Source organism: Diprion similis, chromosome 2 (assembly GCF_021155765.1).
Source record: "Diprion similis isolate iyDipSimi1 chromosome 2, iyDipSimi1.1, whole genome shotgun sequence".
Taxonomy (NCBI): Eukaryota; Metazoa; Arthropoda; class Insecta; order Hymenoptera; family Diprionidae; genus Diprion; species Diprion similis.
In genome coordinates, this window is record NC_060106.1 from 10,832,047 (window position 1) to 11,119,325 (window position 287,279).

Genomic DNA, 287,279 nt, shown 5'->3' on the forward strand with positions numbered 1-287,279 from the left:
CTGTAAAAAATCTCAACGGTGACGTCACAACTTGGCCATGGTACTTGCGTGACATCATTGGCAGCTAGAAAACATCAAAAAGACATTTTGCCTCACGTTTCAACGGCATTTCAGACTATAAGACTCGATTTCATCACTCAAATTATTACGGTACGTATAACCTCAGCAATCTCTACTGCAACGGGATGCAGGGAAGGACATTTGCAGCTATGATATGCGAGTTACATGGACGGCCAACATAAGATCACGTCATGTATATATGCATACCACTACTACACCCAAAGTTCGAATTTGTACAATTTTGTGTTCCATCAACCCAAAATGACCTTGATGGCTAATTAGACGGCCTCGTGCAATAATAGGTAATAGTGATTCGAATGAATCATTCATGAAATGTAGGCGGTCTAACGCGTCATACGTAGCTGTATGGTGGGTCAGCCGAACCGCAAGCACCATAGCGATGCGACCTGCCCGTTTGCATTATGTGAGCATCCATTCGACGGCGATTAAGTAATATTAAGTATGTCTACTACAGGGGCGTTTGCAGGTGTATGTGAAAATGGCATGAGGAAATGGTCACGCAGGTGCACACAGGCGCTTCCCTTATGATGTACGTAATTTCACGCTCGTCAAAACGACGAAAACAGTTGCCAAGCTTTAGTGGTCGTCTTCCTTGTGTCGTTTGATCCGAGGTGAATGATTATTGCCACACAATGGTGGGTTTTATAGCTAATTTGCGGATGGTGTGACCGTTGTATCTGTGACGCAGAGCCGATAAATTTTCTGCTATTGAAATATTATAAATTATTCAGCCGATGTAACATGACGTATATTTTTATCGGCGCTACATTGAAAGTTGTACGTACAGGGTCCTTCCGAAGGATGTTTACCCGTAATACAATAAATTGTATTCGCAGGACGTAAGCGCATTATGTATTCGAACAATTTTAAATTTCAAGTTGCATGAAAAAAAAAAAAAAAAAAAAAATACCTCACACGATGAAGAATGCAGCGTTTCAATTTTGACTGTACATATTTTACTTTACATGCACGAGACATCTGACGTTTGTAAAATCCCGAAATGAGGTTACCGGGTAATTTATTTGAGCTGCTAAATTCACGTTCAATTCTTAAGATTAAGCCTGAGAGATCAGATTACTGACGGGACTCTGAGTTCTGAACAAAAAAGAAGTAACAATAACAGGGTGGCCACAAATTTTTTGGGGAAAAAATTTCATCACATTTCCAGGTTTTTCCAGGACCTAAGACCTAGTTTTCGCTAACATTTTACCAGTTTACTAAGTTACTAAATGCTAAATCATTCAGCTTACTAACTCTGTATTGGGTTAAAATGCCAATTTCAAAAAAAAAAAGTAAACTTATTACCTCAAAAAATCATTTTTAATTCCCATGATAGAAAAGTGACATTTTCAGTTTTTTCCGTAACCAAATTAATAATTCCCTGACATTTCCAAGATTTCGGGTTTCTCCAGGTGTGTGGCCACCCTGAATAAGTGCAATCCAAAAACGACCACCACTCCAGACTCGAGTGCAGCGTTATCTCGGAGCTGCTGTCTGACTTATACGGGTAGAACTCACTGCCTGACGGCGCACGCATCGTTTCACTGTCTGACCGACACGGGTAGCAGCCACTGCCTTACCATTACGTTTTATCCTACGTTTTATCCACGGCCGGCATGTCTGGCTGTTACACGCAGCTTTCACTGCCTGAGTAGTACCTGCACATCTACTGCCCGACGCACGTTCAACGGTGGCTAACCAAGGCAGAAGCGACTACTGATATCTTGTCGACGCCCAGTGATCAGACACTGATGGATAATCAAGCTTGCTGTAGGTATTTACAGACGTCGGATTAGCGCTCGATGCATTTGCTGGTAAGACAATTAATGTTTAAGAGGGATTGTTGATAATTACTTGAATACAAGTCATCGGTTGATTGAGAGATATTTATCTAGAGACTGTTGACTTGCTCACTGTTTTGTTTTATTTTTTTTTATTTTTGATTGAATACCTATCACCTTTTTTTACCCTGTGATGATTTACTGATCTTCGGAAAAGTGCTTGTCCGATTTCGTATACATATCGTAATTAATTGGCAACTGGCCATGAGACACATTCTGATATGGACTGAATTGCCAAAAACAAATAAAACATTTCACCGGTAATCGCTAACTGATGGTTGTCTATAATTTGTAGATAAATTGTGGAAAATTATACAAATACGTTTTACAGTATAATCAAGATCAAACGTGTGCACGATAACCGCGACTAAGTTGGTTACAGAGGAATCTGCGATAGTTTCAACGTTCTAACATCGTTGGTCGCTCTGACCTATCATGTAAATATCTTCTGATTTAATACTCAATTACCTTAACAATTTTGTGTGTAGCAAATACTTGATCAGTTTCAGGTGAATAAATATCATATTTTACTACCCACTCTTAAGCTGACTAAAAATATATTTCTTATGTTTGAAACGTGCGTAACTGATGATGCACAGATGGTGCAAACTATTTGGTATGCGCAGCGCCTGCAGATAGAATAAAAATGGAGAGTCTCTTTCAATAAATATTAATCGCTCACCATTTTCTTCTATGAATGTACCTATTTTCTCTTATCTACATAATGAATTAATTGCGTAGCAACGAAAGACACCCCAGATTTTATTCGAAATCATGGATCTTTTGCATGCACAATACGCTATACTCCCAAGTCGTAACGAGTAATTGTGAGTGTATCATTTTTGTTTCTGAATTGATTGTGGCAAAGAAATCGCCTCAAGGATGTTCTTTATTGACGTTTCGAATTTACGAAGCGCCAAGTTATGCGCAAAATATGTCGTCAATGGCGAGTAAATTTGAAATAAAAAGGTATTATATTCAACCATATGCACGTGTTCACACTTGCAATTTTTCCCTACAGTCGGCTTGCGCTTTGATGTATGGCACAGCATGTAAATTAGCAATGATTTGCTATCGGTCGACGCGCTGCAGTGAAACATATTCAACGGTATGAAGATGTGCATATAAGTAACTATACTGCTCACAGCTTCACCTGCAATTTGCCTCGACAACATGTACTTAAATAAAGAAGTGATAATATGTAGCGAAGGTTCGCGATGCACACGGCGTTATATCATGTTTGTAAAGTTTTTCTATTTTGCCTTTCCTAATACCTATAGTTTTAAGGTCTTGCTGGACAAAGGAAACTGTATTTGTAACAGATCCAGTAACAAGGCTGCGTAGTGAGCAGCTTCATTAATTTCACGACGGCGAGTAATAGACGAGTGAAGAAAAGTACACAATCATGTAAACCAGTTTATTTATCCATATTACTACAGTCGACGACTGCACAGCCTGAGCAGCATCTGGCTTTGAGAGAACTTGAGTTATCCTACATTGAGCTTCACATGACTCTTAAACTCTTGTATTAATAAACGTTGCCTTTCTCGTTTGGATGAGAAAAGCTACAAGCCTGCGCGTTCGTTGAAGTTGCCTTTCATCAAAAAACAATCTGCTTTCAGACACTTGTCTCTTCGTCTTTTGCAGCACCTGACGCACACGAGTTGCGGTCTCTTAAACAGCGCTGGTATTCGATGCGAAGGCATACATATCCTCGAAAACACGCAAAGGTGAAAGGTTTCGAAAGACTACCGTACAAAGATGCATTGCGTCATTGGTAGAATTTGTAAAGCAATCGGATCTGGTTATATCCAGATTTTAAACAGCTTTATAACAAACTAACCGCTTATGTCTTGTGTTTCACTTTGTACATACATCGCCAGTCACGTTTCATTATTTTTATTTGTTTTCATCTGTCTTTTTAATAAAGAGCTAACGTTACGTATATGATTAATTAATCCGCACCGACGCGTACGTTGAGTCATTCATTAGCGCTACTTACTGTCCAGATTCGTTCACCTAGTCGGCAAGGTGATGAATGCCGATTGAATATATTTATGCGCTATAGAAATAAATGTAAGGTATCATCAGTGCGACGTATTGGGCGTAGGTTTTGAATAAATAAGCTTCCCAAAATGGCACCGTTTCCTGCTGTCTACATCCACAGTACCTTGCGAATTTTATTCTCGCCGCTAACGTTCATGTAAATGTGAAAATCAAAATTCCAACTAAAAACCTTCAAGATATATGTAGTTACTGTATTTCGGGCTCGACGTTATCCTTGATTTCAAACTCTACAGAGGCTTGCCATTTGATCCAGAAATACCGAGAAGGAGAAGGATCGACAATTCGCCACGAAGGCATTAAACAACCGTAAGCCGCTCATTACACCAGAAGGTATCGGGCAGTTTATATTTGATCTAAAAGTTTTCTTTTTTTTCTTTTTGTTTTTACCTCTGTTAATTATAAAACAACAGCAGATTTTCCAGAAATACGTTTTAAGGTGAAAGACGCGTTGATCTTTGATCAAGGAAGTTGGAAAGAAAAAAAAATACACAATTTTTCGAATCCAGTGTAGAATTCTAATGGCCTGACACGACGGCGTTAGTTAGCCTACAGTTTTCTTCTCGCAATTGCGAAAGGTTCTTACAGTAGTTGAATGTAAAAGTTAATCGTACCGCCAACGAAATACGATAACTGTCAGCTGGCTACTGCGAATCGGAACAGACAGAGTCACTCGTTCGTCTTCTTCCCTCTACCAGCATATTCACTTCGTTATTTATTTTTGCACCACGCGCGGTCTGCTTTCGCACAGCCTTGATTCCCTCCAGGCGGCCCTGAGGCCTCAGGCCTTGCAGAGTTGCGGACTAGCAACCGGTTCACTACACTCGTGACTCGGTTAGTGCCTTGCCGTCTACATTTTTATTTGCCTACGGTTTGAATAGCTTTGCAGAACTTCGTTCAACGTATGCGTGTCGTTTATACGAGTCACACCTGTGCAAATCACTCAGCAGCAGCCACTGCGCACATCCACATGTTCCAGGCTGTAAACTCGACAAACGTTGATAATTCACACATACGACGACATGTGCGTTACAGAACTTGAAACGGTTCTTGGTTATTGTCCATGTATTGTTAATCATAGATACTGATGCCGATAATGTGCGTGCAGTTTTATGTTTATTGCACAAGGACAAATGAACATATGACAAATAAGAATCCTCTCTTGTTACAGCGAAATTTTCACTTGATGACAATTCATTACGATCCTCAATAGCGGCTTTTTCCGTCTGTCAAGAAGGTGTGAAACAATTAAGCAATATGAATATTAGATCTTAAAATGAACGGATAATCGTTTCACACCATTATGTGTAGTTTTATTTTTCTTGTCTAATTCAAATTGTCTTCGAATAGAGTTAATTAAGAATTCAGAAAATTTTCTCGTATGAAAAATGTCCGCAACGGTTGAAATGAGGACAGGCGGGAAACTTTTAGGACGGAAACAAAGCAACAGGTGGATTCCCAATTGAAATGTGACAATACCACGCGGACGTAAGCAAAAACTCCTGAATTTTGATAAATGTGACTTTATTAGTTTTTCACTATCACAGTTGGCGTCAAGCCCAACTACACAGTCTTCTATACGTTAAAGACTAATATTAACAGGACTGATTATCATCTTTTTTCCAAGTCGCATTTTACTGCGGGTACAGCTAGACCAATAAATATAGTTGCCAGTATTTTTTGAAGTTGTTTTATTAGCTTTCTTAATGGCTGCGTTTATGGAATGAAAGTAGCAACGGAGGCAAATGATCGCTTATGAATGGCGTTGTTTCAATCGTACGGTACTTGTGATCCATTAAAACTGATTCGAAAATTTTTAGTAGACGTATAAATAGTGTTACAATAATTTTTCAATTTTTTCATTGTATTATTTTTCAATTTTCACCAGCGTACTACAAGCTGATTATGACACAAATTTCATTCCACAGCACAGTCTGTGATTATAGTAAATTTATTAATTGCAATATGCAAAAATGATAAACATTCGTGAACTGTTCGCGTCAGAAATTTTCAAACTAAAAAAATTTGACAATTCGTGACACAAATAAATAAAAGTGCATGATTATGAAGTGAAACAACAACACTATACACCTATAAGCAAAGATTACAATATTATATGTGTGTAAGCTATAGATATATGGATATATATGTAAATGTATAGGTATGGTTATAATATGTAATATATTTAGATCAGACACGCTCACTATATAATATATGTATATGTGCGGCGTGCATGCATGATAATAAATTGAATAATATGATATACATATAAAAATGTTATAATTTCGTAAAATCTACATACTCGTCTTGATTTAAAACAAAGCTTCGTAGGTATGTTTTATGTATGTGTCGCAGTGTGCGGGTTAACAATGAAAGATGTTTTAAATACAACGCAAAGAAGGTGCAGAGGTGGTACAGGAGATGACTGTGAGAAACGTCACAATTCACGAAAATATAATATAATTATTCACAGAAGATCCCCCCTAAGAGTCCACTTGACTTTTTTCAACATCGAATTCCGATTTCTCTCGTCCACATTTAAAAACTTTATAACCGCAATACCGAGTAAGCATTCTTAGGCAGAATCTACTGTACAATTTTCGAATCGTCAGTGTCTGCAAAATCAATAGAACTGTTGGATGTCCACGACTTTATATAAGCAAGCCACGTGCATCACTTGACAGTTGCAGATTACTTTATGCCATTGTTATGATCGCGTGCCGTTGAAATTGAAGCGATGCAAAGGAATGAAAATTGATTACCTTTTCAAAGACACTATAATGTATCAGCGATATTGCGTACATGTATGTATATGTATTATATATATATACATGCATATATATATATATATATATATATATATATATATATATATATTTATGCATACGCATATGTATTGTGTGTAATAGATATTATATAAATAAACGAAGTCAGAAACCCTTAGGATAACGTAACAGGATATAATATAATGGTATGTAAGGTACAACATATAATAGTGTGGTATGATATTCCTATATGCGTGTATGTATTTATGTATAATTATATATAATTCGTGTAAATATCATAGCTTGGTCAATTCTCTAATTGTTTTCAAAATTTTCGGACAAGGCCGTAAATTGTATACATTAACTATTAAAATTCTACAAAATCTGTATGAACATCTTATAGACACTAAAAAGTTAAAACAGCTTATGTGTGTATTTACTATTGCTGAAATGACGACGAAGACAGAAATCGGCCAATATGTGGCTCGCAAAATTTAATCGAAATATTAAAAGGATGCAAGTAATCAATTTCAATCATGTCATTCCTGTATTATAGTACCAACACTCGATAGAGTTTTTATTTTTTATCCTTAGTAACTTGAAACCATTTATTGTTTTACCGCTTATCTCAATTGTATTGTATAATATGTATAGGTATCATGTATTAAAATGTATAATATTATTTTTAAGTAGGCACAGACATCAGCCTATCAGATCTGACAATGATCAACATCGAGGACGACAGTATTTATATATCCTACCAATAAAACGGTTGCAAAAATTCTTTCAAAAGAAAAACCATACTCATAATCCAAAATCGTTAGATTTTCGTTTGGTTTTGTTCACATATGTATATAAGTTACTTCAATTCTCACTCTCAAGAAAAAAAAACAGAAAAAAGATAAATCTATATATAACCAGATATCGAATATTTATTATCAAACCTGCTTCTTCCGCATCACGTATGCGTGTTTTATGCACATACGTGACGGTCAATAAAGCTACAACGTTTCGGGTCCTCTCCAGCTTGTGTACGTGAAGTAACATCGAAACGCAGTTTCAATTTTATAAACCTTGTGTAATCCATACTCGCATGTTGGTTAGACAGATGAATAAACATACGTACACTGTAATGTGCATATATATTTATGTATCTAACTATATTTAAGCTGTTTTCAACCAATGAAACTGTGAAGTTTATATTTTTTTCCAAAACGTTTCGCACTGTCTGCTGAAGATCTTGAAAAATACGACCAAGATAGCGCCTTCAACAATGTATATCTTGTACGTATTAAACATACTCGACATTTAGTACGCATTTTTAACGGACTAGCGTTGATTCATATAATCCAGCGCCTAGCCACATGACAAATATAACATAATCTATTATAAGAATAATCATAATAATGTACGCTGCGTTCTCCCCATAATACATATTAACCCACCGTTCGTCTTTAGGTCGCGCTCAAATCTCTCGTCACAAGTATATTAATAAAATTTTTAACGGATAACAAATTCATATGTTTTCACCTACATGTTCTTGTTTCATTTTATTTCTTCAATTTTTATTTACTTCTTTTGCGTTACGCGTATATCGTATACTTCTCAGTGTTTTGCATGATTTTGGCGAGAGATTTGGACACGACCTAAAAACTAACACCCCCCTCCCCCCCACCCCCCGACGCCCCCTCCTCCCCTCGATGGCCGGCAAAGACACATCCCAAATACTCCTCTGCGTTAGACCTGCAAATTTCCGTTCTTCCATAAACAGCGAGGCCCAAGCGCAGGATGACGTCCCTTTTTAGAAGCTTCCGCACTCGCGAAGAACGCGATTGCCGAGCGGCAGTGGCGGACGGAAGTTGTTGATCACCTATGGAAGTAGAGAAAAAAAAAGAAAAGAGATTATAATAAGAATCACGAGAAGGTTTGCGACAAAATTATTTCGATATAAGCTATGGGAAAAGTAGAATGTCAACATAATTTCAACATTTGGTGATAACAATTTGTTGAGGATTATTATACTATATACAGTTCAAGTATAAGGTACAGTAACGACGTGATTGATGAATTACTTGTCATTCAGTTTGAGATTAGAGAAGATCGCTCAGTGAATTTATAGATGCAATTACATCGTTCGTGTAATAACGACAGAGAAAAAATCAGTTATTCTTCGACTCATTTTACGTTCTGATTTGACTCGAAATTTGCACCTAATGCAGTTTGTATTCAAGACGCCGTTCATATTTCCTTCATTTTATAGTATTGCGCTGATTGTGAGCCTTATTCACCTCTTGATCGTTTCACTTTTACTCCCAATGCAAAATGCCCGTTTTTCGACATTGCAGTTTTAATAATTCTTCTTCGGGTTCTTTTTTCTTCGAGAAAATCATGTTGCTATCATCTTTCCATATGCGTTTAATCGTACTTAGAAACAAATAAACGTTCATCATTTTTACCCACGCATCAAGCCGGTTCATGATCCCATTTCAACGGTCGTTTTTAAATCTACGTGACCGTGTAAATGACTCGTTTCTTTCTTTCTCCTTCAATCGGATTCTCTTGGGTTTTTTTTTTTTTTTTTATTTAAACAAGTACTCTGAGTCTACTCAGACTCTAAGCTTACATAATCTATCCAGCAGCGATACGAGGTTACGTATTTATATATTTGGATATACCTAGGTAAATCTGGAAATTTAATGCGATATCCGAGAATTTGGCAGATTCCCGAGTTTTGACTGCTGCTGTTATTCCAAGCGATTCGACGAATTTTATCCCTTGCGCCAAAGAGAAACTCGAGTTTAGGAGAATAATAAAATTAGGAAAAAAAAATAACAAAGAAAAAAGAAATCAAGGTAGATAACTTAAAGAAGTAACTTACAGCTCCGTGATTCTCGTGACAGGGACATTCTTCGTCGCGCGTGAACTTCCTCAGGTTACGGAAGATGTTCAACTGATGGTGAGAGACCTCGATGTACTTCTTGAACAATATCCAAGTAACACTCTCGTTGCAGGGTGGTGTTGTCAGTGAGCCCAAGTACGTCCAATACCCATTGTCGTCGGCTAAAGTCAGAATTGAAAACACGTCTAAAATACTGTAGACAACATATATTTTATTTATTTACTTATTTTTTCATACAACATTCGTTGAGAATAGACTGTCGCAGGTTATCTGCAAGTAATTATTAATTTATGTCATACCGCCTATTATACATACTTCGGGGCAAATTACCGAAACATTCATAGTCGACACTGTACAAAGTCTATGTTAAAAGCTCACGACTCCTAATTTGTTAAAATGCGTATGAAGCAGGTTTGATGTTATTACTGATAGCGACGAAGCGTAATAAAACAGCTATAAGTTTCTAAATACTCATTTACAGCGCTGGTCAGCGAAAATTTTACGCATAAGTTTTCGTCGTTTTATTTTACGATAGGTATATCAAATTTACAGAAGCATTCGACGATAATTCGTCTCATATATTAGAAGAAAAAAAAAAATTAATGCTTTTCTAGAAACAGGTTAATGATTTTTATCACCTTGTGTGAAGTTACGAACAAAAATTCACCGAAAATTATATAAGTACCCATCAACGATATCATCTTCGTTCTAAAAAAAAAAAAAAAGGACTTTAAATTATTTACACATTGACGCTTCAATTCCACGACAATTATAAAAAAAACACGCTGGATAATATTAATCACATTTAATATTGCCGACCCGATCGTGACCAGCGCCTTGCCTCAACGTCGTACAATAGAGACATTATTAACTCACCTTGCAAATTGCACTTGCTCTCGTGCCGAATGATTCGATCTGCCCAACGCATGCAAGGGTTTAAGCATCTCTGGCTACCGGCTCGGCCACTGCGAGCTACTCGAGCACAATACGTCACAGATGCAGGGCACAAAGGTTAGTAAGTAAGTAAGTAAGTAAGTAAGTATGTAAGTAAGTAAGAAAGTAAGTAAGTAAGTGAATACAGGGAGTGATGGCGATACTGTTAAATATTGAGAAGTAAAAATTGCAGGATGATTTAACAACGCGTTACGAGTTACGAATTATTATACATCGTTGTTATACGTAAAGGACTGGGACAGTGCTGGACCTTGACCTGGCTATCCGATCTAGTCACCCGAATGTTGTATAATTATTAATTTAAAGGACAGTAACGAGTCTCGAGGCATTCGCGTCATGCTTTTGGACGACATACCACAAGTCTTCGCGGTGTATGTTTTGAATATAATTAATCGTTGCAAGGACGGTTAGTGCCTATTGACCGTACCAATTGGCGCGAGAAAAATCAATGATAAAGAATACCGAAGGATAAGCAAGAGCAATTCCGAAATGAAATTAGGGCAGTATTAAATATAATATTAAATTCACTTTTAAAAAGTGAATATTTTCGATCACATATCTCGGCTATAAAAGATGAATTCAATGTTTGATGATTCAAACACGACACATCACCGTGGTATGAAACCTCGATTTCAATTTGTTTCAAAAGTTTTTGCTTTAGTTCCGTAATTATCGGTATGTACCGCTTGTAGACGTAAGAAAGGCGAATTTTATTTAAAGAATGGAGGGAAAAACAAGAAAACTACTACAACGGGGAACAATCCGAGTAAAAACTGTATCCGCGTACAATTGCTGTCCATTACGTAATCCACAGAAACTATTTTTCACCTAGATTTTTATAGGCACAAAGTTTGCAAGTATGTAGAGAACCAATTCTATAGATGTATTGTGTTGTTACGTAATATCATCCATTAAAAATTTGAAAAATAACCAATTCACTCTGACCCAAGTTACACACAACTACATTAACAAGGTTTGAAAATTTTCATGCGATAAATTACTGGCACTATAATTGGTCAATATTACAGGAGTGAATCATGCCTAAGACGATGGGAACTGAATAAGAACGAATGGGAAGTTTTTTTAGTTTGGTCATCAAACAGCACGAGCGTTACCGAAAAAAAATTAGTGTAAATATTTTAAATCAATCGCAAGCAGGATACGATGGTTGAAAATAGATGAGATCAGGAAGAAAAAGTCCGGTGAAGAATAAGTTTGACGAAATGTACGAGGTACCTAACATTTATGAAAGGTGGACTTACCGGGTAACAGCTTGCTAGGATCGATGTTTTCCGTGATTTTAACGACTTCGTCGCGATGAGAGACGTACGGCAGAAGACGGGCGATCTTGTCCATCTCCTCGTGGGTCTTTCCCACCTGAAACGCAGAAAGAAAGCCGTAATGAATCGATCTTTGTATAAAAAATTGCATACTAATTATGAATAAAGGCATCAAATATTTCCGAGAGCAAATGTCCTGCGGTCAGGTTTTAGTCAGGTAAAAACCGCACGTGTTATTTTATATTCAACACCTTATAAGGACGTTTATACCACTAACAGCGATACGTAGAATTCGAGTCTTATCGGGTCAGCAGATGCGGTAATTGAGTTGAATATAGAGAAGAAGAGATGGAATGCGGTATTTGCAAGTTTATCGCTTAACAATTACGCGTTATTCAATTAGCGCTGGCGGATTGCATACATGTGCAGAACAATGGCGCAGGGTGGACGTTGGGAAGTTGTTCGCGTGAAGAGACGACCTCGGCGCATAGGCGAAGGATCGCAAAGTTCCGTTTAATTTAATGCTTGTATCGACGAGAATGAATTTGGAAAGAAGGATGTCAATAAAATTATCTGCAATTCCATGTTTACGGAAATGTGCAGGACAGTAAGTAAATTTAACAAGGAGTCGGTGTTCGGGAACACGGCATTAACATCAACGAGGTCGATACGACAAACATGAGAAACAGTGCCACAGTTTGTTGTCGAATCCTTTGTTGTCAATTCGACGAAGCGGCAAAAGCGGCAGAAAATAAAGCCAAGAATCGCATGCATAAAGGATATATCGCGAGTAGAAGTCAGAGACCTATAAAATAGTCACGATACCTACGTATAAGAAACAGCATAGCTAAATGACATCGATTGAAATGATTGTCAACTAACGCGTTGCTGGCGTGATTCTTTCCTTATTTTTATCCTGCTCTCTTGTTCTTCTTCTTTTCATTCATTGTTCTTCTCATCGTCATTGCTTGTGGACATACGTATACGCAGTTTTTATTTGCCTTGTACTTTGTGAGATGAAGTGTATATGCATGAGTATATAAAGCAACGTGTAGACGGAACTCGTCGTTAACGATGACGTCACCGTCGGTATGTTTATCCGAGTAAACGCGGTGTACGACCGTGAATGAAAAACTCGTTTCTCTGATATAACGATCGTGATAAAACACAACCTAACCCAACCTTACCTTCTACCATGTGCTGCCAGGTTAAATCCACGCCGGTCTTAATTCCTGCGGCAAAATATTGTGAAAGCAATTGTTTGAAAAGAGTCTTATTTACTTTGAACTCGATTTCGCACCATATTACAATCGACGCGTCATCAACTTAAATATCAATTACTGACAAAATGAATACAGTACCCTTTACGAAAACAGAGGAGTATAATAATTTGTGCGCACCGATTCCATTAATTCGTGAAAACCTTGAATTGGAGTCTGTAGACATGCGCTGTAACCTGTTGTAAAGATCTTGATTTCACATCTAGTCTTAGAAATTAGTCATAGATGAAGAAGTCTAAAGTCAATGTTAAGATTCCGTCCCATGATTCTCATTCCCGCGGAGTCAAAATAGATAAACAATAAGAGATCGGTATAATTTTCAGTTCCACTATACCTGCATTTCATCCTGACTATCAAGTGAACTGAACTCTCGTTCTTGTGCTATTATCTCATATCTTTGTACCATTTAGCCAGGGATAATCCGTACGAAAATTGTACGTTAGAATTTTTCCGCAATTTAAAATGTTGAAAATTCAAGTTTGAGCGGCAAAAGAGCATGTTTGTCGATAAGGCTGTCAGACCCAGACTTTGCATTAGAAAATGAAAAACGTTAAAAAGCCAATGTCTTCAGCAACATTGTTACCCCGATGTCCAAGAGTTGAGAGGCAGAATTTTTCGTAATCAAAATTTTCCACTTAAATGTGAGAATAATTCATGAAGCGAATAAATAGATTAGAAAAACAAAATAGGACGATCGTGAAAACGGTATGATAAACAGATGACATAAGTAGTAGACAGCCACTACTTACAGCCGATTTACGTCAAGTCTTTCATAAGAAGACGAGACCCGTTTGAAATCGCAAAATATGTCATCGGACGGGATATCGCGCTCGCTCACAAGCAACTTTATCGTTTGACCGAACAAAACTGCATAACGTATGCAGACATCGAAGGAAAACGACATCGTCACAGAGAATGGAAAGAAATTAGAATTTCATTGTCCACAGAAAAAAGCTCCGCTTGACATGAAGCGTCGTCCAACGTAGTGATTGATTTGGATCATCGGCAAAGTGCATCGATGATATTATGCGAGGGAAAATGTGCGCATTATGCATCGCGGATATAGATACATGCGATTATGTAGGTATGTCGTAAGAAAATGGCGACTGGATCAGAGGCTGCTGACGATGACGAAGAAGCACTGGCACGGGTTCTGCTTGCAGCAGCTTACATTACGCTCGGTTTATACAACTTTGAAATGTTTTTATACCCGATGCAGAAACTTACGTAAGAGTTTAGCGAATCCCAACGCTGCGTGCAAACTCGGAAGACCTAAAAGAGCGCGAAGAAGAAAGGCGAGCGAATTGCAGGTGGGACCTTAAGCTCTACCGACCTAACAGCGTAAGCCTTTTTCCCCTTATTGGTGAAGGATGTCAACGAAACAACCTTCGGATCAACTCACCTTCAGAAATACGCCCAGAACGGCCAAACCATCAGGTGCCTTAGCAGCTTCGGCGAAGGTGTTGTACTTCGTGGTGTTCCAGTGCACGAGGTGAAGCTGAAAAATGACAATGACGATATTTGTATTCATAGAGTGAGGTATAAAAATCGTGTGCTCTGAGGCATGCTGAGAATTGACTCAGAATCAGGTAGTAATTAATGATTCTATGTATAATGTAGCGATATACGATTCAGTGCTGGTGCACCATGACGCGGTAATTGAATGGAACATTGCAGAAAAAGAAATGACTAAGATCAACGGAGTCAACAATTCTCATCGTTGCGTGCAGGCGATTGCATATTTTTACTGCAGCTCGTGACAACGAGCGATATGTGGCAGAAAATTGAAAACGATTAAATCTTTAATTGAACATTGAAGTCGATATTAACGTTTCCTAAACATCGTAAGCTGACAGTCTGTAGCAATCGTCGAGATACATAGTGTGGACGTTGTTACAGAACTGGGTATTACTAGCCGTAATTTTTGTTAAATAAAGCGCGCACGATTCTCGCAAAACACGCGCAATAACAAAAGAAGAATTAAAAAAAAAAAAATAATAACAGAGAACCCTACTTGGCAATCATCAATTGCTGCAGTAATAGCCCTGCATAGATCTTAATTGTTTAAACTGTTCTTAAGTGTTGTACGGTTTAACATTAAGTTTCTCGGACTCCAAGCTTGACCGTTCGAATTATTTGAAATGAAGTCGAAGCAAAGTAAAATAACGAAGTAAATTTCGGTTGAAAATCGAAATTGAAATTTTTTCCTCATTTACGGTTATCGTCACTGTACGCGTTACAATGATATCTGAAAATTTGGAACATGGTCTCGACTCTACTCCCAGTTTAAAGTGTCATTACTATTTCTTGCTCGTCAGAGCGATGCCTACTTCGAGGTGCTAACGACGAAGTTAGGAAACCGATAATTTAAATATAGTTAAGGCCCGATCCAAATTTTTGTAGTACATAAAGATAACTTTCGAAACAACAACACAACGTACAAGAGTGATTTCATTTTACACAAATTATAGAATATAATTCCGTCCTATTTACTGCACCGTCGGGTATGAGAATAATAATAAATGTAACTGCAAACACGTTACACGATGTGCTTGTATCTATACTTATCCACCTGACGTAAGTGTAGTTTATATTATATAGCAAACAATTATTGACATTCGCATGTCTGTCAGCATCACAGTTCGACGTTTTATTATTTTCTACACTCAAAAATATTGATCACACTGGGTTTATTATATAACTGCGAACCTTTTCGCGAACAAATGAAAAACTTTTGACCTCCACATTTTACAGAGTTCTTTTTTGCAATAACCTCAATCCTTGGCAATTATACTTTATGGGTAGTGAAATGGCAGTTCTCCGAAGTTTATATATATCTCTCTTTTTTTTTTATGGATATGTTTTCCACCGATTCATCCTTGTAATGATGTAAGAAAACAGGGCAAATTCTTTCTTGTGCTTGTGCCAGATTTACTGAATTTTTTTTCTCTTTTCATTTTGGCAATCGATCAACAACGCACGTGGCTTTATAAAAATAGTAATATGTCCGTTGAAAGCACAGGAAAACACAGAAAAAGCAAATATTAGTAGAAATGGACAAAAATTCTTTGTTACAGAAAAGAAATTAATTGATCCAGATAGTTCTCAGGCTCGTTTAACCTTTTCAAGACTCGTTTTTGGCCGTCTACAAACCAATTTACGATTATACAAGCACTTATCACGTCAACGGGGGGGGGGGCTTCAATCATCGTCACTATAAACAATGTGCCGCATGATTCACGCCTGTCACATGACGAAATCACTCTATACGTGTGTACATACACGTATAATGTAATAAACTCCAGACTGTGTTCGTTGCAGCCTCCAGGCATGGTTAAACTGGAATGAGCCTCGAGTGATTGTCCTACTCTGTGTACAACACTTGGCAAGAGCGACTTATATAAATTTCCACGAATATCGTTAAGCCGTTCGTGATGAAATGTCGATTAAATTCAATTATCGAAGTTCGTGACCTTTCTCACTCGTCTATGTTGCGGAGAAAGCTCGACTTTTTTATTTTCCTCTGGTGAAAATTCAACGATCGTACAATTTCCAAATGTCAAATCTTATTCCTCGCGATAAGAAGAAGAAGATAAAGAAAACGAATCAATTACCTCGCCAGCAAAAGCTTGCCCGTCGACGGTGTGCTCGGATCCTCTCGAGTCGGAGCATCCCCAGTGGCAATGGTACTGCTCGAGCTTGTAGATGTCATCCATAAGCGGTCCTCCGGTCAAGACTGTAATCGAGAATGGAGAAATTTGTTTTGGCAAATAATGAGCCTGCAATTAAAAGCATGAAAATATGAATGACATTACTGATAAATCGGACCTTTTGGTGCTACTTGATGCACCGAACGTCAACATTGGGATATGATTTTATCCAAGATTTTAAGTATTGAACTTGACAACGTAGGGAAAAAACTTTGGACTTTTATAATGCACTCGAAATTGGTTGGATTCAACACCGAGCGGTACACCAAAATTACCCCACAGGATATACTCTATTGAATGTCATACGAGCCGAGCATGTTACAACGTACGCGATACATCATTACATCATCGCCTGCACGAGTCCCTGTCTGCACACATATGTATATTCAAGATGACATACAGCGAGGGCGGAAACCCTGGAAATAAGGCTGTAAAATTCAAAAGTGAAATCGGACTTACGGTGCTTTTATTGCGAGGAATTAACATGAAATCGTTAAAGTCCTTGGTAAATACATGCTCGTTGTATTCTTCATACACGATCAAAGTATCTCACAGTTTAAAGTAACACACATAGACATAAATGCGCGACTGTGGATTTATTAGTAGGAATTTCCGAGGTCAAAAGAGGCGGCTTTGCACAGTTCATTGCTAAAAATTATTTACGTAGGATTACTGCACACACAATCCGAGTGACTAGTGTCAAAAACTTGAGAGTTGGTGCATATTAAAAAATAATTATTAGTGTAGCGCAGTCACAGCGATATCGTTAACGATTGTGTACTTAAAAGGCACGGTGCCTGGCACGCCGCAAAGCTAATTATTACTAACATTATGCGGTCACTTTTCATTACACGTAGTTTATTGGTACTCGACAAAACAATGATTCGAAAATCCATTGAAATTCATAACACGTTTCAATGTCATACTATAGTAGACTGCATGTGGGCAGTAAACGTATATACAATACATATCACAGCACGCGTATGCGCATTTAGCGTAGATTGTGAGTCAGGACTGGCGCAAGGTCTTCCACGGTTCAAATCCGAGGCAGAACTCTAATACGATTCAAAATGGTCAAGGTACGCCGGAGATTCGCCGCGGCGAATAAATTACCAAGTATTTTCGTCAACTGACTTGCACATCATTTGAGATTGTAACAAAAAAGTTAATAAAAAGCTTCGAAATTATGCAAAGTCAAGTGAAGATATAAATTTAAGATCATAATCAGTCGTTCAAAACGTCAGTTCAAAACTGATTACGACTCAGAGCACGGTGACTCGAAACGAGATAAAATTCGCGACTGGATAATCTTTTTGCTCGCTTCTTATGCCTTAAATCACCAGGTTGAATGCACGAGACTCGTGAGCGACGTGTTCTCTGGAACCACACCAACACTCCCCGATATTAAAAATCGTTTCAGACTTGCCCCAGGAACTGACTAGTCGTTAGAAACGCGACAAGTATAAACGAGATGACTGGACAGATCACACTGGGCAAAACTTGACGGTGATAAAGAACTGCATCTCGATCTGGACAAAGATTATTTGGAATCGATGAGGCAGCAGGTGAAAAAGTCGGTGGAAACTACGTTTGGTGGTGATGGAAGATCGTTACTTTATTCCAAATCTTGTTGTCAGAGAGCTTTGATCAAATACTAAGATAAGTACACAGCAAAAGTACACAGTACTTAAGAAACGTTATACCAACCAGTGAATGAACAACCGTGTTTCAAAATCACTACGTACAGCCGTACATTTCTGTAGTTAATTTTCACTCGCTGTTTTAACAACCGTTTACCATTTCTAAGCTACATCGCGTCGACCTTCGGTCTTCAATAGGAATGAAAAAAGATCCATAAAGCAAGGTCAAAGAACTCCGTACTCATGTTACAAATGAATAAATTTTCACCAACAATTCCCACGTTTTTCCTTCACCGCTGATCGCGTTCCATGTGTGGCGTAAAGGGGGGCAAACGGTGTCGACCTTTCAATCGGTCGGCCAAGTTGGGTCAAGTTAGCAGCCTTTCGTAAAGGCGAGAAGACTTACGGGTGCCGTCGCCGTCGGTGTCGATGCGCCAGCAGTATCCTGGGTTAACCAGCTTCTTGGATGCCGTCGCCGGGTAGCGCCAACTCAACGGTTTGCTACTTAGAGCCTCGTGGTCGGATTTTGCACGGAAGGTTTCGATGTTCACCGGGCTCTGCCTGGAACCCGCCGCCATTGGGTATCTCTCCACCCACGTACTGGGCCCTGAAATAATGAAGAAACGACGAATTTAGATCTAGAATATTGACGTCGTGTTGTTGCGAAGGATGAAAAATAAGTGACGTATGTCTGGTTTGACTCTTTAAGCCTTTCGCCACATTGTAGGTATTTACATCCGCTATATAACACCCTAGTTTATCTCACTGTCTACCTCAAAGTGGTCACATGATGTACCTGCTGCTTCCTCTACTATCTTATCATAATTTACTGCTCTCCGATTCTAATTACGCTCTTCTGTAAATCCCTCAGCCATACGCCAGGTTCGCGAACCACACCCAAAAATTCAAACTTACAATCTAACTTTGCTTTGACAATACTGTGATAATAAATGTCTATTATTAGCGCATGTGTACGTATTTGGGTACAGAGTTTCTATGCCAGGTCCTTGCAAACAGTTAGATTGAAACACCTGCATCACATTTGTCTCCGGTTATTTCATTCACGCAATTCTAAAACCGTTATCAACTTGTCAGTTTTTATTACCGCGAGATTTAACGAACGTAAACCTCCCGTAAACATGACGTTTTTCACGTGACCACTAGAACACACACCTGTAATATTTACTTCCTTAGATATATGCATATATTCGATTTATTACTACACGTCGATTATCGTTTCCTTTTTTACAAGCGTTGGCACCTTGAATTCGTTTTTCGTTATAACAGAGACATGATGGAATTTGTTATACAGATTCGCGCTAACTTGGTTGTGCCGTAAACGTCTCTAACGGTTTGTGTAAAGGACCTTCCATTTCGAGGTTGAAAAAACCTCGACTTATACCCACCTTCGGTTTATTTTCGCCTTAAAATTTCGGCTCGTTAAACAATGGCCGAGCAGTTCTCGCTTGAATATACAAACAGCAATCCATGCTTCCTGGGTGTGTTTCTAAGCGAATGAAACGTCCTTAGATCTGACGTAGATTAGCTGCGATGTATATGTATAAATTGACTAAATAGACTCGGCAAGATGGAAAGCGGAAATAATTCGCATCGGCAAAAATCGGTCAGGGTTATCCGTCAAGTATAATAATCAAATGTCTGCTGTAAAATAAATCAGTTAAACAAGAGAGTTTAACGAACGAGACTTCCTCTGAGTTAGCAACTATAGTCATCATTTTTAAACAAGCAGGGACGAGAATATGCAATAATAAATGCACCCTATTTACGTTAACTATTTTTTTCAATACATCGAAAGCTACACCCACTATACGAAGTTGATAATTCAACAATTTACAACACATTAGTGTATCACCGTGTATCATTATCCGCAGATATTAAAGTCACTGAGAAAATTAAACAGTCGCACGTGTTGCTAGAATTCTCAAAATACCTGCAATGATATGAGACCATTTGTGTTGCTCACATAATTAGGTAATTTGCAGCTAGAGAACAAGTAATGTTTTCTTAACTTTTTGTGTCTCTCTATCAAACTCAACCTTGACAGGAGAAAGCTCATTTTACACGGTCTACCGAGAGTATCTGTATAAACTGTATATTGTGTATAATACACCTGTAACAAAAGTGTTTTACACCTGCGTAAAAATAAGGTAATCGAATATCTGGCGGTGCGGCATGTTTCAGTTTCAGTCAGTGCTTGGTGTCTATTTTTATTTTTTATATTCTATGTTTCTTTTTTCTTTGCGAACTGACGCTGATGGCTAAAACCGGATCTCAGGGCTGACAAACGCAGTCCTTGCGCTCAGTCAATGAGGACACCCGCATTGTGACTGATAGCACGAAAAAGTAAGGATAATGTTTTAATTTCGCGTATTGCATATTCTCTGCGCGCTCGTCTCTAAGGAGAGTAAATCTGCACAAGCATGCAATGGTAGGTATTGAAAAAAGAACGTGATAAAGCTGGTGCTCGCAGCCTTCGGGAGGCTGTAAACGAGAGTAAACGGGCTGCTAGTTTGAACCCTCTCTGAAACTCAACTTCCGGCGTCTGATTAAAGGATTTGCTACCGCGAATTAATCTGCGAAGCTCGTCGATATGTGACCTCGTATACGTAGATGCGGGGAACGAAACATGTAGGTATATGTTTCATTCGTACATCGCGGTATATAGATATATGATCTACGTCGATCAGTTGTGAATGTAGATCGAAAAAGATATGGTGTACCTCCAATCTACAACTTATTATCAGACCACGATGCAAATACTTTGATCGGCATTAGCTATATACTAATGATACTGAGACGTGTAATTTGCTTATCTATATTTCTAGTGACAATTACTAGATAAATTATAATATATGTATTATATACATGTATATATATCATATATATGTATTGTATACCGATCAATTTATATCGGCTCGATCCGACTGACTCTTGTTTTATGGTATGGCGTTGATCCTCGAACGATGTAGATTGTATCTTCGTCATCTTTATCATCCGAGACAGCGACAACAACGATTGTAGATTAGCCGATGACAACCGACGTTCCCCGTGATATACGAGAGCTGGAAGAGCTGTCGTTTACTCTCGATTAACGTTAGATCACGTGCCAAGTCAAGTCAACTTAATACACGCGTATAACATCAGGGTGTTGCAGAAAAAAATTATTTCAGATTTTTCACCGTGACACCCACTAAAAAGTTTTTTTAGGCCAAAAGAAAGATTCTGTCAAAAGATGAGGGTTCGGCGTGGAAGATCGAGCTCGGTTGATTTCTCACTTTTATTTTCACATATTTCAAATTTGCGTCGAAAGCAGAATTTTTCTTAAAAAGCTCTCACAAGCAGTATCTCTGCTTTATTTAAAATAAAAATTGACTAATTTCTTGATAAAATTTATATAATTTAGAAACATCATTTTCTCATTCACCTTCGTAGGTATCGCATGAACTTGTAGACGATTGCTTATAACTTTCGCGAAATAAAAAGCTAGATATAACATTTCTGGCACAGGCTTACTATATATTAAGTAGTCTTGTCCGAAGGACGCTGTTGCAATTTCTGCGTACGGAGAAAGGATTCCTTGAATTAACCATATGCGTTTAAAAATAAAGTATGATTTTTCGATTGAATTGAATTATAAAACGTTCCTTTCTGTTTATCAATAGTTTTTGTTTTAATTTTTTGTATCGACTATAGAAATGACACTCATATTACAGTAAATGGCATCGATAATATCACGCAGTCAATTGAGATGCCAATTTAAAAACCCCAATTTTTATAATAGCACAAACAAGATCGTTTGCAGTCGGTATAAAGCATCGAATTATTGTTTGTAAATCGAATACGAATAAGTATTTTGTAAGACTACGTCCTTAAACTATTATAAGTATAATATTTACACAGATGTATGCACATATGATCAATTCTTTTATTGAGACGCGTCAATTCAACGTTACGTATGCATGTCTCAATTGCCTTTGAGACACGATGATATGTATAACATCGCTGCAGGTACTTGTGGCGCTTAAATAAAAGATAGAACAGAATCTTCAGTATTATATTAATTCAAGAGACAAGAACTTTGCCTTCTACTATGAAAAACAATAACAAAAACATCACCAGACCTACATCCTGCAAAAGAAGCACCTTGATCTGTTTCCTATTGAAGGTTCGTCTGGAAAGACAATGAAATGACTTCTGCTTCATAGAAAAATACCTTGAAATTGTTTCAAACACTTTAATTACCATATTTCTTTAGTGTAGGTATTCACAGCGCAGCGGCTGTTACATTTTTTATTTTTATTTTTTTTCTTTTTTCTTTTCGAACCAGGAGAATTTGGAGACAAATTGATAGCAGCCGAGGGATTCTTTTTAAACTTTCATGGCTTTCAGCATTTGGTGGCATTCAACTTGCACGCGTGTCGCGAAATTGGAGATGAATACCGAGATTTACGATCGTCGAAGAGAGTAAATCCTGCCATGCAACACGGCAGTTATTGTTGAATCTATTCAAAGATAACAACGACACGACGACATGTGATAGATACGAATTATTGTATCACGAGGTAGGCATTTTTATTTATTATATATTACACAGCGCGTCTGTCAAGTTGATGGCTAATAGTTTTTGCCATATTTACGATTCATCGTACGAAGGCGAACACGGAATAGGGACAGATTTTTATTATCTTCTGCTTTCACAAAGTGGCGTGATTAAAATGCGAAATAAAATCGTCACGTGACAGAGGAAACGCCAAGCGCGCAAAGTTAAACAGCACTACACTTGCGTGAAATATTGTAATAACATTATAACCAAATATCGATAAATGGTAATTTATCCACATATCTTTACAACGAAAAAAAAAAAAAAAAGAAGAAAACGTAGTATAAAATCTCGTGACGGAGAAGGTAATACGATACGATACGGTACATGATATATTGCAATACGTGTTAGTAATTGTACGTGGATAAAATGGCGATCAATTTCAATAAACGTGCTAGCGCGTCAAACGATCAAAATCAAAAAGCTCCGTAGATCGGTATTCGGTGGCTATCGATCGTCAAGATATGGTTCATTGATACTAAACGTGCGTATAAAATTCCGGATATGATACATGGTATCGCGATTTTTTATCGATTAATACGTTTAGTCCGTCAATTTACAATTAGTTAATCTGCAAGGGGCTCACGTGTAATTATATTAATCATCAGCTCGTAAGTCTATTTGCAAACAATAAATGCGTATCGCCGATCGTCGATTAGGCATCTGTAATGCATAACATTGCCTTCGAAATAGATATAAGAATGGTTAGTCTTTCCGGCAATATCGACAAACCCAGAAACATCAATATTATATCTATATATATATATACACAGTATACGTGGCGTAGTTTGAAATAAATCAAATTGATTGAAATCCTTGATAGTGAAAATGCGTGACACAAGAGTAGCTGAGTAAGCTGCTCTGAATGATACAAATTTATTGTTCACTCTAGGAGCGCGATAGATCAGTGATCAATAAACGTTTCGTGCGAAATACTTCGTCAAAGTTCGATAAATCAATCTTCTGGAAAGGCGAAAAATAATTCCCGCGAGTAAGTACATACAAATTATAACATCGGAATAGTGACAACCCAATTATTGCGAGACGTTGGACAAGGTAAGCGATTATTGGTGGGCTTGGTCGCTTTGAATTATCGCGTGACGCAAAGAAACTTGAGGGACACTTTCGGTGACACCAGTGTGTAATTGGACGAGGCTTGGCACCAAGAGGAAGTCGATGAATCGATCATGCCGAATTATGAGTAGATATTTGAGTAGATATTTATCGAATCACGGTTTTTCAGATTAGACATAAACGAGGACTCGATGGGCTTAGGAACTTTAGTTAATCACCACATGCAGTGAAACTGCAGCCAGGGGGGGGGGGGGGGGGGGATGAATATCCGAGACGACACTCCAAAGCCGAGATCGAATTGTTTTGTAACACGAGGTGCAGCATATTATGCGTGTCAGATATTGCGAGGCTTCGCAGTCTTTCCCCCTTTCTACCAAAAAATGTCCCCTCTATCTAATCCCTAAGCTTTTAATCTGTTTAGTAAAAGGAGGGGCAATGCTCAAGGTTCCGATGGATTTGTTTCACGTCAAAAATGATGTAAGATTTATGTTCTTTGTTCTACGGCACAAGTTTTGTTTTTGTATTTTAAAAGACAACGGGAAAATTCGTTTTTCTGTTTTTTTTTTTAAACTTTCGAGTTACAAATATGTGATTTTGCGTTTATTTTAAAAATTATAATTCACCTTATTTTTCTCGTTTACTTCTCTTTTCACTCTATAGATATGCTCGACTAATATCTTCAGAAGTCAACGTCTCATGTTGCAACAATTTTCCTTCAACAATATTATTTCAATTCTACAAATATTAAATTTCTTCAACTTGCGTATAAAAATTACTGAACAAATAAATGAGCAAGAGATAAAGTATTGCTTGGATATAACGAACGGTGAAAAAAATTTACATTATAATTGATTTTTCAAACGTATTACGTAGTGTTGATACAATATAGGTATCCCCGGTTCGTTTATACCAATCCCAAACCCCGACGTCTACACAAAAATTATAACCAATTAAGAATAAAAAGAAAAAACGAAAAATAAAAACGAAACAAATGAGGAAAAAAATATTTTCGCTTCCGTCATTCATGCGATAATTGCACCTAGCATAGGATACTAACTTGGAACATCGCATTTGCAAACTAGTCGCGTGATCCGTACATGTATAAAAGTACATAGAATTCAAGATAAACCTTTTATGTATATATATATATATATGTATGCATTATACACATGCCGGTTTGTAGTATATAATTATAGATAAGAATAGAGCCGTGAATACACTGCAGCGTTGAATTGTTTCCTTCAAGTGGGAAAATTGGTAAATTTTTGCCAACCGTGAATGGGCGAATAACTAGTAACCGCTAGTTTGAACCGTGGATTCAGAAATAAAATACTTGAAAACTCGTCATCTTGAGTTCTTTTTTTTCTAAGTATTATTCCACTTTATTTCGTTAACTCGTCTCGACCTCCGTACAACGATTGTCATCAAACGCCAGCGTGTTCTTCAAATTTTACGTGAGAATTGCTGATATTACGAGTGTAAAAACTCCAAGAAACCGCGAGGTTGAAATTGGTATAACGTTACTATTCACTTAATTTTAAAATGATTTTTAAGGAACTAACATTTCAAAATATCAGCGTTTTTTTTTTCAGTACAGTTTTCGGAATTTCAGACAATTCCAAAGTCGTGAAATAAAGGTTTTTCCTCAGTACGAATCGTTACGATAACGTCACTAATTTCAATGTGATTCGAAACTAGCTAATTCTACATACGGTAGTTTCAGATGATTAGCCCCCTATCGCCGGATGTGTTATACGTGTCCCCAACTGATTTTTCTGCATTCTATTGGCGTAGATACAGAGTCGTTATTACACGATCAACCGCAGCGGCATGCAATTGCAAATTTCAACACCAAGGGAGGAATTTCGTTTCAATAACAAGCAGACGATTTATTGGTGGGTTTATTTCCTGACGGGAATGCGGCGTCGTTATATATTGAATGTTAAACGGCGTTAAGTACATTTATCAACTTTGCAATCGAACGATTCGATCCTTGTATTCTTATCTTGTACTGTAAATTACGCCAGTCAATTCAGTGGATTTTAGACATTCTAATTGCCAGCAAGATCCTAATGATTGCAGTACACTGCACTGAACCTCGTCAACGTATAGAAAGTATTCACCTCGCTGCACGAATTCCTTATACCACAACACAGTTCGTCAAACTCTGAGTTGCGAGTTCAACTTCGAGGTTTTACACGAATTGACAAATTTATTTTAAAGAATCTGTAAGAATTTTGACTCAAATGATAATCATTTTCCAATCATTTTAATATGGTATCGATTAATCGTTCAATAATTATTGATTTTCAAACTTTTAGACAAGATCTGTTGCCTCGCAAGGTGAATGATCAAAAAAAAAAAATTTACGTCATAACTGATCTTGACGTTATACGTGCATAAATATAGATTATAAGCTAGTATAATAATATTCGTTGACTTTTTCAGAACAACATAATTTATAGGGCAGGAAAATATTTACAAGAAAAAGGAATCTATTCGTTGCATATTTTTGGATCATTTAAGCTAATAGATACAGTTTTACATTTTTATTTTTTTTGTCTAACCAGTCATTAGAATATCAACTAGCTTCCTGTGCAGGGATATAAAGCATTTAACGCTGTATTGATACGGATAACGATCGATGGATCTTTTCGCCCATGTATATGTTGTTATACAGCACTCGAGGAATTCAACTTCCTGCATGACTGTTACAAGGTGGTTTTTTTTTCTATCCAGGTACACGATACGCGTGCGTTGAGACCTTGAATCCGTAACTTAATAATGCTTGCCTTCATTATACGGCCATTGAATTTTCAAAGGACCAAGAACGAAGAAGCGTGACAGCGTGTGAAATTCCCAAAAAAAATAAAAATGGCAAACGGTCGTGACGTAAGGTTGCAATAATATCCGTAATCGATTGCATTGGGTAAAATAAAAATAGCTTTGTGCATGAATTTTCATGTGTTTTCCCCCTCTGTATCTCATATAACACCTATAAAACGATCGAGGCATCGTTCGTCAGCACATCGACTTCGTAACGAAACGCTCTTTCCGCGAGACCGAAAGTGTACGCGCAACTTTCTACACACGTAGATATAATAATAAATTTCTCCACGATCGTGAGTGTTTCTTTTTTATAAGATTTTTGCTCTCACACAGAGCCGGGATTGAATATTTGTCGTGACGGTATCGAATCGATAATAATTAACCGAAACGAGAGTGAATTCATGCCAAATGGCTAAAGACGTTTTTGACTGTATTTTCACGGAAGAATTGAGCGAAAAAATGTTACCAAAGTCACCGCTTAAACGATATCCAAATGAATCAAAGCAATCGCATGTGTCTTGACGCATGCCACGTGATTCGGTGTAAATAATTCATAAAAACCATCCAGACGTCGCGTATGTATAATTTAATTTCTGTTAATTTATTTGCTACATACCTTCTACCTACATATTCAATATTCATGCGGAGACTTTAAAAAAAAAGTATATAACGCGCGTGCGTAAATCGTCAGGTCTTCCAAGCTTGGTATCTGATCCGGTCCTGCGTCACGTGACTTCCGACGATTAGTACGCGCCACACCCTGCGTCGACGCTTGATTCAAAGGGAAACGAAAAAATAAAATGCAATTGCAAAGTAAATATATCAAAACTCCCGGATGGTTTGTTTGGGGGCTAATTCGTCGCAGGGCTATACATACATATATATATATATATATATGTATATACACATATATACTTGTGTCACCGCTTGTAATTCATGAAAATTTCCACTCAAGTTGCAGAATCACTTAGCTCGTGCAACATTGCTAACCTTTGAACGTATGATGTGGACGTGAATTATTGTTCTAACTATTAAAACGGGTATCGCGAAAAGAATTTATGTCCATGATGTCACATCGATCCAGGAAAAAAATTGTTATATGTAACGAAAATTTAGCACACTGTCTTTGTTCGATTTGACGTTATAATAAGCACACGAAATACGACTTGATAACGCCAGTACACGTCCGCTAAAACGGCGCGGTCTTATTCACGGACACACTGTCCTCGGTAATATTAAAAACAGCATTTCGATGAATAACAATTTTCCTAAAGAAGCGACGTCTGTGTTTTATATCCATACCTGAAACGCAACGTATGTCCAATGACAAAAAATAAATTGTTACTTCAATGGAACGCGATAAAAGTGAAGTACAAAATAAAGAAAAGAAAAAAGAAGATGGAGTGAAGTGGAATTTCGCACGGAATTAGAGGAACTACCTGCTTTCTGTATCACTGAAGTTGGTCTTCACTGGTACGGCGAACTGGGATATACGAAGATTCAGTTTGTTTGAAAAATAAATATGTCCTTACATCTTGCGAAAGGTATAGGAGCGCCAGAAATAGAGCTAACGTATAGGGAGTTCATCCGACCCGATAGTTTTATCGACCTTTTTCATCGTGAAAAATTCAGTGGTGAATACTAGCGTAATATGCAGGTATATATCATGGATCATAGCTGTGCATAGGAACGCATCATTTCCTTATTTCCGTGAGAAATTTTTCCACGTCGCAAAGTTGCGGAGCTGCTAATAACTCGCCTAATTACGTGATTAAGAAAGAAGAAGAAGAAGAAAAAAAAATCCATCAGCGTTAATCACTAAAATTCTTCGCGATAACATCGAAACATCCCATAGTCGTAAAAACTCGAGCAGGTAGACGTCATCGCTGGCATCACTGAGTGCTGCGCAGTTTTCGAATCAGTATTCCACACAGGATGGACTCGACAGTTTTCAATCAGGAATCAAGATTTGTGTCTTCGCAATACCAAGATCTGTTTGCCTGGACTTATCCGCTATCGCTTCGGAGAAGTCCGACATGAAATTCGACGATGATCGAGGTTGTGGTTGGCCACCTTCTCGTTAAATTTTCCCGTCCGCACGGGATATACATAATGCATTATACCTGGATAAAAGACTTGGGTTAGGATGCCTACGGTGTAGAGGATGAATGAAAAGCGACTTATGGGACCAGCCTATTGCCTCAGGTAACATCGGGGCAACTGATCACCTCGACAAAACCAGTCGATGGAGACTTGAATGCGCCCAGATAGCCAATGGAGGATGGAATATGACGAAAAAGAATTCTGCAGAACCAGTCCGGTCATTCACGATATGTCCTTAATATATCGCAATGAAACTAGGCTTGGCAATAGTCGTTAAATATCGGGTTAAAAAGTTTCATCCAAGAGTAAATGCAGTTGCTAAAGATAGATCGCAAAAATTTTACGAAGTGTACAAATAGCGATACGTCATGTCGGCAGATTGATCGTATTTTACGGGACAGGCTTAGCTCCATTCGTGGGCTTCTGGTTGGAGAGAAGAGGAAAGAGAGAGAGAGAGAATGAGCCTATATTCTCTTCAGTGATGCTCAAATTGTCGCTATTTTGTCCGAGTGAGTATTTGCACTGCAGAAACGATCGACGACGTCGTCGATAGCTGATTGGTCTCCGCAGCTCTCTTGATCAATCAAATGCTGCTTATATGCGTCGACGGAAATTTGAGAGGAAACTTATTAGCTGACCTCTGACAATGAGCAGAAGAAGGAGGCAGAGTGCACGGTGTGCATATTAACGAACCGTTGCATTGCGCTGAATAAGTAACGTTACCGTTGTAGTTGCATATGAACAGTCCCCAACTACTAGTACCGATGAACATGTTAAGGGATATATTGGGAATCGGTTTGAGCACCACTGAAAGAAACCGGCACCAACAGGCACCTCCTAGATACGGTTATGACTGTGCCTGTTGTGCCTTATAGACGAATAGAAGCCGTGGATGCGGTGAAAGCAAAAAGTTTGTTACTCTGTGCGAAGAACGTGGTCTCGTCGTTGACTGATATTCCGATTTAAGACCATCGCCCGTTGGACATGCAGGTGTAGCTAAGTATCTCGCGAGAATGAAATGGGCGAGGCGTCAGACGTTATCGGCCAACGCGTGACGAAGCACGTGACGAGCAGAGAATATATTATTCCACTTTTGAACACGCTCACTTCTACGTCCTTATACTGCGAAGTCGAAGACACCTGCAGGGGGTTAAGTACTCGATCTAGAAAATCGAATTTCCAGCTTAGCCTGATGACGGATTTGTTGAAATCTAGGCATAGTTTCGAGATTTTTCTGCGTTTGATTGAAAATTCAAAGTGTAGCAGACGTTGGAAACGGGTAAAACGGAAGTAGAGACGGATCGTGCAATATAATATTTAAACAGATCAATGTCTCCGATCAACTCGTTCCTGCAAAGCATGATTTTCGACGTTGAACGTAGAGCAGTATACAAATGATTGAGCGAAATGAAATTCCATGGCGTGATATCCTAGTTTTCGACATACATCGAATGCGTATGAGGTGTACGTTGAAATTGCGATATAACTTGCAGTTAATCAACGGGACAACCAGCTTTCTAAAACTCGAGTCTCTGTAGGTCTTACAATTGAGTAGACCGAAGGTGAGGTGTCGTTGCAAAGACCAAGTAAACGAAAAGCAAACTTTTCGACATAACGTTAGTATCTTATAGTATTAGAATAGCATGACGGAATTAGCATTCAATTCAAGATGCATGGATCGGACAAGAAAGTGCAGCATCGATCGCACCGTCATCCATTACTTAAACCACGCGAGGTGAAAGTTGAGTATAAGACTGGGTGTATCAGGTCGCGAGTACCTACTACCTACTACCTACTACCTACTACCTACGTACCGCAGGAATCTCTTACGTATATTCGGCTATCACCTTTGCCACGTTACTTGTTTAGAGCAACAGTAAAGTACACGGACTGGGTTGCTTAGACGATCGCAATTTGCCCGATCTGTCCGTGTGCACACAATACGCTTGTGCAGGTTAATTAAACGCCCGAGGAAATGCCCCGTTGACTTCTTATTAGGATTGATAATAGCACAAGCTCTTCGCCTGTGGGTTGAATTTCGTTCTCGATCAAAGTATATTGATCATCGATCCGCAGTGTAGATCTATCGAGGAACTGATGGTTTAGCTCGGTACCACGAACTCGGTCTACTCGGCGCACATGTACAACGTGTACGTCATTCAGGAAAGTCTTATGCCAAGTGACCATGCTGACGATCGCTTGTCAAGCATCGTACCACAAATAAACGGTAAAAATTAAGCTGCTGCTACTAGGATATGCGATACCCGCGGGCTACATCAGCCGCGTCAAAGGTCAAGCTGATCCATATGTACGAAAGCCATTTGAAATGATAAGTTACCTTCGGCCCGTACACTCGGTTTATACAACTGTGAATTTTACTCTACGATATACCTGTGAGATCAGTAAACACGATGGGTAAAAAATAAATGAATTGCTTTTGAGTGACAAAACAAAAATAGTTTGGAACCATTAGAAAACTCGCCACGCACCCTGGAACGCAGGGTGATAAATTCATGATATCGTGCGATGTCTATAACCTGCTGTTGGGATATTTACCGCGCGCATCACATTTTTTTAAAATAGCATTACGTAAGAAGGCAGTTTTCGCGAGCGGTCGTGCATTAGAGTAATTTTCGGTGCGAATTATTGCTTCGTAATAAGAACGTCATGCCTACTGCACGCAGGCCGCTTACATACCTACTTATAATGCAGTGTGTATAATGTTCGAGCAAAGCTTCAGACGGCATCGTTTCAATTTGTTTACTCTTTGTGACGACTCCGCGCGACAACAACTGCAGATGCAGCGAAACATGGCTAGCTTTGTGCTGTAGGCAATTCCGCATTGATCTACACGTAATATGCGCACGTTAGACCATATACTCAATGACGAACAAAACGATCATCGGAGTGACGACACGCGAGCGTGCTACAACAATTGTTTTACGCTTATTGTCGTGTCGAATAAAAGAATTAAAAAGAATGCCGCAGCAGATGGCGCATGTAGACCTGTTGATTAACCGCAGGTCTGTGTCTGTATAGCTATCCGCGAAGAGAAATGAGGACATGTTTTCAGCCTTTTCATCGCTGAACATACATTTGCAAAGAATGCAAGCAATGGTTGAAAATTTGCTGCAATTCAGTATGCATCACATCCTGCTACGTATTCGGTTCGAAAATAATTAATTTATTACAACGGTAGTCTGTATGTTATGCATGTGTATGGGGCATTCCATGACACCTCGATCAAGATTCTAAGTCGATGTATCAAATTGGTTTTATAATTTTTATCGATGTACATGACGAAAAACATAATCGCAATTTTTTCACAATTTGCGACCCAGCGTATCTGAAGTATGACATAAAACCTTGAAAAAAATACCCCAGATTCTAAATTCTGAAAGAATTCCGAAATATCTTATCTAACTTATCTTTGATGTTACGAAATCTCCATCTTCTAATAGGTGTCAAAAAATTCGTTGTATTTCATAAGTTTTTCTGAATTTTTTCAGAATTTAGAAAGTGAGTTTTTTTTATAAAGTTTTTAAATCATATTTCACAAACGCTGGGTCGAAAAATTGTGCAAAAAATTGCGATCGCACTTTTCGTCATGTACACTTATGCAAAAAATGATAAAACCAATCTGAGACATCGACTTAGAATCTTGATCGAGACGTCGTGGAATGCCCCATACATATATATATATATATATATTGGAATGAATAAAATTGGACTGCAACGTCGTTCGTTTCTAACAACAACGTATAACCGCCTAAGGAAGTTAGGCTACAGGTGCATCGGCCAACCCCCAAAGAAGAGTATTGATTTTAGGGGTTGCACCCTCTTTAGATATCATGCCGATGAAGAATTAGGTGGCACACAGAGAGTTGTAGATCACCAACAAGTCGTGCAGTACATTTTTCAAGTAACGAGATAAAGAAATCGGTTCTCTTTCCTCGGTTTCCACCGATACGTATGATGGTTTTTATACCGCAGTGCCTATACGAGATAGTATGGTTTCCTCTTTGTAATCGCAAGTAAGAAAAAGAAAAAAGAACCGCCTGTCTGTTGGGAACTATAAAAATGAATTACGAAATGAATATCATAATTGCTCTGAGGAATCTTACAGTGACGTGCTGATTTGGAAAAAAAAAAAAAAAAAATCCGAACTTAATCTCCTCGCCTTGCTGTTTATGCCACGGAAAGTTTTCGGCAATTATTATACAACCCGCTTGCAAAGTACCGCGTCTTATATCTACCTGTGCGTACCGTCCATGAATTTTCAATTAACCTAACTACCCGCAGTTTCCGTCGGCTAAAAATATCGCCAATCTAGCCGCGCCTGTAAATTGCATATCAGATTCCACGTAAATGCTCACTATTCTCTACAGTATACGCATGTATGTATGTATGTATGTATGTATGTATGTTCAGAGAACCGTAACTTCAACTTTGCATATGATATAATAGTGAAAAAGTATCTCCGCAGATTTCGTTCAACTATCGATTGGAATTTTTTTTTTTTAATTTTCTTCTTTTTCTTCGGTGTTTGGTTTACTCTATTCGTGTACGTTAGGGTGAAAATTGTAATAGCACATTTCCTTTATCGGGTCGTAAAGTGATGTGAGTAGAGTCTGAGTCAACTATTGATAAAAATTAGTATAGTTTTACGAAAAAATCTTACGATATATGCGTAACATACAGTATCTTGTTACGAAATTTGCGTCACTAGACACGTATGTGTGTACAACAAATATCGCGTGATGCATTTTTTATAATCCAACGATTCCGCTTCGAGATACGTAAAGAATCTCAATAACTGGACCTTGAAGGACTTTTATTGCACGTGTAATAATATGACTCGTACAATGGTAGATTAGTAGAATTTCTCGTGAAACGAGTACAATCATCAATTTCTTACAATTAAAACGCTGAACACTTATCAATCAGGCTGTATCATACAATAATTTCGCGAACATTATGTAACGAATTCGTATCTAAAATTGAATGAAAAGAGGCGAAAAAGAAAAGTTCGAAATTTAATCAGACAAATATGTTTCGCAGAGGTGAGGAGAAATTTCAGGCAATAAGAAACCGGTCTATTAAACTAACAATAAAATTGTTTCTTTCATACAGGGTGCAACTATACGTTAAGTAACCGATTTCGGAAATACGCCATTTTATGAAAGTTCCGTTTTCGCGTCGCTCTCTCAACATGGCGTGCGACTCGCTTATTTTCGTACGAATAAGTAGGTACGTAATATACCTATTCAATGTCATCGTGAAGCCTCGAGGAAGAGATAACGGCCATAATGAACCGTTGCAAACGATAATCGAAAGTCGTTCGCTAAGTGTGCCAATACTTATATTTTTTTTCTCTAATTTAAATTGCATTGCACAGAGACGAAGACAACGGTAACGTCCACGAGATTTTTAACAATAACAGATCATACAGAAACCCGTCACCACATTACTCGTAAGTAAGCTTATTATTCGCGGAATGCGATGAATTTTCGAACAAATCTAAAAATGACAAATATCTTTGGTGCGCGTTACGTCAAGTATTTCAGTCGTCGTGAAACGCGATGTAAACATTGCCTCGTGCGCAGGAATAGGAAAGGGGCGATGAAAGGAGGCGGAGAGGAGAGGAGAGGAAAGACGTGGCAACGCTGACTCGCCGCTCTTTTATCGTCACGCATATTGTGTTGGTGGCAGTGGATGGTGGATGGTGGATGGTGGATGGTGGATGGTGGATGGTGGATGGTGGGTAATAAAGCCCCACGAGTCGCGAGTTCCGAACGCGGGACGAAGAGGTGCAATAATAGGATGAGGACACGTCGTTCGTACCTACGTTGGAAATGAGTTGTAATAAAATAGGAAGTAACGAAGGGAGAGGTAAAGAAAAAAAGAAAGAATAATGATAATTGGGGTAATGACTGACCGTTGACAGTTGAGTATCCCCATTCGTTCATGCCGGCCATCGTGGGGAGGTTTAAGGGAAATTGAGGTCTGCGAAGTTGAGGTCCGAGTATAGCCTGCTCCCGGACGTCTTGTCCACTTGAACTCCCCTGTTTCTAGATCGAACTCGCGTCCAGCGTCTTCTTCTCTGTCTCGAACTAGCGCCAAGGAAGCAGCAGCCGCCGTTCACGTTATGTCTCGTTCAGGGCTCGAGTCGATCGAATAGTGCAAGAACAAGAATCGCGCTAATAGCGAGCGGGTGCCGCAACAAGTGAATGAAAATCGACGAGGATATTCAAACGCGTTATTTAAAGACTGATTGGAAACCTCCTACTTTATTTATTTATTTATTGATTTATACTTTCATACACCGGACGCGGACGCGCGTGTCTTTATTATGGTTCTGTGGTTGATTACGAGGTCTCGGAGAGCGAGAAACTTTACTACCGCACGCTTCGAGCAGATGTGTAAAACTGTAAAGCCGGCCGGCCTGGAGGGCAGCTTATAACCCACGTGGTCACGTGACCCCGAGTAACGACTCACCGCGCATGCGTCGGTAAATATTTACACGTGCACCTGACCCCTCAACCCGCCGCGAGGATTCCCCGCGCCACCAAGTCTCAAGTCTCGCAGCGTCGGCGTCTTACCTGTCTTACCTGCCTTACCTGTCTCTCATCGCTGGACGCCAGACGAGCCCGACGACTAGAGGAATACTCATCTGTACGGAAAACTCGCCCGCGATGCCGTTTCCTTTTCTAGTTATTCAGAAAGTCAAAGTTCTTTCCGCACAAGTTTTTCCGAGCATTTTTTTTTTTTTTGGAGATCGTCCAGTGATTTGATAGTTTTATAAAATTGATTAGTTCGCGTTTTACCTGTATTTATAGGGGAATGTGGGGGCGCGATGGATCTCTTGAGCGGCTAATTAATTTTTGTGGCTTATTTTGCCATAATTTGAAGAAAGAAAAATTCCACTGCAAGGCGGACCTTGTCCATAAATTTTACAATTTTTTTTCTTCTTTTTTGTTCTTAATCACTGCTCCTTCAATTTCACCTGTATTCAATATATATTTGATTATCTATCAATATGTATGAAAAAGACAATTTACATTCCGGAGCAAATGGCCTTTATCTAAAATATAATTTTTTTTCAATCGGAAAGACAAACTTTTTTTGCCCTAAAAGAATGTTACATACGTCAATTCAACACATATTCAACAAACCTCGAATAATATCTCAATATTATAGTAAAAAGAATACTTTAAATTCAAATTATTTTTGGGGGTCCGTCGTTTTCCACGTTACCCTACTATTCCAGCCATACTTGATTTACGCTGCTTTTTTACACAAATCAATAATCTTCAAAGACATATCGAAACTCGAAATTGAAATATTCGTACTGTTTATTATCGTTGGTCTAAATACCTTTGTTGTGACAATTCTAAGATATTTATCGTCTAAGAATTTGAAAAAATCTTCAACAACTTATGATATAAATAAATTACGCACTGACGTTTCGTCCACGGTCATTTTCTCCGAATTCTATAATTTTCAATGATCATTTATTTTTATCCAGGAAATAAAATTTCCGACCTCGGAAGTTCAAGTTCCCTCATATTGTTTATGTGGTAAAAAATTTCACGACACATTTACGCACGTAGTTTTCCCGCATGTTTCCATAGGTTTCCTGGCTATCGGGTATCAAGAGAGCAACGCTATTAACGCTCGAGATATCGTATGAACCGGACCAATTAGAGCGACTGAAAGAATGTCAAAACGTTACATTACGTATATATCGAAACAGATAGGGCAACAAACGGGATTTTCCACCTTGAGTTGACAGGATAGTTTCATTTCGACTTCTGAGGGTTGAAGGAGGAAAAACGAATAATGATCGCGTCGCAAGTATATTATTAAAACATTACCCCGGAACATAATCTTTCGCAAGGTTGAAGATCGTTTGTAAATATTTTATTCACGTTCCGTAAACTGAATCGAACAAACGATCGGTGCGTCAGCCTTATTGCACATGTGTGCTATAGTTCAACGACAACCTGCAATCGACTGTAAAATTGATCAAACTAATAAAACTCATCATTTCATCATAAGGAAATGCAGGCACCTATATACGTTACTAAACAGTGGTATTTTTAATTACTCATCATTAGTTTGCAAATTAGAAAGGTGACTGCACATCAGATTGGATGAACAATAACGAACTGCAGACGCATCAGATAAATTCGTACTTAAAATTATAATGAGTTCTGGAATTAATTTTGGTCATAAAATTCCCTGAGAATTTTTTCATGGTTAGAAACTTCATGAAACCTCTTACAGCAGGGCAAATTTTCCGAAACATACAACTTACATTGAGTCATTATAACTGTCTTGCTTGGTCAAGACAGGCCGAGCAATTATTGAAACTGTTTGAAAAAAGAACAGGCCAAATTGTCTGTGGCTTGAAAATAACTGCAACTGAAATTGCATTACCGCGTGGCTAATTCAGTGTGAATGTCTTGTCTGGCAATAAGTTCTATCGATTATACCATATTATACTATGCATGACACACTTCCATACTATTTGAACGTTTCTTGCATGCATTACCATTTTACAGCGCGAGCCAAGATATTCCTTCTGATTCCACCGTACCCACATATTTTATTTTCTCTACTGATCAGTTACAGAAGTTTTGCGTACGGTTCACGAAAAATCGCTTATATTGCTCACCTATTGCTCGAATATTTTCACTGCGGTAACTTTCTATCGTATGAAAAAATTGAACATTATACCTGTCGCAAAACTCGGCACGGATAGTTCCGTTTTCTACTCTGCAGAGTGAAATTCCACGATACAGTCGAACTCGGGATTCAACATATCGCAGCAATTCTCTGCGCAGAAGTAGAATTGTAATTTGTATCTAAGGTATGGTTTTGAACGATTTTAGCACATAAAAGACAGCAAACACAAAATAAGTGTAGGTGCTGGTTACTCATCGACGCGGCTGATGTTGGTCGATATAGTTATTGCAAAGTGGGCGTAATTAGCAGTCGTTTGGGCGAACCTCGTTTTAAAACAAAACTCAATACGTACCCACCAACCGACGCGGAATTTATTAATTCCTGTGGGACGACGATTGATGCGACGAACCGCATAGAGCTGATCGTCGATCTGGATCGGTTTTATACGATGAAGTGAGACCAAACAATTTGTACGAGATCTAAATTCTAGTATAAAAAATCATTGTCTCCAAGTGAATTGCATAATTCAAATCCCCCAGGGTATTCCCAATTGACCTCGCAACGTTACCACCAGGACTGGTTTTAGAAGGGCCAGCAGCGCACCTTCAGCATGTTTAACAAAGGTCATTTAACCCAGGACATGAAGTTACTTTACTTGTTATTAACTTTTTTTTCAGGGCGAAATATGGTAACATCGAAAATTCGATATAGAGTTCAGAGAAAGAAAACGTCCGCACGCTCTTCACAATCCTGTCCTCTGAAATATTTGTTTTAATGTTTCGCTATGTCCTGGTAACGAGCCGGTGACGAAACTGTAATGACTATTCCACGAACGCGATGGCCGGAAGTTTTGAATTGATTTTTCCAATCAACGTTCTTCTAATATCGGACCAAGATCGCATAGGAAGGTCGCTAACCAGTCTAATAAATCTTTTTAGTGTTCAACGATGATACGAAATCTTTAAAGCAAATAATTGTTATTTATTGCTCCTATTATCAACTTTAGGCAACACGGATTGCTACCTAGATTTGTGTAACTATTTTTACCCATCAGTTCTCGCTCTCGTTGTCAGTCAATCATTACGCACTGATTTTTTCTTCTTTTTTTTTTGGTTTTTTATCAATTTCTTGGTAGTTAAATATTTAGTTAAATTTAGATGCATGATTACATATCTTCTTACAAGTATTTGGCAGTGCGATTTATACTGCAGAAACGTTCCCCTCGTACGTGGAATGAAAAATTTGCTAACCTAATACACGTCTTAATGAATCCAAACGCGATAAGAATTGAAACGTCGACGAGAAACTGTGCGATAACCCTAAACTTGACTGTGCACAATTGGTCACGCTTCAGAGTCTTTAACGCAAAGTTATTGCGCGTGGCTTCGGCATGATTTCTTGATTTAACGATATACTTGCTCGCACGAAAAAACAAATGATGACTCCAAGAATGTCAGGCTGTTCAGCAAGTAACGATAAAGCAAAAATTCAATTCAGATCAGATTAACTTATAGCCAATTATAAAACAGCAACTCTCCAATGTCAAAGTGAATATACTATGGTATTCACGCCATAATCACGATCTAGATTATATGACATTCAGAATCTGCATAACACGTCCATTGAATCTATCATCGTAGACGAGTAGAGTTTCAATGTGGGAAACCCGTTGGATAAATTAGCAAAATTTTAGCTATTGCAAAAAATGTTTTTGCTCTGATTAGATTAACAGTAAGACTTGCTGGTCCAGCGAATTATGCATTTTTTTCCGTGTATGCTCGACAATCGATAAAATTTCACTACCGACTAACTATCCAATTTTAATTGTATGAAAAATCTAACATGTGTTAAATGGTTGCAACTATTTTTTACAAGTGATTCTGTACCTGTAATTCGTTGCGTGAATAACATACAATGACGGGCACGTTTTTCACGCTAATTTACTAACAAGCTACCACAAATTCGATATAAATTTATAGTATATTATACGTATGGAACGTTGTAACAGAGACTTACTGGAAATGTTTTTTAATACAGAAAAAATGGTTTATTCCTAATTTTATCTAAAAATTTTGATCATACGTCAAGCAAAAATTTAATCAGTTTCGGGTAGATGGCTTGACATTTTCGCGAAGTCGTGCACAGGCATAAATTAACTACACTATATACGCATCGCGGAATTTCTAAAATACAGTAGGCACACCGTCTTTCGCAAATTATTTTTATTAGCCTGCTCAAGTAGATAAGTGAATTCTGAATGTTATGGAAGATTGAATGAAATTTTCAATTACGCATTTACCCGAGTGTTAAGTTACACACGTGTATATATACTTTGGAGAATTGTGAGTAATTAATCTATTATGGTATATAATCCTTTGATTGCCTTAACCGGATATTAATATCATATTTTGGTTTTATTTCTGTGAAGTCGTCTTTCGTTTAAGAAGAAATGATTAGTGAAATTGCCTACCGAATTAAAACGACTGTGTAATAATATTAGTATGTTTTTTAGGCTTAGTGGCTGAAATTTCTGTGTCAGCTTGAAAGCAAATAACGAAAAAATGGCACATATATCTGTAAATATATAGATACTTTACAACTTTACAACTACTTTGTATAGAACTTATAAAATTGACATACGAATCTAAAGTAAGTAGAGGTATATTTCAGTTTCAATAAATCACACTAAAAACGTCTAATTCATTTACAGAAATGCCTCTGGAAATTCCAAAAGACAGACTGGTGAATAAAAATATCTGTTTACAAAAAGACTCGTGCGTTGAACGATAAGATTACTTATTCCACCTAAACGGGTAGTTTATATACATGTACGTAACTTATAAATGTACCAAAGATTGATCAGAAGAATATATGCTGAGATTACGATAATTAAACAATCAAACAGCCTTAATACACATAATCCGAATTAAACTACTGAGAAAGATAGCGTAAATATTTAATACCCGCCAATTGCTCATCAGTGATGACATTCTTGATATCACGCGGAATCCGATACCGATATCTGTAATTTCAGGGTAAATCGATGGCTATTGACAAGTTACGACAAAGGCTAAACATTGCAAATACAAATAACTATGCTTTCGCTGTACGGTTTCCTATGAGTAGTTTATTGCGAAGTAGCCCCCCTCAAAATCGATTCATTTAATCTTATGTTTCAGATCTGCTTCGGTAAACTTTTATCGTATTTATTTATTGTAGTTCCGATTTTGATAAGCACAATGTTTCATTTATCCGCGCGATTGCTTTGTGATAAATGCAATTTGTATTTATCAACCGGAACACATAGTTGCCACAATTTTTACGATCTCATACGCAAAGATGACAATTGCACGCTTCTATCGTTATTAATCTACTTTCATTTTTCGGTGGCTATGTTTTGACATTTCGTAAACATAAATGACCTCCGGTGATACTGTGATTTTGTAAGGCATCAGCTTCCTATTTACTGCCAAGCTGGCAACGGAAACCTTAATCCCCTTTACATGCATGCGAGCTTGGAATGAGTAGTGAATTTTATATTTCAAATTCGTTTCGCGCCAAGATGAAACAATCGGGACACTAGCGCCATCTTCACAATGTCGATTAAACCGCCTAAAGCGAACGTTGTTCGGACACGTGACGTGTCAAGATTAGCGTTCAGCTGTGTAAAGTGACAGCTGGCGGAATATCGCAGCTTTCAACGTGATTTTACAGAAAAAACAAATCCGAAAGATGGATACCGTAGAAAAATTGAAATCTAGAATCGCGGAATTAGAGATTGAATTAGCAAACGAGAAGAGTAAAAATGCCGCACCTGTCAGGCAAAAAATTGCTCAAATGTCAAGCGAAGTTGTTGACTCAAATCCTTACAGGTAAAGCTTGATAAGTTCCGTAATAAACAAGAGAATTATCAGAAACGTGAGAAGATATCTGGTACTCGTTCTACAATGTCGAATAAAAATATCCACGTGCGATCAAAAGCACATTATATTAGCCACAGGTTATATTTTGTCAAACTTCATTATGAATATTATTTATTCGCAGTCGACTTATGGCGTTAAAGCGTATGGGCATTGTTGACAACTATGAAAAAATCAGAGAGCTGACTGTCGCCGTTGTGGGAGTCGGAGGCGTCGGAAGTGTAACTGCGGAAATGCTCACAAGATGCGGTATCGGCAAGGTATCTTTAAATGAAGTTGATCGTTATTTGATTTTGAAGATATAACGAATTTTCCAACTACTTTTCCATTGCATTCAAAGTTTGGCATCTATATAGAGATATAAATTAAAAAGAATTGAAGCTGATGCCTCACGTTAATTGTAACATATTATGAAGTTTACCCTCAATATGATTATTTATGAACATATTCTACATTTGTTTTCCAGTTGGTTCTTTTCGACTACGACAAAGTCGAACTGGCTAATATGAACAGGCTCTTCTTTCAACCGCATCAGGCTGGCTTGAGCAAAGTTGATGCAGCTGCAAAAACGTTACAAGCCATTAACCCAGATGTGGAAATAGAAACTCACAACTATAATATTACAACTGTTGATAACTTTCAACACTTTATGGATACCATCAGGTATCGCGCAAAAAGAAGTTAAATAGGATTACAGCGGAACATGTTTGGAATTAACGTTACAGGAAAAAATGCTAACTTTTGTCGATATTCACGCATTGATATTTTTACAGTAAATCAAGCTTGAAAAATGGAGCAGTAGATTTGGTATTGAGCTGCGTTGATAATTTTGAAGCCCGTATGGCTATAAACACAGCTTGCAATGAACTCGATCAAAAGTGGTTTGAGAGTGGAGTATCAGAAAACGCCGTTTCTGGACATATACAGTTTATTGTACCTGGAGAGTCCGCTTGTTTCGGTGTAGGTAAAAATTCAGCTTAGAACTTGCACATACATACGCAAGATATTCCAGTAATTCAGCATTGATCTTTTGTGCATCATGTCATTTGCTTGTTCATTGATTTTTTACAACAATTTTACAGTGTGCGCCTCCTCTAGTTGTAGCTGCAAACATAGATGAGAAGACATTGAAACGCGACGGAGTTTGCGCAGCATCTCTGCCTACGACAATGGGAATAGTAGCTGGATTTTTAGTCCAAAACACTTTGAAATATCTTCTGAATTTTGGTGATACGTCTTTTTATTTGGGCTACAACGCAATGCTGGATTTCTTTCCAACGATGACGCTCAGACCGAATCCAAACTGTGATGACAGATACTGCCGACAAAGGCAGCAAGAATATCAGGCTAGACCGAAGGATATTACAGTCTTAAAAGAGGAAGTCGACGATACGCCTTTACACGAAGATAACGAATGGGGTAATTTTCATGCGATTCGATCAGTAAAATTCTCAGCTAGATACAGCCACAACTCTGTATAATTGAAACGTAACTTCGAAAACAAGCTGCTGCTGAGCCAACCCAACAAACTTTAAATCTAACAATTAATTTTACATCTTTAATTTCAAGGTATTTCTCTCATCGATGAGACAGTATCAGATATCGAAGACACATCAGCGACTGTTAATATCGGAGTCAGACAAGCCTATACATTGCCAGAACGACCTACCGATCCTGAACCTGAGATTGTATCAACTGAAACGAGTGGTCCTAGTCTCGAAGAGCTAATGGCTCAGATGAAATCAATCTAAATCTGTACAAAACAATGTAAAACCTGTGCTGAGTTGTACTGATCACAAAGTCGTAAATATGAATCATTCCACGTCACAAAATAACTATGACAGTTGTTCCCTCACACTTAGTATAGACTCGCAACTATACCACAGTATAATGATTTGACTATAAAATCGAAAAGTATTTCGGAATTGGTGTGATTGGAGTAATCACATTGGATGCTTTATTTCAAGCAAACAATGAACAATGAAGCTGTAACATTTTCTTTTTGACACATGTGTTCGGTCTCATTTCTCCAAAACCTATTTTTTGAAATTAAAAGCTTTTACAAATAACAAATCGTTCTAGAATGTCAATATGTTATAATGGTTTTTAGTAAATAATGTAACTAAAACTTGTACTTGGTTACAAGCAGCTTCTGTGGTACTCCGATAATAGTTTTAAAAAATACATGCTTTGTTGTAAAAATCTTCAGTTTTTATTTCTTAGAAAGTGATCATTGAATAAGAATAAATTAAACATCAAATCGTTCATAACAAAGTGCTTGGCCTTCTTCTTCATATTCTTCACGCGTTACTACCATATTACAAAATACTGGGTCTTTAGAAATCGCTTTTCCACCTTCCCAAGCATAAGTAATGGGGCTGAAATAAGATAGAGAAATTTACCTTTGAAAGCTGAAATGATTCAAGAACTGGAAAATACTCTGTGGTAAGACTTGAGCTCACTTACTCATCAGGTAACGTAATGTTTACTGTGAACTCCGACGAGCAAAGGCTTCTGACCTCCTTTAAAATTCGATCTTTGAAGCCAGGAAACTTGGCATTACCTCCAGTCAAAACTATATTCATATAGAGATGGGGCCATGTTTCTTCATTGCAAGCTTTTACACTGTTAACTATTGCTTCAGGAATACCCATTTGCTGTATTCCGACATCCGATGGGTGAAAGAGAATTTCAGGAATAGCAAAACGTTCGTTATTCAAGCGTAAGGTCTGCTGTTCTCCAGAAATTTCTGGTTTTCTAAGAAATCCTCTCCTGAGTGTTGTGTAATCAGGTAGAACATAATCCCGAGCTATTGTATTGTTTTCCAAGTTTAGCTTAGCTTCTTCCATATCTTTGTAAAAGTCTTGCGACACAAAGCAGGAGTCTTCCTTAGCTTGGTTTACAACGTAGGTTTCATCCATAACGTGTAACTGGCGATAGGAAATTATTTCCTTCAAGTGATTTGTCAACAATTTTCCACCTACATCAATTCGCCTTATTGCTTCCTTGACCTTTACGCCGTTAACATAAGGCACGACATGTGTATAGCTGTATCCACTATCAACTATAAGGCAGCATTTAGTATTTGGATTCTTATGCCTATAGTTGTAACAAGATAATCCAGTGGCATTTATCCTAAGTAGACTTTGGCACTCGTATTCTTCGAAAAATATTTCTGTCATTGCTTCTTGGATAGACGGAAAGTTGAATAGAGGTTCCGTTACTATCGTAGGCATCTGGCTAAGATTGGCCGGACAGCATTCTTTTGATAGAATATAATCCCAAACGGTTTTTTGAATGTCCCAATTAATCAAATACCCTTTTTGGAACGGTAATATGTAAAATAAGCCGGACGCGTCGCGACATTCGTCGATTTGTTTACCGACAAAGGGTCTTCGTCGCTCACTCTTCGCTTTCATAATGCAATTCGGAACCAGTCTACAAATTGAAATTTGTCCATGTACTAATCCTATTCACGATTCGGGATGAACGTATTCTTTGATAATAACTCTTCGCCGTCCCGTTTCTCGTCTGATTTACGGATTTCGAGCGAGTATGCGAAAAACAAGTCGGTTTCTAACCAAAAAGAATATAGTAACTAAATAAATGTAAACTTACTTCGGAGTATCGCTAGAAAGGCCTACTTTTGCCATGTATCCTCCATTGTCCAAAATGTATGTTACGCTGCTCATGTTCGTTATTGCATCAGCTATTACAGAATGTTGAATATTGTTGAATACCCGTATTTCTTGCTCATCCTTCAGTTTTGAAGTTTTCGGTAGTTTACCGATTGCAAGCTGCGCAACTGTGCTGCGCAACGCGTGCGTCTCGTTATTGAGCCGCTACACTGGCGCAGCTATTTCAAGGTTCGATACACGCTAATCGATTTGCGATTCTTCCCCGCCAACTTCGAAGTTCAAATTTTTTAATTGCAACAATAAAAGTACTTGAAACTTCAACGTAATATTATGAGGTTTCCGTTACAAAGCAAGGGAAATTCTTTGGACAATTGATTATTCTAGGGAGATAAAACATGAGTCGCGAAAATATCGAATAAGTAAAGACAGCTCGTATTATACGTAAATTTGCGGCCAAATTGAAAGAATGATGAAAGTAACAATGATTATAGTAACTAAGTATTTTTTGAGCGCTATCAAATGAAATAAACGAGTGTAAAATAATCACATGCTATACAATAATCACAAATAAATTCTCAGAACTCTGTCAATACAAATGTTTACAATAGTTTATTTCACCTTTTTTTCATATCATTTTATATGTATAACAACACCATGCTTTTTATCTCAAACAATCTTTTTTATCTTCATCGACTGGACACCGTTTTAATTAATTTTCCATTATTCTCTATCTTACTATACTTTTTTCACCGTTTATTAATAATATATGTAGTTATTTTATCATTATTCCCTCAGCATTGGAAATTTTCTGTTCATTTTACCCTAGCTGACGCTGGGATCGATTCAATTCACCAAACAGTGTACTCCATTGTATATTGCAATAGAAATATTATGACGTATTTATTCATGGCAGACTCCATTCATTTCCCAAGGTGCAAACATATTTTCATAATTCCAGGAAACATTGTTACCATGAGTAAATCTTCTTTCAATATTTATCATATTTATTGTCTACACTAAGACAGCATTTCACAACTGTGGGATTGTAGGACTTTCATCACTAGTGAAATTATAAGAAGCTAAAAATTATACATAGGGTTAAAGATCTTGAACAAGAACGATATTGTTGCACGAACAGTAAATGCATTCAACTCAACAAAATTGAGATTCTCTGTTACGGAAAACAGCAACCAAATTCAACTTGTATAGTTGAATACAATATATGGTAAAATTATTTGAGCAATCATAAACTGTGAGAAAGTCACAAAGTCATCCCAGTCATAATTTATCCAATTATCAAACCTAATGAATTCAACATGAAATACAATGTCTTATTTCATAAGTTGAGAAATGCTGCTCTAGGGTAATTTTTTTTTTGTTTTTTGATATTGGAATAAGTGAGATGATTGAATAGATGATCAGCATAAGCAACATTAATCAAGTATCTCTATGCATTGTTAAATTATATACTTGCTTCTGTCAAGTAGCCTATTGCTTATCAAGATGTTTAAAAACTTATGAAAACCTACTTAATTTCGTATTAGACTGTTGAATAATCGATAATTTTTACCCTGAGAATGATAATTTTGTGAGAATTAGAATAAAAAGTGGAAAATCTGAACATTACGCATGGGTAAATAAATTTAGAAAATATAATGCAAAAGTTTGTGAATGTAATCGGTTGCTAAACTTCACATGTAGGAACGTTTTTCCATAATAAATGTTATTTTCCGTCTCCATGAATGGTCAACATTCAGCAGATCAAAGTATGACACATGTTCTTTCTTCCACGTGTATTACTAGCCGAACACATGATATTGCAAATCCAATATGCATCTTAACTATCAAAATAACATTATATTTATTTTTTCTTCAGAAAACGAAAACGGTAAACATCTTTACATAGTAGTCATTCAATAACTGTGACACAAGAAAGGGAATTCAACACATGACGATATATTAAAGACTGTGTGCCAACTTAGAGATATTTTGTGTGTGTGTGTGTGTGTATATATATATATATATATATATTATATATTAGAGTGTCCCTTATTTAAGGTGTTGACGAATTTTTTCTAGATCACGCCCCAAATCAACTTCAAATAATTCAAAAACAATTACCTAATTTTTTAGATTTTTACCTCCCTATCTAAAATACACATATTTCGGACACATTCTCAGTATATATTTTATTCTAAGATTAATAATGGTCAGAAAATCTGCAATTGTGAGGTTTTAGTGGGCATTAGTCCTACTATCAAAGAAAAAATTCAAATCATCATCAAAATCTAATTTTTTTTTGTTCGGAGGAAGTGTCATTCTTCTAGATTACCTGGTATGATGATGTGTATTTTTTCAAATATTAGCACTAATGCCCACTAAAACCTTGCAGTTACTCTTATAATAAAATATATACTGAGAAAAAAGTTTTCCCATGTTATTTCCATGAGATACTTCGATCACACAGCGTACTATCAGATAGTTGTATAGAGAGCTCAAATTTTGAGGGAATTATTTTTTTAACAATTTGAAAGCGTTGAAGCACCTAGGAGCATAAGAATTAAAAAACAACCCTATTAAAGACCACCCTAATTATATATATATCATTATTTAAAAAAATAATATGATGAATAACTTGGTTCGTTACTTGGTTTCTCAACACATGTTATCTACAATACAGATGGTATTTGGAATGACCGAATCCAGTTAGACTACAAACCAGGTTTAAATAACCACAATGATAGCTGACAAACACGCTGTTTTCTTGAATCATCCACAGTTATAGGGTATAGCAATGAATATAAAAAAAATCGGTAAGTAGACAAATGGTCGTGTTCTTTGTTCGTTTTTTTTTTTTTTTTTTTTTGTTTTGTATATATAGAAACAAAATTGTATTTTGCCTTTGTATTCCTATACATTATCATTAGTTTAGCATTATTACAATTTTGGACACAAAAATGCTGTATTATTGTATGCATGTATATTTTCCTGCCTAAGTTGGAAAACATTTGTTATATTACGTATTTACTTAACAAGGATTTAATTTTCGACAAAGACAAGATTAGTTACGGGATAGATTACAAAGGTTGAATAATGCAGCATAGGTACAAAATACTACCCATAACATGACTTTTCCGAAACTGCACGGGCCTTGGGAACATTGTTACAGTTATTGTCTTAAAGCTAAGTTCAAAAAAATGACGTGAATTATGTTGCATGTTCAAGAAATTAAATACACTTAGTATTTACAATATTTTATGAAACATTTTTTGATCACCTAGTACAATGCGATGGTGTGAAAAATGTTTTGCTATCACTAGTTCATGTGTGTAATTTATGATCTATATTTGATCTATACAAGGCCTGTATGTCGCATTTGTAATGTATCAAAAGTAACGTAACTAAAATCTTAAAGCTGTGGTAGTGAAAATCATGTATTTTAGTCAGTATTTCTTTTTTTTATTATTATCATTTTCAACTCTTCATCGAAGCAATGATTTATCAACTGTGAGAATTTGAAAAAATTCATATTGAAATCAATCTTCAAGATACTCTCTTCATTGTCGTGAAATACAGAATATGAGACACGAGAGAGTTTCTCTTGGATTTCTTTTTCTTTTACTTTTATTCCTATTTGTTATCAAATCGAATTACGTTGAATAGTTCAACTACTTATTTTTAAATAATATTTACTATATCTTTCGATAAATATGCGACAAACACAAATAATCATACCGACTCTTCCGATTAATATTAATCCATTTATTCAGTTTTTCATTAATTACTTTTCTTTAATAGAGTAATCATAGTTTTTTTTTGTTTTTCTTTTCTATAAAACTAAACTAGATTATTGTAAACTTAACATATGAACAGAGGTTTTGGGGAGAACGAATATTTACACACTGTTTTTGCCATAGCAATTGTTGTGTTGGGATGCTATTGCACACATTGTTTTGCAAAAGACACACAAGGGCCAATGATATATTTGACATAGGTTTTGACTTATTTCACCTAACTGTTCAGTTTATAACAATTCTGAGTACTAATTCTTGCTCGGTTCACAAATCGCAAGCACACAATAACCATAAATTAACGTGTGAACATTGATACTATAATTTAGCTACCATACCTACGAAATTCATACACTGTGCCAGCAAGTAATATGAGGTTTTATTCGAATTCGCGTTTACAGATTACTTCATTTTTAAAAATGTAGTTAAATTAAGTAAATACGCTATAATTGTTCAATGTTCGGAATCGTTTGCAGGACGTGTGCATGTGTGTCGGTGTATATGTGCATATGGCCAGCATCGTGCATTGGCAAAAACAGTGTGCCAGTTTAGGAAAGATTATGACTTGGGCTGTACTTTAATGTAAAAATGTATTACAAGTTTTAATTTGTTAGAATATTTCTATACTGTAATCTATTCCTCTGGGGCTCCAAAATTACAAGTACCATTGATTTACCAATGGTACAAGCAAGAGTTACAACATTAGCCACAAGCCATGAGCTTACATTGACACTGCAAGTATCATTTTAATATCAAGTTTAAATAAGAAATTTAAGTAAAGAAATATTGCAAACTATTTATTTGGTTTTTCATATGCTCTTGGCTCATCATGTATTTAATGTGCCCCAAATACTTTAGTTACGACAATATCAAATTGGATAGGTATATTATAAATTAATGCAAAGAAAACCATATACGTTTATATAATTCTATCTTTTTTAGTTACGCAGTTGATTTAGAAACTAAATCACATCACCTGTCTGAACCCAAATGTGCTTATACAAATCTATAGTTATCTCAACTAACGGGTTTCGAAGTATGTTCTTAGATATGTTATCTAGGAAACGCAACTTTTTTTTTAACAATACTCAAATAACATAACGCAGAAATATATTTTAAAGAATGTACATTGATCCACGTAATTTTACTCAAAACAAGTTAGTGATACATACTATGTAGATATTGAAAGCAAATACATGCACTCGATAATATTCTCATTCAATGTATCGTACGTTAGCGATGGGCAATAAACTAAAAATAATTAGTACATCAAATAATCGAGTCCAAAAAAATAGTCGAACACGACTCGATTGAATAGTTAAAAATTAATCGATTAATGACGTACATATATTATACGTTGTAATACATCATAAACCATCGGATTCAAACAGGCGAAAAATTATAGATAAAATTACATATAGGTATAAACATCTTTACAGACCCCTTAAGACGTAATTATGCAGTGAAAATATATGTGTAATTGGCTCATCATAGAAAATCAAAAGTGTGCTGACTGAAGTTGTTTAATAAAAATCATGGATCAGGGTCATGCACGCTTTTCTTATTTTTAATATAATGTGTCTATGTAATGATGTGAAAGTATTGAATTAGTGTGATAACCAGCCTTGCATTGTACATACTTATGAAATGGTTATTTGAAAATTTATTATTTTTTTCTAAGTACCAGCTCAGGGCAGGTCAACACACTTCTGAGACAAATATGTATATCTTCAACGTTTCGATCTTGCAACTACTAGCCAGGTCCATAAACCGAATTGAAAATACTGGTTAAATAGCTGCTGAAGTGGCTAGTAGTTGTAAGTTTAATTTCCTAGCTTGGAACTTTAGTTTTATCAAGTTATTCACTATCGTCCTCCAATTTGCATACTACTATTCCTTTTATTACGGAGTAAAATAATGTTTGAATGATGGATAAACAGAAAACATATAAGTTGCCAATTTTGATATTGTATTTATGTGATTTGTTGAAAGATATGCTAGACTCCCAGTATGTGAATTTATCTTTCTGGCCTGCTTTTGGCAAGCAAGACGCCTCATCTTTCAACATTGATATAGAATATATATATGACGTTCATCCAGGTTAGTATTCATTTTTGTTAATCTGTGGCAGTACTTAGGTGTGATCTCTGTATGTCAAGTCTTAAACACAATAGTTCCACATGTGTGGAAATTTGATACAAATATCAAGGTATTGTCCGCGTGTAATAAAGCAGAGGCTCTAAGAGTTGTTGATGTAAAGCGTGTGATATGAGAGCTGCATTACATCCCGCTACTTGTGGTTTGATTTTATTTTGGTAAAATTGTATCTTCAAAATTACTTTCTTTCAATAACGTTAGTTTCATCTACTAAACTACCTATAAAACACATTACTAAAGCCAAATAATTTTGAATATCATTCTAAAATCTAAAGCAATTAATTTTATTCGTATTGTTCCAACTTTTTCACAGTTTCATTTTAAAAATACGTGTTTATTGTTTTTCAAAACAATCAATGCAGTCCATGTGCTGCAATTATAAACTGATATTATTCAATGTTCATTGTTCAATCAATAAAGAGTGTAATCTTTTTTTCATAACATAATATTATAAATATACCGACACTACGTGCTGACGTACGTTAGTTACATTAGGTTTTAAAAGGTGAATCTTGCTTTAGTTCGTTAAGTTTACAAACGAAGATGGAGTGTACAAAGAATAATTGTTTCAATAATATTATTTCATATTGACGACCAAGTGCAACGGAACTAATAATTAATTCAAGTTTACCATTGATCACTCCAATTGTCACAATGAAACAAGCAATTAAGTTAATCCATGAATACTCAGCAACAGCATATTACCCTACGTATTAAATTTTCCATAAATATTACTGCAAGAAGTTCGTAATGCTCAAAAATTATATTCGTTAAAAGTTAATATGTTGGATATAGGTATACAGATGTTGAAAAAAAAATATTGGCTATAACAAACATTTTATTCAGCTATTATAGTGATATCAGATATAAATGAACATTTTTATCATCGTTAAATATAGTAAATTGAATGACCTATTATAGCTATCGGTGTATTCGTAAATGTGAACAATCTGTGAAAAAATCAGGACTTCATTGGGTGATCTGGCGACGTCATTTTTTTATGAGCGGTTGTATCACAAGCCACAGAGACAGTCCGCACACCGTTATCATAATTAAATAGACACCCAGTAGGATTAACAATTGGTTAGAATGGTTACGGCTAGTTTTTGATGACAAGACGCTGCAAATCCATCGCACAATCATCTTCAACATTTTAGAAATTTGAACAACGTCAACACCGAACAAGCTGCGAAGGATCTGAAGAGTGAGTTCCGCACTGTCGAAGTTAAAATAACGAATAGTCTTTGTATTTGAAGGTTCAACTGACTCGTTGGCCTCAAACTGGATTCTAGTGGTGCGCAATGGTGTTACGTTGACGATACTGTATGTCTGATGTTCTATTGTGTTCAGAAGTAGCTTTGGGGTTATTCGATAATTTAGGGGTGTTGAATTTATATAAGCTGGGAAATCGGTTGGGGGGGTGGGGGCTCTTCGATAGGGCCCCCTCCCCCTCCTTCGACCCCGTCCCCGACCCCTAGCCCGGCCGACCCGGAAACCGCAACTGGTACCGGCATTCTGCCCACTGCCACGCTGTGGTCATCTGCAACAAACCCCTCGCTGTGTAACGATGTGGAATAAAGAAATTCACTAGGCATTATTATACAATTCACTGGCATAACCAAGTCGTCAAATTGGAAATAATTTTAAGCTTAATCCACACTTAGTCGTTTAATTTTTGCAGTCACAAAAATTGGCAAACAATTACGTATTCACCGAACAAATAGCAGATTGATTATTGTACAGATCTAGGAAACTAAATATTAGATTCTGCAGTCTTGAATATTGCTTATGTCTGCTCATTGTTTACAGATTATCTAGGCCTTCCAATCGTAATTGCTATGATTTAATCAAGTGGCTTATTTATTTGTATGCGCCTTCCCAAGTATAGAGAATGATCACACCCTGCATTGGGGTGCCCATATATATTTAAATTAATAATATGCAAATTTTCCCCAAACTTCCAGAATTTGAAATTTTATAAACATTGTTCAGTGATATTTTACTTGACGTAGCGTTTGTTTGCTTATAGTATACTGAACATACAGGCATAAATTTTAGGTTTACAAAATCGCCAAATAATTTTCTATAACACATTGAACAGTGAACCGTTCGTTATTGAATGACAGATAATAATTCCCTGCAAATGACGATTACTCGAATCCCTCAGAAATATTACTTATCAAGATTGAATATGTAATAACTATATAGACATTTCCTGATCTATACAACGCAAGATTGAATGACGGTGTTCCATATACAAGTTGCTCTAAGCAGTTTTATTAGATAACCAACGGTCTACTGTACAAGTTTTTTCTTCAGAAATGAAGCTATTTGACATTCCTAACTGGTAGTTTAATTTGAAAGAATTAGCATCCTCAAATCTTGAAAAGATAATTAGATATTCTCAACAACAATTTGCTCTTAGATGCTGAAACGCGTTAGGTAGATAGATGTTTGTCATCTATTTTGTGCTGAGAATCTTTTTAATGAAAAAATAGAATCCAATTTAAAATATTAAAATTAGTGATATCGCAGGTGATTGCTTCAGAGCTCAAGTATACAATATAATTTGGAAATTCCACCTCATGTTATGCAGGCTCATTGCTTTATCAAACAGACTGCATTACATTTTATTATGCATCATTAATTATTGGAAAACGAGTGTATTATTATAGAATCATAATGATGTTATTTCGTAAGGATAACTTCACAAATTGAATGTTTAATCCTTGGCTATAGGTCGCAAATTAAAGCAATATCATACATTATCCATCGACTATCTATTTTGAGCTATATGCTAGCAGCAATTACAATAAATCAAAATTGGTTTGGAAATTGTGCTAGATATTGAGATAATCGTGCAAACACAATTGAGACTATACATTATGAAGTAAAGAAGTTTTACAGATTACATCGAAAGTAAAAATTTATTACAACAGTATATACAATTCTGGAGGAATATTAGAATGGGACGAGAATTGTGTTCATTTGTTTTATATTATATCCAGCACATGTGTTGTCTATTCGCTAACTATAAAGTATCATGGCATATAAATATGATAAGTTAATGTATTAGTGACCAAGTAATAGATAAATAGACTCTGTTTCAATATGCATAGTACTAATCAGTGAAAATAGAATTAAATTAAGATGGTGGGGACATTACCTGGGCCGCTACTCAACTACAGGCAGTGAGCCCGTCATGGGAGTAGGTGACGACGACACCATGGTAAGCCGACCTTGTTCCTTTACTATAGGATCTGAAATAAGAAGAGTGCAAAGGGATATTTTAGATGCTGTTAAATTTCCTTGAAAGGCTCAGTCAAATTGTAAAAGATTAGAGGAATAGCTTACAAAAATATGGGTGGTCCATTGCTTCACGCGCAGTGAGTCTTTCATAATGATCATAGCGTAGAAGTTTATCAAGGAAGTCAAGGCTCTCGGGCGAAACAAGATGCTGGTTTTCAGAATGGACAAAGCGTTCCCAACGCTTGCGCGAGTGTCGACCCAAAATGTCATTGAAACGAGCATCTAGTTCAATGTGATACTTGTCGAGGTACTCAAAGAGCTCCTCTGTCCCTAGGACCTTGGCAATTCTCACTAGCTGGTCATAGTTATCGTGTCCATGGAAAAATGGCTCTTTCCTAAATATCATACTTGCCAGCATACATCCCAGCGACCACATGTCCAAGGAGTAATCATACATCTAGAATAACAAAAAAATAAAATAATAATGTTATAATAATAATAATAATAGTCATATATTACACAGAAAACAATTCAATAGATAATTGAGACATTATACAAATAACATTTCAAGATTATGTGGTACCAGAGATACAGAAACTGTAATTACAATCGTGGTCTTTCAACAATATCGACGTAATATCGACACAAAATTAAATTTTCATTATTTTAAAGTTTTTTGTTCATTTAGACTGACCTGGTAGTCGACTAGCAGCTCTGGGCCTTTAAAATAGCGAGACGCTACACGTACGTTGTACTCCTGTCCCGGATGATAAAATTCTGCTAATCCCCAGTCAATTAGCCGCAGCTTTCGATTTTCGTGGTCAATCATCACGTTGTGCGGCTTAACATCTCTATGCATTATTCCCATACTATGGCAATAGTCCAAAGCCTATATGCAATAACAAGCTGATTCAACAAACACACACACACACATGTATATATACATACATATATATACATATATATATATATATATATATACACACACATTTGATGAAGTTACGATGTTTTACACACAAAATATATCGGAATATCGATTACCCTAAAGTAATCATAACTTGGGAATTAAATATTAGTGGTGTTTGCAACATTTGTATCAAATTTTCTATAACCTATTTTGAAGCGCTGTTTCTAAGTACAGTGAAATTCAGAATATAGGTACTTAATTTTGCTTGCTTATTCTTCTGTTTTGATAAATGCGATGTGTTGATTAGTGAAAATGAGAAAAATTATACACTGATAATGAACATCAATCATCAGTACCTAGTTTAGGATTATACTAGGCTGAAAGAGAGAAAGCACACCTTTAACAATTCATAGAGGTAGTATCGTATGTCATAATCCGTAAGGGTCTGGTAGAGCTGTTTGAAGTCAGTGTTATTGACATGTTCGAATATCAATGCTGGTGTCCTTGAAACCGGATCTTTAACAACTGCCTGTAGTGTGATAATATTGGTCCCACCCCTCAAGTTTTCCAGAATTTTGATCTCTCTCTTAATCTTCTTCTTCTTTACTGGCTAAAAATAAAAATCTAATTGAGCTTTTCGTTTGCTGCTGAAATAGTAATATATAAATGTTAGCGCCAAAGCAGTCAAATTAATAAGGAAAATGTGTACTTTATTCAATTTATATGAATATTACTCAACGATGTAGGACTGATGTGTTGAAAAAAATACAAAATCAAGCACTCCATTGAAAACATGCGAAACAGCAGTGCCAAATTATATACTCAAAATTCGTACTTGGAAATACAAACATAAAGGTATACTAAAAGTGAGTTTAATGTTAAGCAGCATACTTAAAAACAAAAGAAATTTTATAATATCGGGCAATTTTCTCCACACAAATATCAAATTGTCAATATAAATTATAATTCTTTTAATAATTAAAAGCATATATCTTTCTCTGATTTTCAATAAAATACTTTACAATTTTGGTGCAATTTTGCAATTTTGGTGCGGTTTAGTTATCTTTAGTTTTTAGTGTATCATATTCCGTACCTTTAATATTTTGACGACGCACTTTTCATTATTTGTGACATTAATGGCTTCAAATACTTCGCTGTATTTGCCCCGGCCCAGTTTTCTGACTAATTGGTAATCATCTTGTTGACTGTAAGTGAAAAATAAATCCATGTAACAATAGATCATTTTACAAAGCACATTGCAATGTCAAACAGTATCAAAGTAATTTCAAAAGTTGACCAGTGAAGACGCCACTCTATCAAATTTGCAACTTCTGAGGTGAGCAAGACTTAATTTGGATCCACTGCACTACATCATTGTACTGACAAATTCAATGATAAAAAAAGTTATGTATCGATTCAAAAATTTATAAGAATATTACTCAATGATCTGTACCTTCGAAGTAGTATGGTAATTTTTTTTCATCCGGTATGCTGTACTTATATTACATTGAGAATTTTATGTAATCTATTTTAGCCAAAGACATTTTTTCACATCGTGTATAGGATTATTATCATCGGCGACAATCGCACATAATTTACTGTTGTAACAAAGTAATGCACGCACCCCCAGTCAACAACGTAGGACTCGTAGTCCCAGTATTCGCGAGGCTTGTGTGAATTGATGTCCGAATAAACTCGTGCTCTGCTTGGCAGCGCCATTTTCACAAGATCGTTGACGTCTTCGTTACTGTTCTTAACTAAACTAATTGCACTGCCACCGTCGCTGAGCCAAAAGGATCGGCTACTAACTGCGCTGCATCCACCGCTCACCCTGCTACTGCTACCAACATATGAATGCAGAAGTAGACCTGAAAAAGTAAATAGCGACGTTAGATGAAATGTGTATACATATTTTAAACCTATTAAATTAATTAAATCACCGCTGGAAAGCTGGAACGATTTCCTCTGTGATAATGCACTTATTAAATTACATTGGATTTTAAAATGAAAATGTCAACACTTCAAACAGAATTCTGTGGACATTCGGGAAATTACATCTTTCTATATTTTATTCACAGAAAAGAATAAACTGCAAATGAAATATTGAAAGGTTTTTATAATAAACCAGTTAATTTAGTAAAGAGGAAAATAGAGAGTACATTTATTATCATTCCTTTGGCCGTCACAGTTGATTACGACTTCCACAAATCATGACTGGTCATCATTTCGAGGAATTACCACCATGCAACATTATCTTACAGCAATCTGAAACGTTTGGTTCTTCTGTGATACATTATTGTCGGAGTATTTGATAAGTGAAGAATTTGTAAACATTTTACATCGTCAAATGTTCAAAATTATACTATATAGAAGGCATGCACCTATCAATTCCTATTCAAAGAGGCAAATGACACAACAATATCAATACCTATTTGTCATACGCATAAATTATGGGAATGCGCCATGCACTTTATTTGTTAATAGTTAATAATCACTTATCAATCCTGACATTAATCCTATGAATAACTTGAGTAGATGTTTCATGCAACAGTATCATGCCATTAATGAATTAGCTTAATATTATATCTTTTTGATGCTCCATGTTTAAATTAACATGTATTTATGATTGATCAAGATCACGATGCCGACACTGACAAAAATTTAGTAACAAATCAGGTATCTTGAAAACAATTTTGCACAAAATGGTAGCAAGATGTAATTTAAGTCATTTGGATAGATGAGAAATGCCAGTTTCAAAAAATTTTAGTATTGTTATCAATAGTGAAAAACCACGTGCACACACCGCCAGTACCTATAACTGCTGAAAGCATAAGCAACGAACTGCGCCGCCGGCCCATCGCTCGACAGACGGGCAATTTAACCATGTGGTTAAGCGTCACTAGCCCATAACTACGAATATAAATACAATACTGTGCATAAGTTTATTCAAATATTTCAATACAATAACGAAAAAGGTACAAAATTGCTTACCTATCACTATATTATAAGTGATATATGAATACATTAAAATTCAACCATGCGATATTATTGGCATTCCTCTTTGAAAAACGTAAAATTAGTTTTGTCAGTAAAGTTACGCAGAGCTTGATCGGCATATTTATCGTATCAAAAAAGTTTTGAATCTATGCAAAGCATTGAGACATTCAAGCTATCGAACGTTCCTACAGCCGAATCTTGGACAATTCATCTTTTAGTTTGGAACATTGATAGAAAATGTTAGGATATCTTATTGCCAATATCCCAAAAACGAAATATATTACACATTTATGACGTTACATTGAACTATTTAACTCGCTATTCTCTATACATAACTTTGCTATTAATGACAAATAATTGACGGTAGGCCTGTATTGATGATTTGAAAAGAATTATTAGTCATAATTGAGTGAAAATGAGCTTTTTAGCACTTTTTTATAACGCTACTTCAAATTATACAATAACATGGTAGTAAAACATGCATTTTAGGAAATCTGGTGAGTGACTCTTCGTTAGTCTATTTATTTTCTCCAATGATGTACTGATAAAAAATAGGTTTTGAAATATGGAAGGTGAATTTTCTCCAAGCTTATGTTGTCATTAAGAGCATGAAATTTTTCATTTCAAGGGCTAATCAATGTGGATTGACGTCCTTGGGATAGGTATGCCTTCTGAATCATCACTGGAGCATACATTACAAGGTGGTCACTAATGGTTAGTAAGGTTAAGATTGGGTGTGCTACTGCTGTGTTAACTGATCAAAGAAAATCTTAGTGGATACGATCAAATACGATAATGTGCCAAGAGTGGGTGGAGAGGGAAAAAAATGAATCATTAATTTCTTTCTTTGAGAATGAAGCGAAAGTGAGTTGGCGTTTGCTATTAGGCATAAATAAAGGCGCTGCAAACCGAAATAGGAGAAACGTTAACAAGTACATGACAAGAAGAGTATATTACTTGTGTATATTGATTGAAGCAGAAGAATTCGGTTTACCCTCGATCAGAGGTAAACGTGTGCATCTTGGGAAATTCAATGGGCTGACGACATTTGGTCGCAGTGCGTCCCGATCCAACGATACGAAAAGTTTATCTCTTTTTTTACTCGGAGTCTAGGAGCTGCTCACGACGTGAACGAGGTTCAAGATGCTACACACTGCACAGCGCGCACACACTCACCCGAATCGTGCACACAATTACGCGAGAAGAAATCACACGCCAGCATTCGGGCGGTTAATGTTGCCTCATTTTCAACTCACCTAACGCATTCCGGGCCCGAATCCTGATTAGTTTGTCCACGTTGGCTCTCCAAATTTCGCCACGGGCCCGCGTAACTTTTATACGGGACACCTGGAGCCACGCGAACTTGGAAAACTTGGGATTTTTGCGGGCGGCCGGCTTCTCAAACGAGCGAGGTCCAAGATGGCGGCCGGCGACCCGCCATTAACTATGCAAGCCTAGATAGGCAACCGTCATCTTTCGACGCGCTCGAATCTGACTCTACTCGCGTCCTCCAAGCGCGCGGAAGGTGTCGCTACTGTTCGAGGCCAACTTCAGGACACGGAAAGGCGATTCACTTCACAGTACACTATTTCGTTCAAACGCATTGGTGGAATTGAACTAAATGTGCACTTTTTAGTTCACATTTAGTACAGATTTCTACTTACTACAGTCAGATACTGCAACATCAGAAATGATCATTTTCAAATGCAATCCCAATGATATGTTTCGTTCCTGTAACAACGTTATACTGCACAAACAGCTTTGATCCTGATCCAATTCTCCATAATCTTATCTTCAAATTTTTAATTTCTATAAAATCTATGACTAATTATTCATCTAAAATTACATAATTTCTATTATTTATATTGAGTACGATCAACAAAATAAACTGAGTTCCGCTCATATTCTAGTATACATCAAGGCAAAGTAATGCAGATTAGACTTCATTGGGACTTAATCTTTACCTTAATATATAATATTCCAACGTTATTAATTTCTAGACAAGTATGGTTGATGAAGATGTGCAGTCTTTATGTTATATTTTCATAATATTTTCAGTCAACGTAAGCGTCATTATCTAAGTATCAACTTGGATATGCTCACCCGTACCCTGTACCCAAGTTAAAAACTTATCGAATACACCCCTGACGCCTGTCGGGGAAGATGGCGGCAGCAGAGTTGAAACCGGTCGGTGCTTTGTGTAATCAAATACCAAAAACCGAGGAGACGACAGTAGATCCGCAAAGTAAACTTGACAACTACAATTTTCAAGTATTGGACGTGATCTTGTGGGTCTTCCCGGTCGTCACTTTCCTCGCAAACGTCATAACAGGTGACATACAAAACACTGATCAGTTTACTACCCCCACTACCCTAACCTAGCTCACTCCACCAACTCAACCACAATAACACCATATGAATGCACAGCGATCCGTTCCGCAAATTATTGTAGACAGCATACGAGCTGTCTGACTATAATCTAATCGTTTGAATTTGTATAAAATTTTACTTGACAATATCATTAGTTATTGTTGAATGATTGAGATACATTTTTTTTTAGAATGCTGTGATCCTTACAGATTCGTACACTATTCATTATCGTTTATTAAAGTCACTTAGTAAAGATTGTTAATTTCACCTTTTTGTTTCAACAATATTTGAATATTTGCACGCATTTTATTTTACAAAAAAAAATTTATTTAAGCGAATTTAAAAATTCTGTGCTTCTTTCGAGATTAGTATATAGGTATGCATAATTCATGCAAATGATGTTTTCAATTATTTGATACTTATGACATGTTATGATAAAACACTGTGGAATGGTACAATTTTACAAATTGAAACTATATTGTTGATACATTCACGAACAATCAGGTCTATCATTTCTTGATCCGCTCTGTTTATACACCTTCATTTTCATAAATCATTTTGTTTTTCTACATTGAATTTAGATTGCCTGGTTGTCAACAATTACCTTTCTAATGGTTACTCAGGATGGGCGTACTTTACTGTCATATTCATGCTGCTACCTGCAATAATTGTACAACTATTCAGCTTACGATGGCACCATACTGACGGTTCATTGAATTATACTCATTGGATGTCACACATTATTTTTATGGGTATAGTTCACAGGTAATGTACCTATATATATTTTTGAAGTTTATTTAATTTTGAGTGACTTGAGTTTAAGGTGTTCTGTTGTACATAAATTTTGATGTAACAGTGTTATTATTTTATCAATGGATTCTTTACTGTCTTATATGCACATTACATTTTGTTAGCATGCTGTAAAACATTGACTTTCATTGTTTATCTAGATACCTAGTTTTATTGCACGCAGCAATAGAATCTTTGAAAAATGGGCAATCAAAATCCCGGAAAGACTGGGTGCTTAGGCAGCAGAGCGACATATGCATGCTTCACTTGTTTGAATCATTTATGGAATCCGCTCCACAGATTTTGTTACAACTGTATGTCATGGTTGTACTTCAAGAGGCTTTATTTTGGACCAGTAAGTATATGGAAGCTTTTAGGATATTGCTGCCACAGGTTGAATATCAACATCTATTTTCAAAATACAAGTGAAAAATCTAACTGATACAGTTCAAGTAAAAGATGTGACAGATGAGTAATGAAATAGAATATTCATTTATTATAAATAATTTACATACCTACAATCTTCTCACACGTTATCACACATTTTCTCAATTACACTCACGTTGTTGTCATATGGTAATAGCCATCAGGTGAATAGTTGAACAGCTTAAAGTCCTTTTCATATACTCTGTACACTTCTTCCAAAAGCATCTTTGGTATGTTTTGAAAATATTTCTTAGAGATCATTGTTGTTGTTGCCCCTTGTGGATTAACGTTTTTTACATTATTTTTAGTGTATAAGTATTGATTCAGTCCTAATTCTCGGATTAAAAAGTCTTCATCTCTCTCAAATGTCTCAAATTTCAAAATGTAATCATAGTTCAGCACGCATGGTCTACAGAATTGATTGTAAGGAGCCCAATGTTCATCAAAGTATTTCTCCTTTGCTATAAATCTCAGAAATTCTGTGAAAGTTGGTTCTCGCTTGGTATCAGAAGTTGCCGTTTTCTGTCGATATCTCTGTGTGATGTGGCGTCCATATTTGTTGTAATAATATTTTCTGCTTTCCATACTCTCTAATTTGTCTCTGTAGGCTGACAAAAGTCGTTCGAATGGATGTCGCACAACAATGAATTTCTTTGTGTGCTTCAGTTTCTGGAACCACGTTTTTTGCCAATACACAAAAATGTTTGCTTGTGATACATAAACATGTATTCCATTCGAATTACATGAATAACAGTAAGAATATGGACAGGGTAAGAATTTTAGAAATTTTGGCAGCATTTAATTATTACACATTCGCACAATGCCAGAAGTTTATTTTCTGTATAGGATCTGTTGGTGATAAATTCAAGTAATATTGGTAATTTACTACATTTGACTATGTTTTTGCATACCTCTAGTGTTGATTTTAAGTCCGCATTTGGGAATGCCTGTCTAGCAAGAGTATTTACTTGCAACACGTTACGTTCAATCAGCTCTACTGTGAGATCAGACAAAGTTCTACCCAAAACAGCGAAATGCACCATCCATGTTGAACTGCCAGCTTTATAAATCGGGCACCAAGATAATCCATGCTTTCTAAAAGAACATATCGATTGTAAAATGTTAGCACTGCAATGAAATACACAATAAGCAATATACAAACTACATGTTGTTACAGTATTTAGGTCAAAAAACTTTTAATCTTTGACATATAACAATAACACCGGTCGACATGTATTTCGGGTCTGGGTTCTAGACGTCAAATTTTGATTTCTTATACATAAACAATAAATGAAATGATAGTTTTAGTAGATAAAGTTAGTTTTTGCAGAAACCAGAACAATATTTCGGGTTTTAAGAAAAATTACCCATTCTCTCAAACATTTATTGTAAATAACAATTAAACCGATTCAGTTTTGCATTTAAATTACTTTCATTCAAAAATAATAATTAATAACAAAATATAAATGTAGAAGAAATGATAAACAAGATTTAAAATTGAATATTTATTGTACTTCTTCTAATTTTGTATGGAATTTCTCGTATCAAACCCCAAACGTAATCTCTCATCATGCTTTTATTGTACTGGGCCCTGATAACATTAACAACGATAAATTCTGTCACAGCTTCGTGAAAACGTTTTCCTCTTTTTTTTTGAATAGGCATCCATACGAGCTATCATGCAAAAACTGCTAGACTTAATTATCAACGTAAAAAGGACAAAAACAAATTTTATAAGTGATAAACAAAGGTTTTACTTATTATTCGATGTACAGAATCGAAATTTATTTATCTTTATAGAAACTTGGAGAAAAAATTTTGTCTGCAGGCCTGTGTAATTAGACTAATACAAAAAAAGATAAACGAATTAACATACGTGTCAACAATCATGTTAGAAACCACTGCATGGATTGGAGATGTCTCGTTTCCAAGGATCTCACAAGCACTTTTCACTTTTGTTCTTCTAATTTCCAACTCTGTTCTTATCTCTGCCATTTGTGCTGCTGTTATGATCCCATCCAAATAATCTGTTGAACTAATTCTGTCGATATATACTGTATCTGAATTTTGCGTCGGCTCAATGTACTCTGGTAATAATATTGGTTCCAATGGCTCATCAGTTAGCAGCGTTCTCCCAATAATAGTGACGGTTGTCAGACCCATTGCATAAATCACCATCCATCGTAAAAACTTGGCCATTCTCTGTTTGAGCAAGTATATTACCAAGAATTACTCATTCAGTCTACTCTAACTATATCCAACCAATGCATGATAAAAGTGGCCGCTTACAGGAAGTATATGGATCTTATTTTTCTGCCTGGTCATTCCTATATTTTTATTGAAATTTATCTTTTTTTTCGTTTTAATCCATATTTCATCCTTATAAGCATGAAATGAAGTATTATTTTTCAAGTTTTGACAAAATTCTTACCAGACCAGTTGTTATATTAAAAAATAACATTTGACAAGTGGTCAAATGGCCACTAATGAATGATAATGAAACGAATTCTAGTTATCAGTTCCAAGGGGAATTGTCCAATGTGTCAGATGCATTTTATTGACACTACGTTAGTAGGTAAATGCTCTTCTAAGAGAAAAAATCCCAATTTGTCTAGTCTATACTTCTGGATTATGTTGTAGAGTTAGGAATCGAAAACGTGAACTAACTCGAAGTCAACTTTGTATCTAAAGAAATTGAGTCAAATAGATTCAACCAGTTGTATCGTTCCTAAAATCTGAATAATGAGAGTTCATTTGCAGAAACTACTACTCATCACCTGAACAATCAATAATCTTAGCACTTAAACAAAAGTCCAGGTCGCATGGTACAATGAAATATTTTGTATATTGACTGAATTTCAAATCTTTATCAAACATTATCTTGAAATAATGCATCACAAACTGTGGTATTTCATTTCTTATTACTTGCATGTACCCAGTGTAAATGATGTAATTCTATGCTGTAATCCTGAAGATATTGATACAGCCTCCAATTTAATATGAGTTGAATGTATTGATCAATAACAAATGTAGTAGATCGAACATTTTATTTCAACGTGTTTCCTAATAATGTCATGGTGCATAGATTCTAATCTCAATGTACATATAAACACCTGGCTTTTATCAGTTAGTACACTATTCTTTGCAGCACATAATATTTTATCTTATCAATAATTCCTCAATCAAAGGGTAATTAAAGTCAATAACGATATTCACTGCAGGAGATCACCCATCAGCTTTTATGTATCCTATGCTTGAAAATTTTGATTAAAATCTAATGAAATCGATAACAGTGATATTGCTGTATTTTGTAGCCACTTATTCTTATGTGCTTAAGCCTACAGTGCCTGCTGAAGCAAATATACCAAGTTGGGGAAACGAAATTTTTTTCGAATATACTTATCAATAACAATAAAAAATTACTGAAAATGGTTTTGAGACCAAAAAGTTAATGAAGAGTTTATTGATGTAGCTACAAAAATTGAAGAGCCAAATTTTCCGAAACACACATTATTCAAAAATATGGATTCAGTACAAAGTTGGGTGATTGCAAAACCTGACTTCTTTCAACGGAATCTAGACACTATAGGGTTGAATCTTGTTCTCAAACAGTCTGGTATGTTTTTAACAGTCACCTGCAAACTGGGGAATACATCTATCATTACTATCGCACTGGAGATTGGTTAGCAAATAAAAAGATTTTTTCCCCGCCTGTTTTGAATAAAATTTATTTTTACTCATTAATAATTTTTTGTATACTACTATTATCACTTTTTACCCCACTAAATAGTTGATACATTTTCAATACATACTATCAGAGCATGACAAAATTTAGCATTTAATAGAACTATTTAAGGAAGAGATGTTGCTAACTCCACGCTTCACAGGGCACTGAATCTGCCTGGAGCACATTTGAGATGTGAGGTAGTTTCATCTCTGCTCCTAACATATGCCGCGTGGGAGGATATATGTGACTGTTTTGTATCTTATCTACAACGGCACCATCACAGTTGAATTTTGTACAATAGATAAGAAAAGGTTTAGAAGAACAAAGGAAGTGTCATGGGTGGTTTGCCATAATGGCCATAGGAAGTATCTGAAGTATATGATACAGTGTAGCAGCACTTTGAATTCATACTTGGTGTTGATCAAATTTGTTGAAACGGCTCAAATAAGTGGTGAGAGCCTACCATTTTATGCAATTGATCTTAAAATTTTCAATGTAAAGAAGTAGAAATGTGTTACATCAATGACCTGCAATTAATTCAGTTATTAATTTTTGATAGAAAGAAATATAGTTTGAATAAAGTTAACTTGTACAGATATACGAAAAACGATATTCATCTTTTTGAATGACTTCTCTTGCAATTATTTTGATGTTTGAGAGTTATAGAACGATTTGTAAATATGATCTTGGTGAGAGTTGAAAAAAAATGTTTAGTATCAGAGCATCTTATTCACCTCAAGAGTAAAAATATATCAGAGATGGTGAGGGTGTAAGAATGACCTAAAAATAGGTGCAAATTCCACTGCAATGCTAAATAAAAAAGTGACATAGCAGGAATGTTATTCCAAATGTTATGGTCAATCAATCAACAGAGCTTTGTTTAGACTAAGATGAGATTTATAAAAAATATAGTCAACAGTCATTTCACAATCCAAATGACAACCTATGCTTTCTCACAGTAAATGATATTCACTGGTATGTTTCATTTGACATTACATCTTGTGATTCTAAATATTCTACTCGTTTATGATGGTTTTAACGACTTTTCCTGGAGATATTACTGAAGTCAAAATTGCCATTCTGGCTCGAGGCCAATGCGTCAGTGACAGATGTCAGATATGATTTAAGTTTACACCTTACTTCAAAATTATGCAAATGAACATTACTGAATACTTTTGTAGAATGTGTGTCAATTACGCGTTTGTTTATATTACAGCTATTTCAGCTGCCGCCTCCCTGTGTTCGTTAGCATGGGCAATAGCTGCTTACACCAGGGCTATGCGCAGAGCACGGCCAGATAAATGTGAAACAGCATGGCCAAGTCTAACTCTGCAAGCTTTTTGGAGAGGTGGAATGCTCACATCGCGAATTGCTGCATTGGTCTTGGCAGCTGTTTGCATCAAAGAATGGATGTTCTTACTGTTAGGTAATTATTGTTGCACGTATTTTCGATTTTGTAATATCCTAATATTCGAAAAATTTCAATTTTGTTGAAGGAATTCACTGGCTGGGTATGACAACATGGGTAATCCTACAGAACACAGATTTTTGTCCAACGAAATGGGAAGAACGAATATATAACTGTGTAATTGGTGTTATATACTGTTTTGATTTTTTTAATTTATGTGAAGGGCAGTCTCGGTATCGTGTACTTGGTTTTTATTCAGTGACAATTGTTCAGAATATTGTTTTTTTGAGTATCTACATTATATATGTCAAGAGCTCGGTGAAGTTTGCTGTTCTTACCATATCAATGATCATGATCATTGGTGGAACTGTGATAGGATTAACCAGCATGCTTCTTTATTATGGTAAATTTCACCCAGCAGGGCCAATAAAATTTTGTGATAGTTCAAATAACGATGCCGAAACTGCTTCAGAAAAGACAGTGGATAAATCAGGAACACTTAGATCTCTTAAGCATCGATGGCATGCATCTGTTTTATCAATACCACATTCGGTTGATTTATCCCAAGTTACAACTGTATCTGATGATATAACGGCGGATAAAAAATCATTACTTACTAATATAGTCCAAAGTTCTGAATTTGTGGAAGAAGGGATCGTTAATCAGAGTTGCGAAATCAGTGATGTTACTGAAACAGTTGTGAAAGTTGTTGTGGAAAATTCAAATATTAACGAAGTCACTTGTTCTAGCTCACAAAATTATGTTTCTACCCTACACAACTTATCCAATTCGTCAAATAGTCAAAACATGACTAATGAAATACTGCATTCACAAATTTCTGGAAATTATCAAAATTTTAGTCGTCCAAATTTGCCACATTCAATGAATATAGATAGTGATGCAGAAGATGATTATGTCGAGTGTAATAACATAGAGACACTACGGCGTCAAAAACGTAGAGGGATATGTTCTCCGGTTGAACTGGGCTTGGAAACAGATGATTCCAAGTCAGACGATTTAAACTCGAGCCTACAGTCGCAGAAGCGAAGAGGGATTTGTTCCTCAGCGCAATTAGGCCTAGAACTAGTTACAGACGAAGACAATTATGTGGAAAAAAATTTCAAATTTGAAAAACGGAGACCAATGATTGCCACCGCATCTGAAATTGGATTCGATCTGAATAGTTTTGAAGAAAATTCTTCTCCACTCAGTCCAACTTCTACAGAACTACTAGCCCTTCAAGACAGTATTAAAGATCGAGAGAGATTAGACACACCTGTAATATCGGAAACTGATAAAATATCTGAAAGCGATAAAATTTCCGAAGAAATATCGCAAAAGGAAGAAACTATGAGTCATGTCACTTCCGTACATGATTATGAAAATGTTTGTCCCTTGGGAATAGCTAGACCTCCTTGGTGCATACGTAGCTGGAAAGGGTACACTGATATTGAGACATATATTCACGACGATAGCGTTGTTAGAGATCGACGCCGAGATACATTGACAAGTTCAGCTACTGGCACTACTTTTAGTTCTGAATTTTCCGATCCCACTTGCACAAGTCCAGCACCAAGAAAGGGTCTTAAACGTTCGAGACAAGATGATTACTTGGACACCTTAGTATATGATCTAGAAGACTGGGAATCTAATGTAACTTCTAACGAGGAAGTATCGACTTCAACTTTATCTGACATTGACGAAGAAGAGGCTAATTTGTTTGTTGCAAAACCAATTGTCATAGACGACAAGGGTGGTATGTTTGCATTGGATACAATTTTAGAAGAACGAGAAGACTCTGTTTCAAGTTCAGACACCGGCATCGATTTAAGACGTGCCAATAATTGTTCAGTTAGTACTTTAGTCGCAACAATCGACGAGATAAGAAAATGTACTGCTGAAAATTCACCTAGACACGTTTATCATCGAACCGAAACTCAGTGGGAAGATTTAGATCCAAAGATGTTAATAAAGAAAGTACAGCTGGCAAAAGTTTTATTTGCAAATGATTTTAACAAGTTTTCTCCCTGCAAAGATGTGCCACAATCGTCACTGTTGGATTCCTCGTTAATATTCAACAGTGCCAAAGAAATTGAGGCGATGAAAGAAATGACAAAGTGTTACTCTACTGGATCCATCAGACGAACACCCCTAATAAATGCTATTTTATCGGATTCACCAATCCTTGGACCAAAAGCAAAGATCCAGAAATATAACAGTATTGCCGATGATTTAAATATTTCGAACTTAGAAGAACACAACGTTTATGTCGAGATGCGACCACTAATACCAGAAAAATCTGATGAAGTTCGTAAAATGATTCCCACCATGTCACCACCTAATATTAATCCAAGCAACCTCCGACCTAAAATTGAAAATGTCGAAAACATGATATTAGAAAGTGAGGGCGTCCATGAGAACTTCGCTGCTGAAGAATCAGCAGTCATACAATCTTCTGAGAATTATCAAATACCCTTGGTAACATTTTCACGAGTGCCTATTTCTCCCAGTGCAACATGTTCGAATGGTGAATTACCAAAAGTGCCACCGACCAAGCCAAAAGCAGTACCACCAGTTTCGAATGTGAATTTTTCTTATTCAGTGGGCGTACATGCGTCATATGAAAAACGCAGACGAAACGTCAACCGACCAAGGCGAAAATTTTCTCTTTTGAGAGAAAGATTCGAGCCAAAATCTGAAAGACTGATATATACGGTAACACCACAAAGTAGAAATTCAAACTTACTCACTGAACCTAGGACAATGCTTTACCTTGATCAATCAAAATTCAGTGCATGTGATAAACAAATGTCAATTATTTTGAACGATAAATTCAATGCCGAAGACTTTACTGCTTCTTACGACAAAGAAAATTTGACACCAGCAGTAACAAGTCGAATTAGTCACTGGAATAGTTTTATAAATGAACATAATTCCTCAATATCCGATAAACTTGAAATGAAAGATAATAATTTTGGTAGTCTTTCAAATTTAAAGGAGAAGAGAAGTATCTTTTTGAAACAAGTTCTTTCTCCGCCAAAATTTCAGAACTGGGGTAAAAAAAGGACTTTTAGTCCAAATGCCAAAATGTTACCGAAAGCACTTTGAGATTAAATTAGTAATATTTACCTCTGATAGAATTGTAATACATGTATATGTATCTGATCTCATGGCCAGTAAGTAGACATAGGATACACGTGTCAGCATGAAATGAAAAATGAATATCTAATGTTGCCACACGTTGAACGTGTAAATGTCAAATGTTCCAAATTCATCCATCCATAGCGGAGACTGAATATATTCCAGAAACTCGGCGTGTCAATTTGTGATTGTGAACAGAAAAGATTTCATCCAAGTTGACTGAATCATGTTTCAATTTTGAGCAGACAATTTATTTTCATAAAACTCATACAGATCCAAAAGAAGCAAAACCGTTTGGCTTTAATAACAATGAGTCTAGTGCGAAATTGTATAAAATCCAGTGTAGACTTAGCATTCACTCCATGTAAATATTTTTCTGCCTAGACGTTTATTCTTATTAGATTAGTACTTTTTTGACTGTAAATATTACTCTACCAATAGTGATGAAGGGACAAGAGGGCGAATGTACATCTGCGTACAGATACTTGAGGGTGAAGTTTTTTTCACATAGATCGATGTGCAGCAAAGTATTATATTTACTATGAGTATAGTTTTTGAATTCTTTTTATACAAAATATAATTATAGTACATATATGTATATATACATATATTAGGATAGTAAATATAAAAAATATAATCTAGCATAAATGACTTGTAAATGATGAGACTACATTAGCAGATACTGATTTTTGAAGGTCTTAAAACTGAGTTCGTTCATTGAGTGCACAATCAGTTTTGTATTTGAATAGCGAATATCTTGTTACTACTTTCTTCAACTGAATAATTGTGAGGAATAGCAATCTCTTCTCATTAGCAATCCGTAAAACATTCTTGATATGAAATTTCTTGCCAATTCTCCCCAACTGTCCTTGAGGCAATTTGGATCTGAATTTTGTTTTTTTCAATTTACTGCAATGAGAGTTATGTATGACAAGGTATTGTTGCATAATAATCAAATGGTCAAACATGTGATCTGCTGACCTAAAAATTGTAAGTATTCCATTGATTCTGTGATGAATAAATATTTTTTTTAAATATTGTATCGTTCTTTAATTCTAGTTTTGTACATGGAAAATATAATCAATAATCTTGACTGAGATGAATAAATTGTTGCTCAGATAGTTGAGAATCAAACGCAAAATATCAATATAGTAAAAATTTAAACCCCAAATATTCCTGTGATTCTCAATCTCCATGGGTAGCCTAGTCGCTGGGCCAATTTCACCTGTTTTTGTTGGAAGTTACGCATCCAAAATCTATGGCAGGAAACGACAGGTTGTATGCAATTTTTAATGATTTAAAGAAAATATAAGTACTAAATTTATAGAATTGTCATTGGTAAATGAAAACACACACGGCATTGTTATATAGATACTAAAAGAAGATATTATTTGTCACATAAAGTGATATTACATCGATACACAGTAAAGTATGACAGCTAATAATAGTATGGTTGTTGAAATCTCTTTGTATATACAATTATATAGTATATCGTATATGGTAGTAGATGAAAAATAGTCTAGCATAAATGACTCATAAAATAAAAATACCTATTAGTAGCAAATGGTGACAGTCGAAGGTTCGGCTAGTGATTCATTCTTTTATTTTGAGTATAATCAGTTCCATAAATCGATAGGGAAAGTCATCTTACTATTATCGAAATCAAACATTCGCAAATAATAACAAAAGCTATAATATTCTGACACGCTTAACTCACTTGCTACTTACATAGTACGGATTTGTTTGTTTTTCTATTTAGATATGAAGCAATGCCACCTAATACTGCCTAAAATTGTCAGACTTATAAATTGCCTACCTAAGAAAGTATTGCATTGATTCTCTGATGAATAAATATTTCTCTACATATCCTATTGTGCTCTAATAATAATTTGACACAAACTCATTTAATTCAGTTTAGATAATCATGATTCATTTACGTTGTTTGTATAGGAAAAATATTATCAAACAATTTTAGTCTAATAATAAGAGGGAAAAGAATAGTAATAATAACCGATCTTATTCTGTATTGCAAGAATGACTAACTGAAATTGTGAGGACTTATAAGATATGCATTTGTAAAAAGTGCGAAAAACTGAGTCCAGTCGGTTAACAAATACATTCGTGATGGGTTTATTTTGAAGGAATAAACTTTATCACTGCAACTAGTCAATTTTATGTATAATATCTTAACGTTAATCACAGTCCCACAATATTTCACCTACTGTATTACTCACTATACAAATATTACGTTAATTCGCTGGGATCTATACTTATTTCATTACACATAAAGTGAAGTAACGTTGATAATACAAATATCTACAAAATACTTTCGATGGAAGTAATGTGTGCACGACTTTCGAGTAGAAAGAAATAAAAACTGTATAATTCTTATGAGTACTTCGTTGTTAAACGGTATAGCTGATTATGACGAAAAAACAAAAATAAATAATTAGCTTTGTGAACATAAATCAATGAATAAATATTTGTTTCGATTGCGGACCTCTAGCTAGCGTCTGATATTTTATCCTTGACTTCGATTATTTTTATTTATTTGCACATCTCATCATATCTTAGTTTGAATTTAAATTTTCAGAGGGGAAAAAATATGAATCTCTACACGTAATCGTTCTGCAGCAAATTATCAGCAATTCGTTGTCATTAAATGCATACGCCACATTAGACCGCTATGATAATGATTGAATGAAATAATATTTTTATGAAATACACTTCAACAGAAGAAACCAGAGTATATTGCACTGGTAAATCTTTGTGATAAGAATATTTTATCAACTAGTATTTGAAAAATGTATTCGACTTTCATTTGTTTAATGTTGAAAGATTATGCGTGTATCAATTGAAACTGATGTCATCATTAATTACATTCAATGCGTCCATTTCATTAGTAATATCTGTTGCAACAGCTTCAACTCTACGTCATGATGAACCAGCCTTAGTTACTCTCAAATAAGTGTACTTTGTCCATTAACAGTTTTCTCACTGTACTTTTTTATCCAATCGATATGACAGACAATAGGTAGACTACGTAGATTATTGCAAACACGAGTTGAGAGAGACATTTTACGTAACTCTTGCGCAATCTGATGCAATGACTTTCCTTTTGTCTCCGGTATTAACAAGAAAACGTAGAATATGGTGACGAGACACATAAAACTGTACAATAAATAAGAACCTGCCAAAGTCATCGATTCTGGAACAAATTTAAAACAATAATTCAGTATTTAGAACACTTTGCGACGAATGAAGTATAAACAGAGTGCATAGATATACAAAATTGCATGAAACTTACTTATCATTTTTGTAACCAATTCTGTAGCAACAATATTCGCAATCCATAGAATGACTATTGAAAAGCTAACACACTTCCCTCGTACCGTTGCTGGGAAGACTTCACTAAGTGTCAAGAATGGTACTGGACCAAGCCCCAGCGCATAAGCTGCCTCATAAACCAAGAGAGTTATGACTGCCAATATACGTAATCCACCATTCAGCCCTTCAGATGTAACTATATTTTGAGTCTGAAACGATTTTCGGAGGTAAAAAGAATAAACAGGGACGAGAAACAATAATTTTTCAAACTAGATTTAGAATCTCTTACAAAGCTGTGCAAAGAATGGAAACAAATGATACGAGCAATATCGAGTGCACCAGATTTTGAGACTGTCTTACTTCGAATGTGGATATGATGCTTCAATAATTGAATTATACCTCACAAGACGCTTTCACTTGGGTCCAAGTTTCTGGACTGGGGGCAATCATAGCTAATGGTGTTGGCAAAAGAGGGAATGGTGGTGGCGATCCCATAGGAATACCATTTCCAGTCCTCAAATTGTCGTTACCCATGTTAACATTGATTGTGTTGATACAGTTGGAGTTCATACTGTCTAAAGTATCGTCGCCTCTATCAAATGTTGCAAGCAATGACAACAGCGATACAGCCGTCATGCAGATAGTCGCAGATGTTATTAGAGCAGTCCGACGACCGCATCTTTCCACAACGACCAATGAAAGTATGGTACTAAATACTTTCACGATCCCAAGAGCTACCAGTGCAGTTGTCTGTGCTACATCTATAAGAAACATTGTTAGTTCCTAGTCATTAAGGTTTTACTATTCATTTTTATATTCTATCCATAATTCTATTGGAATCCATTGACGTCAGTTATTTTTAAAACTGTACTGCTAAAAAATATATTTCCTATGTTCAAATGTCTGAGTTTTCCCATTATGCTGTATAATTTCTACTCAAATGTTGGATACTTACTGGAGCAAATTCCCAGCAATGCAAATAGTCTAGGCGCATAAAACAAGACCTGGCGTCTACCAGTTCCTTGTTGGAGAATCAACATAACTGCCATAATGAAAAACATCTCCAAAACATTGTTCCACGGATTTTTTACCGTTTTTCTCGCTACATGTTGATTACGTTGTAGCAATAAAAACGGTGGAGATCTATGCAAGAAGATGATGATGATAGCACACGTCACCAATGCAGGTACAGCTGTTACGCCCATCGCGATTCTCCATTGATAATTGGTGCTCTTATTTGCACCTGCTATTACGGAAAGTAACAAACCAGCCGCAGTGCCAAATTGATGTAACGTAATGTTGTAACCACGTTTATTAGATTCTGATACTTCTGACATGTAAATACATTGTGCAATGGCTGAAGCAGTCCCTGTATACCCACATATTATGCGAGCACATAATAGAAGAGTGTAATGATTGGACAATGCGGATAGCAGGGAACCAAACGTTAAAAGTGCTAGAGTGAGAATCATTGTCCAACGCCGGCCAAAACTGTCTATCAAGATACCTGTTGATAGAAATGGATGCAATTTGTTACACTCCCACTTATATTGATTAATTTTCATTCATTCTTTTATAAGAGGGATCGTGAATAAAAAGTAGCTAATTGACATTGATGTTCAAAATTTTGTTTGATGTCTTTCTTTTTTAGGCAAAATTTGGTATAACAAAGGTTGACATAATTCAACTCTTGAACAACCATATTTGGTTAATCAAACCAATAATATAACTAACAAAACTTACCCCCGGACAGAGCACCAAGAAGTGCCCCAACGAACCAGACGTTAACTACAGTCTCCTGCTCAAAACAACTTAAGTTGAATTCATCTTTGATCGCAGATGCTGTGGGCTTGGCTATACCCATGTCATAGCCAAAGGATGTACCGGCCCAAAAGGCAACGATTGATACAAGAAGGTCTTGATTCCTTGACGTCAAAGGTGTTAGATTGTCCTTTTGTTTTGGAATTGGTTTTCTTAGATTTTTCACTGGAATACACTGATAATCGTCAACCACTGGCTTATTTTCTGGTACATCGGCCGCTTGGTTCCCACCATTCAGCAATATTGCTGTGTCCTCGTCGTCACTCATTTTTTCGCTTCTCAAATTAAGTCTACACTTATCGATGTGCAATTAGCGAGTTTTTACTGAGAGCAGCTGTAACGAAATAATGACCCATTGAAAATAAAATATGACAAAAATTAACAATACAGATTATCTACATTACTGCTGGAGCACGTTCAAGCCTTGTCTTTATTTCAATTAAACTTAAAAAAACGCGAACGTCTGGGCATGCAACTCTCACCTTCAGCTGCACAATCACATACCTATATTATTAGCTCAGGTGTGGCATGAGAAATCGCGCGTATTTTCAGAGTGATATTTGTTTTCGAAAACTTTTGTATAATTAAGTTGTTTGTGAGATGTAGGAGCAATAAAATGTAGAGTACAATGTGAATCGGCGTATACTGTTTTCTACAATAGATACTGGCACTACAATTATCGTCGTACAGTAGATGAATGTTTATCGGAAGTGTTTTTTCGTAAAAATCTGTTAACAAAGTATACGTGACAGCTGGCCTAGTGTCATATTGTAGAAAAGTAGGTAAAATCTTACTTACATTATACAAAGCTTCGAGCAATCGGTTTTGTTTACAACATTTTTTGACATTTGAGTCGAAGCTTGGCTAATCGTTGGCGGCCATTTGCAAGACCTCGAGCGAAAAAAATGAGTCTTTGACAGCTGTCAAAGGTGGGTGAAAATGTAAAAAAAAATATCACTTAAAATAATGGAAATTATTTTATTTTTATTTTCATGTATCGCGGCTGCGAATGCGGCCCAAAACTAGAACATCGCATTATTTTAATACTCTGGAATTTGACCAAGCAAAACGACTTCGGCTGCGCGATGGTGGCGATTCGGCAGTGCGTCGAATGCGTCGAATAGCAGACGTGGGACAGCGGGATACGAACGATACGATTACAGACCGTATGAAGCAGGGACGGCAAGATGGCAGACGTAGCTAACGAAATTGTGGGACAGGCTGTTGAGAATTTAACAGAAAATGCAAATACAACTGAGACGCGAATACCAGCCACTCCCGAGGGAATGGCAATCGCCTACGGAAGCCTCGTCGTCATGGCAATTTTACCTATTTTCTTCGGAAGTTATAGATCCGTGAAGCACCATAAGGAGCAGCAGGTATGTACACATGCAATTCCTTAACAGCTTTTTACTTATAACTGTCAACGTATGCAGTTTCGTATCTTGGAAATAAGATTTTTTCGTCTACTTTGCATGACGTGATGAAAATCATCTCGAGTACATGAATACTTGGGAGTCATTTAGCCTGGTAGCGGTTAGTACCTCAAACCTGTTTGATCGGTGATTTAATAACATATTTTTGGATCACAGGGCATATTGTGTGAAATTTAAATTCGCAGTTCAATAGGAAGCACATGCTGAATATTACTAGAGTTTTGTAAATAATATTACAACTTTTTGACGACAGTTCATTATGCTCGAAGCGATGCTTTTCATGTTTGGCATATTTTTAATATAATTAATATACAGGACATGCAAGTAGTCCAATAGTAAGCTAAATAGTTTCTTTTATCACAACTTTTTATCTGTGTCTTCACCTTGCCTTTTATATTTTCACAGAAACAATTTGCAGAGAGCGGTGAAAAACCAGAGACCATGACCCAGAAGGATGCAGCAATCTTTCCTTTCATTGCAAGCGGAGCTTTAGTTGGTCTCTATGTATTTTTCCAGGTAATTTAAAGATTTTCAAATGACTTGATAACCATAACAGATAAACGTTTTGGTCAAGAAATTCTTTCCAAATAACAGATAAAGCTATTGTTTTGTCAATTTACTAACTTTATACACCGTGATCTTCTACTGACACCTGTAATCTTATTCTGAACAAACTTAAAAAAAAAAAAAAAAATCGTTCAAAGTCAGACCATTTTACAAACAAGTTATCAAATAGATCGATAAATTTGGAAAGAAACTATCCTCTTGAGTTGAAATGCTATCTGAAGGATCAAGATTATTTAAGAATAATCTTTAGAACAGATGTCTTTTCTTCCTAATGTATTTGATTTTTACTCATTAATAATTTGTTCACAGATATTTTCTAAAGAGTACATCAACCTGCTATTGACTGGTTACTTCTTTTTTCTTGGAGTCTTGGCGCTGTGTCATCTTATGAGGTGAATATACTGTTTTTGATTATTTATTTATAATGATTAATCGGTGAGAAATATCCACCCCATTAAAAAGTGAAGGAGATTCAACAATTTTTTACTCTTACTTTCTAGCCCATTAATTTCGTCTCTAGTACCAGCTGCAATTCCGAAGACTCAGTATCACATTCACTTCACTGAAGGCGAGGATGATGATGTCGAAGATATAATAGACTACAAATTCAATCTCCATGACATTGTTTGTCTAATATGCTGTTCGCTAGTGGGTGCTTGGTACTTGTTAAAAAAGGTATGATAATCACGCATAATGCATACACATGTGTACAATTTATTGTATTACTAATATTGACGGCCAATTGAGTTTCACAACTAGTTCATTGCATTTCAAAAATGTGCAATAGACTATTATAACTAGATATCAATCTTTATTTGATATTCTCAAAATAACTTGTTCTCTGTACAGTTGTGCAATTTCATGTAAAAAATTCCAATTTAAACCATTGATTCTGTTCTATCATATTTCACATATTCATAATCCCTACGACGACAAAGCTTACTGCAATTTTAATATTTGTTTCTGTCTTATTTTCAGCACTGGATTGCAAATAACCTTTTTGGTATCGCATTTGCTATAAACGGAGTAGAGCTTTTACATCTAAATAATGTTGTAACTGGTTGTATTTTGCTCTGCGGCCTGTTTGTTTATGACATTTTTTGGGTGTTTGGTACAAATGTGATGGTTACAGTTGCCAAGTCCTTTGAGGCACCAATTAAACTTGTTTTTCCGCAAGACTTACTAGAACGAGGTCTTGGTGGAAGCAATTATGCCATGTTAGGTCTAGGCGACATTGTCGTACCAGGCATATTTATTGCCCTGTTACTTCGGTTCGACCATAGTTTAAGTAGAAAATCAAATACATATTTCTACGCAACATTCTTTGCTTACTTCATGGGGTTATTAGCCACAATGTTGGTCATGCATTTGTTCAAACACGCGCAACCTGCACTACTGTACTTAGTTCCTGCATGTCTGGGAACGCCGTTGCTGCTCGCACTGGTTAAAGGAGACCTTAAGGCACTATTTTCGTAAGTATTTGAAACTTACTACATTCGATAATCGCGCAAAGTATCTAAAAAATTCGGATAATGTAATAGCCATCAATAATTAGGGTTCCATGTGTAATAGCTGTTAATGAAACGGTTGAAAAATTGACGAAAAAAAAATTGTCCAATCAGAAATAAACGTAATTGAGAAAGGAATTGCAGCAAAATTTATCCATCATATATGTTGCAGGTATGAAGATCATCCATCGGAAGCCCCAAGTAAGACATCAGAAACTCAAACTGAAGTCAAGAAAGATAAATAAAGGATTGGATTCTCATATAGCGAGAAATTCATAACACGAAGAACATCAAACAGTTGTCAGTAATAATATATGCCAAATCATTATTACCGTGCGTATAGTAACTGGAGTCAGAACATGACAATGATACTACGATACCCTTTTGACAAACACTGATTCAAAGGGCTGACAACTTCTTGCGTAGATACGTAGAGTACCCAAAAATTCTGCGTTACATAAAGGATCGGTAATTTTTTAAATTGATATCTATAAAATTTGTGGACTGCCTTGCATATTGTTAATACAGTGCACTACACATACAAGTTTTTACTTGATAAAATGTGTTTCGAATTCTTGCAACAGTGGTAACCCACAGCTGTATTTTATCTGTATATATTAAATTTCGTATCAGAGAGAACAAATTACGAATAACTTAAGTATTGGGTACAATAGAACGTATAGCGAGTTATCCTATTTTGAGTTGATTCAGAATAGATGAACCTTAAGCGAATTCCATAATAATATCCCGCTGTTGACAATTAGGTAAATAATTTGCGGAATCTAAGCTATACATCTCTATTGCATCGAATCGCATAAAAATATAAGTTTTGCTAAAAGATATACTAGAAAAACATAATTCTACAACCGTTCACAGAAAATGCTCCATCACAAATGACAATGCTGAATGATTTTTTTTTCGTGTCTGAAGTGAAACAAGGGTGATGGTTATAACAGAGTTTGAAGATTGAGTGTTTTACAATAATTTTGCCAAAATTAAATATAGGCTATTCACACCAAAACAGTTCATTTGTTTTTATAATTAATCTTTATTTTGTGTAAGACTATACATTTCATCTTCCAAGTCCTAAATTCATGGACAAGTAGTCGTGTATCAAAAGTATGTATGTATGTACAAAGACATAAATTGTAATTTGTTCTGAAACCTTAAAAGATATAATTACATTGAAAGTGTTGTCAATTGTCCAGAATGGTGATGTGGTAGGAAGCTAGAGCACCTCACCACCTTTTGCTACGTCAATTAAATTTTTGAAATCCTCGAATACATTATTGAATTGGGACTCTATTGTATATACGTGAGAATTTAAATTTATTTCTCACATTATTCTGTGATATCAGCCACGGTTTGAAAAATGTTAATCTCGACATTATGTTTATACAAATCATTCCAATTTTAAATTGAGATATTTAATACAAAAAAAGATGGCACAAAAAGAAAATTGATAGTCTTACCTTCATTTTTGACTGTCGAAAATATTGGAGACATTTTGTATGAACAGAGTTAGACTTGTTGAGACACCGAAAAAGACAATCTCATCAGGATTCCTAGTAAGCTTAATATGTGCACAAATTCCTCATCAACTACTATTCAATGGTATCTGATATTTATGAAATATCTTACCATGTGATAGTAGAACGGCTCTTTTGTACATGTATTGATTAAATATAACTTGAAAACACAGTAAAGAGATGGAAAAATAGAAAGATACCGTCCGAAAAGGTACCCCCAATATCGGTAGAAAAACTTGTAGTTATCACCCCTTCGTGTAATCTATCACCCCATTTCCATAGCTGACAAAGTAACATGTGAATCGGGTGAGCGACTGGTAGGGCTGTTGGCATGAGTTAACGATGATGATTTCCTGCTTGACTTATTGGGTAAGCTAAATGATAAGTTTCAAAAAAATAAAATTTGCGCACAAGTTTTACAAAAATCAATTCTTCCGTGACATTGTCTGCAGGTCTCGTTCTACCATTTAAAAGTATAGTTTTTAATTTCATTTTCTCCGATTTATGTATGATAAAAAACAAAAAAATAACACCTTGTAGCACAGCACAGGAAATTTCGATTCAAATAGCAAAATAAGTGTGAACTAAATTTAAGCTGACACAGAAAGTAATAAAAATTACGCTGTACATTATGTTTACTTTTTCATTCAATAAACATATGCAATATATTGACGTATCTTGTATTAATACCTGATTTTACACCTAATTAATTTATGCAAACGACTGAATTCATAAATTGAGTTTTCTATAGAGTAAGAGATGTACGACCATATTAGGGACTCACATAATTAGGTGATTATAATACCCATGCGAATGCATCTTACAGACAAAACTAATGCTCATCGGGTTTCGAATATTTTTATTCTTAATTAGCTTAAAGATTTGTTAATTAGGTATACAAAAATGGTACAGCAGTTTAATCAGGCTCTAGCTGCATCTTCGATGGCCAAATTTTTGGCGGTAATTGGCTCCAAATCCGTAATTCCTGCACGCGATATTTTTTGTACCTTGAAATTAGGTAAATTAACGATCAAACGTTTTTGAATTTCCCGAACACATTTTTTCAATAATTCATAAGCTTCTGGCTCAGACAGATCTATAAAAAAAAAAGTAAACTTATTAAAAACCTGTAAATGCACAACCTGTAAAAATTTCCTCAAAAGGTTAAACGAGTACAAGATTGCAGAGGAGTTCTGGCAAAATAAGTACATGAATACTTCTTACCACGATTGTGATATCTGTCCATAATTGCCAAAGAAAAGAAGCCACCATAACCGTGAGCGGCGTAAGGCACTTTAACACAAGATGCTAAATAATCAATGAAATACAATTCTGGTCCAGTCGCATCATCATATCCTGCCATTAGTAAATTGACAAAATATGGAGTCCTAGTACGCAGGTAGTCAGCTAAATTTCTTCTAGTGAAACTTGCAGCAGCTTTCGGCGATAATTCATATCCATTTCTCATCTTGTACAGTTGAATATTTTTTCCGATGTATTCCGAAAATTGGGTGGTATCCCCGGATTCTCCAGACACAGCCATCACAAGTTTGTCAGAGATTTTATGAATCTTTTGCTCATCTGAAAAACGAAATTATGGTGTTATCTCAAGAACAAAATACAACGTTTTATGAATAATATCTGCATTAGGTGAGCTGTTAAAAAAAAGTTGAGTTTCGGTGTAGACACTTTCTTATGCTTCTCTAAGTGTCTGGGGTCCTATGATTTTGATTAGTCTTTATCATGAGAATAACTCACATTCGCGTAAATACTTTGTCCACACGAAAGAAAAAAACCTGAATTGAAGACGAAATACAGAATACCGTCATAAAAATTAAAACAAATGTGAAATAATTTTCAAAAAGAAGAATTCAAACAAAGTTAGGTTAAGTCGAATTTTTGATGGTCTTACCATTTTTCATGACCATAATAGAATTAGCATTTGTCATGTCTGCAGCGACTAGTACAAAATCTTTAAACTGTATTCCGATTAAACACTCCATATTGTTGGCGATTTGTGATTAACGAGCTGTAACAACAACGAACTGTGAAAGTGCTTGTTGAAAAACGCCTGTCACCATCAACTTATGTCGGTGACTCGGTGACTCGAGAAGTCGGCGGCTTTGCAGCTTAGCCAACCGTGTTCGGTGGTAGTTGAAAAGTTACCAGACTCGAGTAAAAACCCTGCAAATGGGCTGCGTTGGCTGATCAACTTTCCGCCATTTGACAGTTGACAAAAAAATTCCGGTATCGCATACCGCGCGCGTTTTCCTAGGTTTTGAGTAAAAATAAACAATATAAAAGAATATCAGCGACTCAGAGGTGAAATTTACGTCTTTTTATATAAATTCAAGAACCCCTAACGTTAGTTTGTTCTCAAAATTAGTGATATACTTGACGATTGCCGCAAAAGAAACCGTTAGAAATTTCCGTTTTATACCCTACGCGTATTTGAACATCCGAGTGCACATTTGTCATCTCCGTGTGAACCACTCCCGTTGCGGGTTTACGAAGAATTTTCTCAGGTACTGTTTGCCCGCCTTTACTCCACTAATTCTATATTATTAATCAGCCATGTGGACAGCCAGTTCTGTTCGTTATATATCTGCCTGCCTGAAAAGATTTCTCCGGAAGATCAGATCAGTCAATAAAATGTCCTGAGCAGGTTCGCCGACAACCGCATGCCGAATGTGGCAATAACTAAAATACAATTCCACGCGTTTCCATGCCCTCAATATACACCCGAGAGTGCCGCTTATATGTCGCTATCAATCAATAAATAAATCCTGATGTTATTAATCGACAAAATTGAATACTTCATAGCGTGTGTCCAACCTTCGACAATTTCGGCTGGAGGTCTTTGACTTTCATCAATAGTGGATACTTTTTGTGTCGCTTATGTTATGGATCAATCTTTCATTTCGTTGTATAACTTGCAAACTGACTGTTGAAAAAATATTATTGCAACAAATAACCGTTTTCACTCGTGTCACAATATCCATCACATTCCTGAATTACTAATTTTACAGAATGGAGTCGCAGTCCCTCCCCAAAACTTTAATAAAATTTCATTAACTTTACGTATCTTTCTGTTTACACGCAGATCAATAGTTGCTAGTATGGCGGTGAACGTTTATGCCACAAACGTTACAAGCGATAACCTCAGTCGTCATGACATGCTGGCGTGGGTTAACGACTGCCTTTCGTCGTCGTTCAGCAAGATAGAAGAATTGTGCACGGGAGCAGCGTACTGCCAATTTATGGACATGTTATTTCCCGGCAGTGTACCCTTGAAACGTGTCAAGTTTAGGACTGTGTTGGAGCATGAATATATACAGAACTTCAAAATACTTCAAGGTGGATTCAAGAAAATGAACGTCGATAAGGTAAGCCGATATTTTCAGTCCTTACTAATTAATGATAGTCTTTTATACAAAAATATTGAGCAGCTTTATCATCGTCGACATTGTCATTTCTACACAATTGTAAAAAGATGGGTAAAAATGGCTCAGGTTATACCCGTGGACAAGCTGATAAAGGGCCGTTTTCAAGACAACTTTGAATTCCTTCAATGGTTCAAGAAATTCTTTGATGCTAACTATGACGGTCGAGAATATGACGGCTACGAAGCTCGTGGGTGTATTCCACTTGGTTCAGGCGTCGATGGTACTCATAATTTGTCCAATCCTCAATTGGTACCACTACCGTCTCATCCAAAACAGCCACAGATGCAACAAAAGCATATTCAACAGCGTAACACTTTTCCAAAACAACAATCGGGTACTGGAATATATTTTTCAAACTATCGCTACGAGTTGTTTGTATACTTGACGTGTTATATGGCATGGATTCATTTTCATTTGCCAAATTTTATTTCACATCTTCATTTATACCATTTTATTGATTGATCCATCACCAGTTCATGTATTATATATAGTATTATTAATGTTGAACAAACGTATTTGCTTTTATTTGTGGCTGGTATCATACTCTAGCTTATCCATTTTTCTTTCTTAGAAATATTATGTACAAGTCGCATGGCATGCAATCAGTAATGTCATGTGATATTTTTTACCATGTATCCACTTCGTGCAACTATAATTTTGCATTTACGTATTTTCTTTGTTACTTATACTTGGATGATGTTATATTTTATTTCAATTACATGGTAACAAAGCTTACCTAGGCCTGTTAGGTATTTTTACCCAACTAAAAATATATCTAAGTAGGGGGTGTGCATAGAAAAACTACAGAAATACCGACAATCATAGTTCAGATACCTTTTACTGTAACAAATATACGGTTTATGATTGAATCGCGCAAACGCTTATTTCAGTCCATATAATTATTAATTAATTTTCAGCCTAGTTTTAATTTTCATTCAAATGCATAATTCGTTTCCAAACAGAATAGACCATCCCCCCCAGCATGAGCATTGATTGGCATATACGTTGGATGAAAACAACCCCTTCTGCCAACAAACTATATTGATTTTCCTTTAATATGACATAACACACTGCTATTATCCATTTATTGATCGAATGTGTTTATTGTTCGGAAATTTATTGATCTGAAAATTCATTTCGATTTTATAATTTATGTTTACTTATCCAAAAATTTTATACTATCCAGCAAATGATTTCCCAAATATGTTGTTTTAAATTATTTACAACAAATCCGTGTTGTAAGCTACTCAAACTCAGCTCACACTATACTCATTCATTCGTGTAACTTCTATTTAGTCACATTTGTTTTTAATTTTATTTCATTTCTCCGGATACTGCATCTGTCGTTACAGATCGTCCCGATTGATAGGCTTGTGAAAGGCAGATTCCAGGACAACTTTGAATTTCTGCAGTGGTTCAAGAAATTCTTTGACGCGAACTACTCGGGCTCTGAACCTTACGATGCCCTAGCTATGAGAGGAAATGAACAAATGGGTGGAGGTGGACATAGTGCACCTCGAGGGTCTGGTTTGTTAAAACGCAATACGCCCCGTGAAGCTCCATCTAAGCCTGTTGGCAGAGCCGGTACTTTTATTTAATTTTAATTTTCATATCAATACGTAACGTTGCAATGAACAATATTTATGATGTCACTCTTAGTTTCACCAAAGGTTTTCTTTTTTTCCTTACAATAACAAATTACTACCACCATCTACTGGAATACTTGGAGTTTTTTCAAAATCTTTATACAATTAATGACGTTTGACTTGTTCGAAACTATCTATAACAAAGTTCACAGGTACCATTATTTTTTATACTGTGTAAAGTCTGTATACGACAACCTTGATGATGGCGAAAGCTATTTTTACCCTGGTCTTTTGATTAGAAAATAATTATATGATATTATAATCCTGACTTATTAATTCAGGGTCTTTGATAAATTCATCGAGTATGGCAATAGTGACAAACAGTACAATATGTTTTGGCTTCACTAGACGATTTGGATCTCAAAAGAATTGAAATGGACAATCCATGAAATATTGGCCAGCTAATCTATAGTTTCAGTATGCTTCAATTCGTAATGTGATATCAAAACATTTCTCATATCTCGATATAAATTAATTTTTCACATTGGCATGTATTTACAATACAATAATTTCAATATTCTTCCTGCCACATTCCAATTATAGTGTTTCATTTAGTTGCTGTGTGTTCGTAATGTTACATTTTGCAATCCTTTGTTGAATGAAATTGGCATTGTTACAGTATATAGATATTGGAATGTGTCAGGAAAAGTAGTGTAGCACATAGACAAAGATTCCTTAACATTGATTATTTTTTAATAGAAATACATGTGAAAAACCATAATTATAGAAGTATTTCTATGGAGAGATGGGAAATTGTTTGATAATGTTAGGTTGCAAACATGTATTTATATACAGGGTGACCAAGAACTATCGTCCTATACCAATACCTATGTGTTTCTCACAAAAATCTGTAACTGTGACGTTGTTTCACTTTCAATACAAAATTTGTCATTTGTGATTTACAACCGTTTAAAACTGACCAATCCGGTAGCCCTGTTCTTTTCTGTGCTGAACCAGCAAATGCTACTGCATAGGCCAATTTCAAAAGGCTACAATTCGCAAACTACAAATTTTGTGTACGAAATAAAAAACATTTCAATAGCAGTCTTTCAAGAGGAACACATTGATACCCCATAGCGAGATAGTCCTGGGTCACCCTGTACATTTCTATGCAAGTTTAAATATGTGGTAAATATATCAGCAAATCAATCATTTGTGAAAAAAATTACGAAGCCATTGCTTTTGCGGTTGAATTTATATCTGTGTAGAAAGTTGTATCAACTACGTGCTATCTGACATTTGAGAGTGTCTGAAACTCTATGACTTCAGCTCGTGTAGAATAAATCTTTTCGTTTTAAGGAGTTTGGATGGTTTGGCCGTTTATAAGACAAAACCTTTAAAAATTTTGAAAAAATTGAAAAAAGGCACATCTGCCTATTGATGTGAATTTCGTTGGATTTTACCATGTTGTTTTCAAGAAATTCATTCGTTAAGTTAAGCTTTAATACATGGGCTATTATAGGAGATCCTGGAAACCCTACGGAAAATCGTTTTCACAACATTAAAATCAATAGTTGATGAGAAAGTTTAATGAAAAACTACCCCATATAGAAAAATACACTAGAGAATCTATCAACAAAATCTGGAATAGTTTGACTACATGCTTCGTGAACATTAAACAAAAGTATCAAAGAAAGTGTTGTTTGTGGGTTCTGCGGGGCCTATTTTGGATTGCGGTGAAAAGTTTAAGAGCTCAATAATTGCTCTCCTCAATCACTTTACCTGGGAAACAGTCCAACCTCCTTAACGAATTAAAGGGAAATAAACTTGCGCTGCTCGTTGACATTCAAGATTATCTTCCATTGTGACCATACATTAAACTAACACAACATGACATTCGTCCTAGGTGAGGGGCCTCCATCTCCCCTTCAAGCGCCTACTTCGAAGCCAGTAGGCAAAGCTAGTAATTATCATTTTCTTATTTATTACCATTTCATTTTTGTTCAAGATATATTTTATAGAAATCATATCACGTCATATAGGTTGCTTATGCTATAAATGGATGTGCAATGTTACAAAAGAAAATTCTTGTCTTGGCATCTCTTTTCATCAAAAAGTAGGAAAATGCTTGCTTAATTTAAATGACGACTGTCATTGTCATTTCATGTCCATCGGTATAGTTATATTATTTTGTGATGTTACACGAAAATTGCTGCATAGTTGCTTGCACGTATTTTGCTTGTTACTAATGTCTTTTCGTTTACCAATTAGAACAGGTTTCAAAGCAATATCCAAAAATTGTGATTGTTATTTATAGCAATTTCAACTAACAGTGAAAACATGCTCATCTCACTGATTGTGAGTGAGATTTACATAGTTTTTTTTATCTTTCGAATGTTTGAAAACTGGGGGATCTACTCAATGCGCATGTTTTTTTTGTAAAGCCTGGTCTGTAATGGATTGTGTGCGTTCATTGGTGCAATCATATGTGTTGTGTCTATATTGTCAATCTGCACACAGACGCACGGCCCATTCTAGACTAGGCCTAACGATAAGTTTCATTTCCCCCACAACTTAGAAATACATGAAGCACTTACTGACTCAAGCGTCCGTAAGAAAACAAGTCTGACTCAAATCAGTATGCATTCTTAGATGTATTTTGCTAGAAAGTTGACAAAAGTACTGCCTTGTTATACTGAATCTTGGCCACTCTGTATAGCACCTGTATTGGAATTTATCTGTAACAATTGTGTAGATGAGTCAGTGTGGCTTTAAATTTCTGAAAACACGTCTCTGTATATGTCCATGCATACGTAGTCAATTTTCAATAACAAGTTCTCATGTAATGAAATCGAATAGAAGATAAATTTCCTAGTTTTTGACAGCAAAAGTAGTGAAATTGGTTGATTTTAACTTCAAGGGATACTTGTCAATTTTTCAGGTCTGAAAGTACAAGGTTGAAAGAATTTAGTTTTTAAGTGCCCAATCAACCTAGTTATTTTATCTCGCTGAAATTAGTTTTCTCATTTTTCTTCTTGTTTCTTTATATTAGCTTTTTTAGATCAAAACATGATCAAGAAACAAATTAACAACTTATGTCTGTACATCCTGGAACTTATTCAAAATATTTTGTCGACCTGTTAATCAAGCTGTATTTTAGATGCCCATTACATTTCCCAAGTCCTGAATTTGTTTACTAATTGGTTTTGAATCTGGTTTACTTGGCCCCTGTGAAATCGTGTACTTGAATTTTCAATTAACTCCCTCTTCCTGTTTATATGTAATTAATATGGTTACCGTTTGATTCCACTTAAGTCCAAATGAATGTAATTTAATTGATTATTCTTGATTCAGTGCCTAAAGTCCAACGTCCAGTAGCAAAACCTGCTGCTGTTGGTAATCGTGGTGATTCTGGAAAGATTGAAGAGCTTAGTGCACAGGTAAATTATGTTCCATCTTTATAGTCTTTACATTCACTTTTATACCCAAAAACCCATTGATATCAATGGAAATTGTTATTGATTATCGATTAATTTAAATTGCAGTTGATGGAGCTGAAACTGACCGTTGATGGTTTAGAGAAGGAAAGGGATTTCTACTTTGGTAAACTTCGAGATATTGAAGTTATGTGTCAAGATTGTGACAATGGTGAACCACCGCAAATCGTTCAGAAGATCTTAGATGTTCTTTATGCAACTGAGGTATGTAATACACATTACCTTATTATTGAAAAGTTGGTTAATGGTTAGTGCAAAGGCAAATTCTATTTTTTACTACGGAGCAGACAAGTGCTTTAAGTTAAAGTAACAAAAAGAGTCATTAATTCTTGAGTTTCTGCGAAGGTAGGAACACAAGTATGAAGATCACATTAGAAATTTTCTCAAATTAATATGGTTTGAGGGGGGAATTTGACACAGTCAATTGCTTACTGTTGCTGTCCAAAGTCCATTTTATGTATCTTTTGTCTAACTATGCTTAAAATTGTTTATTAAAATTTATTCCCAAACAATTGATCAAGAGAAATTATTCCAATGTACTACAGTTATTATAAAAGTGAAAAAAAATGTGACTGTCTTTGCTCTATATGTGCTCTTCGATTTCTAGCAATCGTGCTTACATGATTTCATGATCATATCAATCTATTTCTGGAAATGGCTTTTTTCTACAATCAATGAAAATATTTGATTGTTAAATGGGATTGGTTGAATGTATCATGCAATCCGAATTCCTACAGATACCAGTGCTGAAGATTTCCTTGCAAATTGAAATACCTCAGTAGTCTGTTTGTAATAGAATAATATAGTATAGGACAATGTCTATGATAAATAAACCCCCCCCTCCAAGTAAATGAAAATTCAGTAACTCGATTTGGTTAGACAAAAAATTCAGTCCTTAGACTTCAGATTTTGAAATATCTACAGTAATCTGGAAATCACTTGTGGACTGATTGTCATTCCGCTGTATAGTATATTGAGACTTAATGCCTGTTATTACTCATTCCTATAAGAGTTAATTCATGTTGGAATCCAAATTTTCACTTCTGTTAGGTAGATCGATCCCGCTTTCAGTTTTCTTAAAAAAAATACTAACTCCGGTGTGCCATACTCATTAATCGTTTGAAATTGGTTGCATCACAGTTTTTGTCTACTAGTCAAGCAAGTACTAATTGTTTCTATTCCCGAGATTAAACATTTAGCTGTAGAATGGCGTGTAAGAATTTGAGCCAATGGTCACTTCTTCTAAGTGAGATCAGCGTCAAAACATTCTGAACTTGGACCACACTTACTGAGGCATTCAGCGAGGTAGTCTCAGAGAAGAGACGCTGACACTCTAATGATTTCAGGATAATGGGAATGGCCAGGAGGACGAAGAGACCTATTAGCATCTCTTCTTGGTTATGTTTCATTTCCATAGCAGGTCACTTACTTAAGGTAAAATTTTCTAAGGTAGACGCCCGCTGTCTGTCGGTAGCTCTCCGTTCGTTGGGCGCCTTGGATTAACTAATTTGAGTTGTTGGTCATCTATTCCAGCAAAAGCATGAGCAAGCTAAGATTACATACCACAAACAAACTTTACACGTGATGAACATTGTCCGATAAGTAGCCAAGCAGCCAATGCAACTGATACAGGCACAAAGTTCATCTCATGTTTGAAAGTTCTGTTGCGACGGTATACAGTCTTCGCAAGATTAGCGAGGAGTGTGCTGGATGCTTATTGCTGTATCGGAAGCATAACTGAGTAATTTTCTCGAGCTAGCTTCACACTTATTATGATTCTTTATGTCCAATGAAAATTAATATCAACTTCAATGGCAGTCGTGTATTAGTCGTTTGATATCTGATCGTTCAAAAGACGGCTCATTAGAGATGCTGTGTCATATAGAAAATGTTAGTTGTAATTGACCAAATGTTATGAGCTATAGTAAACTCTTATTTGTCATCAGAGAGAAATTTTTTCAGAATAATCTGAGATTATACCACCACAATGAGAACTTTCAGAAAATGATCCTTTTTCTTTCAACAATATTTCCAAAGTTTTTCGGGAATTTTTTAGATACCATAATAACTATTCTTTTTCAATTTTGAAAAATATTGATAAAAACACTTGTCTTTTTAATTGCATATAATTGTAACTATGAAAAGTTATACTATACATATTGTAAATTTTCAACACTTATGTTTGACAGAGGCAGTAAACAGCTGTTATAATACAAAGAATAATCTGGATTTGAGAGAGCCTACAGCTTCGCTTAAGAATTTTGCTCTATTATATGGTTTCCCAATTTTCACTGCTTTAGCTCTATAACCCTTGAAAATAGTTGAATAATTTTCAGAATATGTTTAATTATTTATAATATCCAGCACTCTCCCGTAAAATATAAGTGCAATGACCTGTTTCAGCTGTAAAAAAAAACAATCAGGTTGTCATTGAAAAAAAATCTTTAATTTTTTCCAAATTTCGCGATAAGCAAGTAGCTGATCCAATAAGGCAAAAGATTTCAGAATATTTTGGCTGGTCAGCATTACAGATGAAACAGAATAGTTGCTTTTTGGTATACAATGTTTTTTATCTTTAGGGGAATTAGAGGTTGAGGCGTATTTGTCACACAAACAATAATACACTGTAACTTGAATTGTTGATTAATTTAGGGGATAGTTGATTAAACTTTCCTGTTAAACTCCTAAGTTTTGACATTGTGAGCTCTTTTCAGCACTTATTTTGATTACAGACATTTGTTCATAGTTTACATCATTTGTTAATCCTTGTTCATTATTAATATACTTCTGTTAAATGGCTCCGGCACCTGTGTGCACCAAAGAAACTTCCTTACATATTTATGTCTGCTTCAACACACGCTGTTTCGTCAGTTTTTATCGTTTTAATTAATTCATCAAAGTTTTAGCTGTATTTTATTTATTTACCTTCCAGATCTTTGTACATTGCTCGTTTGATTCTTTGTATAATTTTTTCATGAACAGGCTGGTAGTTTTTGATGTTACAATTTGCTTTATCAATAGGAAGTAAGGTAGACTCTATCTATGCTTCATATTCTGAATTCTAAGACAATATGTTGAAACCATAAACAATTTCCATTAGTATTATGGAATCATATAATTCAATTTCGAACTCAGTATACAAATAGAGAAAAAAAATAACTACCGGCTTAAGTTCTCCTTCATTTAATTTCCTTTTATTTACTATCCCATTCATGTTAAAAATTCTTTTTTACGTTAATAGTGTAGCACCTTTTTCTTACAAAATAAATTATTTAACTCATTTGTAATTAAATGAAAATTCTATTGAATGTGTATATCGTTTATGTCCCTTGGTATTCATTACTAGAATTTGTATACATTGTCTAATCCCGTCTAAAAATGTTGAACGAATTACAGAACTCGAATCATGTTTTCTGAAACGTGTTCAATGATTTTTCAAAATTGTTCCTATAATTATGTTAATTATATACTTATTTACTATTGATAATATGGTCTAATTATTTTTACTAAATATATGTTTGTATCAACAGCATTTATTAGCATTTCAGCCAATCGTATCAATATCTTTTTCATAATTGACATGTTTGGTCTTGAGTTTCAATTTCGTTAATTGCACATAAATCAATTTAAGGATTATATTCTTGTTGAGTTTCGTTAGGATATCATGTTTCAGTGTTCCCAAAGTGTCACATGTTTATCCAGCATTGAATGTTTGACCATGTCGGGGCTTGAGACTTTGTTTTATTTCACATGCTCAAGTAATTAGAATTAATTGATTGCACTTATGTGATGTTCAAGTCCATAAGTTTAATTTTTCAAATCTGATATTTTACGTTCCTACTTGATGCAACATTATATTCATCTTATGATATTAAAATGACACAACTGAAGAACCTTGCTTTTCAGTGACAAATAGTTAATCTATATTACATTAATGATAAACATCCAACTATAATCATTTATCAGCAAAATGTTTATTCTTCAAGACTGAATTCTAGGAACCCATATTTAAAATGGTGTTATGGTGATATTTTTATTTTACATATTGTATATTTAAAATTTTCTGGAATTAGTCGATACAATCCACAACCCTGAGAGTGTTATTATGATTACAGGATGGTTTTGCCCCGCCTGAAGAACAAGATGGAGATGTACTGGTACCCGGAGATGAGGAGGAATACTAGCCTTGTTTTTAAGAACAGAATATTGTTAAGTGAAATGCGTTTTTGTTTATCTAGTTTACGAGCCAGTACCGCTATCCGTCGCGTCAGTACATCACCCTGTATAGCTGTTTAAGCGCTAAGCTGTGTCGAAATGGCTTGTTATTAAATGTTTGTATGTATACTGAATTTGAATCGACATCGTATGCATTTTCTCATCTAGGTCTTAACGTTTATGTTGATATACTGATGTTCAATACAAATTTCACTTATTCGCCCGAATATTGTTAAAAATAGTTAAAGTAATGTTTCAATTCTAGTTAATTTTTTTTTAACCAGAAATATATGCTAATCACATCGATCATCTTTGCCTTGAGTTATTTCATTATAAATCAGACTGAGAATGATTCAGTTTCGAACAAAAATGGTCACTTTTCTGAGTTCTGTATATAGGTACATGTAATACGCATCTAGGATTATATTTTAGAAATTGTTGATATGCGCAATTCAAAGTAAGCATCGGCTAAATTAGCCTCTGCCTTTCAGAAAAGGTATTTATCTAAATTTTAATCAGCGTCAGTAACGACGTCCAGCAATTCTGTATTAGATGAAAATTTGGACGCTTGAAGAACTAAGTCCAGGAGAACCTTTGGATTTTTGCAAAACAGAAAACTGAGTGCGATTCTTTTCACTAATAAACAAATCAATCGTTCACTTTTTGTGGATATTATGATGAAATAGATCTTTACTCAAACTTTTCATTTTTTTTTCCTCCGACTTTGACGTTAATAAGGAAAAATTTTTTTATCTGCCATGCCCACATGTAAGTAACAAGTCAAATTTACAGTAGTGGTGCATGTAGACATCAAGCTTACTCTTGCTTGATAAAAATTATAGTTTGCAAAGAAGATTAATGTCATTTTTTTATTCACGTCATGGTTCTTTAACTCTATTTCTCTGATTCCTGGAAAAGATGGATCTAAACAGAACCTTACTTACCTAAAAAAATTTAAAAGATTTTCAACCACATTTTCCTTTTCCGTCACCAATTTCAAGCATGCGATTCTTGCATCTGGGATCATGGGACATAATTTATTGCGATAATGTTTGTAATTCTTTTTTTCCTTTTGTGTCACTTATTGTTACTTCGATAGAAATACTCTAGCCGTTAATATGTTGACCACAGAATAACGTCTCCACGTTTTTCTAGGTGCTTTTATTCGAAATACGAAAATAAAGTTTTGTAAAGAGTTATCTGTCCCATTTTCAGTACACAGTGATACGATCAGTGAAACTAAACGTATAGAAAACAATTCAAGTCGGTATTTTTCTTACAAGTGAAATGGCAGTGAGTAATTTGAAGAATTATTTTTACATTGATCACAGTATATCCTAGTATTCGACTGGTTTGCTATTTTTACAAGGGATATTGCATCCCAACATTAACATTTCACAATTTGCTTTATTCAAGATTTGCAAACATGAAAGATATTGTGTACATTTATGTTGAAGCTGAGCAAATTCATGAGACTTGATCTTATGCTGTATGCATGAGGAGGTGAAAAAATTAAAATAATAACTGTGTGTAAAATCAGTCTTTACACCAAGTTCATTGGTTCTTTGATTGTGGGATTTCGAAATAGTTTAATTATATTAATATTGTCTGATTAGGGTTAACTTTCTTTCATACTATGTATTCATAATTAACCTGAACATGGTGAGGAAAACATTCGTTTTTGCTACATTCGTCTTATAAATAATTGCAGATTATCAAATTAAATTCGAAATTACTATTCGAAAGTATTCAATGATGTCATGTTAGGTTGTGAACACTTGTGTCGATTATAATTAAATATCCAGGATAAATGTTCATATTTTTAATACAGTCAAAATAATTACACGTGTGATGTTTCAATATTTTTACCCTTGTGCTAATCTGATAATAAAATTCGTGCTGTGATTTTAAGGGGAAAAAAGATCGAACAAAATTAAGTAGTGTACTTTAGCGAGTTGTAGCTTATTCTCACCGATGGATATCATATTACTAAAAATCAGTGAAACCAGCAGAAATGTTGCTATACAAGTAATTATGAATTTGTTATTACACTTTAATTTTACAGGCACTTGTTCCTTATTAAATAATGTATTACGGTACAAACTTTTGTACGCGTCTATAAATTGACCTTTATTATAATTCGAAATAATGATAGATATATCTTATGGTAAACTTAAGGAGGTGTTTGAAAATTAAAATAATGAAAGTTAATATCGCTAATACATGAATATGAATGCTCTTAAATAAAATATGTTGATGCTAAACCTTCAGGATGTATATTGATATAATAACGTGGAGAACCGTAACACTTTTCGAAATATTTAAATTTGAATGCCAAACAATTGAAATAATGTACTTATTGGCAGACGTTGGTATTATCGGTATTATCAATAATAATCCCAACTTATTATTGACAATTGGAAATTATGCATTTCTTACATAGAGTGAAATCGCATGCCTGTATCTTATATGTACAGTTGTACGATATTAAACAGTCGTATATAAGTTTTTTATTTACATATTCATAGTGAGCAAACTTTTCAAATTTAGTTGTAAAAAATTTATCATTCATGTGCCTACACAGTGTATCATTCTATACCAGCCGTATATTTGGACCTGAAAACTGCAAGTCACATGGTTCGTTTACGTTCAAAAGGACAACGACCATTTACTTCCAGTTCAACCTAATCTATCCTTAAATATGTTACTGTTCATCTGTAATTTCTTCAAACCTAGTGAAGAATTATAAAACGAAAAATTCATTGATGAATAATCTAATAATAGTTTTGCTGGAAAACATAAAATTGCAGAATTTGAGCGAAGCGGTAAAGCGTACCGTAGATTTCATTGTAACAATACGAAAGTGACTCAGGTATTTTGTACTCAATTACTTGATAGAAGTAGAGTAAAATGAGAAATCGTGATTCGTTAGCGGTCCGGTAATAAAGCTAAACAAAAATGAAAAAGTCGGCACCCCTTCACTTTTGCGTGCATCGAGCGCATTCGAACGTACAGATCAAAGAGCATCCTCTCTGGTACAAACCACAGTCTTGCATGCAAACGAGACATTCATGAGAAATGAATTGCAAGATTACAGTATACATGGTTGCAACGATTGAGTACAATCAGTAAAGTCTAGCCGTATTTAAGAAGGTTTGAACTTTGAATGACTGTGGGCTGCGTGGCAAAGTTCTGATGCGCTTGCGCAGGGCGACTCCACGTCGCGTTTGGGCGTCGCGACACCCTCCACCTCGTTCGCGCCTAGCTGCCACGGCGGACGCTATTTGTCCAATTTGTCATTTGACGTGTTTGACGTTAGTGCCTTTGGTTTGTTAGAGTTATTTTTTGGTTATCTTTAACCCGTAAATCATGTCTTACGGCGGTTGGGAAGTTGTTGGCAAAAACAAGAAGGACAAATCTAATGGAAAACCAGCGAAATTGACAAAAGCTGAGAAGAAAAAGTTTATGGAAAACGCGCCGAAACTTGAGGATTTTTGTAAGTTTGTGTCAGGTTTTACCTAACCTACTTTTGTAAACAGATGTTTAATGTTTTGTGTTAAGAAGTATTCGGTAAAAAACTGATCACACATTTCTTAATACTACTCAGAAGTTGAACGGCACATTCTCATCCTAGATATCTCGTTTGTGTAATTTTACGAGAACCCTTGAATCTGCTTGGAATTTCAAAATTTCCCAATCAGTAGTTCTGGACCTAAAGCAGCTTGGATTACCGGAAATAATCTGTATCGAGCTTCTAGCAATGTGCATATAATGTTAGTTTACCTATTTTCTTTTTAACTTTGCCTTTTAAATTTTACTATTTTTCAGTGCCGTTAGATGAAGTAAAGACACTATATAATACCTTGGATAACAACAAGGAGAATAAGAAACCAGTAAAGGAAAAAGAGAGTAAGACTAAAGAAAATGAAGAGAAGAAGAAACAACAAAAGCAAAAACAGCAACAACAACAACAAGCAGAAAAAAAGAAAGCAGAATCAAAGGAAAAACCTCCGAAATCTATTGAAGGAGCCTTAAATGCAGTATGTTAATCTGATTATATTTCAACATTCCACTATATTTTTGCCAACTCAATTTCTTCTACATTTGTTCTTATTTTTTAGAACATTATTAGATTTCGACTTTTATTACAGATCTCAATTGAAGAACTCAAAAGTATTTTGGCGACTAATCAGGTTCGATTTCCTGAAGCACCTCTGGTGTGGCTGAAGGATATTTTGGCATATTTATGTGTGAAAATTCCAATAGACACAAATGACCCAGTATTTGGAAATAAACCAGCCGCCTACCCTCTCAGTGTAGTTCCTAACACAATTCGGTCCATATTGGAGAGTGCCACTAAAGAAGCAGGGAGCAAGGCTGTCCAAATTTTTTATGAAATTACACTCACAGCGATGACGAATAATATGGTTAAAGGAACACCTGTTGTTGGTCATAAAATATTTTTACAATTCTTGGCATATCAACATCCTGAAACTGTGATTTCTAATATCCCAAAATTAGTTATGCTGAAAAACTCTTATCAGAACAGAAAGCCGATTGGTTTGTCTTTACTTTGGGCATTGGCACAAGGGGGACAAAAAAATTTAACAATTGGTCTGAAAATTTGGCATGAAGTAATGGCATCTATGCTGGAAATGAAAAATTATGCTAGCTATGTGGTACAAATTTTGGAGAGATTCATTTCTCTACACAGCACATCAACAAACTTGAGTTCTGATTTATATCTCAATATCATGGATGATGTATACAGTGGCAGATATAATATACCAGCCAGTGTCGAGAAGGAACTTGGTGGCTCTGTGACCAAATTGAGGGTAAGCTGAATACCTAAAAACTGAGAAATGTCAGAAACTTTAGATTGTTGAAAATAGTATAAACATTATCATTTTTTCGTTTGGATGTATCAAAACTTGCTGAAGGCATTGTAAATTGCTATGAAATTTCTGATTTACTGAAGATGAGTAAATTTGAATATTAGTAAACTGTAACCAGGGAAAAAAATTACTTGATTTTGGTAAACTTGAAGAAGTTGTAAGATTTAAAACTTGAATTGATTAAAATTAATCTGACAAAGCCTCTATGTCAGCGCAATTTAAATTACAAAACTTTTGGAACGACTTTCAATTTAAATTATTATGAATAAATGAATTTGTAAATTTCAATTTTACAGACGATGATATTTAAAAATAAAGACACAAGGCACCAACCGTTGTTTCAAGCTTTGATGAAGAGATTAACATATGCTGCACCAGAAAATTACAAAGCTGAAATTATAAATGCACTTGTGGCGAGCTTAAGCACTGATATACAGTGTTACAGTGCGTGGAGATCGAACTACACAAAGTACTTGTATCAATCAAGTCTGCTGCTCAAGCATCTTAGTAAGTCTTAGTTATTTTTGCTATATTTTGCTACATCCTAAAAAGTTAGAATTAGGCAATTATGAACAATATAATTCGATTGCACATCATGCTTCACATGGTTTCTCTTAAACATTCTAGATGACAACTGGACACATATACAACCATCTCTAAGAGTAAATCTTCTTCGTGAAACAGTTTTGACCTTTATTGCAACAAACGAAGAGTTAGGAAAGGCTAAGAAGAAAGAGGAACATCTTAATGCATGTGTAAAGGAATGCAAGGTGAGTTGTAAAATTGCAAGATCTAATGTTATTATGTCTTTTCCATGCAAAATTATGCATTACCTACAAAATTCAACACAAATTTCTAAACTGCGTCGAGTCTGGTGAACGCTGAGATATCCGTATTTCATATCAACCCATTTTACTGTATTGCAAGAAAAAAATAGTAGTATTGTATTTGAATTGCTATTTATAGAGCTTTCCTCTCGATCCGCAAATTTGAAATATGAATTTCAAACGCTGTACCTAATTTATACGAGTGGCATTGATAAGTGATGAGTATGCAGCTGGTATTGGACTATACCCAATAACGGTGCGCCTATTTTCCCGCTTGAAACGCTTCTGATTGGAATCACAATAAAGATTATCGGAGATGCAGTTATTGCTGTCGAATATTGATTTGTCGAGATTAGAGATGAAAGCCTTTGATAAACCATACACAACCTCTGTGCACGAGATGATATTCATAGTTCGATTGCTATCGATTTTTCTCTTCGCGAGGATACACATATGCCTATATAGGTGATTGCAGATGAATACGTATGTAACGCGCGCATTGTCACGATCTAAGAAGATGAAGTGTGTTCCGTCCGCAGACGCATTTTCGTCCCGTTTTGCGCTATCCATATGGAAGCCATCTTCCACATTTTGAAATGTGCGCTACATGATCTCGAATGCGATTGGTTAGAAATACAAGATGGCCTTCATATGGTCGGGGCATGCGATTGTTTGCTTGGCGATCGCTGTGCAGGAACCATTGGCAGGAACAACAATAACACCCTACTACATGCGCGTATCTACGTCCTGCTTCCGAAGAAGTATTGATCGTGCGCTAACTCTGTGCGCAGTATCCCTACGATTCGTTCCCCACCTAACAACGCGAGTTTTTGGGTCGTATATTTTATCGGTAAAACTAGCACGCCGAAAGTTTAGCTGCTATATATTCGGTATCGAAAGGTGGATGATCGATCAACCATCTCCACCGTTTTTCATGTACACATAACCGTGACAAATAAGTCCGAATTACATTTTGTGAAATAAACCTACGTATATCGTTAGCGGGTTGAGCCGGAAATTTGACAGTTACACCAGTCGTAAACACGCAGCTTATATCGTGTTGTGTCAACGACGCTATAGAACAGCTCTTTCGAGTACTTATTTCGAACCAATTTGAATCAGTGAAAATATTTTTATCGACAAATTTCTTGAAGGTGAGTGTTGATTCGTCTTCCCTCGAACCGTTAGCATGAAGCATGGTCAAGGCAACGTTAGAAAACGTCTGATGATATGAAAGTTCATAGAAATCGATTGAATTATTATTTTATTTGCTTATCACATACAAGGCATTCTGGTGATCGCAGTCGAATATTTGGTAATGACATTAATGAAACAAAAAATTCATTTCATTTTGTATCTACAATACCATCATTTCATGCTTGAATAATTGAATATTCACAAGGTTGAAAGGGTGACTGAATGTGAGACACTTACGCACCACTTAAATTGATTGATTATTCAATTAGAGTGTGTTTTGAAATGCATTACTTGGACAAAACATGAACACTGTTTCTTCCATCCCAGGCTTTCGCCAAATTCCGTTCAACTAGGCCATAACATTATTTTTATTAATGACCTGGACACTGTAAAAGTTAGCTCTAAAAAACTAAACCTGTTTTGGTCTAGAGTTTAATACCAAATAGTGAATGGTTCCATGGTCAATAGCTGTTCGGATCCCAGCTCATTCAGATCTCAGAAACGTTTAATTTTTTTAATCCTAGATTATTTCATTGTATGCGTTAAAAGGTAATGTGAATCATACAGCACACGGCATCATTTTTCAGTTGTTCATGAAATTTTTGTCATTTTATTTATCGTGTTATAAATTTGTTTTTTTTTTTTTCAATTCAGTTGTGTTTAACTAAATCAACTTTTTACATGCATTTAAAAATGGATTAATTAAGTACTATCTCCGAGTATAAATGAAACCCAAAAGCCAACTGTACGCTATTCTTTTCATTAATGCTTGCATAACTTATCAACAGATTTTGCTGGAGAAGATGACCGTTTCAAAGAGCTGGTTTCCATGGAAAAAGGGAAGCGTACTACTGCTGGTCGTAATTGGTGCCATCCTGGCGTATGATACTCAGAAGCATGGCTCATTCAAAGGTATTCTTGTAATATAAAGTAGCAAATTCTTGTTCTTTTTTATTTGGAGTGTCGATAATTGGGCGTGTTAATTCAACTTTTCGCGCATTAAAGTATAAATATCGACTCATGATTCATAATTGAACAATTTTTCAGCTTCAAATACGAACAGGTTTTTGACAGAGAGTGGTGTCTCAGCTTATGGAGAACATGCATGGAGCAGAGTCAGACTTTATTCTTCTAAAAGTCTTGAATTTGTCGAAGCCAGTGCTCCAGAGTATTACAAAGCTATTACCGAATTTTCAACGCCTTATGTTAAATTAGCTGGAGATTTGTGCCTTATAACAAAGAATGCTTCTCTCAAAGTATATAATAATATTGTATTATATGCGCATCAGAAAGGACCTCTCATTGCAGCAAGCGTAAGTATAATGGAACCGATTTATCACTCAATATTCTTGACTGATCAAAAATTAAATAATACTTATAACTAAAGTCATTCATTTTATGAGAAAATGTTGATGCTAACACTAGTTTTTAAAGTTGAACGAAAAATTTAATAAATTATTGCATTAGATTTCAATGTATATATTTAACCTGTCAGATAAGATTTTTTATTACATCGCATTTGACTTTTAGTTTTTCAATGTATTACTCTCAGTTTTTTTCTTTTTAAACAGATCAACCATTACGCACCAGGGCTTTTGGAGAGTATGCAGAAACAAAGTATTCAAGCCATAGAAGTCATCAAAACTTATTCTGCGCTAGCCAGTGATCAAGCTAATATCCTTGTGTAAGTATTGTGAATATGATTTTGTTTCATTCTACAAATTAATGCTGAAATGACATTTCTTTTAAAGTTCTTTTGTTACCTCTATACGAATCGTTTTCGTGTCTTATAATTATATGCAGAAAATAAATTTAGTACTTATAAAGAAGTTGATGATTGGAATCATTGTATTATTGGTTCCATATCAATTAAGACTATTGAATTGCGAATGCGACCATTTTGTACATTGAATCATAGCTTTTGCTAATTTCGATTCTTGCTTAAATTCCAGCGGCCACCTGAACTCTGAAAACTTGCGAAAATACACATCACAGGCAATCAACACAACCCAAACGTTTGCCAGTCAAACTTACAACTGGGTGTATGAAAAGGTCCAAACATTGTCCAAGGTTCATTGAATTTTGAACCTAGAATATATTGCCTGTTAAAAATTCCATTTGTAATACCATTTCGCGAGTCGAAATGTGGTATTCCGCAGCATTTATGTTTGGATGGGCAACACAAAAATACACATGATTTAAAAAGCTGACGGCATAAGCAATTTTAATCTAAGATCTCTGTAATCTAAGAGAAGTTTTGTGTTACCTTTTCATGGTTGTAATTGAACTAATATAAGGTGTGCCAAAAGAATTTGCTATTGGGAGTATTCAATAATTCCAACTGGCATGTGAATTCAAGTAGAATCGAAGAAAATGTGCTGAATAATGGATAGTCGTGGTACACCTTATTCATGGTGTTTGAAGATCAGCTTGAAGATATGTAACCCAAGTGATTTTATAATTGTAAAACACCTGATGAATCTACACGCTATGGTTCGAATAAAGATGAAAAGATGCTGCATGAGAAGGCAAGAAATAGACAAGTACATGGTTATAGTTGAAACGGAATTTAAAGAAACACTCGTATCCGTTTTGAATTGGTACATTTTGTTCCGTTTTCCAATCTCAGTCTTGGTAGAAACATAACTGGGATTATTTTTTTTACCATCGTGTTACAACTTTAATGATGCATAAAATTCGTCTATAGGTAGATAATCCTTGTCGAAGAAATGAAAAGGAATCAATTATCATCAATGAAAAAGCGCATTTAATAGACTTACAAGTATTTTTGATTGTATGGATTAATTTTTCTACCCGTTTCAGGTTATTCTAAATATTATGATGTATTTCCTTTTTTAAATTAATTTGTCTCGTTTTTCCTATTTTACAATTTTTTTTACGAACTAAGCTGTACGAGTTGATTGATGTTTATATAATTGCATATTATTGTAGAATGGTGTAAAAAGTTGTACAATAATGAATAAGTAACATCGTACGAGAGTGGTGCGTAAAAAATATAATTATTTAAATTAATAATACGATTGATTATCTCGACATTTAGAACCTTGACCTTGATACAGTTTACAAAAGTCACGGCATGAATAGCTAATTATAATTTAGTTCTTCACATAAAAAATATGCGTGTAAATTTGTTAAGCAAATAATAATCGTCTAGTAATTTATTTTATGCAGAATTCGTTTTATCCAAAATTGAAATTGTTTCACCCACTAAATCTATCGCAGATAAAATTCCAGTCAATGCTGATTCGTCCTTTGTCATAACAGTTAGTTTCATAAATGCATTTTAGAATGCAAAGCCATAGTCGAACTAGGAAACAGCATGGAGAACAATGGGTAAAATTACACAACAGATTTACAGAATGGTCATGTACTAACTTTAGACGTAAATAAAATATGTTGTGTTTATTATTATATAAATGGTTCTTTTGTATCTGTTATTTTTCGTCTCTAAAAAGCAGTCTCTTTTCAATCATACATTCCTGATGCAACTAATATTATTGATTGATACAAAACACATTCACATGTAGCCTTTACAGTGATGTATTATTCAATAATGTGTGAGGTCTAACTTTACTGCATCTTATCTCATCAAACTGAGTTTTGGACATTACTAATTGTTGATTTCAATTCACCTGCAGGTCTATGATTAAAGATTCGTGATATCCATGTTAGTTGAATTTATATCTTAAATGAGTAGTTAATGGAACTTGTCATCAGCCACTTGGTTGTATTGAAGAGAAATGGTGTGATGAATTTTTCTCAAATAATGAGTACCTTACCAGTGAGATCTAAACAGTGGTCGTCAGTGTCTTATGGTTATGTCAAAGAAATTAATACTCACCTACAGTAAGTGACCCATCAATGAAGATTATGGAAAAATAAAAATTTGATGAGGTCCCAACAAGTGCATCACAGAGCATGTGGTATCAGTCAAGAAGTTTCATCAATCATACATCGACTGTTTCTAGTAAGTATATGTAACTTCCGTAAAAACGAAAATTTTCACTACAATATGGAACATTTTTCATCTATCTGTGCAAGGAGGCTCTTTCAAACATTAAGCATATTAATTTAGTTTTTGATACTATCAACTTGATTTCTAGATTAGACAAGTTATAAAACTTTTCAATTTTGGTAGAATACTCTGCAAGTTTTCATCGTTCTCATATTTCTATTTCCTAGTTGGCGTCCAGAAATTTTTGGGAACCCTGCAGTATAAAATTGTGACAAAGATTTTATCCTCACAGCGTAATCTAGAAAGAAAATGTTGCATTTCTTTACCATAGCACAGTTGTTTGACCTTAGTTTATTTACACCACTGCTGAACGAATTTTTTCTCTTGCAGTGAATATTCGCGAACGTACTTTAAGTAAATTGAGAGAATTATTGAAGCGTACCATCGATCAAGCGCTAGGCATAAATGATAGGAACTTTCAAGTGGTGAACGGTTTCAGTAAAGATGACAAATATTGTCTCGTTGGTATTACTTGAGTTTATTGTTTCTTTAATTTAAAGTGGATTATAAGTTACAGCAGTATGAATGCGAGGCGTAGAAATTCTATAAGGATACCTAACTGAAATTTGGCTTCAAATGTATTGTATGATCATTTCTACCGCTTAGCAGATTACACGTGCTTGCTTTCACACTTACAACTCTGCCATGAATTGTTTCGAAAGCTCAAGTAATGTTCAATGCAAAAAGACGTAGTTTATGTGTCTAATATTAAAGTATGGTGTGTGATACATTGATGCTTATAAAATAAATAATAGTTGATAAGAAAGTTATAACTCGTGAGGAAAGAACAGTTTCATTGTATTTTTATATATCTGGTTGCACAGATACTCTTCTTCCTCGTCCCTAACACGGGCTAATATTTCCAGAATTTGTCTGTAAATAAAAATGATGAGTTTATTTGGATGTTATTTAAGAATATCTCTAAATCGAATGACTTACACAATGTTGCAAGGTTCGTTACGACCCTTCACCAAGTGGTCCGGTTGCCATTTTTCTTTCTTCACTGAGGGAAAACTAGTAATAATGTGTTGAGCTGCTGCATGTGTGGGTCTCACTTCACACCATGGACAATCAGTTTCAATCATCAGTCTATCCGAGGGGATTGTAGTCACCGCAAAAAGATTATCTTCTGTTTTCAAGGAACTGAAATGCAATTGCAGGTGAGGAAACACACTTAAAAACATAATTGTTTAGAGAGCTAGAATTTGTGGGGTCTGCGCTGAATTACAAAATTTTATTTGATTCAGACTAGTGAATTTTCAATTATTTATGAGGTTGAAGTTACCACTGGTTATTCAAATTAAATACATATATGACGGTCACCAAAGGGAATGATATTCGAAATTGTTTACCATCCATTGATTCCAATAGAAAGCCCCAATTGTAATATCGAATTGGCATCTTCCGGATTTCCATCGAAAGAATGTACAACACCATTGGTGAGTTTACTTTTGTGCTTTCTTAAAATTTGTACAAAATCTTCAGAAGCATTTCTACAGTGTAAAAACATTGGCAAATTCAATGTTGAACACATACTCAGTTGCATTTCAAAGTACTTTTTCTGAGTGTCTTTGGGACAAAATTGTAATCGGTCGTAATCTAATCCCATTTCGCCGATTGCAACTATTTTATCTTTATTTTCTGATGCAAGATCAGTCAATGATTTTAAATATGATTCTGGGTCTCCAGATTCTTCGAATTCACTGCATCTTGTTGGGTGGCAACCAACAGTTGAAAAAAGCCTATCTGTAATTTGATTAATGAAATAGAATCAGGTTAACATTGACGTCAGATTAATTGTAATATGATCAATTTGTTGTTCACAAAAAAAAAAACGAATACTGTAGTGCAAATGATAAGCGAAAGTATACATTACTTATGTTGGGAACGTGAAGTATTCCTTGTAATGATTATCAGGAATATCACCTACTTTGAAATATGTTTTATGTGAAATTGGACAGTAGCGGTTGTTCAGATAATAGCCTAATACATACCATCAGTTTTAGCTAATTCTAAAGCTTTTTTGCTTTGTTCAATATTGCCAGCTGTTATTATGATTTTGGAAATGTTATTGGACCAACTTCTATCCAAAACTCTATGTAAATCAGGCTCGTGTTTTTGAGATCCATTGTATATACCCTGGTACATAGGATCTGTTAAATTGGCCCCAATATCTGAAACATATTACAAAGTTACATTACGAACGAAATGACTTGGCCATTCTAAGGTATTCATCTAAGCTTAATGATACCAAAAGTGCAACTTTACAGAAATTAACAGCAAATCTTCGTTTGGATATACCCTTTCTATCAGATGTAAACAAAGCGTAAACGAATTTTCTGTATTAAACAATAAATTCACTAAATGCAGGAACTTGGTTAGAATAACCAATTAAAAAATTTCTCAATATCGATTGATAACATTTAAAATAAAATTTATATATTACAATACATGTAAGTTCCCTGAAATATGATTTGTCAGTATCAAAATTATTTTACTGGCTGAAGCCGAGTGAGACAATTAAGGATTGTCATCTGCTATCATAGCTGTCATAACCTATTTGAAAATACATGTTTCTCGGTGAATTTTCTACAAATCATTACGTAGGTAGCGTAAATTGAGGTATTATTTACCTATGAATTTCCGCAAATTCGCCATGGTTGTCCTGAGCATGAATTTACTTTGAGCAAATCTTATAAAGAATTTTATTTGAGGTTAGCGACCACCTTCGATATATTTCGCAGGTGGCTGCACTCGCCGAGGCCTACGCGTTCATGATGCAGCTCTGCCAACAGCATCGACGTGAACGCATCGACACGCGCAACACTCCTATTGGTGATTATTCAAAATCTAATAAGTATTATCATTATTCAGAATTTTGCCGGCGATTCGTTTTTTTCTTTCTTTTTTTCTTTTGATAGCGGACATTCGGTTAAGAAAATTGAAAAAATATTTCTATTCGTCATTACTAGATTCGCGGAGATATCTCGTACTAGTAAATTGAATTCTTTATTCACATATCTATGCTTAATTTTTACAAATTTTTCAACAAATTGAACAAGATTGCAATATATTTGCGACTTTTGAACAAATTGTAGTATCAAAAGTTAATTGTAACGGTCGAATGACCCTAGCCCTTACAGTTTTATGTATAAGGTGATGAGAGAAATAATGAGACACAAGTGTAAATTATGAGTTTATTACTACATATTCAAAAGGATTCGAAATACAAAGTGTTGGTATGGTTTCTTTAATTTCCTTGTTACGGGAATTACAGCCGAAAAGGAACGTATATGTTCAAAAAAACTTACATTCTGCTTCTCACAAATTCATTTGTATTTACCATTTGTGATGTGTGAACTGTTTGATACATAATAATTAACATTGCAGATGTACAAATCGTCAGATGTAAGTATCTTCGTAGCCATCTTGATACTGATGAAGAAGAGCTGATCAATGATTTACCACAAAACGAAAAAGTGAGTACATAGAAAACATGCTTACAATACTAGCAATTACGAATTTGAAGTACCCTCAAAATCTCAACATTAGGCACTCTCTAAAAGACAGGACTGTTTACCAGAGACACCATCCTGATTTTCATTGGTAGTAGAAATTAGATAGAGCCTGAATAATAAATACCAATGAATATCAAACTGGTACGGTCTGGGCAATAAAACGCTGTTTGATTCCCCTTGATATCTTTTTTATAAAATAGTTCGAAGACCAGCTGGATTGATGTCTACTCATTGTAGTCATTTTTCCAGACGTAAGATTTGGGAATGGTATAGAAAAAGGAAAAAAAAATGATTACTTTTGTTTCATTTTTTCCCAAAATCTATTGCAAAGACTTTACTATTGAGTTTATTTTTTCCACAGTCTCTTCCTTTTTCTTAATGATTACAGATTCCGCATCTACAAACGGCTGTCTACCAATTTTACCCGGGATCAGTTTGTCGAAATACAACGCTTGCTGCTGATTATAAAGCTCCTTCAGAGCTTTATCCAGTTTTTGTAATTCTTGAATACGTTCATAAACATCTCCAGACTCTCCTTTCAGTTTCAAGCTCAATTCAGAAATGGTATTGGTCGCGGTTTTGTATTCTTGATTAATACTCTTAACAGCTGCTTGGAAAGTGTTGGTATTTTTATTTGCCTTAAGCTCGGACAATTGGTCATCTAAATCATTATAAGAGTTAACTCTTCGATCCTGAGCTGCTAATATCTTTTCACATCGACCAGCAATTCTTAATTTACTCTCTGAAACCTCGTCTTTGTTGATTGAAAAATCCAAGCGGACGTACACAATGACCAGTAAGAATAGCAGGTATAGGGCAATAACAACCAATAAAGGTTCCTGCAGCATCAAAAGCCGCGGGAATGTGTACCTCAGTTGAAAGTCTTGGATGTGATTTTCAACCAAATTATTTTTTGTGATCGTTATTACTGGGCGACCTTTCGTGTCCAAATAAGTGTAGTGCAGGGTGTCCGGCAGGCGAGTAACGCTGTACGGAGCGTTTAGTTTCACACTGTGAGAACCTTCTGGCAAAATAATTTTGGTCACAAGTTCCTCGACGACCATATCATCAAATACATGGTCCAAAAGTCTCATTCTGAGCAAATACTCATCTCCAGAGTTGAAGAGATACTCGTAGCTGGGCACATTGTATCCGATAACGTAATGAGTCTTCCATCCGCCGAAGAGTGGAAATCGTGGTCTGAGGTTCAGTTCAACTGCATCTTTTCTTATCCTCATATGGGATGTAGAAATGTTCCCGATTTCATCACGGTAATAAACATCAGACGCCGCAGCTGGTAAAACGGTATTGAAATTCTGGACGCTGGACTGGCCAGATTTAGATTCCCTGGCATATTCATATCTTGAAAATGATCCCTTGAGTAACGCTCCGGTGTGGTACAAATCTATCGTTTCTTCAATCGCAATATTTCCCCAATGCGAAATTTCAATCACTCGTTCAAGTTTTTTTATCGTTAAAAACTTGTTATTGTTTTCAAAGTGAACTATTAAGTCTTCAACCGAAAAAGGAGTTATTTTCTCATATGGGCCGTACGTTATTGTCGTATCGCTCTGAACGACAGGCTTGAATTTAGTATAGTTTTCAACGTTGCGAGATGGCAGGGTGACGACAGAAGTCTGCTTTGTGACAGTATACGGGGAATAGAAGTACACATTGCCAAAGTAACGTACAAGCTGTTTTTCTTTCTGGTTGATTTCTTTTGGATGGGGAACAAGCTCGTTGCTGGATACAGTCTCTACTTCGATCGCTAACGAGCGTCCGGGGCTCAGGGCATCCTTGAGGTCAATCTTGTAGAAAAGTTTGTCAGGATGGTTTTGTACCTTGGTTTCCGAAATTTTAAGTGTGCTTCTGCTTGTGTCACGTGTTTGGGCGGCGATGTAGCTTAAGCTATCTTTACGTTTTTGTTCAATTGCAAATAGCAGGCTTTTTACCGGACTTTTCCCAGTGTTTTCTATAGTCAATTTGTTGACGATCTTCGTAAGTTGAGACTGCAGATCGATACTTCGCTCGACATTTTTTACAACCAAATCTTCGTTTATGGTTTCAAAGCTTGCCGAAACTATACAGCATACCGATAATAGTATAATAAACCCACGAATCATTCTTCGAGCCATATTTTCATCGATATTTATCACAGTACACGAGCAACTCAACTTGTCGACAACTGTCGACGTGACGACGAGACGTGGCCCACGCGTTTTCGCCGGCTAGCCGCTAGCGCTCTTTCACTTCGCGATAAAGCCTGACGTGAACGCAGCCATGGATTATCATCGCCTAACGCCTTCCTACGGCTGCCATATCACGACGTGCGCGTTTTCTCTTGATTGGTTAAACGTAGATTCCCACCAAGGCACCAAGCCGTAGCATCATAAATGGGGTTGATTGAATGGATTGAAACATATCCTATAAAAACAAGCCAGCCGTGGGTAATATTTCCTGCAGCTGTAAGGAGACGAGTGGCTTAAGTGTTTGTCGGTAATTCATGGGTAATTCATATAATCGTTGGTAAACGAAAACGATGCTGTGGCATTAGTTTGATGACATTACATCGACCGTCTTTTTCTAAACCATGAATTGAAGTAGGCAGAATTTTAACAGCGGTATGGCAGTCAGCTGTGTCGGCACTACAAATCTCATACTAATAGTCTGATTTGGTGAATTTTTCTAGCAGCCGATATTCCATAAGGCTGATCTCTACAATATGACAAATCCTGAATATAATATACGTGTAGAAGATCGTGTAATATACCTATATCTCCAGTTCACGCCAGTATGGAATTGCGTATGAGTGACTTTTACCGTACGATGGTAAATACGGATCCGTCTTTGTCAACCTCGCAGTTAGTACCGAAGAAAACTTAACTTGCGTTGGCGCGGAAATACTTGATGCGTTTGAGTACGGCCTCTCTGTTCTAGATCGTTCTCGGTAGTTTTCTGTTACTTCTTCCGCATTGGGCTTCATTCAACTACTACTACTACACCGTAGGCCATGCACATTGGGTATTGGTGGTAACTGTACTGCTTAGGATTTACGAAACGCCGGCGAGGATGTTGTCTACCGCAAAGGATTCGCTGAAAAAGTCTCACAATTTATATTTATACAATAAGTCATTGACGCGCATAACGTCTCTGCGTGCAACGTTTACGCATCATGTTGAAAAGAATCAATGTCGCGAATCGTACGCGGGAAATGGTATGTTCCTAATGCCGAGCAGTTGAAATAACCTATAAGCATGATGCAATTATAAAAGTGTGAATTGTTGCCGAACAAAAAAGCTTTCATCGGATAAAGTGCTCGTTGACGTGTTCAAAATTTTATATTTATAATGTTTCAGTTGACTGTCTGTCAGATCACAACACGAAACAAGAGGTAACAATGCAAAGTTCTTCTCATCACCAGGCAATATACAATCAGCAGGGTTGGTTTACTTCTGCACAAAGGTAATATTCATGACTAGCACACAATTTATACTCATTTATTCTACACTACAATGTTTTTTTGCAAACAAAACTAGCTCATTCTCAGCTGTTTCATGTTTGCAATAATACTGATCATCGGCACCCAATGTTGGAAATGACTTGTCATTAACTTCACTCGTGCCTATTCGTGATGAATGTACTTCGACAAATGATTAAGCAGCCTGCAGAGCGATTTTGTAACTCATTTAACGCTAGCGTTAACTTTTAACGCTAATGCATAGCCCCGCACTCACCCGCGCAGCCCGCCAGTACCTTGTTTTCTGTTAAAAATTGTCAATCCATGGCCATCCCGAAGCGTCAACTAGCGGAAAACAAAAGTTAACACTAGCGTTAGTTGCGTTAACGAGTTACAGAATCGCTTTGCTGGTTTAAACTTTTGTTTTGGTATTCTTTGTTTCAGGTCTAACAGTGGAGAAATTGGACAAAACATATTTGATGTATTGTTAACCAATCTTCTTAAAGCTAATAGTATAGATAAGCAGGGTATTTTCTTACACAAGACGATGGGCCATCTCCCGGCTGTAAAACTGCAAGCGGTACATGCCACTTTGGAGGATAACTCAAAATTACCTCCTTCTACGCTACATATGAACAGAAAAGTTGACCGATACAAAAAGCATGAGATAGCTAATATCAAGGTATCAAAGACAGAGCGATTTTTCAGAGAAAATCATTCAAGGACAATGTTTTTGTCCAAGGAATTTACAAAAAGTCCTGTTTTTAACTGCATCAATGCGTTACATACCAGTGCATCAAACAGAGTTTCATTTGATGATGAAACGAGCAAAAAAATGCAAAATCGAAGGTCATTTGCGAAAGACGGAGATGAAGATTTTAATCAACAGCATGAGAATTATAATGATGATTTCCATTTTGAATCAATGAATCCGACGACCGATCCAAATCATAAAATCAGTAAAAATAATATTTGTGATGACCCCATCGATTTTTCGAAGAAAGTTCCAAGAAAAAGGAAACCAAAAAGACATTCACAAACCTTACATTCAGATTGCAATAAAGAAGATCAAGATAAGCACGCGTCACATCATAGCAATAAAGTTACCGTCAGCCTGCAAAGTATGACTTTCAGTAGCTTCTATTACTAAAGAGTTGTTAGCTAGTGAATTTCTCACTTTTATTTGATTTATGTCTATTTTGTAAAGTTGCCATTCTAGTCACCTTCAGGATAACTGAGTGAACTCTATGTGATTCAACCAGTTTATTATTTACAGAACTCGAAAAGTTGTACCCAAATCCAAAAAATTCGATGGATAAAATTTATTCAACTATCAGCACAGAATTCAAAGATAAAGTGTACATGGTGAAACCAAATTATCAAACTATATTCTCAGACAAAGGTAAAGTAACACTCTGGCAAGCTACCTACAATGTATTATGGCCAAGTGAAATGAGTTTCACGGCTAAAGCTAAATCAAAAGCAGCTGCTTCTAGCGCAGCAAGTCTTAAGTGCTTACAATATTTGTTATCTAATGGAAAGGTGAAAAATGATTCACCAATTCTCTACAGCCTTAATGAACTTAAGGATATTTTGGATCCACCTATCAGAATACAAATTCAGCCAAAGTTAATTGAGAGTGTAAATCAAGTTCTAGATCAATACAATGAGGTATGAATACTTAATATGTCTAAGGTTGCAATTCAAATCTTAAAAGTTATTTACAATGATAATTTATAAGATTATACATTTATTTATTAGTGGATAGATTGTAATTAATATTTTCTTCTGTTCTAGGATATAGTACAACTTTTGACCAGTTCAGAAACTGAAGCGAATAAAATTCACCCATCAAAAATTGAATTGACTGACAGTGACGAAGACATAAATGAAGGCGAAGCGATTTCACCTACAGCAAGCCATACGATTGAAGCATCTGATTGCTTATTGGATCCGCTTAGAGGAACACCATTAATTCCACACAGCAAAGATATTCTGGATAGACGAAATATGCAAATGTATCTGAGACTCAAAGCAAGGGGACCTGACAGTCACCTCAATTTCCCCATCAGGGAGTACAGGTAAACTGATTAAGACTGGCTAAGACCTTTGGAGAGTAAAGAAAATTTTTTTGAACCACCATAACTTTAAAGTCCCTCTTTGAAAACTTTGAATCTGGAACTTTTTTTATTGGAGCTATTTTTATATTTTAAAATGGTATATATGTCAGTTGTTCTATTGATAACAAAGTGGTGAGCACGAATTGAGTCAATGCTAACAAAAGTTTGTTGGGGGTCGATTGTTCGCTAAATAAAGTCGGGGAGATTAAACATGGTCAGAGTTTCATTTTTGTTAATATCACTTTTTTTTAAATCAATTTCTGGGGGGGAATATGTGAGAGCAGAAAAAGTTACAAAACTTAATTTTTTTTCCACCAGAGGTTACTTTTTTGTAGAGTTTGGATCATTTCAGCAAAATCTGTTTTTTTTTTTTAATGAATCGTGGATGTGTATTTTTTTTATTCCATCAGGGAAAGTATGATGAGCCGAAGATAAAAAATCCATATTTTGAACCGTAATTTCACGTGAAAAAACATAAATAAAAAACTAACCAAATAATTGCAAAAACCCTACGCTCCATTGTAGATAATCTATTTAAGAATATTTTGTCCAAATTTCAAGTCAATCGGATTAACATTTTTCGAGATGTATTTACAGTCAGATTGGAAAATGTAGTTTTGAGATAATCGCAAAAGAAAGTAAATGTGTGCGGTTATTCGAGTAACAATCCACTTTTCATGTTTGACACTTAATCAGCGATTCCTGGCCCATACATGACTCATTTGACAGCTGATTGAGCATTCTGGGTTTCTTTTTTGATAGCTCTGTGCGTTTGGCGAGTCTCTTTCATGCTTTTTTGAGCTCGGACGTTTACGGTAGCGCAACACTCAGTCGACTTCTATGTGCAAACTGTAGCAGCGTTACATTAAAAATGCTTGTAGCTTTAACAATTTTGTGAATTCCAATACGAGTTATGGCTCAAATTATTCGTAAGACTTGAAGGTTAATTATAATTTTAAAAAAATATTAAAAATCACGAAAGTCGAAAATTTCTGATTGGCCAGACCCCTTAAATAGCTATGTCTCCGAGATAAGACCTTCGTCGCTCTTAACACTTTAGCATTGAACTGCTGCAGACAGGGTGAATTCAAGAAACAAGTTTCACGAATTATCGAATTTCACCCGACTGATCTATTTATTACTTAACTTTTATAACACAGCATTTTTCTTGCAAGAGCGATGTCGAGAATATTAGTAGAGTTCTGTATGATTAAAAATTCTAGAGGAAATTTGAATACAAGAGATGTACTAGTTGATAAATTCCATAATCCCCACAATATTTCTATGAAACTATACAATTGTGAGAAGTATGTTCTACAGCTGTTCAATTATGAGAAGGATTTTGCAACTCTTGTCGAGATCTGGGGAGGATTTAATGCCCAGGAATCGGAAGAAAATTGTGGAGACATGCCTATATATTAAAAATATTCATGAATTTTACATGTCTGCCGCTGATCTGTGCCATATTTTTCAAAGCGTCGATTTAAAATAAAAACGCTGCGCGCGCACGTGGCGCGTACACGACGTATCCGATGTCCGAACCACGTGGGCCGATCGTCCTTCGCCTTGCCTCACAAACGAAGGCGCATGTGGCAATGGGGCGACCTTGCGCGGGCTTACAACCTCCCTGCAAATTGGCTTATCGCCATTTCATATCGCGAGTAGATTCGCGATGTGAGGGAGCGACACTCGCTGCAAAATTGGGAACATCGTCACTATGACCTTGACCCACAAAATGTACGGCCAACCGGAGTTTTCTACCAGGTTGCCCGCATTTTTAGACTGCGGTGACCCTGGCCGGTTTTACCGCTTGCAAACTAGGAAGCTCGAGCCTTCTCACCGGCCTTGGCCGGTGCTGGTGGCCGTCAAGTGACGATAAAATACAGCCAGCGACCTCCAAGTCACGAGCTGACCGTGATTTTCGCGATACGCGGCCTCCAATCCTCATTTTTCAAACATTTGCGCCGATTGCTATGAACGCGCTCGAGAATTAGCCTTGACATGAAAATTAACTGCGAATTACGCAAGCATCTTGCGTTTTCACGCCATCCCTTCAAATAATATTATATTCACTTGTTCATCTAGATTTTAGATTTTTTGGTCGTGCATAATTTGTTAGTAAGCATAGTAAAAATCATTTGAAAATTTTCACCGTTTGGCGATCGATTCTCCGTTCAAATTTACGATGCGTTATACAACATGTATTCTTTTTATGTTATAATTTTCAAAGAATAATTTTTCCTCTTTATTCTAACGAAATGTATACGCATTTACGATCATCTATAGGTGTTGGCGATACTTGCGCGAATGCTATTTTTGTCGTATGGCACTCAAGTGGGGGAAGCATGACGTAATTTGACGCGTATCTTCACCGCTCGACGGTTATATGACGTATTCCAACGTATTCATGACGCGCCAAATGCTCGCGTGTGTGCTTTGCGCTTCAGATTCTGAACATGCCGACACTAGGTTCAATTTTAGCTAATGCTGTCGCAGCAACATGTGGTAACATGTGACAATTCCATGAATTTCGCACGTTTAAGTTACTGTGCGATTTGATTATCGATTATATATTTATGACATATTATTGATGTGCATTGACAAAAATCGAATCTTTACGAATTCTTCAGTTTGAATATTTATTTTATATGTGAAGGCAGCTTTATCGACGTCCCGCAGGTATTGGAATTTCGAGAAATTTAGATATTCAAATATTTTTGGGAAATTATGAGTAACTCAGGCAATTTTATTAAAAATCAAATCAAATTATTCGCTGACATACTATGTCAAAGATAATTAGTGCTTGATGCTCAGTTTAATTAACGCGTCTCGTAGTTGCATAAGATACTTTACTGAACTAAAAAAAGTAGGATTTGGCTAAATTCCTAAGTATTCAGCTTGTATGCAGAATAAAAAATACATATGTAACAACAATTTCTTAATTGGAAACTTTGAAGAAAAGTTATATATGCTCATTCTAATCTCGCAGAAACATGTTAAACGAGAAGATAGCCAATTGAAAATTTTATTCTGGTGCTAAAGCAAATATTTAAAGATACCAACTGCTCGAAAAATATTTAATGCTGAACATTTTTGCTTGCTCTGTAGAGAGGACATCATAAATCAAGTTGAAGCACAACGCATTCTGGTTGTCAAGGGTGAACCAGGCTGTGGAAAAAGTACGCAGGTGCCACAGTTCCTTTTGGACCATTTTACGGAGCATGGAAAAGGAACGGCCTGCAATATCATCATCACACAACCACGTAAAATATCAGCAATTTCATTAGCCAAGCGTGTGGCTGCTGAGAGGAAAGAAAATTTGGGAGAATGTGTCGGTTACCAAGTAAGATTGCAAAAGGTTGTCCCAAGTGGGCCGAGTGGCGGAATCCTATTCTGTTCAAGTGGAGTACTTTTGCGAAGATTACAGCAAAATCCTGACTTGCTTGGATGTTCACATGTAATTTTAGATGAAGCGCATGAACGGGACTTGAATACAGACGTATTGATTGTATTCCTGAATCGAGCTTTGAAAAGAAATTCGGAATTGAGACTGATTATCATGTCTGCCACAATAAACGCTGGCTTATTTGAGAGGTATTTTGGCTGCAATACGATCAGCGTTCCCGGCTTTATGTACCCTGTGAAAATGCATTTCTTGGAGGATATAATGCGTCTTCCCATTAGGGGTATCACCCATCAAAATATGAATCTAGCAAACCCATCTGTAAACACTGAAGACCTAGCAAAATTAATTGAGTGGATCTCAAAAAACAAACCCAACGGTGCTATCTTATGCTTTCTCCCAGGATGGTCCGAAATACGAAAATTAAAACAACGTTTAGAAGAGACCTTGAAATCTGAAACTCACCTGATTCTGCCTATTCACTCACGGCTTCCTTATTCTGATCAGCTGATGATTTTTAATAAACCACCTGATGGAGTCAGAAAAATAGTTCTCGCAACGAATATAGCTGAAACTAGTATAACTATCGATGATGTAGTATATGTTGTGGATTCTTGTGCGCACAAGGAAGTCCGGGCTCATGACACAGGTGGTTGTATGATTGACAATCAATGGATATCAAAAGGAAATGTAAATCAGAGGTAATTAATTAAATGCATCAAGTTTATCAAAAACTCATTTCTCACACACCTGACTCAATAATAATGTTCGATCAGATTAAGATTTCATTTGGTTTTTCTTCTAAATTCGAACATTCTTATGTTATTTGTGTATCTAGGAAAGGAAGAGCTGGTCGTGTACAGCCTGGTGAGAGCTACCATTTCATAACTAAGGATAAATATGAATCGCTCAGCGCGTTCCCGATACCCGAAATTATGCGTGCTGCACTGCAAAGAATTGTTTTGGAGTGCAAAACGTACACATTAGAAAAAGCAGCAGAATTTTTCTCTCAGTTGCCCGAACCACCGAGAACATCATCTGTGCAAAATGCAATTAATGAATTAATAGAAATTGGTGCGTTAAATAAGAACGAGGATTTGACGGCATTAGGAAAAAGAATTGCACTATTCCCTGCTGAGCCTAGACTGAGCAAAGCTATGGTTTACGCTGCTATCTTCGAGTATGTATTAACTTTTAATGTTTATATAGCTAGAGATCCGGGAGTTCACTTTGTGTTCCCATACACTCAAATTTGTCGCGTGTTGTACTAGTAGATGAAATTGAAAGTCAAATCCTTACCAACTCGGTGTAGAGAGAGAGAGATGGTATACTCTCATTCTAACCTGATGTACCAATTTTCAGGTGCCTGAACCCAATTCTCACATTGACGGCATTACTGTCTGTAGACATTGAAATATTCACAGATAGTTTATATGACAAATCACCTGTGCGGAAAGTCAAGATTGATTTTGATCCTGTGAGCGACCATCTTGCCATAGCTTGGCTTTTCGAGCAATGGAATATGCATGCCGATCAAGATGAAGATGCGGCTTATCAATTTTGTCAACAATCACAGCTTGTATCTGCCAGGATGTTTTTCTTGAAAGGTTGGTATTCAGAATTACGTAATTTATTTTGTATTTTATCATTGTACATTAATTGAAACGAATTACATCTCGAAAAATTTTATTCGCTTTCCTTGAAATGCCGTACTTTTATAATCAACACTTATTAACCGTTTTTAGATTTCTCTTAGCAAATATGTATTATTCAACCCATTAATTTTATCTGATTTCTGCTTGCATTGCAGATTTGAAAATTTTGTTCAGTCAGTATCTTACTCGTTGCCGTATAATGGACCCATACGTCAATTGGAGAAGCTTAGGTTCAAATGTAAACACAAATTCAACAAATGATGAGTTTGTACGTGGTGTCCTCTTTGCTGGATTAGGAAGGGTACTTCAGAATAGAGGTAGAGGATTAAAAAACGGCAGAATCAAGAAGATTAAAAATGTTATGCTCATGCAGTAAGTACTTGTCATTGATTCTAATCAATCATACTCGCGTACCTCAATGAATCTATTTAGGTGCTTTAGCTCTGCGTTAGCATGATCTATTCCACTTCATAGAGGATTTAGTTATAATTTCTATTCTATTTTCACGAGTATGCAAATTATAGTTTGTCGGACATAAATTGCGTGTTTGGGCTCTTTAATACCACAATCCTTATGCTTACAGAAATGGGCGGAGAGCAACTTTGAGATCCGATAGCGTCAATTACAACAGAGAAGAATGGCCAAGTCCTTATCTCACCTACCAACAGTGTGTTCACAGCAGTGAAAGAAGAACTGCTATAATTGGGGAAAGTACTATTATTTCACCACTCGCAGTCTTATTGTTCAGTGAAGGAAACATTGAAGCACGTAATGTAAGTTTTATTTTTAGCTTAAATTTCGCTTTGTAGTTACAGATGAGAAACACGCATAGATAAATTGAAGATTTAATTTATACAGTGTCTTCGAGATTTTAGTACTTCATGTCCACTCTGTTTATAGTATTATCTGTGACCATATACCATACTTTCAGATATATTAGAGTGTGCCAAAAAAAAAATCTCTGATTTTTATTTTAGGTATTATTTAAATGGAAAATGTAAAAAATAAAATAGGCACCTCTAAATATCAATATTAAGAGCTTATATTTGGTTGAGATATTCTATTCAAGATGCACTACCAAAATTTTGATGCACGTTTAAAAAATAATTTTTTTTTTTGGCATGCCCTAAGGTACATGGTATATTCAAGGTTTCAAGTTCTACTCTTGAAGCAAAGTAATTTTTATTCAGTAATTTATTCCAACATCGAAATTTTACAGTATCGAGAAACTAAAATTGAAACCACCGATGTCTTACTGACATTCCAAGATAAGAAGAACGTCCGGCTCATTTGCGATAAAGAGTAAGAATGCATTTTTAATTATTCCTCCACCTCGATTATTTATAGTCCGTTTTTCACTTCATCTACATTGTAACCATTATCTTTACAGAACTGCAGACTTGTTACTGAAGCTGAGGAGTGCGTTGCAGAATGTAGTCCGTCACTTAATCGAATACAGAGGCTTGGATGGTGCTGACAATAAGAACAATGCAACAATTGAATTGTTCAAAATCGTACTGATAAATTTACTCAAAGAAATTTTAAACGAAGCAAATGGACTGGATGATCAATCTGAAGGGTCTATTCATCAAGCTTAGAAGAGTGGTAGTACCAAGTTAGTATGGTTTTTCTCCAGGAAACATACTTTGTTTTGGTGGGATACTTATTTAAACCTGACCGCCCAAGGCAAAATTAGGCTCTTTGAGTATACATACATTGTAGTTAATTGGTGAAGTTTTTTTTCAAAGTGTTTCGATAGGGTTCTATGCCCTATGCTAAGTGTTACAGCGCGACCCTATTATTATTATTATGAAACCTCTACTTCACCGCGACCGCACAGTGCAATATCGTATTAGTTCGAGTAAAAGTCGAGGTTTTTTGAGGCCAATATTGCTGTAAAAATTCGTACTCAATTTATAAAATGGGATCGAGGTACATTGGGGAGATGTTTGGACATTTTCTTTATCGATTGAAAGAAGTTCATTTTTAATTTAAGTATTCATAAATATGCGTAAAAAAGGCAATATTAAAAATAAATGTATCTACTTCTGTGATTGCAACTTCTCATAAAATTCGACTTATATTTGGTTCCTAAGAAAAAATGGGGGTCGACTTATATTCAGGATTGATTTATACTCTGGCTAATACGGCACTTATTAATGTGAATAACCTCGTGAAAAGCTTTATTGAAGACTATCAAATTTAAGATAGTCCGTCAGCCGGAAGCTAAACGAACGTACAGCTGATGTATTTTATAATTTATTCAAGTATTATAATTATTCCCTAGGACATAGTGTATAAATGTAAATTTGTATGGAATGAAACAATTCTTAGATTACTTATTTCAATGATTATCAAACTATCCAAGCATTAAGGGTCTGCTGCACTCTACGGGTATTGCATCAAATTTTTCTCCGAAACCGCATAAATTTTGAATATTTGTTTTTGTGAATTGGACTGTTCGTGTGGTCAGCGCTTGGACCAATCTACCAGTGGGTTAAAATGTTGTGAGTTGAGGTATAAAAAAAACGGAAACTTCATACGGTTCAGCGTTGATAAATTTGGGTTGGACATCTTGCGTATAAATACTTTCGTATAAATTTTGGAAATTTGGTTACTCGATCCACTTACCTTTTTACCTAAGAGTTTTGAATTTCCTTTCTCAGATTCCGAAGGTCTATCCACATTATTGACCATAGGACCTTTTTGTTGCTCATGGTAAACTAATCAATGTTCAGACATTATTCGGTAAGTTTACGGACTATTGCATGCAGAGGTGGCATTTCAGTGGGCGTGTTGTAACTGCAGTGAGTACATAGGCCGTTGAAATTTGTATAAAATGTCAAAGTCATCCTGCTGTTCTTTTTTATATTATCTCGTGTGATATATTTTCATTTATTGTATATTATATTATTTATTACAAGATTAAATTATACTAAGAACAGCCTTAAATAACTTAACGTTTTACACATCTACAATATTTTGATACTAGAGCAATATAAAGTGACATTGCTTTCCTGTATAATTTTGATTTCGTTCACAACTTGGTCCCGAGCCCGGATCTTGTATAATTTATAAAAAATATAATAAAATATAACTTCACGTCCAAGTCGTCTCAGTTACAGCACGGTGCACATTCTCGACTGGAACAAAAATAACCAATTACGGAAGGTAGAAAGTATAGAGAACGCTTCGAAAATTCATCGTATAAACAAAAGTACGGAAGTTGTATGTACACGATTCTTACTTTCACTTTTGAATTAGATGCACTGCCTCCATTAACACCATTTTGCAGCTCCTGTGGTTTTTTCCCTTTGAATAGTTTCGCAATTTTTCCTATAACAGGATACGTTTCTGTTTTTATCGGTATTGTATCGGGGAAAAAATTGTTTTACCTAATAGACATTCAGGTACCTGTTTTTTGCGGTGGAGGTTCTATTACGTCAGCATCGTCCTGCGCCATTTCCGTCTCTCCTTTTTCCTGTCCCTTTTCAAGTTCTTCTTCGTGTATTTTGTTTTCTTTTTCTTCCATTTGTTGCTCCCTGTCTGGAACCGGTTGTTCTTCTCCATTTATTGATCGAGCTGTTTTAGAACTTCGTCTCGTATCCGATTTCTTAATCGCTTCCTCAACTTCATGAATTTGATTGCTTTCTTCAAAAGGATTTTTAGAATCCCCAGATCCGTTCCTCGACGCGTTACCGGCACTTTTTGCAGATTCACTCGGAAGTGACGCTATCTTCCCTTCATTCATCGCTTCATCCGACAGACCAGATTTTTGTCTCGGGGGCTTAGGAGGAGGGATTTGATGTTCGTCCACAGGAGATGCTGGCTTTTCCATTGCCGAGGCAGAGCTAACGGGTGATTTAATTTGCCTATCAATCGATCGATTACTTCGCGCTGAAATGGTAGACCTTAAACTAGCGGTCGCTGATTGCATCCTTTCCACCGATTGCTCGGCGTTATCTACTTTCCCAGAATCATCTTTGTTCGTCTGATTGTTGTTCGTTGTTTCGTCAGTTTCGTTGGCTAGTTCGTTCAGCAATTCTTCAGTCTTATTCTCTTCCTCTATGTAGTCGGCGAGCTTTTTAGGGAATTCCGGTTTCTTGATATTGTTCATCGCGTCTGTAACACTGCCCATCATACCCTCAGCGGTTTTTTTCACCACCTCGACGTCTTCCTTGACGGTATCGGTGACATTTTTCACCACGCTTTCGACTTTGCTCTGCAGTTCCGCCTTCGCATTCGTCAAACTATTCTTCACCTTATCCGTCGTCTCCGTAACGCTATTTTCAACAGACTTTATCGCGTTGTCGAGATCGTTCTTGTCTGGCAATATGTCACCCGCAATTCGACCAAGGGCCGCGATCTTCAACGGTGGTAGAGAATTCTTCCTCGCGACGTGTTCCTGAAATACGAGACTTGGACTTTATACTCCGCGACAATGGATAACCATACAAAATTTTCTTTCAGGTATCGAAACTTACCGGTTCCACATCAGCAGGCTCTTCCTCGACTTCTTCACGCCGTTTGCCGATGAGAATCGTGTGACAACCGCCGCACGAGACCTATGAAACAATTTAAAAATTTGTCAACGGCGGTTCAAAATTTACAACGAATATTACAGTAACGTATGTAATTGTTCGTACATCGGTTATCATGAGCTCTTCATATTTAGCTCCATACGTTATTTCGTGGACGTTGTTTTCATTCTCTTCAAGCCCGAGTTTGCCGTGTCTTCCATCGCCGCACATAAACAGCTTGCCAGATTCTGTAAAAATTGTATATTTTGTAAAAAAAAAAAAAGGTAGAGTTGGGTTTAATTGAATGCGACTAAGCTTGGGATCTAACGCCGACTTTTATGATACCCAAAATTGAGTTATATTGTTATAAGTTCGATATATATATATAATATTCCTATAAGTAATATTATAAAAAATAGACTAGATACAACTTAGATAATGATGGTTAGGTGTCATTGTTTTAATTTCCGAATATTGAAACCGGAGTAAAAATAAGTCAAACGTGTCGTAAAATTTTTTTTCTCCCGTCGTTCATCAAATTTAATTTGGGTTTTACAAGTTCCAGTTTTTCAGCGCGTAACGCTAGCTGTTCAACTTTTAATCTTCCGACCAACAAAAATCCCGTTGTGGAAAATTTTTTCGTCATTATCGGTACACTCGAAATTTATTACCTACCTGTAACTAAAGCCGTGTGACTTTCTCCGGCAGCGATTTCGGTGATAACTTCTCCCTCTGAAACGCCACGCGGAAGAAGCTTCGGCGTTTGTACTTCTGTAACGTCAACACCCATCCCTAATTGCCCGCTGACGTTGCTTCCGAAGCAGTAGAGTTCGCCGGTTTCTGAACGTGAAAAAATGAACGTTTCGTCGTTGTTTTCTGTATCTTCGATTTCAGAGAAGCTGCTTGAAGCATGCCAACTCCGATTCGTTCAAATTCTTTGCAGGCAACTTCGATGCAGTTTAGCTCTGAACTATAAATATTTATAGAAATTTCTGGTGTACCTGTTAGAACGAGACTGTGGTGTCCTCCACAAACGATCTTCGCAACTGGACCCGGAAGCTGCAACTGTTTCGGAGCGGCTTGGGTAGAGAAGTTGACAACGATTCCCAGTTTGCCACTTTCAGCCTCACCACAGACGTATATGAGGCCGCTTTCTTAAAAAAATAATAAAACGTGGTTGGTAAAAGGAAAGTGAGAAAAAGATTAAACAATCCGAAAAAGTATTCGCTGGTCAATGACCATGAAAGGAACTTTCTTGAAGATGAACGAATACATTCGAGTGACGAAACCTGTTTTTTCGGAGGTCAAAAGCATATTTCTTATTACCCGGCACAGTGCCAATTCCTGACGTTATAATTCATTGATTCTTCTGAAATATCTACCAGTCAAAAACGCCGTGTGATAGTATCCAGTGCTGATCGCTTTTATGGTTTCTGGAATCGGAACCTTCGTGGGCTTGTTGACCAAACCGGAAGTGCCGGCCAGCCCTAACTGTCCCTCAAGATTACTGCCCCAGGCGATGACTCCTCCGTCACTGAGGAGTGCCATAGAATGATGAGACCCAGCAGCGACCTGCGATATGCTTGGCCCAGTCGACCCGCAGTCGTAAATCAGAACCGGAGTAGTGGAACTGTCTCCAGCAGCCAATCCTCCGCGACCTAATTGACCTTCCTGGTCGCTTCCGCATGCAAAGATCTTTTGACCACCTGGGTAATAGCAATATGCAATGTACTTCGCTTCCTTTGTATCAATGAGATACTTATTATTATACTTTGCGATTTGGTGCGTTTTTGATATTCGAGAAACTCTCTAGACGAACCTTGCGACCTTTTACCTGTTTGAGACCAGACGTCCAATCAGTCTCGGGTAGACGGGTTATACGTATTCAAAGGACTCTTTCATTTCTAATGAGCTTTCGGGTACCAGAGGATCGATAGGCGTATATATCTGTCTCTGGATAATCGGGTGAAGTATATCGTTCAATATAACCTGCATGCTTGTTGGATTCTAAAGAGGTTGGTGACCCTACGATCTAATCAAATGGTGCGAGTGCTTGGATCAAGATTGATAAAGAAATCGAACGCTTACCAGTACATATCAGAGTGTGAGCTCTTCCGCACGCAACGTTAGTCACCTTTTCTGGTTTCAGGACTGAAAGAGGTCAATGATTTAAAAAAAGTAAAATAAACGAATGATTATCACTTTCAAATCTACAAAACGGTTCTGACGTTACTCACTCTTTACGCAAGACGGTTTGCTAACGTGGTTCTTGTGCCCGAGGCCCAACTGCCCCCAGTCATTGCTCCCAAACACGAAAAGCCTGCCGCTTTCTGAAAAATGGAGGATAGAAAATTATTTTCACTATTTTATATTGAATTTTTTTTTTGACCATTATTTCTTTCGTCGAGAAATGCTGCAAAAAAAAAAAAGAACATTGAGGTATTACCTACGAGGAGTGAAAATTTTTACTTCAAAGTCAACGTTTTTCACAGCGGCCTCGTATCCAATGGCGTGTATCTGCCTTTACTTAAACTTGCATACCGGGAAACGAGCGAGGGTAATAAACGCGTTCTTTTTTCTCTCTGAATTTACGAGTGGGCAGCCAACGTTGCTTGGGCAGATTTAGAACAGCAAGCGGTGCTTTTCTAATCGACTTATGTTAATTCGACCCAAGGTAGCTTTCGCTATAGCTACGAGTGATATGTGTATGGTGGGACGTTGAATACTTTTATACTATAGCGTTCTAAGTCACGATGAGTAATCACTTGAACCTAGTAATTGGCGAGTTTCTTTCACCGCGAGCGTCAGCGTGATTCCAAGAAAAAAAAAAAAAAAAAATTACCTCGAACGAACAGAGTTGAAAAACATTGTTGACAATTCTCGGCTAAAATCAAGAGCTATATAAAAGCAGAGTTATCATCTTTTTTTTTTTTATTTAAAGTGAAACTTCTATTTATCTACCAGCAAAACGTAGTTTTTCGGCAACCCCAGCGATATGGAGCTCCTCCTTCCGAAACCGTTATACGTCTGCATCTTCTTCATCTAAAATGCTACCGCCTACATGAAAGCTTCGTTGCACGTCACACGAGCGTTTGCAACTTTAACAGGCATACAATATTTGCATTATTGATTCCCGAGCATAACTGGACAGTGGATATTCCGTGTGCGTGTGTATATTGTGCGCAGAATACAGTGTAGATAGAACAATGTGCAGGAATAACGGTTTGCGCTGCTACGCGTTGGATCTAGCATCAAGAATTGCAAATCGAGCTAGTTTCGATCCTGAACTTTACACTCGCACCTCGGGTCCTGTGACTTTTGATCTTTGTCCTGGCAAGAACCGTACATCCTAATGAACGCGAAGGAAGGTCGGGCGAGGACAGGGTCAGCACAGGACCTTTCGCAGCGTGAGATTGCGTGAATGGATAAGAATCCACGCCGCGGTTTTACCTATAAGACTTCGCCGAAGCAGTATATATGCTAATATATCCTTACCAATTGTATCGCGTTCTCAGAACCCTTGTGGTTATATTTCGCGCATATATAGTATGCCACCCCTAAAGCTATTTGTACTTTTTCGTCACTACGTCGTGTGGCCGCGAATTTTCCCTCAAACTTCAACTTTTTAATCCTGATGAAGTTTTATACTGTTTTTCAATGGTCTTTGAACTCAGAGTGTAATTACTGTACATACGTATGCCTACAACAACACCAATGCTATGTCGGTCTTCAACTTCTGGTTCGCATCGTCCAGTCATTCGCGACACGAGGACGCGGTTGTTCCGTTTATAGGTATAGATTGCTCGGTATTGCGGCTGTGATGTCGTCGTTACGTGACCGTTCCCCAGCTATAATGTCCCTCGGTTCATCGGAGGTTTTTTTTTTATCGGCTTGTTGATCTAACAATAAGTTTTAGCCGACGCATGCGAAACTCATAGATCAATCCCGGTGAATAGAACAAGTTATATGCTAATTCCCTTATCGCTGGGTTCTGTAATATACGTGTGAAAGGTTTAATACACGTATATCGTTCGTTTCGGCTTGCAAATTAATCCTATCTGCAACGCGATGGTATGTTGTAAAGGTCTTGCCTCAGAATTTTGGGTAATCGGTATTTTCCGTTTGCAAATCTTAGAAAACTGTTCGATAAAGACATTCGATTTCATGAGTTAATATGTACGAGTATTTGTTTTTTTTTTTTCAAAAAAATCAGGTGTCTCAGGAATACTGACGATCAGGAAAAGTTCAGCGATATACGCAATATACACGTGTAAAATTAAAATGTGAACACGTGGCTGTTTGATTGAACAGCTGCTTGATATTCGTTCATGTATATCGATTTTTACGTAAATCATTTAGCTTGCCAGAACCTTAATCGATACTACGCATCACCTGTCGCATATGGCGGTTCTTGGTTCACTTGCATACGTATAGGTATACATATGTACGTGTGTCACCATTACTTCTGAATCTAATCGCACAGTTCTTTTAGCCGGGCAGCAGGTGCCACCATCACGTGAAAAGTACGTGTACATGTACGTGTAAGTTACAGTGTACGCGGAAATTTACACATTCTGCAATCTGCTACTTGACCATAATGCGAGGCTTTATTGCAAGGAAGGTCATTGCCACACTTGTGAACATTTTTTACAAGTCTATTTATGTGCAAATATGTTGAGAATTGTTTTAACAATGTAGTGTTTCTGCTGTGAACTAGGTACTTTCTGCAAATCTGGAATTCGCTGCACTTCGGAGGAATTGACACATCCGAGTATTGCCATGGTAAAGGTTTTGCAGCAGTTAATAGTATTAGCGGTACCACAGTGGCCTAAAAAGAATACGAATTATCTGGAAAAAATTCAGAGAGTTAATAGTTTCCACTCAATTGGAGTTTCAACGTGACGACGAGGGTCCAGGAAACGTTAGTGAACGAGACGTGGTTCACAAATATTCCGGTACCGATAGGTCAAGCAAGATAAATTTTCAAGTGTATATTAAATAGTCATTCGCCTTTTTCGAATATGCTATCTTTACGAATTATCGCACCATGACGCTGGTCAGCAAATTCCGATTATACAATATGGAAGGCTAGAAGGATTTAATGCCTTTTTCGATAACGTAGGTAGTAGATGTACCGGGACAAGTTATATGTGTGAAAAAATTGCAAGTGGAATTATTACAGCAGCGATGGCACTCACGGCAAATCACGGCTGAGTGCTCGTCCCCACAAACGATGGACACCACCGGGTCCTGACGGATGAAGAAATGCGATGCGAAATTATCGGCAAATCTGCTGCGCCCGATAGTGAATACCGCACCGGTATCTGAAACAAAAAATCTTGCCTTAGCTATTCTTGATTTGAGCTTGCAATTAGCAATAACGTTGGCTTTTAGGTGGATTGTTCAAGAGAACTATTATTACACCATCATCGTCGGCTTGATGGCCAATCTTAAGAGCTCGTAATTTACTCTTGGTGAATTTCAAGCGTGAGTAACGTCATTCGGGTCTTTGCTAGCACGTTAAAACGTAATATGTGTAATATCAGTTTCAAACGTTACAGAATTCGTATAATTGTCTACCCTGGTGCTGTTAGAAAAGAAATCGTGTGTGCGTCTCGCTACACGAAGCACGTGCAAGCGGTAAATAATAGTATTGGGCTGATATGTAGTATTGATTTCTGATGTAGTCGATTTCAGGGAATACAATTCAGTATGAATGCTCTTCTCGAGACTTGCTTGTGATGGTCAGTTCTGTTCCAATAATGTACCACGTCAATCGACTAATCTAAGCAAGTTGAAATCAAATGAAATGGTGCCGTTTGAGTAGTTGTCAATAGTAGATTAGTATAGTTTGAAATTCGTCATGCTTTGCATTCCAGGCTCGCGACAGACTGGGAACACCGGGAAACCGGGAATAGTTAGGGAATTTCGTTCATTGGGAAGAGTCAGAGAATTATGATCGTCTACATCGAAAAACGTTTTATAAATTGTGTCCAAACTCAAACCGTGCTTCGTAAATTTAGCTAATCTTGCTTTTGGAAATTCTATTGTGCAATTTCTACGCCCTCCTCCCCTGTGCCTCCAACTTTTGGAGTTTCTCGTCGTAAAATCTGCTCAATGTTACCTGAGTTTCGTGGAAAAAGGTCAGGGAATTGTGAATTTTTTGACGGGAAAAGTCAGGGAATAATCGGGGAATTTTATCTTATTGTTAGAAAAATTGTTGCCACCCTCCATTCGCTTGATCGGCGTAATGAATTGCGATATCGCAGAGAGAATAGGAAAAAGCAATTCGGGAAGGGAACAGAGGTGAACAGGTCGCCTCAACGATCATCTCCGCACATCAGAAGCTAGCGATCTGCAAATTAATTTTTTTACATTCAAGCTTTTGGATTTCGAGAGAGCAAAAGACCGAGTATTCTGCAGCCAATGTACCGATCCTGAAAAAATTGAGGATATAAATAATCGATAATAATGTAACACAAGCAATAAAAACGGAATAATACATTATACATATATCATGATTTTTGTCAACATTTCATCGCCGCGTTAATGGCTGTCGAAATGTCAACAGATTAGAAACTACGATTACATTGATTTACTACTTCAACAAAGTATCACCAACTTTTCGCCGTATCGAGAAGAATTAACCAACCGCTATAGCTACTATTACAATAACAAAAAAAACTTGTATTCGTAATATCTAAACATGTCTTAGGCATTATATTTTTTAATTAAGTTTCAGAGGGCAAGGGGAGCTTGGTAGTTTTACAGGTTTTAGGAGCGGAGTTACGTCTCTCCAATAAATGTACCTGTAAACGTAGGTATGAGTTCGTGAAACTTTTTCGTTTCAAATATTCGCAGTTTCGCAGATTTCTACGATAAGATATATTACTGAAATATTTTATGGAAAAATAACGGCAAAGTGAATTTTTTTAACATTGTACTGTTCCAACTTCTGTACAAGGTAGCATCGTTGCATTTGATCCTTTCGACTGTTTAATTCCATTGATGGAAATGAGGTTTGGAAATAAGTTTATCAGTAATCTTCTATCTTCATGTGAATCGCAAACAATTTAGTTCGTCTTGGTATTTGCTTATACCGTTAATTATCAGAATATTGTGATTTAAAAATTTTTCCAACTGCAAGTATAAGAATGTGTTTTTTTTTATTTTTTAACCAAAAGAAGGAAAAAAACGTCGAAAAAATCACGATGTGCATAATAACTTTTGATCTTTGTATGAACTGTACAAGTTTGCTGCAAGTTTGAATCTGATTATCTATAGCGAATTCACATTTCCGTTATTCGAATGTGAAACAGATTTATAAAACAAATTGATTGCGTCGAACTTAGGTTTCCCAGTAATGAGGGTAGAAACGAGTCGTTTTATACCTATAGCATTGGTGTTACGTTTAACACTACGACTTTGATCCACTTGCTTGTTTATAACTTATTCACGATGAAATTACTCCGCTAGCCGGTAATTATAACTGCGAGACACGTTTGATAAAAGACAGAAGACTTTTTCTTTGCGAAAACATGAAAAAGCTCCAGCGTAAAGATTCTAGTATTGTTTGAAATGTAATGGGCACCATAAAACAAGGTAAATATCGTGTAAAATATGAAAAAGTACGATCGCTTACCCGGTATGTTGTCTATATCTGGCAGACCCATGTTTGTGCCTTGTGTCGCGCAACCCGACTGACATTCGTGGCACTACCAACACCGCGTTGCCTAGCAACAGGAAATCAATTAACAAATTCCAAAACAGTACCAATCGCGGTAACCAGAGGTCGCCACAATCGCCGTCGTTTACGCTGTTGAATGTTGGCCGACTAACGTCGAGAGTCTTTTTCGAATTGTTCTATTTTTCATCATTGTAACTGATTTATCAATTCAAAACCTGACTGTCAATCATCTAGTAATCGATTCGCACCCCGGCAAGCTTCCGTCAATGTGGTATGTGGAGATTACCGGTATTAACTTAACCTCATCTATCCTAACCTAACCTCTGTTGCGGGTTTATTTACAAACAAATTCAGTAAATTCGCTATAATTACTTGGACTTTTGATACTTTGATGATTTTAGCAGTTTTACTAACACTTAGCGTGATAATTTTGCTCTAAGAGTACGTTCTGATCATTTGAAATTATACGAATTTAACAAATTGATAACATAACCTTAAAGCCGTTTCAATTTATCGAAATTTGAGGCCTGGTACTGGTCTCTCAGGTCGTTGTTAACTAAGAAACCTTTTTCCTCGTTTGACTTACTTATACTATAGCTGGTTTTATGCCTTTGGAAATGGTAAAATATAAAAATTTGTTGTTAAGGAAGGAATCTAGAAATATCGTAGATTTTCTTGTAGATACGCTAATGGAATTTACATCGATGATATTTATCTCAAAAGTTTTACAGGTCCTCAAATAACAAGTGGCCACCAATCGACAATGAGTGAAACAGCTCGGTTTCCTGCTGAGGATGAGCAGATCGAAGAATTTGACACAGATGACGAAGATTCCGAGACCGAAACAGCTGCAACAAACACTGCAGTGCCAAAATCTACAGTGATTCAAAACATTGAGCCGCGTCGACCCTTGCCTGTCAGAACTCCAAAACCCTTGGCTAATCAGTATAGGCCCAGAAGAGTTGAACAGAAGATAACAATAAATATAAAAACACCTCTCATAGTTGAACCGCAAAAAGTTGCGCCAAAATCACCGGAAAAAGAAGTCAGTGAAGACAACAGTGTCATCGAAGATCCAGAAACAGAACCGAAAAGCAATGAAAGTGCTGTTGCAAAACAAAGTGCAGATACAACAGCGTCAGATTATGAAAAGCACTTGTCGTATGAAGGTTCTCTTTGTATTTACACGGAACCTGGAACTGGGCGGCAGTTAATTTGGAACACAGAGCAAAATGCTTGGGTAGCTAGAGCGGATGAAAATAATTCACACAATGAGTCGAAGTCAGATAATTCAAATGAGCCTGTGAAAACTGGAGGAGAAATTCACGAGTAAGTAGTGGTTTTTGGATCTTAATGCTATGAAGGTAATTATTTCAATGCTAAATAACTTAAAACCAAGCTGTTATCGCCTAAAGCGTTTTGCAGACGAATCGAAGTGAACAAGTTTTAACAAAAGATATTTCGATGAATTGTTAAACATTCGAACTTTGTACAATGAATTATTCTAAAAAAATCTTTCTCAATTGATAAGGCATGGTTGTAAAATACTCAAAATTAATTTAAATTACGTTCATTTGCACAAAATTGCAGAGCATCCAGGTCTGAGAATGATCTGGACTCTGAAACGGTTGGCGCTGAATCGGTCAAAGATGCGACGGAAAGAACAGGGCCTGAAGCTGCTGTGCCTGGTGGTATTTACGGATTCGAAGGAGACACTCATACCTACACCGACCCCAATGACGGAAGTGTGTACATATGGGATAGAGAGAAAAATGCATGGTTCCCTAAGGTGATTGCTCCACAAAATCACTTTTTTCCATTGTCACTCTTAATATTCCAGTTTTTATTATCAATGATATTCCTTTTCAGGTCGACGATGAATTTTTGGCCAGGTATCAAATGAGCTACGGTTTCACAGATTCCTCTACCGCTGAACCGAACATTCCAGTACCACAAGTGAAAATAAATCCAAAAATCGAGAAGGAGAATCGAAAAACTGAGGCAAAGAGAAAGGCTCAAGAACCTTCGACGTGGTTCGAAGTCGACGAAGCTCATAACACTGCGATTTACATCACTGGTCTTCCATTGGACATTACAATGGAGGAGCTTACGGGGATTGTTACCAAGTACGGGCTCCTGGCTCGCGATGACAAAGCTAAGGATAAAATCAAGCTGTACAGGGACGAGGATGGTCAACCAAAAGGAGATGCTCTCGTCACGTACATAAAGGTAGGAATTTTATTCCGTTTTACACTTAAATTATTACACAACGTTTCTATAGAATTCAATGATATCGCGTATGTCTGCATTGGAAATCGCGGCTAGAAGCGGTGACATACGTACTACAGATTCTGGGATGGAGTAAAGTTTTAGCAAGATTAAAGTACGTGCTAATTTGTACAAACAGTCAATCATTGCGCGACTTGATTCGCTTTGTGGCGCACAGATCTGTTAAGTATGCATTTACTTGTTCTATGTACAATAGAAAAGCGTAACAAAGTAGTGCGAGTACATACATACATCGAGCATACATAATTATTAAGTAACTATAACATTAGCGACTTTTTCAAAGCCTGGATAGATAGAACCGTTTAGCGAATATTCCCATTTTCTGAATGTAGTTTTCTGAATTATCACCGTATGATACGATCCCTTTTACTACCGTAAAATACGAAAAATGGTATCTACTTTGTAAATCATTTTTTTCGTGAGAACCATTGTGATGCGTTTAGATCTCAGCATGGCGAATATTTGCTATTCTAATTCTTTCTATGCATAAAAGCGTAATTTCTGACTTAATATATAATTAATATATGTAGGTATTTTCATTAATTATGTTGACTGTTACAGCATATTTCCAAAATTAATAGTACCTAATTGTAAGTCCATTACTGTTTTTTTTTAATTCTTTTTCTTTTGTTTGTTTTACGGGAAGCGGTCTGTTTTTCTCAGTTTTCAAATCTCTTTCTTTACCAAAATTATATTAATGATCGGTGCAAAATTATCAGCCCAGCTCTGAAATTTGGCACAGATTTTTACACAGCGATCTCACCACTGTTATCTTTTATGCAATTATTGTATTTTTATTTGTATTTGGGTATTCATTTAAGTAGCGTGTAGGATTCATTTGCAATAAATTATACTATACATATATGTATATAATATATATCGTTAGGGTCAATCGGATCCAGCCGCGGCGTTATTCGAGGACGAATTTACTCGCCTTGCGTTTTCACCGTTCAATAATTAGGTATTTGTAAATGCCGCGCATGTTTAGACCGAGAATTTGTTAATTTCCCCTTTATCTCGGTCTAATCTTTTAGCAATACTTCTGTTTCGAATATGTTGCTTATCGGAAATTGAAACTCCGTCTTCTCCGGTTCTGCAGCAAGTGCCTTCGGTTTAGACTCGGGTCTCACAGGACTCTCTCTCGAAGTTTCTTTGCTCGGCGAATCTATAACGTTTTTCGCCGACATTGCAGCCTTAACCGGAGCACTGACCCATTGTTCTGGCTCCTTGTTTCCTTTCGGTTGAACCCGCTGCAACCTGTCGCTCAATTCCGCGCCTGGCGCCCATCTCGTCCTGTGAAAAAAAATAAAAAATCATATAATTAGTCTTCGCCTAGTCAGACTTAAGTTTGGAACTTGAATTGAAACAGTTTTCTTCGACGGAAATAATATTTTTCAAATTTTTAAAAAGTATCGGTACAGATGTGCGAAAGGATATCGTTTCGCACCTTGAACGTGCTTCCGCTCCCGATTTCACCCCATTTCCCCACATCGGGTGCGATCTTCTCGGCATCCTCCACGGTCGTCGTCGACTTTTCGACGTCATCACTTCGTTCCTGTCGATTGAGTTTTCGGGCAAAGTTTCATTTCCTCTTGACTCAGCTCTCATTCGTTGCTTTCGTCTTGCCCCGACCCCGTGTTTCCGTTTACCGCCTCTGCCTAAAAATGGAGCGAGATGCGTTAAAATATTGATGAAAATTTTGTCAAGTCAACTATTTATTCTTGTACCTATATGTCTCGCTCTTGTTTGACAAATGTACGGCATTTCCTTGATGCAATCCCTCGGTGACCAATGGTAGTTTCGTCTCGGATTTATGGCCGCACACTGCCATTGCTCGGTTTTTTGGTTCACGGATTTTAACTTGCCAAATCCGTTGTAGGATATTATTTCGCCTGATACACCCCATGTCCACTTCATTTTTGACCTGTCGTATTTGGCGCCGATCCACTGTTCGAACGGCCCTGAGAAAAACGAGTTAATCCTTTCACATGACAGTTGACCAATGATAGAAATTATGATGAGAAATTTTCTCGCTGGAAATAAAAGGGGGGAAAAAACTTTTTGCTTTTACAGCACCCTTTTCAAAAATAGATATATTGAGAATCGTGCTATCGATTTCCGATTGCAATGAACAGGTCTCGTGTATAGACACTCGCATGAATATACATCGGAATTCAGAGGTCGATCATTGTGATCTTGCAGATAATGCATCGGCTCTCTTGTATGCACGGAATGTCGCAGCAAATACCGTGTAAATTGTCGAAACAGTCCGACAGTCACGTGCATTGTAAAATCGACTCGATACAATTATTTCTCGCGTTTGTTTAACCCGTTGCGCAATATTCCTCGGTGGCCCAATTTGATCCAAGCCCTTATCCACTCGATCAGCAATGAACAGAAGGACGGAGCCACTCCTCGGCTCAGCGTGTTCTGCTTGGACGATGACTCGAGGATTTATTGCGGCAAATGATTTCGGTCGATGACTATCGGCTCTCTTTCGCTGCGGGGTGATCGGATCACGAATATATTTTATAGGCACCTTATTTAACGTTGTACTCACTGAGACGTAGTTGAATCAGGTACTTCCTCAATTTTCTGTTCATGCCCCTTTTAGTAAGCGTTGCTAAAGTCGATTTCCTGTCCTTGCAATGAAAGTGGGCTTCTTGCCAATTGGCTATACCTTTGCTCAAGTAAAAGCAGTCACGTTTCATTCGCACAAATCCGTCCGGGCATGAGAATCGTCTCATCCCAAAGTTCGATCTCGAATTTGACATTTGGTTTCTGAACGTCGATGTTTCGGGTAGTCCAACAGTCTGGGGACTGTACTGCGCCAAAACCGTGCCTGGAAATAGAGAGTGAAAATTTTCTCACCACCCGCATTTCTCTGAAGCCTATTGTAGTCAATCATCACTCAGACAATTCTAAATTAACACCGCACGTGAATTATATTTACGAGATGAGTTCTCATTGCAGTTTAGATATTCATCTATTTTAGACTAGAAACGTCAGACAATTCGGGAAGTTGAAATGCTTTTGGATATTTTGAACCAGACCTTTGCCCTTTTCACGGTCGTCGAGTGTTTCGACACTGAAATTTCAAGTGAAAAAACTCATATTCGTAAAAATTGATAAGAAAAAATCATTCGGTAAAGATATTCAAGTTTCCATTGGAAATTTTGTTAGAAAAAAATGAGCTAGTTTGCGCATGCATCGCAGCCCTGTGAATCTAATTTGAAGGAATAAAAAATGATTCTCCCAATTTTTGCTGTACCGAAAACAGTGTATTTCATAACGCATTCGGCGGGTTCGACGCCCTCTTAACGGTGCAAGGTATATATATGTATAATACGCACAGTGAACGCATGAACCTTGATATCACATGTACCCATTGTACTGGAACATTACTTTTAACACGTACCTATTCGCCTATTCCATAATTTTATCTATACGAGCCAGTGACATCATCTACGCACGAGGCGCCACGTGCTGTTCGAATGTGCGTGTGTGTGTATTATGTTCGCGTATAATCGTACAGGTCGCGCTCTTTACACACATGATACGGTGTTGCGGTTCAGGCTTCTTCGATATTTTGCTACGCGCCAGTTAGAATTTTTCGCACGCGTGTTAGCGTATAGAATATATGTTACGTGTCGGATAGTTGCGTGCGGATTACGTGGTAGACGCAGGCAATCTTTATGCAGTTCGCATTTCATCACGTTGAATAAACCTGTATTCAGCACCTGGGCCAAACATGGAATAAGGAAGTTCAATACCACCGTTGCGGAGAAATTGCACAAACCGTTTCTTCCTTATTCTTACCGTTCAATGCCACGTCCCGTATGGAATTGCGAACTCATATATATTTTTACAGTAGATTAGAAATTTTCGATTTCATCGACTGTGTTGCAGATAAGTCGATTGTGTCATCTCACAGCCTCGCCTAATAGTCTTTGCATAGAGCCTAGTGTGCAAAATTCTTACGGTAGAAAAGAATTTTCTCTCCAAAATTAACTCGCGTTATAATACGCCCGTAACGGATCACTACCACTATGACCTTTACGGCTAGTTTTGCGATAAAACTTTAATGCGACGAGTTTTAGCTGTCTATAAGACCGATGACGTCGAGTGTGGACTTGGTTTGATTGCCTTCTATCTTTCGACCCGTTACACTCGCAGAAAGCTCATTCAATGTCAGACCACGGATGGAAATTCTGAAATTCTGAAATTCAGGTTCAACGTACTGCCAACTAAATTTCTTTACGGAAAATCCGGGAAAAATGTTTGGAACTTTCTCACAATCAGTGACGTCTTGTCTAGTCTCATATGTAGGAGTGCTGGTTTATAGGTCTTGTCTTGTAAGCCTAGGCTTACAATCGCGGCGACTTTCATTCACGCAGATTGTGGTACAAGGTTGTAGGATAATCCGTCTCCGTTATTAATCACGGGCTTGCCGCAGTGTTTTAACGTGCGGTCACTACGTCGCGACGTCGGAACGCGTCGCTTCGCACACGTGACAAAACCGGCTTACTTGCGCTAGTTAAATGTCATAATTACACGCGTTATGCTGCACTTCGAATTGGATCTGACGCGCAGGTTATTTTTGCAATTCTCCGATCGATCGTTTGGGTTCTGGTTATTAGCGAGGCGGGTTAATTCAACGCTTGTCGATTTCGCGAGAAGCGTATAATGGAAGGAGAAACCCGATCCGACTTGAAACGGAGAACTGCCGCAGGTGTGTATAACTTAATACGAAGACGACTATTCTCGAAACGCCATAAATTTTTACCGAACAATAAGAATTCCTTTAGTTTCTATTTTAGAATTTTAACTAACCGCGTTCGACAATTTAACGACGTCCCTCCTTTAATAGTCGGTGAAATTTAGCGGGTGTCGAATGATTTCAGGCCAGTGAATGGGTTTGGACGAGAATAGATTCTGGACGCGCGAATATGTGTTGCTCGTATGTTCTATCAGGTCAATCAGGCGCTAGAAGATCTCTAGGATTCACTTATTGGAATCGATGGGTTGAGGTCACCGTATCGACGAAATATCGGTTAGAATTTAAAAAATTTGTTACCTGCAAAGGTAAAATTATAATATATGGATTCGCCCGAATATTTTCTGACTTGACTATAAGAAATTTGAATAAAAATTTTACTGGATTCACTAGTTTCTGGACTGATAAGGTTCGCGAGTTTGCTTTTATCAAGCTGAGCTTTTTGAAGAAAAAAAAAAAAAATGATCCCCGTTATCACTGCATAATTTTAGAGAAAGAAATATTATTTTCATCCAACTAGTTCAGAGGTCGATCGACGAAGTTGATTCAAAATTTCGAAAATGCACAGCTATACCCGAGTAAAAAGCGTGAGGAATCAGATTCATTCACGCGGAACCGATCAGGACGTAAAGAAGTGTCCAGTAAAAACAAAAATCGAACGGACCAGTGAAAGTATAATAATAATAACAATTATTATCATCATTTTAATTTACCGATGGCACACAAAATTGTGATCACAGTCTTCCACATGGTGTGTTTTCTGTCTTCTTTTTTTTAAGTGATAAAAAAAGAAGTAGAAACCGTATTACGTATACGCAGTCACTAAAATCTTATGTCATAAACTCCTGGAGAGAAAAAAAAACAAAAAAAAAAACTTTCACGATCATCTCATCGTCGGCTCATCACTGCATAGGCATAATTTTTTCCTCGCCAGCCGTCCCCCACCTCCTAGGACATATATTTCACAAAGTACACTATCGGTCCTGGCGAAGATTCTCCGTCATGCAGGAAATAAACCGTCGGGTTTGACAACGCGAGGAAGGCTGCACTCGACGGGCGCGGAGGTTCGCGACGGACTGATTCCTCCGGTACCAAACTGGTGCTCTACGTGTTCTCCCGACGACGTTCACTATACCAACTAGCATCCAGCAAGCAAAGCTTTCGGCACAAGCCCCGCCGTCACTTCGCAGCCTGACCTCATCGCCGCAGATCACAGCCCTAATACCTTACGCATATTATATATATGTATACCAAATTCGTTCTTCTGCAGCAGCTGATATGTGTGCCTTGTTCTTAATAATACCTGTGTGCACAGGTGCGTAAGTGTGTTACACATCGTTGTATATTCGCGCCGACTGACGAGAAGAGTCACCGGCAACTTCATTCGATGCATCATTTTTTTATTCAGCGCAAAGACTGTTTTGGAATCGTAAATTATTGGATTACGATCGGCACGTCTGAAGTGCATGGGCTCAGGTGTAAGTCCTTCCCTTATCACGCCTCCCGTCACGAATAATTGAAGGGACAAAATCTGTTTAGAAAATATTTTTTAATTCAATACTGTGTCAGCCGGTTCTAACGCTAAAGGTGATAATTTTTAAGGCCGGTTCACTTCCCCATATAAACCTATGACGATATCAGTGTAGCCTTGTTTCGCACCTATGAGTTGTATACACATAGGTATTCTAACCTTGCCGATGAGGAAGGTGATTTGTAAACATGAGTTGCTGCTCCGTTTGTTAGCGTATAATATACTTTTATGTTAATTTATAGAGACTTTGCGCCGTAGAATCTGCCAGTAGTCATTGGAAAAATTTCAATTAATTACCTCATCAGTGGAATGTAATTATGTTTCTTGATTGAAACAGATACGTCCATCGTACGTGGTGAATAAGTATCCATAATAATTGTTTGCGACACACTGACGTCGGACATTACAGCGTGGCGTGAAATGAGCATTCTTTAAATACATCTTACAAATAATAGTCATGCGAGATTCTAGATCCTGCCGTGAATCAGGAAACAACAAATTAGCATGTCGCTATGTTTTCCATGTAGCAAAGTGCCTGTACAATGTAGGTAGTAACAGTTATCCAGATGCTTTCGTCGCGTATCCACAAAAATTTTTCACGTCAAACAACCGTGTTGTGAATTTTTAATAGACTAAACCTCAAGGTTCAAATAACGGGCGAAAAAATCCTCGTGACTTTTAACAACGCAAATCGATCCCTCGGCGAGCTGCTTTTAAAGAATAACCGAAAATGATGTGACGGGGAAATATTAGCGAGAAGGAGACTGCGAATTATCGTAAATACAGAATTGGCCAATTAGATTCAAGGCAAAATTACGAAGCTCCGAGCGTTTCTTTACCGGCAATGAGATCTCAATAACACAGATCAGCTGACTGGCAAAGTCAAAAGGCAAAACTCGTATCAGTCGGCTCTTCGGTCTTCGTAACAACTTAACTTCGGTACGTAGGTACACCCCTTCATTAGCCTGGGTATAAATCATTGAACGGTTCCAAACGCAGTTTGGACTTTCCAGGAACGATGCAGCGTGTGTCGGATTCGGTAAAGTAGTCAGGTACCTAGAACCTCAGAGCGATTGAAGTTGGTACAGGAATTCATTCCCTCTTCCCTCCGTACCGTCTTCGAACATGATGCCCTTATACACTAAAGTATATAATGTATCCCCATGTAAAAGTGTGTGAAGGTATATAATTCATTTGTAAGACACCTTTCGCCGAGACCCATGAGTCATGGATGCAGCCGAGATTTCTCCTCGGCAGACTGTTCGCGACGATGGTGTTTCGAATCTCTGGGATATCGTGTCTGCATCTGGAAGTGCTCGTTAAGTTCGGCGCATTTGGTGCATTAAATTGACGTCACGAGAGAATTCATCATAATTCCGGTCGATTGGAAAAGTGGAAATTCATACGCGTCGTTTTAGTTTTTTCTCGCGTATGAAGGGGGGGGGGGGGGGGTATTTGGGGGTAGGAAAATTGACGGGGAAAAAACTGTCGTTTTATGAAACCGTGAGACGAGCAGTTCCTGGAAGCTAGTTTAACAAAAGATGCTGGTGGATGAAAAGATAACTCAGTTTTATTTTTCATGGGATCCGTACTGCAGATTCACACTCGTATTTGTACACTGAGGGCACAATGCTCAGGTTCACATATAAGGAGGTACCCCATCGATCCTCAGGGACTCGTACAGGCGTCTTCTTCGTCGAGGTTTTTCTTTCCCGCTACCTCGTCTTATTCTTCATTTTCCGAGTAAGGGAATGCCGGCGAAGCTAATCAACGGCTTCGAGCAACAGTTTAATACAAAGGAGAACTGGAACTGGATTCACGTCACGGTTTACGATTCAGTGACCCTCGATAGACCATCGATTCCTGGATTTAGTGTGCGGTGTATGATACATATACATAGATCGAACTGAACAGACAGCCTGAAGCCGCAGCAACAAATGAATAACCTGTAAAGAATTTTCTCGCGAACTTGAAGTACCTGCGTGATGTTGGATTAAAATAGAAGTGGTCATAAATATCGGGGATATAATAAACTGAAAGATTTAGTCAATTTTTATAAACAGACCGGCGAGAGAATAAATCTTAGCTAATCACAATAAACACTCTTGTCTCGATTCGTATTCAATTGCCAATTTCACTATTTATTTATTGTTATAATCTTTACACGGATATTTAGAATTTACCACGCCGATCAACAAACCCAGCAGCGTATACGGGTCTACATCCCAGAAGCTGGTCTCTGTTGGTACAACCAAATACGGTGATGCTGCGGGGAAAATTTCACTTGCAAAATGCAACCGTCGGTTTGAAGAATGAATGAATTCTTAAACTTGATTTAATCTCTGCAGTCTGTATTGTGTCATATTGCTCAACTAGTTTTGCATTTTATCGCGAGTTGTTCCACATTTGGTAACGAATTCTGCCTCGGTGAAGTTGTAAACATATTTATACATATTTTGATCCTTTCTTCAATTCGATTTTGTAACTCAATCCATCGATAAAATTCTCGGGATGTTGATTTTCTGGGGTTTAAATATTCTTTCATTGAATCACAAAAATTTCATCTCAATCCACACAAATCTTGCATATAGAAAATATAAGTCATTAATCAATATGACGAAGAAGAACTTGTCTAGCATGAAAAGTTCTTTCACTTCGTATAGCATTGAGTGAAAATGACAGGTTTTTATTGCTTTATACATATATTGCATATCGGCTCTTAGCTAAGAAAAAGTTGAACTCTCACATCAATATACAATCTAAAACGTCGATTGGATATACTCCAGACGTTTTTTTCCTTCAGCGTTTATAAAAAGGTAAGAACTGTGTGTGGGCGAGAGCGATCCATAACCCCGAGTTTATAAACGGTAGTTATTGGTTTAATCTGTACACGTCATGGTAAAAAAATAAAAGAAAAAAAGGAAAGAAATTAAACAAGAAATTTAATCGTTTCGGTTTTTCGATTCGCGGATATAACAACGAGCGTTAATTTTACTTTTCACCGTACAACCGACAGTCCGTACCGTTCCTGGATCAAATTTTTACTTTATCGGTTTAACGTCTGTGCAGTTCGTGCTGATAAAAGCTCAATCTAAATGAAACCACGCGCCGCTTCTATACGCCCAGAAAATTATGCAGTCACTTGATTCAGAATCTGTGAGTACCTACCCACCTTATCGCGGTTCACGAGATATTGCATACAATTTAACCGTTAATCAGTCGATTAACTCATCGTCTTATCTACACGGTTTTAATTAAATCACACCGATGGCCGTGTTGTTGTTCCCGGAACCTTTCGGTCGTAATACATTACCTGTCCATCGATCCGTTTGCAATTAACTTGTTGTAACACACGCGAAGGATGCAGCGTCGAGTAAACTAGACGTCGTTACCTCTCAAGCGTCTCTCAAGTCTGAAATGCTGACGATAAAATGCTTCTATAAATATGCGTATATAATAACCCCGAGATTTATGCAGTAGCGCATTATAACGACATAATACATGCGTTATTAATGCACATGAAATTTTTTATGTACAGTTAGACTGTCGATGTTATCTCTTTTATTGCGCTATGCCTAAAATGCGTGTTCGTGTACGCACAACTTATTCATTCTTTATACCTGGTCTGTATCAGCTGCTTGCATTTTGCTGCTTGGTAGGTATACCAGAAAAATGGAAGCAATAGTCGGTCATTTTACTGCTATTTACCTACATACTCGAATACGGTTACACTTCGTGTACCTTGTAAATGGAGTTATAATTGTCCAGCAGCATAAGTATAAATCGTGTTTACTCGGTGTGAAAATCAGAAGAGACAAGGTGCTAATGAATGTATTATACTTTACCATGATCGCGAAGATTACAGGCTCACGATGGTGAATGTGGCGGTTTTTAGCACTTTTATCAATTTGTCTCTAGGCTCATCGTACAGTGATTTAATTCAAACAGACGGGTGATTGATAGAAACAAAAATATAAGTGCTTATTTCGCGTACATCCGCTTTGAAAATTACATAATAGTCGAAGATGTGGATAGTCTGGATAGAAATAGCAATTACTTCCTACACAAACATAGGTACACCCGATAAATGTAAACTGAATAGATATTTTATTCTACGTTTTCACTGGAGTGAGCACGTGCGGTAGGAACTTGGCTTCAAGTGATATCAATCCTTCGTTTGATGTCAGATATGGAAAATAATTTAACCAGCTATGTAAACTAAGCGCGATTTTACATTTATTTCAATGACTAGACCGCTGTGAAATGCTGTTAGAAAGTATGCCGCAGGTGCATAAATGTCGATCGATGATAGACGTAATATATTGAGAATTCTCTACACGAATCGAATTGCATCCAGCTGCATGTCGCGATATGCAATTTATGTGTTCGGAAAGGGAGGAAAATTGTGGTGGTTTTAGATATGGATATAAAAATTGCATGTAAAATATGGAATTTGTATGGAATTTGCAATTTTTAAACTGCTTCGCGAAACTTGCAAAATTGGCAATTTAAATGGCTATTGGCTTCTGTTTTCATCGACAATCTAGCTGCTCAAAAGTTGCAAATAGCTTGTCTGTTAGATAATATTTACGAAAAAAACATTTTTTCGAAATTCCTGATGGCGGAGCGTGAAAAGTTTGGACGAGATTGGGTGGAAGCCACGCGCGAAATGTTGAGCGATAAAAAAAACCGAGGATTATGAGTGGCGAGAAAAAACACGTGTGACATCATGGAACCAACATATACGAGGAATTATCGCGTGAAATGTACAGATGCTGTAATTTATATTAGACATGTCGTAACCCGAAAACGATGAGCGAGAATTTTCACGGCCAGGCCTGATCCGATCGATCAGTTCTTTTATTCCTCGTCAATTCTGATGACCGTGCGACGATCATCGATTTTTAATTGCCTAATGCTCTCCGCAAACATCTTTACAAGGGGATCATCGCAGCGCGAATCAACTCATGAGTCACGGGCAATTGGATCTCCACATGTGTGCGTATGTGTCGTAAATCTTGTTAGCACGATTGAGTTCTGCGTACGACGAAATTGCGACGTTCGCAAATATTGTTGGAAGTTCCTGCCTTGCAAGACGTTTCTAGCCTGTGAAGCTGTGACAAAAACTGAAGCATCGATGTCTATTTTGATGATAATTGGTGCAAATTATTGAAATTACATATTTTCGACGTGATTCATTTGTAGATAAAGATACTTTATACGTGATGTAGAAAATTTTGGCGGATGAATTGAAAATTTAATTTTATATCTATTTTAATGAAGTGAAATCTTGTGAATTTTTCGAGTTCTTACATTAGTATTTTCTCTTCCGCATGGATTGTGCCGTTTTGATTGATTGTCCTACACCGCAGCGCATTCCCTGGGATATTTTTTGTGTATTTGCATATGTCGGTCGCATCTCTGCGCACGATCAAGCTCAAATTAAAAATAAGTAGAATACGCCCGATCGTTCTCTAAATAAATAAGTAGGCAAAATGTGAAATATAACACCGCTGTAGGTCTCGCCAGGTATTTGCGAAGCTTGAACCATCGGATCGTTTTGCGTTGTATACGAATAGGATTGGTATAAAGGGCGAGAAAAAAGTTGAATGAAAAATAGAAAATGAAATCTCTGTCGTTTCGTTAACTTAAATAATTTTCCGAAACACGAGTTCTTCTTTTTTCAATCTCTTTGAAAATTATCTGTGATATTCCGCAGCAACGTTTAAAGTAGCGACAAAATATTGTCTTCCTATTCTGAAGTAGTAAAGTGTACTCGTAGAAAAAAATAGTCTTAAATATATGCGCATTCGCAAAAATATTTTGCTTTCTTTCATCGTTTGCAATGATCTTTCTTAAAAAGCTTCGTCAATGTCGCGTAAATTATACTCTTAACATATTATTGAAGTATAAATAACTCTGAGATATTTTATCGGGCCGCGAAGTTAATAAAAATAACTCTTCAGTTTCGCTTGGAGCCCAGAATTTTGTTTTAGAACTGCAGAATTCGCTGCTTCAGGTATAAGACAAACAACTCTTTCGTCACGGTAGTCATCGGCTGGTTGTCTTGTTATTTCTTTCTCTCTTGCCTTTCGTTTTTTCAATACCAACGGTTGCATTGCATACCAACGCGTAAATCGCGTTTTGACAGAAGAGAAAAGCCGCAAGCTTCGAGGAGAGAGTAGTTTTTATCCTACGTGATTCATACGTTTCGTGATCTACATAATATCGGAATTGCAACATTGTGCTATTCGTATCGAATTCGGAGTAACCCGGTGAAAATCTATTTTGTCTTTTCTTTTTTTTCGACACTTTTTTCAACGTAACTTTCCAATATCTGCAACAGCTGATGAGAGGCAGAAAATTCAACTAATCATATATCCAGCAGAATTTTCGCGTCCATTTTCCACGGCAAAAGAGATATCGAGGTTGTAGCCAGAATCTGGCGCCTGATCATAGGTACGTGACGTCATCGTTGCGCAATAAGTCATTCGTCTTGTAAGCTTGGCATCACCTGTGTCAAGTTATTGGAGAAATCGCGTCATCGTCGACGTGTCCAGAGTTTTGCATTTTTATTTTAATATAAGTATTGGTTCGAGGTGTAATTATCATCGACACACATGCAGGGTTCCTGTCATTTGCCTTAGGGTGCGATACTGTTTCTTTATTTTTTTATTTCCTCTCTCTCTCTCCCTCTCTCTCTCTTTTGTATTCAATAACGACTCGTCGAAGCGATTATTTTCGGCGATGACAATGTCGTAAATTCTTGTGCAACTGTACTGATGCATGGCACGACTTCTCGGCGTTGTGTCATTTCTCATTCATTTTTAATTTGTAATTCGCATGCGTGCACGCGTGTGAAACATCGTAGGTATCGTACGAGTTAAGGTTCTGTCGAAGGAAACTCCTGTCCCCTCTTCTCACACTGATCACCACGGCTTGGTGAAATTCGTTCGAGCGTTAAGTTATTTCAATTATGAATATCCCCACTCGTAATACACGTATAATCTCCTTCAATTACGCTCGTATTTTTTCCCCAATCAACCGGTCGCCGAGTGCTAGTGCCTAATCAATTTATGAGTCTCCCTTATCAACGCCAATGCTGCAGCTAACAACCACTAACTATAACTAACTGGTTTTTCGTCTGCACTCGTATTACGTATCTGTGAGCATTTAATTATGTTTCACCCCCTTCCACCTCCCTATTTTTTTCCCCTGAACCGACAAATTGATTTAATATCAATTACCTTCCTACATTTATTCACGAATCACGAATTGTTAATGTAATAATTAATTATCATGTCGGCATATTATGCGGAAACCTTAAGTGTAACGTGATCCGTTTTGCAATAGCTACGGATGTACGTATGCTTCGCGGTGATTATCTTTCAGGGTTTTTTTTCCACAGCGACAGGTCAACGCTATAAATAAAATTTAAAATTACTTGCGATATTGTATTTCTTATACTTTTCCCTGTTTTGGGAGTGTAATCTAACCATGTCATCCGGGACGTGATACCGCAGATGTAATGTTGATTGTAACATTCAGTATATTCTCGGAAATTAGACGATAGTTGAGAGTTCTTCGATCATTTTTATTTCAGTCATATTCCGCGACTGGTTTTTCGCAGTTCCTGTAATAACGCTGTCGCAATACTTAATTGTTGGTGAGTGTTATCACAAAACTCTGAACTACTGCAGCAATAATTTCGACTAGTGCTGAAGGATTTAGCCGGCTTAGCCAGCCAAGACAGTTAACTTAGCTAATTAGCTGAAAGTTAGTTAGCCAAAATAGTCGACCGGTTAACCAGCTAAGCCGGCCAAAAATAGTTAATCAGCTAATTTTAACCGGTCAAACCTAAAAATGCGGAAAATCAACAAGCAAACGAATTTTTTACGTCCTGGAGTCGAACTTCGCACCAAATTACCAGATAAATAGACGTTTGTCACTGACAATTAGAGAAATTTTTAAGCGAATCCAATTTTAATATGACTGAATAATGTACTAAGTACAGTTGGGAAATAATACATACTAAATCATTCGAAAGTATGCGGAGCCTAGTAAGTTACTTTGCAAAGTTAATCCAAACAAGTATCACGATTTGATGAACGCTAATTTTTATTCTCAGCTTAGCTGATTAGTACTGATTGATGAACTTTTTTATCACCCTGGACATTAGATGACAATAATTCTGTAAAGTGAATATAATAAAACTTATTTCGTTCCAAATTCGAATCTGAGAGGTGAAAAATTCATTTGCTTGTTGATTTTGTACGTTTTTAGATCTGGCCGGTTAAAATTAGTTGAGTAGCTAATTTTGGCCGGCTAATTGTTTTCGCCACATAATTTTCACCCAATTAGCCCAGTTAACTGTCTTCACCGGCTAAGTCGGCTAAATCGTAGAGCACTACTTTCGACCATTTTGGTCTCACCCAGAGCCTGAGGCTGATATGTGCCATCAAGAATAAGGAGCTGATCAAGAAGTAACGAACAGCATCAACCTTGGCCGAACGTTTAAACGGGATAGACCTGCAGTGTAACAACACACATCGTTTCATAATACCTACCATGTAAACGTAATATGCGAGCGTGACATCAGAGATCGGAGGGAAAATGCAAAAGAGTAGGTACCTACTTGGGTATCTACATCTTCTCTCCGTAAGTATGCATGGCATAGTAAGCGGCGTAATGTAATGGCTCGAAGACAGTATCGAGTTCTTACGAGACTGAAGCTAGCAGCCAAACCTTTTAATGTTCTTTCGAACAAGGTAGTGATGTCCGGAAATCAAAATTTTTTGAAACACCTTGAACTAACGATGCTTTTATAGAGTAACGAGGATGATATCGAACTGCATTTTTATATTTCTAAAAAGTTTGACACACGTTTGACTGCTAACTCTGGCTGCTAGCCTCACCTTCATCGACATCTTGGGTGGTCCGAGTTGCTCCCAGCAAAGGGAAGGATTATTTTTCATAACTCGGTGTAAGCAAGGTCTCATCCTGTTGTCCTTGACGGCACTTGAGAGTAGGCGGAATTCAGAAATGTCTTGTCAAATGTTTACTGCACGTACAAGGTAGATGGAAAACCTTTTCCAACCTCATAGGAAAAAGCTTTAAGATCAGTCTCAGCAATTAACTTTGAAACGAGTGAATTCTTACTATCGCAATTTAATATCCAACAGCACTCGCTGGTTATTAAAAGAACATTTCAACCGGTCACTGACCCTTTGCTGTTGAGAGGCTTATACTAGGTGTATATGCACAGGGTGATCGTAAATCTGTAAAAATCTGTAAACAGTCCGCATTATGGTTACTTCAGGAATCCACTGTAGGTACGAGACGATCTTGTGTATATATATACCTAATACCGCTAGCATATCTCCACGGCATCGTCAGAATTTTTATTGTTCATCGTCAGTTTATTTCTCTGTCGTCATTCATCTTTTCTTGTCGTCTTTCGTGCTGCTGCTGCTGCTGCTATTGACGCAACATTTCCAGAGAAAATGTCGTCGTCGTCGTTTGCGCGCAGAAATAAGGTTTATGCGATGTGGCCACAGCCTTCCGTCTGCTTATACATACCCCGATGATGTCATTGGTTCGGTTTTAGAAGTCATGGAACTTCAATTTCAAGTCCCCCAATATATTTCTCAGAAATATCTCGTTTGATCTCTTATCTTGGCGATAGAGCGGATTCTTACGGGCTAAAAATACTCGAGATGCCGTAATACTCTTCGATGATTTCAAACGTTTGACGATTGAAATGACGAGCCATGTGGACCGTCAAATGCTTCGAATTGCCTAAATGAAATGCCTGTATCTTTATAAGCAGGGAGGTTATTCGTCCACTGTTGCAAGTGATTTGCCATTAATTACACTTACCATGGGCTGTGATTACGCCAATTAAAACAAACGATCATGCACATGAAGAGAGAAGGTCTGATCGATGGTCGTCAAATGACCATTGACACATCCTAGGCTATTCAAACATTCATGAGTCTGCGGTTTGTTTGATGCATCTTCCGGTATTCCTTGACTACTGCCATCAATTAATACTCCGCAAAGCAATAATACCACGTTCGTTTACCATTGGTTGAAAATCCTCATCGTTTCGAACTCCATTTCTAGAAATGACGATTTTAGGTCAACCGGTCAAACGGCGTGCCAGTGCATATTCTAAGGTCTAACTGTTCGTGGTTATTTGCGTAATCTGACGACCGACGGCAAGTCGTATACACATAACGTAAAGTCGGAGACCAGCGCGTCTGCATCTCGCGTGTCTTGACTTCGTAATTGCCTATACACGTATAGTGCCAGCGTGAAATACTCGAGTTTAAATTCGCCACGCCCGTTTCCATATAACTTTATAGAGTCTAATTTCCATGACATGCATTTCATTCGTGGCGCATCTTCACTCAATAACGCTGCATTTTAACCTGAATATTCCTGGATGATCGAGTAGCGCGTGCCATTCCAAGGCCTCAAAAGACTCAGAGGTACATGCGGTAAACGACGTTGAACAGAGCGGAGCAAATCACTTGGTGAAGACGTCAGGATTAATTAAACGAATCTGAAATCATACGGTGGAATGTGCCCCGTGAATTCGTTCGGTCAATCTCTCAATCTATCGCGATAACAATCGATCCCATGCATGTGCTTGTCACATGTACTTGTCTCGCCTCGGTTAGATCGATTGCTCAAAATCAGAGGCACAAATTCGTTCTTAATTGAACGCATTTGTGCGACGACGGCGATCAATTTTCACTGCGTTTTGTTTTCGTAAAGGACAAAGGGGTCCTTGGCGTAGACCCTCTCGGTTTTCAACTTTGGTTTGTTCTTTTATTGCGGTATCTTGGGATCAGCCAAACCAGTTAGTCCCTCTTCACTCATGCGGTTGTCCACACGTCACGAGTCGCGCTGGGTTGATCTTGTCATCCGACTTATGTATATGGAAATTTAAAATTTACTTTCATAGGTTGTTGCTTGTTGTGTTAGGTTGAACCGCAGCTCTGAATAAACGATATGTGCTTTGCTGTCCGAGAGAACAAAAACTTTCTGAGGTATACCGGGCTAACTTTATACAAAGACTGTACTGCGGTCTTCGAGTTTTGTGAAACTGAACAGTTCTATATTATCTTTGAGATTTTTTTTTGCCTCGCCGATTCATTTCGTTCGTCTTGCAGCCGTCAGAGCTTGCATTTTTAACCTGTGACAGGCTTGAGAATGATCCTCGATACCGTTGCGAAGATTAGTCGCTGGAACTTGTTTCACAATAGCGGTGAAAATTTTCTTTTTTTGCTTTAACAACTTGGCACTGTTTGAAATCGACAAGTTTAGGCATTGTTCGCGTAAGTTTTAACAAATTACCACTTGATTGGCGACGAGCCTGTTAAAGTTAGCTAATTTAAAGTAATTATTACGGGACTTCTTCAGGCACGCCACGGTCTTAAACAGATCTTCTAATTAACCATAAAATCAAAAAATTCGAGTGGAGTTTAAGGAGTTTGTAGACGATAATCAATCCTCTGTAAATTATCTCTATGCTCTGTGCGTTAATTTCTTATAAATTTAGAACAAAAATTATGCAGCTGTGAAAATGAATTCCGGCTCGTTTTTTATGAAAAACAATAAGACAGGAATTTTAGACTGATTTTAGGTGCAGCTATTTATTTTGAGTTTGTGATTCATGATATTTGATGTAACGAATTGAGTAAATATAACAATTGTTTAATCTGTCTTGGTTTCTGGAAATCGGATTGTCTTTCAGAGCAAGTTTTATGAGGAAGATTTTTATTACTAATTCAGTTTCAACGCCTACGAATGAAATAACCGAGTGATTCAGGTCGAGGACAATAAAAAGGAAAAATATTTTGACTGGTTCGTTTCACATAGCTGATGCGAATGAATATAGTATACTTAACTATACTTTTGATACCGTAATTAGCTTGGCGTCGAACATCGTTACTCAATCAGCACGTTCGTAAATGTTCTTACACGTACAATCTCACCTGATATATACGCCAATCACGTTGGAGTTCGTCCGTTGTATAATACGAAGGTTAAATTTAAAGCTTGGGGTGAAAATGCGTCATGATTATACGTATAAGCGTTATACACGGAATCGTGAAGAACATCCTATATGTGCCTTAATAGTATAACAAATTTTTTGCCAGTTTTTCAACAAAAACCTTCATTGTTTCTGAGAAAAGCTTAGCTTATCTCGAGCCATCGTATATCGTTGTATATTATGATCTGCCAAAATTGTGTGAAGAACGGCAATCAAATTATCAAATTATCTATTATACATATATTACGTCTCTATACCGACAGAGTGGGGTGGTATTATGGTAACCGATTTTACGAGTTTCCGCCCGTAAATGTTTACGCCGATCGAAATACATCAAAGCCGTTCAACTCAAGGCTTTTTGAAAAACCATTCTCCGCTACCCAACTCGTAAAATAAGTTGGCAGAGATGCGTTCTTTGGGTCTAAACCCCCCTCCCCTCCCGATCAAAAGAGGTGTAGGTATCTATGCACTTCCGCCGTACACCAATTTTCATTCCCACTTTTGGCGCTTCACTTGATATCGGGTTTATAATGAGTCGATGAAATCACAGGTTAAAACGGTTTTATTCGGAATCACGCTTCATTGGATACAATTTTTACAGACGCTCTAATTGTTCGCATATATCGATCCATGCACAGTATATATAGTCTGCCTTGTAGACAGCTGTTTAAATTGAAAAAACAGCGAGGGTGTCTAACTGGCTGGAGGAATTGCTTTAAAAGCTATTTATTCTTGGATAGTAGGTTATAAATGAAAATTCATTTAACGGTCATGACTCACCATGGTTGAGAGATGCTACGGAAGCTTAGAGACCACCTCATTGAACAGTTATAATTAGCTATTCCACAGCTCGCAGTGAATCGCTTGTACTCATATAAGATATTGATTTTGAACTGTCGAATTTATGACCGTTTAATAGGGGCCTCGTAAAACGTAGAACAATACACTGTTAAAAAAATTATCCATGGCTTCCTGAAGAGGGACGATCAGTTTCGACTATTATTCACTCATCGATATTACGGGAGGTACTTACTCGCTAATTGAAAAACAGGCCGTGTTCTGGGGGTGTTGATCGTTAAATCGCATCCTTATGCCGTTACTAGTCGTTAGTGACCGCCAAACTCTTGCTGTCTCGTTTTATTGTCTCTATATAGTGTAGCCGTGGGGTTGAAATTCCGAATTTTTTGGCGGTGAAAATGAAAGTAAAAGGGCAAAGTTCATAATCTATACAATCTCAATGGCAAGACAGAGTAGCGATGTAAGTTCGTTCCGAAGAATTAGTTCTAGACTGTTTCATCGCAGGGGATGAAAACGGTGCTTCTGAAATTTTGACGTTCTGTTTCAGGTGGAATCTGTCAACCTCGCTCTGCATCTGTTGGACGGGTCCCAAATCAGGGGCAACACTTTGTCGGTCCAGAGAGCGAAGTTTCAGATGAAGGGAAAGTACGACCCGGGGCTTAAACCCAAGCGAAAGAAGAAGGACAAGGAACGGGCGAAGAAGATTCACGAAAAGTAAGTCGGACTATCTGCCTTATTGTCTTGTGTAATACGATTCCGGAAAAAGCTTTTCTTTCTCTGTTTGTTTTTACAAGCCGCCGCGATTCTTCGTTCGTATCTACGCTTTTTGTTGTATCATTCTCAATGGGATAGGAACGAATTGTTGAAACGGCTGTCGAACTCTTTTGAAGAAAGTTAATATACAGCCAACATTTGTCTGTATTTTTCAACGTCTAGTACTCATGAGTCTGACAAGGCAGACAGTTTGGCGCACCCAGAGAGACACGTTGCAGTTGCCAGTGCCAGCAGCTGTGCCCTCATGCTGATTGTTTATTACTGATAATTTTACACTCCACACTGTGTGCTGCTGCTGCTGCTACTCACGCTGTTCTACATACACTCAATTTATCACCCAGTCGTATAAACTCGATTTCCGCGTCTGCGAGCAAAAATAATGCCTGCTTTAAATCGGACGCATCTTTTTTTTTTTTTTTAATTCCTCGCACAGTAATTCATGCATATCGCACTGCGATAAAAAAAATTTTACAGACGAATATTATCATTCAAATATTATATGCCTACGTCTAAATTAGTTCAAACAGACAAATATGGATCGAGATTCGCGTGCAATTGTATTCCGCTGTCTCCCGACGTCGATCTTCATTGATCTGATACGAAAGTCACACCGCAGGAATCTTATGCAAGGGGTGTTTATATTTCGCCGAAGAGAGTTAGGCGGAGAGCGTATAAATCTTGAAACTTTGCCAAAAAGAAAACTGAGGTGCGAGGCGGTTTTATGCGAGCCTTTGTCCGCCGCACCGACGGTTCTTCTACTTCTCGAAATTAGCATAGTTTGAGAATTCGAAACTCATAGTTTTATGACTGGCTTTTTAGTGCTGGGCTGGTCCACCCACCTATACATACCTATATGTATAATAAATATTTATATCTGTACCTTGAATATTTATCCTTGTTCGTCACTCTCGACTCTACTACTCTGATCACGTAAGGTTTATACCGACTAGTCTGCAATTAATTGATCGTGTGTGTAAGCTGGTGTAAAACAGGAAAAAGGCTAAATCCTCTTTCGGAGAAAACCTTGAGTTTTGAGAATCAGTCGAATTTCGTGTAAACAAAAAGTTTTTAGCGAATTTTGTGTCGAAAAAAAAAGTAAGGCTAACCCCTTTCGATTTTTGGCGAAAATTTCGACGACTTTGAAAAGTGCTGCAATCAATTTCGCAGGGCACTATTCCGACGTAATTTTGCGAGAGAAATCGATTAATCGCAGTCCCAATGGGCTGCGACCAACGGATCAAAAGTTACGGCCAAAAAACTGACGATTTTCGTCGCCATTTCTCTGCTGTTGTTTCTACGCTCTTTTTGATGTGTTTTCTGAGTTCCTGGGGGTCCATTTAGTCTAGAAAAGGTCAAGCAAATCGATTCCGAGGCAAAAAATTTTTCGACCAAAAAAAAAGTAAGGCTAACCCCTTTGGATTTTTGGCGAAAATTTCGACGACTTTGAAAAGTGCTGCAATCAATTTCGTGGGGCACTATTCCGACGTAATTTTGCGAGAGAAATCGATTAATCGCAGTCCCAATGGGCTGCGACCAACGGATCGAAAGTTACGGCCAAAAAACTGACGATTTTCGTCGCCATTTCTCTGCTGTTGTTCCTACGCTCTTTTTGATGTGTTTTCTGAGTTCCTGGGGGTCCATTTAGTCTAGAAAAGGTCAAGCAAATCGATTCCGAGGCAAAAAAAATTTCTACCAAAAAAAAAGTAAGGCTAACCCCTTTGGAGTTTTGGCGAAAATTTCGACGACTTTGAAAAGTGCTGCAATCAATTTCGTGGGGCACTATTCCTTTCCTTTTCGAGTTATTACAACAGACTTGTGCAGTTATATTTCTGAAACGTCCTTTTTTCAACAGTGTTGAAAAATTCATCTCGTGATTCTTCATCCTAGCTGAAAATGAAATTTTCGATTGCTTTATTTTTGACATGTTTGTTCTCGTCGTTCATCAGATGATTTTTTTTTTAGAGTCAATGAGTTGGGGAATTTTTACTCCGAACGTCTTGGTCAAATTAGGCTATTTCTAGAGAAAACCGTTTTCTAACTGTTTAAACAATTACAACAGTGCATTTTATAGCGGTCAAATTCTTTCGGCCTCTTGAACAACGGTTGGTCTGTTTGTCTCGTCGTCGTTTGTACAGTGCGTGCTGGTAAGAAATCAGAGAGTCGAAGTATACAATCCTTGGTTAGTGAAAAAATTCTATAATTCCGGTTGGTCGTCTATTTCGCCGAAGAGGGTATACGTATAAGACCGTGGTCACAGTGGCACGTCTGATTGTCAGGGTATAAGGAGTCCGTGGATAAGAGGAGAGTCGAGTGCAGCCAGACTGTCTACGCCAAGCATCTGAACATGCAGCCTTCGTTATTTCTCAACTATGGACTTTTTCTGTCGCATCGGTCGGTAATGCGAGAATCTCGTCGTCGTCGTCGTCTGATTCATGAACTACGACTGGGTTCGACGCCCGACTAAAACCGGTTACGCGATGCCTGAATTACGCGTACTTTCAAAGTTATGCTGCACAATCTTGCCTTATAATCCGTGATTTTTATCGGGAACACTTATTGTGGCTGATGATAAATTGAAGTCAGACGGATAATCGAGAGGGATCTTTGAATTTATTTGCAATCAAATGGAAATTACATTCCATTACGGATTTAGAAAATTTAATATGTATATTAGGGTGGTTCAGAAAAAAATAATTCACGATTTTCCACCGTGGCAACCTCTAGAAAGTGTTTTCAGCTTGAAAGAAAGATTCTATGCAAAGATGAGCGTTCGACGTTATGTGAACGATTGCGCTCGTTTGATTCTTTACATTTTTTTAAATTTGCGAAGAAACACGTTGTAGCACTTGAAACGTTATTTCTTTCCTGAGATTTATATTCAACCCGAAGATCACGATCCATAACACAATAATATATCAATCGGGAATCTTATTCTCCTAAATTAAAAGTTTACATTGATTTATAATCAATTTATGAGGTTGAATTAATAATGAAAAAGGGGTAACAAATATTCCTCAAATATCAATTGGAGACTTAATATGACAAGTATGGATCTTCTTTCTGACATAAATTGATGTCATGATTAATGTAAGTAATAAAAAAAAAAAAATTATTCACGACACTCCATAAGTTTTAAAAAAAATATATAAAATTGAAAAATCAACTGAGCGTGATCTTTCATATAACATAACAAACTTCTTAGGGGGTGCCATAGTGGAAAATTACACACTATTTTTTCTGAAACACCGTAATGTATATTAATGTTTATTCAGTTCTCTGAATTTCTTTTTCACCCCGACTGTTCCAGTCAGCTTATCTTACTCTTCATTGAATTCTTATTCCCTTGCCTCTTTCAAGTTCGGGTTATCTTCGCGGTTTTATTGTTGTCAGCGAAATGCGAGCCGAATGCGGTTGACCGCGAGATCCCACACGACGTGGGAGTGAGAGTGGTTCAAAACGTTGATTAGACGTCCTATACGAATGAATTTCGCCACTCATGAGGCAGACGTGAAATGTGGGTACGGTATTTTTTTTCTCGTTCTCGAGCCAGAATGACGTCCGTATGCGTCAATGCATCGGGATCTTGCAGCTGGTCCAAGAAATCGGTTTATTTTTGAACCATAATCGCTGCAACGACTTGTGTTTGATTACATACGTGTATATTTATAGGGTATCTATTTGTGAAATGATTCGAAAGGTTTTAAACGGATCAGAGCCGTTTGTAATATCCGTTTCGTAATCGGTAATCGTTGTAACATTTTTTCTCCTATTCTCGTCTCTGCACCTTTTTTTCTTCTTCATCTTAAGTTAGATTGCGCTAGCACAGTATTTTGCACCTAAATAATTTCACAGGCAGAGCCCAAACAAAAGTATCTAATTATCATACTTCTAATATTATGCGTTTGTATTTTGCAATATGCATTCCTATTTATATAAAACTTACTGAAACTGTCAAATGAAGTAAAATTATTTCCACTATGATGAGTATTATGCAAATATTTTTCTGAATCAATAAATTAGAATCTGCTAGCGAGTATTGAAACAAAATAATTTTGCCATCTTTCCATTATGCATCATGCAAGTTATTTTTTAATTTTTTTCTCTTACATTACAGATTGTTCGATTGGAGACCAGAACCAATGCGCGGCGAGCCTCAAAAGTGCGAACGAGTTGTCGTTATAAAAAATCTCTTCAGCCCAGCGGATTTCGACCACGAAGTTACTCTGCTTCTCGAGTATCAACAGGACTTGCGAGCCGAATGTTCGAAGTGCGGTGACGTCAAGAAAGTTGTCCTTTACGATGTGAGTTAATTCCGTTGAACTAATAGAAGTAGAAGAAAAAATAAGTCAAAATGAAAACTCTGTGTACAACATCATGAATCGATCTTTCCTACGGTAACGTGACATGAATCCACGTTCAGCCGCGAGGTCGATCAATCAAGGGACACGTTACGTAACGCAGGTGCATATAGCTAATTAATTGCTTATTGTTCGCACGCAGTTAGGTGCAGGCTAGATGATTTTCCATTGTAAATTAAGTTTCATTCATTGTCGGAGCGTTGAACTGTACTGGGTGTTATTCATTGAGCAACGGCTTCGCTGAATCAATTATGTACCCACACCTACTACAAGGAAATGAAAGTGAGAAACTGAAAAGAAAAAAACGATGGGTACAAAAACGTTCGAACTCGATTTTTTGTTCACATATCGCGTGTAAGTTCATTATCATTACATTTTTTTCTCTCGGTTTTACGATCTTATTATATTAATATTCGCTGCGCACTCGTTGCAAGTTTTCTTTCTGGCATAACTTCGCAGAAAAAATCATTACCTTTTTTTATGCTTGTATTTTTGAAAATCAGTAAATCGATGTCAACTGATATGCGGAGAGTGTTTCAATTTTTAACATTTCGCTAAGTTATTTACGAATATAAATCTTGTGATTTTTTTTACATTACAGTTTTACGCAAAACATTCTAAAGCTTCCTCGAATTTATTACTTCTAATATTATTATAGAATTTTTTTTTTTTTTTATTGTTCATGTCACAAATAAATTTCGTTTGGTTTGTAAACGGCTCGTCGAAAGGTCATTCGGATTTTTTGTTTTTTTCCAAACCATTGAGGCGAATTCAGGAATATAAAAAGCTGTGAAAATATTTAGAGTGGGAAACTAATCTGTGTTTCGAAGAAATACGGTTTTAGATTTTTCCATTCATGCAAGTTGGTCGGTGATTCGTGCCTTCGCAAATCTTGTATACCTTTTTACCCACGATATGCATATTTATGTAGTCGAGGAAACGGAAATGAAGATTGCTTCTCGTACCCTAGCCTATCGAACACGTTCTTAATCAACACACTTGTATACCGTGTTTGATAAGCCGGTGATAAAACAATTTTACGATATGACTGTAGAATGTTATATAGGTATAATGAATAAATATGCGACGGTTAAGTACGGAAGAACGTTTTTGGCATGTCTGATATCGTATAATATAAGGAAAAAAAGTTTTATCACCTCTCGCCCAGAAAAGCACAAAACTACGGGGAATTATATACGTATAACGAAGGATCGCAGTGCCGCATTTGTGCCGGGATCACTCATATATGGAATACTGATATTAAAAAGTTTACTTCTTGGTAACAAAAAATATATAAACTCCGCAAGAAATTCCCGATATCACAAGTCCGCAATTATATGGTTTTTTTCGAAAAAATCATTAAGATTCGCTCGATCTTTTTCACATGGAATAGTGAATTTAAAAAAATAATTGCTATGTTTGTTGGCCATTGCCAACTTAATCGCAGGTATTTTGGGGACGTAACTGAAAAGAGAATTGTAAATTTGACCACGTATTCGGTTATTCTTACTCTCGCAATTCCCTAAAATACAATCACAAGTAGGTCTTGATTTATCTAATCTATGCAGTGAACCTGACACAGTGTGTCTACGCGAATTCACTATTTTCGTATCGCATTCGCTTGTTGATCTGTTAATATACTCGCTCAGTGTCTTCGGGTGAATATAATGTTCATCTATGTTTCCGGAGCATTCTCTCTCGTTCTATTGACTGTAATTCAATAATCCTAAAAACCATTAGAAGCAATTCTGTACTGAGTCGTATTTTGTTGCGGTGAAAAATCGTAGCTTATTTTTTTTTTTTCAGAAACACCCTGTTATGCATGTAAATGCGTTATCATCCTGTAATATTCACGCATGATTACAGCAGTGTGACGAGCGAAAACCGTTGTGGCCACAACTGTTCCCTGTTTTTCTTCACGGTTAATTTGTCATCTTTCCTGCCCTGAACTTGAAACTACCGCATTTCTCGGTCATGTGAAGAGCCTCGCGCCTTGAATAATATTATTTCAATCTTAGCTACAGCTCGAGAGATTTAAAACGTATCTGCACGAAGAGACTTCTGGTCTCAATGGTTGCTTGATTGCTGATCCGTAATTACAAAAAAGTGTTATACGATTTTAGGGATAATGGAAGTACTGTAGTAATCATTTCTATAATAATGGGAGACCAGATTATTCCTATATGAATTGTCCTATTCATTTTTCGGGTTGTCTGACGGGCTAGTTCACGCTAATTCTAAATCCTAAAAGAGAACAACTGTAGATCTATTTTATAACAGAGCTGTTATACAACTACGCAAGTCGCGAGAGTCAGACGCCGGGATGAACGGCTGGTGCTTTTAACATTTTTTTTATTACTTCGCAGGCAGTGTAAATCATCGAGAAATTGAACAGTACCTATCCGCATTCCACATTTGAATTATTAATAATTCTGATATAAGATTCTCGACTCCACGCACGGTTCAATGGGTTGGAATACTCCTACCTACCCACCTACTAAACTTCGACGAGTAATAAAAAGGCTCTAAACAATTCGCCTGATCACCCTGACAATAACGTGATAGGAATATCGAGACAACAGCAATTGCTTTAAACAATTTTACTAGTTCTGAATTGATGAGATTCATCTGCAAAACAAGTTGTCAATGATTTCTCAACTTGTATAAAGAGAGTTGTATAATACGTAGTTTTTTTTTTTAACGAGTCTGATGTCAGGGCAATTATAAATGGAGAAAAAACTGGTAAAATTCCTTACACTTTCATATGAATATGAAATAATTATGCAATTATTTATAAAATGCACGAATTGGAATGTTATGGATATATCGTTATGCTATTATTACATAACAATCAGCTCTGATGCATGTAAAGAAAAGGCTTTGTGCGGAGAGTACAAAACGTATAAATATTTGTAAGCGTATTAGGCGCTGGCCTGAAATGTTGCAAAATATTCATAAAGGTCTACTCTATCAAAGCTGACCCTAAGTTATAAAAAAATTTACTACCGTGAATATACATGAAACCAGTAGCTAACGCAAAACAAATTTCCGAGATCACAGCATCTGGAATACGATAAACGGGCGTAATAATTGAGAAGTTCTGACAAAATTCTTCGACATTTATCGACAACTACTCATTTCAAAATAACAAGATAACTTGAAAAAAAGTTGGCTCTACCCAATCGTATTAGCAGATGGATAGTACGAAGAGTTATAACTAATTAAATGGAATTTCATAAGCGTATATCTAATATGACACCATAACATAACATAACTCTTGAGCCGAGTCGTCAACACGCGGAAAATATGCAAACATGCGGACACACGAATACTTATAACGTCTATATTTAAACGCTAGTTCAGGCAGTCAAGGAGATCGCATAATTCGTCTTATGTATAATGTAAGTAGGCGCCTATATAGCTGTACTCTAGGTATGTATATTAAACGTACCAGACTTGGTGGAATTCGACATTGAACGAGATTTTCATGGATGAGTAGGTGGAGATTCTAACTGTCTGCAGTTATTAGAGTTATAACAGACGTATGAGAACATTTTAATAGACTTTGAAGTTTAAGGGTGGTAGTTCTACGACTGTCCAGAAAGGGCAAGGACTTGATTGACCTGATTTATTGTGACGTATTTTCTCGAGAGTTCGATTTTTGAAGGTTTGTGATTTATTGCTTTAATTAATTGGCGAGATATAATGTCATTTGCCGTAAAGGTGGGAAAAGCACGAATAATAGAACGACATTAGATCTATTAGAATGAACTCATCAGGAACGTGGTAACCAAAAGAGAAATGATTTAATGAATAATATTTCTAACGACATTATAAAATATATATATTAATAACGTTCAATTGCGGGAGCAATACTAGCTTATATAAAAAATGTTAACAAATGGTATTATTTACAGTAAGCGGTAGAACGGCGATGAGTTTTTATTATCGGTAATGTATATAAAAAAAATAAATAAATTACATAACGACGCATTAATACAAAAACAGTACCTTGTAGAAAGTCGAATAAGTAATTTACTTTTTTTTAGAGAGGCATTATTCCCCAATTTTGAAGAGAATAAAATGATGGCTGAAGAAAATTTAAAAAATAGGAATAAACTTTAATCTTACACTTTATAATATATTATATCTTATAACCGCTAAATCTGCAATTACGCCACAACACAGCTGTGGGTCACCGTCTCAATGTCGTCAGTTTTTTTATGGGATCAGGTCGGTCCTTCGGCTGATTAATGGCTTGTTTAGACTACAAGACCTTATTTTTTTGTACTTTTTTTTGTCGTTGTTGTTGGTGGTTTTTTTTTCTCTTTTTTTCTGTCTTTATTTCGACACTATCGTTGGCGGTGTTATACGAACGACTTACATGCGGTTGTACAAAACTTGAATACAACCCAGAGTACCAGAGCTGTGTTGAACTATCGCACATCGAATCGTCCTGATTAACTCCACTTCACCTCGCGAAGAATTTTGGCGCCAGTTCTTACATTCTCTTGTACGATCTCACGTGAATTATATATAATATCCTGTGTGTGCGTATCTGGGTATAGGTATATGAGTACGATATATTCTTACCAACTGATGTGTTCCGCACCGCGATCGACTGTTGGAAAGTCATTGACCCACATTTTCGGGTAAACTAATTGTAATTTAATTTGACAGCCTGGCCGGAGAGAAAAAAAAATAAAAATTTTATAGGGTCCACGTTTTTTATGTGTCAGTAAATTTGAGCAAATCGACAATGTTTGATATACCGTCTTGGGCGTGCGTGGGATCGGAAATTATTTTATATCTTGTTTTCGGATCTCATTTATACCAGGAATTCATTGCTATTTTTTTCTTTTCTTTTTGCATTTACATTTTTGCAGTATAATTTATTATATTTTTATTATTAAGGTCAGTAGAAACTTTTGACCACAATAACTTTGCACTGATAGATGTGTCTTTGATTTTCTGTTATACCAAATGCGAAATGGCAAAAAGTGTGTTACTATGATTTCTAAAGAAAAAAAATACTCGTCATCCGGTAAATAGTAATATTCCCTTTAGAGTTACGCAATTTCTGTGAAATATATGTTATATATATGTATGTATATATAGATAGCAAAACATTTTTTTTCTCAACCATCTACTAGCTTGCACTATCTTTCATTTCACGGCTGCGTTAATTTTATTAGAATCGTCACATTTTTTTTCTGTCCCTTGTAAAGATAAAGACAGGGTTTATCTACAAGTAGTATATCTATTGCGCGAATAAAATAATTCAGCAGCTATTACAGTCTTGATTATTCCAAATTTATTGCTTCCTATTTTTTATCAAGAAGGTCTGGACTCCGTATAATCTACGCCACTAAAATTGCCATTAAGTGCGTGTAATAAGATATTCCTCGTCTATGTTTCTGACCTTATAGTTAATTTCAGTTCATTTTATGCCCATTAGAAGTGCTACTTTGAGCCTACAAAATTGAGTATAATGCAATAATTAGATGTACGTTTTTTGTGATTTTTAGAGGCACCCTGACGGCGTTGCTCAAGTCACATTCAAGGAACCAGCTGAGGCGCAAGCTTGCATTCAGCTGTTGAACGGGCGCTGGTTCGCCCAGAAGAAGATATCTGCTGAATTATGGGATGGGAAGACCAAGTACAAGTGAGTTTATCCTTCTTCAAGCTGATTGCCTTCTTTACCGACTATTTAGTTGTAAGTCGTTTGCTTGTTTTCCGACGCCGGAGTCGGATGCTACGTCATCGGTCGCAGACGTTTTTACCCGACGATGGCAACCTTATCCCATCACGGTAAAGAGTCGCCCTTTACTCGACGCGAGACTTCGTCGAGCTTCTTGATCTTGATCCGCAGGCAGTTACGACCAGCCGATAAAGCATTTTCTACAAATCAATATTGATTGGTTTACATTTCTGCAAGCATTCTCATGACCATGATACAAAAATCACCACATCTAGCGATTTTTCATATTTTTAAATTTGTGCAACATGATTTTTGAAGAATGAATTCGAATAGCTTTATTTTGTATTGCATGAAAGATTGATTTTCAGGACGCACCGAAGCAAATATTCAAAATTGATATCAACTGCCGAAATTATGCGACTTGAGAGGTTTTTTTTTCGTGTAAATTTTGTCTTGGATAACTTTAGGAGTCGAAGGTGTTCCCTGTTTGTGGGGACGCTCTCACGTTTGTTCTGCAACCTTGGTTTTCTTTGCTTAAGAATCGTCGAAACGGAGGCTGAGATTGAGGAGCGCATCGCGAAATGGGACAAGTTTTTGGACGATGAAGATGACAAGAAGGAAGCCGCCAAGAAGAAGGCGGCAGAAGACAGCGAGGCAGAGCAAAAAACTGAAGCCTAACCTGAGAGAGGGACGCGTCGATGTTCACTCCAACTCCATAATGTGTTTGATTTTTATTTAAAAATTTCAAGTCTTAGGTAACTGCTAAATTTTCATCAAATTCCAATATTTTCCAAAGAACCAGCGCAATTGCGTTGAAGTCTATTTGCTTTATTCCTATTTTCTATTTTTATTTTCTCTTTTATAAATGTTTTTACAAGTTTATATATCGACGAGTATAACCGGGAATCGTAACTTCTTCCCACAATTGATTCGTGTTACGATACAGTCGGCAAATTCATTTCAGAGTACAGAATTATTATGCATGGAATTTTAAGTACATCCAGCTATGGTTGACCGATCGCTGCTATATTAGCAATATCGGTTAAATATTGTTGTTGATAGCTTGTAAGGTATAATAATACTAAATGAGCAATTTCACTATTAGTCCGTCTTTCTTATTATATCAAGTCTGACGTTGGCAATTCGTTAAACCTTAATCCAAATCTATACCTGGTTAATCCAGGTCGAGATTTTTAATTTTCGTGCGGTAAGTAAATCTAAATTTAATTAATCCTACCAATTTCGATAAAAATTGTTCCACGCCAAACATATTAATTTCATCGTAAGGGTTATAGATCATCGAGTGAAAATATCGATTTCTAGAAGAGTGCAGGCTGCTAGTATGTATAAGTAATGAATGCTGAAAGTATTGTGACGCCGTCCTCGATAGAACCGCGGCGGCAAGAGCTGCGCTTTTCTTATAATAGTCTGGAGATTGGCGCTTCCATCTGCTGGCGACGCGATGAACCGTCATCGAATGCCCCAGCAATTAAACTGGTCCAGGTTTTATTAATCTAAGTAAGTATATGAAAAAGACAATATGCCATATTTATTCTGTACTGAAAAGAATTAAAGTGAGAAAAAAAGAATCTCAATTCAAGTGGTTATCTCTTAACGTGAAAATATATAATTGAACGGGTTTCGTTATCGTATAAAACATTTCGACAAAGTGCAATCTCTGGAGTTAATTGTATCTTACAAAAAAAAACCAATAATGCTATGGACAAACAAGTTTCAGTGTCAATACAAAAACAGCAAGAATTTTCACTCGATAGCGCGAAGTTTTTTTTCCAAGCATAACGAAATCGGCTTCCCAATTCAGCAAACCCGTTAGTTAAAACTTACGAAATTCCAGCTCTTGCAACAAATTTTCTTGCTGACTCTATATTAACACTTGAATTTTCCGACCGATCGGATTATTTCTTCCCTCTATGAATCAATTTGTTTTTCCAAATCGCAAACCATGGCAATTATAACCGTGTAATGAAAGAAACTCGTATCGTATTTGGAGAATGAGCAGAATTTGATATAACGGACACCCCGGGCTGAGCTGTGATCGTCACACGGGACGCTGCGTCGGAAGAAGTGGACCGCGATCGCTGCAGTGTCATCCTCAGAAGCGGACTCCTCGTCGGCAAAGATGTTGGGAATCTCCTAATTTGCTATATCGGCATTCCGAGCGCTCCGCGAGCCGCGTGGCTGTTGCTTCTGCCGTCCGTGAGACTCGGCCGTTCGCTTCGTTCGCTTCGCTTTGGCCCGTGCTAGCCGGTTGCCAATCTGCCCTCGAAAAACATTCGCCACACGGTCTTAGAACAGATCCTTTTCTCTTAAATCCTTCAACCGCAGGCTGCAGCTTCGATTCACAGAAGGTTCGATTGGCTGCGTATGTTCTTCCCGTGATTTGCCAAACCACAAAGTGTCCTTCGGAGTTGAACCTTGAATCATAAGAGAGAAAGAAGAAATGTCTCTCGTGATTAGAGCAAAACTGCAGTGACGATCGGTATTCACTTTGTGTGTGTTGATATTTACCGGCACCAATTTGTTACTTCTAATCGTTTCGCAAATGGTTCAAGTCGGGTGGAAATTATCGAGGGAAAAACTCGACGGTTTGCTTCGATTTCCGCACCGCTGTCCCGGTCTTCTTGTAAAGCTTCTCCTATATTTTATACGAGATTCCAGTATACTTGTGTAAATGAAACTTAAACGTCCCTGCATCACAATTATCGAAAAACAAGTTATAATAACAGATAAAATGTTGCAATTCCAGCAGGTAGGCGGTGTCATACACCTGTAATTGTGAAAGCGTGCTCAAGTTTTGGCATATATATATATATATGTATAAAATATATTTACAGTGATGAATTGCAAGGGCCTTCCGAGTGGATAAAACTCGGAGTTAATGGATGAGGATAAGCTCGAGGACCGAGTTCCGACTAGCCGTAGAATCGGTGTGTATACGTGCGTATAATGCAGAAGAAAATCGCGAGCACGGCAGGAGCGCGCCCCCCAAATCGCTAATAAAAGCACCCCACGAAGCATATTCTTCAGGCCATGGTCGTCCCATTCATCCTATCCATGGAGAACTATGAGTATACGGCCTGACCTCTCTCCAACCTTAATATCGCTGACAAATTTAATGTCGAACTATTAGCAGCGGGGAGCCACCCTTGCATTGTCGAGTGGCCACGTGCGCTCTGACTCCCCCTGCATATACACTGTACTTTCGTTTGATGTGTAGCTTCGCGGGTGCCGAGAGTTTGGTGGAAGAGAAAAGGGCGGGGGGGGGGGGGGGGGGGTGAAAATAAATTATTCGTATCGAGAAAAAAGATGAAGAAAGAAAAGAGAGAGAAACGGACCTGCGTGCATTCGTTATAATAGGTATACATATATATACCTACTCACGCGTTAGCACCGTGTCCGTATTACAATAGGACCGTGTCACGGCCCTCGGGTTTATTGGATTTTCTCGACACCCCAAGTGAGCGTGTGTTATAGTAAATAGCAGCTACACCGACCCCAGTCATTCCCCGCACCGCTGCACCGTCCCGAAGACCTGTCGCGGGAATTGCTACCCGGATTAACCGGCTCTATGCGTTGTTTGAATACAATTTGATACGGTCAAGTGTCGCACTGCAGCGGATCATCGCGGTTATTTCCTTTAATTCCTCACTTTGTATGTATATACTTGAACGGGTCATATTTACTTCACCGGATCATCTGAATTGTAAACAAGTTAATGATTTCACAATCAGATTAATTTGCATTATTGTATCGAATAGCAATAGCGTTTAACGCGCTGTGTACAATATGTATTTCAAATTCCGCGCTACAAGTTAATTGTTACTCAGTTTATAGAAGCTTGAAACATATGATTACTGTACAGATTTGACCAACGATTTATCAGCGAACGAGGGAAGTTTCTAGATAACTATTGTAGTTTTTGATCGTCGAGATCAGTTGAGTTCTAACGAGATATGATTCACGACGAGTAGAAGGTGTACGGTAGAAAACATTTATGTATGTTGAAGCGTATATTAATTGTGCTTGGAGCCTGATTTTGCAAGCTTATAACAGCTTCGGACAACTTTCAGTCTACTTTCGATTCGATCAGATAATTCGTGGAAACGTTAATAGTATAAGAACTCTTTGTTCCCGACATCATTAAATTTCGTAATCTTCTTCATATATCTTCATGAAAATCAACGCGTGTGAAAATCTCAACGTCATACTGCGTTGTGCATGATTATGGAACGCGACGTGAGTAATTCGGCTAGATCGTTTGCTCTCATACATCATTCAAAATCGTGTTCGTGAATTGCGTTCTGGAATCTACAGAATCCAACATAAATCAGACGTGAATGCACTCACTATCGAGTGCAAGTATAAATGTTATTGAGTCCTGTATCCGACAAACAGGATCGACGTACTTGATCATTGCAGAATCAATTAAAATTCCACCAATTTCTATAACATCGGTAAATAATAAAATTATATTATAATCAATCGCAGAGCACTGAAAGAACGTGCAAAGCACGTTACAAAAGCTGGGAAACATTATAGATCTTACGCGTGAGGCGACTATACAAGTTAAACTATTGGATACTTGTCGGAGGAAAGAAACCGAAGTAGAAAAAACGAAGAAAAAAAAAAACAACACGTTGAAAAATAAGGAAAGAGTAAAAACACAAAAAAACGGTTGAAAATTCCGTCTTGGAAGGAGAGCGTAAAAGCTTGGCGGAGGAAAATTAAGCTTCCCGAAACACCGCGAAACTGTTAATTAAGACTCATTACCGGGGCCTCTACAGGAGGATACGGTGCGAGGGTGGGTTAGCCGGGTACCCGCGGTGTAGGAACTTCTTAATACCGCGGGGCGGGGGATGGCGAAGGGGAGGGGGGAGAGGAGAATAGGTGGGAGGGAGGGAGGGGGATGAATGCGGACGAGGGAGTCGGGTTCATTGTGAGATCAATACGAACTCTTCGTAGGAGTGGCGCGAGGGTTCCCGTCCGTTTCCCATTGGCGGTTGAAGAGAGGCCTCCGGATTGGCTGGATCCGGCGCTGCCAGGAGGCGGCGCCGACGGAGAGCCCGAGGCGATCGGGTTCGACCCTCTGTGTGTAGTAAACCCGGTGTTAAAAAGAGGAAGAGAGGATGAACGCCGGTAGAAAAAGACAGTCGGAGGTGAAACGCCGGGGTGGAGGGGGTTGGCAGGCCTCTGGGATTCAGTCTGTGTTTGCCCACCAGAGACACACCACCACCTGCACTGCAGGGTGTATTTTATTCGGGGGGTGTTAATCCGGCAGTGCAGCAGAAGCAGCACTCACCGCGTGCTCTTGCATTTCCCGGCAAAACGGAAATCGGCCTATAAATCCGATGATCCGATCCCTCGCGATCGTTGATCGATGAAACGCTTTCGCACCCCGTTTAACGTATCGGATTAAACCCGCAGCTCTTTGTCACGCACGGATTTTATTTTCGCGCGGTTTTGCCGCAGTACCCGAAGTGTCACCCTCAGAGGCATTTCGCTAATCCGCTGAACGACGCTGAGGAACGGCTTTGGACATCAACGTGGTGTCAGATCGTGTGATTCGATTGTGACGCGCTCCGATTGGTCGAGAGGATCGATGCCAGCGGGGCGGAGAAGGGAGTTTGACGTCTTGGTGACAAGTTGAAACTCGGAGCGACGGTCTGTAGGGACTAGCGTCGTGACTCGTGGACCGACTGGTTCCGACGGGCTGCGCGTCCCAGGAAACCGAATTCGTTTCCCGCGAGGAACGCGTCGTCTAATCGTTATACCTACACGATTTCAAATACAGGCATCGAGATCGTCGGTGTTGCTGAGATTTATCGCATACATCGTCTTCAGTGTAGTTACCACGTGGAAAGTTTGAAGGCCGGTTAACGCGCTTTCGGAATCGTCGACGCACGACTTTATCCATCGTTTCTTTCGATCACGTGAGAACTGATAACGAATCTCTGGCCAATGACTGCGTTAGTACATTACTGTGTTTGAAATTGTGATAAAACGGATTACCCGCGCGTTAATTGTGAATCATAATACATCAAGTTACGTCGTACATTCGTCAACGGAACATATCCTAATACTACCAAACAACAACAACAACAACAACAACAACAACAGTGCAAGTGTGAAAATCTCGTTGAAAGTGCAACCTTTTCTTTTCGTTCTATTCTTATTTTTTTTTTTTTTTTTCTTTACTTTGTTATCATATTCTCTCATCGTTTCCTCTTTTATCGAGGAACGCAAACATGCGTTAATAGCCGCTAATTCAGATCCGCATCAATCCCTGCGAGGAACAAAGAGAAACAGTTGCGTTCGCTCGGTGAAAAAACCGGTACGGTTAACCCGGGGCGAGTAAGCCCGGAGTTGGGTTGCTAAAGAGGAATTTCGGAAATAGGCAACCATAACGAGCCTCGACGGGGTAAACGGGGCCAACGGGGCTTTGAATAGTGGTGCGACGTTCGGCTACGCGGGTCGCCAGGCCGGCTCGGGGGGGCCGGGCCCGGGTGGAGTGATGAGCTGCCCCGAGGTCATGTACCAGGCCTACTATCCGTACCTCTATCAGCGGGCCCCGCCGCCCCCGCACCCGAGCCACCCCCATGCCGTACCCCACCCCCATGCCCAGGGCCATGCCGCCCCCCACACCGCCCACGCCGCACACGCCGCACATCCGGCTCATCACAGCCCTGCGAGACCCGCGCCTTTTCAACCCTTTTCCACGGCCTCTGCCACCCACCAGTACGACAGGGTGAGTAATCCTGATTTTCACTTTTATATATTGCGTGATTTGGCGTCGCAACACGTCAAAGGGTTGCAGAAATGTATGCAGGGTACTAGAGTTGGGGCCATCGAACTTTGAGGTTATGTCCACGAGGTGTACAGTTTGGTGTGCAATTCGTCTGCGGAAATACTTGTTTTTAAGGAATGAACCGCGTCAAGGATATTAGTGATTTATTCTGTATATGACCGGTTGTTCAATGTTGGATTTTAGTCGTAAATTGGAGGTATTGAAAGTCAAATTAAGGTGGTCGGAGACGGTGCACTAATGCTACCTTATATCGAAGGACATCTTTGACTTCTCTACCCTTTTACAACGCGGAAAAATGATTCTACACCAACTGTTGCTGATCGTGATCTTGTAATTATTACCGCGTTATCCGCGTACAGCGTTTGACTGTATTGACGAGCATAGGTTATACATTCCTTTACCAATTAATTTGTGTATAAGCAAAGTACCTGTACTTAATATACTCTGCAGTGTTTCATCATTGTGTTTATCACAGTTCCTTGTTTTTCCACTAGAATTTCATCAGGTAGTTTATTGAATTTGAACAAAATTGTACCAACGGTTGGAGATCATCAAAGATAAGGGAAACTGCGCGTCTTGAATAAAATACCAGACACATGTCTCCAATAGCTTACTTATGCGTTAAAATTATTGTTTCTTTCGCTGCAAAAATGTACGATATGTACATAACTGCGGTCACTCAAATATGCCAAGATACTACCGATGATATAATTCTCACCATGAAGTAAAACATTACAAAAATTAACGAGTAAACTGCAGTTGTGAGTTGTCGGATACAGTCTTTTCGGACATAAAAATTCCTTGTAGTTTACGGTTGTCACGCTGATGAATTCATGCTGTGCATATAAAAAGTTTGGACCGCTAGATCTCTGTGACACAGACTTTTGGAAGACAGATACTGGCTGGTCCTGGAAATATAATAAGGACGATCCCTAATCCGATTACCACTTGACGTGGAAAAATCGAACACAAAGGACTAGAGGTCCTCGGTGGACAGGTATACAACTGGATTATGACACCTCCTAATGATCATCCATTCGTTCGGATATCCTCTAATACCTCAGGTAAACACCGTATACCTGCAGCGTTGAGCTCCGGCTAGATCGATGGGGAGTGTTTAATCGCGTTAAAAGACTCGTATTACTTTACCTGCAGACAAGTTTGTCGTAACATCGTAACTCATTGCATCTCCTGCTGTTCGTCCGCGCCTCCATATTTCCGTCAGCGATAGGTATCACTTTGGCCTGCCTGACTTGAGTTGATTTGTCGCTGTTTGATAACTCTCCAAAGTCCTCGAAAATTATTCAACCCGGCTAGGCTAATTCCGACTCGGCAAACGAAAGTGGAAATTCTTCATTCTAAGTCGCGTTGCTTATCCTGAAATAGTTTTCCTCGTCTTCCAAGGGTCCCTCCGACCATTGTGTCATTTTAATCTGTCTGGTAGGAGGTCGGGCGTGCCTCGAGTATCTTACTCGCGTTTGCCTCGCGGCCTAGCTGTTGAGTGCTATTTCGCCGGCATTCGCCTTTATACTTATATATTATATGCTCGCACTTTTGCGTCGTCGCCAAATCCTCCCTGTTTCTCGCACGAGTTTTCTCCAGAGTTACCCATTTCGTTTCTCCTTTAAATTTACTTTTTTCTTACGGTGTACTTGTAATTTGTTTTTCCCGACACCCGTTGAATAACTCCCTCGTCGCTTCTTTGGACGTCGAGCCGTCTAGGTATAAAGCTTTCTCTCCCTCTTTCTTTTTCTACTCTTTCACCCTTATGATTTACGCCCACGCCTATGCGGTTTAGTGAACGTTTAGCGAGGCCGACTAACGCGGTGACGAACTAAAACCGTCTCTTCGTCCCTTTGAGCAACCAAATGAACGACGTGAAAGTGACAGCAGACGATGTGTCGTCGCTTAGGATAGCCTAAAACGCGTACAGATACGCGTGTACTCTCTCCTTTTTTATAATCATTTTTGTTAATGAGGTTCACGGTTTTAACGTAATAGAGTCGTTATATTACGCGTCAGGGCGTTACTTGATTATAAACACTTTCAATTACTTCGAGTTCCTTTTACATTGATAAAAACAAATTTTTCGTTCCTCAAGATTTAATTCTGTATCACTTTTTTAAATGTCAGCCAACCATTGGATGGAAAAACTTTCTATTCGTAGCGGAAAATCTTTCTTCAGAGTAGTTCTTCGACGGGTTTTTATCATTTGTTGCATCCGCACGGCAATTAATTACCATAGGAATACGGAAGAACTTGGATTTCCGTTTGCGGATCAGTGTATAGTTCGTAATTCCAGCGAAATAAAGAAATCTCGAAATAGAATAAAAATCGTGTCTCGCAACGGTGGCCTGTGCAGATGCCGAGGTTCGCCTCAGGGGTCCTTTGAACGCCCGTGGCGCGACCTTCGGTAGGTATAATAAAAGGAGTGAGACCGATAGTAATTACTTTATGGATACACGGAAGAATACAGAATGTGGGTAAAAGCGTATAAGCGCGCAACTTGTTGCAGTCTTTCATACATTCAATTAACGAGCTATGGGACTTATTGCTGTTAATGCCATAATCCAATGAAATTCGAAATGGACTGTATTAGATGTGTATTGTCATCGAGGTGATTATCGACCTAATTAAAGACAAAGAAAAACAACGCTAATTATTTTTAATTACGTCGTTAGGTCGTAATTTTCGTATGTATATATAGTATACAAGACAGATGCAGTATAATAGGAAAAGTCGGTTGACGTTCACTTCACTCGCCATAAACTACCTGATTACCATTTACGAGGTACCTGAGGGGGGGGGGGGGGGTTCATTGATATCATGCCAGCCAGCTTGTACATCTGTATAAAGTCGCGCGTTAGACTCGTCATTCGATCGCCCAAAACGAACCTGCGTACAGCATGAATTTCAAATTAACCTGCGTCCGAAGGAACCTGCAGCTCTCGCGGGACAAAAGACACAACGAGACCGATACGCTCGAGGCTCAGCCGTGATGTCACATCGAGGATGATCAGCTCGTTCGGCTTCCGTCGACGAGTTACGGAACAGTGATACAATTTTTTCCATCAACGAGGCTCTTGCCCGGTCCTTTACGTGCGCACGTGAACGCTGCACACGCGTACGTACATACATACGTCTTGTTTCGTCCTTCTTCACGGCACTTGACGGATGTCTTGTCCCCCTGAATAGTGACGACAGATATCTCGTGCTGCGGGGGCTGCAGGTTAAGCGGTTAGGGGGAAAAAACGAAGTCAGAACTTAGGCATCGTGGCCTACTTGCGGCCAGGCGTTGGCAAAAAACGCCCGGCGCTGAGGCGAAAAGGAAAATGAGTGATAAAAAGAGGTGCAGGAATAAGGAAAAAAGGAATTACATATATCTGTCAACCAGCCGTAGCGCCCTTCACTCGTCGTCGTCCGTGAACCTGCGGCACAAACCGACGCAGGATACGCTGTTCGACACAATAAACTCATAAACGTTTTAGTGGCGTCCTAAAACCGGGAACCGCCGCTTGCACCCATACTTACAAGCCAGGACTCCACTAATGCAGCTTCAGGCCTAGCTGCATCGGCGCTTGGCGATGTCCGAGAGATAAGCTCGCCGCGAGTATCCAGACTATAATACTAGCGTCCTCGGGAACCGGGAGCTGAGGGACAGCTGACCGCTCCGCAGGATGCAGCGCGGTTAAAACGCGCCAAGAGAACCGGCTACGGATCACCTGAGCATCGAGGAGTCCCAGTACTATACCAGGCCATGGACTAACGGGGAACGCGACGCTGCAAGAAGAACCAGCTATCCTTCATTAGCACTGCTTGACGTGATTCTGATGCTCGTTACAGACACAAACCGGCAACCTGCGCTCTTCTTTTGCCTCCATGGTTTGCGGATCTTATAACTCTCGACGCTGGGTATTCACCGGTGAGAAAATAAGCGCCAATATGCTACGGGGCTTCGTACGAAACGAGATGCTTTCATTCGCCAAGTTGGGTTTTGGTCCACGAAATAATCGAGGGATTCAGATTAACAAAATCGATGGAAATTTATAGGGAGGTCTTTGACGAATCGTACCTACTTTTATAATGATGACAAACTAGATGATAAAATAGATGATAACCTTCTTTCAAATATATTCAGTAGTTTGAATGTGGAACAGGAGGCTGAAGTTGGTAACGTTGACGTATCGGAAAATGAGGGGAAATTTCTTATTGTGCAATTTGAGAACGACTTTCAAGGAGTTGGCCTTACAAAATATATAACTATGCTTTGTTTATTACGGTTTACTGAATTTCAGACAACCACTGTAATTTTGCGAAGCAACAATTTCTGATAAACATGCATCGTCACAGTAGCGTTACCTACTTCAACCTCATTATGGAACCGGCTTCTCACGTGTCACATTTAGCCAAATATCAACGAAACATGTCAACAACTAGTCGACTTAGTCCTCCTCAGCTCCATCCATTCTCTCAATTGCACCCTATCGTTTCGGTAATCACTTCGGTGGATTTACTCACAATCAAACTCACAGAGCTGACAGACCATGCACTGTCTCTACGAAGGCACGGCCGTATTATCCCGAGGCTCGTAAACGTGAGGCTAGGATGGCCAGGTATTCAACAGCAGCCGGAGGATCTCCGAGTATCTCGTCAATTAATGAACCTATGTCGTCGCGAAGACCACCCCGACGGTACACGCGGGGTACACGCACCCTGCGATAGTCTATTCCCTTTCCTCCGGAATAGACGAGATCGTAATGCCCGGTGGACCAGCTTCTGGCTCCCGACTCGACTCCTCCGATCTCTGTCCTCAGCTCCTTTGGGACTTGAGTTTGGGCATTTTTCGGGCTCAAACGGCACCGCGTTTACCTGAGCAAGTTTTACGATCGCCGCTCCGAGGTGGCGATGTGTCCCCGTATTATCGCCAAGGCGGGATCTGACTTCGAAGTCCTCCGTCTTCGCTGCTTACTCCGCTCTTACCTTTACTCCTACGTTCTCCGGCTTCTTTTTAGAAGGAAAAACAAGCCGTTATACGCCATGCGGGCAATACCTTTATACGTCACGTTCGGCTGACGCTTATACACTCCACGCTTGTCTCCTCCTTTTCGGTTATAAATTTTGAGGAAGAACTTGATTGAATTTCTCTCGCGTTTTAGTTGCGTAGACATTGTTTATTACGGATCGCGCTTATTAGATGAGGATCACGTTGACTAGGACTGGAAAATTCATTCGTCGATTACTGGTCACTGATCATATATACATACAGTCACACTGATATTAGCGACTGGCAATTTCGATGTCATAAATTGTTTGCGGTCTGTAAATCTGCACAGTGGAAAAGAAGTCTTAACATAAATTCTCAAGCGTTGCATGGGTGGAAAGTTCATTTCATTCCGACAGAGAGATAGCAATCTTTGATGTTGACGCGGGTAGTTATAATAATATTATCTCGGAGTAGTATATTTCTCGGTGTGAATTCGTAACGCTGAGATAGGTGACGAAAGTTTCGTATATATAGGCGTTGAAAAAAGCGCGAGCTCTGGCTACGCGAGGGGGAAAAAGTAAAGATGGTTTCCAAGTCTGCATATAGGTATAGCATTATACTACCGCAGAGAAGATCAGAGCAGAGCTGAATCGTCGAGGGAATAAATTATAACCCCTGTCTTTCTTTTTGTCACTTCACATGGCCAGCTCGCCTTTTTTACTTTCCTAGCTTCCTACATAAATTAAACAACGACGTGTTCGCTTCGCCGTTCCTCTCTTCCTATACTCCCTGCCCGCCCCTGCCATGCAGCGTGTCGCGAGTTGTAACCGATAGAAAATTCATACGCATGCGCCAACGAGCTTGTCAATATTACGCCATATGTGAGTCCTGCGTTGTTCGTTAATATAGGTATACAGTCCGTATTAAATGCCTATCCGTCTCTGTGAAACGGAGCCTTTACCAGACCTGATCTCCTCGCAGTGTATGTACACGTGGTATATCTATACATATTACATACGTATGTACTACATGTCGAGAGTGGCGCGCCTGTGAAAAATACACATAATTGAAAGAAGATGCGTTTGTGTTGATACTTGCCGAGGAGCTTTATCGTCTTTGCAGAGAATACAGCGCTGCTCGAGAGATGACAGCTCTTTTTATTAGCTAATTAATATTGGCAGCGATACCCCTCGCGCTATGCATCACCGCGTGAATCTTTCGCATTCCTGGCATATATATGACAGAGGCCGAGGCTCAAGAACTCAACCGTGTACATTGGTCTAGATTTTGAAATCCCTTTCTCCGTTGGTAACAACATATTCCGAGCGTTATATATTAGTCAAGTATTTTTGGTTCTTCAAAAATGTTGATGGAATTTTAAATGAGCGGTCTACGCATTCTTTCACCGTTGCCGCCGCTGCTGCTGCACCTTTGGTCTTTCGAACGACACGGAGAGTCTAAGTCGTGATACTTTAATTGAAACGAAGCTATGAGTCCGTGGCTCACGAATTTTCCTCATAATTCCGCAGCTCTGCTATGTCGACGTGTCTGACTCGATCCGCTCTGGTTCGCTCATTTACCCTTTTCTGCTCCGTGTTAAAATCGCGCAAAGAGGGAACATTCTCGAAGACGCACGTTCTACAGACATTTATTTATTTCATTTTTTTTCACTCAGTTTTTCACCATTCTTTATCACATGTCGGGGCGAAAAAAGAAATGATCAGCTCCGATTATAAAAGTAGGGAATAATCCGTAGTGGATATCTAAGGAGTTTCGTTATACGTGTAGTTCTTAACATTCCCTCGTGTCGCATTAGGAGAGATCAACTATCGGCGTAATTTGTTGTTCTCGCTTTAACAGAATAAATTTCTTCCAACCTGTTTTCCTCGCGGCCCGTCTGACACATTCCTTTCAAACGCTATATCAGCTGTAAATATTTATAATCCTACATTCAAACCGTCTGTACAAACAAAGGAGGGAAAAAAAATAAATTGTTTCAATTATAATAGGTACACGTACCTTTCAGTCGGCCCTGATCGTCGTCGTCAATTTTGCAACTCTGTGTACTACAACTATTCTTTTTTCTAGTCTATAAAATTCTCTTTGAAAATCTTACTCGAGAAAGACGCCAACGTCGCGGGGAAAGATGCTTTTACTTATTTTTCAGCCAAATACGGATCGTTATGCATAATGCATATGGTTAAAGGTAGGTATATAGATCATCGCCACTGGGATCGAGCGACGATTTCAAGACCGGTAGAACTTCTCGTCTCGAAACGCGATCCGATTCCCTAAAGGTACGACGGTGGTCTCGCGATTCCGGGTACAAGCGGGAAAGTGATCTGTGTTCCTTTTGCTCGAGCTTCGTCGCGGCCGTCCGGCCCTCTTGAACTCGTCGAAAGTTATACATCAGCTTTTCCAGCACAATTATCCGATATAAAAGCCCCGGCTCGCGTGTCTTCGGACAATAAACCGCCGCCAATGCCAGCTTGTAATTACAGCGGTACAGCTACGAGTCGAGACAAAAACTCATGTGATCCTGGGAAGGGGGAATACATACGCATGAGAATAAATGAGAGGTGCCTCGGCTGTTGACGGTTTCAAAATACGAATAATTTACGACAGAATTCATTAATTGGTATATTATTAGCTGTAGATCATGCCATTGCACTGTAGAAAATTTCCGATATTTAAACGACTGTAGTTTTTTTTCCGTCAATTTTCATTTTCATCACGAAGCATTGGGGGGGGGGGGGGGGGGGGGGGAGCATGTTTTGGAATTTTTCGTCTCGAACGAAAGTCGGTAAATTGAAGAGGAGAACAACGAAACGCTTTAAATGCTACTTTTATTTTTAAGATAATTTTTATTCTTCAGAAAACATTGGTTTTGGCAAAAAAAAAAAAAACTTTTGTTAAAAAATACGGTACTTACAGCCGTTTTTTAATTCTCCTTTTCAATTAAAGATTGCGATGTAGAACGAGGTGCACGTCTCGCGAGCCGCCAATCCAAGACAGACTTATTGCCGATTGGCAAGCAGCTGTCGTCTCGCGTCTGTGTATTCTTTCCAGTGCAAAAACGCGACCTACGTTTAAAAAAGAAACTCATTATTGTCCGTCACGATATAAATGTCGTCATTAGTGATATTTTTTTTTCATGCGAAGTTTCAACGATGAGGAGGCGATTGTGTCCTATCTCCTCGCGGGTATTTTCATGTGACAGTAATAATAAATATCAACGAAACAAGGGCTGATATTGTAGTTCTTTAAATGTTTTTTGTTTCTCCGTCATTCGTTTGTGCTCTTATTTTATTTATTCTTTCAAATAAATTGAAAATAGAGAGACACGTGCTGTCCTGCAGGAATATATTACCCGCGTCTGGCGTCGAGGGTGCAGGGGATGGGAATGGAAATGGAAACGTGGACAGGGATGGGAATGGGGATGGGGATGGGGATGGGGATGGGAGGTGGTCGTACTTTGTCACCGCACCACGCCCTTCGTCAAATTATATACCCAGAAAACATTGCGTTTAACTTGGGCAAACTGATTACATAACTCCGCCCGCGCAATCTCGTCTCCTAGTGTAATTAACTCCGTTGAGTTATTGGCGTCGATGTTCTAAATTTAACAACACCCGTCTCTATTAGGAACGCACTTGCACTGCCTCCAGATGCTCCGCATCCACCAAGTCTCTAAGTACCTACCGTATACAAGACGAACTCTCATAGCGAAGCGACGTACACCGAAATAAAGATTTTACGGCCCAATCATCGTCTTCTCGTAACCGAGCTTACAAGACAAACGTGAAAAGACAAAAAAAAAAAACAAAAAAAACAGCCATTCTTGAAACTTGCGGTATGAACTTCGGCCAGTGCAGTCGTGATAAAATATCTTCATGGAGCTGATGACGCACCTAATAGGATATATGTATGTATATATCTATATAAACATTGAAATTGAAAGAATCGAAGTATATCAAAGAATCGAAATCCTGGACAGGGACACGGACACGGTTTTGCAGTGCAGGTGCGCGGAAAAGAATGATTCCTTGACGTTAAACGGCCGCAAGTTGATCGCGTCAAAAGAGCGCCGTCACGAGGCAGACACTTCTCGACGATCCTGGTGAAAACGGAGTAAAACGTCGTGGCAACTGATAACCAGAGTCTATTTACCCCGGACGTGTCCATCTGCCCGTCCATCTGCAATTCAACGGGGCACGAAGCAGTTTGTCACGCGGTTCGACGTGACGGCGGACTTTGCAACGGCAGCAGGTATCATGGATTCAGAGGAACGGGTTGACGGCATAAAGGAGCCTGCAGGACGCTACGTCACCTTCACGTAGGTGCCTTATATATATATATATATATATATATATATATATATATATATATATATATATATATATATATATATATATACACACATATGTATGTGTGTGTAAAAGACACGGGGACGGAGACACTGAAATCGCGCACCGGCAGCGTAACCCAGCTTGCGTAACCCAAATATTATTCCGCAGACGGAAGCGCGGTGGAATTCTTCCTTCGCCCTATTGGCAAACCTGCAACAGGATGTGTCCATCTGGTCACGATTTGCAATTCCGAATGAGGCTTTTGAATTTTATACCCCTGCACCCGCAAGCCGGTAGCTTATAAACGGCGCCGACGATTTATCGAACCTTTCGTCTCTGTCTGATCCACATCTCGAATCCCGATCGCGCGAAGCTTACCGAATGATAGCTTCCTGGCGCGACTTATTATACCTTTGTCTTCCATCGAATGCGCAACTTGTACTCCATTCACTTTCATTGAACCCTATCTCTTTTCCAAGAAATTGTCGAGTACTTTTATGTATATATGACGTCCTTTTCTAAATAATTAAAGCTCACATTCTGCGAGACATTATTATTGCGGTAAGCAATTCACTTTTCCCGATAACTACCTAGACATCGATGACTTTCAAACGGGACACTTGACGAATGTTTTCATAATTATTAAAATAACTACATACAGAAGTTTGGGTGGTGAACCATTTAGTTAGTCCACTATATAATAAGTATCGCGTTATCTTTTGTTCGGCATCCATCTAAAACGGATAATCGACTTGAATTTCTTCGACAAGAAAAATCCGCGCACCCTTTAACCGACCTTTGCCCTCAATGTCCACCATCCCGTCCTCTGCTCGAGCAGAGTTTGAAGCATCGCGCAGAGGGTTCGTCCAGTCGGCGAATCGAACGCGGCAGAATGCAGGCCTGGCGCGTGTACCTATCCCCGCGTGCAGAGTAATTAATTAGGAATTATTCGTTGGGTATCAGAGGGCAGATCTGGTCGTAAAGAGGGCCGGCCGAGCGTCCAGTCACTCCGGCGGTACCTCTTTGATACGTCAGCTGTCCTGCAGTGTCCAATACCCAACGACCGCGTCTCCAAGGCGATATCGGAGTAGCTATTATAGGGCTAGCTAGAATACGTATATTAGCCATGGTAATGCGTTTCTAATTCCCTTTGATTCCGACACGCGATTCCCCGATGAAGGTACCTACGTAAATATAGCTATAGGTATAGGCGTACGCGTCTATGTGCGAGGAGATGTTACCTGGTAATTAGAAAAATGAAAATTATCATCAAAGGTCATAGCCTGCGTTGAATTTATTGTCATGCCGGCTTCTTGGAAAGTTCGCACATATGCTACGGTAGCAGTGTAAGCAGTGGTGGCTGGACCTGCAGTTCCGCGTTTCCTCAACGGCCCTGCAAGCATGGTCGCACGGTGCAGATCTTGCGGAATCTCTGCAGTGTGCTGAAACCGTTTCGCGGCGTCCTCTATTAGTATGGAAAATTCATTAACAGTCGTAATAACTATCAGCTGGGATATTGACGGTGTTTATATCAAGGATTTTTCCCGCGATTCAGTGCCTCGTGATTTTATATGTACTTACTAATTAATTAAACGTACAGCTTCGGCGAATCAAGATTAGCAATTACTATTCAGAAGCGTGATTTCCTTCTCGATCCTTGCAACCAGTCCAACTTTCCCACCTTCTTTTTAACCTCTCTCCGCATCCTTTTTTCTTTTATATCTTCTAATTCTATCTACGCGGAGCCCTTATAAGACAAGATGCGTGCACGCGGCCACTGAAACGGTGCGTTGTTAAAACTCCAACGACAATGTGCGTCGCGGCCGTCACCGTTTCCTCCGCATCCGTTGCAAATGTCACGGACAGACGATACTCGGCATTGCAACGAGGAAAAGGGGGAAATTTCCGCGCGGGAACAGCACGTAGCTGTCTACTACGTATGATTTGTAGCATCGCTAACCAGCTGCCGCAGCTGGGTGGCGGAATCGTTGACGATGTGCAAAAAAGCATCCTATATCGTGAATGCATGGGCTGAAATTTTTACCGCGAGATATGATCCGACCGATGAATTATTTCGAAAGTCGAAGCTGTCGACTTTGCTCGCGGTACCCACTTGGCGAAAATGTAAAAACCGCACCGAAAAACACGTGTGAATTCTGCAACTTCTGTTTGCTTTTATTGCAGAGGTATAGCTTTATGTATATGTACGTTAATCGAAAAACGCACCGAGTGCTGCTAGGAGGTCGCAGGCAGCGTTGTTCCGAGGATGAAAATCGTGCCTTATTACAGCCGTCGAGTCTACTGTACAAGCGCTAAGTGAGCACTAAAACGCTCTTAACCTCCGAAGACTCCCTGGGGGCAGGTCTTTGGAGAATCGTTAGCATTAGGCACGCGTCTGGAACAGATTTTCGATCCCAGGGGTGCTTCTGCCTTACACCTAAAATTGCTGTCATACATTACACGTGCGTGCATACATTCTTTGTTAAACACAAATGAGGAGACTCGATGCGACTGCAGCATTGATGAGAGTTTTAGATGACGGGGCAGATTTGACCACTTCCGACATCGCGATCTGTCTTGTTGTTCTCAAAATTCCTATTGAAAATACCTACAATATATGGGACAATAATACCAATAAAAAGAACATGAACTATCAACACTCAAACTGTTTTGCAGGTCAAAGTGTTCCCTCATTTATTCGGGGAGATATTATAGCTAATACCACGGCGAAGTCCCCACAGTGAAAGGGTAATTTCCCAGAAAGTGATTTACCTCGACGTGGCTACTTATGCTGTAAGTTATGGTGTTTACCGATTCAATTAGGAGGCACATCCCGACTCTTTTAGGACGAGATACATTTGTTTCGGCATTAATTTACCGGAGCCGGTTCCTGTCATAACAAAACTATAATAAACCACCGTCGTTGGATACGTGCCAAAAGCTGGCGGGTATATGATACGGAATACCGAGTTCATATTATAAGATGATGTACAGGTTGGAGCATCGACGAATTCGAAAATCGCCTCGTTGTTTCAGCGCGTTAAAGGATCGCGAGGCAATAAATTAATAGAGGGCATTATGTGTGTGTGTGTGTGTGATCGTTTAGTTGATTTAAGCTGCATCTCGCGCGAATGCGTTTTTCTCCGTTTTATATGCCGCGGTGAAGATCGCGGCTGCCGCAGGCTGCGACTTATGTTATATGTCTGTATATCGCGCGTGATTGCTGATCGATCGATCGATCGCTCGGAGTTTGCCCCCGAAGAAACTAGATCTAACGGTGCACTTCCAGTTAAGATGGAAAATGTCACGAGGTGTTCAGGGAGAGACTCTCTTTCCTCTCAGTTTTTATCCCTCTTTCCATTTTATCTCTTTCTTCTCATATACGTGTATACTGTATATATATGTGTGTATATATATATATATATATATATATATATATATATGTGTATATATATATATATATATATATATAGGTAAGCACGCGAGATGCAGCGACGGACGGAAAGTATAAGTTATGGCGTGGCGTAAACGCCAGTAAAATATACAGTAGGCACGAAGCATTAAGAGAGTCATTTGTAAGCTGGTTACCGAGTGCCAGCCGAGTGCTTTACGATACCACGACGTATTTTATGCCTCTTACCTCGCAAACTAAGTAGCCTCGCTCGGGGGGGCAAATGCAGCGAGAGACGAGATGGGGAGAAGAAAAAAGACAGCGAGGAAAGGGGAGGGAAAAAGGCGGAAATGTACGTGAATATGGCGAAGAACGCGGTGCGGTCGAGACGCGACGATGAATTCGAGGAGAATACGAAATTGACGAGGATCACCGATTGGCAAAGTCACGGGGGGAATGGCGATCATCCGCGGATATCTTTTATTCCGCAACGCGATTTCCGAGCCGCTCTTACACCTTTTGTTAGCATCCTTTTCCCAATTGTACACATAAATGTTTGCGCGCGAACAGATGCCGGGTTATGTATCAAGTCGGCTACAGGGAGCTTTGCAAGCTGCGCGTAAAGCTCGTTGGTTCATTCCTTTATTTAAGATATTTCAGCGTGACGCCGCGGCGGTTGCCGCAGATCTGCCGTCGTTAAATCATCTACTTTCCTACCGGGAAAACAATTCGAGGAATTCAAGAGGAGGTGTGAAGTGATTAAACGATGAGTTGTCATTGGTGACGCTAACATATTACGCCTTCCTCTGAAGTGAGAGTTAATGACTTATGCCCAAAGTCTTCCTCTTCGTCTCAGCACGCGTTCGGCCCAACGTATAACAGATATATAAATAGTCCCTCCCCTGCCCCGAGAGATCATGAGTGCGCAGACAGGCGCAACTGAGCGTTAACGGATATTTTGCACCGACGCGAATGTTGCGGACAGCTGAAGCTGTCTTCGGCCACTTTGTACGGGTTAACCGTGACGTTTCGCCTGTCCGGAATCAAAAATTTAACACCGAGCATCGTTGCTAATTTATATTTTTTGTATTACGTATCAAGTCGTTACAACCGACGTGGTTCCGTAATTCTTGAGAAGAAAAGATGTCTTATTGTTAACCCAGAAATTCCTAATGCTTGAACGATTAAGTTACGGGGAGAAATTTCCACTCGATTTACCCCCGACGATATGCGGAGGGTTCAGGCGCTCGGTGCGTTGGTCCCAGGATCTTGGATCTTAGATCCTGCGGCGCTAAGTTATCCAAGTTAGAGTCTAGGGCTCGCTGGCACATCTAGAATTAACCTCCTAGTCTCTACCTTACCTCTGTAGCAGCGTTAACGCCTCGGCACAAAGTGAGTTAATATAGAGCCTTGACTCCGCAGGCGGCTGGTGCGAATCTACTCACTGATATAGAGAGACCTGCTCGTCTAGGCCCGACGAGGAGTACCTACCGCGAAACTTCGCTAACCTACGCATTCCGTTTCTAGACTCACACGTGCTCCAACCGAGCGAATTATGCGAGTGTCGAAACTTTCATACAAAGGAATTAAGGGGACGTCGGATCTTCGTCAAATACGGCAAATCGCGTTTTACAATTCTAAGTTCATGAAATCTCTTCAAACTATGGCAGATTATTGTGCTTGTGGGTTGGCTGGAAAAAGTACAAAAATTCACCAAGACAACGAACATTTACTTGTAAAACTTTCTCATTCACCTTGAGGTTATGGTATGCCAGTGATATTTGAATCCTGTGTTTTTCTCATTTTTATAGAAAATGTTTGAACTTTTCCGAGCTAACCTTGCACAATTGTAATTGCGAATATTATCCTTCCGGAATTGCAACCACAGTGGGTTAAATTTTGTGAAAATATTTTGTTTGTAATTATACAGACGCGCGCTTTTAGATTCTTACCTCTTTTTCGCGAGTTTGCAGTGTATGGTGAAAAAAGAATGAACCGGAGCTCAACTTGTTGCTCGTGCGATACGAACGGCAAAAATCGTCAATGGAATAACGATGTCGTGGCCGAGACATGCGAAATTAATGAAAGTATGCCCGGTCGAAGCATTCTTCGGAAGCTTGGCCAGTTTCGGTACACCGTTGCCACGTTCGTGATCGTGGCTCATGGAGAGCGGAAATATGCGGGGAATTGCTCTTATTAACGAGGGTGCATTCTCAAAAGCTCCAGAGGCTTTCGTCTCCGAAATACGCGATCTGTCCCTGCCACTATTCTGAAGGAAAAATATTCTCCACTATCTGTTTGCCTTCATAACAGCAATGAAAACCAGATGGTGCAGCTAGGCTGTAGACGTAATTGGAGCTTTCCAGGGTATAATATGCGTATTGTCAATTCGGCGAACAGCGTGAAAAGGTACAATAAACTTCATCTCCTTTCATCGAAATTCATTATCCCTCGCATCCCTGTCGTTATACAGTTTTCTCGAAGCACGCGAAGCTTGAAAAAAAGCACCTATATACACTCTGAATTTATTAAGAGGCCTCGCCTAAGTATTGTAGGGTAGAGCAGCTCATTTTTAAACAAAGCCTTAATTTTCTAACTTCATAACATTGTTGTTTTCATTATACTCAAAGGGATAATAAATGATTATTACCAACTTTGGCCCTCGGGCGCCGGGGGGATAAGGAGGCACTGTTGGAGGTCCTCGTTGCTTTTAGAGGGGAAAATGGTGGCGAAGGAGGGCGGCGTTCTACGGTACAGCTTTGATGTACCACCCACCTGAACGGTTTTCAACCGAGCGACAAATTCTTGAATATTGAGGCAATGAAAAGGCTCCGCGAGTCGCCGAGTCGCTAATCTCTTATGTACAGAAAGAAACCGAGTCGTCTCTGTGAGATGATTAAAAATCCAAGCATGCGCGTTATAACGAAATCAATCTCCCGGTAAATTCAATCCGCAACGCACGCATGTAGCCTGCAGATGTAGCGATCATTCTACCCTGATCTGAGCTGGATAATTGAACGACTTAATGCCGGCCATTGCACATCGGTGCAGCACTGCAAGTGAAGTAGCAGTGTTTATAGTTGCACCTGCGGAACAATCTTTTTCGAGGTCTCCGCTAGACCTTCCATGCTTATAATACTGCGGCATTGCGCGGGGATAATGCATGATTGCGAATTATACCGGACAGCTTTACGATCATCTTTTTCCATTCTTTCATTATAAATTCTGCTCTGCCTTGACCGGCGCGGGTGTTTACGAGCTCTGCAAGTTCCCTCGAGGCAGGGTGATCGCAAATGGATCTCGAGGATTCACTGGCTCCGAGTAAATGAACGTGATACTTATTAATATGTACAGAAACCACAAGTGGGGCAAGAGTATAGAGAAAAACTTATTCAGGGCTCCGGCAGTTATTATACTGCAACGTTCAAGAATAATGAAGGCGGGTGGAAAACTAATTGCTTGTCTTATGATACTCGTTACATGAGATTTCTCTCTCTCTCTCTTTCTGTATGTACGTAGTTTTGGTTGTAAATTCTATCCCAGTCATTTACTTCTCGTACTCAACCATTTCTCGTTGCACATAATTTACGGCATAAGAAATAATTTAATCAAACGATGAATCCCACCGCTGCATCTATGTAGGTATTATAACTGCAGTAAAGGCAGCGCTCGTCAGGAAGGCGGACGGCGGCCATGCTTTCCGGCGAGCATTTCACCGTCATTTTTATTGTTATCATTATTATCATTATTAAAACATATAACAATTCAGGTTTATTCGCATTACTTGGCGTAATTGTGAGTTGAGTTTAATTGCCGCCTCTTTGTTTCTCCAATTACGCGTCTAGACGTCGAGAGACAAGCTCGCTCGAAGAGTGCTCAAGGAAACAGAATGAGGGATGGCCCGTCGGTTGCTAGGAATTTTTATGAAAAGATTCGCCGGTGCGAGCCGACGAATAAATGCCTTTGCTGGTCGGCGAGATGCGGTGCAAAAATGGACGGCAGAGGAAAGATTGCATTTGGAGTAAAGCAGAATGTTCAACAATAAAATTAGAAAAAATTTAGAGGCATAAATTGTTCGTGTTGAAATTCACAACGTGTAGGAGTTGGGGTCGATAATCGGTATCCGATCACCCTTTTTATACACCCATATATTAATTTTTTTTCTCTCTATAGTTGTAAAATTACATTTTACCAAATGCGAATATCTGTAGTAGTGGCTTATATTCTTTCTTTTCACCTCGTTTCCCCGGTCGAGAATCTGTTTTTGATACATGTAACTTGCATTGCCGGGTGTAACCTGAATATGGACGTTTCGGCCCTCTTTGGCGAGCGATAAAAAGTTGATACCTGCCTGGAGACTGTGGTCGTTGGTACATGTATAATACAAGCAATGCGATCAGACGTTGTTGGCTTTTGACACTGCTCCATCTCACATCTCATACACCATGATTGAAAATTACTCCGGAATTGCAACGATGAATCAGTGCTTAATTGACGGAAATATTCTTATTATCCCTTGTTATTGTGAAAATTGGAAATAGTCCGTTCTATAATAATCTGTGTGACAGTGGCGAGGATTGGGCAACGATTTATTTCTGTGTATCAGATTTTTCTCTTCAAGTTTCGTGGCTGTATAGCTGCTGTGGAGGCTAGCTATAATAGATGCAATTGATCTGGTAACCATTTTTGGCTATACCTGCGGGACTCTCGATAATTGCCTATGCCTAGTTTCCTGTATACTGTATTGTGCCGATAGAAATTGATACCTAAACACGATTTATAGCTACATACAGACATTAATTAGTTCTGCGATACGAGTCGAGTAATGTGCCGTGTTAAGCTGCGATTGGGTCATTATCGGCCTGTTGGTCGGTACAGAAGCGATTCTTGTTCAAATATTCGAAAGTTCAAAACTGTTTGAAACGAATACTGTAAATATAATTCCAAGGAACTCGAGATAAGAGGCAATGACGTGATATATCCATAGGAAAAAAAAGGTATGAACGGTTTGAAATTTATACAACGCGCCATGATTTTCAATATGTCAAAAATTCTGTGGTAAAATCGAATACTATTTACATGCTACTCGAAAACAAAAGAAATTAAATTCCAAGAACAAAACATGATCCGCTGCGGACAGGATTCAAGCCTGTCTGGACAGAACCCAATGGATTTCAAATCCATTAACCGCTCGGACACCGTAGCTGTTGAAAAAATGGACCTTGTGGAAGAATACGGAAATTTTTTTTCCAAAATGTGTTCAAAAAACCAAAAACTGTACGCTGCGGACAGGATTCGAACCTGTGCGGGCAAAGCCCAATGGATTTCAAGTCCATCTCCTTAACCGCTCGGACACCGCAGCTCTTGAACAAATGGACTTCGTGTCAGAATACGGACATATTTTTTTCCAAAATGTGTTCAAAAAACCAAAAATTGACGCTGCGGACAGGATTCGAACCTGTGCGGGTAGAACCCAATGGATTTCAAGTCCATCTCCTTAACCGCTCGGACACCGCAGCTGTTGAAAAAACGAACCTTCTGTCAGAATACGACCAAAAAAGGTAAAAATTTGATTAAGAAAAAAAAAAAAATTTGTCGCTGCGGACAGGATTCGAACCTGTGCGGGCAAAGCCCAATGGATTTCAAGTCCATCTCCTTAACCGCTCGGACACCGCAGCTCTTGAAGATACCATCGATATAAATTTACATAAATTGATTCAACAATATCAAATTTTTTTTTAAATATTCATCGATATACTGAACCACTGACGAAGTAACGAGATAATAAAACTTGTTTGTTGAGGTATAAGAACTGAAATAATTAACAACCGCAGCTGTACAATCATGCTGTTGTAGCTTATCTGTTTACATTAGGAGCACTGTTAGTCTCTGTTTAACTATACAAAACGGCAGTAAGATTCTTATCGCAAAATTCAATTTGTTAGAATTCTTAGACCTGATACCACGAGGTGCACGAGCGATGTGCTGGATTCATTGCTGCAATTATACAGTCGCTAGTATTTGCACTTTGCAAGTCATCGCTACTCACGTGAGACGCTATATAATGCAAATCTTCTCTTAATATGCGAACTATTTGTACTAGTTGAATTTTCCTCACACAATTATGCCTGATAATGATGCTAGTTGGAGAGTAAAAAACGGCAACTTGTTCCTTATAATCATATAATAGGAGGCATGAATTAATTACCGCTATTCCAATTGTTAATTAGATATTTAATCACATCGTTGAGGTAAAATTACTATAAATACATTTGAAAAAGACTATAAAGATACGCAAGTCGGCCGTATTTTTCAGCCGTTAATAATTATTAGCACAGGTGAGACTACGCAGTGTACGATAAGGTAAACATATAGTCGCATCTCGACTCTTGTATACACGCTTCTTGATCCGACATGCAATAATTTTCGTTCATTCTGCCGTGGCGAGATTCGAGTTGACACTTTGCCAAAAGCCTTATTAAAATTCAGGGACCATTGCACCCTCGACCTGCAGTCCTTCGTCTCTTCGTTGCCCGCAACCCTTGTCCACTTCAGGATATTCTCCAAACTTTAACGCACGGAGACCGTTCCCAAGAGACAGATGGAATTTCTTGCTCGTTTTTGCGTATCATTATTCACCCTCCCACAATCTTTTGTCTCATCTACGTGTCCGTGACGTTGCACCAGGTGACAGTGACGAATCGTAACTCAACCCTTGAGTCATTGGCTGTAAGCCTCGTCGAATGCTGCCACCTTAGGCGACGTTAAACCAACAGGGGTGTGTGGCTAGGTATTATAGATTTGCGTCTGTCCTGAGAACAAAAAGATACTGAAAAAAAATATGGGTGGTTAAATTTATATCAATCAGGCCGTCCAGTCGTATTTGTTAATGAAATGTGCGGTAAGTAAGAACAGTACTTGGTTTTTTAACAAAACTGCTGTTTTTTAACAAGACTCTTTAGCTCATATTTTTTTTATCACAGTAAACGCTTTTGATCTCTATACTCGTTTCTGTGATGCTATTGCTTGTTGGGAAATTGTTGAGCGTACAGTCTGGATTAAATTTTTTTTTTTTATGAAAAAGCCATCGAAAGGTTCAAAAGCTGCGACTGAGATCTATCGGTCCAAACAATGTCTCTTTGAGATGAAAAATATTTCAACTGTACAAGTGTCACTCGAAAACGTCCGATTGTTAATCATTTTGAAGTAATCGTGCCGTTGCATTATTTTTTTGGATTATGCTTCATTTTATTGGTAAATGAATTTTTTTCCGATTCCTACAGATGAAATTTTTCTGTCATTTCTGAGTTGATTGAATGGACGCCTTAATATGAAAACTTATCACAGGTGATAATTATTGAATAAAAATTTAGGTACATGGAATAATACGATATGATCTTTCCAACTATCGAGAAAGAATTGTATGAATAAAATTCAACTCAATCTTCTTCAGTTTCATTTCTGAAAGTTAGATTTTAATAGGTACTTGTTTGTTTGTATCATTGATCTTTTAACTGGACTGTACGCTTTGTACATATCCTGACGATGGGTGCCCAGAGTGAATCAGGGGACTGCGAGGGCTGCTCACGATTAAACTGGCGATTGTTGCTAGTTATCATTGAAGCGGCAGGAACTGAAGTCTGATTACGTATTACAAACGTGTAATTAGTTGTGGCGAGTTGGCTTCTGATATAAAACAAAACGTCTGGAGGGTCGATTGATTGGCCGTAGTGACAGGTGAGGCGGGAAGGCGGCTGACGTTTTTACGCATTAACCCGCGAGTTTCTCCCCTATCGTTTTCCCCCTTTAAATAATTACCGGAGGTGGCCGACTGGTTGTAATTACATTCTGCCCGCTCCGTACCGTCATCAATAGTCATGAACCCGTTCGCCGGTTTCACATCTTGCTGGATATCCTTAAACGCAGTTATACACTCTGCGTTTAACCGATATTGCCTTTCGACCTTTCAGATCCCCGCCGATAGTCCGCACTCGTCATCAATCTTCAAATGTTTGAAAAACAAACTCTCTCGACCGAGTTGTCCCGCGTACCTGTATATGGCCAACGTACAGATTGCAGATAACACTCTCCTTACAAGACCCCACGATTTCAAGGGTGTCCGACAACCATTCAGGAAACGGTCGTCCGTCCAGCAGCTCGACATTGATTCACGTATCACGGTGACAGATGTCCTGCAACACCATCTAAAAGGGGATATTCCTCATTTTCATATCGTTCCTGATCCAAGTACTTGAAAATCCATGCATACCAGTACCAATGGATGTGACCTGCACTACTCGAATATAGGACCAAACCAGCGAGTTATCACTAACAACTGTTGATCACTTCGGAGTGACACATCCACGCATGCCCAGCTTATATCGTTGGTACCAGCGGTACAGAAGATCTCGAAGGATCTAGGAAAGGCGTTCCGATTAATAGAATGGCGGGGGTCAAAGGCTAAGTGGAAAATGTCGTTCACAAATTCCTCCGTCTGGAGCGCGAGGCTGCAGGTAGGTACTCCTGCCGGGTACACCGTGGCTGTTACCTTGCGCATGGGGTTGATCGTGTGAGAGTGAATGTCTGTGTACGTGCAGAAGAGGAGTGCGCAGGTATAACCGCAAGATCGCAGCGCCCGGGTGAAAATCTACCTGAACCTGAACAAGGTGCACTCGGTTACCGGAGCCGGATCGAGGAGACCGGCCGCGTAAGCCACGGCACATATTAAAGAGCCTGTTAAAATTATGGGGACTTGGTGGAATCTGGTAATATGTCCCTGCGCTGCAGGGCTGCAGGTTCAATGCCGTCGTCGTCGTCGTCGTCGTCGTCGTCGTTGTCGTCGTATCCTGCAGCTCCCTTGAGTAATTTATATTAATGACGGTAGCGGCACTTTGAAGACTCGTAATCCGTTCCGTGGAACGTGGTGGGAATATTCTCATCATTCAGCGCGTACCTAGTAGCGTACTGATTCCGCGGATGCACGCTTGGAGCACTTCCAAAGGACAGCGCAATTCATTCAGCACTGTACTTCAGGCGAGAGGCGCATTAGAATTGAATTGAAATGATGGTTGGTTGAGTTTTCTGGTCAGCCGAAGAACAGCTTCCTCGACGCCGTCGAGGTTAACCACTGACAAGATCTCGCCGATTGTTAGACCCCTTTGGTATAACGTGGACGTGCACCGGATCAACGCCAGCTTTGCTGATCGGTTAGACGAAGTGGAGAAAAATAGGTTGAGAGGATCCACTGGCGCCGCAACGCGCCCGGTTTGACTGATGTTCACCTTTCTTCGCCGTTTCTTCTATCGGTGACGTTTATTCCACCGCGGACACGAAATGCGACCGATACTGCTGTAGACGCTATTTAGACACCGATATTGCATGGATCGAATTGGACCGAAGCCAACGCCGGCGGAGTTCCTCGGAACGAACGGTACAAGCCGTGGCTGAAAAGCTCTTCTCCTCGACGAGGCGGCGTTTCAACGTGCCTCGGATTGCTTTCTTAAATCGTCAGGATTTTCTTTCCGCTGAGTCGTTACCACCGGACAACAGCTCTAACGGTGATGAATATTCTCAGGAGATCGACGATGTATCGACCGATGCGTACGACTATGGCCGCAGGAATATTTCAATTCGCGTGCGACTCGGAACCGGGAATTGTACGGAGACAGTGTCGATACAAATCCCAGAAGAGACTGAGACAGGAATGGACGTATACGAAAGTGTAAGCGGAATTGGACACAATGTAGAATACAACGAGCTTCATGGGAGGGAAGATTTATTGGACACATCTCGATTGGACACAAGAAATTGAATAAATCCAGTCCGCCGCGCAGGCTCCATTGAACACATCCCAATTGGACACATCCCGATTAGACACAAGAAGTCGAATAAATTGAGAAAATCGAATTGGAGATGTGTCGAATAAATCTTGGCTCCGTATTGCACGCGGTGTTTGTTCAATCGTTGCTGGCGTTTACCGCCAATCTCTTCGTTTACGGAAAAAGCGAAAGGGTGCGCGTCCAACGTATTCAGCCGAAATTAATATCAGCGTCTCCGGTTGAAGATCGGCCTTCCGGAAAACGTCCAACCCTTGTCGCGGCGCTGCGGCAGGTTAAAATCGATCACCTCGATCGGAATGTGAACGGTTAGAAAACAGCCGAGGAAGTATTCGCGATTGGAGTTAAGGAGGGGATCGGAAGACGGGGTCTTTTAACGCGCGTCGTACGTTCAGCAGAATGGCGCTCCTAGACTAAAAACGGAACAGGGTGAAGGAATGCGACGTTGCGGCACACCTCGCAAGTCCACACCGGCACACCCTGGCAAAGCAACACGTATCGTCGGGCTTGCAGTGAGATATGGCAACGTGGCCAGTAATTGTCGCACATCCCAACAATGCGGTGACAATCCATTACGATTGTCGAGCGACAGTCTGCCAGCCCCGGAGAGTGATGTGTTTGTTACACCCTGCAGCCCGTATTCCGTACTCTCAAAGACGTTACTCTTGCTCCCTCGGCATCCGCGCTGAGATGCTATGCTAGCAGCGATAACAATTATCACAAACGCAATATCGCCTCTGCAGCTCCGTTGAGAGATATAACAATTACATCCGCGAGCAAAAGGAGCCGAGCAATTTTGCCGCGGAGAATGTGGCGGGTAAACTGACTTTGCTGTTTACTCCATCTCGCACGCGGAGATGAATTTTTAAGCGTAGTTGAGGTACCTACGTAAGAAATGGTTTATTCGTTTATATCGTCGTGAAGTTCGGCGTTATTGAATACGTATCTGAAAATCTTTTCTAAACGCGTTCCGCGAACGCGGAGTTATTCAGCATCGAACGACAGCGGCTCAGTCGAGTGTCCGGAACCTTGGATATTCAGAGAGAAGGATCTGTCCTGGAATTCTCGGCAGAATGCGGACTCTCGACGTGTGCAGTACCTGTATGCGTCGCTCCGCACGTTTCCATCTTTAACAATTTCCGCGTCACGCCGGTATGCGGTGTCTCGGATTATGAACCGAGGAGGGTCGTCTCAGGACGAGGAAAATGAGGAAGAGAATACGATTACTCCAACAGATAAACCTATACCTATAATAACGCAACCTCGATCCGCAGGCCTCTGAGAATCCAGGACATTACGGCTATTAGTCGAGTCAAATATTCCCTAGCTGTAGCGTTGAGTTCATAAGGTGCACCCAAGCTTAGTCAGCCAGTCAGTCAGTCATTCGATCATTCATTCAGCCGGACTCCCGCAGTCTCCGCCGGTGTTAAGTTCCAGACAACGTCAAGTCGGGGTAGGTTCGGCTAGGTTAACACACTTGGTAGTAGCCTCACACGTCTCCGAGATCGTTCAATATTAATCGTCGCCGGCCTCAGAGCGCAGGATCCTCTCGCTCGCTCTCCTTCGTCGTTCTCCCCGTTCCGAGTCCAGGGACTGTCCCGGTACCACACGCGCGTAATGGCGACGCTTGATAGTCGTTTAATGCCGTGAACCACGGCCATTGTAGATGGTTATCGGGGCCTCATGAGTACACGCTGCCTCAGCTGAGCAGGACGAACCTGGAGAAGGAGGGTCTACGCGGAGGCGAGGAATTCCAGGAGCAGTGTCGACCGTCGGGCGGCTAGTTTCATAGAAAGGGTTTATCAATATCTGTAAAAAGAGATGCGCACATGACCGTGTCCGATACAAGATACACGCTTATGTCTTATACAACGAACTGTCCCGGTATGTGCACTGAAACCTATATACTGGTCATCATATTCCTGCAACTTTTTTCTACAAATTTATCTTCATTCAGTTTGTGTAGATGTAAGGTACCTTCTTTTAAAAGTCAATCGCTCGATTTCCTTCTGACCGTTCTTCAGGTCAGTTTTGCACCCGACCTGACGGAGGCTTCCAACTGCACAAACGAAGAGCGTCGAGTCGCTCGTCCTTTGGAGCCAGGAGCGTGTCCAGTCGGCGCTGCAATTAGTTATGGACTGTCGCCCTGCGGGTTGCATGGATATCGAATGGCCCAACGGCTCGTTCCGTGACACGAAAGTTCTGTTATGGATACTGCCGAGGCAAATTTCGAGAGTTGCTAAGCGCCCGGAATTATACGACGGGTTAGGATGATGGCCTGGGGAAATTTTTTTCGTCGTTTTTTCTACGCTGACGACTGTTAGCGGGGTCAGTCATCTCTTGTTAATTAGTCAAGTGTGCCGATCGGTATACTGTTCACGGTGCAGATCTATGACCTTTTTTTTAACGCTGTACTAAATTTTCTCTGCATGGATAGAAACATAAGAAAAATAAAAATAAAAATGTCCCATAAATTCTCGGGTACGGCGCTTACGGCCGCGTTATCGCGATCTTTATTAACGCCATCAGAGATTCTCCATGCAGAGTCGGACAGCCGCGAAGCAAGCTTAGCTCGAACAGTTTATACGGTTGAATTTACATACGTCCTTGTTCGACCTGGTTGCTCTCCTCCGTTCTTTTCCTCTCGCTTCCTCTCGTTTGATACCCTGGACATGCAGCAGCGGCGGCAGCAGCTTCTCTGCTTGCTCCGTGACTCAGCCAGTAGTCCGATAACGTTAAACGCTTGGATACAGCCGTGAGACAACGTTTGTATTAGCTCAACCAACACACCCGCGAAGCCGAGGTATAAACACACAGACTCGTGCGGCGCTCGGGTTCTCCATATAAGATTCTGGCCACGAAGCGATTTCGATTCCAATAAATTGACGAATACATCTTTAATGGTTCCCTCGGAAGCTTGTTGAGATTTCTCGACGATGGTGCGGGAACGCTGCGGTAGGTAGCCACGGTTATTGGTCTCCGCGTATATCGAGAGGGGTCTGATAACGAGCCCTAAAAACGTCCCCCCACCCCTCTGCCCTAATGCATCCTTTCAGCTTCTTGGCAAACGAGCCGAAGGAGGTTCTTCTTATATGGGATTCTGGGCCTCGTACGTGCGGCTAACTTCTCCTCATACACCGCGAGAAGCTGCGGTATTGAACTTTGGATCGACCCACGTGATCCTCGGCGTATCTCAAGCCGGGAAATGAGACAGTAAGGAATTGGAGCACGGAGACTCGGTGATCTTTATTGACGCCTTACGATTCAATTGGTCTCGCACTGAATTAATCGCCGAGTGAGAAGCTCCGAGTTCCGGGGCGAGTCGATCGGCCGTGGAGTCGCGGGGACGTCGCGACCTGATCGGCATTCTCAACGACTCTGAAACGGTAGCCGTGCCTCGAGCTCGTGAACCTCGTCGAGTTTCCGCTCCGAATAGTCATCCTGGAATGTCTCCTGCAGGACAGGGCTTGAAGGTCGAGAGAAGAGTCGAAAGAACCGAACCGCGGACCAATCGGCCGGGAAGGTCTGGCTGCACATACACTCGACGTTTCGGACAAGTCGGGGATTCTGTCCTAGTCACTACAGCGCATCCTTTGATCTTCCTTCGAAGGCCGATAAGCTGCTGCTCGCACATCCACAATAAATAAAGTTTCGACAAAACACCAGCGTCACGTTGCGGCCACTGCTGCACCGAAATATATTATATACGATTCATTGAAAAGAGAAGTAGAGTAAAGTACGAAGGAACAGAGCAGCGGAGTCCTCTAGTTACGCAAAAAGTAGCTCAGCAAAATATTGCCCTCATCTCCGAATATGGATCGGTATCGAAAAGGTGTTGAAATTCATTCCGAAACTGATTTTCACTGGAAAATATAGCAGTTTATGTAAGGTTAGTGTCCCAATTATTGACCTTTTCTGGTTGTTTCCGTGTAATTCTGTAGTTCTAAAATTACAAACAAATTAATTTATAGTGTCTAAATAATTAGTTTTACTCATCGAGAGACTCACAATTTGTGCCGTCAATTTATAATTTTGGAAAATAAAAGGTTCAATAATTGGGTCTAAGCGTGTGAATAACTAGTACACTTACCTTGATTATTTAAATGGATTTGAAAGTAACGGTTCTAAACGTATTCGTCGATCAGTAAATATTTTCGAAACGTTCTCAACACATCGACCGCATTTAAGTATTTGCCCCAGTATAACTCATCCCGAAATTGGTTCTTGGCTGTACTACATATTTTGGAGAAGCGTTTTCAACGTGGCAAAGATGAATCGATACTTCTGTAGCATTAAAAGGGCGTCGCTGATACGCGGGGGTTTCTGCGTAGGCGTCGCCCGATTCGCCTCCTCAATTTGCACTAGTATATACTATATATATGTATATGTATATCCTATAAGTGTAAATGCATCCGCAGAAAAGAGGGCGAGAGTAATCTCCTCGCGGCGCGCGGTCTTTGAGTCCTCGAGGCGTGTTGCAATTTGTCCTTGGTCGGAGTGGATCGGTTCGTCCTGCACCTGGTTGCTCGCTAATGAACCAAAGTTAGTCGAGGAGATCTTGTTCGGTCAACTTATCGATAGTTGCAGCCGGTTCCGCGCGGCGAAGTGCTCTCATCTTGGCTCGGCGTGTGCAGATAGGAGCATCGCGCGGCTTCTGCATCGGACGAATGGCAGCGTCCGGCAAACAAATTGCGAGATACACGCCGGTTGGTAGCTTGTTACGGTCCCTTCCTTAGGCCGGATCTCATTCCGCCTCCTCTCCTCCTCCAGTGTTTATCCTTCTTCGGCCCCTTCTCCCTTCTCCCTTCTCCCTTCTCCCTTCTCCCTTCTCCCTTCTCCCTTCTCCCTTCTCCCTTCTCCCTTCTCCCTTCTCCCTTCGCCGCCTAGTATAGAAGCCAGTGGAGAACAGATCGACGGAGATCCTCCACCCTTTTTTTATTTTACCGGTAGTCGAATTGATGTGGGAACATGCCTAGCCTCGGGCCGAAGGGACGCCGCGCCGGCAGGATTTTAATCACGGTTTTTAATCGGAACGGATTAGCGGGTCTATGCTTGTAAAATTAATCGCTTGATTTTCCCCGCTTACCAAAACTATCCTCTTGTCCCTGCCGCTTGTAATCTTTTTCCTTATTTCTCCTCTTCCTTTTCTCCTCTCTGTTTTTTCACCCGTCCTCCGTACTCGCTTGGATTTTGAATAATTGTTAATAGCCAGTTACCGCGACAATTATAAACGACGCCACGTCCCTCTTCTGAGAGATGGCACCGGCTTTTAATACGGCATTAATTCTGTACCAAAACGAGGGGAAAAACATTTGTAAAAAATAAAAAAAGGTAAACAAACTAAGGAGAAAGAAAGGAAAAGGAACAACCTCGGCTCCGCAGCGGGCGGGCATCGTGACACAGATGTACCGCACCGTGCCGGACGTTTTAGTACTCTTACTTTAGCTAATTTTCTTCATCCTCTTCACCTCCCTCTATAATTCTCTCTTTCTCAATCTCGCCTGCTGCATGTCTAATAAATCCTCACGCCCAGTTCAATCTAGCCATCGCATTCTGTCCGTAAACGCTTGTGTACTTTACACACGTATAACATAAGTATTAAACCACCGTATATAGGTATATACTTATAAGCATAGACCATATAATAACACGGCGTTAAAAATAAAAGCGCGCGTGACTGAAATATTATCGCAAGCCAGCAGGTGAGAAGAAACACGCGAATAAACCGCATGGGTCTGATAAACCGCGCAACCCTCCCCCCCCCCCCCCTCACCCCCTCGCCGTTGTAACGTCCGGCGCGTAACTCGGGTGAGATTGTTACAGTTTTATCAGCAAGATTGAAGCTAGAAGGTCGGCTGGCTCTGTGCTGTGTGCGGTCATGACGATGATATGCATATTCAGAATTTTAATGGGCGTCGCGTGGGAGATCCGGTGACAACCGCGCGTGCAAGATTTCCAAAGATCTATGAAACGGATGAACAAAAAATAAACATGCGCCAGTTATACTCATTGTCAGCGGTGTCTCTGCCCCAGGTGGGTAGTGGGGGGGTTGGCTAAGAGACGAAGGGGGGGAGGGGAGAGCTGCGGATGGAATGCTTTGAAGGGCCGCGAGGTTCCCGCTGCAGGCGCAGAGCCGAGCTACCCGGTGCCCGGCGGGGACTATCTCGAAAGAAGAGTCCCTCGGGATGCTGCGAGGGGCAGGCGGGCAGGCGACAGGGGTGGGGGAGGGGGTGGAAGGATGTCGCCTCTCTCTCTCACCTCGATTAATTACCACATTGTCGTCCTCGGAACCGACCGACACCGCGATCTTGGCATAGGTATATGTATATACATACATATATATATTTATACCTATGCATAGATATATAGGTATACCTATACACACGGGTGGGGGATGCGGTCGGCCCCGCGGGAACCTTACCGTGATCGCGGGTTGATTTAATCTTCTACATTTTCGTTCACGTAAATAAGCTGAGAGAGCGGGTAAAACAAAATAAATGTGATAAAGTATGGCCACTGTCCTGTCGACGCCGAGGCTCTGTGCCTGCGCAACGGCAGCGGCGGCCAGGTAGATTTCAAAATCCGGCTTCGAAACGAGGGACACGATTTAATCGGTTTACATAATTTTTATCGCTATATCCTGTGGTATGTAGTGATGGTAATTCGTTGAGTTTCTAATCTGTGACGTTGGAGTTTTGGTGTTATCATCATCGCGAACACCATTTTGACCTTATACATAAAAGGCATATTTTAATTCTTTTCTTGTTTATCGTTTATGAATTTCACATGATCCTGATTTGGACTCGTATACAATTCATGTTTCGCAGTCATATATATGGTTGAGTTTGGAAGAATTTTTGTTTCAAATTTGAATTTTATTTGTGGCACCGTTGCGAAAATGTTGACGTGTCTTTTGCGCGATGACGTTTGTCGGATCATGTAGGTATCTTCTGAATTCTTGAGAATATTCGCCCTAGCTTATGTTTTAGACAATGGAATTCGGTCCTATAATCAATTCAATAGTGATTTTAATTTATTGGTGAAAAATATTGTGTTATTTTGATTTAATTTGATCGAACGGTTAAAAGAAAGAAAAAAGTACAACCAGTTACAGTTGGAAGATAGAATTTTTTAACGGTTGCGCAGATTAAATGACTGTAATTAATGTTCACAGCTAATTACAAGTTAATTCAGAATGACGAATGTCACGATTAGCGACGTGTTTCTTAATCAGTAATGTGTATAAGGCGTTGAAAAAATTGAATTTCGATGATTATGAATCACTTTTTGCCTACAAGGTACTTAAAAATGAGGCAATTTGCAATCTGATATAAAAATTTCAGTTGAAGTCAAGTATATTAATACTCGATATTTCGCAATCATAAAGTTATCTCGGCCTTTTGAATTCCAACGAACCGCCAGTGGATCATTTCACAAATTGACAGGAAGGCGGACGTTTGGCCGTGGCCGTAGCGCAATTAATCCGTACGCCGTCTCAAATCTCAACTTGCAGTGAGACATTAGCCGGCTGCGCCACGAGGACAAAATGCGTTTGAGAAAAGGCCGTTCCTCTCGAGCGAAGACGGGAAACAAGTTTTCGCCAAATAGTGTAAATTTTTCGATAAGATCAGAGTCGTTGGTCGCGAATCTTCCAACGTTACGGAGCCACGTGCAGACGGCTGAGAGTCGTCCTCTCTGGGACCAGGTGGCGTCGCGGCGACGGACCGCATCGTCTCCCTGCGTCGGGGTGATTCACTGCCTCAAGGAATTCTGGCTCCAGGTTTATTAGAGCAGATAATGATAACATCTCGGAGGCGTATACACAGCGGTTCGCTTCTAACTCACCCGCGACGCCCGCGACGCCTCCGTCGGCCTTTGGACCTAGAAGCTCGTCGGTTTGTATGTGTCACTGCGCTCAGAGCAAGATTATTTCTGGTCGCGACGAGACGCTGACGTATGGATGTAATTGGTTAGCTTGCAAGTCTCGCGGGAATTATTATATCTCAAGAGTCCAACCGCATGGCGGAATCGTGATGCCGACCTCAGGCTATCGCTCGTAAAACCCGCCCATATTATGCGGGGGTGCTTTAATTCCGAGGGTGCAGGCGTGAACAATGGCTACCTGCCGCAACCGATCCCAGGATCACCGCCGCCACGATTCCGAGGCGGTTTCCATTCCGCTTTGCTGAATATCCGTCGAGAAACACAAGCACCTGCTGGCATATTGCGGGTTAACGCGCTCCCTGAAAGCGGCTTGATCCTGTAACTCGAAAGACCTGCGGAGATAAGCGACTACTTCGTCCTTTGATCCCCGTCAAGATGCGCCGCAGGTGTCTTGTTCCATTTTCTAACAGGCGTTACGGATTAGCTGTGCTTGTTTTGTTGTTTACCAATTGCCAACTCTGGTCGCGGATACTGGCTGAAAGACTAAGACTGAAGTGATCTTGAAATAGGACAATTGTTTATAACGGTTACGGACGACAAACTTTGCGTATGAGGGACAACTATTATGAAAACTTTTTTTGACGAAGCTTGGTCCATGAGGCGATTTTTTGTACTAATGCAAATTCTACTATCATGACGATGCGAACGTATGACAGTGAAATCGAAACATAGAATGGGAATTTGTTAAAGAGTTTTGTCAATTACTGGTTTTACACTGTGAAGTTGAATGAAATGGATTTTTTCAGTTGAAATTAGTTTTGGTTATTCTTCCTATATCTAAATCACCGATACAATACCGCGGCTCTGAAGTGAGTGTTGACACTGCCTCGTTAATTTATCAATTCTCGATCTAATGGTTGATTTTTTTCGCCGTTGGATATACGAGCTCACCACGACTGAAAGCGAACATTTCTGTGGTCACGTTTAGTTCAGTCTAATCGTTTCCTCGAGTCCCGCGTGATCCGGCTTGGTAAGAGGATGCCACGAAGCGGTGATTTTTCTCTTAGCGGGACAGTGACGATGTAGCTGTCAGTGTAACAGGGCTTCAAGATTACTGTGAAATTGCCTGGTTAGTGGGTTGGTTTGAAAATGTTGACCTCTAGTATAAAAGACGTTGACGTGTCACAACAAACACGTGAAACGAAGCTTGGCTAACGAGAAACCCCGTCGGCGTATGCGTGAGAGAATGATATTCCCGATTCCAGATTCCCGAATCCCGTCACCCTTCACCTACACCGAAATTCGGAATTGTAACGCCGAGGCGCCGTTGTCGAAAAAAATGCGCTTCTTCACCTTCTTCCCCTTATTCGCGGCCGCAATGCGGCACCCGCGAACTACGCTGCAGCTATTTGTGGTCTCTCGAGACACACAATGGGCCGCGAGAGTCTCGACGTCCTCGTTTTATCACCCAGTCGATGAATTTTCGCACTTTCATCGGCGTGCAACGACCTCCGCTGTTCGCCAGCTGCGCCATTTGCTTCCTCGCAAAGTTTCGGCTTACATACACTTTTGTCTTGATCGAAACATGTCACCACATTCTCAGGGTACTTAAAACTTGGATTACACTTCATCTCTTCAAGTTCCTCTGGTGATTCGATTGAGTCCAATCCATCTGCAAGACCCGCCTACATAACAATGTTCCAATTCATCCCTGACTTATTGTTAGTTCGCCATGGATACCCCCCCTCGGCAATTTGACACTTGTCGTAAAGGTACAGTCGCGCCACAAAGATGCGACACAAGCTATTCCTCTAGTGCATGTAACTCGATGCCCAAGGCTCAACGCAGCTCCAATTCCTTGTTGCAGCTCAATGTCCATCAAAGATCGTTGGAAGCAGCGGGCCTCGAGCTTTGTGGCGGTGGAGGAAGTGTGCCACAGGGTCAACCCAGTAGCGCTGGTTCCGTCGGGTCTGCACCCAGCCCGGCATCCCCTAGACCTACGCCTCAGCCGCGACCCCCCCTGGCAACGACCACCTCGCAGGGGTCCCGGGCCCTCGACGACGAAAGATCAACTGACGGTGAGTGCCATATTGTTGTGATGAGTAATTTTAGCCGAGGATTTTACTGCCGCTTGAAAGTGGTCGAAACATCTCGGACTTATAGGTAGGTGATATCAGGCTCGAATTCCACGATTACATACCTCTTCACACCTGATTAGGAGACATTCGTTGTGTGTAGAAGAATTCTCGTCAATTGGATTAGTTTGTGATCCTGTCGGACAGTTGGGCAATGCTCTAAAATTCATAATCGATTCTATTTTGCTGTCACAATTGGCAACCAAAATATTCGAAATCAGACTTACTTCAACCTTTGATCGGGTGAAAATGATATTTCAGGAAAGAAAGGTGGCACATTATACAGACGGCGAAGTCTTGTGGAAAGGTATCTGTAACATATAGAGTCATAAGAGAATAACAAGCGATGCTTCTGGAAGCTCATGCCGAGAATTTTATGTCTATTTTTACGTTATTCAATGTGGCTGTGTATAAAAACTTTCACATTGTTCGATCTTGCTATAAATAGTGTCCGTTTTTCTGCCCACTCGGAAATAACTTTTTCAAAAAATACCCTCGGCTTTATATAAACTGACTTTTATATTCGCGTAACTCTTGTTGAGAACCGTTCGGGTCACTTCTCAAGGAATGTGACACATACATTAGAGTCGTACTCGATTATACTATAACTGCCATCTTTCTTGCAACATGATTTTACTCTAGGCGCTGAAGGAAATAGCTGTTAGTATCTTATACTTCAGAGAATATAGTAGGTAGTAAAACGGGATATGAAAACGTAACGCGGTAGGTATATCGTCATTTTCTCTGTCAGAGAGACCGGTGTAACCTGAATTTTCTTAAGAAAAACTTGTTGAAACTGACCTCTTCCATCGTCAGAAAGCAGTTCCTCGCTACAGTTGTATCTTCCGAGATCTCTGTATACATATGTATAATACAAGTAGAGACTGTTTTTCTTTTACTCTCCTTGATGTCTCTACATAATAATAACGTAAGTTTGATTTTCATTATAAATCATATGGTTTATAGTCATGCATACTTTCCGAACCGTCATGACAGTGTGATTCTTTGCCGTCTTGGGACCTTGCTCGGTCGCAGCATAAACGGTTATGACATTCGATAAACATTGTTCAATAATCACATACAAACCATAGCTTTATGATAAGCTGTGTTCTGCGAAATGAGAAGAATTATCCGAGCCCATTTTTCATCCAATAGTCAAATTTCAAGCGATAACTAATCACGATCCGCGTTTTCAGCTGTGGGTGGTGGCGGCACGGAGGATTCGGACGACGGAGAAAGCAGGGCGCAGTACCTGAACGCAAACTGCGTGGTATTTACCCATTACCGAGGAGACGCAGCCTCGGAGGTTGACGAGCACTTCCAAAGGGCCTTGACCCACGACAAGTTGAAAGGTGAGTGCAATTTTCAAATTCTCCCCGCTGACTCGAAGAAGCATATAAATTTTGAACCTGGCGAGTGACGAGCAATATCAAGAAAACAAAATTTGTTTTCCCGTCGGTATTCGCGACATGCTGCAGCGTAACATATGGGCAAAAATCGTGTCGTAGTTTGCAGCCGTATCGTGTGTATACCGGGGTGTGATTTTCTGTGAAAACTAAACGAAGATTAATCTTAAAACAATTTAGCGGTCGCGTCTTTGGCAAGCTGCTGCACGCCTCGCGAGTAATAAAGTGTGCCATTAGCTCGACATCGCTAACAAGCCCCTCTAACAATTGTTCTCTGGTCGGTCTCTCGCGGAGGAGTTAAAACTCGGCGGTAAGGATGTGGGGGGCAGAGAGAGGAACCGAGGAAGCCCTCTGCGAGTTGGGTAGGCGATGCTGTCTGCGCGTCTCTCCTCGTTGCCGAGGGACGGATCCGGGGTGCAGGGGGGCAAAGGGGCAGGGACCGCTTTGGCAAGCGATCCTCGTAGGCTATATCGGTGTCGTTTAAGGCCACATATATCCCCGGGTCCACGACGCGGTGCAGCTCGCGCAGCTTAGGAATTAGGATCAGTTCACTAGCCTGCTTAGAATTCAAGACACCACGACCTAATTGTCATGTGGCTGCTGCCTCCGCAGCCCTCCGTTCTCCTCCCTCTTTACCCCGCCGGATGCAGGAGAGGTAAATTAAGAGCTTCGGCTCGAGGAGGGCTGGGAGGGTCTTCCAGGGTAGGGAACTGCGCGGGGGCAAATAGGAGACGGTTTTAGCCCCGGAATGCTTCGCGTATCGCCCGGCTCTTTCGAGAGGAACGGACCGGACGGGGTGTCGACGAGGAAAGAGAAATCAACCTTGCATCCAGTGCCTTGTGTCTTATATACCCTGTCGCGTCTTCCTCGGTCAGTCAGCTTGTACGTACCGATCGGTTTCCACGAATAGGCACATCTCTATTTTATTACCACTCCCAATGGAGCCACGATAAACGTGCAGACCTATATAACCAGTGCTAATAGCAGCTGTCTTCCGAATGACTGGTTCATAATTGCGACTTTCAACGAATGCCAAATGAACGTTGATCGAGTTCTTGGACTCTAGTGTCGTATAATACTTTGCTGTTGGCACTAGAACTCGAGGTGCAATTTTAACCAGAAAGTACATCTCTTGCTGGTGAATTGATGGGAATATTTTACTCTACCGGTGATCATCCAGTGATGGATTCCGAATGATTCTGAACCGAGCGATTCGTTCAAACAGATTTCATTGAGTTGGGAATGGTCTGTATTTCGAACCTTGCGACACACAAACTAACCTCACGACTCGCCCCTGCAGCCCGATTTGGTGTCGTTCCTGGACCGGGCTTTACTGCCCCGGTGTACCGGCGTTTATCTGATCGATCGTCTGCGCGGAGAGATGATCTTCAAACGCGGTACGAATAGCTTGTGTCCGTCGCTCTGATGGCTACATGTAAAAAGGTTAGAGCCAGTGGAGTCCTCGTCTCTTTAAGACGAAGGTATTGAGAAGCGTAGGAAGAGACCGATGACAATCGACGACGATCGGCTCTGGTATTATAGATAATCGAAATGCGTGCGCTACGCGGGTTGGCGCAATCGTTAGAACATCACCGGATACAATCGATATATTCATCCTGATTTATTTACTCAACAGATCCTCGTAGCAGTTTCTAGCCGCAACGCGTTTCGCGTTCTGAGCTGCGGCTGGTAATCGAGATCGCTTAATCTTGAGAGCAAACGGTCGCGCTTCGTTTAAACAGAGAAACACAACGGCGACGAGTCGGGCGGTTCCCCTTGTCTGGACTCTTCATTTTTCGGGTAAAATCGCTGGCGCGCGATACCGACTACATCGAAATGGTAATGACGGTGAATACGTGCAATTGAGCGAGTCGCCCCGGTTCTCCGCGTTCAATTAACACTCGTCTAGTCGCCGGAGCGCGCAGCTCAACACCGTCGCAATTATTCTACGTCACGACGATCCTGCGACGACGCTTCGACACCGCGAGCTTTTCTTCCGTTATATGGCGTAGAACGGCTTATTTCCTTCGAAGAGTTAACTTTCAGGGAGAAAAAGTATTAATATTACACTTGTATAGAAAAGTACCTACCTCTACAGACATCTCTCGTTATAAGGCCGTTCGATATGTGCCCGCTACGGTGCGGCAGACTTAAAAGCTCAAATGATTTGGCTTCGTTTTGAAACTTTATAAAGATTGCAGGTTTATTGACAAGCGCGGTGAAGTATCAAGGCTTCCATTATATAGACAATTCCAACCGAAAACAACGAAGCTTGAGAGTCAACACGTTTTTCCTTAAGCATGCTTCTTCGCAGGCGAGTGTTGGTTCACGGCGAATAGATGTATATGTATGTATATGTATGTATAAACTCGAATAAAAAAATCTGGCCGCATTGTTTCCCACGAATGGAATGACGGGACGCATATGTATACATATACGAGCGAAGTGGATACCAGCTTCTATAATCTACATGTCTATTCGTTCAGCAGGTCGTGTGCGTATTTCGCGAGGCTCGCTAAAGTCGGCTGCGTAGCCACGATTGGTTCAGTCGCGGGATCTTTTCGCATAATGTTTCGTCCCCTCGGACTCCGAAACTTTCCCGTTAAATATTGCGATTTGCTTGCCCGTGCGGGAATCGAGATAGCGTCGCGGCCGATCGTCCCTTATTTATTAACGCAATTAAAGAAACTGAGTGTTGCTCTTCGCCGCGTTCTTTCTGCCGACGCCGACGACGCCGACGCTCTTTCAACGCAAAGAACCGCCAGCTCTTCCTCCATCGCATCGGTGCGAATATATGTTCCTATGCAAATATTCCGGTGCTAAGGCTGCTGTTTACATCGATCATATATATATATATATATATATTTGCAGGGCTGTTTATCAAATTGCGTCTGCCCAAATCTGTATAATTATAAATTGGCTTTTACCTTCATTTTACTTCAAGATCTCTACGGATTCGTTTTATTTTTTTCCAGCTATTCGGAGAGCAGTTGCGTTCGGTGTAATTGAGACAACAATTTCTTATACTTTTTACCGCGAAAATAGTCGCGTCGCACTTTTTCGTTTAGGTCACGGAAGATAATTGCGGATGTTACAGTTAGCTATAGATTTTCACTGATTTTGTAATATTGGTATGTAAACTAGACTGTATAAAAAAATCGACTATTTTTTTCAAAAATAGAAAATACTGATGAGGCACCCATAAATATCAATATGAAGAGCTGCAATTTGGACAGCGTATTTTTTTTTTTTCATTTCGAACAATATTTTCAATTTAAATTTTGAAAAACAAATTATGGATTTTTTTGATACAGTCTAACGTATACATATTCGATTGCATGCAGAGTGACGTTGTATTAGTTTTATCGAATTCTTACTTATTATTTTAGGCTTCTCTATTTATATACCTACGTGATTAAAAAATTTTCATGCAAAAAACAAAACTTGCAAATTCTCTTTAAGTCGAACGCTAATTTTTACAACTATAGAAATTATTAGCTTGTATACCATAAGTTGATTTTATTTATTTTCGCAAGTACAGGAATATGTTACAATGTAGAAATCACTATTTACAAGGTGAACTGAAAAATTCACTTCAAGGGATTTTTTAATTTTTGTTTCGGATAAAGAACAAGCATCTAGATCGAAACGATTAGCTATCTGTTCAATCGCATCGTATAAAATTATAATCCTGGGACTGGTAAATTAAAAATATCCAACTCGAAATAGCGTAGAAATCCTTTCTCAGCGCAGCATTGCTCCAAAGTCGCAGAAGTAGGTGTTCTAATAGGGCATTAGAATATTCAGAGCGCTGATCGTATAAGCTGTGAAGGAATATTTCACAAGCTGGTTGGTCGGCATCCTCCAGATACAAGCTTGGGGTAACCTGCAGGGATATAAAAATGGGTTAAAAGGAAGAGAGCGAGAAAAGAAAAAGTTGCTGGTATAAAAAGAGGTAAAACAATCGGTCAAGGACTCGTCGCCGGTAGGAGGGAGCCGATCTTCGTGTCCGTCGTGGGTGCATGTAAGACATCGGGGGCGGCCCTCTTCGGTCCTCTTCCTTTTCCCAACACCAAGAATTCCCGTGGGATCGGACCCTTGCAGCTTCGGACACGCAGGCCCATTCCTTCTCACCGACGCCTCTTCGAACGCGGACCCAAAATTATCGATCCGCATTTTTTATGCCCTCTTATATTGTTCGCTACCGTTCATCTAGATATACAGCCGCCTTGTGACTAATAAGAATCGATTTTTCGTGTTACGTTTTCTTTTTCGGTCCGGCCGTCGGCTGTGTCCCAATATTTTATAAAATCTGTACCCACTCATGTGTTCAGTTATATTGCAAAATTACATCCGATCTGAGTGTTCTTGAAAATATTTTTCACCGTACATCGTCTGCAACTGCAGGGAAAATTTTTTTCTCACGCAGGAAATTTCTTCCATAACTTATAATTTTATAGAATAGAACTTAGGTACATACTTTTATTTTCTGTTTATAATCTTATTATATTTTTCTATTCGTTTCAGAAAATACGTCTCCAATGTCAGCGAGAAATTTTCCACCATCGTTTTGGAACAGCCAACATCCCGGGGACGTTTACGACTACCCCGCGGATCCATGGCATCCTCATTATCCGCAATATCACCACAGGTAATCGCTGACGATCCATTCAAAGACCATTCAATTTTTGAACAAGTGTTTTTGTCTGAAAAGCTTTCTACATCAATTAAAGAGATGTTTTCTCGATAAGGTTGCTCATATTTCTATAAAACTATTACGGGTACTGATTACATTATCACAAAAAAAAAGAAGAAAAAAAGTTGTTAAATTTACAAAATATGACTATCAAGAGTAATAGCGAAAGAAATGTTTGGTTGATTCAACCAAATGTGGTTATACTGTATATCATCCAAATTATTGTTATTATATTATTTTTCTTGATTCATATAACATTTCTTCAGATCGTAAAAAAAAAATCTCCACCATAATCGCTGAATTTAAGTCATCATTTCACTTTGTCATGATATTATACCCACGTGACTATAGTGAGAAAAAAACAGCAACAACAATTCGAGTATATTCTAGTCGCACTGCGATAAATAAAGAAATTTAAATCATTATTCTTCGAACCCGAAATCAAACGTCCATAAAAGCATATGAACGAGGTTCCTTTTTGATTCGATATGGAAAGCTTCTATGCCCGCAAGTGCATTATCCCGTCTTAACCCTTTCAGTCACAGTGTTTGACAAAAAAATTTCCATGTCCTAGCCTTAATGTCACAGTTCATCTACAACTTGAAATGACTTTCGTTCCTCAATATAACCCCCGAGTAACAAGCTTCGTCCAAAATCATCGAATTACGATAGTTTATTAGATTTCATATCCACCATCTTGGATTTAGAAATCACAAAATTCTGACTTCAGATTCCTTATCAGCGACCAGAAAAATCCTCGAATCAGAAAATTCAGGCCAAAATATTGAAACACAAAAAATGTGTGATCCAAAGGATTAGAAAAAACATCAGAAATTGCCAGATTTTCCAATCGTCCTATATTCGTTTCTTCCGCCGTTACAGAGCCGTCCACGAGTACCATCACCACAATATGGCGGCGGCGGCGGGGTACGGCGGCCTCTTACTCGGCGGGGCCCGGGGGCTGGGGCACCACACGTCACACCACGCAGCAGCCGCCGCCGCTCACCACGCGCACGCCGCCGCCTCCTACAAAGACTGGACGTCCGCCACGCCGCCGCAGTCCCTGGTGGACCCGGCGGCTGCGCCACCCTATCCTCACGGCCCCTACGCACCCCTTCCTGGTGAGTAGCGCTTTTCTTTCGATGGCACGAGGAGATATCCTCAATCAAGTGTGATGGACAGAAATATCGGCTGGGGTGAAAACGTGGAGAGATTGGAAAACTTATGGGTATTCACGATATCAATTTTTCTTTTTTTTTTTTTCAAATTGCGCCAAACTTTTTACGCGTACAACTTTTTGATCATGGAAAGGTGATTGAATGTGTTATATAAAATAATAATGTGTTGTGGAACTCTGACGATTCTGTAATATTTCATGGGTTTCTGTTATAGTATAGTTGAACTTTTTACATTTTTCACTTTCCATACTTAGACTTACTACATTTTGGAAATTCCGTTAGAGATTTTCGTAACTTCGAAAACACGTGGTATTGTGAAACTTCTATTTTCACATTTTTGTCCCTATCTCAAAAAAATTCACCGTGTTCAATGTATCGTTTTACTTGTGTGGATGTGATTTTTAGTTGTCACTTTATACAGGATTATGGTGAAATATAGTTTTTTATACGAGGTGTTCTAAGTTAAATTCAGATCCGTTCGATTAAATTAGAGATAGAAGACTCGCATTCAACAAGTTTTCGGATTATTTACGAACGGGATTGTAATGAGAGAGCGGATTTTACTTTTGATATTTAATCTTTCATTACTAATCATTTGCCTCTTTCTGTAGAAACCGGTTCAGATTTTTTAAACGAAGCTGCTCTGTCGCTAATACAGGAAAAAAAACGCATTGTTTAAATTCTAATCAATACTGTATATCACACGCCATTCTATAACATCTAAATTGTTGAATGGTGAAAGAAAATTATATTTTATTAATCCGTTTAAAAGTACATAATCCACAAGTCTGCAATCACGTGGCGATTTACTCATGCATAATATTGATTCAATCTATTCCTCGAAAAAAAAAAGGTCCGTTTCAACAAATATGAAAATCGATTCTAGTTGCGAAAGAAAGTTTTTTTTTCAATTTCAATAAACCTGGTGCGATTTGATACAAATTATTAGTCTCATAGTTATTTTATTGAATCAAATGACATTTCTTTCGCCATAATTGACCGCCATATTTGGTAAATTCAGCTTGTCCTTTCCCATGGAACGATTATCGATAGAGTTGCTAACTTTCAATTATAGCACAATTCTTATATCACAGTACCTACATGCATGCGCGTTGAACTGAAGAATGGCGGTGCGGTAGAAAAGTTCAAATGGAATCTTAACGATTTTTTTCACGTCAGGCATCTCAAGAATTACAGAAAAATATTCATGGATTTTATAATTTCGAGCTGTGGCATAGCTAAATAATCGCTGCAGTAAGAGATGCTTGGATTTCATTGTTGGCAATACTCTATCGATTCTTATCTTGGAGACTGGATTCATGGGTGTAGAGTCAATATAGATATAAATGTTCGTTGAAACCGCGAGGCGCACGTGTGTCTTTTGAACAAGCTGCGTGCAGGGAGGATCCGATCGGTTCCCGGGGCCTTAAGAAGAAGAACACGAAGAAGAAGAAGGCCCCGGAGAGATCGGGGCGATGAGACGAGTGCTGAGTTTTTAGAGTTGCGAGATGGCGCGCAGGTGGCTGCAAGAAAGACCAGCGCGGCCCTTCTGATCTCCGCAATTAATAAGGGCTTAATGGGCCCGCTGACTACAGCTTCCCTTTCCTCGCTGCGACGTCCGTCGCGAACCTTCTCCCGAAATGATCCTCAACTGCGGGACAAAAAACCGAGGGGCAACTGTGAAACATAAAACAGAGCCGATCTCTCTCGTCTCGGAAACCGTGAGAGGTGAACCCTCTAATCACGCGTCGAAAAGCCATCGGAAATGCGTCATGAAGCTGCTGATATGAAAATTCAATTTTTATCTTGCTCAGTTGAACTGTTAAACAAATAAAAAATCCAATAAAGTAAATTAGTAAAAAATATTAGATATATAGGTATAGGACTGCGCAGTGTTTGCGCAATTTTTACTCGCGATTATACAACTTGTATATGCAAAAGTACGGATTTTATTTACACACCGTTAAGATTGAAAGTTCTGATAACTCGACTCAAAGTAGGTATATAATCTAAAGTTTAAATATGTCTCGCAGGTCGGAGAAGAGTGGAAAAAAACTTGTAAAAATTTGTCTCAAAATCTCGACGCCCATGATTAACGACCACGCGACAAAGCTACTGTGCGGCCTGCGGTATATTCTCGGTAAAATCGTGTCGAGGTACGGCGCTCGTACCTACACTCGTGGTATACCCCGTGGATGACCACGCCCATCGTTATTCGAAGCCATGCCCACTTGGCTGAATGCCTGCTGCCACGATACCGTCGCCGAACGTGAATTTCTCGTGCATGTTTCTCATCCTCGTAGAATGTACATCAAGGAGGGTCTTTGATTTGAACGTAATAATTCTTGTAGATGCTGTGAAATATTGCGATTGATGATGGAGAATATTGCATCGAAAAACGTGTAGGTATTACGTAATTTCAATTCATTTGATGTCGTATTACTATTCGAAGAACGGAGTTGGACAGTTTTGCGAAGAGTATAATGTAGGAATGAATCTATACTTGATTTGAAATTTCGCTGATATCTTACACGTAATTGAATTTGGTGCCGGTCAAAAAACGACAAGTTTCATCAATTTTATTACTACGTAGTCGTAAATTCAGTATCTGATAAATTATAATGTTTTTGAGCTACAAAGATCTCTTTAAAAAATACAGAAATACAAAAACTCAGACATCGATGTGTCATTTCAAATCATTTCAAGATGGTTAAAAATTTAGTAAATGTGTTCAATTTTACTCTACGATATAGGATGATTCTAGTCGGAAAACCCTTTATTCTCTGGAACACTTTTTTCTCTCGTATTGTCTTCGTAGCAAATATTTAATTTTATAAAGTTGGAATGGTATTGATTAATTATTATCGAAAAATAGAATTATCGGATGGTCGACTTAAAAGAAGCCTCGGAGATTAAAAAAGGGTTAATCTTCTCAATAAAATCAGCAATCAACACATTGAAGTCGAGCGGATCTACAAGATTTTGAACAACTTTGACGTGCAGCAGCTATTTCTTATTATAATTCTATAAGTAGACCGGGCCCTTTTCATAATATTTTTATTCTCAAAAAAGATGTTGTTGTCTTACGAACATAATAATTTGATGAGTACTCAACGTACTACTTCTATTACTTTCCGACACGAGAACTATTTCCCAAGTATACGAGATATTTGAGAACAATTGGCATACATGCCAATAATCGAGGGGGAGTGAATTGCATAAATTCAAGCTACGACGCCGCGACGGGATGCTTCGAAATCCGTATTTCAGTCTCTATAACAGAGATTAATTTTATTCAGAAGCCTGCAAACATTCAGTTGGTGTACCTTATACCTTATACCTTATACCTTATACCAACCATAGTTCGCAAAGCAGAGGCCCGAGACGGAGGTCGTCGCGGGTCGATACTTTGTCAGGAGGAGATTCCGCCTTGCCAGAAGCCGGGCTCTCCCTTTCAGCTCCTGTCTCTCGGGATGTCACTCATTCTACCCTCCGCAGTTCTCCGCCCTTCGTGAAGCTCTTTGCCCGTCTTTCATCCTCGAAGCTGCATGCAGCAGCGGTATAACGTCGCTTAATTCTCGTGGTTCCGCGGAGCTTTCATTCGATCGCGGGTTCCATTGCGTCGCCCATTGAACAGCTTTTCAGGCGAAATCATATCTCCGTATGCGGAAAATGCCCTTAATTGAATCAAAACCAAGAACGTTTGTGAAATGCGTCCAACGGTCGAATTGAACCAGTAATTTTGCCAAATCGTATAAGATTCGCGCGAAGCTTCGCAGAGCTCGAGGAGACTGCAGAATGTTGAGCAAACCCGATCGAACAGGTTCTAAAGAATTTTCTAGTCGGAATCCGGGCTCTGTTCAGTATGCCGATCGAGTGGCGTGAGCTATTTCCTGCGCAATTCATCGGGCCTTGCGCCACGATTCGTCTTGTAGCGCGAATTCGGAAATTCGAGCGATCAGCAGTTGCATGGCAGAAGTGAAATTTCGATATACTCATGCTTTTCCGTACGTCTAGGTGATCTGAACGTGCTTGCTGATTTCGCAGTTGCACGTCGTTGGTCGCGTGCGTGAGGATATATGCAATATACGTTGGGGAAAATCCGTTCCCGAGGCAGCGGGTAGTGCCTCCAGTTTTTAAACTCGTTACCTCACGTCCCCGAAGCTCTTCAAGCTCCTTAGGGAGAGCATCGAGTGTACAAAGTTCCCGTTTAGGAAGCGCGTAGACGGCTCAGCGGGTTGGCCGGTAATCATTTAATTGCGCAAATTAACTCGAGCGGCATAAATTGGCTGCCGTTTAAGCACGATTAAGAGAAATAAACAGCAATTACGAACCGACACACACGGACACTGAGACTCGTGAACGAGGCTCAAGATGGTTAATCTACTATCGTATTTTCTATTCGTTTCTTCAACTTACGGGAAACCATTAATTTTCCGCTAAACCCTCCGTGCGACAAATTTCATCCCATTCCCGTAGCTAATTCACTAATCGAAGACACATTTCCTTGCCTATGTTGCCCCTGTTCGAACGCCGATCCATGAAGGCAAGCATCGCGATATCCGCTCCTTTTTTGTTCCTCTCGCCGTGTTGACACCGTGTTGAAAATCGTCAATTATCGGCTACTGCGATTGAACTGTCCTTTCCTAATGTACATACATGTACTAAAACCAAATTAGTTTTTCCTCCAACTATACGCCAATTATTGTAGCCTGTAAAACTCACTTCGTTCACGCGTGTATAATAATCTTCTCCGCATCTCCACAATTCAACCCGTACACTCAACTACACCTACTCTGTAACACAGTCTAGTGCATGCGTCTCGAAAATCCCTGCATAAGTTCGCAGACGATTCAAGCGATACATTTTACTTGATTTATAGATCCACGCGTCGTTCACCACGGACCGTTTCGTGTTAGGAAGCAATAGATCCCGAGATATGAGCGATACCACTTCCGTTGTAGATGCTGTTTCGATGCTCTTGGTGCACGCGCGTAAATTCTGCAGTTTATCGTCTTCCAAACGATCCGATGAATGTAGGTCCTAGGTGCTTTCGCTGCGCTCGTGCAGCAGTGCGTGTCGTTCATGTCCGTTTCTAGATTTCTCGAGCTTTCCGCGGAAAACGAAGGGGTTTCGGTTTTGTCCACACTCGTGAATCCCAAAGCGAGCATAAGTTGTTAACAAAGTAAAGGTTTAGAAATATACTTATATTATTATCAAATCAAGTTGTGGAGCGATTTAAATTGGACAAGTTGATTGTGCACACGATGTGGTTTGATTGCTTCGAGTGTGAAGGCAACCCTTTAACTGACTTTGTCGGTTTGTTATTTCATTTTTATTCGATTATCGTACGTCTGCAGGTCGTAATCGTCAAATTAAATATTCTGGATTCCGAGGATCCAGAGAAGAGGCTTCCATTTCTGTAACGTGAACATTGAAAGAAGCTACTGTAGATATTTTCTTTTTTATTCTAAACTCCCGTTGATTCCGAATAGATGTAGGATCTCAATTTTCGAATATAGAGAAAGTAAAAAAGCATTTCAAATTTCCCAGGCTTCTCGACTCCTCGTTTATCCTCCTCTTGCGCGAAATCACTTCTGATTTCAGTCTCCCCTCCTTCCAATTAGATCTCGCAGAGGACGAACAAAGCTCTGATGCAGCTCGGCGAGCAGCTTACGGTCGAGCTTCCCCTTCTGGTTGAGCAGATCGATGCAGCCGCTGACCACTCCCTCGTTCGGAGGGCTGACCAATCGAGGATCCCGGCAGCTCGGCTGACCGTCGCTCGGCCCGAGTTTACTCTCCTTGTCCCACGGCGTCGGAGGTGAAGAGTGAACACCGTGACGTCAGGCCGCCGCCATTTTACCGAGCAAGTCGCGATCAGCTCGGGATTCTCGACTTCCGCCGACTTGTCTTGTCAATTTCCGCCTCTAGTTCCAGATTCGCGGGGGCGGCTCGTCTCGCCGATTCGAAATCCAGAGCATCTCGAAGCTATTCGACAGATTATAATTGGCCTTCGCTCGTATCATAGCTAATTAGCGACGCGTAGACGCGTCATGCGCATATCGCGAGATGGAATTTTAACGAACGGTTCCCGCGAATCGACCCTGCAGGGTAAATATATGCATCAGCGGAACGAAACGCGTATCCGAATCGCGAAACCGGCGCGATTCCACCCCGCTAAGATCCAGCATCTCACGACGATCGCTGCTCGATCGACGCTCGGTAATGCATCTTCATCTTGTCACTGACCGGATCGCGATCAGCCTTTGAACGGAGTGAAAAACTTCCCTCTACTTCGCTACGCGGCACGCCTAATTAGGACAAGGTATTCCGATGCAAATCTACGGGGGCCCTGCTCACTCATCCGTCATATCATACCATACCCGCTTTATAGTCTTTCTTCCTCTTCATATCGAACTCTGAACGTCACACGAGCTCCGTAAATTTATCTGCTGATTGCAAACTTGTTTAGTTATTACAGACACGGCAACGTTATACTTATATCCTATGGGAAAGTGTATGGTGGGGATCTATCTCAGAAGCACGCTTCTCTTTATCCCAAAGAAAATCAGAAGATGTCTTTACCATATACTGCAGACAATTTGTATCCCCGTCGTTGTGTGAATCGATTTCACACGCAGTATTTTACTATACTGAGAATGATACGTTACTCCGGAAAAAATCGCAAACCAAAATTTCAGGCTGTTCGACTTATAGGTATGCAGTAGCTCCAAATGACGTTGTATGATTCTTCGTGATTCGAAATGAATTAATATCACTACTTGCACGCCATATTTCCAATGAAATTGAACGAATTTGGACCAATGCTGTAACTCAACAGCCACTTGATTTTCTATAATAATTCATTAGTCCCTGACTGCAATGAGATTTAACAGTGATCCGTTCGTGCAGCCCCCGCAGATGCATCGAGTCGCACCAAAGTAGGCTGTAAGGCGGGAGAGATTTACCGGTTTAATTTCACGTTAATTGTAGCTTATCGATGCATGCAGGCTCCACTGAAGGGAGAATTATGCCTCGGCGATTCGCCCAGAATACACGGATAGAAGAGCTTCCCCTTTATCGCGGGCGAGTATATTGGATTCCAGGGTTAGAGGGTCTGACCCCACCGTCGAGGGTCATCGCTATACCTTTTGCATGCATCCCTTGTCCAAGGGTTCAAGGGCTGAGTAGATATCGGGGACGCCGAGCGCCATGCCACTTGCAGACCGACTCGTCCGCGAGGGTATCGCTTTAATTTAATTTCAATATTTGCTAGTGCTGCCTGTGTAAGGGTCGCTTTTATACGCGTTGTACAGGTGCAGTGTAATACTTATGTATATATATATATAATACTGGTGTCTTGGCCGGATAAACTGCGGGGCGAACGTTTTTTAAAGCTCGCTTGTCAAAGAAAACCGGAGAGTTATTAAGAAGAAATGAGAAAAATATACGAAAAAAGGAAACTCTGCTTCGAGTTCGACTCTCGAGGGGTGATTCTTCGTTTTAAATTGAGAAACCTCCCCAGAGCTGCTCGAGTCTTTGTAAACATCAACGTGCGGCTCCACTTCTCTCTTTTCAGACGAATTATAATACAGCATCGTTTTCCTCTGTTTTTTTCAATATCCCGCGGTACTTATAATACCATATTGTTTCGGTGAAAAGCTGTTTCCAAATTAAATAGTTTCTCGTTATTCGAATATGCCGCACCGCGTGTATAAAGTCGTTAATTTATCATCTGCGAAATCTCCGTGGGATCAAATATACGGTAGCTTCTTCACCCCTCAGTGAATTTCCACAGAGCCACTGATCTCTATCACTGAACGACCGATATAACACAGCAATATTTGCCGAGCAATTATTATCGGCGTAATGATCGCTGCACGGACCTATCCACCGGACCATTGTGTGGCCAGTCAACCCCTGCGGGGTGTCGAGCATCGACCAAACAATATCGCCACTATTTGCCAGGTCATAAAGTCACCCCTCAGTTGGCAAAGGGTGCTCAGCGTGTAATGGTGTGAGACCGGATTTCTAAGGGTGGACAATCCGTCCTCGCGTGCCTTGTTTTTATGAAATCTTCTGCGCAAACGGATTTTCGAGTGCATCGTCTGATGATTCTTTCGATACAAGTATAATTCTGTCGAAACTGGCATTCCTGAAAAGTGAAGGGCACTTGCTATTGAAGAGAGGATAATTTTCCGACTCGCTGAATTCTTTCATCAAATATCACTCAATCGCATGGGCTGCGTCACCTGTGATAAAAATCAGCGGCACGTGCGGTACAATCGCACGTGTATCAAACTCCCAGAAGCTACTGTAGCATTCGGCTTTGAAGCTGCAGGTAAGGGATCGGCCGTGCATAGTCACGTGCATGGGAGATATGAATTTAATAAGTAATATGACGTTGTACGTTGATCGTTTTTGTTCTTCTGCAACGCAATGATTTTCCCTAAATCTCGTAGCTTTCGTGTCCGAAACTAGACATTCGAGAGCAATCATCGTATGATCATGGGATCTTCACGCGGGGGAAAATCTGAGACATTACAAGGATATAATAGATAAGTGCGGCGCCTGTACATGAATACATCAATACGATCTGCGCGAGGAGTTGGGCGACAGATTTGATCCTGTGAAATGAGAACGGCTCTTTGTCTGCGACGAGTTTCAACCCCTTAAGTATGGTCTATCGGTAAAGATGATCAGTGCAGCTTGCAGCGTCCTGGGTATGGGTATAACCTGCACGAAGTTAGATCGCAGATAAAATGCAGATGTATAGCGTCCCGTCATGAGAAAAGTTGAGATCTTAACTGGCTCATTCCGTGACATCTTTCGAAGACTGTTCATCCGTCCGTCCGTTCGTTCGTTCGTTCGTTCGTTCCTTCGTCGACCGAGCGTGTCGCCCAGCGGGTGCCGTCACCAGGTCCGCACCCTCGCATCCGTCAAAAATTTTCCTTTTCTCTTTTTCAGCCTGTAGTGTGTATTGGTATTGCAGGTTCTCGAATACCTAATTTGAATTGTTTGAGTTATTCGAACGCGTCAGATCCATGAATTACTGCAATCGCACTGCGCCGCGTTTTCGGCAGCAGCGCTCAAAAGTACTTTCTGTAGTTATTATACTTGCAGCAGAGATTTATGGTGCATATATGATTTCTAGCGAACGTTGTGCCAAATAACGATGACTAATCGTTCCGTTTCGTTTCTCTGTTACAGGTCTGGAGTCGCAGGTGCAGGACTCGAAGGATCTCTACTGGTTTTAAGATACCGTGTGAAAAACGGCTGAGTTTACTTGCCCGAATGAAATTCGTGTGTTATGTATATACATCGTGTCACATATATAAGTGAAGAATTTCTTTTGGGGCATGATCGTGAAGAAGTCGCAACCGGAGGACGGAAGACGTGATAGACAATTTGTAGAAAGAAATTTACTGAATTTCCGATTGAAGAACAGAAAAAATACAAAATATACCGAAACTATAAAGAGAGAAAAAGAACGGATAGAAAATAAAATAACTAGTGAAGTATAAATGACGCTGTTCCTGAGTGTGCGTTTAATATTAAGGGCCTTGGTGCAACATTACCTATTGAAAGGACTCTGTTATTATACTGTTGAATAATAAGTAATAATCATAATGATAATAACAACAATATTAATTCTTAATATAGCGTTGAAGTGTATATAGTGTTACCTAAATCTTGTAAGGATCTACTATCAATTATATATATATACATATATATATAACTATACATATATGTATAAATTATAGTCTCTGCGCGCACTATTTACCTTATAGTGACGACATGGCTGACGCTGAAAGGAAACTCTAGTTCATATAGCAAGTAGGATATAGATTTAAAAAATGTCCAAATTTACCAACTAATTACATCGTTATTGAAATACAAATAACTTCTATATATATATATATATATATATATATATATATATATATGTAAATATATATATATATATATATTACGTTTACAAAGAAAAAGAGTAAAAAATCTACCTTGTTTCAAAATAAAAATCACTTTTTGTCTAAGTTCACACTTTCCGTACTGTGTGCAACTGTTCGCCTCGTCATCAGGGAACCTGACACCGAAAGTTCAAATTTAAAGATACGATGAATGCGGAACAGTTGTTGAAAAGAGTTACGTCATTACAATCGACTACAGTAATTGTTTGGTAAATTCAGTCAGAATATAAGGAAAGTATTTATTGACCAATGATCTTGCCATAATATTGATATAATTGTTATTTTATATCGTATGTAGTAAGGTTACGGATCAGGCGGTGAATAAAATCTGCCATTGTAGGAGAAAAAGAAAAAGAAAGAAACAAGACGCAAAATTACTGATCGATTATAACTACACGGAAAAAAATTAACCGATCATTCGGATTTTGTTTTTCGGTACGTTATTCGTGAATCGCTCGCCATCGCCATTATTCGCTCTATATATTCACCAGGAGTTAACACGCATTCCCACGCACTACATGCCTAGTGTCTTACGCAATCATTAGCCTGTCATATAACAACCTGCATACCTGTAGATAGACCTGTACCTATGCATATACGTACTTTATACCCGCCTCCCCGCCTGCCTGCAGCCGGATTAATCACCACTACTATCACTTTCTCATTGTAGGTGTGAATAAATCTTTCGTTATCACATACGGACATGTCTTTTATACCTTTGCAACTACCTATGATAAGATCTTTCCGCTCCTACGTGTGATTCGGTTACCCAGTTTGCACGCTTTTCGGGTAATATATTTCACGCCGCCAAATATTTGCTTTCTCAGAGCGTTGAAATTCAGTTTCTACGTATAATACGACTGTCGACCTCTTCTCGGGCCTCGGTTTCGCTCTTCTGCACGGCTCCTTCTATTACGTGGGTTAATTACCACTCGAGTTGCAGGCTTCAGGAGAGAAAGCACGAATACGCGGTTGCGGAGCGACCGAGGAAGAGAGAGGGAGAGAGAGAGACAAATGGGGTTGGTGCACACCGAAAGTTAATCGAGCACGTAATGAGAGGGCCGAGTGACGCCTCGTATTTAGATTCTATATACATACACTACCTATAGACACATATCTCGTACCTAGATCTTCTCTAATTGTCGCAGGATAGGTGAATCAAGCCTTACGCCATTTTTCGCAAAGATTTCCTCTTTTGAGGAAGCATAATCGTCGTGTCTTTAACGGTGTCCGCATTTACCGATTTCGTGCAACGCCGGATGTTCGTATTGAAAGTACGTAGGTATAAGAGGATCAAGTTTTTCAGCCAATTACGACTCACAACTAGGTTTTTTGATCTAGACACACTGGTCCCTTGGAATAACAACCTCAAAACGCCGCCCGCTCTCAAACATGCTTCAGATATATTTATCTCCCTTTGGTATGAGATTTGACTTGAGGATAAGCAGCACCAAAGCTGCGATCGTAGATCACTCGCTGAGTAAGTGAATATAGAAAGAAAAGTAGTGAAAATTAAAAGCGACAGTACATTAACGAAATAACAATTCTTCAAATGTGTATGTATATAATTAATATAATAGACAAGTTTTTCGATTCTAAAAAAGTTCATCCAGTCCTTGGACTGATAGAATTACCCATGTTTATTCTTCGCCAGAATCGAATCAAAAAAAGTAGCTTTTCTCTCATACAATTTCGAAATCAACCCCAATGTTTATCATGTTTCATTTTGTTACGGATCTTACAGCAGGTGTTCGAAACGGCTTCATCGACACAACTCATAAAGCACGAGGAAAACTGCGTTAAAGTACGTCTAAAAAATCCAAAATCGAATAGGAAGAAATTCTGTAATCGTCGATCATTAGCTCAGATTTTTATGAGGTCTAAATGGTAATGGCGTGAAATGGCACGTGACTCCGGAATATTTAGAAACGTCGTAAAGCCGGAGATGCACTTCGTCAACTTTCGTGGTTCACGAGTGATCAGCGAGACATTTGAAAGCTTAGAGCGTATGAAGATAGGAACATGTGTAGAGACACGGTGTCACGGGCCTTCCCTACACGTGTTGGAAGACTGCGGGTCAACCGGCGCGAGTGAACCGCTACGGAAATGACGCTAACGAGATGGGAAAAATGGCAATTAACTTTGACACCTTCTGCCCAGCTAGGAAGTGATTTAGTTTATATAGTTGGCTGTTGATTTATCGGCTCACGTGTTAACCATCTGTCACGTTGGCCCATCGACGCTCATACACGAATTTGTAAGTCGGAGGAGCGCAGCTCTCGTCTTACCTTACATCAATCCTAATCTTTTGCCGGAACGATTTGCTTTTTCACTTTGTCTCGTGGTTCAACGGGGCGATCAGACACACGTAATTTGTTACAGGTATGTATGCGTACAGAATTTTACGAGGCGCAGATCAACCTACTGTAGAGATTTAAAACCAGAAATTGAATGTTTCAGTAAATTGCACGTCACAGTGGATTTAAATTGATAGTATAAAACTACCTGATATGTACCTTGTATTGGGCTGGATAGTGGATTCAGGATCAGTAGTTGAGAGAGTGAGAGAGAGAGAGAGACAGAGAGAGAGCGATCAAGGGCGCGGCAGGGGGGGGGGGGGTGAAATGAGAAATACGCATTCTTTTTACGGAGACGCAGTTTCTGGGAAGACGCCCACGGTTCCCGTGGGAATTCCGGGTGCAAGGAGCCGAGATTCTTTTGTCTATATCTGATAATTACTATTTCAATACACATAAGAGAATCTGTGGATTATAAGGGAAATCCAATCGATTCGGAATTCATTTTTGACCATCGTCGCCTCATAATCTCCGATCTGTTTAAATTCCAATAAACGGTAGCCGCCACTAAATCTACCAAATAATAAAATAAATCCTCGAGCACCGTGCCGCAAGGGAGGGGGAACGAGGGCTGAGGACCGATGCTCAGATAAGGAAGAAGCGAGCGAGAGAAGCGGCGAGGAAGATTTACTGGGCGCCCCGACGCCCCGACGCCCTTCGTCTTTCTCCCGTCTTTTCCCCTCGCCGCCTCTCCGCTATCCTGCTATCTTTCTGCCTCGCGTAATTACTGAAATCTTTCTTTTTTTTTTTAACTTTTTTCTTTTATTATTTTCATTCTTTCGAAGAGATGAATTTTCTCAACGCGGTTCATTTCCTCTGTACATATAATACAACAAACGTTATATACCATATCATAGCTAAATATATATTGCTTCATCGAGTTATACTTTCTGGAAGTGATAATTTTCTCGAGTACCTATTCGATGCGATGTTCAATGGAATAAACTCTCGTCTACAGGCCTGCTTATAGTATCGTGTTTCGTTATTTTACCCTGTTTTCAAAATTTGTATCGATCATGCGAAAGTGCGGGTGAGCATGTGTGAGAAAAGGAAACTTTAACGCCCACTAAAAGTTAATTAGTGTCAAACACCGCCTCGCATGCTGTGATGCATGGAGAAAATTGAGAGCGGTCGGTGCGTTGCCCGAATAGAAGAAAAGGAAAAGAAAAGAACGTTCTAGGATTTCCCACAGTTCCGAAATGAGATATTTCAAAGTTAATAAGTGGCTAATGAATTTCTGGACCATTTAACCTCTTGATATACATTTGTGACTACAAGGGCTTAATTTTCTTGAACAAAATAGAAAGTCAGTCTTTGTACAATTCCAGATGTATTCAATCGCGGGAAGTAAAAATTTTAGCACGCGCTGCAGACCGAAACACGTAGCGAGGAGATACCGTATAACATGCGCTCGGAGTTTGATTTACTCACCTAAATGAAAAAAAAGGGCTGAACGATAAAACATTGTCGAGTGTAAAGTGATCTTCCGTCGACGGGTAAATACGATCGGTTAAGGGTTGAAAAAGTTGTGAGGCAAAGCTGTTCGGTATCCTGCTGAAAGGCGGGAAATAGGAGTTGATACAAATAGGGCATTGCTCTCGCATATAAATCAGTCTGTTCCCTTTCTTCTGCCACGCGTTTATGATTGGTGTGTTTAGTTACGCAATCACGCATGTGTTGGCTAGACGGGGAAAAAGTGCAGGAAACCACGTGAATATCACGTGGAGTTTCACCCGGCGAGACTTCCTGGCTCAGTTTTTGAGAACCGACGTAAAGTCAGCACGATATTCAGTTCTCTGCACTCAACATCAAACATGAATTGAGCAATTCGTTTTACCGACAAGGTCCTGCTTCAAATTTGGCACCAGTTTATTTCCAAGCTGCAATTCGTATCCGATCGTCGACCAACCCCGACCAGTGTTGAGGTAATTAAATACCGAACACGTGAGGGGTTTGCATCCCAGTCGGACACGCACTCTGCACCCCTCGAGACGAATCTCCCTCCATGGTGCGACACATGGGGTCGTGTTATTGATATCTCTGAAAAGACGGGACAGCTTGGAACGGTCCAGTCGTGGTTATGAATATCAACTCTAGATTTTACCGTCGACACCACCATGCAGCACCATGACTGCTTTTCATGCACTGTTGCAGAAGTGAGGACTGGCGGAAAGTCATTGGACCACATTATAGTCGTCGAAAGGAAATAGGAGTCAATAATTGGCGAAGCAAACCCCAGTTTTTCACGAGTCTCGCAGGGTGCGTCGAGATACTACGGGCTCGACACGGACTCTCGGGGCTTTTTAACATGATCGGAAGAGGCGCCCTGCAGGCAACCCGGACAGCCGCCTACCAATGGAACAGCTCGCGATGACACAGTGACGCCGCGCTCGACAAAGGAGAAAAAACATCTAGGAATGTCGGCGGGCATATTTCGGCAGTGTCACCTCAGAGGTCCGCCGCGGCCGCCCTCCGGCAGGACCGTCGGAACCGTCGAGAACGGCCGCGACCCTCGGACTTCGGCCTCTACCTGTCCTCGCAGGCCCTCCCATCCCTCAGCTCTCCTTTGCCCCGGGTCCAGATCCTCTCCCGAGGGTTCCCACGCCGTCCGCGTAGAGTTTGCCGCGGCAATTCTGAGTCTGGTCATCTTTAGCCCGGCTACTCCTTCCGTTTCGAGTCATTTCGGTGTACCGCGGTTCTCAGGAATTTCTCAACTCGATAGATGATCGGTCCTTTCCTCGCGGACTGTTCATTTAGAATCGGTTACCGGGTGCGCAGGTGCCTCTATTTTTGCCTTGTGTTCTCAACGTGGGTGTGGACTTCTGCTACGTACCTAACTGATTCATCATCATTGAAAAAGTTGATTTTCGACTACTTTCATTATGGTTATACAGCAGCTGAGCGGTAGCAAGAAGTTCAGTCTATCGAGTTTCATCAGTATTCGTAAGAAATTTTGGGGAACGTTTATCCTTCAAATGTTTATTCCACATCGGATATTCGATCCAAATGCGTCTGTGAAATTTAGGATAAGCGAAATTAATCGTAGACCTGAATAAGTGTGTGAACGTATTTCAAGTAGATGAAAAATCACCACAAAGGTGAAACAGAGGCTGCGGAAAGCATTAGCATACGTGCATTTATCTTTTTAAGCGACGCATTGGAGGGATCAGGTTCGGTCGTAATCGATTAAAACGTAAACGACCGTGCGCACCAATGATTCGCATCTCACCGAAAGATTTTTACGAATCACGCTGCACCTGCCTCGTGCGGCTATATGCATTCATTTCTGGTTCTCGTACCCCCTGCCAACCTGAATGCGGCAAATGAGACGTGACTGACGCGGCGAGGGGGACAAACGACCCCGTGCCAGACGATGATGTGCCGAGATGAACACGTGCGAGCAATGTCCGTTCCGAGTCCTCTCATATCACTTCCAAAATGCAGGGTAGGTCGTTTTTTATTTTGCTTGAGATTTCTTGGTGACTGGAACTCTGCGAGCTATGCAGTTTGGTTTATCATATAATTTGATAAACTTGTACCCGTACAATCAAACTTTTGTTTTATCGGCTGGATTTTCAACTTGAAATATATGAATTCAAGCTCAGTTTAACGTGTGCTTAAATTTAGAAAGCGCGCGATTAAACGTGCGTAGGATTCCATCGGTGAGTAAATAGCCGAATTTTACGAAGAGCGAAAAAAGCTTGTCCCGGTAAAAGCGTTAGGCGTCGTTACGGATGTCGAGGTGACGATACACTGATAGCGAGAGTGGAAAGAGAGAGGGAGCGATGCCGGGATCTCGGGGGAGGAAGAGAGGGCCGCAAGGTATATAAAGCCTCGGAAAAAGCGCGGGGGCGAAGCGAACGAGAGGGAACGACAGACGTACGCGAGACGGCGTGTGCGCCTCTCTATTCCGCGAGGAGAGCGAGCGACACTGGCCTCTGTCTCTTCACGAAGCTCCCTCTCGGCGGGTATCTGGTTGAGCGTACGCCGAGGAGGCAGGCACCCGTGGAATGTCTTCATTAAAATACCGGGGCTCATCATTTATGCAGAGCAAAAACACAAAGAGGTGAACCCAGCGACGGGGACTGACGCTGCGCGGCACTGAGAGCGCATTTGTTATAATGATTTAAGCTCCGCTTCGTCTAACGTCAAAACAAAATGTTTGGTACGCGATGGTCTACGCGATTCCTGCTCGCCTATCGGCTATTTTCCCGCATTATCCGCCGCTCTAACACCCAGACTTTCCAAATTGACGATGACACACATGTCGCGGAAATGGTGAGCGGTATAACCGGTACAAGCGAAAAGTTCGGCTTGATCGATGACCGAGTACCGTAAACAGGCAAAGCTTCGGTTTCTCAAAGCTTGGACAGTGCGGGATACGTGGACAGATTAATTGAGAGAACATTTATCAGGTCTTGGAATAAGCTGGCTGTATTGGGACAGCAGCACCGGTTTGAAGATACGCGGTAACACAAATGACCAATTAATGCTACTCATCGTAACTAAAAAGCACGTCGGTACCTTGTAATAACTTTGCAGGAATGAATCTAGAGATGACCGAACATTCCACCACGCGTGGATCCATATCTCGGTTGTCCCTTACTTCGGGGGAATGACAAGAATGAGGGAGGCTGATGAATGTTTACGATGCATGCTTTACATAGTTCATCTTCGAACTATCAGGTAGCTTAGCAAATTTGGAATTGTCCGACCTTCTGAGGATGGACAATACATGCTTTTATCCAGATTCATCATATCGCCAGTATCAATAAAAGATTATAATACACCAAATTGTGTTTCATTAGCGATCACACATCTTAATTGAAGTTCGTTTCCTGATTCTGTTTCAATCGATCCATGGACTCGACACTTACCTCTTACCAAAGCTATCCTAATAAATTTAGTTCTTGTGAAATGGACTTACTTAACATCTCGGAAACTTTGTGAACAAGTAAGTTAGCTACAGAGTACAAGTTCATTTTCTGTTGGGCTTGCTTTTTATTCGACTACGTTCACATACATGTTATTTTATCAGGATAATCTTACGAGCTTTTCTAACTCTAGTCAATCTTCTTAGTTCTTTAGGGTTAGTTTCTGCTAGTAAAACACTGTAAATAACACTAAGCTTTCGCTGTACCGTGGCATTGACCGCAATATTGGTATTTTTCTTCTCCAACAGTTGCAGTCCTCCAAAGGTGTCTGACAAACCCTCGAATGTCCTTGAAAAAACCGAAGCTTGCAGGGCGGAGATAAGTGCACATCGTCGAGTTGGCATCGAGTTGGAGCACTCGATCGGGTGCTTTCAATCAGACGCGGGCAAAGCGATGGGAAAGAAGTCTGGAAGAGAGCTGCAGGGTCAATGTCGAACCTCTCGAGTGGCACGGGTTGAATGATGCCGACCCCCGTCTTGGTCGCGGACCCCACGCAGGAGGGCCAAAGTATCCCACGAGTTGGATTTATGACTATAGGAAAATGGAGGGAGAGGGACGTCTCCTTGCCGCAGGTGGAATAGCTGTGCGCTATAACAGCGGCATTGCATAACCGGTGGACGACGGCAATGCACGGATATCTCCGTTCAGATATCAACGTTGCGAGATGTGCTCGATGATAAAAGATTCTCCAGGGGCTACCTGCCCTGCGGGACGCCGGGTGAATGCCGCGAACCGGGAGAGTCGATTGACAAGAGATCGAACCGATCGAGTAGGTCGACCGACGAATTACGGAGCATGATTCGCGTGTTCCTGGGTCACTCGCTCGTCAAAGGCGCCAAGAACCGTGACTCTTGGGCTGCATCTGGTATACCTACTGGGACAAAAAAGTGACATGGAATATAAATTGGTAGCGGGTATCACCGTGATGCGTGGCACCTGGGTTCGGACTCCCTACCCATCCGTGTTACTCGAACCGAGTTGACGACCGTTCGTCAGAGGATCGCCAGCGTGGTGCAAGCTCTTCGTTCCGGTGGCTGCACAGGTGCAAAACCGAGTTCGCGCGAGCGGACGGCTCTATAGAGGCGAGGCCGATCCGATAGGTAGGTATAAGGTACCCGAAGGCTTGACCACGATGAGCGATGTTTCCGAGTTTGGCCGTTGTCCAGCTGTCTGATATGCATACAATGAGACGAAGACCGTCTGTCCACCCCGGTCAGAGCTATGGTCCACTCGGCTCGGGCACTGGCCTTTATTGCATTCCGATGCATTTGGGAAAGTGACAGTCTACACTGGACACGGCACTTCCTTCATTCCGGAGGTCTGGCCGTTAACACGTCTCATGGGCTGCGGGAATGCGTTCCTTTTTCGATTAAATTCAGATCGTGAGACGTCGGTGGGTGTGGACATCATACGAAACGTTACACGTCGCCGTTTCTGAATGCGACGGTGCGCTTGGTCCTTTATTGTACTTTTAGAATCTACATCGACTTTACTTGCGTCGGATCCCGACTACGCCGATTGATCCTAGGCGGAAATACTGATACCTAGCTCGCTTATCAGGCATAAGGCATCTAGTCTCTCGAGACTAACATAAGTCGGAAGGCTAACCAGCAGCGGATTCGCTCCGCGTTTGCGGCACGCGATATATGTGCGAACGGAAATACAGGCAGGCGTGTGTACGAATAACGTTGAGATCAGCCTGGCAGTTATATGCTTACCCTGCAGCGGTGCAGAGCGCCGTGCAGATTCGAGAATCGAGTATCTCGAGGGATTGAGAATTGAGAATTGAGAATTGAGATGCGCCGCATGGATAAACGGCATTGAGTTCGCGGTTTACAACGCGGCTTGCGGACAGGTTCAGAATTTAGATTTTATCTGAGAAGAGGAGGCGCGAGGCTTGTCCATTGCCCAACGGGGATCGCCGATACCTGCAGACCGTGTTCGCGCTATTTGCATACGATCACTTGCCGATTAAGTCCGATACAATCGACGCACACTGCCGATTCAATTGATGATGGAGCTTCCGTTTTCTTCACGTCGTTGGATTTTGCTTTGACCAACTTTATCGTTTCGGCTATTCTCACTGGTCTCTTTACCTACTTATCGAATCATCAAATGAACTTTGGCTCGTTTCATTTTATACGGAATTCATTTTTCGAATTTGTATCTGTAGAGAAAAAAAAAACTGCAAGTGATGCAAAAACTGTTGATGATAACAAAGTCTAGCCGACAGTTGCGTGAGTTATCGTTGCTGTCTGAAGTACGAACGCCATTTCTATCGTTGGAACAAAGGAGAAAATGAGTAGCGTTGAAAATGTTGTAGAACATGGTTGAAATTCCGTATTCAGGAATAACGGGAGCTGTGTCGCACGTTCGCAAGCGAAAATAATGGAGCTGAATCTAAATGGAATCAATCATGCGGGCATAACTGTGATTAGCAAGGCCCGTCAGCCACGGCACGCGTGTGATTTTGTTAAAAATAGTGTCGACACAGGCATATTTGACGAGATTCGAATCGCTGGCGTTTCAGTTTCGGAGCCAAACAGTCCGGTCCAACTATTCATAGCAGCACTCAGTCACGGCCCAAGCCTTCGTTGGGAAGAAGGTACCTACTCGGCACCTCGGCCTATCGAAGCTGCGGTACGAGACCAAATCCATGCCGTCGTCACCTCGCCGTTAAGTCGAGCCTTGGATCAAGCGAGTGGAGAACAACGGCCGGCTGGAGGATGTCCTCGGAGAAGGTCTTGTCGTGGTTTCGCCGGGACCTCGCTTGCCGCGTCGCCTAGGTTAAGATCACGATCGGACGCCATCGGCGAGGCGGTTATACCTTCGGCGCGTGCAACGAGCGAGAAGAATCTCAAAGCTGACGCTGCTAGGCGTCGGAATCCGGGCGTCGCATAGCCCGGCTACCTGGCGGGCCGCGACCTGGTCTTACGCACGACGTCGCGGCCACCTTCACCCTCTTCTTCGCGGTGCTCCAGTTCTTCGGCGGCATTCGCCGCGTATCTGCGGCGTGCCTTCCGATCGGACACTTCTGTTTGTACCACTTCGGTACCACCCTGGTATGCACCGAGAGCAACCAGCCTTGCCAACGCGACGGGGGCCACCATTGATACCCGAGTCAAGGCAACGCAACGACACCAAACTTCACTCGACCCCTTTGCGAGTGAAGCTTTCACTTCACGTTGTTACACTTGGTATGTGAGGGGTGTAGAGGCGTGTTGCACTCTTCAGGATTCGATGTGGATGGAATCACGGCGTATTTCAAGAAATAGATTACCGAAATCCATCGCGTAACTGGGAGTTTCAAAATATCCTTAATACCTTTAGTGGTTTGGAATTCTAACTTTCAATTCATACTGTACATAAATGTCTCAAGTAAACATAATTTCATCGAACACTTCGATTCGATCTTAAAATTCCTGTCAGAAATTCAATGTTCCAACTTGTAAGAACTTGGGATTGTGCAGTCATGGAAATGCACACAAAAACATAATCACTTAGAACGAGATCATCTGATCCGACCACCTGACAATTTTCAATATCGTAATTTGGTTTTTAAGTGAAAAAAAAAAGACTTTAAAAGTACATCAATATATGACTATGCCAGAGACAGGCGACAAGATCCTCAAAGTTCTGAAAATTTGCATTCGCAAGTACAGAATGAAGTTGAAGGGGTTGTTTCATTCATCCGCCGATTATGAATCGAAAACCTTGGTAAGCAATTATATCGATTGAAATTGGCACGATAGACCGCTTCACGGTATAATACGGGTGTGAGATTTTCATTCTTGCCGCATGTGACATCGCGGGGCATAAGAATCCGAGCAAGGAAACGATTTGGTCAATTGCCAGAAGCCATGGCGAAAGATGTTTATAAATAACGGAAGATCGCGAGCGCGAGGTTTGCGCGTTGAAACATCTGTTCACTTATTCAGCCCTGCCAAAGCGAGACTTTTCTTTCTTCCGCTACATCGAGATCCCTGTTTTATACGACACAACACGACTGTCGAAAACTCGGCACTCCTGGTGTCTACTCTAACATGCATTCATTTTCGCTACACTCCAGACTCCTGTTTCAGCTTTGCAGGATACGTGTTTGTCTTCTTTGTCGGGCGTGCAGTCGCGATTCGAGTTTTGCACTTCTATTTTACCTCGGGTCATAGAATCACCTCGCGGAAGATACGGCGAGGAACGGAGTATTTATGGGGATCAATAGACTCGAATTATGGGCGACAGTTGTTACTGACGACCATTTGAAGATTCCCTTATTCCATATATTTATGGATAATGGGACGTGGGAGGGGAACGATAGTCGGAAAACGTGAATCGATTTAATGAAAAGCAATTGTCGAGTTTCCCGTGGCTTGTCACCGTTCATTTAAGGCTTTCAAAACTCGTGCACCTACTTTCGTCAATTATTATCCTCCTTGATCTCTCTTCCTCCGTATCTCTTTTTCTCTCTCTCCCTCTCTCTCCCTCTCTCTCCCTCTCTCTCTCTCTGTGGCGCAGCAACGTTAACGACGCCCCCGCAATTGGACGTCCCGGCGCTTTGCGTCGCCATGGCAACCCCCGAGGCGGGGAGGCGCAGTGGGGGCGAATAACTCGCGAAAACACGTAAATTAAACGCACTATGGGGGTTGATGGGGTGGAAAGCGGAAAGGGCGGAGAGGCGGAGGGAGCGAAGGGACAGAGGGACAGTGAAACATAGCCGTCATAAGCGGATATTAAACCGTGTCCCTGGCTCTAGCCGGCGATAGGCGATGGCGGAGGTGCGGGGATTTCTCATCCGGGAAAATGGCGAATAAAAATTCACGCGAGGCGTCCGACTGTAAAAATACCGAAATTCTAGGCTCATATTACGTGGTCTATAACTGAATAATACCCACTCGAATGATATTATAAACTCGGGATGAGTAAAACTCGGTGAAACTTTCGCAGAAGGCGAATCGCGGCAGTCCGATAAAGCACGTTCACCGGGTTCGTAGGCAGGTAATTGATTTAGGTGTCTCGAGTGAGAGATGGCTCGGGGTGTAGCCGAGGACTGCGTGCAGAGCGCCGACCTTGCATGGGAGCAAAATAAACCAATGAAAGCACACCGCGGTGGCTGCTTGCGAACTTGCCCTGCAACTTTCCCTATTCGAGATATTTTGCCATAGGAGTTCTTGCCGGCGGATCGCTTTGCCGGCTAACGTGCGTCGTGCACCAAATGGAACAACGTTCTCGTTCTCGATGAAGATTCCCGAAGAGAATATCAGCTCCAATTCTAGCAGTCTCCGAGATTCCACCCTGAATAATATATCTGAGGGTATGTATTGCACATTGGATGGCTTTTGATAGTCATATTAACTGTGCGAGTTTCTTTTATAAGAGTCTTATCCGATCCATATATGTGTTGGGGAAACACATCTAGTTTTATCTAACTGAATCCTCACCCACGCTACGAAACCTCGTCTGAAAAACGTCTCCGAGTTCTTGTTGGATGCCACACTGATTAGAGCCGCAAGAATATCAGAGTCGAAGTGGCTGTTAATCTTTTCCCGGGACAGTTTTCTTCCGGTGTGTACAGGTGTGACCGGAGTTGAGAGGACTTTCGAAGAAAATTAAAAGGCGATCACACCATATATTAACGCCGGGGTGTGACTTAGATCCCGAAGGAATCGCTGGCTATCAGGGTCCTCGTAACGCGGCAGCTGCTCGTCTCCGACGCTAGAAGCGTCGCTGGGACTTGAAAGCTCCGCGTTTCTACGAGGAGTTTATGTAAAGCAGGTAAAAGAAGCATGTGAGTCGGATGTTAAATGTACCATAAACAGAGCCGGACTACTGCGCCTTTGACATTCTTGGCGCAGCTCAAATGACGAGGCACGCTTAAGTGCAGCCCGGGACCCGGGTTAAGTGCACCCAATCGTTGACACGCCAAATTCGTCGAGACGTATTAAAATTCACAGACGTTCGGGTCTCTCAGGGCGGAAATCGGCATTGAATATAATGCGTTCCTTCCGGCGAGTTCGGGTCTCTTTCCGTTTTAACTCCCGTGTAACTTCACCGATTCCACGCGTTATCACGGCTCCATTATCAGGTGTAATTTGTTGATACGCAGCTCTGTAATGGCTGGTTCGTCGAATTTTTTCTCTCATCATTCTGTATTACAGATCGCACGCAACAGATGACCGGTAAGAATTCAACAATACTTCCTTCATTTTTCCCGCCCACAGGGAGGAATTTATCAGAGCTATATGTATAGGGAGAAACTTGGAAACGGATTTTTTGATCAGAAACTCAGCATCAAGTCTCCTCTTCCATATCAGTGGTGTAACTGGAAGAAGGAATTCGCGAAGATCGCGTGCGATATGGCCGCGACCCTTTCGGCAAGATGAAAGAAACTGTGCTACGAGTTCCAGATGGGCGATTTGGAGTTGCTGGGGATCTGTTGCATTATCGGCGGAGGTATAAGCACACATTGTAATAATTGTTAACTATGGTAGTAAATATTTGAATGCACGCGATCGCCTAGACCGGAACTAATTGCAAATGTCTCGGACTCTATCGAGGTCGATCACTTCAGCTTTAGTCCTGCGTTTTTTTCTTGTTCGTTGCTGAAGCATTTGGGTTGATTACATGCCTAACTCAGGGTCAGCCAGCTCCTCGTCTGTAACTTGTAAATGAATTTTATTAGGTACGCCGGATGCGCTGTGCAAGTTTGTTGAGCGAACCGTATCTCTCGGTGAATAACGATCGTGTACTAATTCGAACTGCTTGCGTGGCGTTGCAGCCGCTGACGTTTTTCTATCCTTTGATTTGTATTTCCGCTAATTGTAAACATAGGATCGACGGTATGTGTGATCTATAAATTTTGTGGAATTAAGCGAACTGCTGACGTCTCGAGAGTCATTCCGACGGGGCGGCGAGCATGGCGGCGCTCCTCCAGCGGCTAAAATCGCGAAATGGCGGGTCCTTTGTGGGCCCTTTGTGGGTCCGTCGGATGAACATGCGCCAGGGGTTTTTACCCCCCGTTGGAATCCGGTGAACACACTCGGGTGCCTCGGTTCCACATTGAAATTCACGTCGCGCGCTCGAGATCGGCTGTCACCGCGAAGCTCGAACCTCGAGCCCCGTGATGCCCGAAACTTTTGAGCTATACCTGCAAAGTATTGCGAGTTGTTCCAGCAGCAGCTCGCGGAACTGCGAGATGCCTGCTGCCTGATAAACCATCACTAATCTGCCTCCCTTCACCGTGCTCGATCAATCTTAACGTTTTTCTTGCGCCACGGGTATATTGGCGAATCGGGTATTGCGGTCAGTCCCTCCATGACGCGGGTACCTATATTAATAGCGTTTTGTTGATCAACAGGATTTATTAGCAGTCATCTCGGTTGAGCGGGGCGAGACGAGGAGCTATGCCGAGCCTTTGAGGGTCGGAAAAACCAGAGGAAGCAAGCGGAATAGGCACGTATAATGAATGATCGACGGAGCGGCAAGGTGACTTCTGCACGTCCGTCATTGCATGTAATTTCGTTTTACGCTGCTACAATCGCGGAACCAATCATCACTGTTTCTAAATTTTACTGGAATTGGAATAGCGTACAAGCGAACCTTTTCAAACACCACCTGAATCCGTTGAGATTTCCAATTAGACAATTCTATGCTATAAACTGAACAAGTATACATGAATTGAGGAATAGTTATATAGCATTGATGATTATGCCGTAACTAACACAAGGCCGTTGACCTGGACCCAAAATTCTACCAGTGAAACTACGAAACAATTAAAAGGTGAGATTTTAATTTATAATAATGTATCACGTGTTTTGCATTCACTGATCAATAGGAATATTGTTTTTCATATTGTTAAATGGGGCATTTTACGTGGCCTCCACAAGTCTCGAAAACCAAACTTTTCAAACAATTGCGGCAAAGTGAATTAAGAGGGCAACCATTGAACTAGGTTTTTATCGCTGTATGTGAATTTACAGTGCACAGTCCGAAGAAGGATATTACAAATACGCGAGGCGTGAAAGCGACTCTTTCGGCCAAACCGGTGCGTGCGAAAATCAAGGTGACGAAAGTATGATAGACAAATTTTTTTTATTAGGTTCACGTTACAAAAGCAAATGTGGCTCGTGCGAACTAATAGTTCAAGAATTTTCAAATAGTAGGACGTTTCAGGGTTTTTATTTTGTACTGTCGCAAAAGGGCTATTACAATCCCTCCGAAACGCAAGCATAACAAATCGCGTGAAATATCCTGGCATATAAGAAATATATATGATACAACTTTCTCGATAAGGTGCAGTGATACCGAAATTATACTGTAAGACGTGAGATGTGACAATTGCACCTAATTCATGGTGCAATTAACGGAAAAATAGCATTAAGATGGTAAATAATCGTTACTGAATGTACCATTTGGGGTGAGAACGAAAAATGATATACTTATGCAATTCGAGCAAATTCTTGTCTGAATCTGTTGTTGGTGATTGCAACAGAAAAAATAAGTCAAACTGGCTACGCGAAGTAGCACTATGGCATATGAGCAGCGGACTCTCTTACAATACGGGTCTTCTTAATACTAAATCGGTTAAATGCTACGTCTAAGGACGATTTTTTCATATTGTTGAGATCGTCGGCTATTGAAAAACTTAACTAGAACAATGTGAGAAACGGTAGCTTATACGTTTTTCGTTTTTCAGCTGCAACTGTTGATTCGCTGTTCACACCAACTGTGGAGTGTGTACAATCGATTCGTCTTGTAGAATGTCGTCAAAATCGGGAATCGAAACATCATTTATAGCGCTTGTTGACGTCGACAGCTTTTCGAGAAAAAATTTTGAAGTCCTCCTTTTTCTGGGATATTGAAACCGAAGACTTTTGTCATGCAATGGATTCAAAGGAGCTTTTACAGACTAATCGGACCCTAAGCAAGTCAGAAGGGGCTCAAAATTAACAACCCAGATTCCATTCGTTCGTTCATTTTAGTCCAGCTTATATCAATTAGTAACAAGACAATAGCACATATATCCTATCCTGCAGGGGGGTATTGCACTAGTACTCAGAATACTTATTAAAATGTACTTAGAAACTACAATAACAAAAATCTTGTACAGAATATTTGAGATTCTACCTACGATGATATACATTGCAGATCCTTTTCCTTATGAGGAAGTCGTATACCTTATGTAATGTCCAATCATTCTTTTCCATGGTTTGCCGTTTTTGATTACAATACCATTTGACTATATTATGAAGAATATAACACTGATACAGGAACATTTGTCCTACAATTATGGCATACTGAATAAACAGTTGAAACTTAGTGTCTGTGACTTTGTGATTTTTCTGCCCCACCTTTTGCAAGATCCTGTGCGAATTTAGAAAATTTCGAGAGGAGTAAGCGTTGACTTGTTGCGATTTTGAGAGAAAATTTTTTTTTTTCATGTGTAATCGAGATAGTATTATTCGCCTTGAAATAATGAGACCCTTAAAACTATAAAAGAGACGTCTAGTACAGCGATATAATGATGTAGTGAAAATATTGAGTGAATTCCTTGTTTTTTGGTTGCCAATGCTCATCCGTTGCTCCAAGCGTCTTCAGAATGAGGGCAGTGTAGCAGAGTTTTGTCAGAAATCAGGGGGTTCGCGTTACTCTTTTTTTGGGTCGACAATTTTTTAGTCCGAAATCGATTTGTATGACCCTATTTGTACTAATTGGACCCCCAGAAACTCAGAGAACACGAGTGAAACAGGGTAGGACCAACAGTAGAGGAGTTACGAAGAAAACACCAGCAGCAGAAAAATGATAAAACACAGGGTTTCGTTTTTTGGCTGTAACTTTTGATCCGTTGCTCGCAGCGTATTGAGCCTGCGATCAATCGTTTTCTCTCGCAATATTACGTCGGAATAGTGCCTGAGAGGATTGATTGCAGCACTTTTCGGGAGCTTCGAAATTTTCGCAAAAAATCCAAAGGGGTTAAGCTTACTTTTTTGGTCATTTTTGGAGCCGAGAATTTTTCGTCTCGGAATGGACTTGCATGACCCTTTCTAGATTGATTAGACCCCCAGGAACTCAGAAGACACAACAAAAAAAGCGTACGACCAACAGCAGAAAAATGACGACGCAAAGACCAGCAGCAGAAAAATTGAGAAAATACGTTTTTCGTTTTTTGGCTGTAACTTTTAAACCGTTGCTCGCAGAGTATTGAGCCTGCGATCAATCGTTTTCTCTCGCAAAATTACGTAGGAATAGTGCTTGGAAGAATCAATTGCAGCACTTTTCAGAATCGTCGAAATTTTCGCAAAAAATCCAAAGGGGTTAACCTTACTTTTTTGGTCATTTTTAGAGCCGAGAATTTTTCGTCTCGGAATCGATCTGTATGACACTTTCTAGATTAATTAGACCCCCAGGAACTCAGAAGACACAACAAAAAAAGCGTAGGACCAACAGCAGAGAAATTACGACGCAAAGACCAGCAGCAGAAAAATTGAGGAAATACGTTTTTCGTTTTTTGGCTGTAACTTTTGAACCGTTGCTCGCAGAGTATTGAGCCTGCGATCAATCGTTTTCTCTCGCAAAATTACGTAGGAATAGTGCCTGAAAGAATCAATTGCAGCACTTTTCAGAATCGTCGAAATTTTCGCAAAAAATCCAAAGGGGTTAACCTTACTTTTTTGGTCATTTTTGGAGCCGAGAATTTTTCGTCTCGGAATCGATCTGTATGACACTTTCTAGATTAATTAGACCCCCAGAAACTCGGGAAACACACCAAAAAAAGCGTAGGACCAACAGCAGAGAAATTACGACGCAAACACCAGCAGCAGAAAAATTGAGAAAATACGTCTTTCGTTTTTTGGCCGTAACTTTTGATCCGTTGCTCGCAGCGTATTGAGCCTGCGATCAATCGTTTTCTCTCGCAAAATTACGTAGGAATAGTGCCTGAAAGAATCAATTGCAGCACTTTCCAGAATCGTCAAAATTTTCGCAAAAAATCCAAAGGGGTTAACCTTACTTTTTTGGTCATTTTTGGAGCCGAGAATTTTTCGTCTCGAAATGGACTTGTATGACCCTTTCTAGATTAATTGGACCCCCAGGAACTCAGAAGACACAACAAAAAAAGCCTACGACCAACAGCAGAGAAATTACGACGCAAAGACCAGCAGCAGAAAAATTGAGAAAATACGTTTTTCGTTTTTTGGCTGTAACTTTTGAACCGTTGCTCGCAGAGTATTGAGCCTGCGATCAATCGTTTTCTCTCGCAAAATTACGTAGAAATAGTGCCTGAAAGAATCAATTGCAGCACTTTTCAGAATCGTCGAAATTTTCGCAAAAAATCCAAAGGGGTTAACCTTACTTTTTTGGTCATTTTTGGAGCCGAGAATTTTTCGTCTCGGAATGGACTTGTATGACCCTTTCTAGAATCATTAGACCCCCAGGAACTCAGAAGACACAACAAAAAAAGCGTACGACCAACAGCAGAGAAATTACGACGCAAAGACCAGCAGCAGAAAAATTGAGGAAATACGTTTTTCGTTTTTTGGCTGTAACTTTTGAACCGTTGCTCGCAGAGTATTGAGCCTGCGATCAATCGTTTTCTCTCGCAAAATTACGTAGGAATAGTGCCTGAAAGAATCAATTGCAGCACTTTTCAGAATCGTCGAAATTTTCGCAAAAAATCCAAAGGGGTTAACCTTACTTTTTTGGTCATTTTTGGAGCCGAGAATTTTTCGTCTCGGAATCGATCTGTATGACACTTTCTAGATTAATTAGACCCCCAGAAACTCGGGAAACACACCAAAAAAAGCGTAGGACCAACAGCAGAGAAATTACGACGCAAACACCAGCAGCAGAAAAATTGAGAAAATACGTCTTTCGTTTTTTGGCCGTAACTTTTGATCCGTTGCTCGCAGCGTATTGAGCCTGCGATCAATCGTTTTCTCTCGCAAAATTACGTAGGAATAGTGCCTGAAAGAATCAATTGCAGCACTTTCCAGAATCGTCAAAATTTTCGCGAAAAATCCAAAGGGGTTAACCTTACTTTTTTGGTCATTTTTGGAGCCGAGAATTTTTCGTCTCGAAATGGACTTGTATGACCCTTTCTAGATTAATTAGACCCCCAGGAACTCAGAAGACACAACAAAAAAAGCCTACGACCAACAGCAGAGAAATTACGACGCAAAGACCAGCAGCAGAAAAATTGAGAAAATACGTTTTTCGTTTTTTGGCTGTAACTTTTGAACCGTTGCTCGCAGAGTATTGAGCCTGCGATCAATCGTTTTCTCTCGCAAAATTACGTAGAAATAGTGCCTGAAAGAATCAATTGCAGCACTTTTCAGAATCGTCGAAATTTTCGCAAAAAATCCAAAGGGGTTAACCTTACTTTTTTGGTCATTTTTGGAGCCGAGAATTTTTCGTCTCGGAATGGACTTGTATGACCCTTTCTAGAATCATTAGACCCCCAGGAACTCAGAAGACACAACAAAAAAAGCGTACGACCAACAGCAGAGAAATTACGACGCAAAGACCAGCAGCAGAAAAATTGAGGAAATACGTTTTTCGTTTTTTGGCTGTAACTTTTGAACCGTTGCTCGCAGAGTATTGAGCCTGCGATCAATCGTTTTCTCTCGCAAAATTACGTAGGAATAGTGCCTGGAAGAATCAATTGCAGCACTTTTCAGAATCGTCGAAATTTTCGCAAAAAATCCGAAGGGGTTAACCTTACTTTTTTGGTCATTTTTGGAGCCGAGAATTTTTCGTCTCGGAATCGACTTGTATGACCCTTTCTAGATTAATTAGACCCCCAGGAACTCAGAAGACACAACAAAAAAAGCGTACGACCAACAGCAGAGAAATTACGACGCAAAGACCAGCGGCAGAAAAATTGAGGAAATACGTTTTTCGTTTTTTGGCTGTAACTTTTGAACCGTTGCTCGCAGAGTATTGAGCCTGCGATCAATCGTTTTCTCTCGCAAAATTACGTAGGAATAGTGCCTGGAAGAATCAATTGCAGCACTTTTCAGAATCGTCGAAATTTTCGCAAAAAATCCAAAGGGGTTAACCTTACTTTTTTGGTCATTTTTGGAGCCGAGAATTTTTCGTCTCGGAATCGACTTGTATGACCCTTTCTAGATTAATTAGACCCCCAGGAACTCAGAAGACACAACAAAAAAAGCGTACGACCAACAGCAGAGAAATTACGACGCAAAGACCAGCAGCAGAAAAATTGAGGAAATACGTTTTTCGTTTTTTGGCTGTAACTTTTGAACCGTTGCTCGCAGAGTATTGAGCCTGCGATCAATCGTTTTCTCTCGCAAAATTACGTAGGAATAGTGCTTGGAAGAATCAATTGCAGCACTTTTCAGAATCGTCGAAATTTTCGCAAAAAATCCAAAGGGGTTAACCTTACTTTTTTGGTCATTTTTGGAGCCGAGAATTTTTCGTCTCGGAATGGACTTGTATGACCCTTTCTAGATTAATTAGACCCCCAGGAACTCAAAAGACACAACAAAAAAAGCGTACGACCAACAGCAGAGAAATTACGACGCAAAGACCAGCAGCAGAAAAATTGAGGAAATACGTTTTTCGTTTTTTGGCTGTAACTTTTGAACCGTTGCTCGCAGAGTATTGAGCCTGCGATCAATCGTTTTCTCTCGCAAAATTACGTAGGAATAGTGCTTGGAAGAATCAATTGCAGCACTTTTCAGAATCGTCGAAATTTTTGCAAAAAATCCAAAGGGGTTAACCTTACTTTTTTGGTCATTTTTAGAGCCGAGAATTTTTCGTCTCGGAATCGATCTGTATGACACTTTCTAGATTAATTAGACCCCCAGGAACTCAGAAGACACAACAAAAAAAGCGTAGGACCAACAGCAGAGAAATTACGACGCAAAGACCAGCAGCAGAAAAATTGAGGAAATACGTTTTTCGTTTTTTGGCTGTAACTTTTGAACCGTTGCTCGCAGAGTATTGAGCCTGCGATCAATCGTTTTCTCTCGCAAAATTACGTAGGAATAGTGCCTGAAAGAATCGATTGCAGCACTTTTCAGAATCGTCGAAATTTTCGCAAAAAATCCAAAGGGGTTAACCTTACTTTTTTGGTCATTTTTGGAGCCGAGAATTTTTCGTCTCGGAATCGATCTGTATGACACTTTCTAGATTAATTAGACCCCCAGAAACTCGGGAAACACACCAAAAAAAGCGTAGGACCAACAGCAGAGAAATTACGACGCAAACACCAGCAGCAGAAAAATTGAGAAAATACGTCTTTCGTTTTTTGGCCGTAACTTTTGATCCGTTGCTCGCAGCGTATTGAGCCTGCGATCAATCGTTTTCTCTCGCAAAATTACGTAGGAATAGTGCCTGAAAGAATCAATTGCAGCACTTTCCAGAATCGTCAAAATTTTCGCAAAAAATCCAAAGGGGTTAACCTTACTTTTTTGGTCATTTTTGGAGCCGAGAATTTTTCGTCTCGAAATGGACTTGTATGACCCTTTCTAGATTAATTGGACCCCCAGGAACTCAGAAGACACAACAAAAAAAGCCTACGACCAACAGCAGAGAAATTACGACGCAAAGACCAGCAGCAGAAAAATTGAGAAAATACGTTTTTCGTTTTTTGGCTGTAACTTTTGAACCGTTGCTCGCAGAGTATTGAGCCTGCGATCAATCGTTTTCTCTCGCAAAATTACGTAGAAATAGTGCCTGAAAGAATCAATTGCAGCACTTTTCAGAATCGTCGAAATTTTCGCAAAAAATCCAAAGGGGTTAACCTTACTTTTTTGGTCATTTTTGGAGCCGAGAATTTTTCGTCTCGGAATGGACTTGTATGACCCTTTCTAGAATCATTAGACCCCCAGGAACTCAGAAGACACAACAAAAAAAGCGTACGACCAACAGCAGAGAAATTACGACGCAAAGACCAGCAGCAGAAAAATTGAGGAAACACGTTTTTCGTTTTTTGGCTGTAACTTTTAAACCGTTGCTCGCAGAGTATTGAGCCTGCGATCAATCGTTTTCTCTCGCAAAATTACGTAGGAATAGTGCCTGAAAGAATCAATTGCAGCACTTTTCAGAATCGTCGAAATTTTCGCAAAAAATCCAAAGGGGTTAACCTTACTTTTTTGGTCATTTTTGGAGCCGAGAATTTTTCGTCTCGGAATCGATCTGTATGACACTTTCTAGATTAATTAGACCCCCAGAAACTCGGGAAACACACCAAAAAAAGCGTAGGACCAACAGCAGAGAAATTACGACGCAAACACCAGCAGCAGAAAAATTGAGAAAATACGTCTTTCGTTTTTTGGCCGTAACTTTTGATCCGTTGCTCGCAGCGTATTGAGCCTGCGATCAATCGTTTTCTCTCGCAAAATTACGTAGGAATAGTGCCTGAAAGAATCAATTGCAGCACTTTCCAGAATCGTCAAAATTTTCGCGAAAAATCCAAAGGGGTTAACCTTACTTTTTTGGTCATTTTTGGAGCCGAGAATTTTTCGTCTCGAAATGGACTTGTATGACCCTTTCTAGATTAATTAGACCCCCAGGAACTCAGAAGACACAACAAAAAAAGCCTACGACCAACAGCAGAGAAATTACGACGCAAAGACCAGCAGCAGAAAAATTGAGGAAATACGTTTTTCGTTTTTTGGCTGTAACTTTTGAACCGTTGCTCGCAGAGTATTGAGCCTGCGATCAATCGTTTTCTCTCGCAAAATTACGTAGAAATAGTGCCTGAAAGAATCAATTGCAGCACTTTTCAGAATCGTCGAAATTTTCGCGAAAAATCCAAAGGGGTTAACCTTACTTTTTTGGTCATTTTTGGAGCCGAGAATTTTTCGTCTCGGAATGGACTTGTATGACCCTTTCTAGAATCATTAGACCCCCAGGAACTCAGAAGACACAACAAAAAAAGCGTACGACCAACAGCAGAGAAATTACGACGCAAAGACCAGCAGCAGAAAAATTGAGGAAATACGTTTTTCGTTTTTTGGCTGTAACTTTTGAACCGTTGCTCGCAGAGTATTGAGCCTGCGATCAATCGTTTTCTCTCGCAAAATTACGTAGGAATAGTGCCTGAAAGAATCAATTGCAGCGTTTTTCAGAATCGTCGAAATTTCCGCAAAAAATCCAAAGGGGTTAACCTTACTTTTTTGGTCATTTTTGGAGCCGAGAATTTTTCGTCTCGGAATGGACTTGTATGACCCTTTCTAGATTAATTAGACCCCCAGGAACTCAGAAGACACAACAAAAAAAGCGTACGACCAACAGCAGAGAAATTACGACGCAAAGACCAGCAGCAGAAAAATTGAGGAAATACATTTTTCGTTTTTTGGCTGTAACTTTTGAACCGTTGCTCGCAGAGTATTGAGCCTGCGATCAATCGTTTTCTCTCGCAAAATTACGTAGGAATAGTGCCTGAAAGAATCAATTGCAGCACTTTTCAGAATCGTCGAAATTTTCGCAAAAAATCCAAAGGGGTTAACCTTACTTTTTTGGTCATTTTTGGAGCCGAGAATTTTTCGTCTCGGAATCGATCTGTATGACACTTTCTAGATTGATTAGACCCCCAGGAACTCAGAAGACACAACAAAAAAAGCGTACGACCAACAGCAGAGAAATTACGACGCAAAGACCAGCAGCAGAAAAATTGAGGAAATACGTTTTTCGTTTTTTGGCTGTAACTTTTGAACCGTTGCTCGCAGAGTATTGAGCCTGCGATCAATCGTTTTCTCTCGCAAAATTACGTAGGAATAGTGCCTGAAAGAATCAATTGCAGCACTTTCCAGAATCGTCGAAATTTTCGCAAAAAATCCAAAGGGGTTAACCTTACTTTTTTGGTCATTTTTGGAGCCGAGAATTTTTCGTCTCGGAATGGACTTGTATGACCCTTTCTAGATTAATTAGACCCCCAGGAACTCAGAAGACACAACAAAAAAAGCCTACGACCAACAGCAGAAAAATTACGACGCAAAGACCAGCAGCAGAAAAATTGAGGAAATACGTTTTTCGTTTTTTGGCTGTAACTTTTGAACCGTTGCTCGCAGAGTATTGAGCCTGCGATCAATCGTTTTCTCTCGCAAAATTACGTAGGAATAGTGCCTGAAAGAATCAATTGCAGCACTTTTCAGAATCTTCGAAATTTTCGCAAAAAATCCAAAGGGGTTATCCTTACTTTTTTGGTCATTTTTGGAGCCGAGAATTTTTCGTCTCGGAATCGATCTGTATGACACTTTCTAGATTAATTAGACCCCCAGAAACTCAGGAAACACACTAAAAAAAGCGTAGGACCAACAGCAAAGAAATTACGACGCAAACACCAGCAGCAGAAAAATTGAGAGAATACGTCTTTCGTTTTTTGGCCGTAACTTTTGATCCGTTGCTCGCAGCGTATTGAGCCTGCGATCAATCGTTTTCTCTCGCAAAATTACGTCGGAATAGTGCCTAAAAGAATTAATCGCAGCACTTTTCAGAATCGTCGAAATTTTCGCAAAAAATCCAAAGGGGTTAACCTAACTTTTTTGGTCATTTTTGGAGCCGAGAATTTTTCGTCTCGGAATGGACTTGTATGACCCTTTCTAGATTAATTAGACCCCCAGGAACTCAGAAGACACAACAAAAAAAGCGTACGACCAACAGCAGAGAAATTACGACGCAAAGACCAGTAGCAGAAAAATTAAGGAAATACGTTTTTCGTTTTTTGGCTGTAACTTTTGAACCGTTGCTCGCAGAGTATTGAGCCTGCGATCAATCGTTTTCTCTCGCAAAATTACGTAGGAATAGTGCCTGAAAGAATCAATTGCAGCACTTTTCAGAATCTTCGAAATTTTCGCAAAAAATCCAAAGGGGTTAACCTTACTTTTTTGGTCATTTTTGGAGCCGAGAATTTTTCGTCTCGGAATCGATCTGTATGACACTTTCTAGATTAATTAGACCCCCAAAAACTCAGGAAACACAACAAAAAAAGCGTAGGACCAACAGCAGAGAAATTACGACGCAAACACCAGCAGCAGAAAAATTGAGAAAATACGTCTTTCGTTTTTTGGCCGTAACTTTTGATCCGTTGCTCGCAGCGTATTGAGCCTGCGATCAATCGTTTTCTCTCGCAAAATTACGTCGGATTAGTGCCTAAAAGAATTAATCGCAGCACTTTTCGGAATCGTCGGAATTTTCTCAAAAAATCCAAAGGGGTTAACCTTACTTTTTTGGTCATTTTTGGAGCCGAGAATTTTTCGTCTCGAAATGGACTTGTATGACCCTTTCTAGATCAATTAGACCCCCAGGAACTCAGAAGACACAACAAAAAAAGCGTACGACCAACAGCAGAGAAATTACGACGCAAAGACCAGCAGCAGAAAAATTGAGAAAATACGTTTTTCGTTTTTTGGCTGTAACTTTTGAACCGTTGCTCGCAGAGTATTGAGCCTGCGATCAACCGTTTTCTCTCGCAAAATTACGTAGGAATAGTGCCTGAAAGAATCAATTGCAGCACTTTCCAGAATCGTCGAAATTTTCGCAAAAAATCCAAAGGGGTTAACCTTACTTTTTTGGTCATTTTTGGAGCCGAGAATTTTTCGTCTCGGAATCGATCTGTATGACCCCTTCTAGATTAATTAGACCCCCAGAAACTTAGGAAACACAACAAAAAAAGCGTAGGACCAACAGCAGAGAAATTACGACGCAGAGTTCAGCAGCAGAAAAATTGAGAAAATACGTTTTTCGTTTTTTGGCTGTAACTTTTGAACCGTTGCTCGCGGAGTATTGAGCCTGCGATCAATCGTTTTCTCTCGCAAAATTACGTCGGAATAGTGCCTGAAAGAATCAATTGCAGCACTTTTCAGGATCCTCGAAATTCTCGCAAAAAATCCAAAGGGGTTAACCTTACTTTTTTGGTCATTTTTGGAGCCGAGAATTTTTCGTCTCGAAATGGACTTGTATGACCCTTTCTAGATTGATTAGACCCCCAGGAACTCAGAAGACACAACAAAAAAAGCGTACGACCAACAGCAGAGAAATTACGACGCAAAGACCAGCAGCAGAAAAATTGAGGAAATACGTTTTTCGTTTCTTGGCTGTAACTTTTGAACCGTTGCTCGCAGAGTATTGAGCCTGCGATCAATCGTTTTCTCTCGCAAAATTACGTAGGAATAGTGCCTGAAAGAATCAATTGCAGCACTTTTCAGAATCGTCGAAATTTCCGCAAAAAATCCAAAGGGGTTAACCTTACTTTTTTGGTCATTTTCGGAGCCGAGAATTTTTCGTCTCGGAATCGACTTGTATGACCCTTCCTAGATTAATTAGACCCCCAGGAACTCAGAAGACACAACAAAAAAAGCGTACGACCAACAGCAGAGAAATTACGACGCAAAGACCAGCAGCAGAAAAATTGAGGAAATACGTTTTTCGTTTTTTGGCTGTAACTTTTGAACCGTTGCTCGCAGAGTATTGAGCCTGCGATCAATCGTTTTCTCTCGCAAAATTACGTAGGAATAGTGCCTGAAAGGATCAATTGCAGCACTTTTCAGAATCGTCGAAATTTTCGCAAAAAATCCAAAGGGGTTAACCTTACTTTTTTGGTCATTTTTGGAGCCGAGAATTTTTCGTCTCGGAATCGATCTGTATGACACTTTCTAGATTAATTAGACCCCCAGAAACTCAGGAAACACAACAAAAAAAGCGTAGGACCAACAGCAGAGAAATCACGACGCAAACACCAGCAGCAGAAAAATTGAGAAAATACGTCTTTCGTTTTTTCGCCGTAACTTTTGATCCGTTGCTCGCAGCGTATTGAGCCTGCGATCAATCGTTTTCTCTCGCAAAATTACGTAGGAATAGTGCCTGAAAGAATCAATTGCAGCACTTTTCAGAATCGTCGAAATTTTCGGAAAAAATCCAAAGGGGTTAACCTTACTTTTTTGGTCATTTTTGGAGCCGAGAATCTTTCGTTTCGGAATCGATCTGTATGACACTTCCTAGATTAATTAGACTCCCAGAAACTCAGGACACACAACAAAAAAAGCGTAGGACCAACAGCAGAGAAATCACGACGCAAACACCAGCAGCAGAAAAATTTACAAAATACGTCTTTCGTTTTTTGGCCGTAACTTTTGATCCGTTGCTCGCAGCGTATTGAGCCTGCGATCAATCGTTTTCTCTCGCAAAATTACGTAGGAATAGTGCCTGAAAGAATCAATTGCAGCACTTTCCAGAATCGTCGAAATTTTCGCAAAAAATCCAAAGGGGTTAACCTTACTTTTTTGGTCATTTTTGGAGCCGAGAATTTTTCGTCTCGGAATGGACTTGTATGACCCTTTCTAGATTGATTAGACCCCCAGGAACTCAGAAGACACAACAAAAAAAGCGTACGACCAACAGCAGAGAAATTACGACGCAAAGACCAGCAGCAGAAAAATTGAGGAAATACGTTTTTTGTTTTTTGGCTGTAACTTTTGAACCGTTGCTCGCAGAGTATTGAGCCTGCGATCAATCGTTTTCTCTCGCAAAATTACGTAGGAATAGTGCTTGGAAGAATCAATTGCAGCACTTTTCAGAATCGTCGAAATTTTCGCAAAAAATCCAAAGGGGTTAACCTTACTTTTTTGGTCATTTTTGGAGCCGAGAATTTTTCGTCTCGGAATCGATCTGTATGACACTTTCTAGATTAATTAGACCCCCAGGAAGTCTGAAGACACAACAAAAAAAGCGTACGACCAACAGCAGAGAAATGACGACGCAAAGACCAGCAGCAGAAAAATTGAGGAAATACGTTTTTCGTTTTTTGGCTGTAACTTTTGAACCGTTGCTCGCAAAGTATTGAGCCTGCGATCAATCGTTTTCTCTCGCAAAATTACGTAGGAATAGTGGCTGAAAGAATCAATCGCAGCACTTTTCAGAATCGTCGAAATTTTCGCAAAAAATCCAAAGGGGTTAACCTTACTTTTTTGGTCATTTTTGGAGCCGAGAATTTTTCGTCTCGGAATCGACTTGTATGACCCTTTCTAGATTAATTAGACCCCCAGGAACTCAGAAGACACAACGAAAAAAGCGTACGACCAACAGCAGAGAAATTACGACGCGAAGACCAGCAGCAGAAAAATTGAGAAAATACGTTTTTCGTTTTTTGGCTGTAACTTTCGAACCGTTGCTCGCAGAGTATTGAGCCTGCGATCAATCGTTTTCTCTCGCAAAATCACGTAGGAATAGTGCCTGAAAGAATCAATTGCAGCACTTTTCAGAATCGTCGAAATTTTCGCAAAAAATCCAAAGGGGTTAACCTTACTTTTTTGGTCATTTTTGGAGCCGAGAATTTTTCGTCTCGGAATGGACTTGTATGACCCTTTCTAGAATCATTAGACCCCCAGGAACTCAGAAGACACAACAAAAAAAGCGTACGACCAACAGCAGAGAAATTACGACGCAAAGACCAGCAGCAGAAAAATTGAGGAAATACGTTTTTCGTTTTTTGGCTGTAACTTTTGAACCGTTGCTCGCAGAGTATTGAGGCTGCGATCAATCGTTTTCTCTCGCAAAATTACGTAGGAATAGTGCCTGAAAGAATCAATTGCAGCACTTTTCAGAATCGTCGAAATTTTCGCAAAAAATCCAAAGGGGTTAACCTTACTTTTTTGGTCATTTTTGGAGCCGAGAATTTTTCGTCTCGGAATCGATCTGTATGACACTTTCTAGATTAATTAGACCCCCAGAAACTCGGGAAACACACCAAAAAAAGCGTAGGACCAACAGCAGAGAAACTACGACGCAAACACCAGCAGCAGAAAAATTGAGAAAATACGTCTTTCGTTTTTTGGCCGTAACTTTTGATCCGTTGCTCGCAGCGTATTGAGCCTGCGATCAATCGTTTTCTCTCGCAAAATTACGTAGGAATAGTGCCTGAAAGAATCAATTGCAGCACTTTGCAGAATCGTCGAAATTTTCGCAAAAAATCCAAAGGTGTTAACCTTACTTTTTTGGTCATTTTTGGAGCCGAGAATTTTCCGTCTCGGAATGGACTTGTATGACCCTTTCTAGATTAATTAGACCCCCAGGAACTCAGAAGACACAACAAAAAAAGCGTACGACCAACAGCAGAGAAATTACGACGCAAAGACCAGCAGCAGAAAAATTGAGAAAATACGTTTTGCGTTTTTTGGCTGTAACTTTTGAACCGTTGCTCGCAGAGTATTGAGCCTGCGATCAATCGTTTTCTCTCGCAAAATTACGTAGGAATAGTGCCTGAAAGGATCAATTGCAGCACTTTTCAGAATCGTCGAAATTTTCGCAAAAAATCCAAAGGGGTTAACCTTACTTTTTTGGTCATTTTTGGAGCCGAGAATTTTTCGTCTCGGAATCGACTTGTATGACCCTTTCTAGATTAATTGGACCCCCAGGAACTCAGAAGACACAACAAAAAAAGCGTACGACCAACAGCAGAGAAATTACGACGCAAAGACCAGCAGCAGAAAAATTGAGGAAATACGTTTTTCGTTTTTTGGCTGTAACTTTTGAACCGTTGCTCGCAGAGTATTGAGCCTGCGATCAATCGTTTTCTCTCGCAAAATTACGTAGGAATAGTGCCTGAAAGAATCAATTGCAGCACTTTTCAGAATCGTCGAAATTTTCGCAAAAAATCCAAAGGGGTTAACCTTACTTTTTTGGTCATTTTTGGAGCCGAGAATTTTTCGTCTCGGAATGGACTTAATTGACCCTTTCTAGAATCATTAGACCCCCAGGAACTCAGAAGACACAACAAAAAAAGCGTACGACCAACAGCAGAGAAATTACGACGCAAAGACCAGCAGCAGAAAAATTGAGGAAATACTTTTTTTGTTTTTTGGCTGTAACTTTTGAACCGTTGCTCGCAGAGTATTGAGCCTGCGATCAATCGTTTTCTCTCGCAAAATTACGTAGGAATAGTGCCTGAAAGAATCAATTGCAGCACTTTTCAGAATCGTTGAAATTTTCGCTAAAAATCCAAAGGGGTTAACCTTACTTTTTTGGTCATTTTTGGAGCCGAAAATTTTTCGTCTCGGAATCGATCTGTATGACACTTTCTAGATTAATTAGACTCCCAGAAACTCAGGAAACACAACAAAAAAAGCGTAGGACCAACAGCAGAGAAATTACGACGCAAACACCAGCAGCAGAAAAATTAAGAAAATACGTCTTTCGTTTTTTGGCTGTAACTTTTGAACTGTTGCTCGCAGAGTATTGAGCCTGCGATCAATCGTTTTCTCTCGCAAAATTACGTAGGAATAGTGCCTAAAAGAATCAATTGCAGCACTTTTCAGAATCGTCGAAATTTTCGCAAAAAATCCAAAGGGGTTAACCTTACTTTTTTGGTCATTTTTGGAGCCGAGAATTTTTCGTCTCGGAATGGACTTGTATGACCCTTTCTAGAATAATTAGACCCCCAGGAACTCAGAAGACACAACAAAAAAAGCGTACGACCAACAGCAGAGAAATTACGACGCAAAGACCAGCAGCAGAAAAATTGAGAAAATACGTTTTTCGTTTTGTGGCTGTAACTTGTGAACCGTTGCTCGCAGAGTATTGAGCCTGCGATCAATCGTTTTCTCTCGCAAAATTACGTAGGAATAGTGCCTGAAAGAATCAATTGCAGCACTTTTCAGAATCGTCGAAATTTTCACAAAAAATCCAAAGGGGTTAACCTTACTTTTTTGGTCATTTTTGGAGCCGAGAATTTTTCGTCTCGGAATCGACTTGTATGACCCTTTCTAGATTAATTAGACCCCCAGGAACTCAGAAGACACAACAAAAAAAGCGTACGACCAACAGCAGAGAAATTACGACGCAAAGACCAGCAGCAGATAAATTGAGGAAATACGTTTTTCGTTTTTTGGCTGTAACTTTTGAACCGTTGCTCGCAGAGTATTGAGCCTGCGATCAATCGTTTTCTCTCGCAAAATTACGTAGGAATAGTGCCTGAAAGAATCGATTGCAGCACTTTTCAGAATCGTCGAAATTTTCGCAAAAAATCAAAAGGGGTTAACCTTACTTTTTTGGTCATTTTTGGAGCCGAGAATTTTTCGTCTCGGAATCGACTTGTAAGACCCTTTCTAGATTAATTAGACCCCCAGGAACTCAGAAGACACAACAAAAAAAGCGTACGACCAACAGCAGAGAAATTACGACGCAAAGACCAGCAGCAGAAAAATTGAGGAAATACGTTTTTCGTTTTTTGGCTGTAACTTCTGAACCGTTGCTCGCAGAGTATTGAGCCTGCGATCAATCGTTTTCTCTCGCAAAATTCCGTAGGAATAGTGCCTGAAAGAATCAATTGCAGCACTTTTCAGAATCGTCGAAATTTTCGCAAGAAATCCAAAGGGGTTAACCTTACTTTTTTGGTCATTTTTGGAGTTGAGAATTTTTCGTCTCGGAATCGATCTGTATGACACTTTCTAGATTAATTAGACCCCCAGAAACTCGGGAAACACACCAAAAAAAGCGTAGGACCAACAGCAGAGAAATTACGACGCAAACACCAGCAGCAGAAAAATTGAGAAAATACGTCTTTCGTTTTTTGGCCGTAACTTTTGATCCGTTGCTCGCAGCGTATTGAGCCTGCGATCAATCGTTTTCTCTCGCAAAATTACGTAGGAATAGTGCCTGAAAGAATCAATTGCAGCACTTTCCAGAATCGTCAAAATTTTCGCAAAAAATCCAAAGGGGTTAACCTTACTTTTTTGGTCATTTTTGGAGCCGAGAATTTTTCGTCTCGAAATGGACTTGTATGACCCTTTCTAGATTAATTGGACCCCCAGGAACTCAGAAGACACAACAAAAAAAGCCTACGACCAACAGCAGAGAAATTACGACGCAAAGACCAGCAGCAGAAAAATTGAGAAAATACGTTTTTCGTTTTTTGGCTGTAACTTTTGAACCGTTGCTCGCAGAGTATTGAGCCTGCGATCAATCGTTTTCTCTCGCAAAATTACGTAGAAATAGTGCCTGAAAGAATCAATTGCAGCACTTTTCAGAATCGTCGAAATTTTCGCAAAAAATCCAAAGGGGTTAACCTTACTTTTTTGGTCATTTTTGGAGCCGAGAATTTTTCGTCTCGGAATGGACTTGTATGACCCTTTCTAGAATCATTAGACCCCCAGGAACTCAGAAGACACAACAAAAAAAGCGTACGACCAACAGCAGAGAAATTACGACGCAAAGACCAGCAGCAGAAAAATTGAGGAAATACGTTTTTCGTTTTTTGGCTGTAACTTTTGAACCGTTGCTCGCAGAGTATTGAGCCTGCGATCAATCGTTTTCTCTCGCAAAATTACGTAGGAATAGTGCCTGAAAGAATCAATTGCAGCACTTTTCAGAATCGTCGAAATTTTCGCAAAAAATCCAAAGGGGTTAACCTTACTTTTTTGGTCATTTTTGGAGCCGAGAATTTTTCGTCTCGGAATCGATCTGTATGACACTTTCTAGATTAATTAGACCCCCAGAAACTCGGGAAACACACCAAAAAAAGCGTAGGACCAACAGCAGAGAAATTACGACGCAAACACCAGCAGCAGAAAAATTGAGAAAATACGTCTTTCGTTTTTTGGCCGTAACTTTTGATCCGTTGCTCGCAGCGTATTGAGCCTGCGATCAATCGTTTTCTCTCGCAAAATTACGTAGGAATAGTGCCTGAAAGAATCAATTGCAGCACTTTCCAGAATCGTCAAAATTTTCGCGAAAAATCCAAAGGGGTTAACCTTACTTTTTTGGTCATTTTTGGAGCCGAGAATTTTTCGTCTCGAAATGGACTTGTATGACCCTTTCTAGATTAATTAGACCCCCAGGAACTCAGAAGACACAACAAAAAAAGCCTACGACCAACAGCAGAGAAATTACGACGCAAAGACCAGCAGCAGAAAAATTGAGAAAATACGTTTTTCGTTTTTTGGCTGTAACTTTTGAACCGTTGCTCGCAGAGTATTGAGCCTGCGATCAATCGTTTTCTCTCGCAAAATTACGTAGAAATAGTGCCTGAAAGAATCAATTGCAGCACTTTTCAGAATCGTCGAAATTTTCGCAAAAAATCCAAAGGGGTTAACCTTACTTTTTTGGTCATTTTTGGAGCCGAGAATTTTTCGTCTCGGAATGGACTTGTATGACCCTTTCTAGAATCATTAGACCCCCAGGAACTCAGAAGACACAACAAAAAAAGCGTACGACCAACAGCAGAGAAATTACGACGCAAAGACCAGCAGCAGAAAAATTGAGGAAATACGTTTTTCGTTTTTTGGCTGTAACTTTTGAACCGTTGCTCGCAGAGTATTGAGCCTGCGATCAATCGTTTTCTCTCGCAAAATTACGTAGGAATAGTGCCTGGAAGAATCAATTGCAGCACTTTTCAGAATCGTCGAAATTTTCGCAAAAAATCCGAAGGGGTTAACCTTACTTTTTTGGTCATTTTTGGAGCCGAGAATTTTTCGTCTCGGAATCGACTTGTATGACCCTTTCTAGATTAATTAGACCCCCAGGAACTCAGAAGACACAACAAAAAAAGCGTACGACCAACAGCAGAGAAATTACGACGCAAAGACCAGCGGCAGAAAAATTGAGGAAATACGTTTTTCGTTTTTTGGCTGTAACTTTTGAACCGTTGCTCGCAGAGTATTGAGCCTGCGATCAATCGTTTTCTCTCGCAAAATTACGTAGGAATAGTGCCTGGAAGAATCAATTGCAGCACTTTTCAGAATCGTCGAAATTTTCGCAAAAAATCCAAAGGGGTTAACCTTACTTTTTTGGTCATTTTTGGAGCCGAGAATTTTTCGTCTCGGAATCGACTTGTATGACCCTTTCTAGATTAATTAGACCCCCAGGAACTCAGAAGACACAACAAAAAAAGCGTACGACCAACAGCAGAGAAATTACGACGCAAAGACCAGCAGCAGAAAAATTGAGGAAATACGTTTTTCGTTTTTTGGCTGTAACTTTTGAACCGTTGCTCGCAGAGTATTGAGCCTGCGATCAATCGTTTTCTCTCGCAAAATTACGTAGGAATAGTGCTTGGAAGAATCAATTGCAGCACTTTTCAGAATCGTCGAAATTTTCGCAAAAAATCCAAAGGGGTTAACCTTACTTTTTTGGTCATTTTTGGAGCCGAGAATTTTTCGTCTCGGAATGGACTTGTATGACCCTTTCTAGATTAATTAGACCCCCAGGAACTCAAAAGACACAACAAAAAAAGCGTACGACCAACAGCAGAGAAATTACGACGCAAAGACCAGCAGCAGAAAAATTGAGGAAATACGTTTTTCGTTTTTTGGCTGTAACTTTTGAACCGTTGCTCGCAGAGTATTGAGCCTGCGATCAATCGTTTTCTCTCGCAAAATTACGTAGGAATAGTGCTTGGAAGAATCAATTGCAGCACTTTTCAGAATCGTCGAAATTTTTGCAAAAAATCCAAAGGGGTTAACCTTACTTTTTTGGTCATTTTTAGAGCCGAGAATTTTTCGTCTCGGAATCGATCTGTATGACACTTTCTAGATTAATTAGACCCCCAGGAACTCAGAAGACACAACAAAAAAAGCGTAGGACCAACAGCAGAGAAATTACGACGCAAAGACCAGCAGCAGAAAAATTGAGGAAATACGTTTTTCGTTTTTTGGCTGTAACTTTTGAACCGTTGCTCGCAGAGTATTGAGCCTGCGATCAATCGTTTTCTCTCGCAAAATTACGTAGGAATAGTGCCTGAAAGAATCGATTGCAGCACTTTTCAGAATCGTCGAAATTTTCGCAAAAAATCCAAAGGGGTTAACCTTACTTTTTTGGTCATTTTTGGAGCCGAGAATTTTTCGTCTCGGAATCGATCTGTATGACACTTTCTAGATTAATTAGACCCCCAGAAACTCGGGAAACACACCAAAAAAAGCGTAGGACCAACAGCAGAGAAATTACGACGCAAACACCAGCAGCAGAAAAATTGAGAAAATACGTCTTTCGTTTTTTGGCCGTAACTTTTGATCCGTTGCTCGCAGCGTATTGAGCCTGCGATCAATCGTTTTCTCTCGCAAAATTACGTAGGAATAGTGCCTGAAAGAATCAATTGCAGCACTTTCCAGAATCGTCAAAATTTTCGCAAAAAATCCAAAGGGGTTAACCTTACTTTTTTGGTCATTTTTGGAGCCGAGAATTTTTCGTCTCGAAATGGACTTGTATGACCCTTTCTAGATTAATTGGACCCCCAGGAACTCAGAAGACACAACAAAAAAAGCCTACGACCAACAGCAGAGAAATTACGACGCAAAGACCAGCAGCAGAAAAATTGAGAAAATACGTTTTTCGTTTTTTGGCTGTAACTTTTGAACCGTTGCTCGCAGAGTATTGAGCCTGCGATCAATCGTTTTCTCTCGCAAAATTACGTAGAAATAGTGCCTGAAAGAATCAATTGCAGCACTTTTCAGAATCGTCGAAATTTTCGCAAAAAATCCAAAGGGGTTAACCTTACTTTTTTGGTCATTTTTGGAGCCGAGAATTTTTCGTCTCGGAATGGACTTGTATGACCCTTTCTAGAATCATTAGACCCCCAGGAACTCAGAAGACACAACAAAAAAAGCGTACGACCAACAGCAGAGAAATTACGACGCAAAGACCAGCAGCAGAAAAATTGAGGAAACACGTTTTTCGTTTTTTGGCTGTAACTTTTAAACCGTTGCTCGCAGAGTATTGAGCCTGCGATCAATCGTTTTCTCTCGCAAAATTACGTAGGAATAGTGCCTGAAAGAATCAATTGCAGCACTTTTCAGAATCGTCGAAATTTTCGCAAAAAATCCAAAGGGGTTAACCTTACTTTTTTGGTCATTTTTGGAGCCGAGAATTTTTCGTCTCGGAATCGATCTGTATGACACTTTCTAGATTAATTAGACCCCCAGAAACTCGGGAAACACACCAAAAAAAGCGTAGGACCAACAGCAGAGAAATTACGACGCAAACACCAGCAGCAGAAAAATTGAGAAAATACGTCTTTCGTTTTTTGGCCGTAACTTTTGATCCGTTGCTCGCAGCGTATTGAGCCTGCGATCAATCGTTTTCTCTCGCAAAATTACGTAGGAATAGTGCCTGAAAGAATCAATTGCAGCACTTTCCAGAATCGTCAAAATTTTCGCGAAAAATCCAAAGGGGTTAACCTTACTTTTTTGGTCATTTTTGGAGCCGAGAATTTTTCGTCTCGAAATGGACTTGTATGACCCTTTCTAGATTAATTAGACCCCCAGGAACTCAGAAGACACAACAAAAAAAGCCTACGACCAACAGCAGAGAAATTACGACGCAAAGACCAGCAGCAGAAAAATTGAGGAAATACGTTTTTCGTTTTTTGGCTGTAACTTTTGAACCGTTGCTCGCAGAGTATTGAGCCTGCGATCAATCGTTTTCTCTCGCAAAATTACGTAGAAATAGTGCCTGAAAGAATCAATTGCAGCACTTTTCAGAATCGTCGAAATTTTCGCGAAAAATCCAAAGGGGTTAACCTTACTTTTTTGGTCATTTTTGGAGCCGAGAATTTTTCGTCTCGGAATGGACTTGTATGACCCTTTCTAGAATCATTAGACCCCCAGGAACTCAGAAGACACAACAAAAAAAGCGTACGACCAACAGCAGAGAAATTACGACGCAAAGACCAGCAGCAGAAAAATTGAGGAAATACGTTTTTCGTTTTTTGGCTGTAACTTTTGAACCGTTGCTCGCAGAGTATTGAGCCTGCGATCAATCGTTTTCTCTCGCAAAATTACGTAGGAATAGTGCCTGAAAGAATCAATTGCAGCGTTTTTCAGAATCGTCGAAATTTCCGCAAAAAATCCAAAGGGGTTAACCTTACTTTTTTGGTCATTTTTGGAGCCGAGAATTTTTCGTCTCGGAATGGACTTGTATGACCCTTTCTAGATTAATTAGACCCCCAGGAACTCAGAAGACACAACAAAAAAAGCGTACGACCAACAGCAGAGAAATTACGACGCAAAGACCAGCAGCAGAAAAATTGAGGAAATACATTTTTCGTTTTTTGGCTGTAACTTTTGAACCGTTGCTCGCAGAGTATTGAGCCTGCGATCAATCGTTTTCTCTCGCAAAATTACGTAGGAATAGTGCCTGAAAGAATCAATTGCAGCACTTTTCAGAATCGTCGAAATTTTCGCAAAAAATCCAAAGGGGTTAACCTTACTTTTTTGGTCATTTTTGGAGCCGAGAATTTTTCGTCTCGGAATCGATCTGTATGACACTTTCTAGATTGATTAGACCCCCAGGAACTCAGAAGACACAACAAAAAAAGCGTACGACCAACAGCAGAGAAATTACGACGCAAAGACCAGCAGCAGAAAAATTGAGGAAATACGTTTTTCGTTTTTTGGCTGTAACTTTTGAACCGTTGCTCGCAGAGTATTGAGCCTGCGATCAATCGTTTTCTCTCGCAAAATTACGTAGGAATAGTGCCTGAAAGAATCAATTGCAGCACTTTCCAGAATCGTCGAAATTTTCGCAAAAAATCCAAAGGGGTTAACCTTACTTTTTTGGTCATTTTTGGAGCCGAGAATTTTTCGTCTCGGAATGGACTTGTATGACCCTTTCTAGATTAATTAGACCCCCAGGAACTCAGAAGACACAACAAAAAAAGCCTACGACCAACAGCAGAAAAATTACGACGCAAAGACCAGCAGCAGAAAAATTGAGGAAATACGTTTTTCGTTTTTTGGCTGTAACTTTTGAACCGTTGCTCGCAGAGTATTGAGCCTGCGATCAATCGTTTTCTCTCGCAAAATTACGTAGGAATAGTGCCTGAAAGAATCAATTGCAGCACTTTTCAGAATCTTCGAAATTTTCGCAAAAAATCCAAAGGGGTTATCCTTACTTTTTTGGTCATTTTTGGAGCCGAGAATTTTTCGTCTCGGAATCGATCTGTATGACACTTTCTAGATTAATTAGACCCCCAGAAACTCAGGAAACACACTAAAAAAAGCGTAGGACCAACAGCAAAGAAATTACGACGCAAACACCAGCAGCAGAAAAATTGAGAGAATACGTCTTTCGTTTTTTGGCCGTAACTTTTGATCCGTTGCTCGCAGCGTATTGAGCCTGCGATCAATCGTTTTCTCTCGCAAAATTACGTCGGAATAGTGCCTAAAAGAATTAATCGCAGCACTTTTCAGAATCGTCGAAATTTTCGCAAAAAATCCAAAGGGGTTAACCTAACTTTTTTGGTCATTTTTGGAGCCGAGAATTTTTCGTCTCGGAATGGACTTGTATGACCCTTTCTAGATTAATTAGACCCCCAGGAACTCAGAAGACACAACAAAAAAAGCGTACGACCAACAGCAGAGAAATTACGACGCAAAGACCAGTAGCAGAAAAATTAAGGAAATACGTTTTTCGTTTTTTGGCTGTAACTTTTGAACCGTTGCTCGCAGAGTATTGAGCCTGCGATCAATCGTTTTCTCTCGCAAAATTACGTAGGAATAGTGCCTGAAAGAATCAATTGCAGCACTTTTCAGAATCTTCGAAATTTTCGCAAAAAATCCAAAGGGGTTAACCTTACTTTTTTGGTCATTTTTGGAGCCGAGAATTTTTCGTCTCGGAATCGATCTGTATGACACTTTCTAGATTAATTAGACCCCCAAAAACTCAGGAAACACAACAAAAAAAGCGTAGGACCAACAGCAGAGAAATTACGACGCAAACACCAGCAGCAGAAAAATTGAGAAAATACGTCTTTCGTTTTTTGGCCGTAACTTTTGATCCGTTGCTCGCAGCGTATTGAGCCTGCGATCAATCGTTTTCTCTCGCAAAATTACGTCGGATTAGTGCCTAAAAGAATTAATCGCAGCACTTTTCGGAATCGTCGGAATTTTCTCAAAAAATCCAAAGGGGTTAACCTTACTTTTTTGGTCATTTTTGGAGCCGAGAATTTTTCGTCTCGAAATGGACTTGTATGACCCTTTCTAGATCAATTAGACCCCCAGGAACTCAGAAGACACAACAAAAAAAGCGTACGACCAACAGCAGAGAAATTACGACGCAAAGACCAGCAGCAGAAAAATTGAGAAAATACGTTTTTCGTTTTTTGGCTGTAACTTTTGAACCGTTGCTCGCAGAGTATTGAGCCTGCGATCAACCGTTTTCTCTCGCAAAATTACGTAGGAATAGTGCCTGAAAGAATCAATTGCAGCACTTTCCAGAATCGTCGAAATTTTCGCAAAAAATCCAAAGGGGTTAACCTTACTTTTTTGGTCATTTTTGGAGCCGAGAATTTTTCGTCTCGGAATCGATCTGTATGACCCCTTCTAGATTAATTAGACCCCCAGAAACTTAGGAAACACAACAAAAAAAGCGTAGGACCAACAGCAGAGAAATTACGACGCAGAGTTCAGCAGCAGAAAAATTGAGAAAATACGTTTTTCGTTTTTTGGCTGTAACTTTTGAACCGTTGCTCGCGGAGTATTGAGCCTGCGATCAATCGTTTTCTCTCGCAAAATTACGTCGGAATAGTGCCTGAAAGAATCAATTGCAGCACTTTTCAGGATCCTCGAAATTCTCGCAAAAAATCCAAAGGGGTTAACCTTACTTTTTTGGTCATTTTTGGAGCCGAGAATTTTTCGTCTCGAAATGGACTTGTATGACCCTTTCTAGATTGATTAGACCCCCAGGAACTCAGAAGACACAACAAAAAAAGCGTACGACCAACAGCAGAGAAATTACGACGCAAAGACCAGCAGCAGAAAAATTGAGGAAATACGTTTTTCGTTTCTTGGCTGTAACTTTTGAACCGTTGCTCGCAGAGTATTGAGCCTGCGATCAATCGTTTTCTCTCGCAAAATTACGTAGGAATAGTGCCTGAAAGAATCAATTGCAGCACTTTTCAGAATCGTCGAAATTTCCGCAAAAAATCCAAAGGGGTTAACCTTACTTTTTTGGTCATTTTCGGAGCCGAGAATTTTTCGTCTCGGAATCGACTTGTATGACCCTTCCTAGATTAATTAGACCCCCAGGAACTCAGAAGACACAACAAAAAAAGCGTACGACCAACAGCAGAGAAATTACGACGCAAAGACCAGCAGCAGAAAAATTGAGGAAATACGTTTTTCGTTTTTTGGCTGTAACTTTTGAACCGTTGCTCGCAGAGTATTGAGCCTGCGATCAATCGTTTTCTCTCGCAAAATTACGTAGGAATAGTGCCTGAAAGGATCAATTGCAGCACTTTTCAGAATCGTCGAAATTTTCGCAAAAAATCCAAAGGGGTTAACCTTACTTTTTTGGTCATTTTTGGAGCCGAGAATTTTTCGTCTCGGAATCGATCTGTATGACACTTTCTAGATTAATTAGACCCCCAGAAACTCAGGAAACACAACAAAAAAAGCGTAGGACCAACAGCAGAGAAATCACGACGCAAACACCAGCAGCAGAAAAATTGAGAAAATACGTCTTTCGTTTTTTCGCCGTAACTTTTGATCCGTTGCTCGCAGCGTATTGAGCCTGCGATCAATCGTTTTCTCTCGCAAAATTACGTAGGAATAGTGCCTGAAAGAATCAATTGCAGCACTTTTCAGAATCGTCGAAATTTTCGGAAAAAATCCAAAGGGGTTAACCTTACTTTTTTGGTCATTTTTGGAGCCGAGAATCTTTCGTTTCGGAATCGATCTGTATGACACTTCCTAGATTAATTAGACTCCCAGAAACTCAGGACACACAACAAAAAAAGCGTAGGACCAACAGCAGAGAAATCACGACGCAAACACCAGCAGCAGAAAAATTTACAAAATACGTCTTTCGTTTTTTGGCCGTAACTTTTGATCCGTTGCTCGCAGCGTATTGAGCCTGCGATCAATCGTTTTCTCTCGCAAAATTACGTAGGAATAGTGCCTGAAAGAATCAATTGCAGCACTTTCCAGAATCGTCGAAATTTTCGCAAAAAATCCAAAGGGGTTAACCTTACTTTTTTGGTCATTTTTGGAGCCGAGAATTTTTCGTCTCGGAATGGACTTGTATGACCCTTTCTAGATTGATTAGACCCCCAGGAACTCAGAAGACACAACAAAAAAAGCGTACGACCAACAGCAGAGAAATTACGACGCAAAGACCAGCAGCAGAAAAATTGAGGAAATACGTTTTTTGTTTTTTGGCTGTAACTTTTGAACCGTTGCTCGCAGAGTATTGAGCCTGCGATCAATCGTTTTCTCTCGCAAAATTACGTAGGAATAGTGCTTGGAAGAATCAATTGCAGCACTTTTCAGAATCGTCGAAATTTTCGCAAAAAATCCAAAGGGGTTAACCTTACTTTTTTGGTCATTTTTGGAGCCGAGAATTTTTCGTCTCGGAATCGATCTGTATGACACTTTCTAGATTAATTAGACCCCCAGGAAGTCTGAAGACACAACAAAAAAAGCGTACGACCAACAGCAGAGAAATGACGACGCAAAGACCAGCAGCAGAAAAATTGAGGAAATACGTTTTTCGTTTTTTGGCTGTAACTTTTGAACCGTTGCTCGCAAAGTATTGAGCCTGCGATCAATCGTTTTCTCTCGCAAAATTACGTAGGAATAGTGGCTGAAAGAATCAATCGCAGCACTTTTCAGAATCGTCGAAATTTTCGCAAAAAATCCAAAGGGGTTAACCTTACTTTTTTGGTCATTTTTGGAGCCGAGAATTTTTCGTCTCGGAATCGACTTGTATGACCCTTTCTAGATTAATTAGACCCCCAGGAACTCAGAAGACACAACGAAAAAAGCGTACGACCAACAGCAGAGAAATTACGACGCGAAGACCAGCAGCAGAAAAATTGAGAAAATACGTTTTTCGTTTTTTGGCTGTAACTTTCGAACCGTTGCTCGCAGAGTATTGAGCCTGCGATCAATCGTTTTCTCTCGCAAAATCACGTAGGAATAGTGCCTGAAAGAATCAATTGCAGCACTTTTCAGAATCGTCGAAATTTTCGCAAAAAATCCAAAGGGGTTAACCTTACTTTTTTGGTCATTTTTGGAGCCGAGAATTTTTCGTCTCGGAATGGACTTGTATGACCCTTTCTAGAATCATTAGACCCCCAGGAACTCAGAAGACACAACAAAAAAAGCGTACGACCAACAGCAGAGAAATTACGACGCAAAGACCAGCAGCAGAAAAATTGAGGAAATACGTTTTTCGTTTTTTGGCTGTAACTTTTGAACCGTTGCTCGCAGAGTATTGAGGCTGCGATCAATCGTTTTCTCTCGCAAAATTACGTAGGAATAGTGCCTGAAAGAATCAATTGCAGCACTTTTCAGAATCGTCGAAATTTTCGCAAAAAATCCAAAGGGGTTAACCTTACTTTTTTGGTCATTTTTGGAGCCGAGAATTTTTCGTCTCGGAATCGATCTGTATGACACTTTCTAGATTAATTAGACCCCCAGAAACTCGGGAAACACACCAAAAAAAGCGTAGGACCAACAGCAGAGAAACTACGACGCAAACACCAGCAGCAGAAAAATTGAGAAAATACGTCTTTCGTTTTTTGGCCGTAACTTTTGATCCGTTGCTCGCAGCGTATTGAGCCTGCGATCAATCGTTTTCTCTCGCAAAATTACGTAGGAATAGTGCCTGAAAGAATCAATTGCAGCACTTTGCAGAATCGTCGAAATTTTCGCAAAAAATCCAAAGGTGTTAACCTTACTTTTTTGGTCATTTTTGGAGCCGAGAATTTTCCGTCTCGGAATGGACTTGTATGACCCTTTCTAGATTAATTAGACCCCCAGGAACTCAGAAGACACAACAAAAAAAGCGTACGACCAACAGCAGAGAAATTACGACGCAAAGACCAGCAGCAGAAAAATTGAGAAAATACGTTTTGCGTTTTTTGGCTGTAACTTTTGAACCGTTGCTCGCAGAGTATTGAGCCTGCGATCAATCGTTTTCTCTCGCAAAATTACGTAGGAATAGTGCCTGAAAGGATCAATTGCAGCACTTTTCAGAATCGTCGAAATTTTCGCAAAAAATCCAAAGGGGTTAACCTTACTTTTTTGGTCATTTTTGGAGCCGAGAATTTTTCGTCTCGGAATCGACTTGTATGACCCTTTCTAGATTAATTGGACCCCCAGGAACTCAGAAGACACAACAAAAAAAGCGTACGACCAACAGCAGAGAAATTACGACGCAAAGACCAGCAGCAGAAAAATTGAGGAAATACGTTTTTCGTTTTTTGGCTGTAACTTTTGAACCGTTGCTCGCAGAGTATTGAGCCTGCGATCAATCGTTTTCTCTCGCAAAATTACGTAGGAATAGTGCCTGAAAGAATCAATTGCAGCACTTTTCAGAATCGTCGAAATTTTCGCAAAAAATCCAAAGGGGTTAACCTTACTTTTTTGGTCATTTTTGGAGCCGAGAATTTTTCGTCTCGGAATGGACTTAATTGACCCTTTCTAGAATCATTAGACCCCCAGGAACTCAGAAGACACAACAAAAAAAGCGTACGACCAACAGCAGAGAAATTACGACGCAAAGACCAGCAGCAGAAAAATTGAGGAAATACTTTTTTTGTTTTTTGGCTGTAACTTTTGAACCGTTGCTCGCAGAGTATTGAGCCTGCGATCAATCGTTTTCTCTCGCAAAATTACGTAGGAATAGTGCCTGAAAGAATCAATTGCAGCACTTTTCAGAATCGTTGAAATTTTCGCTAAAAATCCAAAGGGGTTAACCTTACTTTTTTGGTCATTTTTGGAGCCGAAAATTTTTCGTCTCGGAATCGATCTGTATGACACTTTCTAGATTAATTAGACTCCCAGAAACTCAGGAAACACAACAAAAAAAGCGTAGGACCAACAGCAGAGAAATTACGACGCAAACACCAGCAGCAGAAAAATTAAGAAAATACGTCTTTCGTTTTTTGGCTGTAACTTTTGAACTGTTGCTCGCAGAGTATTGAGCCTGCGATCAATCGTTTTCTCTCGCAAAATTACGTAGGAATAGTGCCTAAAAGAATCAATTGCAGCACTTTTCAGAATCGTCGAAATTTTCGCAAAAAATCCAAAGGGGTTAACCTTACTTTTTTGGTCATTTTTGGAGCCGAGAATTTTTCGTCTCGGAATGGACTTGTATGACCCTTTCTAGAATAATTAGACCCCCAGGAACTCAGAAGACACAACAAAAAAAGCGTACGACCAACAGCAGAGAAATTACGACGCAAAGACCAGCAGCAGAAAAATTGAGAAAATACGTTTTTCGTTTTGTGGCTGTAACTTGTGAACCGTTGCTCGCAGAGTATTGAGCCTGCGATCAATCGTTTTCTCTCGCAAAATTACGTAGGAATAGTGCCTGAAAGAATCAATTGCAGCACTTTTCAGAATCGTCGAAATTTTCACAAAAAATCCAAAGGGGTTAACCTTACTTTTTTGGTCATTTTTGGAGCCGAGAATTTTTCGTCTCGGAATCGACTTGTATGACCCTTTCTAGATTAATTAGACCCCCAGGAACTCAGAAGACACAACAAAAAAAGCGTACGACCAACAGCAGAGAAATTACGACGCAAAGACCAGCAGCAGATAAATTGAGGAAATACGTTTTTCGTTTTTTGGCTGTAACTTTTGAACCGTTGCTCGCAGAGTATTGAGCCTGCGATCAATCGTTTTCTCTCGCAAAATTACGTAGGAATAGTGCCTGAAAGAATCGATTGCAGCACTTTTCAGAATCGTCGAAATTTTCGCAAAAAATCAAAAGGGGTTAACCTTACTTTTTTGGTCATTTTTGGAGCCGAGAATTTTTCGTCTCGGAATCGACTTGTAAGACCCTTTCTAGATTAATTAGACCCCCAGGAACTCAGAAGACACAACAAAAAAAGCGTACGACCAACAGCAGAGAAATTACGACGCAAAGACCAGCAGCAGAAAAATTGAGGAAATACGTTTTTCGTTTTTTGGCTGTAACTTCTGAACCGTTGCTCGCAGAGTATTGAGCCTGCGATCAATCGTTTTCTCTCGCAAAATTCCGTAGGAATAGTGCCTGAAAGAATCAATTGCAGCACTTTTCAGAATCGTCGAAATTTTCGCAAGAAATCCAAAGGGGTTAACCTTACTTTTTTGGTCATTTTTGGAGTTGAGAATTTTTCGTCTCGGAATCGATCTGTATGACACTTTCTAGATTAATTAGACCCCCAGAAACTCAGGAAACACAACAAAAAAAGCGTAGGACCAACAGCAGAGAAATTACGACGCAAACACCAGCAGCAGAAAAATTGAGAAAATACGTCTTTCGTTTTTTGGCTGTAACTTTTGATCCGTTGCTCGCAGCGTATTAGGCCTGCGATCAATCGTTTTCTCTCGCAAAATTACGTAGAAATAGTGCCTGAAAGAATCAATTGCAGCACTTTCCAGAATCGTCGAAATTTTCGCAAAAAATCCAAAGGGGTTAACCTTACTTTTTTGGTCATTTTTGGAGCCGAGAATTTTTCGTCTCGGAATCGATCTGTATGACACTTTCTAGATTAATTAGACTCCCAGAAACTCAGGAAACACAACAAAAAAAGCGTAGGACCAACAGCAGAGAAATTACGACGCAAACACCAGCAGCAGAAAAATTGAGAAAATACGTCTTTCGTTTTTTGGCTGTAACTTTTGAACCGTTGCTCGCAGAGTATTGAGCCTGCGATCAATCGTTTTCTCTCGCAAAATTACGTAGGAATAGTGCCTGAAAGAATCAATTGCAGCACTTTTCAGAATCGTCGAAATTTTCGCAAAAAATCCAAAGGGGTTAACCTTACTTTTTTGGTCATTTTTGGAGCCGAGAATTTTTCGTCTCGGAATCGACTTGTATGACCCTTTCTAGATTAATTAGACCCCCAGGAACTCAGAAGACACAACAAAAAAAGCGTACGACCAACAGCAGAGAAATTACGACGCAAAGACCAGCAGCAGAAAAATTGAGGAAATACGTTTTTCGTTTTTTGGCTGTAACTTTTGAACCGTTGCTCGCAGCGTATTGAGCCTGCGATCAATCGTTTTCTCTCGCAAAATTACGTCGGAATAGTGCCTAAAAGAATTAATCGCAGCACTTTTCAGAATCGTCGGAATTTTCTCAAAAAATCCAAAGGGGTTAACCTTACTTTTTTGGTCATTTTTGGAGCCGAGAATTTTTCGTCTCGAAATGGACTTGTATGACCCTTTCTAGATTAATTAGACCCCCAGGAACTCAGAGGACACAACAAAAAAAGCGTACGACCAACAGCAGAGAAATTACGACGCAAAGGCCAGCAGCAGAAAAATTGAGAAAATACGTTTTTCGTTTTTTGGCTGTAACTTTTGAACCGTTGCTCGCAGAGTATTGAGCCTGCGATCAACCGTTTTCTCTCGCAAAATTACGTAGGAATAGTGCCTGAAAGAATCAATCGCAGCACTTTTCAGAATCGTCGGAATTTTCTCAAAAAATCCAAAGGGGTTAACCTTACTTTTTTGGTCATTTTTGGAGCCGAGAATTTTTCGTCTCGAAATGGACTTGTATGACCCTTTCTAGATTAATTAGACCCCCAGGAACTCAGAGGACACAACAAAAAAAGCGTACGACCAACAGCAGAGAAATTACGACGCAAAGACCGGCAGCAGAAAAATTGAGAAAATACGTTTTTCGTTTTTTGGCTGTAACTTTTGAACCGTTGCTCGCAGAGTATTGAGCCTGCGATCAACCGTTTTCTCTCGCAAAATTACGTAGGAATAGTGCCTGAAAGAATCAATCGCAGCACTTTCCATAATCGTCGAAATTTTCGCAAAAAATCCAAAGGGGTTAACCTTACTTTTTTGGTCATTTTTGGAGCCGAGAATTTTTCGTCTCGGAATCGACTTGTATGACCCTTTCTAGATTAATTGGACCCCCAGGAACTCAGAAGACACAACAAAAAAAGCGTACGACCAACAGCAGAGAAATTACGACGCAAAGACCAGCAGCAGAAAAATTGAGGAAATACGTTTTTCGTTTTTTGGCTGTAACTTTTGAACCGTTGCTCCCAGAGTATTGAGCCTGCGATCAATCGTTTTCTCTCGCAAAATTACGTAGGAATAGTGCCTGAAAGAATCAATTGCAGCACTTTTCAGAATCGTCGAAATTTTCGCAAAAAATCCAAAGGGGTTAACCTTACTTTTTTGGTCATTTTTGGAGCCGAGAATTTTTCGTCTCGGAATGGACTTAAATGACCCTTTCTAGAATCATTAGACCCCCAGGAACTCAGAAGACACAAAAAAAAAAGCGTACGACCAACAGCAGAGAAATTACGACGCAAAGACCAGCAGCAGAAAAATTGAGGAAATACTTTTTTTGTTTTTTGGCTGTAACTTTTGAACCGTTGCTCGCAGAGTATTGAGCCTGCGATCAATCGTTTTCTCTCGCAAAATTACGTAGGAATAGTGCCTGAAAGAATCAATTGCAGCACTTTTCAGAATCGTTGAAATTTTCGCTAAAAATCCAAAGGGGTTAACCTTACTTTTTTGGTCATTTTTGGAGCCGAAAATTTTTCGTCTCGGAATCGATCTGTATGACACTTTCTAGATTAATTAGACTCCCAGAAACTCAGGAAACACAACAAAAAAAGCGTAGGACCAACAGCAGAGAAATTACGACGCAAACACCAGCAGCAGAAAAATTAAGAAAATACGTCTTTCGTTTTTTGGCTGTAACTTTTGAACTGTTGCTCGCAGAGTATTGAGCCTGCGATCAATCGTTTTCTCTCGCAAAATTACGTAGGAATAGTGCCTAAAAGAATCAATTGCAGCACTTTTCAGAATCGTCGAAATTTTCGCAAAAAATCCAAAGGGGTTAACCTTACTTTTTTGGTCATTTTTGGAGCCGAGAATTTTTCGTCTCGGAATGGACTTGTATGACCCTTTCTAGAATAATTAGACCCCCAGGAACTCAGAAGACACAACAAAAAAAGCGTACGACCAACAGCAGAGAAATTACGACGCAAAGACCAGCAGCAGAAAAATTGAGAAAATACGTTTTTCGTTTTGTGGCTGTAACTTGTGAACCGTTGCTCGCAGAGTATTGAGCCTGCGATCAATCGTTTTCTCTCTCAAAATTACGTAGGAATAGTGCCTGAAAGAATCAATTGCAGCACTTTTCAGAATCGTCGAAATTTTCACAAAAAATCCAAAGGGGTTAACCTTACTTTTTTGGTCATTTTTGGAGCCGAGAATTTTTCGTCTCGGAATCGACTTGTATGACCCTTTCTAGATTAATTAGACCCCCAGGAACTCAGAAGACACAACAAAAAAAGCGTACGACCAACAGCAGAGAAATTACGACGCAAAGACCAGCAGCAGATAAATTGAGGAAATACGTTTTTCGTTTTTTGGCTGTAACTTTTGAACCGTTGCTCGCAGAGTATTGAGCCTGCGATCAATCGTTTTCTCTCGCAAAATTACGTAGGAATAGTGCCTGAAAGAATCGATTGCAGCACTTTTCAGAATCGTCGAAATTTTCGCAAAAAATCAAAAGGGGTTAACTTTACTTTTTTGGTCATTTTTGGAGCCGAGAATTTTTCGTCTCGGAATCGACTTGTAAGACCCTTTCTAGATTAATTAGACCCCCAGGAACTCAGAAGACACAACAAAAAAAGCGTACGACCAACAGCAGAGAAATTACGACGCAAAGACCAGCAGCAGAAAAATTGAGGAAATACGTTTTTCGTTTTTTGGCTGTAACTTCTGAACCGTTGCTCGCAGAGTATTGAGCCTGCGATCAATCGTTTTCTCTCGCAAAATTCCGTAGGAATAGTGCCTGAAAGAATCAATTGCAGCACTTTTCAGAATCGTCGAAATTTTCGCAAGAAATCCAAAGGGGTTAACCTTACTTTTTTGGTCATTTTTGGAGTTGAGAATTTTTCGTCTCGGAATCGATCTGTATGACACTTTCTAGATTAATTAGACCCCCAGAAACTCAGGAAACACAACAAAAAAAGCGTAGGACCAACAGCAGAGAAATTACGACGCAAACACCAGCAGCAGAAAAATTGAGAAAATACGTCTTTCGTTTTTTGGCCGTAACTTTTGATCCGTTGCTCGCAGCGTATTGAGCCTGCGATCAATCGTTTTCTCTCGCAAAATTACGTAGGAATAGTGCCTGAAAGAATCAATTGCAGCACTTTCCAGAATCGTCGAAATTTTCGCAAAAAATCCAAAGGGGTTAACCTTACTTTTTTGGTCATTTTTGGAGCCGAGAATTTTTCGTCTCGGAATGGACTTGTATGACCCTTTCTAGATTGATTAGACCCCCAGGAACTCAGAAGACACAACAAAAAAAGCGTACGACCAACAGCAGAGAAATTACGACGCAAAGACCAGCAGCAGAAAAATTGAGGAAATACGTTTTTTGTTTTTTGGCTGTAACTTTTGAACCGTTGCTCGCAGAGTATTGAGCCTGCGATCAATCGTTTTCTCTCGCAAAATTACGTAGGAATAGTGCTTGGAAGAATCAATTGCAGCACTTTTCAGAATCGTCGAAATTTTCGCAAAAAATCCAAAGGGGTTAACCTTACTTTTTTGGTCATTTTTGGAGCCGAGAATTTTTCGTCTCGGAATCGATCTGTATGACACTTTCTAGATTAATTAGACCCCCAGGAAGTCTGAAGACACAACAAAAAAAGCGTACGACCAACAGCAGAGAAATGACGACGCAAAGACCAGCAGCAGAAAAATTGAGGAAATACGTTTTTCGTTTTTTGGCTGTAACTTTTGAACCGTTGCTCGCAAAGTATTGAGCCTGCGATCAATCGTTTTCTCTCGCAAAATTACGTAGGAATAGTGGCTGAAAGAATCAATCGCAGCACTTTCCAGAATCGTCGAAATTTTCGCAAAAAATCCAAAGGGGTTAACCTTACTTTTTTGGTCATTTTTGGAGCCGAGAATTTTTCGTCTCGGAATCGACTTGTATGACCCTTTCTAGATTAATTAGACCCCCAGGAACTCAGAAGACACAACGAAAAAAGCGTACGACCAACAGCAGAGAAATTACGACGCGAAGACCAGCAGCAGAAAAATTGAGAAAATACGTTTTTCGTTTTTTGGCTGTAACTTTCGAACCGTTGCTCGCAGAGTATTGAGCCTGCGATCAATCGTTTTCTCTCGCAAAATCACGTAGGAATAGTGCCTGAAAGAATCAATTGCAGCACTTTTCAGAATCGTCGAAATTTTCGCAAAAAATCCAAAGGGGTTAACCTTACTTTTTTGGTCATTTTTGGAGCCGAGAATTTTTCGTCTCGGAATGGACTTGTATGACCCTTTCTAGAATCATTAGACCCCCAGGAACTCAGAAGACACAACAAAAAAAGCGTACGACCAACAGCAGAGAAATTACGACGCAAAGACCAGCAGCAGAAAAATTGAGGAAATACGTTTTTCGTTTTTTGGCTGTAACTTTTAAACCGTTGCTCGCAGAGTATTGAGCCTGCGATCAATCGTTTTCTCTCGCAAAATTACGTAGGAATAGTGCCTGAAAGAATCAATTGCAGCACTTTTCAGAATCGTCGAAATTTTCGCAAAAAATCCAAAGGGGTTAACCTTACTTTTTTGGTCATTTTTGGAGCCGAGAATTTTTCGTCTCGGAATCGATCTGTATGACACTTTCTAGATTAATTAGACCCCCAGAAACTCGGGAAACACACCAAAAAAAGCGTAGGACCAACAGCAGAGAAACTACGACGCAAACACCAGCAGCAGAAAAATTGAGAAAATACGTCTTTCGTTTTTTGGCCGTAACTTTTGATCCGTTGCTCGCAGCGTATTGAGCCTGCGATCAATCGTTTTCCCTCGCAAAATTACGTAGGAATAGTGCCTGAAAGAATCAATTGCAGCACTTTGCAGAATCGTCGAAATTTTCGCAAAAAATCCAAAGGTGTTAACCTTACTTTTTTGGTCATTTTTGGAGCCGAGAATTTTCCGTCTCGGAATGGACTTGTATGACCCTTTCTAGATTAATTAGACCCCCAGGAACTCAGAAGACACAACAAAAAAAGCGTACGACCAACAGCAGAGAAATTACGACGCAAAGACCAGCAGCAGAAAAATTGAGAAAATACGTTTTGCGTTTTTTGGCTGTAACTTTTGAACCGTTGCTCGCAGAGTATTGAGCCTGCGATCAATCGTTTTCTCTCGCAAAATTACGTAGGAATAGTGCCTGAAAGGATCAATTGCAGCACTTTTCAGAATCGTCGAAATTTTCGCAAAAAATCCAAAGGGGTTAACCTTACTTTTTTGGTCATTTTTGGAGCCGAGAATTTTTCGTCTCGGAATCGACTTGTATGACCCTTTCTAGATTAATTGGACCCCCAGGAACTCAGAAGACACAACAAAAAAAGCGTACGACCAACAGCAGAGAAATTACGACGCAAAGACCAGCAGCAGAAAAATTGAGGAAATACGTTTTTCGTTTTTTGGCTGTAACTTTTGAACCGTTGCTCGCAGAGTATTGAGCCTGCGATCAATCGTTTTCTCTCGCAAAATTACGTAGGAATAGTGCCTGAAAGAATCAATTGCAGCACTTTTCAGAATCGTCGAAATTTTCGCAAAAAATCCAAAGGGGTTAACCTTACTTTTTTGGTCATTTTTGGAGCCGAGAATTTTTCGTCTCGGAATGGACTTAATTGACCCTTTCTAGAATCATTAGACCCCCAGGAACTCAGAAGACACAACAAAAAAAGCGTACGACCAACAGCAGAGAAATTACGACGCAAAGACCAGCAGCAGAAAAATTGAGGAAATACTTTTTTTGTTTTTTGGCTGTAACTTTTGAACCGTTGCTCGCAGAGTATTGAGCCTGCGATCAATCGTTTTCTCTCGCAAAATTACGTAGGAATAGTGCCTGAAAGAATCAATTGCAGCACTTTTCAGAATCGTTGAAATTTTCGCTAAAAATCCAAAGGGGTTAACCTTACTTTTTTGGTCATTTTTGGAGCCGAAAATTTTTCGTCTCGGAATCGATCTGTATGACACTTTCTAGATTAATTAGACTCCCAGAAACTCAGGAAACACAACAAAAAAAGCGTAGGACCAACAGCAGAGAAATTACGACGCAAACACCAGCAGCAGAAAAATTAAGAAAATACGTCTTTCGTTTTTTGGCTGTAACTTTTGAACTGTTGCTCGCAGAGTATTGAGCCTGCGATCAATCGTTTTCTCTCGCAAAATTACGTAGGAATAGTGCCTAAAAGAATCAATTGCAGCACTTTTCAGAATCGTCGAAATTTTCGCAAAAAATCCAAAGGGGTTAACCTTACTTTTTTGGTCATTTTTGGAGCCGAGAATTTTTCGTCTCGGAATGGACTTGTATGACCCTTTCTAGAATAATTAGACCCCCAGGAACTCAGAAGACACAACAAAAAAAGCGTACGACCAACAGCAGAGAAATTACGACGCAAAGACCAGCAGCAGAAAAATTGAGAAAATACGTTTTTCGTTTTGTGGCTGTAACTTGTGAACCGTTGCTCGCAGAGTATTGAGCCTGCGATCAATCGTTTTCTCTCGCAAAATTACGTAGGAATAGTGCCTGAAAGAATCAATTGCAGCACTTTTCAGAATCGTCGAAATTTTCACAAAAAATCCAAAGGGGTTAACCTTACTTTTTTGGTCATTTTTGGAGCCGAGAATTTTTCGTCTCGGAATCGACTTGTATGACCCTTTCTAGATTAATTAGACCCCCAGGAACTCAGAAGACACAACAAAAAAAGCGTACGACCAACAGCAGAGAAATTACGACGCAAAGACCAGCAGCAGATAAATTGAGGAAATACGTTTTTCGTTTTTTGGCTGTAACTTTTGAACCGTTGCTCGCAGAGTATTGAGCCTGCGATCAATCGTTTTCTCTCGCAAAATTACGTAGGAATAGTGCCTGAAAGAATCGATTGCAGCACTTTTCAGAATCGTCGAAATTTTCGCAAAAAATCAAAAGGGGTTAACCTTACTTTTTTGGTTATTTTTGGAGCCGAGAATTTTTCGTCTCGGAATCGACTTGTAAGACCCTTTCTAGATTAATTAGACCCCCAGGAACTCAGAAGACACAACAAAAAAAGCGTACGACCAACAGCAGAGAAATTACGACGCAAAGACCAGCAGCAGAAAAATTGAGGAAATACGTTTTTCGTTTTTTGGCTGTAACTTCTGAACCGTTGCTCGCAGAGTATTGAGCCTGCGATCAATCGTTTTCTCTCGCAAAATTCCGTAGGAATAGTGCCTGAAAGAATCAATTGCAGCACTTTTCAGAATCGTCGAAATTTTCGCAAGAAATCCAAAGGGGTTAACCTTACTTTTTTGGTCATTTTTGGAGCCGAGAATTTTTCGTCTCGGAATCGATCTGTATGACACTTTCTAGATTAATTAGACTCCCAGAAACTCAGGAAACACAACAAAAAAAGCGTAGGACCAACAGCAGAGAAATTACGACGCAAACACCAGCAGCAGAAAAATTGAGAAAATACGTCTTTCGTTTTTTGGCTGTAACTTTTGAACCGTTGCTCGCAGAGTATTGAGCCTGCGATCAATCGTTTTCTCTCGCAAAATTACGTAGGAATAGTGCCTGAAAGAATCAATTGCAGCACTTTTCAGAATCGTCGAAATTTTCGCAAAAAATCCAAAGGGGTTAACCTTACTTTTTTGGTCATTTTTGGAGCCGAGAATTTTTCGTCTCGGAATCGACTTGTATGACCCTTTCTAGATTAATTAGACCCCCAGGAACTCAGAAGACACAACAAAAAAAGCGTACGACCAACAGCAGAGAAATTACGACGCAAAGACCAGCAGCAGAAAAATTGAGGAAATATGTTTTTCGTTTTTTGGCTGTAACTTTTGAACCGTTGCTCGCAGAGTATTGAGCCTGCGATCAACCGTTTTCTCTCGCAAAATTACGTAGGAATAGTGCCTGAAAGAATCAATCGCAGCACTTTCCATAATCGTCGAAATTTTCGCAAAAAATCCAAAGGGGTTAACCTTACTTTTTTGGTCATTTTTGGAGCCGAGAATTTTTCGTCTCGGAATCGATCTGTATGACCCTTTCTAGATTAATTAGACCCCCAGGAACTCGGGAAAAACAACAAAAAAAGCGTAGGACCAACAGCAGAGAAATTACGACGCAAACACCAGCAGCAGAAAAATTTACAAAATACATCTTTCGTTTTTTGACCGTAACTTTTGATCCGTTACTTGCAGAGTATTGAGCCTGCGATCAATCGTTTTCTCTCGCAAAATTACGTAGGAATAGTGCCTGAAAGAATCAATCGCAGCACTTTTCAGAATCGTCGAAATTTTCGCAAAAAATCCAAAGGGGTTAACCTTCCTTTTTTGGTCATTTTTGGAGCCGAGAATTTTTCGTCTCGGAATCGATCTGTATGACCCTTTCTAGATTAATTAGACCCCCAGGAACTCGGGAAAAACAACAAAAAAAGCGTAGGACCAACAGCAGAGAAATTACGACGCAAACACCAGCAGCAGAAAAATTTACAAAATACATCTTTCGTTTTTTGACCGTAACTTTTGATCCGTTACTTGCAGAGTATTGAGCCTGCGATCAATCGTTTTCTCTCGCAAAATTACGTAGGAATAGTGCCTGAAAGAATCAATCGCAGCACTTTTCAGAATCGTTGAAATTTTCGCAAAAAATCCAAAGGGGTTAACCTTACTTCTTTGGTTATTTTTGGAGCCGAGAATTTTTCGTCTCGAAATGGACTTGTATGACCCTTTCTAGATTAATTAGACCCCCAGGAACTCAGAAGACACAACAAAAAAAGCGTACGACCAACAGCAGAGAAATTACGACGCAAAGACCAGCAGCAGAAAAATTGAGAAAATACGTTTTTCGTTTTTTGGCTGTAACTTTTGAACCGTTGCTCGCAGAGTATTGAGCCTGCGATCAACCGTTTCCTCTCGCAAAATTACGTAGGAATAGTGCCTGAAAGAATTAATCGCAGCACTTTCCATCATCGTCGAAATTTTCGCAAAAAATCCAAAGGGGTTAACCTTACTTTTTTGGTCATTTTTGGAGCCGAGAATTTTTCGTCTCGGAATCGATCTGTATGACCCTTTCTAGATTAATTAGACCCCCAGGAACTCGGGAAACACAACAAAAAAAGCGTAGGACCAACAGCAGAGAAATTTCGACGCAAACACCAGCAGCAGAAAAATTTACAAAATACATCTTTCGTTTTTTGACCGTAACTTTTGATCCGTTACTTGCAGAGTATTGAGCCTGCGATTAATCGTTTTCTCTCGCAAAATTACGTAGGAATAGTGCCTGAAAGAATCAATTGCAGCACTTTTCAGAATCGTCGAAATTTTCGCAAAAAATCCAAAGGGGTTAACCTTACTTTTTTGGTCATTTTTGGAGCCGAGAATTTTTCGTCTCGAAATGGACTTGTATGACCCTTTCTAGATTAATTAGACCCCCAGGAACTCAGAGGACACAACAAAAAAAGCGTACGACCAACAGCAGAGAAATTACGACGCAAAGACCAGCAGCAGAAAAATTGAGAAAATACGTTTTTCGTTTTTTGGCTGTAACTTTTGAACCGTTGCTCGCAGAGTATTGAGCCTGCGATCAACCGTTTTCTCTCGCAAAATTACGTAGGAATAGTGCCTGAAAGAATCAATCGCAGCACTTTCCATAATCGTCGAAATTTTCGCAAAAAATCCAAAGGGGTTAACCTTACTTTTTTGGTCATTTTTGGAGCCGAGAATTTTTCGTCTCGGAATCGATCTGTATGACCCTTTCTAGATTAATTAGACCCCCAGGAACTCGGGAAAAACAACAAAAAAAGCGTAGGACCAACAGCAGAGAAATTACGACGCAAACACCAGCAGCAGAAAAATTTACAAAATACATCTTTCGTTTTTTGACCGTAACTTTTGATCCGTTACTTGCAGAGTATTGAGCCTGCGATCAATCGTTTTCTCTCGCAAAATTACGTAGGAATAGTGCCTGAAAGAATCAATCGCAGCACTTTTCAGAATCGTCGAAATTTTCGCAAAAAATCCAAAGGGGTTAACCTTACTTCTTTGGTCATTTTTGGAGCCGAGAATTTTTCGTCTCGAAATGGACTTGTATGACCCTTTCTAGATTAATTAGACCCCCAGGAACTCAGAAGACACAACAAAAAAAGCGTACGACCAACAGCAGAGAAATTACGACGCAAAGACCAGCAGCAGAAAAATTGAGAAAATACGTTTTTCGTTTTTTGGCTGTAACTTTTGAACCGTTGCTCGCAGAGTATTGAGCCTGCGATCAACCGTTTCCTCTCGCAAAATTACGTAGGAATAGTGCCTGAAAGAATTAATCGCAGCACTTTCCATCATCGTCGAAATTTTCGCAAAAAATCCAAAGGGGTTAACCTTACTTTTTTGGTCATTTTTGGAGCCGAGAATTTTTCGTCTCGGAATCGATCTGTATGACCCTTTCTAGATTAATTAGACCCCCAGGAACTCGGGAAACACAACAAAAAAAAGCGTAGGACCAACAGCAGAGAAATTTCGACGCAAACACCAGCAGCAGAAAAATTTACAAAATACATCTTTCGTTTTTTGACCGTAACTTTTGATCCGTTACTTGCAGAGTATTGAGCCTGCGATCAATCGTTTTCTCTCGCAAAATTACGTAGGAATAGTGCCTGAAAGAATCAATTGCAGCACTTTTCAGAATCGTCGAAATTTTCGCAAAAAATCCAAAGGGGTTAACCTTACTTTTTTGGTCATTTTTGGAGCCGAGAGTTTTTCGTCTCGGAATCGATCTGTATGACCCTTCCTAGAATAATTAGACCCCCAGGAACTCAGGAAACACAACAAAAAAAGCGTAGGACCAACAGCAGAGAAATTACGACGCAAACACCAGCAGCAGAAAAATTGAGAAAAGACGTCTTTCGTTTTTTGGCTGTAACTTTTTAACTGTTCCTCGCAGAGTGATGAACCTGCGATCAATCGTTTTCTCTCGCAAAATTACGTCGGATTAGCGCCTGAAAGAAATAATTGCAGCACTTTACAGAATCGTCGAAATTTTCGCAAAAAATCCAAAGGGGTTAGCCTTACTTTTTTGGTCATTTTTGGAGCCGAGAATTTTTTGTCTTGGAATCGACTTGTATGACCCTTCCTAGATTTATTAGACCCCCAGGAACTCAGAAAACACAACAAAAAAAGCGTAGGACCAACAGCAGAGAAATTACGACGCAAAAACCAGCAGCAGAAAAATTGAGAAAATACGTCTCTCGTTTTTTGGCTGTAACTTTCGAATTGTTGCTCGCAGAGTGATGAACCTGCGATCAATCGTTTCCCCTCGCAAAATTACGTTGGAATAGTGCCTGAAAGAATTGATAGTAGCTTCCGAAAAACACGCATGGAAAATCGCGTAAAACATGCACGCTTTTCATCAACCGTACTTTTTTGTTCAGGTAATGACTATCTCATACAATACTTTCCAAATTTTGTCTAAGACGAGGTATATCACACAACTCTATCCTATTATAATAGTCGAAATTATTGTATTATGTTCAATTGAGATTTCGCATGTCTGTTTTTGTTTTACTTTCACACTATCAGGTAATTTGTCAAATTACTACACACTGACACCTAAACACCTGTAATAGAGTAATGACATCTTGAATAAACAGCTGAAAGTTGACATGTATAAATTTGTGATTTTTCTCCTACACCCTTTCAGTAATTCTGCGAATATTCAATGTATTTGTGGCCGTAAATCTTGATGCATTGTTGAAAGGGGTTAGCCTCGCTTTTTGGGGATTTTTTAATGCATGAATTTTCAGATTTAGAATTGATTTGACCGACTCTTCTCAGCCTAATTGTACCCTTAGAAATACTAAGCAGACATCTAGAACAGCGTTGGACCATTAGTTGGAGAAATACTTTTAAATTTTCTCGTCTTTTCGCTGCCACTTCTCATCTGTTGATCGTAGTGCATTCGAACTGCGCGCAATCGATTCCTATCGCAACATTACGTCGATATAGTGCATCAAAGAATCGATTCCCGTATTATTCAAAGTTGTTGAAATTTACGGTAAAAATCCAAAGGGGTTAGCCTCACTATTTTTTTATTCCCCTGTAGCCTCCTGTAGATACATCTTGCAGCGGTAACGTGCAGAAAATTCTTCCGGGGAAGTGGCAAACATCAAAATTTTGTCATCGATTAATTGTCTTATGATATTTCGAAGTCTATTTGATGTCTTATTAATCTGTAAAAAAAAAAAGAAATTAGATATGTATTCAAGTAGTTTTCCCAGTCTTGCTTCTGCGACATGACCCTCTCTCTGCTTTTCGTAGCCACGCGACCATTTCAAATACACTAATGAATTATCTCAGTCTCTATAGTTATCAACCATCGATGTAACAAATATAACTTACGCTCAATTCGTCAAACTCTGCATTATAGGACTTACTCCGTTCAGAATGTCGTCAATAGAATATCACGCTACTGTATAAAAGCACCGAGAAAATATCTTTCTGTTTGACGATCTCGTGATACCAAATTCTCTTCACAACGATTTACTGGTCACAGAAAATTCAAGGCCCCCAGTCACGATTCGGGTATGAAAGAAGGCTCGTCTTCATTTGTGATAAGGAAATTGTTTGCACAAATTTTCACTTCGAAAAGGTAGAATCATCGCGATCATCAGTCATTCTAGACGGAGAAAATTAGCAAGAGAAAACATTAGACGATATTATAGAAGAGCGTAAGTCAAACGGTCTCCGAACACTGATTTTTACAAGAATTCTAGTTACGCGGTAAGTGAAATGAGCCATAAATTCTCAAATCGTCATTTCAGCCAGATTTCATCGAGCTTCTCATGGTTAGTCTCGACCTTTTTTCACTCTCTCCATTTACCGATTGTAAAATAGTTCAGCACAATCGGAGGGATGAAAAACTTTTGACCAAAGTTATAGCCGTACGTTCGAAACGCCACGGTGACAATGCACGACTTGGTACCGTGGTCGTGGGACACAATGCCTCAAAGGCAAAGTTTGAAGGTTTATAGGTCATAAAATGACGGAAGTCTCGGCCGCACAGCTTCCGTGACCATAGCCTGCATAGGTGGAGCAGCATTGCCTCCTGCTGGAAGCCTCCGTGCTGTGCCGGTGGAATTCATTCATTTATCCCAAATTAGAACGCATTCAGTTTTATGACCGCGGTCGTCAGTTGCTAGAACAATGTCATTGATCATCCGGACGATATACCTGCAGACATTCTCTTCTGTGATCTTTGTTCGCCGACGAACGTTTCTGCGACTGAAAAGTAAACAAGAAATTTTATTTACCTACTTATACTCAAAGCGAATAACCGAACTGAATGGGAATCGTACTTTTTTCAGAATGCAACTTATTCACTTGGACTTCGCACTAGGAGTCTGCTTGCATTCCGTTACGTTATTGAGATGTGAAACCTTACATATATAAATAATTATACAGTGTTCCAGAACAAACGCTTTGGTTTATACGTCTGAGCAAGGAAGAAGTTTGAAACGGAGTTATGATTAATGTCGACAAGCCCTTCGTGACAGGATTCAAGGACGACGAATATCTCGAGTGGGTAGGTTCGTGGTGCCCGAGTTGCTGGGCGGCTTTGTCTAATCAGCTCGAAGAACAAAACGGCTTTGTGTCTCGGGGCGCTACGTTCACCGCTGTCATCTGGACCGGGTTCGAAGCGGCCGTAGATCCTGCACGTTCTTCGCTGCAGGATCCTGCCGCCGTTGTCCTGCATTATTTAGCGACAATTACCGAAGCTTTCTATGTCCCGCGCAACGTGCAGCGAGCACCAGAGTCGGCTTGTCAAAGGCGATAAAGACGAGAAATTGTTGCAGTTCATTACCGCGGAAAAATAATTCATCGCGCTTGACCTGTAGAGAAAACCACTGATTACCAGGAAAATGTTGATCAACCTGCAAGAATCTCTAGACCGTGTGATTCTGCGACTGCTCAAGACGCATTGGATGAACAATTATCGAGAAATTCTTTCCGTTCGCTCTCTGTACAAAGCAGAACAATTTCCGTGGCGTCGTGAGGCTCTACATTTTACAATCAGGAGCGTTTTCTTGTTTTTCAAGTCCACCGGGAGGATGAAAGGATCGAAAATCGTTGCTAGGAATGACGCTGCTCTGAAAGTTCTATTTGTAGTCCCTGAAGTTGATCGCTTCACGCCTCGAAATTGGAAACAGCCCCTAAGAAGTCTGGGGAGATAATTCCGGAATTTCGAAAACTGTTTGTAACTGGAGTACCGCTCGACTTTCTTGTCAACGCTGGTTGAATTATGGCGCGAAGGTCTCACTCTGCTCCGCACATCCACGTTTCTCGAGTTCCCAAACTCTCTAGTAGTTCAATTTTTCTGCAGAAAAACTTCACCTCGGTACGCGACGACACATAAGAACGCACAACGATATCTCAGAAAAACTCGTCATTTACAACGCAGTTTTGATCACGTGAAAATTTACTATACGCTCCAAAGCCGAATGGAATATGACTCTTTGACACGCTTGTACTTAGCTTTCTTGCTCTTTTCCTCTGCTTGGATAACCACGGCCTCGACACCCTCCCTGACGTGTTGGACGTGCCTTGAGCCGAATGCGCCAACTTCCCTTCCGCGGCCTATTTACTTTTTCTCGGAGGTTTGAGCACGGCGACACCCCCGCCGAATGAGTTATCGCCGGAGCCCTCTCAATTACCCTAATGAGCACAAATGCCAATACACAGCAATGCCTACCTCCGAACATCTCCGTCTAAGGTACGTCTTATTTTTAAACCAAAGGGTTGTGTTGACGAATTTGCGGTCGAACCGCCGGCTTTGAATGCAGGTTGCGGTCCCGGTTCTTTGTGTATCCACCCGCAAGGATCTTACTCGTTATACTTACTACTTTGGTATTCTGAAAAAAATCGTTAAGTAGTACTTGTTTATTATTAATAATAAAAATCAGCAATTCTTTGAACAAAATTTCCTTGCATTGCACGCCTGAGGAATCATTATCTCCAGTCATCGTTGTCAAGGATACAATTGACATGTTTCCAAGTGACACGCGGTCGATTCATATTTGATTTCTTGCCAACGAAGATGGCGTATTTGACGACAATAGTTGACTACATGTCAACGATACATTCACGAATGGACAAAACTAGGTTCTCAATTTACAGTCAACAATAGTCTACAGGTCGACTTTAAATTAACTTGCCATCAAAAAATAGTCAGGCAAAACTTTGAAATTTTCTTAATTACCAGATTTTTTCATCCTATTACATTTACCATTGCGAGTTTTACACAATATCCAATTTTCATCTCACCCTTGACTTGAGTGTAACGGTTTTCAGGACATTCCTGACCATATGATTAGCACGGCTTCGACTCTTGGCTTATATTGACAGTCATATCAAATTTTAAGCGAATAGTCACCGTTTTGTCGGTTTCTTGTCAAGAAACTACTGCTACTGAATTCCATTCGATTGATTAGAATCATCATCACATCTTTGATTTCGGCTGTTTTATTACAAATATTTCAAAGAAGCTAGTCAGCGCGATGGTTCGAAAATTTTGTAAATATCGTGTATGAAGAGGGAGCCATATTCCATAATCTTTGAGAGGGTAAAATAGAGAACGTTATAACCATTTGATTACACTGCTCACAACTCCGTTGAAGAGAATTGTGAAGGTAACATACAGAAGTGCCCACACTACCGGAGACCACGAGATTAGCTCCAACCCCGGGGCAAACAATGCAGCATTATTCTACAGCGGGTAAGGATCGCGTTCTTCTGCATCGACCGTGGCTACGTCACCGCGAAAACGTCGGTTTATCCACTAGGCTATTTAGGGTACCCCGAATTGGGGTGCGTCAACGAGGAACGATGGTTCTCTGTTTAAAATATTTTTATAATATTTTCAAAAGATGAGAATTAAAAACAAATCATTTTTTTCAAACATCGAAACTTAGTACATAAATTTGGAATTATCAAAGTTGTCAATTCCATGAAAAAATATACGCATAGAGGGAAATAAAATTAAATCATTGGTGAGAAAATGTGCCAAAAACACAACTAAAGAAGGATTCTGTATGTAGTATCCGAACTATGGACTATGTGCAGAAATTGTTACTATTATTAACACCTTTACTAGTTGTTTCACTGATAGGACTCGTATTTTTTACGTATTTAAGTTATTCTAACAAAGAATCGGGCTTGAAAGTCTGTAGGAATTTCTTCGGGTATGCTCCGTTATTTTTTGCATTCTATGGGTTTTTCCCCAAGGAACTTGTAATGACGTATAAAGTTCCGGAGCAAAAGATTAACGAAGTCATCTGGATTTCCAAAACTGAAATACGTATAAGATTAAAAACATTCCGGTGTTGACGTTTGTAGAAGGGGCAAGCAGAAGTAGAAAAACGAAACATATATTTGCAATCTGCACAGGAATTGTAATTCTCTGTCGGCACATATTAAACAATTGTTTTTTATTTGAAATTGGTTTCATTTATCAGAACATACTTCGTTTGATAACCGGTGACGATTTTAACAGCATGACAATCAGCTGACCGATTAATAGTCTAACTCTGCGCTGATAAATTCTTAAAGCGAATATTGATTAGATTCTACGTCAATATGTCAACGACGGTGAGTTCCGGTAAGGTTGGAACAACTTCCCTCAGATCGTCGATGGTGCAGGCGTAAGAGATGCCCTTCTCAATGCTATCCGCGGTCCAAGTCAGCCACGTGATCTTGCTGCTTATATCGTCGCAGATGTAGTAGTCCGATGTCACTTCGGTGATGTACGGATTGTTAACACCGACGAAGGCAGTTCCCTTCTGCGTGAGCGGATCGTAAATGATTTTCCAGAAGAATTTCGGAACTGGCAGGGCACGTTCGTCTCCAGAGGCGTAGAAATATATAGGTTGTTCCAAGTTATTGACGTCGAGGAGGGTTGTGATGCCATGGACACCCGTGTAGACGTCGAGGTCCACCTGAGAGTTACTGGCATAGTCCCTGACGTCCGACTCCAAGTACATCCAGTTCGCTCCGTTGAAGGTTTGCCACTGCGGGTGGCAGTTCACGTACCAGAAAGTGGACCAATGGGCCGAGCCGTAGACGAAGTCAGCCTTCGCGGTGATGTGACCTCGAGCGAAGTAGTAGTTCGAGGAGCTGCTGATGTACGTGGCGCCGAGATCGGTGGAGTTCACGATGAGGGAGACCGTCGCCCTCTGGACCGACCTGGTGAACTGGGTGTTTACGTTGTAGTCACCCCAGAAGTCGCCTTGGGACCAGCTGGGCCTCGGATAGCTGCGCTGGTAGCCACCGATGGTTTTGGTCAGGTTGAACTTGGTCCAATAGGTGAAGTAGATGTCGTCGTCACGGCAGATTTCAATCGTCCTCAGGAACTCATCTCCAAGATCGAATCCGATCTCGAGCTGGCTGTACTTGTTCAGACAGGCTTCCCCAGTTCTCCTGACGGTACTTGATGGCACGAAACTGCACACCAAATCGCCAAATTCGTACTCCACCGAGTTTACCAGGAATGTTTTGTCGCTGACGCAGTACGCCTCGATGTCCTGGACATCCTCATTGCCCACACCCACCAGATAGTTGTTGTCTCCCACGCATGCCAGACGAAGTTCCTCGTTTTCTGCGAAGACCAACGTCCCGCTGGTGTCTACGGGCAATACGTAACTGACTTCTTGACCTTTTGGCACCAGGATCAGTGGCTGCGGGTCGTTCAGGTCTCCGTTCAGGGACACGGAGCATCCACCTATAAGCATTAATTTTTCAATGAGCTAGGTTTTTACGGTGATGCTCACCTTAATTTACTCATGTCAAAACAAAATGCTCAAATTGAGAATAAACCAACAAGAGTGTTCTAATCATAAATTGAACTGAAGGTATTTACACATTCGGTAACAATATACGTAAGACTTGGGACAAATTAGAGAAAAAAAGTAACAAATTTCTATCGGTGCTGGTAAGTTTCTTGATGAATTTTTCATGCAAAGTACTTCGATTATGTAATTATACACGACACAATATTTTGAGCATGAATAACGACGAATCTAATGATTTAGAAAAATGTAATTATAAAAGTAAATGACTTACTGCTTCGAGTTGGCGAGGCATTCGTCGATGCAATCGCAATTGCGAGGAGCGTCGTGAGCCAGATCATTTCCACTGTGGAGAAGAAGTCCGTCGGAACAGTGGACTGGGAGGTAAGGTCTTCTTCTGCGATACCATTTGTGTTTTTCTCATTTTATAGCTACCGAAGGTTGGCAAAATTAGGTGGCGTGGCAATAGCGCTGCTGCTAATCTATCGGCATCATTAATAACGTGCATGTTTCCGAATCTGATTCTGAATACGATGAACACGTGATACATGCTAAGAACGTGAGCGTACGATTTTTAAACATCTCAACGATAACGTCAACGTTTTTAAATAAGTACCACGAATCTCGTATATGAAATGAATACCTCTGGTGATAAAAGAAAAATAATCTCAAAGCTAAAGTAGCAGGTTTCGAATAATAACATATGTTCGAATCTGTCGTTAGTTTTTATTACGATCAAGCGACCGTTTGAAGTTGCAGTAAAATCAGCTGGACATCGCATCCGAAATTAATATTTAGAATCCTTTTTAATCTTAGCATCTTGGATAATTCTTAATTTGCTCCGAGCTTTTCAAGACTCCATTGTGATCGAATTGGACACTTTATTAAGTAATTATATAAATACTGAAGAAATTTACGGAACTTACTTATCCCTTTCTATCATCTGGACCGTTATGACAATTTTTGGGTAGCAAGCCGTTTTTTTACATTTGATTTATATTTTCGAAACGATCTAAATACCGTGAGTCTATTTGAGAATGAAAAATTGCGTCCGTATTTCTCAGACTTGCAACGAAAATTCGTTCTCCACCTGGGTGGAAACTTTGTTTCGTGGAAGTGACTGGCAGCAAATCATCTCTTTCACGTGTTCCACCAAGTCCGTCTTAATTCCTCATCGATCTTGTCATCCCATCTTGAGCCTCAGACATGTTATGATACGTCGCATTCTGATATTTACACGTCCCTTACACATCGGACAATTCAAACGACCAATTACTGAGAGGGTCCACGGTCCACCGCACGTGGCTGGGAAAGATAACTCCTAATTATTGACGGGCACTTCTGGGTCGGTGTGTCTGACGAATGGTCGTATTATCTGAATTTAAAACTTTTCAGTCACCTTTTAATCCTTACTGCTTTACACACGACGGAAGTTAAGTCATAAATTAACTGGAATGTAGCGTACGTGTGAAATCATACCAAGTAAATGTGTACCGCCAATTAATTTCTTGAATACCAGACGCTAACCAGTTTTGATACCTTGAATCGAATTGCAGAGTTATTTTCGCTTGAAATTCTTCTGCTCATTGTACAAGAATCTTAATCATAAGTGACATTCGTACTGTTAATTATCCATAAAGTAATTGTTCTTATGTGGTAATTCCGTATACTACTAACTGTTACTTAAACTAATAAATAACATACTGTGGCAAAATATCTGACCCATATGTGGTTAATTTCCTGTGCTGAAATAAGGATTAACCAGCATTAAAATGACAAGATGATACACGGGTTTTTACTTGCAGAAAGTATGCGATCGCGTTTCATACTATTGACAGAAGCATTAAATGACTGCGACTTGCTATTCTACCGTTATAGTGTCAGTATTTTGTTGAAAATGATCCAATGCATTGAGGCAGATATTTCCTCTCGGGAATTTGATGCGAACAAATGTATTGCGGAAACATTGCTACAATATGACTGCAATATTGCACATGGAAACGTAAGGAGTCTAGTACATTCGCGGTGTTTCCATGTACAGCAGCAGGAGCTTATCAATGCTGCAACTGATTTCAAAAGTTTTACTTGTTTGAGATAATTTTCAGTGGATTATTTTTGTACCTGCCTTGAAATTCACTATTATTGTGTGATCAACTCTTGGTCTTCTTGTTAGACCAAGAGAGTTTATCGTTATTACTGCGTCATTCAACTCATGAATGGCACACGTGCATATAACGCTAAATCTGATTTCATCTTCGAAGGTCTTCGCACCTGCATAATCTTAACATGCATGAGGCAGATAAGATTCTGATTTCTTATTTTGAGACACACGTGACTCACGTGAGACACACATGAATCTACAGAACGATCATAGCGTAACACCAATACTTTTTTCCTCAGTTATCGACGACAGTAATCGTAATACTACCCAATCGGACACATACATCGACGTATAGTATGGACTACGCTTAGACCGGTAGAATATGGCCGGCTTGTAGAAAGAGATAGCAACCGGTAGAGATCAATCTCCGTCTTTTTCTATTCACGAGCGTAGCAATATGATTTAGGGCCCTTAACGATCTGGGCCAACACTCGATTAATTTTTTTGTGACCTGCGACCGGAATGGCTAGGATTTTTTTTTGCAACATATTAATTATTGTAAGTTGCAGTATGCAAAAACTTCAAATTTGTACGGAAACTCAATTTTCTGAGTAAACATTGAGGATTAGTTAGGATAAAATAAAAAGTTTTATAATACTGGGGCATCGGGGGGGACCTTGTATCTATCAAGTCCCTGGCACGCTTTACGCAGCAATCGACACAGCTAATAAAATTCTTAGAACGAGAGAGCAATTGACCTCTACCGCATTCCCTCTTTGTCTAACTCTACGGATACTTTTCGAAGGCCTTTACGTTGGGATCGCGCAGTCCCTACTATATGTCGATGGACACATATATTGTGATTGATTAGGGTTCGATGATGGAGATGGTAGATTAAAGGTAAACGTTTTGATGAATCGGGGTTTGAGGTGCACCTGGTATCAGTCAGTTATATGATGTAGGTATATTTGAAGGTGTGTACGAAACCTGTTTGATCCCAAATTCATAGATTGCGAAAAAGTGTCTTACGCACTTGTTGGAAACTTCAGTTACAGATGTAAATCGTATGACATTGAAAAAATTTCAGTCTGATCAATTGTTGTGCAACAATCCAGAAGTTTGCAATATCATTGCGAATATCGAGTGCTTATGCTCGTGATCGCCGGAACAATCAGATCAGAGTCCGTGCATTAAAATTTAAAGCTTAGCTGGAAAAAAAATCCTAGAACAATCTAGTATAGAGACGGTAATGCAGGAAATTCCGTATCGCGTTTTGTTGTGCTATGAGCTGCGGCATATGACTCGACTTATCGCAGGGAATTTCCGACTGTACCAAAGACTGGGGTTTTGTTAGCTTCCTTGTCGACGGCTCGAAGGCTTGAATATGCGCGACGCTATACGGCAGGTAACTCCAGGCTCATTCCTATCGGCACTGCCTGTGATGTGAAGCGACGACTCTTCATCCACGTTTTGGTCGATATATGATTAGGAGTGAAGTGAACAAGGTTTGTAATGCCTTCGTGTTCAATTCAGCCACAAAGGATTAAAATGGACAATTTTGATGAACAGCTGCAGCTATGCA

At 39.3% G+C, this 287,279-nt stretch overlaps 19 protein-coding genes and 3 non-coding genes across 41 annotated transcripts; 8 read left to right on the plus strand and 14 right to left on the minus strand.

Moving 5' to 3' along the window:
* Positions 1 to 8,412: 8,412 nt before the first annotated feature.
* On the minus strand, positions 8,413 to 35,373 carry LOC124416395 (carbonic anhydrase 2). 2 transcript variants are annotated; one of them, XM_046897412.1, is made up of 8 exons: positions 35,080 to 35,373; positions 18,921 to 19,121; positions 16,779 to 16,900; positions 14,567 to 14,662; positions 11,867 to 11,981; positions 10,527 to 10,622; positions 9,630 to 9,811; positions 8,413 to 8,621 (listed from the first exon to the last, which is right to left on the minus strand). In XM_046897412.1, the coding sequence occupies exons 1-8, from the start codon at positions 35,117 to 35,119 to the stop codon at positions 8,553 to 8,555; spliced, it is 921 nt and encodes a 306-aa protein (XP_046753368.1). In that variant the 5' UTR covers positions 35,120 to 35,373; the 3' UTR covers positions 8,413 to 8,552. The 2 variants fall into 2 exon arrangements, with proteins under 2 accessions (XP_046753368.1, XP_046753369.1); XM_046897413.1 differs by lacking the exon at positions 10,527 to 10,622 and having other exon boundaries at positions 8,415 to 8,621; positions 35,080 to 35,371.
* Positions 35,374 to 41,474: 6,101 nt separating this feature from the next.
* Positions 41,475 to 43,583, plus strand: LOC124415842 (ubiquitin-like modifier-activating enzyme 5). The gene is made up of 6 exons (XM_046896517.1): positions 41,475 to 41,704; positions 41,877 to 42,012; positions 42,219 to 42,415; positions 42,526 to 42,712; positions 42,835 to 43,171; positions 43,322 to 43,583. Exons 1-6 carry the CDS (start codon positions 41,565 to 41,567, stop codon positions 43,501 to 43,503), a joined length of 1,179 nt encoding a protein of 392 aa, XP_046752473.1. The 5' UTR covers positions 41,475 to 41,564; the 3' UTR covers positions 43,504 to 43,583.
* A 125-nt stretch (positions 43,584 to 43,708) lies between these two features.
* On the minus strand, positions 43,709 to 45,535 carry LOC124415843 (actin-related protein 6). The gene is made up of 3 exons (XM_046896518.1): positions 45,371 to 45,535; positions 44,219 to 45,190; positions 43,709 to 44,130 (listed from the first exon to the last, which is right to left on the minus strand). The coding sequence occupies exons 1-3, from the start codon at positions 45,442 to 45,444 to the stop codon at positions 44,001 to 44,003; spliced, it is 1,176 nt and encodes a 391-aa protein (XP_046752474.1). The 5' UTR covers positions 45,445 to 45,535; the 3' UTR covers positions 43,709 to 44,000.
* Positions 45,536 to 52,158: 6,623 nt separating this feature from the next.
* LOC124415980 (casein kinase II subunit alpha) lies at positions 52,159 to 59,930 on the minus strand. Of its 4 annotated transcripts, none has more exons than XM_046896763.1 (9): positions 59,748 to 59,928; positions 57,654 to 57,759; positions 57,119 to 57,362; positions 56,588 to 56,699; positions 55,892 to 56,104; positions 55,282 to 55,476; positions 54,693 to 55,044; positions 54,505 to 54,598; positions 52,159 to 52,878 (listed from the first exon to the last, which is right to left on the minus strand). In XM_046896763.1, exons 3-8 carry the CDS (start codon positions 57,211 to 57,213, stop codon positions 54,513 to 54,515), a joined length of 1,053 nt encoding a protein of 350 aa, XP_046752719.1. In that variant the 5' UTR covers positions 57,214 to 57,362; positions 57,654 to 57,759; positions 59,748 to 59,928; the 3' UTR covers positions 52,159 to 52,878; positions 54,505 to 54,512. The 4 variants fall into 4 exon arrangements, with proteins under 4 accessions (XP_046752719.1, XP_046752721.1, XP_046752723.1 ...); XM_046896765.1 differs by lacking the exon at positions 59,748 to 59,928 and adding an exon at positions 59,449 to 59,725; XM_046896767.1 differs by lacking the exon at positions 57,654 to 57,759 and having other exon boundaries at positions 59,748 to 59,930.
* A 379-nt stretch (positions 59,931 to 60,309) lies between these two features.
* Positions 60,310 to 70,874, plus strand: LOC124415976. Of its 2 annotated transcripts, XM_046896752.1 has the most exons (5): positions 60,310 to 60,823; positions 61,443 to 61,626; positions 61,812 to 62,005; positions 67,020 to 67,229; positions 67,300 to 70,874. In XM_046896752.1, exons 1-5 carry the CDS (start codon positions 60,655 to 60,657, stop codon positions 70,317 to 70,319), a joined length of 3,777 nt encoding a protein of 1,258 aa, XP_046752708.1. In that variant the 5' UTR covers positions 60,310 to 60,654; the 3' UTR covers positions 70,320 to 70,874. The 2 variants fall into 2 exon arrangements, with proteins under 2 accessions (XP_046752708.1, XP_046752709.1); XM_046896753.1 differs by lacking the exons at positions 60,310 to 60,823; positions 61,812 to 62,005 and having other exon boundaries at positions 61,502 to 61,626.
* LOC124415979 (carbohydrate sulfotransferase 11-like) lies at positions 62,124 to 65,992 on the minus strand. 3 transcript variants are annotated; one of them, XM_046896761.1, is made up of 4 exons: positions 65,712 to 65,992; positions 63,953 to 64,278; positions 62,988 to 63,171; positions 62,124 to 62,742 (listed from the first exon to the last, which is right to left on the minus strand). In XM_046896761.1, exons 1-4 carry the CDS (start codon positions 65,736 to 65,738, stop codon positions 62,209 to 62,211), a joined length of 1,071 nt encoding a protein of 356 aa, XP_046752717.1. In that variant the 5' UTR covers positions 65,739 to 65,992; the 3' UTR covers positions 62,124 to 62,208. The 3 variants fall into 3 exon arrangements, with proteins under 3 accessions (XP_046752717.1, XP_046752716.1, XP_046752718.1); XM_046896760.1 differs by having other exon boundaries at positions 62,125 to 62,745; XM_046896762.1 differs by having other exon boundaries at positions 62,126 to 62,745; positions 65,874 to 65,981.
* Positions 70,875 to 72,431: 1,557 nt separating the features above from the next.
* On the minus strand, positions 72,432 to 76,446 carry LOC124415977 (solute carrier family 2, facilitated glucose transporter member 10-like). Of its 4 annotated transcripts, XM_046896758.1 has the most exons (7): positions 76,299 to 76,375; positions 75,883 to 75,988; positions 75,423 to 75,790; positions 74,635 to 75,186; positions 74,079 to 74,440; positions 73,660 to 73,888; positions 72,432 to 73,560 (listed from the first exon to the last, which is right to left on the minus strand). In XM_046896758.1, exons 3-7 carry the CDS (start codon positions 75,766 to 75,768, stop codon positions 73,313 to 73,315), a joined length of 1,737 nt encoding a protein of 578 aa, XP_046752714.1. In that variant the 5' UTR covers positions 75,769 to 75,790; positions 75,883 to 75,988; positions 76,299 to 76,375; the 3' UTR covers positions 72,432 to 73,312. The 4 variants fall into 4 exon arrangements, with proteins under 4 accessions (XP_046752714.1, XP_046752713.1, XP_046752710.1 ...); XM_046896757.1 differs by lacking the exon at positions 75,883 to 75,988 and having other exon boundaries at positions 75,423 to 75,834; positions 76,299 to 76,446; XM_046896754.1 differs by lacking the exon at positions 75,883 to 75,988 and having other exon boundaries at positions 75,423 to 75,810; positions 76,304 to 76,399.
* Positions 76,447 to 76,594: 148 nt separating this feature from the next.
* LOC124415978 (minor histocompatibility antigen H13) lies at positions 76,595 to 81,141 on the plus strand. The gene is made up of 6 exons (XM_046896759.1): positions 76,595 to 76,879; positions 77,342 to 77,452; positions 77,813 to 77,895; positions 78,004 to 78,178; positions 78,482 to 78,975; positions 79,184 to 81,141. The coding sequence occupies exons 1-6, from the start codon at positions 76,688 to 76,690 to the stop codon at positions 79,254 to 79,256; spliced, it is 1,128 nt and encodes a 375-aa protein (XP_046752715.1). The 5' UTR covers positions 76,595 to 76,687; the 3' UTR covers positions 79,257 to 81,141.
* Positions 81,142 to 81,385: 244 nt separating this feature from the next.
* Positions 81,386 to 82,651, minus strand: LOC124415982 (proteasome subunit beta type-2-like). The gene is made up of 3 exons (XM_046896773.1): positions 82,453 to 82,651; positions 81,765 to 82,121; positions 81,386 to 81,636 (listed from the first exon to the last, which is right to left on the minus strand). The coding sequence occupies exons 1-3, from the start codon at positions 82,541 to 82,543 to the stop codon at positions 81,461 to 81,463; spliced, it is 624 nt and encodes a 207-aa protein (XP_046752729.1). The 5' UTR covers positions 82,544 to 82,651; the 3' UTR covers positions 81,386 to 81,460.
* A 105-nt stretch (positions 82,652 to 82,756) lies between these two features.
* Positions 82,757 to 93,713, plus strand: LOC124415981 (microtubule-associated protein RP/EB family member 1). 5 transcript variants are annotated; one of them, XM_046896770.1, is made up of 8 exons: positions 82,759 to 83,065; positions 83,644 to 83,926; positions 85,339 to 85,570; positions 87,479 to 87,535; positions 88,927 to 89,012; positions 89,118 to 89,273; positions 90,416 to 90,503; positions 93,185 to 93,713. In XM_046896770.1, exons 2-7 carry the CDS (start codon positions 83,660 to 83,662, stop codon positions 90,452 to 90,454), a joined length of 837 nt encoding a protein of 278 aa, XP_046752726.1. In that variant the 5' UTR covers positions 82,759 to 83,065; positions 83,644 to 83,659; the 3' UTR covers positions 90,455 to 90,503; positions 93,185 to 93,713. The 5 variants fall into 5 exon arrangements, with proteins under 5 accessions (XP_046752725.1, XP_046752726.1, XP_046752724.1 ...); XM_046896768.1 differs by lacking the exon at positions 90,416 to 90,503 and having other exon boundaries at positions 82,760 to 83,065; XM_046896769.1 differs by lacking the exons at positions 85,339 to 85,570; positions 87,479 to 87,535; positions 90,416 to 90,503 and adding an exon at positions 84,053 to 84,320 and having other exon boundaries at positions 82,757 to 83,065.
* Positions 93,714 to 96,537: 2,824 nt separating this feature from the next.
* Positions 96,538 to 103,239, plus strand: LOC124412268 (transmembrane protein 214-A). The gene is made up of 9 exons (XM_046892011.1): positions 96,538 to 96,780; positions 97,113 to 97,324; positions 97,436 to 98,119; positions 98,476 to 98,686; positions 98,807 to 98,949; positions 100,992 to 101,115; positions 101,251 to 101,516; positions 101,775 to 101,887; positions 102,156 to 103,239. The coding sequence occupies exons 1-9, from the start codon at positions 96,654 to 96,656 to the stop codon at positions 102,280 to 102,282; spliced, it is 2,007 nt and encodes a 668-aa protein (XP_046747967.1). The 5' UTR covers positions 96,538 to 96,653; the 3' UTR covers positions 102,283 to 103,239.
* A 1,339-nt stretch (positions 103,240 to 104,578) lies between these two features.
* LOC124412276 (putative deoxyribonuclease TATDN1) lies at positions 104,579 to 107,027 on the minus strand. The gene is made up of 5 exons (XM_046892024.1): positions 106,873 to 107,027; positions 106,234 to 106,413; positions 105,592 to 105,985; positions 105,179 to 105,382; positions 104,579 to 105,112 (listed from the first exon to the last, which is right to left on the minus strand). Exons 1-5 carry the CDS (start codon positions 106,910 to 106,912, stop codon positions 105,007 to 105,009), a joined length of 924 nt encoding a protein of 307 aa, XP_046747980.1. The 5' UTR covers positions 106,913 to 107,027; the 3' UTR covers positions 104,579 to 105,006.
* Positions 107,028 to 107,422: 395 nt separating this feature from the next.
* On the minus strand, positions 107,423 to 110,042 carry LOC124416514 (dolichyl-diphosphooligosaccharide--protein glycosyltransferase subunit 1). The gene has a single exon (XM_046897657.1). It carries the CDS (start codon positions 109,890 to 109,892, stop codon positions 108,078 to 108,080), a length of 1,815 nt encoding a protein of 604 aa, XP_046753613.1. The 5' UTR covers positions 109,893 to 110,042; the 3' UTR covers positions 107,423 to 108,077.
* Positions 110,043 to 110,774: 732 nt separating this feature from the next.
* Positions 110,775 to 120,727, plus strand: LOC124416511 (ATP-dependent RNA helicase DHX30-like). Its single transcript, XM_046897650.1, has 12 exons — positions 110,775 to 110,971; positions 111,114 to 111,219; positions 111,659 to 112,335; positions 112,491 to 112,885; positions 113,012 to 113,295; positions 116,443 to 117,438; positions 117,576 to 117,917; positions 118,100 to 118,344; positions 118,548 to 118,764; positions 118,976 to 119,165; positions 119,612 to 119,694; positions 119,783 to 120,727. The coding sequence occupies exons 1-12, from the start codon at positions 110,827 to 110,829 to the stop codon at positions 119,988 to 119,990; spliced, it is 3,888 nt and encodes a 1,295-aa protein (XP_046753606.1). The 5' UTR covers positions 110,775 to 110,826; the 3' UTR covers positions 119,991 to 120,727.
* LOC124416516 lies at positions 117,561 to 138,542 on the minus strand. Of its 2 annotated transcripts, XR_006930775.1 has the most exons (6): positions 138,379 to 138,542; positions 135,449 to 135,730; positions 134,616 to 134,849; positions 134,336 to 134,546; positions 133,748 to 134,181; positions 117,561 to 117,571 (listed from the first exon to the last, which is right to left on the minus strand). XR_006930775.1 is itself a non-coding variant. In XM_046897659.1 (5 exons), exons 1-5 carry the CDS (start codon positions 138,413 to 138,415, stop codon positions 133,911 to 133,913), a joined length of 1,035 nt encoding a protein of 344 aa, XP_046753615.1. In that variant the 5' UTR covers positions 138,416 to 138,542; the 3' UTR covers positions 133,529 to 133,910. The 2 variants fall into 2 exon arrangements, 1 of the variants encoding a protein (XP_046753615.1); XM_046897659.1 differs by lacking the exon at positions 117,561 to 117,571 and having other exon boundaries at positions 133,529 to 134,181.
* On the plus strand, positions 119,887 to 163,998 carry LOC124416513 (HIV Tat-specific factor 1 homolog). 3 transcript variants are annotated; one of them, XM_046897654.1, is made up of 8 exons: positions 119,887 to 120,007; positions 131,331 to 131,928; positions 132,190 to 132,388; positions 132,469 to 132,828; positions 152,606 to 152,772; positions 156,947 to 157,133; positions 162,719 to 162,855; positions 163,431 to 163,998. In XM_046897654.1, the coding sequence occupies exons 1-8, from the start codon at positions 119,947 to 119,949 to the stop codon at positions 163,567 to 163,569; spliced, it is 1,848 nt and encodes a 615-aa protein (XP_046753610.1). In that variant the 5' UTR covers positions 119,887 to 119,946; the 3' UTR covers positions 163,570 to 163,998. The 3 variants fall into 3 exon arrangements, with proteins under 3 accessions (XP_046753610.1, XP_046753611.1, XP_046753612.1); XM_046897655.1 differs by lacking the exon at positions 119,887 to 120,007 and adding an exon at positions 130,721 to 130,870; XM_046897656.1 differs by lacking the exon at positions 119,887 to 120,007 and adding an exon at positions 131,157 to 131,240.
* Positions 121,261 to 130,608, minus strand: LOC124416512 (X-linked retinitis pigmentosa GTPase regulator). Of its 3 annotated transcripts, none has more exons than XM_046897652.1 (12): positions 130,555 to 130,608; positions 128,111 to 128,236; positions 125,150 to 125,242; positions 125,001 to 125,063; positions 124,295 to 124,618; positions 123,914 to 124,066; positions 123,588 to 123,752; positions 123,039 to 123,160; positions 122,877 to 122,957; positions 121,807 to 122,797; positions 121,640 to 121,728; positions 121,261 to 121,535 (listed from the first exon to the last, which is right to left on the minus strand). In XM_046897652.1, exons 1-12 carry the CDS (start codon positions 130,583 to 130,585, stop codon positions 121,512 to 121,514), a joined length of 2,262 nt encoding a protein of 753 aa, XP_046753608.1. In that variant the 5' UTR covers positions 130,586 to 130,608; the 3' UTR covers positions 121,261 to 121,511. The 3 variants fall into 3 exon arrangements, with proteins under 3 accessions (XP_046753608.1, XP_046753607.1, XP_046753609.1); XM_046897651.1 differs by having other exon boundaries at positions 121,640 to 121,746; XM_046897653.1 differs by lacking the exon at positions 125,001 to 125,063 and having other exon boundaries at positions 121,640 to 121,746.
* Positions 163,999 to 168,446: 4,448 nt separating the features above from the next.
* Positions 168,447 to 219,489, plus strand: LOC124416130 (protein vestigial). Its single transcript, XM_046897022.1, has 6 exons — positions 168,447 to 169,657; positions 202,029 to 202,239; positions 203,493 to 203,648; positions 208,230 to 208,353; positions 209,281 to 209,519; positions 218,787 to 219,489. The coding sequence occupies exons 1-6, from the start codon at positions 169,424 to 169,426 to the stop codon at positions 218,831 to 218,833; spliced, it is 1,011 nt and encodes a 336-aa protein (XP_046752978.1). The 5' UTR covers positions 168,447 to 169,423; the 3' UTR covers positions 218,834 to 219,489.
* Positions 187,722 to 187,803, minus strand: Trnas-uga. The gene has a single exon. It is a non-coding gene; the product is annotated as a tRNA-Ser (tRNA).
* On the minus strand, positions 187,879 to 187,960 carry Trnas-uga. Its single transcript has one exon. It is a non-coding gene; the product is annotated as a tRNA-Ser (tRNA).
* Positions 188,038 to 188,119, minus strand: Trnas-uga. Its single transcript has one exon. It is a non-coding gene; the product is annotated as a tRNA-Ser (tRNA).
* A 62,775-nt stretch (positions 219,490 to 282,264) lies between the features above and the next one.
* On the minus strand, positions 282,265 to 284,008 carry LOC124416067. The gene is made up of 2 exons (XM_046896908.1): positions 283,871 to 284,008; positions 282,265 to 283,529 (listed from the first exon to the last, which is right to left on the minus strand). The coding sequence occupies exons 1-2, from the start codon at positions 283,935 to 283,937 to the stop codon at positions 282,379 to 282,381; spliced, it is 1,218 nt and encodes a 405-aa protein (XP_046752864.1). The 5' UTR covers positions 283,938 to 284,008; the 3' UTR covers positions 282,265 to 282,378.
* Between the last annotated feature and the right edge of the window lie 3,271 nt (positions 284,009 to 287,279).

Excerpts from the sequence above, each read along its gene's own strand:
- LOC124416395 (XM_046897412.1), bottom strand. The coding sequence starts at position 35,119 with ATGGCCGGCATGAACGAATGGGGATACTCAACTGTCAACG. Across the intron at positions 11,982-14,566 it reads TTCTGGGCGTATTTCTGAAG|GTGGGAAAGACCCACGAGGA; the intron begins GTGAGTTGATCC and ends TCTGCGTTTCAG. Across the intron at positions 9,812-10,526 it reads GAGCAAGTGCAATTTGCAAG|CCGACGACAATGGGTATTGG; the intron begins GTGAGTTAATAA and ends TTCTGACTTTAG.
- LOC124415842 (XM_046896517.1), top strand. The coding sequence starts at position 41,565 with ATGGATACCGTAGAAAAATTGAAATCTAGAATCGCGGAATTAGAGATT. Across the intron at positions 42,013-42,218 it reads CAAGATGCGGTATCGGCAAG|TTGGTTCTTTTCGACTACGA; the intron begins GTATCTTTAAAT and ends TTTGTTTTCCAG. Across the intron at positions 43,172-43,321 it reads ACACGAAGATAACGAATGGG|GTATTTCTCTCATCGATGAG; the intron begins GTAATTTTCATG and ends TTTAATTTCAAG.
- LOC124415843 (XM_046896518.1), bottom strand. The coding sequence starts at position 45,444 with ATGAGCAGCGTAACATACATTTTGGACAATGGAGGATACATGGCAAAA. Across the intron at positions 45,191-45,370 it reads CTTTCTAGCGATACTCCGAA|ACTGGTTCCGAATTGCATTA; the intron begins GTAAGTTTACAT and ends TTCAATTTGTAG. Across the intron at positions 44,131-44,218 it reads AACATTACGTTACCTGATGA|CCCCATTACTTATGCTTGGG; the intron begins GTAAGTGAGCTC and ends ATCTTATTTCAG.
- LOC124415980 (XM_046896767.1), bottom strand. The coding sequence starts at position 57,213 with ATGGCGCTGCCAAGCAGAGCACGAGTTTATTCGGACATCAATTCACAC. Across the intron at positions 55,477-55,891 it reads ACCTCTATGAATTGTTAAAG|GCTTTGGACTATTGCCATAG; the intron begins GTGTGCTTTCTC and ends TATTGCATATAG. Across the intron at positions 55,045-55,281 it reads AGCTGCTAGTCGACTACCAG|ATGTATGATTACTCCTTGGA; the intron begins GTCAGTCTAAAT and ends TTGTTATTCTAG.
- LOC124415976 (XM_046896752.1), top strand. The coding sequence starts at position 60,655 with ATGGCGGCAGCAGAGTTGAAACCGGTCGGTGCTTTGTGTAATCAAATA. Across the intron at positions 62,006-67,019 it reads AGAGGCTTTATTTTGGACCA|CTATTTCAGCTGCCGCCTCC; the intron begins GTAAGTATATGG and ends TTTATATTACAG. Across the intron at positions 67,230-67,299 it reads ATGGATGTTCTTACTGTTAG|GAATTCACTGGCTGGGTATG; the intron begins GTAATTATTGTT and ends ATTTTGTTGAAG.
- LOC124415979 (XM_046896760.1), bottom strand. The coding sequence starts at position 65,738 with ATGATAGATGTATTCCCCAGTTTGCAG. Across the intron at positions 64,279-65,711 it reads ATGTATTCCCCAGTTTGCAG|AGAATGGCCAAGTTTTTACG; the intron begins GTGACTGTTAAA and ends TTGCTCAAACAG. Across the intron at positions 63,172-63,952 it reads TCTAACATGATTGTTGACAC|AAAGCATGGATTATCTTGGT; the intron begins GTATGTTAATTC and ends ATGTTCTTTTAG.
- LOC124415977 (XM_046896754.1), bottom strand. The coding sequence starts at position 76,348 with ATGTCAAAAAATGTTGTAAACAAAACCGATTGCTCGAAGCTTTGT. Across the intron at positions 74,441-74,634 it reads ATTGCTGGGAATTTGCTCCA|ATGTAGCACAGACAACTGCA; the intron begins GTAAGTATCCAA and ends TGTTTCTTATAG. Across the intron at positions 73,561-73,659 it reads ATTGGTTACAAAAATGATAA|AATCGATGACTTTGGCAGGT; the intron begins GTAAGTTTCATG and ends AATTTGTTCCAG.
- LOC124415978 (XM_046896759.1), top strand. The coding sequence starts at position 76,688 with ATGGCAGACGTAGCTAACGAAATTGTGGGACAGGCTGTTGAGAATTTA. Across the intron at positions 77,896-78,003 it reads GCGCTGTGTCATCTTATGAG|CCCATTAATTTCGTCTCTAG; the intron begins GTGAATATACTG and ends CTTACTTTCTAG. Across the intron at positions 78,976-79,183 it reads GACCTTAAGGCACTATTTTC|GTATGAAGATCATCCATCGG; the intron begins GTAAGTATTTGA and ends TATATGTTGCAG.
- LOC124415982 (XM_046896773.1), bottom strand. The coding sequence starts at position 82,543 with ATGGAGTGTTTAATCGGAATACAGTTTAAAGATTTTGTACTAGTCGCT. Across the intron at positions 82,122-82,452 it reads TATTATGGTCATGAAAAATG|ATGAGCAAAAGATTCATAAA; the intron begins GTAAGACCATCA and ends TTCGTTTTTCAG. Across the intron at positions 81,637-81,764 it reads GGACAGATATCACAATCGTG|ATCTGTCTGAGCCAGAAGCT; the intron begins GTAAGAAGTATT and ends TTTTTTTTATAG.
- LOC124415981 (XM_046896768.1), top strand. The coding sequence starts at position 83,660 with ATGGCGGTGAACGTTTATGCCACAAACGTTACAAGCGATAACCTCAGT. Across the intron at positions 83,927-85,338 it reads AGAAAATGAACGTCGATAAG|ATCGTCCCGATTGATAGGCT; the intron begins GTAAGCCGATAT and ends CTGTCGTTACAG. Across the intron at positions 87,536-88,926 it reads GAAGCCAGTAGGCAAAGCTA|TGCCTAAAGTCCAACGTCCA; the intron begins GTAATTATCATT and ends TTCTTGATTCAG.
- LOC124412268 (XM_046892011.1), top strand. The coding sequence starts at position 96,654 with ATGTCTTACGGCGGTTGGGAAGTTGTTGGCAAAAACAAGAAGGACAAA. Across the intron at positions 96,781-97,112 it reads GCCGAAACTTGAGGATTTTT|TGCCGTTAGATGAAGTAAAG; the intron begins GTAAGTTTGTGT and ends ACTATTTTTCAG. Across the intron at positions 98,120-98,475 it reads GCTCTGTGACCAAATTGAGG|ACGATGATATTTAAAAATAA; the intron begins GTAAGCTGAATA and ends TCAATTTTACAG.
- LOC124412276 (XM_046892024.1), bottom strand. The coding sequence starts at position 106,912 with ATGCTCAGGACAACCATGGCGAATTTGCGGAAATTCATAG. Across the intron at positions 105,383-105,591 it reads TCTATTGGAATCAATGGATG|TTCCTTGAAAACAGAAGATA; the intron begins GTAAACAATTTC and ends ATTGCATTTCAG. Across the intron at positions 105,113-105,178 it reads AACGAACCTTGCAACATTGT|ACAAATTCTGGAAATATTAG; the intron begins GTAAGTCATTCG and ends TTTTATTTACAG.
- LOC124416514 (XM_046897657.1), bottom strand. The coding sequence starts at position 109,892 with ATGGCTCGAAGAATGATTCGTGGGTTTATTATACTATTATCGGTATGC.
- LOC124416511 (XM_046897650.1), top strand. The coding sequence starts at position 110,827 with ATGTTGTCTACCGCAAAGGATTCGCTGAAAAAGTCTCACAATTTATAT. Across the intron at positions 118,765-118,975 it reads AAAAATGTTATGCTCATGCA|AAATGGGCGGAGAGCAACTT; the intron begins GTAAGTACTTGT and ends TTATGCTTACAG. Across the intron at positions 119,166-119,611 it reads GAAACATTGAAGCACGTAAT|TATCGAGAAACTAAAATTGA; the intron begins GTAAGTTTTATT and ends GAAATTTTACAG.
- LOC124416513 (XM_046897654.1), top strand. The coding sequence starts at position 119,947 with ATGGACTGGATGATCAATCTGAAGGGTCTATTCATCAAGCTTAGAAGA. Across the intron at positions 132,829-152,605 it reads CTCTCGTCACGTACATAAAG|GTGGAATCTGTCAACCTCGC; the intron begins GTAGGAATTTTA and ends GTTCTGTTTCAG. Across the intron at positions 152,773-156,946 it reads GCGAAGAAGATTCACGAAAA|ATTGTTCGATTGGAGACCAG; the intron begins GTAAGTCGGACT and ends CTTACATTACAG.
- LOC124416512 (XM_046897651.1), bottom strand. The coding sequence starts at position 130,585 with ATGGGTCTGCCAGATATAGACAACATACCGG. Across the intron at positions 123,753-123,913 it reads CCACAGTCTCGTTCTAACAG|AAACCGGCGAACTCTACTGC; the intron begins GTACACCAGAAA and ends TTTCACGTTCAG. Across the intron at positions 122,958-123,038 it reads AAGAGCTCATGATAACCGAT|GTCTCGTGCGGCGGTTGTCA; the intron begins GTACGAACAATT and ends ATTGTTTCATAG.
- LOC124416516 (XM_046897659.1), bottom strand. The coding sequence starts at position 138,415 with ATGTGGAAGACTGTGATCACAATTTTGTGTGCCATCG. Across the intron at positions 134,850-135,448 it reads CCTGATTCAACTACGTCTCA|GGCCGTTCGAACAGTGGATC; the intron begins GTGAGTACAACG and ends CGTTTTTCTCAG. Across the intron at positions 134,547-134,615 it reads AACAAGAGCGAGACATATAG|GCAGAGGCGGTAAACGGAAA; the intron begins GTACAAGAATAA and ends CTCCATTTTTAG.
- LOC124416130 (XM_046897022.1), top strand. The coding sequence starts at position 169,424 with ATGAGCTGCCCCGAGGTCATGTACCAGGCCTACTATCCGTACCTCTAT. Across the intron at positions 169,658-202,028 it reads CCACCCACCAGTACGACAGG|CTCAATGTCCATCAAAGATC; the intron begins GTGAGTAATCCT and ends TCCTTGTTGCAG. Across the intron at positions 202,240-203,492 it reads CGACGAAAGATCAACTGACG|CTGTGGGTGGTGGCGGCACG; the intron begins GTGAGTGCCATA and ends CCGCGTTTTCAG.
- LOC124416067 (XM_046896908.1), bottom strand. The coding sequence starts at position 283,937 with ATGATCTGGCTCACGACGCTCCTCGCAATTGCGATTGCATCGACGAAT. Across the intron at positions 283,530-283,870 it reads TGCCTCGCCAACTCGAAGCA|GTGGATGCTCCGTGTCCCTG; the intron begins GTAAGTCATTTA and ends TAATGCTTATAG.